Genomic DNA, 288,358 nt, shown 5'->3' with positions numbered 1-288,358 from the left:
ATTTTTTCTGGGCACTCTTTGGGCCCCTTGGTACCAATTGAGCATCGTTGCAACGCCACAGCCTACCTGAGTATTGTTGCTGACCATGTCCATCCCTTTATGACCACAATGTACCCAACATCTGATGGCTACTTTCAGCAGGATAATGCGCCATGTCATAAAGCTCGAATCATCTCAGATTGGTTTCTTGAACATGACAATGAGTTTACTGTACTCAAATGGCCTCCTCAGTCACCAGATCTCAATCCAATAGAGCATCTTTGGGATGTGGTGGAACGGGAGATTCGCATCAGGGATGTGCAGCCGACAAATCTGCGCCAACTGTGTGATGCCATCATGTCAATATGGTCCAAAATCTCTGAGGAATGCTTCCAGCACCTTGTTGAATCTCTGCCATGAAGAATTGAGGCAGTTCTGAAGGCAAAAGGGGGTCCAACCCCTTACTAGCATGGTGTACCTAATAAAGTGGCCAGTGAGTGTATGTATGTTGCATGCATGTGGTATATATGTAGTATGCATGTAGGACATATGTGGTATATATGTAGTTTGCATGTTGCATGCATGTGGTATATACAGTATGTAGTATGTATGTTGCATGCATGTTGCATGTAGTATATATGTATGTTGCATGCATGTAGTATATATGTAGTATGCATGTTGCATTCATGTAGTATATATGTTGTATGTATGTTGCATGCATGTAGTATATATGTTGTATGTATGTTGCATGCATGTAGTATATATGTAGTATGCATGTTGCATTCATGTAGTATATATGTTGTATGTATGTTGCATGCATGTAGTATATATGTTGTATGTATGTTGCATGCATGTAGTATATATGTAGTATGTATGTTGCATGTAGTATATATGTTGTATATGTGTATGTTGCATGCGTGTGGTATATATGTAGTATGCATGTAGTATATATGTGGTATATATGTAGTTTGCATGTTGCATGCATGTGGTATATATGTAGTATGTATGTTGCATGCATTTAGTATATATGTAGTATGCATGTTGCATGTAGTATATACTGGATGTATGATGCATGTAGTATTGTAGTATATATGCATGTTGCATGTAGTATATATGTAGTATGCATGTAGTATATATGTATGTTGCATGCATGTAGTATGTATGTAGCATGTATGTAGTATGTATGTATTATTTTTTTTTTATATATACATTCAACACATAGGCCGGATGATGGGACTACTACTGTCCCATCATTGGCTAATGTGTCAATCACCGTCATGGTAGTAGGCATCGCCCGATGGGACTTGTAGTCTCATCGGACGATGCCTGCACAGACCCCTGGACAGTCGGCACAGACCACCGGCAGGCCGGCACAGCCCCCCGGCAGGCCGGTACAGACCCCCGGCAGTCCGCTCAGACCCCCGGACAGTCGGTACAGACCACCGGCAGGCCGGCACAGCCCCCCGGCAGGCCGGTTCAGACCCCCGGACAGTCGGTACAGACCACCGGCAGGCCGGTACAGACCCCCAGGCAGTCGGCACAGACCCCCCGGAAGGCCCGAACTGACGGCGCATCATGATGCGCACAGACCGCGCATCATCATGACGTCATTTCGGCAGCCAATCAGAGCCACAGCAGTGGCTCTTTGCATTATGGGAACTTCCGATTCCGATATTGAAAAAATATCGGTACTCGGTATCGGAATTCCGATACAGTGAATATCGGCCGATACCTGATATTTGCAGTATCGGAATGCTCAACAGTATGTAGTATGTATGTTGCATGTAGTATGTATGGTGCATGTAGTATATATGTATGTTGCATGCATGTGGTATATACACTCACTGGCCACTTTATTAGGTACACCATGCTAGTAACGGGTTGGACCCCCTTTTGCCTTCAGAACTGCCTCAATTCTTCGTGGCAGAGATTCAACAAGGTGCTGGAAGCATTCCTCAGAGATTTTGGACCATATTGACATGATGGCATCACACAGTTGGCGCAGATTTGTCGGCTGCACATCCCTGATGCGAATCTCCCGTTCCACCACATCCCAAAGATGCTCTATTGGATTGAGATCTGGTGACTGAGGAGGCCATTTGAGTACAGTGAACTCATTGTCATGTTCAAGAAACCAATCTGAGATGATTCGAGCTTTATGACATGGCGCATTATCCTGCTGAAGGTAGCCATCAGATATTGGGTACATTGTGGTCATAAAGGGATGGACATGGTCAGCAACAATACTCAGGTAGGCTGTGGCGTTGCAACGATGCTCAATTGGTACCAAGGGGCCCAAAGAGTGCCAAGAAAAAATTCCCCACACCATGACACCACCACCACCAGCCTGAACCGTTGATACAAGGCTGGATGGATCCATGCTTTCATGTTGTTTACGCCAAATTCTGACCCTACCATCCGAATGTCGCAGCAGAAATCGAGACTCATCAGACCAGGCAACGTTTTTCCAATCTTCTACTGTCCAATTTCGATGAGCTTGTGCAAATTGTAGCCTCAGTTTCCTGTTCTTAGCTGAGAGGAGTGGTACCCAGTGTGGTCTTCTGCTGCTGTAGCCCATCTGCCTCAAAGTTCGACGCACTGTGCGTTCAGAGATGCTCTTCTGCCTACTTTGGTTGTAACGGGTGGCAATTTGAGTCACTGTTGCCTTTCTATCAGCTCGAACCAGTATGCCCATTCTCCTCTGACCTCTGGCATCAACAAGGCATTTCCGGCCACAGAACTGCCGCTCACTGGATTTTTTTTCTTTTTCGGACCATTCTCTGTAAACCCTAGAGATGGTTGTGCGTGAAAATCCCAGTAGATCAGCAGTTTCTGAAATACTCAGACCAGCCCTTCTGGCACCAACAATCATGCCACGTTCAAAGGCACTCAAATCACCTTTCTTCCCCATACTGATGCTCGGTTTGAACTGCAGGAGATTGTCTTGACCATGTCTACATGCCTAAATGCACTGAGTTGCCGCCATGTGATTGGCTGATTAGAAATTAAGTCTTAACACACAGTTGGACAGTTGTACCTAATAAAGTGGCCAGTGAGTGTATGTAGTATGCATGTTGCATGCATGTGGTATATATGTAGTATGCATGTAGTATATATGTGGTATATATTTAGTATGTATGTTGCATGCATGTAGTGTATATGTTGTATATATGTAGTATGCATGTTGCATGCATGTAGTATATATGTAGTATATATGTATGTTGCATGCATGTAGTATATATGTAGTATGCATGTGGTATATATGTAGTATGCATGTGGTATATATGTAGTATGTATTTATGTTGCATGCATGTGGTATATATGTAGATTGCATGTAGTATATATGTTGTATATGTGTAGTATGCATGTTGCATGTATGTAGTATATATGTATGTTGCATGCATGTAGTATATATGTGGTATATATGTAGTATGCATGTAGTATATATGTAGTATATATGTATGTTGCATGCATGTAGTATATACATGGTATATATGTAGTATGCATGTAGTATATATGTATGTTGCATGCATGTAGTATGTATGTTGCATGCATGTAGTATATATGTTGCATGCATGTAGTATATATGTTGCATGCATGTAGTATATATGTTGTATATATGTATGTTGCATGCGGTATATATGTAGTATGTATGTTGCATGTAGTATATATGTAGTATATATGTATGTTACATGCATGTCGTATATATGTAGTATGTATGTTGCATGTAGTATATATGTAGTATATATGTATGTTGCATGCATGTAGTATATATGTGGTATATATGTAGTATGCATGTTGCATGCATGTAGTATATATGTTGTATTTATGTATGTTGCATGCATGTGGTATATATGTAGTATGTATGTTGCATGCATGTAGTATGTATGTTGCATGTAGCATATATGTAGTATGTGTTACATGCATGTAGTATATATGTAGTATGTATGTTGCATGTACTATATATGTTGTATATATGCATGTTTCATGCATGTATATATGTTGCATGCATGTAGTATATATGTAGTATGCATGTTGCATGTAGTATATATATAGTATGCATGTTGCATGCATGTGGTATATATGTAGTATGTATGTTGCATGCATGTAGTATGTATGTAGCATGTATGTAGTATGTATGTTGCATGTATGTAGCATGTATGTATGTAGCATGTAGCGTGTATGTAGTATGTATTTTTTTTTGTACATTCAACACATTAGCCGGATGATGGGACTACTACTGTCCCATCATTGGCTAATGTGTCAATCACCGTCATGGTAGCAGGCATCGCCCGATGGGACTTGTAGTCCCATCGGACGATCCTGCACAGACCCCCGCAGCCTGCACAGACCCCCTGACAGTCGGTATAGACCACCGGCAGGCCGGCACAGCCCCCCGGCAGGCCGGTACAGACCCCCGCAGCCTGCACAGACCCCCGGACAGTCGGTACAGACCACCAGCAGGCCGGCACAGCCCCCCGGCAGGCCGGCACAGACCCCCGCTGCCTGCACAGACCCCCGGACAGTCGGTACAGACCACCGGCAGGCCGGCACAGCCCCCCGGACAGTCGGCACAGCCCCCCGGACGGCCGGCACAGCCCCCCGGCAGGCCGGCACAGACCCCCGGAAGGTCCGTACACCCCCCCGAGAGGCTGTACAAGGACAAAAAAGGGTTTTTCTTATTCCGATACAGGAAGTCCCATAGACTTGAATGGGACTTCCGGTATCGGAATCGGCGATGCCCGATACTTTTTTCGTATCGGGCCGATACCATCCGATCCGATATTTTAGGGTATCTGATGGTATCGCTCAACATTTGTGACGCCACCTGTGGTATTTGGCAATAGAGATGTAAGCCGACGCTGCAGATAGATCCTCTGGGACAGGTGGTGTGGTGCAGCAGTGATATTATAGCCCTCCACAGGCAGGGCTGTAGTCCCAGGGCAGTGTAGGTGGAGGACACCAGGACATGTAGTTCCAAAGCTTTACACACAGTCTGTTGTGCAAACAGGTGCCCGCTTCCGTGCCGTGTCCTCCGGGTCAGGGACTCAGCCAACTTCCAGGCCAGATGGAATACTCCCTTCCAACACTCCGCCAACATATGTGCCTTTCCTGAATGTCTCCTCTTATATCGCCTTTGAGTGAAGTACTCCTAGTACTGAGTTACACTGGAGTTCCTCCTGTCAGATGTTCCTATGAACTCTACTTGTACGGCAGACAGCTGTAGCCTGCTTCGGGGACTCCTTGTTATTAAGTCCCGGCTCACTAATATGTTGCTGTTGTGCCCCCAAGTCTTGTGTGGGAATAAAGTGGTCACTTCTATTCCTCCGGTGTCTGCTGCAGGACCATTAGTATCCGTACAACCTTGGGGACCGGACCCCGGCCTTGCGCTTAGAACTTGAAAAGGGTTCTCCTCTAACCCTGGTCCTTGTTCTCTTATTCTCCTCACGTTCCGTGCTAATCCTTCTTTCCAATGGAGAATCAAGCTTCCTTCCTGTGCCAGCAGACCCAGATCACTGTGGCCTGCTGCAGCACTTCCCTCTGCCATCCCTCTCCCGGGGATCTTCTCTGTCTCACACTCTGTCCTTCTACATCATCACTCACTCACTGAATGAAAGACTGACTGACTCAACTCTTCCCGCTCTTTTGGTGCGAACTAAACTCCACCCACCGCCCAGCACGTTTCTTTTTCCAAGCAGGGAGCCACCAAGGGGTGCTTTGCTACACTACTTTGTGGTGTGGCGTGCAGGTGTTGGAGTGTGGTCAGGTGTTTCCACCTTACCTGGATGGTGGGGCACCACAACTCAGGAGGAGGTGCAGTTCCTCTGTGATGACTGAACCTCAGGGGCGCCACATACCCCCCCGTTAAACAGCACGTCCGCGGGCTGCATGGAAACAAAGTTGACAATAGAGGAACATACAAATTTTTATATTGCATAGTGAACAGTTCTTATCTAATCTTCTCAATATGAGAGGCACTCATTCTTTAACATTACAAACAATTTAACTGTCTATCTATATTTAAAGTTATGCTACCTAATTTAAAGTGTTATAGAAGCAAATTCACTATCAGCTTGAGTAACACATTTTCTAGCAACAAATTTCTTTTCTGTTATCTTTCACATTTTCTACTCTCTTCTTTTCCTTTTGGCTTAGGAGTGACAACCGTTATTGCTAGATTCGTCATCTGCATATTTTTATTCAATTCTCACATCTTTATTCAAACATTGTAAAACATTCACTGTATTTCTGTCTCAATTAAACCCTATGAAATCTGTCATCAATACTTTCACTTCTTAGTTTCTTATTAAAAAATACTAAGCATTATCAATAAGTGCAAAGAGTAGACATTGGACCGGCCATCATGTCTGGAAATGTCCTTATAACGAGGTAGTCCTTGTTCCAAGGGCAGGTTCCTATGTAAAACCAAGAGAAAGCACCTAAAGAGGTGCAAACTATATACATTAACGGTTCTGGATCACTCAGCGTCCATGATCTCCACAGTTCAGGTACAAAGGCTGCCAATCAAACTGGGCAACAACTGGGAAGAAACAAAAACATGATAACCAAAAAGAAAAATAGAAAACAAGAAATACCCTCCATGGTAACAAAGTTAGCTATTAGGGCTAGTTATCCCCTCCTGGGGTTCTGGAAGCTGGTTCTCTTCTGGCATAGCGGCTGCCTGAGGTACAATAGGTGTTGTGAGATCAACGGCTGCCTGCGATGTCTCTGCTACCAATGATTCTGTAGGAGTGGCAGCTGGTACCGATGGATAAGACTCTTCATCCTCAGGGGGTACCGCTGTTCTGGTCCTTGGTCGAACATCCAGGGATGCCGTGGCCTGTTGGCGTTGGTAGGAGGCTACACGGGGGTTTTCGTAGCTGGGGCCAGGAGAACTCCTGACGCATTTCAGACTCTCCCAAGCCCTGAAGGTGTCGTATGGTGCGCGCCTGTTCCAACCGCACCCTCCTCAGCAGTGATCTCTTCCATCTCCCCATCTCCGTCAGCCTAGTGCCCCCGGATGACACGTCCAACACCCCCATTTCAAGCTCCAGCAGGCCAGCCTCCGACAATGAGAATTTGGGGGGTAGCCCGTTAGGAGGGCCAGCATCTATAATCAGTGCCTCCCGGTGGTGCAGTCTCGGCTCCGGTGCCGGTACGGTGCGGGTCCTGGTGGCAGCGGGGGTCGTGGTTGTTGTCCAGGTGGATACCGGAGGTGGTGTTAATGGAGAGATTGCAGGGGATGCTGCCGGTGGTGTTGCAGCGGTCGCCGGCTCTACAGGGTTTGTCTGGGAGAGATCCGATGCAGCGATGGTGGGTACCGGTAACTGGGGTACCGCGGGTGTAGGCTCCCCCAGGGTGCGCTGTCGATCCAAGGTCAATAAAGCTTCCTGCCTTAGCCATAAACGGTGCGTCAGCTGGGCAATCTCATTCTCCAGCTGCTGGCGGTTCATCCTGGAAGCCGGGTCGGAGCCTTCAGCCATGGCGCCGGGGAGATTCAACGCAACCTCCCCGCGCTCCGCAGGCCTCCTCCCTTCTCCTTCCAATATGGCGTTCTGGCGTTCTTCCCGTCTCGGCTCTTTTCCCGCCACTGGCTTCCGCTCCTCCTTCTGGGGGCGGCGTCTTCTTACAACTCCTCCATACCAAGTCAGTATACGAACCCCTCGGGGGGGTAGGCCATGTTGCTGTTGCATAGAAGTTCAGATTGGGGAGGCCCAGGACAGTTCGCTGCCTTTTCTTAGGACCACCCAGGTTGTCACGCCCTTCTTCACCGCAGCGGCGGCCATTTTTAACATTAATCTCACAGTCTATCAAATTAGGTCTTCTGCACATTTCCAAAAGTTTTAAGTCCAACAGATCTCAGGCACACAGAACCCGATGGCATCGGGTCTCGTCATCCTGTTCGTGACGCCAAAAATGGGTCGCCCTCACACCCAGGGCTGTGGGGTATTCGGTACCGGGCCCGATGAGCTTCAATGGCAGATGTCACGGCAGCTGGGACCCGGCCCGTGGCCCTGGGCGCCCATTGTAAAAGGGGTTGTTTCAGTGTGCTGATGGTAGTGAAAGTTTATAAGTGATTCGTGATGCCACCTGTGGTATTCGGCAATAGAGATGTAAGCCGACGCTGCAGACAGATCCTCTGGGACAGATGGTGTGGTGCAGCAGTGATGTTATAGCCCTCCACAGGCAGAGCTGTAGTCCCAGGGCAGTGTAGGTGAAGTGACACTTAGATGATGTGGTGTCAGGCGCGAGGGATGTAGCGGTGCTGGGCAGGTTGGCACAGGAATAAGTGGAGGACACCAGGGCATGTAGTTCCAAAGCTTTACTCACAGTCTGTTGTGCAAACAGGTGCCCGCTTCCGTGCCGTGTCCTCCGGGTCAGGGACTCAGTCAACTTCCAGGCCAGATGGAATACTCCCTTCCAACACTCCGCCAACATATGTGCCTTTCCTGAACGTCTCCTCTTATAGCACCTTTGAGTGAAGTACTCCTAGTACTGAGTTACACTGGAGTTCCTCCTGTCAGATGTTCCTATGAACTCTACTTGTACGGCAGACAGCTGTAGCCTGCTTCGGGGACTCCTTGCTATTAAGTCCCGGCTCACTAATATGTTGCTGTTGTGCCCCCAAGTCTTGTGTGGGAATAAAGTGGTCACTACTTCTATTCCTCCGGTGTCTGCTGCAGGACCATTAGTATCCGTACAACCTCGGGGACCGGACCCCGGCCTTGCGCTTAGAACTTGAAAAGGGTTCTCCTCTAACCCTGGTCCTTGTTCTCTTATTCTCCTCACGTTCCATGCTAATCCTTCTTTCCAATGCAGAATCAAGCTTCCTTCCTCTGTCTATTACCTGTGCCAGCAGTCCCAGATCACTGTGGCCTGCTGCAGCACTTCCCTCTGCCATCCCTCTCCCGGGGATCTTCTCTGTCTCACACTCTGTCATTCTACATCTTCACTCACTCACTGAATGAAAGACTGACTGACTGACTCAACTCTTCCCACTCTTTTGGTGCGAACTATACTCCACCTCCCAGCACGTTTCGTATTCCAAGCAGGGAGCCACCAAGGGGTGCTTTGCTATACTCCAAGCAGGGAGCCACCGAAGGTGCTTTGCTACACTACTTTGTGGTGTGGGGTGCAGGTGTTAGAGTGTGGTCAGGTGTTTCCACCTTACCTGGATGGTGGGGCACCACACCTCAGGAGGAGGTGCAGTACCTCTGTGGCGACTGAGCCTCAGGGGCACCACATATTCAGTAATAATCTATCATAATACAGTATATAAGAGGGAAGAAATGTTATAAACGGACTTATTACACAGGTGGCTCCTCTTGCAGGACAGCAATGGTATCAGTGAGCTCTTCCCCACCAGCTGATGTTAGTAATGGCAGATGGCATGGGCCGCCATACATTCTCCTGGCTTTCATTAAACCCAGACAGATACCAGATTGAGAAGTGTGATCCATCACTGCACAGAACATGTTTCCTCCAGAGTCCAATGGTGGCGGCTTTACACCACTCCATCTGACGCTCAGCATTGCACTTGGTGAAGTAAGGCTGCATGCAGCTGCTCAGCCATTAAGCTCCTGGTGGGGACGCAGTGATTGTGCTGATGTTAATACCAGAGGAGGTTTGGGCTTGGTGACTTTTCTGCACTCTGCTCAGGGCCGGCTCCAGGTTTTCTTGGACCCCGGGCGAAGGTGTCTCAATGGGCCCCATTAACATATACCACAATTCATGATGCACTAATATGGTATTGAAAAATAGGTATAGTACAATGCCAAAGATTTCAATTCTTACATTACAAGAGTGATATCTATTGTAAATTCTACAATAGCTCAGAAACTGGACAGTATAGTCCTCCATACAGTATTACAGGCACCACATAGTGCTCCATACAAAATAATGAGCCCCATATATTGTTTCATACAGTATAATGAGCCCATATATTGCTCCATACAGAATAATGGACACCATATAATGCTCCATACAGATTAATGAGTCCCATATATTGCTTCATACAGTATGAGCCCCATATATTGCTCTGTACAGAATAATGGAACCCATATAATGCTCCATACAGTATAAGGTGGGCCCCATATAATGCTCCATATATAATGAGTCCAATATAATGCTTCATACATAATGGGCCCCATATAATGCTCCACACAGAATGAGTCCTATATATTAATCCATACATAATGGTCTCCATATAATGCTCCATAAATAATGGGCCCCATATAATGTTCCATACAGTATATGATGGGCCCCATATAATGCTCCATACACTATGGGTCCCATATATTGATCCATACATAATGAGTCCCATATAATGCTCCATACATAATGAGCCCCATATAATGCTCCATATACAGGGTGGGTCATTTATATGGATACACCTAAATAAAATGGGAATGGTTGGTGATATCAACTTCCTGTTTGTGGCACATTAGTATATGGAAGGGGGGCATTTTGAAGATGGGTGGTGACCATGGCAGCCATTTTGAAGTTGCCCATTTTGGATCCAAATTTATTTTTTTCAATGGGAAGAGGGTCATGTGACACATCAAACTTATTGAGAATTTCACAAGAAAAGCAATGGTGTGCTTGGTTTTAACATAACTTTATTCTTTCATGAGTTATTTACAAGTTTATGACCACTTATCTTCACAGCATAGACAATTGCCTTCAGATAACCCCAAAGATAAAAGTCTAAGTGGGTCAGATCGGGAGACCTTGGTGGCCATTCAACTGGCCCATGACGATCAATCCACTTTCCAGGAAACTGTTCATGCAGGAATGCTTGGACCTGACACCCATAATTGATAGTATGGTGTGCTATATGGAGTACAAAAATAGTGGGGCCATTCTTCATGAATGGAAACCTCAATGCCACTGGATATCTGAAATTGCTACATGATGATGTGTTGCCCTCATTATGCACTGAAGATGGCACGTTCCCTGAGTTTTTACAGCAAGATAGTGCATCACCACATTATGGGTGTCAGGTCCGAGCATTCCTACAAGGAATCTGACCCCCTTAGACTATCATTTCTTCTGTGGTGTTGCTATCAGTATGTCAAGAGTGAGAGAAGAGGGTTGCATTGACAATCCAACACAATGGGCAGCACTTTGAACACATTTTATAAGTGGTCATAAACTTGTAAATAACTCATGAAAGAATAAAGTTATGTTACAACCAAGCACACCATTGTTTTTCTTGTGAAATTCTCAATAAGTTTGAGGTGTCACATGACCCTCTAGCCATTGGAAAAGATAAAGTTGGATCCAAAATGGCCGACTTCAAAATGGCTGCCATGGTCACCACCCATCTTGAAAAGTTCCCCCCTCCCATATACTAATGTGCCACAAACAGGAAGTTGATATCACCAACCATTCCCATTTTATTTAGGTGTATCCATATAAATGGCCCACCCAGTATAATGGAACCCATATAATGCTCCATACATAATGAGCCCAATATAATGCTCCATACATAATGGCCCCATATAATGCTCCATACAGTATATGATGGGACCCATATATAGCTCGATACATAAAGGGCCCCATATAATGCTCCATACAGTATATGATGGGCCTCATATAATGCTCCATACAGAATGGGTCCCATATAATGCTCAAGTATGTAATGGGCCCCATATGACGCTCCTCAGCATACCTGTCTTCCAGCTCTCTGCACTGTGACTGTTCAGGCAGAGCGTGATATAGTGATGTCTTTGTGCAATCTGACCTGAAACGTCACAGTCAGAAGATGCGGAAGACGCCGCAGCCATGGAGGAATGGGGAGAGGTAAATATTGCAAGTACAAAGGTCCATGAGCAAGTGAGGGGGCCCACTTGCGGGTGCTGACACCAGGCCCCCAAAGCGCGCCGATGCCCCCGACGGCGAGTGGGCCTCCTGCCTGCTCAGGGCCCCAGTACTTGCCTGGGTGCGCCGAGTGTTGACGTCGGCCCTGCCACTGATCCTCAGCACATGTCATGGCTGAGATACTGCAGTTCCTTCCACTTCTTAATAATATCACTCGCAGGTGATAGGGGAAGATTCAAGAGCAAAGAAATGTTATGAAAGAACTTGTTACACCAATAGTTCCAGGGCCGTGCTGGTACCAGCTCTGCACCTCCAGTCGTCACATGTTAGTAAGGCATGTGTAGTAGGGCACGGCACTCCTGTATGAAGGTGCACAAGTAGGGCCCAGTTCATAATCCAATATATGAAGAACTTGACACTCAAGTATAATGCGAGGAAATAATTTTAATTGCAATGTCTGTTTCTCTTTTCACTATTGTAGCCTCCTAGAAATTCACTGGGCTGCCACTGCCTTCCAATATACTTGGCATCTGATTCCTATATCTAACTTCCCCTATTTTTCTTGTACACATCACTTTTTTGATTTTATGTTTTAGAATTTCTAGTACACAGTTACAGTTTGTCTGAAGAAGGTCTATAACAGACCGAAACATCATATTTTACTGTGGATTGCAATTAAAATTATTTTCTCGCATTATACTTGAGTGCCAAGTTCGTCATAGTTTCAATGTTAGTAAAGACAGAGAGCATGGCGGGAGCGGATGTTATAGATCGTTGGCTAGGAATCGGATGTTATACACCTTAGGAAGTGGGGTTTAAGTATTACACACCGGGAGCGAGGAGCCTGATGTATACACCGGGGACAATGGGGCCGAATGTTATACATTGAGGGGCAAGGGGCCAAATATTATACACCAGGGGCGGGGGAGCCAGATGTTATACACAGAGGGCAAGGGGCCAGATAGTATACACCAGGGATGGGGTACCGGATGTTATACACCAATGGAGAGGGGACGGATGTTATACATCAGGGGCAGGGGACCAGATGTTATACACCAGGGGGAATGGGGCCATAAATTATACAATGGGGGTGAGGAGCTGGAGGTGAGGGGCCTGATGTTTTACTCCGGGGGCAAGGGACCGGATATGTTATAAATCGGCGACGAGGGGCCAGATGTTATACACCAGGGGTGAGGGACCAGATTTTATACACCAATGGAGAGGGGCCAGATGTTATACACCATGGACAAGGGGCCAGATGTTATACACCAATGGAGGGGGCCGGATGTTATACACCGGGACGGGGGACCAGATGTTATAACCAGGGGCAATGGGGCCGGATTATACACTGGTGGTGAGGGGCCTGATGTTATTTTCTGGGGGCAAGGGGACGGATGTTATACACTAGGGGCAAGGGGCTGGATGTTATACACTGGGAGTGAAAGGCCCGATGTTAAGCATCAGGGACAAGGGGCCAGATGTTATACAGATGTTATACACCAGGGGCGAGGGACCAGATGCTATACTTGGTGGGCAAGGAGCCAGATATTATGCACTTGGGGGGAGAGGCTGGATATTATACAAAGGGGCAAGGGACCAGATGTTATACGCCAGGGTCAATGAGGATGGATATTATACACTTGTGGCGAAAGGCTGGATGTTATACACCGAGGGCGAAGAGCCATATGTTTATACATCAAAGGAGAGGGGCCAGATGTTATACACCAGGCGCAATGGGGTTGGATATTATACACTGGGAGTGAGGCCGGATGTTATACCAGGGGTGAGGGACCAGATGTTATACATGGGGAGGAGTCAGATATTATACACTTGGGCGAGAAGCGGGATGTTATGCAAAGGGTGCAAGGGATCGGATGTTATACGCCAGGCGCAATGAGGCCAGATATTTTACACGGGGGGCAAATATCTCATAACACGGAAGGTGTTATGAGCTCATTTTCTGCTCCACCAGTTGAGAGTTCTCCTTCCATTCTCCCTCTGGTGGTGACAGGAGGTAGTGAGGTTGGTTTAAGTGGTAGTGATCTGCCACCTGATGAGGAGGAGAACGATTGGATCTCTGGAGTATCAGACTGGATATAAGACAGCCGACGCCCTATCCTGGTGCTGGTGATTCAGTCTGCTTCTCAGGTCTTGGACTTCAGCTCTCTTCCAGTCTTCTCAAGTTAAGTTTGTTTTTTGCTAATGTTCACACTTGTGCTTGATGGTCAATTCAGTTTCTTGTGTGGTCAGCTTGCCCCTGCTGGGGCTATGCTGAACCTCCACTCCTATTTATCTGTATTTGCCAATTTGCCTTTTTGTCCCTTACTAGATTGGCCTCTTTTTGCTCTGTTTCAGAATATTTTAGAGTGCTGATATAGTGGGAGAAGTCTAGTGACTTCAGGGTTAATTTTGCTATCAGACGTGTTGGACATTATTTTGGTAGGGTTTTTTGGCAGATTCCAGACAGTGGCTTTCCTTTCCTGTCCTTTCTAGTTAGTCGGGCCCCATCGTTTGCTCAGCCTATTTTCCTGCCTGTGTTTGTGTTTTCATCTTGCTTCACCGTCAATACATGTGTGGGGGCTGTCTCTTCCTTTGGGGTCTGCTCTGGGGCAGTTAGTTTTCCCTTTTCTTGCTTTAGGTTTATGTAGTCCTCCGGCGGTGATGAGGCGTCTAGGAACATCGTAGGAACGCTCCACTGCTACTGTTAGTTGTGTGGTTAAGATCAGGGATCTGCAATCTGCAGAGTTACCAACCTCTCTGGTTTTCTGGGACTTAGCTTTTTGTTGTTCCTCCTCGGTGACCCATTCATAACAGGAAGGATATTATATACTTGAGGGATAGATGTTATACACCGAGGGCGAGGAGCCACATGTTGTTCACTGAGGGCGTTGGGCAGTATGTTATACACCAATGGAGAGGGGCCAGATGTTATACACCAGGTGTAATGGGGCCAGATATTATACACTGGGGGTGAGGGGCCTGATGTTATACATTAGGTGCGAGGGGCCGGATATTATACACAGTAGGTGAGGGGTTGGATATTATACACCAAGGGTGAGGAACCAAATGTTATACACCAAGGGAGAAGAGCTGGATGTTATATACCAAGGGCGAGGGGCCAGATGTTATACACCGAGGGCGAGGGACCGGATGTTATGCAATGGGAGAAATTGGGCTGGATATTATACACTGAGAATGTTATACACCAAGAGAGCAGAGCTGGATGTTAGACACCGAGGGCAAGTGACTGGATGTTATACACTGAGAGCGAGGGGAAGATGTTATACATCAAGGGAGAGGGGCCAGATATTATATGTAAGGAGGTGACGAAGGTCATCATATGCTTCCTCCTCTTTGGACATTGTTCACATTTTATGCATGCGGTTCCAGAGCATTTATAAGTGTTAATATGTTTATGTACTGCAATGTGAATGTATTTGATATGTGTTGTGTGTAGGATTAGGGTTAGCATAGGACAATAGGGGGGCTAGATTAATGGGGCACTCTAGAGATAGGGAATAAGAGTGTTAGAGTAGATATAGTTAGCATAGGGGTTTTCCAGACTGGGAGGAGTTACAGAGTAGAGTAGTGTAGTGAAGAGTAATAGGGTATAGTGATAGGACTTCTTGGTTAGAGAGTAGAGCCCAGGCAGCCTTGCCCAGGGCAGGAAGATGAGCTGCAGCAGTAAACAGGGACAGTCTGACAGCCGTGGGGGTAAGGTTGCTTTGGCAAGAAGGGGCCCCAGGCTGAGTGTCGTGCAGGCGGTCACGAGATTAAATGGAACAATTCCAAATAGGATCCAGGGTCTATGACTGGGACTAAGTGAAGCTGAGACAGCAAGCCTTTTATCTTCTCCTTTTGAGACTGGATAAGGGGAATGGAAGGAAGCTGGTGGACCTAAGGGCATGGATGGGACAGGGATTGTCCAGGAAGAGCAGTGATTGCTGGAACAGGACCGGGATTGTCCAGGAACAGCAGTGATTGCCAAGACAGGACGGATTGTCCAGGAAGAGCAGTGATTGCCAATACAGGACAGGGATTGTCCAGGAAGAGCAGCGATTGCTGGAACAGGACAGGGATTGTCCAGGAAAAGAAGTCATTGCCAACACGGGAGATAGATTGTCCAGGAAGAGCAGTGATTGCTGGAACAGGACAGGGATTGTCCAGGAAGAGCAGTGATTGCTGGAACAGGGCAGGGATTGTCCAGGAACAGCAATGATTCCCAATACAGGACAGGGATTGTCCAGGAAAAGCAGTCATTGCCAAGACAGGACATAGATTGTCCAGGAAGAGCAGTGATTGCTGGAACAGGACAGGGATTGTCCAGGAAGAGCAGGGATTGCTAGGAAGGCAAGGAAATCCTATAAATGTCACTCTATGCACTGTGCCGCATCTGTACTGAAAACCCTACTGATAAGTAAAGTTAACCTGTTACGAATGGACACTGTCTCTGAGGTTGTTTGTGAGACCCATGGAGCTGAAGATGGAGTGACAGAACGAGAGGAGACTCCAGCAGTAAATGTTAGTTTTCCGTTGCGCATGCTGCATGTACAGCAGAAGGTACATTATGTTTCATCTGTGGGGCGCCAGGGTGTGGGAACACTACAGCTGATTTCCTCAACTACCACCCTGGCCGCCTTACAGAATTGGCGTAGTCGGTAGGATTGCGACACCTTGTATGCAGAGAGCAGAGGAGCCTTGAAAACGGGAAAGATGGCATCCGTTAGAGACTTAAAGATGGAGCTGAACACTGACATGAAGATGGCAGCCAGTGGCGCGAAAGGTGAGAGTGGTGGCGCCCATTGTGGGCATCCTAAGCAGAAAAGGGCACGAAGACCAGCTTGGCAGAAGCAGTGGCCTAAGCTGAGGCCACGTCCCCTACTGACTGGTGCCCACCCGAGATGGGCACGGCGAAAGAAGAAGCACCAAGCTGAATGTTATACACCGAGGGCACTGGGACTGATTGAAAAACGTTAATTCAATGATTAAGATGTGTATCCCAATACTTTTGTCCATAATAATAATAATATTTCTATAGCGCCGACATACAATATTCCACAGCACTTTACATTTTAGAGACAACTTGTACAGACAATAGACATTACGGCATAACATTAATACACACTGTAGATTAAAACAGATACCAAGAGGAATGAGGGCCCTGCTCGCAAGCTTACAATCTATGAGGAGAAAGGGAGACACGAAAGGTGGGTGGTAACAATTGCTTTTGTTGTTTGAACCAGCCATAGTGTAAGAATCAGGTGTTCATGTAATGCTGCATGAACCGGTTATCAGCCTAAGTATGTAACAATACAGACACAGAGGGCTACTAGATGCATAAAGCATGTGAGAATATGATGCGATGCGAGGAACCTGGTTATGGTAAAAGATTTTGAATGGGCAACATAGTTAGGTTAATGTGTTGAGATGGTATGCCAGTCTGAACAAATGCGTTTTTAGGGCACGCTTAAAACTGTGGGGATTGGGGAGTAATCGTATTAACCTGGATAGTGCATTCCAAAAAACTGGCGTAGCACGTGAAAAGTCTTGGAGACAGGAGTGGGAGGTTCTGATTATTAAGGATGTTAATCTCAGGTCATTGGCAGAAGGGAGGGCACGGGTAGAGTGGTAGATACAGCGTATAATATCCCACAGATAGTCCTGGATTCACTTCCTAACTGGCTAATAGTGGCTCTGATATATTGGAGGGGATATGTCCAGATGATTTTATATAAAAAGCGAAAAACAAAAGTTCCCTAATTTTCAACATTTTTCCCACCACCCTTGAACCAGATATTTTCTGTCAACTCTGGTCCCACTTTGTTTTAGTTGATGTAAAGTGACTGTGGATCAAGAGAAGTTGTACTATTACAAAGCGTAAAGGATAGGTCTGATGGAATGCGACTTGTCCCATCCTTGTTAAGGACATAAACTTCTCAAAGTCTTCTGACAAGGTCCATATAAAAAATGCATCATCTATACATACCTTTTTTGATCCTACAAGAGCTTGTAGGTACGTGTGCCGACTTGGGGGGTGGTCCACTTCTTGCCGCAAACAGATTCGAGACGGAGACAGAGTTGTGTCCAACAGGTTCTCTTTTATTGGCTGTCCTCACGACGACCGCAGCAACACACAGCAGTAGCTAGACACTCTCCGCACATAGGCCCGGGGTACCTTCGCTTCCTCCTTACTTCTGTATGACGGCCCTCGCGGCTCTTTCACTGCAGCTGCCCTAGGCCTACCACTACAGCGCTTCGCCTGCCCGAGTCCGTCCGTCTTGTGGTACCCCCAGGCTCTCTCCGTCTGCGACTTCTCTTGTCGGGTCCACCCCCCTGACCGTCTCAGCTGTCAGTCCCCTCCGGAGCTTCTTCACTGTCTTTCTTCTTCCTCAGATCTTCCCTTCTCCTGCGCTCCTCCCTCTGGACTGACTGACTCTAGAACTCTCTCCTCTTTCTTATATATTCCTCCCTGGGAATTCCCCTCCAGAGTTCCTATAACTCCGCTCCCCATGACTGTGCGGTTTCCTAGGCATAAGCTGATGTTCAGTCCTTTTCTCACAACTTTCTAATTGCCATCTTGTTGCCAAACTTCAGTATTACACCCATCTCCACTATCTCCAGCTGTCTCCCTTCTATAAATACAACAGTCCATCTAAAGCACACTATAACTTACTCTCCTTCTGCAGACAGGTCCGTTTGTCAGTCCACTTCCCCTACAAGCTCACAGAGTCATTGCCCAAACCATCATGTTGAAAAATTAACAAATTTTATTGAAAAGTAAATTACAAAAATGCAACACATGCAATAAAAGCTAAAAAGGCAAGGTACATAGACTGCTCATGTGTAACAAACAACCGTTGGTTAAATCACAGGGAGGGAGGGAGCAAGCGAAAAAGCTGAGTAAACTACATCACATATAGCCAAGAGATATAAATCTGCTCAAAAGTGCATAGTGCTTTGTAAGGTACAGTATTAGGGTGTGTGCAGACGCTGCGGAATCCGCTGCGGATTAATCCGCACGGATTTTGCAAAAAACGCAGATAAAACCGCAGGTCAAAAGACCTGCAGATTATCTGCGGTTTTGACTGCGGTTTGGTCCTGCGGATTCACCATCTCCACAATGGTGGAGATAGGAACCCGCTGCGGATTCCGCAGAAAGAATTGACATGTCAATTCTTTCTGTGGTTTCAAAACCGCAGGAAATCCGCGCGGATTTTTCTGAACCGTCTACACAGCGGTTTTTGTTTACCATTCATTTGAATGGTACTGTACACCGCAGCTAAAACTGCTGCGGGTCTGCAGCGGCTAAAACCGCTGCGGAACCGCAGCGTGTGCACATACCCTTAGAATATATCTGGAGAAACCCCTTGGTTAAAGAGGAAAGCCCCCGCAAAACGCGCGTCTGGGCTGCACAGGACACACGTTGGCAGGCAGCACTATGGGTAAGCTGAGCATTTTTAGTGACAACATTACCCTTGGTTTCTAAGATGCCTGAAATTGGCAATTAAGTCCATATATATATTTTTTTGCATCTTACCATACACCATCTTTAACCTAGGGTTTCTTTAAAACGGTTGTTTTTCCTTCACACGTGAGAAGTCTATGTAACTTGTCTTTTCAGCTGTTTCTGCATATGTTGCATTTTTTAATTTACTTTTCAATAAAATTGAAGTTTTATTCATGATGGTTTGGACAATGACTCCGTGAGCTCTTGTAGGATTAAAATTTGTTAGGAATGTCCATATATACTGATTCTGGTCCTTGAGGCAGGTATCTATATATAGTATGTATCAATGAATTTTTCCTTCATCTATACATACCTTGTCCAGGCAGGGATTAATGCCAGGGCTTTAGGATTGTCTTCTGTAAAGACCACTATTTCTCTAGTCACCTTCCACGACAGCCACCTTGGAGGTTGTCTCCCCGCCCTAATAGGAGACAGGAACACAAAGAGGTTAAATACCCCTCCCCTTCCTGCTACCTCCAGTGTTTTTCCTATCCCCTATCGGGGCATGAAGAGGTTACAAGGGGCTGCCGTGGCCAGCAAGTGGAGCCTCTATATACTTACAGCTGGGCAGCCGAGGTCGGGGGGTTCGACTCTCCTCCTCAGAGCGCTGCTCCTGTCTCCACCGCTGGTGTGACTCGGGACTTCCTCCGCCCCTCCCGCGCCCTCCGGGGTAAAGCGGGGCGGTATGGTGCTACCGGGGTCCTCCAGCAGCTCCCCGGCTTCCTCCTTCCTCCCACGCTGCGATTCAGAGGCCGTGCGGCGTCGGGGGGGCGGGCTCTCGACCGGAAGTGACGGTGGTGCGCACTTCCGGTTTGCGTCCCCCAGCGTTCCTGTGATGGGAAACGCGCTCCGGCACCCGGGGACCCGGAGGGAAACCCTCACAAAGGATCCTAGGGCAGCAAGGGTCGAACGATAGTTCCTCCCCAGGGACAGGAGGAAGGAGGAGCACCAAACAACCAGACGCTGCAACACCCACATAAGGGTGCCACTGCTCCAGGTAAGCGCAGTGTGTCTGTGGTGTGACTGCAGACATGGATGGTGAAAAGCCCTCAACTGCTGCATCTGCGGAGCCCAGCGTTCCCCCTCCTACAGTGAGTAGCAGGGCTGGTCCCTTATCTGTCAAAATCGGTGGCACAGGTCTGAGAAGCCTTCTCTCTCTTCTTGCAGGAGGACAAGGCCTCTGCCCCAAGAAACCCCCGCAAGTGTGGTATATGTGGTGCCAGGTTTCCTTCTGATTATAAAAAGAAGTTATGCCAACCCTGCGCACCGAGCAACCCTCCCTGTTTGACAGCATAAAGACTCTCATTAGGCAGGAGGTTTAGACCTCCCTGGCAGCCCAGACCCCAGTGATCCAGGGCCCTCCTCCAAAAAAGAGGAAAAGGGTGCCTACGGAAGCCGACTCAGATTCGGGGGAAGTCCGTTCCTCAGGGTCGGAGGATATTTGGGAGAATGAGGGCTCCACATCCACCTCCAAACATGACGCGAAAAATACTATTTCTCCTCTGAAGATATGGAGGAGTTAGTCTCCATGGTGAGAAATACCATGGGAGTGGAGGAGGAGGAGGTCAAGCTCTCAGTCCAAGATAAGATGTTTGGGGGGTTGAAACCAGAGGTAGAAAGGGTTTCCCTGTTCATGAAGTTATACAGGATCTGATAGCTCAGGAGTGGTTTCTACCCTGAGAAGGCACTCAGTGTGCCCTCTGAACTAAAAAAATCGCTTTCCCCTCGAAGGTGACAACTCTATGTGGGAGATGCCTAAGATAGATGTTCAAGTCTCTAAAGTTGCTAGGAAGACGTCCCTTCCCTTTGAGGATGCTTCCCAGTTGAAGGATCCTATGGATCACAAGATAGAAAGTCATCTTAAAAAATCTTGGGAAGCTTCTACGAACCTGCTCAAAGCAAATGTTGCGTCCACTTGCGTAGCCAGATCTCTGTTCTTCTGGCTGCGTACGTTGGAGGACCACCTCTCGGGGTATCCCAAGGGAGGAAATCTTAGATTCCCTTTCAATCCTCCAGAAAGCAACAGGTTATTTAGCCGATGCTTCAGGAGAAACGGTGCGGGTAGCAGCAAGGTCCCTAGTCCTTTCAAATTCGGCCAGAAGAGCCTTGTGGTTGAAGTCATGGGGAGGTAACATCACCTCTAAGACAAAACTCTGTGCCATCTCCTTCCAGGGGCGCCACGTGTTTGAGCCAGTCTTGGATGACATCCTTGAAAAAGCTTCCGACAGAAACAAATCACTGCTGGAGCAGAGAGCCACCAAAAGACGATTTTTTTCGTCCCTCAAGAGAGCAGACCTCTCAGAAGGTATTCAGAGGGAAAGCCAAGACAGGACGATAGAGCTACCCGAAAGGGGCTAATGGGAGAAACATCCTTGTGCCCCAGCAGCAACAGCCCCCGGATAAACAGTGACTCCCAGGTCGGGGGTCGTCTCACTCAGTTTCTCGCCCAATGGCAGGCCACGACCTCGAACCAGTAGGTCCTGCATACTATACAATTTGGGCTGAAACTGGAGTTCGAGCACCCCCCCCCCCACATGCTCTGAGAATCACCCCTGCACAGTCCCCAAGTCTCCAAATGGTCCTACTTCTTCAAATAGAAGATCTATTACGGGAAAGAGTAATCTCGTATGTACCTCCACAAGAGGTTGGAAGAGGACATTACTCCTGCCTGTTCCTGATAAAAAAGCCCTCAGGAAAGCACAGGCTTATCATAAAGCTGAAACCCCTGAATCGCTTCATCAAATACCGAAGGTTCAAGATGGAGTCAGTGAAATCGGCAATTCCTCTCATTGGACGGGGCTGGCAGATGGCTACGATAGACCTAAGGGACGCTTATTACCACATCCCAATTCATCTGGATCACCGTAAGTTCCTGAGGTTCGCGGTCTCCCACGACCATGGGATCAGCCATCTCCAGTTCAACGCGCTGCCATTTGGCGTATCCCCGGCACCAAGGGTATTCACGAAAATCATGAGGGAAGCAGTCATTTCTATTCGTCTTCAGGGGATATGCATTGTGCCATATCTAGACGATCTGCTGATCGTCGCTCCGTCGGTATCCAGGCTGAACCAGGACATATTGAAGGCCCTGCAGATACTCGAATTCCTAGGGTGGATACCGAATCTCCAGAAGTCGGCCCTCTCTCCCTCCCCAAGGAAAAAATTCCTGGGGATCCTCTTGGATTCAGAAAAGAGGTCGTCCTTTCTTCCCGAGGAACGTCAAGCAGACCTTCGTCAGAGAATAGACCGGTTCAGAGAGCAAAGGGCACCGACGCTGATGGACACCATGTCTATACAGGGTTCCCTGACATCGTGCATTCAGGCGGTATCCTGGGCACAAGCACACACGCGAGTCCTCAAGTCATACATCCTGAAAAACGCAAGGAAGTATCCAAACAACCTGTCAAAAAGGGTTCCACTTCCAGGACACGTAAAATCGGCCCTCCTGTGGTGGCTGAACTACGGAAACTTGAGACGAGGAATAAGCTGGGACCAGCTTCCTCTAAAAACACTGTGTACCAATGCTAGTCTGAGAGGTTGGGGAGCCGTGGTGGTGGAGTCGTACTTCCAGGGACAGTGGCCCTAGGACATAAGATCCAGATCCTCGAACCTAAGGGAATTGACGGCAGTGGAAGTATCACTGAAAGCCGCGTCTTCCCTTATCAAGAACCATCACGTTCGGATATACTCCGACAACGTAACCACGGTGGCATATCTCAAACACCAGGGGGCACGAAGTACGCCAGTCTAAAGAAGGTGGCAACAAGGATCTTCCTCTGGGCAGAGAAGCACCTGTTATCCATCTCCGCGGTACACCTGAAGGGGTCGGAAAACATCCAGGCGGACTTCCTAAGCAGGGAAGACGTCCATCCGGGGGAGTGGTGTCTGAACCAGGAGGTCTTCCAGGCTCTAGCCTCGAGATGGGGAGACCCAGAAGTCGACCTATTTGCAAGTGCGCAAAATGCAAAGACGACAACCTACTTCTCCCTCAGTCCCACAGGACGGATGCATTTGCTCATCCATGGGTCTTCAGACTGGCCTACGCCTTTCCCCCGATCCCTATGCTGGCAAGAACGTTACAGAAGATCAGAGCAGACAGGGTCACGACAATCCTGGTGGGGGGGCCCCTGATCCCGCCCATCCCAATATTGCCCAGGTCCTAGATTTCCTACAAAAAGGGTTAGATCTAGGACTTACTCCAAGCACACTAAGAGTACAAGTATCTGCCCTTAGCTCCTTTTTTGACCAAGACCTAGCCAAACACCGCTGGGTCAAGCGATTCATGACTGCTGCAGGTAGAATTCGCCCTTCGCTCCCTAGTCGGGTTACCCCCTGGGATCTTAATATAGTGCTCAATAGCCTAACACAGGCCCCGTTTGAGCCCCTGTCAGAAATTCCATTATGAATTCTCACACTCAAAACAGCCTTTCTTGTAGCAATCACCACGGCTAGAGGGGTGGGGGAGCTACAGGCCCTATCGGTACAAGAACCATACCTCCTGCTCAATTCGGACAGTATAGTACTGCGCCTAAACCCCTCCTTTATGCCCAAAGTGGTGTCAGACTTCCATAGAGGTCAGGATATCGTGTTGCCCTCATTTTGCCCAAATCCTTCTAACTCGAAGGAAGAAAAATTTCATACCTTGGATGTCCACAGAGTGGTTCTCCACTACCTCGAATCAACCAGGGACCAGAGAATCGATCAGAATCTGTTCCTTCAATATTCAGGACGGAATAAAGGGAAGAAAGCGGCAAAAACACAATAGCGGGTTGGATCAAACAGTCCATCTCCCTGGCATATTCCTCAAGAGATCTCTCTCCTCCCGAGTCGCTAAAAGCCCACTCTACTCGATCAGTCGCTACATCCTGGGCAACAAGGGGGAACGCGTCTTCAGAGCAGATATGCAGAGCTGCTACCTGGTCCTCTGTACAGACCTTTACCAGACGCTATAGGTTAAATTTCAATAGGGATCTAACATTCGGCAGACGCGTCCTGCAGGCCGTAGTTCCTCCCTAAGAAATTTGCGTTGGTATGACTCCAAGGTGGCTGTCGTGGAAGGTTACTAGAGAAAATAGAATTAGACTTACCGGTAATTCGGTTTCTAGGAACCTTCCACGACAGCACTAATTTCCCTCCCTATCTAATATATTACTGGACGATTCCTGCTCTACTGGCGCTAACTATTCATGCTAGTATGTCCAGAAAAAACACTGGAGGTAGCAGGAAGGGGAGGGGTATTTAACCTCTTTGTGTTCCTGTCCCCTATTAGGGCAGGGAGACAACCTCCAAGGTGGCTGTCATGGAAGGTTCCTAGAAACCGAATTACCGGTAAGTCTAATTCTATTATCTTCTTGCTGGCAAAATGCATCATTAAATCATGCTCTTAGAATATTTCATTGTTTCCACAAAAAATACCATCAAGATAGTTTGAGGAGCACACCTTAACAGAGGGGGCCTCTCTGAGCCTCTGTGTTGAAGGGAACCCCTTTAAATCCTGACTTATTCTTGGTTATAAATCCAGTGGGCGGTCCTAATCAATGACTGACCGCTCCCTATGTATGCATGCTCATATAGGCATGGGTGGCAGTCACTGGGCATCTGAGCCAAGAATAGACAGGAATGTATACAAGATATATAGAATCCAGTTCCACAAAATGATATATCTATCTTCTCATCTCCTCCTGCTTTATAACATGAACCCAGATTATTGGGGAGCATTTTCATGGTGACAGCTTCCCTTTATCACTAGGTCAGAGATATGCTCTACAGCAGACACATGGACATATCAAAACAGAAAATCACTCATTAAATTTTATGGAAGCGTCTTGTGCATATGCTATATGATCTTAATGCAGCGGCCAGGGTTATCCATCTGGCTAATCGGTACTCGGACGTGTCCGCTCTTCGCCAATCATTACACTGGCTGCCCATTCATTATAGGATCCAATTCAAAGTACATGTTCTCACCCACAAAGCTCTCCACAGTGCAGCACCCCCCTACATCTCCTCCCTCATTTCTGTCTATCGACCTAACCGACCGCTGCGCTCTGCAAACGACCTTCGACTAACCTCTGCACTAATCCGCACCTCCCACTCCCGACTCCAAGATTTCTCCCGTGCTGCGCCAATCCTCTGGAATGCTCTACCCCAAGAAATTAGGACTATCCACAATTTGCACAGCTTTAGGTGCTCCCTCAAAACGCATTTGTTCAGAGCGGCCTATCGCGTTCACTAATCAGTCATTTTATGTGTAAGTGTGCGTGTGTAGCCCATTCACTATCTCAATCTATCCCTCACTCCCTCAAGATGGCTGGACCATCAATGTAAATACATCACTCTAAATACACACCTGTACTTTGTATCTCCCCCACCTCATTGTAGATTGTAAGCTCTCACGAGCAGGGTCGTCTTATTTCGTCTTATTTTGCTTTAATTATTGTATTGTTAATGTTGTTACTTATGACTTGTGTTTTGAAACTGTTAAACTGTAAAGCGCTGTGGAATATGTTGGCGCTATATAAAGATTTATTATTTTTTTATTATTATCTGTGCAGGGGTCACTCTGCAGGGAGTGATAGGAGGTGAGCTGTGAGCATCACACATTTTGAATGGTGTGGCTAATTGATGTGTATATATAATAACTACTTTCTCACCCCATGTGTGGTGTTTTTTTAATATACCCTTCCTTATTCTTGGTTCCTCTACCAGAGGCCTGGGAGTTTGAGGGTTCTGCACAGGATCTTAGCTGTTCCCAGCATTGCGCTTTTCTGGACAGAGAATTCAAATGTTGCTCCTGGGATCTGTTGTAGCAATTCTTTCAACTTAGGGGTCACTGCTCCAAGTGCATCTATCACCATTGGAATCACTGTTGCCTTCACCTTCCATATCTTCTCCAGTTCTCCCTTGAGGCCCTGGTATTTCTTCAGCTTCTCATATTCCTTCTTTCTGATGTTGCTGTCACTTGGCACTGCCACATCTATTATCATTGCTGTCTTCTGATCCTTGTCTACTATCACAATGTCTGGTTGGTTAGCCAACACCTGCTTATCTGTCTGGATCTTGAAGTTCCACAGGATTTTAGCCCTTCCATTCTCCACCACTTTCTCTGGGGTCTCCCACCTGGACTTAGGGGGTCTTAGCCCATATGCTGTGCAGATGTTCCTGTATACAATTCCCCCTACTTGGTTGTGGCGTTCGGTATACGCTGTTCCTGCTTGCATTTTGCATCCTGACACTATGTGTTGGATGGTTTCTGAGGTTTCTTTGCATAGTCTGCACCTTGGGTCTTGTCTTGTGAGGTAGATTCCTGCTTCTATGGATCTAGTACTTAGTGCTTGCTCTTTTGCTCCTATGATTAGTGCCTCTGTGCTGTCTTGGTGTCCAGCTTATCTGTTGATGGTATATCCCATGCAGCGGCTTGTCCTACCGTGGCGCTTCATGTTCCTGTTCTTCCTTCCAGATCTGTTTTTGCTGCTGCCTTATGATCTCTCTCAACATCTCATCCTTTGATACCATTTTTCTTATATATTCATGGATAATCTTTGTTTCATCCGTGATGGTGACTAGGACACTTATCAGGTCTCGACCACCCTCCTTTTTTGTTGGTATACAAATATATATATATATATATATATATATATATATATATATATATATATATATATATATATCTAACCTACCTCTGGCATTGCTACAATATCTATCTATCTATCTATCTATCTATCTATCACCTATCTATTTTATATATATATATCTATTTTTAACAAGGCGGCATGGGGTGGTAGTAGTGGGCGAGTCTATTAATCAACAGTCAGTGAACACCCCGGCATCTTGCACATGGAGAGATGGGTACTCACTATGTCTGCTGGAGCTCTAGTTCCATGAAGCACCACAGAGTCACAGTTCTTTTCCAACAGTTGAACTTTACTAACAGCAAGGCATCCATCACATCAGCAGCACATTCCTGTACTTTCCCTTCCTTATGGGCAGACTACATTCTCTCTGTGCTTTCCTTTCCTCTGCCATCCAGGCAGTCCCTCTGGACAGATCGTGTCCCATCTATACCTTCAGCATCAAGTGTCAGCCCCTTGTCCTTCCTGGGGATGATCCTGCTGAGCTGGTGCCCGACTGCACTATTCTGCAGCCTCGGGTCCCTTACTGCCATCCGCAGCTTTATTCCCACAACCTGTAACTGTCTCCTGAACTGCAGGCACCCTGCCCTTGGGCAGTGTGCCCTGGAGTCTGCCAAAAATCAGGAAGTGCCTGTCCTATACCTCCCTACTCTGTTCTGCTCTGCTCTAACTCCTCCCCTCTAAATAACCCCTTGCTGCCTGTGCCTAAACTAACTCTATTATCTATCTCTAATGTGCCCTCCTCTATTCTAACCCTGCTATTACTCTATGCTAACTTCTATCCCTAATCCTAAACATATACACAGTACATGGCATATACAAGACATCACAGTACATAAACATTACACTACACATAAATAACAATGAGGTGCCGTAGGTAATCGTGTGAACAGTGTCAACAGGAGAGGAGGCACGTGAGGTTCCCTGCCACCTCCTTACACTCCTCCCTCCTAAAATATGGTCATCCCCGACCATGGCGGCACCTGTCAATGTAAAACTGTTAGAAAACATTTTTTTAAATATATTTACAATATAAGACAGTCTTTTTCTGATGACTTTTTTGGGTCAACCGTGACCTCGGCTTCACTCGGTTGGAGCCTTGGAACAGAGAGTTCAAGTTCCTTTAACATGGGTCCAACTGACCCCTGTCCCGTGACTCCTGGGACCCATATACACAAGGTGCTCAATAACAACAGTTCAGGCTCATGGGCCAGTCCTTTTCCTGCTCCGGGTATCCAAATGCAGGAAATCCAAGACAATAAACATACTGGCCCCGTGGCCAACTTAACGACAGTTCATATAGTCCTGACCTGGCTCGCTCCCCGGTTCCTCCTGCACAGATCTCTCCCCCTTCCTCCTTTAAGCAGATCACAGGCCTTTAAACACTGGTGGGCTGATTGTAACAGGGGACAGTCCAGGGTTAAAAGAAGGGTAAAGTTCAAGGTTAAAAACAGTTCAGTTCTTTTAAGCAGCCACACGCATAATCCATAGCAATCAACCCGTATAGGGTTCCAGCCCCATAATCCAGCAAGGGGTGCGCAACTAAAACTTGGAGGAGGGGGATAGAACACAAGCAAAAAGTTCCTTGCTCATTACCGTACTGGTCACCACTGACACCCAGTCCTGGTGTCACATAGGGCTCACTGCCCTTTCAGAGATGGGGAACAGTCACTTTTATTCCTCAGGTGCAACCGACACAACATTGAACAAGGCCGCATCAGTCTATGCACAGCGGCTGATGAGAATAATGGGCCGCATTCGGGCCATGCACCACAATATAGGTATGGGCCGAAGATCCTCTGGAGGAAGAGTCTCCGCTATTTCTCCTACTCCGTGCCAGGGTTTTTCGGGCCGTTTCCGGTTCTGGCTCGACTAGCCCCGCGATATCCTTGTCTTCGACGGCCTGCTTGTCCATCCGTCGAAAAGGGTGCCACTCCTCCCACTTGCTCATCCATCAGGCTTCGAAGTGCAGGGAGCTCGTCTCCGCCCTGGCCACAGAGCGCTTCCAGTCCTGGCGTCCGATGCTACCGCAGAAAGACATGCTTCGCCTCTGCATGTTGTCAGGCAATGGCGTCTCCTCACCCGACACACTGTCTCATCCTTCTGGGCTCCTCCTGTTCATGGTCGGAGTCACTCCTGACTGCTCCACCCATTTCCTCACGCTGTGCTGAAAAGGTTGAAGCTTCTTCTTCATCCGCACCCATTTCGCATTAATCACAGTGGGATGTAGCCTCCTTCCTTTTGGCACCAATTTCCTTCCACAAAAGGTGGCACCGCCTTCCATCTTCGCGCCACTGTCTTTGTCAGCATTCGGCGCCATCTTAAAGTCACTATCAGCCGCCATCTTTAATTCTTTCACGGCTGTCACCAGTCCACAAGTCTCAGGAATCTTCTCAACCAGTTCTGTAGCTGCAGGGCTTCTGGATTCAATGCTGACTACTCCAAATGTAACCAGATGGCACAGGGCGAGTCTATTAAGCAACACACTAGCATCTTGCATATGGAGAGATGGGTACTCACTGTGTCTGCTCCAATTCTAGTCCCATGAAGCACCACAGAGTCACAGATCTTTTCCAACAGTTGAACTTTACTAAACAGCAAGGCATCCATCACATCAGCAGCACAGTTCACACAGGGCAATGTTTCCTGTACTTTCCCTGCCTTATAGGCAGACTCTATTCTCTCTGCACTTTCTTTTCCTCTGCCATCCAGGCCCATCTGTACCTTCAGCATCACCAGCTCCCTGTCAGCTCCTTGTCCTTCCTGGGGATGATCCTGTTAAGCTGTGCCTGGATGCACTATTCTCCAGCCTGGGGTCCCTTACTGCCATCCGCAGCTTTATCCCCACGGCCTGTAACTGTCTCCTGAACTGCATGCACCCTGCCCCTGGACAAGCTGCTCCAGAGTCTGACACAAATCAGGAAGTGCCTGTCCTATACCTCCCTACTCTGTGCTGCTATGCTCTAACTCCTCTCCTCTAAATAACCCCTTGCTGCCTGTGCCTAAACTAAGACTATTATCTTTCCAATTCTCTATCTCTAATGTGCCCACCTCTTTTCTAACCCCGCTATTACTCTATGCTAACTTCTATCCTTAATCCTAAACATATACACAGTACATGACAGATACAAGACATCACAGTACATAAACATTACACTACACATTAATAACAATGAGGTGCCCCAGGTATTCGTGTGAACAGTGTCCAGGGGAGAGGAGGCACGTGAGGTTCCCCGCCACCTCCTTACATATTATCTATCTATCTATCTCTCTCTATTATCTATCCATCCCATATCTATCTATCTATTATTAATCGATCATCTATCTATCTATCTATCTATTATCTATCTATTTTTTGGAAAATTTTGCTAAATTGAATGTTTTTTAATGTTTTTCTGTGTTTTCACATGGGTTAGATTCATGCACATGTGCTGCTGTGTTCTTTTTTGTCTATGTAGTGCAGTTTTCGCAGCTTGCACGTGTTCATATTAGGAGGTGCTGATCAGTTTTTTTGTCTTAAGTAATACTGGATGCTGGCTGCCTCCAGTCTGATCTTGCACCCCTCCCATTGGCCTTGCAGGTGCCGCAATCAGCTCTACCAGCCCATAAATTGTAGGCTTAGCCCAGTAGTGACATGTTTGTCCAAAATTGTAGGCTGGTGGCCCGGAAGTGGCTTGTAGTGTAGAGCAGGGACCCATCAGAGGGAGGTCACCTTGCCGTGGTTGATGGACATGCATGAATTGGCCAATTTGTGGGCTAAGAACCTTCATTTTTTCATCTATTACTGTAAGTAAAAAAAATTTTGTAAAAATTTTGCTAAATTGAATGCTTTTAATGTTTTTCTTTATTTTCACATGGTCTAGATTCATGCACATGTGCTGCTGTGTTCTTTTTCGTCTATATAGTGCAGTTTTCGCAGCTTGCACGTGTTCACACTATTGTACCAATGTCACTTAGGCTAGAGTTAAATCCTACCTCAGCAGGCTTCGATTAGTGCACCTGGCTAGCTCTGCATATAAATGGCTAGGTGTTCATTTAAGTCAGACAGCTTGAGGAAGCTGACAGCAGACTGGATGTGTCTTGTGCTGAAGAGAGACAGGCCAGAATCCCTCTCTGAGAAGAGAGAGAGAATGTGTCTTGTGCTGAAGAGAGACAGGCCAGAATCCCTCTCTGAGAAGAGAGAGAAGACTTGTGGTCTCTGTGTGCAGAGACCACAAGTGTCACTGGTTGCTGTAGTATAGACAATAGCTGATTTGTGTGACCGGACTGGGACTAGCTCAGCCATGTCTGGGCATCCAGGGTCTGTTCTGTTTAATTAGCAACTTGACAAGACTAGGGATTTATGTTTATGAGTTTGTTTTGGTACTGTACAACCTGTGGAAGGCAATAAAAACTGCACGTTTGGACCAAAACTGCAATGTCTGTGTGCAGGCTACCTAAGGGCCAAATGCCTAATGCCAACCAGAGAGAATGAATCCCTACAATTGGTGGATGAAATGTGGGTCTGAAGTCCCACAGATAACAGGCGATTGAAGTGTAAAGACTTAATGTCTTGGGCAAAGGCAGCTACAGCATTGCAAACACAGTCTGAAAGCATGAAGGGGCTTATCAAGTAATTAGTCCAGGTGCAGCAACAGCAGCAGATACATCAGCAGCAGAGCCAACAGGAAACTAACAAACTCTTGATCCAGCAGTATTAAGGGCCTGTCACGCTAAGAGATATCGCTAGCAATATCGCTATAACTAGTGACGTTATAGCGATATTGCTAGCGATATCGCTGTGTGTGATACTTACCTACAACCCGCTCCCCCGCTGGTTATCGCTGATCGCGCGAGAACAGGCTGGACTGTTTCTCGTCGTCAGCTTCCTGAGGCGCTTCCTGCTGTGACTATGAGCGACGCGTTGACGCGGGCGGGAGGACGCAGGATCGCCTGGTGTGACAGGTAAGTAGCGACCCTCGTCCCCAGCGATGTCGCTAGTGAGATCTGCCTATGTGGCAGCTCACTAGCGACCACTTAGCGATGTACCAGCGATCCTGACAGCGTCATATCGCTGGTCGGGATCGCTGGTACATCGCTAAGTGTGACAGTACCCTTAAAGGGAGTCTGTCACCCCATTTTAGCCCTATCAGCTGCCGGCACTGCCATCTGTAATGCTGTAGATAAGCCCCTGATGTAACCTGAAAGATAAGAAAAACAAGTTAGATTATACTCACCCTGGCGTTCGGTCCGGTCCGATGGTTGTCGCCGTCCCGTCCAGCGCCTCCCATTTTCATATGATGATGTCCTCCTCCTTGCTTCTCCCTCGGCTCCTGCGCAGGCATACTTTACCTGCCCTGTTGAGGGCAGAGCAGAGTACTGTAGTACGCAGGCGCCGGACCTCTCTGACCTTTCCCGGTGCACTGCGCACTGCAGTACTTAAAAACAGCTAACAAAAAATTCATAAAAACTCATACCACAAGATATGGCCTTCCCAAAACCCTGTCTGATGACAAATGCACATATAGCAGGATGCAGCAGCAGGCCTCCACTAATAAAGGCAAGGAGCAGCACAGGTGCAGACTACTGATAAAAACATCCACCCCACACCTACCAGACCATGGAGGGGTTGGCTGCCTAGTAGAAAAAATGCACATAGATAAGGCTTGCATAGGACGCCTTATCTATGTGCATTTTTTCTACTAGGCAGCCAACCCCTCCATGGTCTGGTAGGTGTGGGGTGGATGTTTTTATCAATAGTCTGCACCTGTGCTGCTCCTTGCCTTTATTAGTGGAGGCCTGCTGCTGCATCCTGCTATATGTGCATTTGTCATCAGACAGGGTTTTGGGAAGGCCATATCTTGTGGTATGAGTTTCACTGCAGTACTTTACTCTGCCCTCAACAGGGCAGATAAAGTACGCCTGCGCAGGAGCAGAGGGAGAAGCAAAGAGGAAGACATCATCGTATGAAGATGAGAGGTGGCGGAGCGGACCGCGACACCCACCCCACCAGACCACGCCCCCCGGTGAGTATAATCTAACGTGTTTTTCTTATCTTTCAGGTTTCATCGGGGGGCTTATCTGCAGCCTTACAGCATCTCCCTCAAGATCCGGAACACAGTCCGAACATGTTCCACATGAGAATCCCAATCCTTGGAGAAGATCAAAATATCATCCAGATAGATAGTCAAAAACTTATCCACAAAGTCTCGGAAAATGTCGTTCATGAAGCACTGGAAGACAAAAGGGGCATTAGTGAGCCCAAAAGGCATCACCAGGTACTCAAAATGTCCCTCCGGAGTATTAAACGCCGTCTTCCATTCATCCCCATGCTTAATGCGGTTAAGATTATATGCCCCCCTGAGGTCAAGCTTGGTAAACCAGCAAGCACCTTTAACTCTGGAGAATAGATCCGAAATCAGGGGTAACGGATACTGATATTTAATAGTAATTTTGTTGAGGGCACGATAATCAATACAAGGCCTTAATGAACCATCCTTTTTGGCCACGAAAAAAAAACGGCACCTAAGGGTGAAGAGGATGGTCTAATATGACCCTTCTCCAATGCCTCCTTAATATAGGATCGCATAGCCTCGTGCTCGGGTACAGATAAATTGAAGAGCCGACCCTTGGGAAATTTACACCCCGGGCTCAGTTCAATTGCACAGTCATAACTCCTATGAGGAGGCAAAGACGCAGACTCATTCTCACTAAATACATCATAAAAGTCCGCCAAATAGTCAGGAACATCATGCGACTGAGGAGAGGTGGAAAAAACCGGAGCCTCACTAAGGGCACACCGACAACCCCAACTCGCCACAGACACAGATTTCCAATCCAAAACTGGATTTTGAATTTGCAACCAGGGAAACCCCAGAACAATGGTATCATGCAAATTATGCAACACCAAAAATCTGCAATTTTCTTGATGGTCTGGGGCGACCCGCATTACCACCTGGGTCTAAAACTGAGGTTTATTCTTCGCCAAAGGAGTAGCATCAATCCCCCTCAAAGGGATAGGCGTCCGCAGAGGTGTCATCGGAAATCCACAACGTTTAGCAAAATCCAAGTCCATTAGGTTCAGGGCTGCTCCCGAATCCACAAAAGCCTTGGCGGAAAATGTGGACAGGGAGCAGATCAGAGTAATTGCCAGAAGAAACTTAGGTTGAACACCACCCACAGAAAACGTGTGTGCAAAACGTTTCTCTCGTTTAGGACAGACAGAAATAATATGCGAGGCATCTCCACAAAAAAAAACACAGCTTATTACGCCTTCTGAACTCCTGACGTTGCTCCCTGGACAAAACTCTATCACATTTCACATTGCATAGGTTCAGACACTTGTTCAACAGGTGGCAACACCTCTCGTGCAGTCCTGCGTTCACGTAAACGCCGATCAACCTGAATGGCTAATGACATAGAATCGTCAAGACCAGAGGGAACAGGACATCCCACCATAGTATCTTTTACGGCTTCTGACAAACCCTTCCGAAAGAGAGCTGCCAAGGCATTATCACTCCAGGTAGTAAGGACCGCCCACTTTCGGAATTTTTGACAGTACAATTCTGCAGAATCTCGACCCTGGCTCAATGCCAACAGGGTCTTTTCAGCCTGATCAATAGCATTAGGTTCGTCATACAACATCCCCAAGGCTTGAAAAAATGCATTCACATTAGTCAGAATAGGATCATCTGGTTTCAAAGAAAACGCCCAATCCTGGGGATCGCCATGCAGCAAAGAGATGACAATTTTAACCTGCTGCACGGAGCTCCCTGACGAGTTAGGCTTCAAGGCAAAAAATAATTTACAATTATTTTTGAAATTCAAAAATTTAGACCGATCCCCAAAAAACACATCAGGAGTAGGGATCTTTGGTTCAGCAGCATTTGAATGAGCAAGGTAGGTGGAAATTCCCCGCACTTCCGCAGCGAGCTGCTCCACACGATCAGACAATTGCTTTATCTCCATTGAGAGAAAAAAAAATTCCCCCTACGGCCTCAGAGATATAGAGGGAAAAAATCTACACACTTTTTTTTTACAATTCTTTCCTGCTATTGAGTACCCTAGGATCTGCGGTATGGCGGGTGATTCTGTTATGAATGAGTCACCGTAGGAGGCAAAAACAGAAATACTAGCTAAGTCCAGAAAACCAGAGAAGTTGGCAGCTATCGGATTGCAGACCCCTGAACCTAACAACAACAACTAGCAGTAGCCGTGGGGGGTTCCTACGGTGCCCTAGACCCCTCGATCACAGCCGGAGAACTACATAGCCTAAAGACAGAAAGGGAAATTTAAACTGCCCCAGAGCAGACCCCAAAGCAATAGATAGCCCCCAACATATAATGACGGTGAAGCAAGATGAAAAAACACTCACACAGATAGAAAGATAGGCTGAGCAAATGATGGGGCCCAAGCTAACTAAATAGGACAGGACAGGAAAGCTGCTGTCTGCAATCCGTCAAAACCCTCTCAAAAACAAGAGGCAACAGACTGATAGGGAAAAAAGCCCTGAAGACGCTAGGCTTCAAAAAGACTATATCGGTACTCAGGTATTTTCTGAAGACAGAGCAAAAAGGAATTCAGCTCACCCAGCAGGGAAAGGCAGAAATCTAGAAAAACAAGGCAAAACAAAACTAAACCACAAATGCAAAAAGAAGAGCAGAAAACTTAGCTTTTGAGGAGCAGGAATCAGACTGGTCTCCAAGAATCCCTCAGAAAAATCACCCGCAAGGCAGAAGGGCGTCGGCTGCCTTATATCCAGTCAGCAATTCCAGTCACCCAGTCATCATCATTCTGCTCAGGTGCTTTGCAATCAGCCTCACTACCTTCCTTCACTAGAAGAGGGAGTTCATCAGACTTCAATGGTGAAGGGGAAAACGAACTCACAACAGGAGTGTCCTTAAAACTAATTTTGGCACTTCAAGCACAATGATACACACATGCCCCCGGAAGAAGCTAGAGGGCGAAACGCGCGTTGGGGCACGGGGATCTTTGCACAGGATCACAAACATCACCGTATCTTGGTTTAAGGTAACTACTGGATAGATCGCTTTTTTGACATTGATTTTTAGGGTGTTACGGATCTACTCAAGCACATGTCGCACTGGCGCTTAATGATAGCTGGGTTAGATTGTTTCTCCCTTATTATGCTGCTATAATGGCTAAATATGGTACCGGCATTATGTTTTATTCCAGAAGTTATGCAGGGCTTTTGAAATATATATTGCATTTCTTCATACATCATGGTGTGTGACTATATATTATATATACTTAAGCTTATGCCGCATTGGCGTTTAATGATGGTTGGGTCAGATTGTTTCTCCCTTATTATGTTGCTTAATGATTAGATATGGTATTGGTATTGTGTTTTATTCCAGAAGCTATGCAGGGTTTTTGAAATATTAATTGCATTTTTTCATACATTATGGTGTGTGTCTATACACTATATATTTTATATATATGCATTTGTTTTAGAAGGATTATTTTCCCTGGCTGATGGTCTGTGCAATTTTCCCCTTTGGGGTATGCTATGAGTAAATCATTATGTAGTCTGTAATTTTTATAAAAATAAGAATATTTTGATACCCAATAAAATTGTATTTTTTTACATGTTCAGTTGGTTCGCTTCTTTTGGGGTTAATTGGTGATTCTCTTTTACCCCAGTGTGTAGAATGGTACGGGAAGCCTTACAAAAGATGACTCTGGTCTAAGGGGTAAGGTTTCTCCTTGTGGAGAGTGACATACCAGCTCTGGCTTGTCAAGGTAAGGAGGCTTATTCGCCGTGCAATGCTCCTCTGGGAAATTTAATATGCAAATTGCCTCTTCAGAGATAAGGAGGACTTGTGACTTGTAGGATCGCTACTACCAATAGGTGGCGCTGTAGAGTAAAAGTCCTCTTTCTCTCTGAAGAGGCAATTTGCATAGAAGATGACTCTGAAAGACGACGTCAAGGCTTTCCTGACTGTATTTGAGAGTGTAGCAGACAGAGAAAAACTACATCCCGAGTAAGGGGAAAAGCTCCTAGCTCCATACCTTACAGGGAAATGCAGAAAGCGTACTATGATCTTACCCTGCAGGATGCCAAGGAGAACTGTGGCACCCCTGCGGTCTCAGTCATCACAGGGTGCTGCACTTCATCCAGAGGTGTGGTACTCTGCTCTCTGGTAAAGAAGGAGCACTGCCAGGACTCACACCAGCACCCAACATCTGGCCGGGGTGGGGGGCTTCGGGTGGGAGTTAAGTAGAGGGTGTGGGTGAAGAAAGTAGACAAGGGGCAGAACTTAAGGGACTCACAGTAGGTGGGAGGAGGTAATGCTGAGGAAAATTGTTCTGGAGTCAGTCAGTCAGTCACAGAGTGGTAGGAAGTGGTCTTGGAGACCAGAGGGACAGTCTGCTGAGGGGACTGAGAGCCAGGAGCTCATCCCCAGACTACAGAGAGAGAAGTGAGAAGGGCGGAAAAGAGAGAGAGACTCCAGAGGAGGAGAGGAAGAAGAGGTCTCAGGGGCACGGATAGTGAGAGATTCATCTGTGGGGCCGGTTTCCACCAGCGTGGTCGGTGGAGGGACCAGGTTGCAGTTAGGGGACTGGCCCCAATCTAGTGGAGAAACTAAGGACTCAGCTAGTTAACCGGAGGCTTCAGTATTTCAGGCGCTACCGCCACATCCATACGTAATCACCAAAAAGGCAGACACATAGGATCCAGGGGACTGACCCATGTCGCTCGACAAGATCCGAGTCTGCTGGCTCGGGACACTGTGTGTGAAGACGCAGGGCAGGAGAGGCGATAGCCAGTGTAGTGAGACGGTCAGGAAAGGAACATCTAAGGGAGCCCTGGCAATGTGCACCCCAAGCTACCTGAGCGCTGTCTGGACCACTGACCCTGAGGACACAGCACCCCCCGACTGGGGATTGTAACACCAGAACTGTGAGTAAAACCTGTGAAGACTGCACACTGCTGTGTCCTCCATTTATTGCTGCGTCACTTGCCCTGCACCACTACAACCACCATCATCTTCATCTATAACATTATACTGCCCTGGGACTTGGCTATACCTGTGGAGAGCTGTACCAACTCTGCTGCATCACCATCAGTCCCAGCGGTCTCTTTAAGCAGCGTCGGCTAACACCTTATTTGCCGAATACCAAAGGTGGTGTCACAAATTATCCCTTATAAACTACTATGTCCCTGCTGCCATGACACATCCCCTTAAGAACCGGCCCGGTACCGAGTAACCCCTTCGGCCCTGGTGGACGTTCCAGATCAACAAGCTGAAGGTAGAGATTATGGCACGTTTGGGCATAATTGTGTCAGTCCCAGCACATGTGCATCTTTGGCTCTACTAAAGGAACAAGCCTCCCAGCGGATCAACCTTTTATACCTGTTGCTAAAATAGCTGCAGCCCGAGACCTGCTTTCCAGCACAGATGGTGAAGAGAGTGATGGTGGTGGACCAATTAATCCACTCACTACCGATATCTGTGCAAAGCTGGGTAGCACACAGAAATCCCCAGAATGCAGATGATCTTGTGAGCCTTGTGGAAAGATACTTGGCCATGGAAAACTCCTTGAGCAATCAAGGGAGCTTGAGGTAACTTTTCTGGGAGACTCAAAAGAATAGGCCCAAGCCCACATCCGAAGGGTGCACAAAGACCCAGGAAGAGTCAGAGTCGGGTTCAAGGTGTACATCTCCTAACATCTGCTGAAGGTGTTGTGCCCCGGATCATATCTCAGTCATTTGTCACTTGACCTCGGAACCGATGGACTGCAGCATAGTCATGTGCTGCTCTTACTTTGACTACCATGCCTGCAGTGCCGTTCCTCATCCTGGGCGAGGGGGCTCAGGAATGCTAGGTGATTGTGAACGGTGTCCAAGTGACTGGACTTCTGGACTCAGGAAGTTTGGTGACCTTGGAAAAGGCCACACTTGCACATGTGCTAGTCCCTGGGAATGGGGTGGTTGTAAGGTTTAGATGCCAAGAACTATCCTATGGCCCAGGTGGACATATGCGCTGACTGAGGTTTCATGTCCCACCAAGTAGTAGTGGTCAATGATTTTTTGCATGCTATTGTAAGAGGTCGTGATTTTCCATTGTTCTAGGAATTATGGGCTACAGCTGTAGCACCCAGTAGTCTGATATGTCACCAGGAGTCGGGCTATGTTAACAAGGTCACATTATTGGCTAGAGAGGAGGATGAGGAAGCATTCCCTGAGGTCAAGTCCCATGACAGTTATGAGGCTGCCCAGATCAGGGACTTAACAGTAAAAGTATCACACAGAACCTGGGGAAAGGGAGCACTAACCAGTTCCCTAGAACTAGAGGCACCCTAATATATCCCTGTGCCCAGGATTACTCCTGGAGGTGGAGACTCCGGGTTCACATGCCTTGCTATGCTTCTACAGTTGTGGCCAAAAGTATTGACACCCCTGCACTTCTGTCAGATAATACTCAGTTTCTTCCTGAAAATGATTGCAAACACAAATTCTTTGGTATTATTATCTTCATTTAATTTGTCTAAATGAAAAAAACACAAAAGAGAATTAATCAAAAAGCAAAACATTGATCATTTCACACAAAACTCCAAAAATGGGCCAGACAAAAGTATTGGCACCCTCAGCCTAATACTTGGTTGCACAACCTTTAGCCAAAATAACCGCCACCAACCGCTTCCGGTAACCATCAATGAGTTTCTTACAATGCTCTGCTGGAATTTTAGACCATTCTTCTTTGGCAAACTGCTCCAGGTCCCTGATATTTGAAGGGTGCCTTCTCCAAACTGCCATTTTTAGATCTCTCCACAGGTGTTCTATGGGATTCAGGTCTGGACTCATTGTTGGCCACCTTAGAAGTCTCCAGTGCTTTCTCTCAAACCATTTTCTAGTGCTTTTTGAAGTGTGTTTTGGGTCATTGTCCTGCTGGAAGACCCATGACCTCTGAGGGAGACCCAGCTTTCTCACACTGGGCCCTACATTATGCTGCAAAATTTGTTGGTAGTCTTCTGACTTCATAATGCCATGAACACGGTCAAGCAGTCCAGTGCCAGAAGCAGCAAAGCAACCCCAAAACATCAGGGAACCTCCGCCATGTTTGACTGTAGGGACCGTGTTCTTTTCTTTGAATGCCTCTTTTTTTCTCCTGTAAACTCTATGTTGATGCCTTTGCCCAAAAAGCTCTACTTTTCTCTCATCTGACCAGAGAACATTCTTCCAAAACGTTTTAGGCTTTTTCAGGTAAGTTTTGGCAAACTCCAGCCTGGCTTTTTTATGTCTCGGGGTAAGAAGTGGGGTGTTCCTGGGTCTCCTACCATACAGTCCCTTTTCATTCAGACGCCGACGGATAGTACGGGTTGACACTGTTGTACCCTCGGACTGCAGGGCAGCTTGAACTTGTTTGGATGTTAGTCGAGGTTCTTTATCCAACATCCGCACAATCTTGCGTTGAAATCTCTTGTCAATTTTTCTTTTCCGTCCACATCTAGGGAGGTTAGCCACAGTGCCATGGGCTTTAAACTTCTTGATGACACTGTGCACGGTAGACACAGGAACATTCTGGTCTTTGGAGATGGACTTGTAGCCTTGAGATTGCTCATGCTTCCTCACAATTTGGTTTCTCAAGTCCTCAGACAGTTCTTTGGTCTTCTTTCTTTTCTCCATGCTCAATGTGGTACACACAAGGACACAGGACAGAGGTTGAGTCAACTTTAATCCATGTCAACTGGCTGCCAGTGTGATTTAGTTATTGCCAACACCTGTTAGGTGCCATAGGTAAGTTACAGGTGCTGTTAATTACACAAATTAGAGAAGCATCACATGATTTTTCGAACAGTGCCAATACTTTTGTCCACCCTCTTTTTTTTATGTTTGGTGTGGAATTATATCCAATTTGGCTTTAGGACAATTCTTTTTGTGTTTTTTCATTTAAGACAAATTAAATGAAGATAATAATACCAAAGAATTTGTGTTTGCAATCATTTTCAGGAAGAAACTGAGTATTATCTGACAGAATTTCAGGGGTGTCAATACTTTTGGCCACAACTGTATATAAACCCTTATCCATCCTCTCCCTGACCCTGTGAGGTGGGAAGCCAAAGTGTATAGAATAGCACTAAACAAGGGAAGACCTACAGGGATTAATGAAAATAACAGTCATTCAAAATACCCTCACCAAACAGCAGAGTGGAACACAGGAGACATTAAGGAAGAAGAAACCAAATAGCAGAAGATAAGGTTGAACACACAATCACAACTCCAAGCAACAATCTCATGAACAAATCTCCAAATGCCAAATCCAACCACGAACTTCACCTCCAATGCCTAACCAGGCAGTAATAACTAAAGGCCCCGTCTCACTAAGCGACTTACCAGCGATCCCGACACCGATATCAAGGTGTCAGGATCGCTAGTAAGTCGCTATGTGATCGCTGGTGAGCTGTCACACAGACAGCTTCACCAGCGATCAGCACAGCGATGCCGAGCGCCCGGCATCGCTGGCCATCCTGTAAAAAATAGAATCAAAATAAAAAATATAGTTATTCTCACCATCCGATATCCCGCGCAGTCTTCCGGCCTCTCTCCACGCTCCGGTCCCAGTGATCCTTTGCATGAATGACCGCGAGATGTCACGGTCTCGCGGGATAACAAAGTCTCGCGGTCATTCGTGCAAAGGATCACTGGGACCGGAGCGTGGAGAGAGGCGGGATGGCTGAACGGGACATCGGAAGGTGAGAATAACTATATATTTTTTTTTTTTTTATTATTTTTTACACCTGATCGCTGGTCTCCCGCTGTCACACACAGCGATGCGCGCTGGCCAGCGGGAGACCAGCGACCAAAGAAATGTCCAGAGATTTCTTGCAGCGATCAGCGATACCGGCAGGGGGGCCGCTCGCTGATCGCTGTCACACACAGCGATCTCGCTGGTGAGATCGCTGTTACGTCACAAAAGTTGTGACTCAGCAGCAATCTCGCTACCGAGATTGCTTAGTGAGACGGGGCCTTAACACTGGCAATTCCTAAGTATATATGGCAGAGGGAAATGGCCAATACCGAACAGATGACAATCCAAATAGAAAAGCTCTAGAAGTGTCAACTATACAGATTAACCCTTGTACTGCCAGCAAGGAAAAAACCTGCACTGTTTAATAAAATATGAAGTACTTCTAACCAGTGCAGGAGTACGTGAAACCAGGCACCACAATCATCTGGCCTATCCAGACACCATGATCATCTGTCCCATCTCTGTCCCACCAATTAGGAGTGGTCAAGGACTTGTTGCATGCTATTGTAATCGGAAGTGACTTTCCATTGTTCTGGAACTTATGGGCTAAAGCTGTAGCACCCAATAGTCTGGTTTGCCACAAGGAGTCGGCTATGGTATCAAGGTCCCATGATATAACCAATGAATTTCCTTTCACTGTATTTGCTAGAGAGGAGGATGAGGAAGCATCCCCTGAAGCCAAGTCCCATGACAACTAAGGGGCTGCCCAGCTCAGGGACTTTTCAGTAAGAGGTACTTTGGAATATGTGAGTTAAATGGTGTTCCCGAGGAGCCGGGAGACAATCATTGTTTTCTGCAATTGGCCAGGCCTAATGATCCATTATGTCGAGAGACCAAAGTGAAGGGACAGGTAAAAGTGCTCCTCCACAAGCTCCAAGAGGGAAAATCCAGGGGGTATAATTGTTTGGCTTGTGTGAGACAATTTAATCCTGGGGATTGGGTACATGTGTTAGTGCCCACATGGGAGAACAAGATCCTTACCCATTGGCAGAGACCCTATAAGTGGTGAAAAAGGTGGGAGAGGTCAACTATAAAGTACACCGACCAGGGAAAAGGAAGGACTTTCCCACTGTAAGGAGGCTGTCAGACACATAGTGGTTGGGAGATAAACTTGAAGTAATGCTTTAGTACATATAGGACTAAAAGGGGTTAATCCACCATGACAGATTTATTGTGAGCAGCTGCTGAGTTGGGAGAGACCGCTTCTCACCATATCTCCACACCTGGGTGTGGTTCACTTTGTGAATTGAGAGCGCTGTTTGTCTCACACAGGCCTGTGTGTATGGAGGTGTGCAGATCTCTTGGATTGAATACCTTTGCTAAAGGACTATGAAGCTGGACTTTAAGCCGAGTGGGCTAACCAGCACTATTGTATAGACTTTATGTTGTAGTTTGAACCAGACAAGGGCTGTATTTGCGCTTCCTGTGATGTGGATTATGAGGACTACAACAAATCAGCTGGACTTTAGATAGAAACTGTGCCTGTAATACTTCAAATCGCTCCCAAGTGAGTAGCATTGTTACACCATATATAATGGAAAACCGCTAAAACCCCAGAAGGATAGGAACCCACTAGAAACACCTTGCTTTTCGGCTCAATTAGAAACTAATGTTCTAGCTGTAAAAGTAGCAGGAAATTTGTCACCTTCCCAAAGACAACATGGCTGAAAATTAGTACCCAAAAATAGAGGCAGGTTCTTGGAGATACTAGGTCACTCTTGTGTCATCAAGCATGAGCCTCCGTTTCACATCAATTCCAAGCCCTGTAGAATCCCTGAGGCCCACCGGAAGGTAGTCTCAGAGAAGGCAATACAGAATTGACCATGCCACCTCACAAAGTCAGTTTTGGTAAAGTGGCCCCTGTAGTCAGTGAGTTGGCAGGTGGTGCCCAGCCCTCAGCTTTGGGCAGAGGAGAGGGGTATGTAGCAATGCCAGGTAGGATAGGGTTAAATCCTAGCTCTGCATGCTTTGATTAGTGCACCTGGCTAGCTCTGCATTTAAACAGGCTAGGTGTTCATCTAAATCAGTCAGCTTGAGGAAGCTGACCAGACTGGATGTGTCTTGGAGCCAAAGTGAGAGACAGGACAGAATCCCTCCCTGAGAAGAGTCTGCACAGGCTGTGTGCAGAGAACTGCAATTATCACTGGTTGCTATGGACAATAGCTGTATTGTGGGGCTTACTCAGCAGTGTATGACTAGCCAGGCTTTGTTTGGTTTAGTTAGCGCCAGGACAAGGTTAGAGGAGCATTGCACAGCGAATAAGCCTCCTTACCTTGACAAGCTAGAGCTGGTATGTCACTCTCCACAAGGAGAATCCTTACCCCTTAGACCAGAGCCTCTCACCTAGCCAAATCTGTTCTCATACTTTGCACTGATGAGGGCCAATAGCCCGAAACACCGTGTCTGCAAATTGAGATTCTGATTTGGCTTTTATACTAAGTCATATTACAAGACTCGTTAAAGGGTTGATTGTGACTTGTAGAATCGCTACTACCAACAGGTGGTGCTATAGAGTTCAAGTCCTCTTCCTCTCTGAAGAGGCAATTTGCATGGACAAGGTTAGGGATTTATGTTTCTGAGTGCGTTTTGGTACTGTAGAACCTGTGGAAAGCAATAAAAACTGCATGTGCTTGGACCAAAACTGCATTGCCTGTGTGAATGCTAGGCCGAATGCCTAATGCCTACCAGAGAGAATGAATCCATACAATTTACATACATATACTCCTCAACATTGAAATTGGAAATAGTAGCATGTAGAAGAGTCAATGATGGAAATCACAGGATGGATAAACTTGGTAATGATCTGCAAATGATAAAAAAATAGTAAGGCAAATTTATAAAACCGCTCAATCTATTCAATATGGAGTATGAGCGCCACGTGCAGAAATCCCCGCACTTACACCCACTGGCTGCTATCAGTGAGATTATTAATGATTGTCTGAGGAAGGTTCTCCAACACTGAATGTACTCGGGCAAATCATCAAGATGAACTGCTGGTAGCTCCCTTTGCAATTGCTGATCAATGATGTCCCAGATGAGATCAGTGGTGTCGGGTCAATGGTCACGTGGGCAACATCATGAAGAAGCATTCTCCAGTGAATGCCACATTGGTCCTAGTCCCGAGGTGGCATAATGTACAGTAGCTGGACATCTCTAGTAATCATTCCCGGTACACTAACAGCTCGGCGTTACATTGATTTGATCGTGGAACCAGTGGTGTGGCCATTTCTCCAAAGTGTCCCAGGAGCCCAGAATTCTCTGATAAGATATATTACAAACTTTGCTATATTCACTTGTACAATTGATTTATGCAAATTTTAGTGACCATTTTAGGACAAGATAAATGACGTTCTCCAACTTTCCAATATACTTCTTTTCATACTCCAACCACTTCCAAGTTGTGCTTGCCGGCAGGAAGTGAAAACACTCTTTGTTTACAAACAGACTTCATACTGCTACATAGTAGCAGTCTATACAAGAGAGTGCTTCTGATGTGTTTAGCTCACAGAGCATGGTGTCGCTCCATACAACAGTATCCACTTCTAAGCTGAATATTTGGTAAATATTGCAACTTTAGTTATTTCTTAGATGTCATCCCTCCTGCCTGGGCAGCAGCGCCACAGGGCACACAGTTTACAGGTTTGGCACTCTGTGCGGTTGTAATCCATATAGTCAAAGTTCCATAGGCAACAAAGCTGATGGATGAAATGAGACGATGTGGTCTTTTCGCGTATCCTGTGCCCATTTCTCTGGGCATATTTGCACCGATATTCCCTAGAAAACAGTTGCCATTCCTCATCGTTCCGCATGCAATATAGGTAAAAGACGTCTTGTTGAGTATTTTTCGGAATATTCGCACTTCTCCGCTTCGATGTATGTAGTTGGCATTCCTTTTTACAGACTGAAGCTGTCATTCCTTTTAGTATGTCCCCTCCCATCCCCTGTAGCCACCGTCTCTCACTCCTCCTTTCCACAGATGGCTGCTGCTGCTTCTGCTCTTCTCCTCCTCCTCCTCCTCTTCTGCTCTTCGTGTGTTTTCTTTTAATGCAAATTAAGACTCGGGAAAATCCAGAATCCCTGGAAAGATGGCGCAAAAAGGGTGCCCCCTGGGATATGGCTCCTGCCACAGCCTATGTTCCAGGTAAGAGCCTGGTGTTTTCTCTGCTGTCTGTTCCCCTCTCACCCTTGCATGTTGATGGCTTCTGTGTAGTATGTGCACTGTAGTGCTCTGCTGGGCTTATAAAGTGCAGTTATCCTAATAAGCGTCTATAATTAGCCCTGATCCTGTTGGGTGGCTTCCAGTCACTCTGCATAACAAAAGTGCCTCCCACATGATGGATGTGCCCTCCCTGGGTGCTGCACACCTGTTTGACGTGATATGTGGGTGTCTTCTTCTCTGTCATACTATGACTGGTTGCTTGCAGGCTGTCGCCCGCCACTGCCCATGAGAAGGCATGCAGGAAGGTTTGCCTGGGACTTGGGCTCTGGCTGCTTGGCAGGGTGCATTCCAGTCTAAGTACATTATAATGGCTCAGTACGGATACAGAAAACAAGGACATATAGCTATACGTGAGGCATATGTGATAGCTGTGCTACGTATAGAGCCTGTGACGGTATCATGGTGATTGTGCCAGTTATAGTGTCTCTGACGGTGGTATCAGGGTAGTGGTGCCAGTTATGGTGCTCCTCGTGGTGGTATCATGGTAGTGGTGCCAGTTATGGTGTATGTGAGGGTGGTCTCATGGTAGTGGTGCCAGTTTTGGTGCTCGTTATGGTGGTATTGTAAGGAGGTGGCGGGTACCCTCAATAGCCGTCTTCCTCCTGAATAACAAACGCCTGTGTAACGCACTGTATATGTTCTCTTCATGTTATACACTGTAATGTGAATGGATTTAGCTTAGGGATAGAGAGCTAAGGGTTAAATAGTTGGGAGGAGTTAAAAGGGGGACGGTGCAAAGCCTCTGGACTTAGGGAAAGGACTTCCTGCCTTCAGGTTGAGCCAGGGCAGGAGGACATGCACCATAGCAAGGACATAGGATTCCCTGGTTGGGGGGATAAAAACTGCCCTTGTTTGACCGGTAGTGTAGATGGACATTGGCTCTGCGGGATCTACCCCAGGAGAAATACAGGGTTCGGCACCAGGACAGGAGCTGGTGCCGTGCCGCCTACTGAATTTGCAGTTAATGTGCAGGAAACATTGCCTTATTTATACCATGTTCAGTAAAGTTTACTGTTGGAACAGAACTTTGGCTTGTGGTGTTTTCTGAGACCTCGTCCCCTGCAACTGAAGTGAACGTATGATGAAGGTAACTGACTGTACCGCAGGACTAGGACTTCACCTGTTTTGTCTGTGCAAAGTGCTGGGGTGCTCACTGACTGTGGCTTAGTAGACTCGCCCACGACTACCACCCTGTGCCACCTTGTTACCTGCAGAAGCCCTGCAGCTACAGGACTAGTGTAAAAGATTCCCAGGACTTGTGAACGGACGACTGAGCTGTGGTCCATATGGTGCCAAACACTGTCGAGAAGGAGACAGTCGGAGCGAAAATGGAGGGCGGTGCCACCTTTCGTGGGCGTCCTAGAAAGAAACTGGCAACAAAAGGTAGGAGGCCGTGGCCTGAGCATCCCACTGTGATTAATGCCCACCCAAATTGGGTGCGGGCGAAGAAGAGGCTTCAACCTTTCAAGCAGAGTGTGAATAAATGGGTGGAGCAGCCAGAGGTGACTACTCCCATGAACTAGAGTAGCCCAGAAGGACGAGACAGCGTGTTGGGAGAGGAGACGCCATTGCCTGACAACATGGGAAGGCGAATCATGTCCTTCTGCGGTGGCATCGGACGTCAGGACTGGAAGCGATCTGTAGCCCGGGCGGAGATGGACCTGCACTTCGAGACCTGGTGGATAAGCGAGTGGGAGGAGTGGCGCCCTTTGATGATTGGACAAGAAGGCTGTCGAGGACGAGGATATCTCGGGAATGGCCGAACCGGAAACGGCTCGAAAAACATTGGAGGCTGTTCTGGGAGGGGTCATCACGACCGTAGTTCCCGGCTCACGCAGTCGCATGAAAAGATCGTCACCGGGTGCAGTGGCGTTGAGTAGGGAACCCGAGTCCAACCAGACTGTCCCATCAACTGCTACCCCCTCATCTCCCGCAGCACCACCATCTTCGACAACTCCTGCTGCTTTTTCCGGCGCCTACCTGGAGGAGTCCAAAGAGCGTTCTCCCAAGGAGGACCAGTAGATCCAAAGAGTGATAGAGGAGAAAAAGCAGCGAGAACGCTGAAATGTGAGGGAGCTACAATGCCCCAGCAGGGAAGCCATGTCAGACCGGATCACCTACGGGTATATTAAGTACTTTCATCCTATCCGGGGATATAGCTTCATCTACGAGCCTGAGACCCGAGAGAAGGTCTATGTTAACGCCGGGTCTTTTCGCTGTCACGGCCCCTTACAGGAATGGGACCGGGTGTCATTTGTCAAGGAGCAGGGACCTTGGGGGCTATATGCGGTGGCCATCATGATGGTCTCCAGTACGAAGGAATGACCGGAGCATACAGCTCGAAGTGATATGCGGCTGGCTGCAATGGTCGCAGGTCTGGCAGCTAGCCAGGAAGAAGCGGTGCCTGGACAGAATGTGGCGACAGCAGTTGAACCACCAGCAAATTGTGAACCACCACATTCTGGTGCAGGGCCCAAATGCAGCCAATTACTCTCATTAGCGGCTGTGCATAGACTGATGCGGTCTTGTTTAATGTTGTGCTGGTTGCACCTGCTGGACAAAAGAGACTGTTCCGCATCTCTGAAAGGGCAGTGAGCCCTATATGGCACCAGGACTGGGTGTCAGTGGTGACCAGTATAGTCATGGTTGCAGAACGTTTTGTGCGTTTTTCCCCCTCCTCCAAGTTTTAGTTACACACGTTGCGCACCCCCTGCTGGATTACGGGGCTGAAACCTTACAAGTGTTAATCACTATGGACTATGTGTGCAACTGCTTTAAAGGGAATCTGTCAGCCCTTTTTCCGACTATGAGCTGCCGGCATCAAAATCAGGGGCTTATCTACAGCATTCTGTAATGCTTAGACATACTGACCCCTGCAGTAAAATAAACTACCTACGGATGAAGAAGTGTATATAATTAGAAAAAATATTTTTTTAAAAATCACTTTATTTCACCAATATTTAAAAAAACATGAATACATAAAAAATAGGATACCACAAACCATGCCCCCAGGAAGAAGCATCAGCGAAACGCACGTCAGGGTTGGGAGTGTCAGCGTGCCACTCGGCGTTATATGTACAAAGCAACACAAAGTACAGATAATGTGTGGGGCACGGAGCATTGGCGGTCTATTATGAATTTAAGTCCGTAACCACCAGTGTGATTATCTATGAGATCTGTTTGCATCATGTCACGTTAAGTAACATAGTCGATTCAGCTGTGTTTTCGCTCAATTGCATTATATTGCAGTGGCCGTGAATTGGTATCTGCAAGCATGAATATAAAAAGAGGATTCCATAATAATGAGTTGTTAAACGTATGCTACAGGGGTAACTAAGATACTGTAATTAGTGGCATGATTATATATACATTGATTATTTAAAAAGACTTTGACCAAACATTTGTATTGTATATTCCTGTATATATTTTTGAGTCGCTTTTAGCTGACCTCTTGTGTGTTCATGGTTTGAGGTATCCTATTTTTTATCTATTCATGTTTTTTAAATATTGGTGAAATAAAGTGATTTTTTAAAAAAATATTTTTTCTAACTATATACACTTCTTGATCCGTACGTAGTTTATTTTACTGCAGGGGTCAGTATGTCTATATATTATATGAAGTGTTGCCCATTCTGGTTCTAGGAATATGGGCTTGGGTAGTGTGCTAACCATTCTGCAATGCTGTAGATAAACCCCCGATGTAACCTGAAAGATAAGAAAAAAGAGTTAGATTATACTCACCCGGGGGTCCGGTCCGGTCCGATGAGTGTCGCCGTCCGGTCCGGCGCCTCCCATCTTCTAACAGGACGTCCTCTTCTTTGCTGCCTGTCGTGGTTCCGGCGCAAGCGCACTGCTCTGCTGGTCCTCTCCCGGCGCCTGCGCACTGCAGTATTCTGCTCTGCCCTCAACAGGGCAGAGCAGTGCGCTTACGCCAGAGCCACGACAGGCAGCAAAGAAGAGGACGTCACCGTTGGAAGATGGGAGGCGCAGGACCGCAACACCATCTTCTCTTTCAGGTTACATCAGGGGCTTAGCTACAGCATTACAGAATGCTGTAGCTAAGCCCCTGATGTCAGTGCTGGCAGCTCATAGTCGAAAAAAGGGGTGACAGATTCCCTTTAACAACTGAACTGTTTTTAACCTTGAAATTTACCTTTCTTTTAACCATGGACTGTGCCCTGATAAAAGCAGCCAACCAGTGTTTAAAGGCCTGTGATCTGCTCAAAGGAGGCAGGGGGAGAGATCTGTGCAGGAGGACCCGAGGAGCGAGCCGGGTCAGGACCATATGGACTGGACTATGGACCTGAACTGATACTATATGGTACCTCTGAATTGTTGTTACTGGTTACCTTATGTGGACGGCGCCTAGGAGTCACAGGACCGGAGTCAGTTGTACTGCAAAAGGAACTTGGACTTTTTGGTTTTGGGGCTCCAAAGGAGTGGGGCGAGGTCACAGTTGACCCACAAGAAATATTTAAAAAAAAAACTGCATTAACTTTCTTAATGTTGTATAAATGTTGACCACGGTCTTTAAAGTTACAGGCGCAATCATGGTTGGGGAAGACCATGTTTTAGGAGAGAGGAGTGTAAGGAGGTGGCGGGGACCCTCAAATGCATTCTCCCTACTAAATAATGAACACCGGTGTTGCGTGCAGCTGCCTGACGTTTTCTAATGTTCTTGCAATATGTAACGAGCTGTATGTTCTCTTAATGTTTCACACTGAAATGTCAATGCATTTGTACATGTTTAGCTTAGGGATAGAGAGCTATGGGTTAAATAGTTGGGAGGAGTTAAAAGGAGGACGGTGCAAAGCATCTGGACTTAGGGAAAGGGCTTCCTGCCTTCAGGGAGAGCCTGGGCAGGCTTGCCCAGGGCAGGATATGCACCATAGCAAGGACAGATGATTTAATGGTCGGGGGGATAAAAGCTGCCCTAGCTTGACGGGAAGTGTGGACAGACATTGGCTCTGCGGGATCGATCCCAGGAGAAATACAGGGTAAAGGACCAGGACAGGAGCTGGTGTCGTGCTGCCTACTGAAGTCGCAGGGAAAGCGCAGGAAACATTGCCTTATTTGTACTGTGTTCAGTAAAGTTTACCATTGGAACAGAAATTTGGCTTGTCGTGTTTACTGAGACCTCGTCTCCTGTAGCCGAAGTGAACATGTCCTGGAGGTAACTGACTGTCTTTTGATGTGCAAGGTGCCAGGGTGCTCACTGACTGTGGCTTAGTAGACTCGCCCACGACTACCACCCCATGCCACCTTGTTGCAGCATCATGGTACTGGTGCCAGTTATGGTGCTCGTCATGGTGGTATCATGGTAGTAGTGCCAGTTATGGTGCCTCTAAGGATGGTTAAATGGTAGTGGTGCCAGTTATGGTGCTCGTCATGGTGTTATCATGGTAGTGGTGCCAGTTATGGTCCTTGTCATGGTAGTGGTGCCAGTTATGGTGCCTCTAAGAATGGTAAAATGGTGCCAGTTATGGTGCTCATCATGGTGGTATCATGGTAGTGGAGTGAGTTATGCTGTCTGTGAGGATGGTATAATGGTAGTGGTGCCAGATATGTGCTGATCATGGTGGTATCATGCTAGTGGTGCCAGTTGTGGTGCTCGTCATGATGGTATCATTTTAGTTGTACCAGTTATGGCACCTGTGAGGGTGGTATCATGGTAGTGGTGTCAGTTATGACGCTTGTGAGTGTGGTATCATGGTAGTGGTGAGAGTTATGGTGCCTGTGAAGGTGGCATCATAGTTGTGGAGCCAGTTATGTTGTCTGTGAGGATGGTTTAATGGTATTGGTGCCAGTTATGTGCTGATCATGGTGTATCACGGTAGTGGTGCCAGTTATGACGCCTGTGAGGGTGTTATCATGGTAGTGGTGATGGTTATGGTGCCTCTGAGGGAAGTGTCATGGTAGGTGGCATCATAGTTGTGGAGCCAGATATGGTGTCTGTGAGGATGGTGTCATGGTAATGGTGCCAGTTATGGTACCACTGAGGATGGTATCATGGTAGTGATGCCAGTTATAGTACCTCTGAGGGAGGTATCATGGTAGTAGTGCCAGTTATGGTACCTCTGAGGGAGGTATGATGGTAGTAGTCCCAGTTATGGTACCTCTGAGGGAGGTATCATGGTAGTGGTGCCAGTTATGGTGCCTCTGAGGGAGGTATCATGGTAGTGGTGCCAATTATGGTACCACTGAGGATGGTATCATGGTAGTGTAGCCAATTATGGTGCCTCTCATGGAGGTATCATGGTAGTGATGCAAGTTATGGTGTCTGTGAGGATGGTATCATGGTAGTGGTGACAGTTATTGTGCCTCTGAGGGAGGTATCATGGTATTGGTGCCAGTTATGGTGTCTGTGAGGGTGGTGTAATGGTAGTGGTGCCAGTTATGGTGTCTGTGATTGTTCTATAATGGTGGTGGTGTCAGTTATGGTGTCTGTGAGGGTGGTATAATGGTAGTGGTGTCAGTTATGGTGCTCGTCTTGGTGTATCATGATAGTAGTGGTGACAGTTGTGGCGCCTGTGAGGGTGGTATCATGGTATTGGTGCCAATTATGGTGCCTCTGAGGGAGGTATCATGGTATTGGTGCCAGTTATGGTGTCTGTGAGGGTGGTATCATGGTAGTGGTGCCAGTTATGGTGCCTCTGAGGGAGATATCATGGTAGTGGTGCCAGTTATGGTGCTTGTGAGGGTGGTATAATGGTAGTGGTGTCAGTTATGGAGCCTGTGAGGGTGGTATCATGGTAGTAGTGCCAGTTATGGTGCTTGTGAGGGTGGTATAATGGTAGTGGTGTTAGTTATGGAGCCTGTGAGGGAGATATCATGGTAGTGGTGCCAGTTATGGTGCTTGTGAGGGTGGTATAATGGTAGTGGTGTCAGTTATGGAGCCTGTGAGGGTGGTATCATGGTAGTGGTGCCAGTTATGGTGCGTGTGAGGGAGGTATAATGGTAGTGGTGTCAGTTATGGTGCCTGTGTGGGAGGTATCATGGTAGTAGTGCCAGTTATGGTGCCTGTGAGGGTGGTATAATGGTAGTGGTGTCATTTATGGTGCTCGTCTTGGTGTATCATGATAGTGGTGACAGTTGTGGCGCCTGTGAGGGAGGTATCTTGGTAGTGGTGTCAGTTATGGCACCTGTGAGGGTGGTATCATGGTATTGGTGCCAATTATAGTGCCTCTGAGGGAGGTATCATGGTATTGGTGCCAGTTATGGTGTCTGTGAGGGTGGTGTAATGGTAGTGGTGCCAGTTATGGTGTCTGTGATTGTGCTATAATGGTGGTGGTGTCAGTTATGGTGTCTGTGAGGGTGGTATAATGGTAGTGGTGTCAGTTATGGTGCTCGTCTTGGTGTATCATGATAGTGGTGACAGTTGTGGCGCCTGTGAGGGTGGTATCATGGTATTGGTGCCAATTATGGTGCCTCTGAGGGAGGTATCATGGTATTGGTGCCAGTTATGGTGTCTGTGAGGGTGGTATCATGGTAGTGGTGCCAGTTATGGTGCCTCTGAGGGAGATATCATGGTAGTGGTGCCAGTTATGGTGCTTGTGAGGGTGGTATAATGGTAGTGGTGTCAGTTATGGAGCCTGTGAGGGTGGTATCATGGTAGTAGTGCCAGTTATGGTGCTTGTGAGGGTGGTATAATGGTAGTGGTGTTAGTTATGGAGCCTGTGAGGGAGATATCATGGTAGTGGTGCCAGTTATGGTGCTTGTGAGGGTGGTATAATGGTAGTGGTGTCAGTTATGGAGCCTGTGAGGGTGGGATCATGGTAGTGGTGCCAGTTATGGTGCGTGTGAGGGAGGTATAATGGTAGTGGTGTCAGTTATGGTGCCTGTGTGGGAGGTATCATGGTAGTAGTGCCAGTTATGATGCCTGTGAGGGTGGTATAATGGTAGTGGTGTCATTTATGGTGCTCGTCTTGGTGTATCATGATAGTGGTGACAGTTGTGGCGCCTGTGAGGGTGGTATCATGGTATTGGTGCCAGTTATGGTGTCTGTGAGGGTGGTATCATGGTAGTGGTGCCAGTTATTGTGCCTCTGAGGGAGATATCATGGTAGTGGTGCCAGTTATGGTGCTTGTGAGGGTGGTATAATGGTAGTGGTGTCAGTTATGGAGCCTGTGAGGGTGGTATCATGCTAGTGGTGACAGTTATGGTACGTGTGAGGGAGGTATAATGGTAGTGGTGTCAGTTATGGTGCCTGTGTGGGAGGTATCATGGCAGTAGTGCCAGTTATGGTGCCTGTGAGGGTGGTATAATGGTAGTGGTGTCAGTTATGGCACCTGTGAGGGTGGTATCATGGTAGTGGTGCCAGTTATGGTGCGTGTGAGGGTGGTATCATGGTAGTGGTGCCAGTTATGGTGCGTGTGAGGGTGGTATCATGGTAGTGGTGCCAGTTATGGTGTCTGTGAGGGTGGTATAATGGTAGTGATGTCAGTTATGGTGTCTGTGAGGGTGGTATAATGGTAGTGGTGTCAGTTATGGCGCCTGTGAGGGTGGTATCATGGTAGTGGTGCCAGTTGTGGTGTCTGTGAGGGTGGTATAATGGTAGTGATGTCAGTTATGGTGCCTCTGAGGGTGATATAATGGTAGTGGTGCCAGTTATGGTGCTTGTGAGGGTGGTATTATGGTAGTGGTGCCAGTTATGGTGCGTGTGAGGGAGGTATAATGGTAGTGGTGTCAGTTATGGTGCCTGTGTGGGAGGTATCATGGTAGTAGTGCCAGTTATGGTGCCTGTAAGGGTGGTATAATGGTAGTGGTGTCAGTTATGGTGCCTGTGAGGGTGGTATCATGCTAGTGGTGCCAGTTATGGTACGTGTGAGGGTGGTATCATGGTAGTGGTGCCAGTTATTGTGCCTCTGAGGGAGATATCATGGTAGTGGTGCCAGTTATGGTGCTTGTGAGGGTGGTATAATGGTAGTGGTGTCAGTTATGGAGCCTGTGAGGGTGGTATCATGCTAGTGGTGCCAGTTATGGTACGTGTGAGGGAGGTATAATGGTAGTGGTGTCAGTTATGGTGCCTGTGTGGGAGGTATCATGGCAGTAGTGCCAGTTATGGTGCCTGTGAGGGTGGTATAATGGTAGTGGTGTCAGTTATGGCACCTGTGAGGGTGGTATCATGGTAGTGGTGCCAGTTATGGTGTCTGTGAGGGTGGTATAATGGTAGTGATGTCAGTTATGGTGCCTCTGAGGGTGATATAATGGTAGTGGTGCCAGTTATGGTGCTTGTGAGGGTGGTATAATGGTAGTGGTGCCAGTTATGGTGCCTGTGAGGGTGGTATCATGGTAGTGGTGCCAGTTATGGTGTCTGTGAGGGTGGTATAATGGTAGTGATGTCAGTTATGGTGCCTCTGAGGGTGATATAATGGTAGTGGTGCCAGTTATGGTGCTTGTGAGGGTGGTATTATGGTAGTGGTGCCAGTTATGGTGCGTGTGAGGGAGGTATAATGGTAGTGGTGTCAGTTATGGTGCCTGTGTGGGAGGTATCATGGTAGTAGTGCCAGTTATGGTGCCTGTAAGGGTGGTATAATGGTAGTGGTGTCAGTTATGGCGCCTGTGAGGGTGATATCATGGTAGTGATGTCAGTTATGGTGCCTCTGAGGGTGATATAATGGTAGAGGTGCCAGTTATGGTGCTTGTGAGGGTGGTATAATGGTAGTGGTGCCAGTTATGGTGCCTGTGTGGGAGGTATAATGGTAGTGGTGTCAGTTATGGTGTCTGTGAGGGTGGTATAATGGTAGTGGTGTCCGTTATGGTGCCCGTGAGGGTGGTATAATGGTAGTGATGTCAGTTATGGTGCCTCTGAGGGTGATATAATGGTAGTGGTGTCAGTTATGGTGCCTCTGAGTCTGGTATAATGGTAGTGATGTCAGTTATGGTGCCTGTGAGGGTGATATAATGGTAGTGGTGTCAGTTATGGTGCCTCTGAGGGTGGCATAATGGTAGTGGTGTCAGTTATGGTGTCTGTGAGGGTGGTAAAATGGTAGTGGTGTCAGTTATGGTGTCTGTGAGGGTGGTATAATGGTAGTGATGTCAGTTATGGTGCCTCTGAGGGTGGTATAATGGTAGTGATGTCAGTTATGGTGCCTGTTTGGGAGGTATCATGGCAGTAGTGCCAGTTATGGTGCCTGTGAGGGTGGTATAATGGTAGTGGTGTCAGTTATGGCACCTGTGAGGGTGGTATCATGGTAGTGGTGCCAGTTATGGTGTCTGTGAGGGTGGTATAATGGTAGTGATGTCAGTTATGGTGCCTCTGAGGGTGATATAATGGCAGTGGTGCCAGTTATGGTGCTTGTGAGGGTGGTATAATGGTAGTGGTGCCAGTTATGGTGCCTGTGAGGGTGGTATCATGGTAGTGGTGCCAGTTATGGTGTCTGTGAGGGTGGTATAATGGTAGTGATGTCAGTTATGGTGTCTGTGAGGGTGGTATCATGGTAGTGGTGTCAGTTATGGCGCCTGTGAGGGTGGTATCATGGTAGTGGTGCCAGTTGTGGTGTCTGTGAGGGTGGTATAATGGTAGTGATGTCAGTTATGGTGCCTCTGAGGGTGATATAATGGTAGTGGTGCCAGTTATGGTGCTTGTGAGGGTGGTATTATGGTAGTGGTGCCAGTTATGGTGCGTGTGAGGGAGGTATAATGGTAGTGGTGTCAGTTATGGTGCCTGTGTGGGAGGTATCATGGTAGTAGTGCCAGTTATGGTGCCTGTAAGGGTGGTATAATGGTAGTGGTGTCAGTTATGGCGCCTGTGAGGGTGATATCATGGTAGTGGTGCCAGTTATGGTGTCTGTGAGGGTGGTATAATGGTAGTGATGTCAGTTATGGTGCCTCTGAGGGTGATATAATGGTAGAGGTGCCAGTTATGGTGCTTGTGAGGGTGGTATAATGGTAGTGGTGCCAGTTATGGTGCCTGTGTGGGAGGTATCATGGTAGAAGTGCCAGTTATGGTGTCTGTGAGGGTGGTATAATGGTAGTGGTGTCAGTTATGGTGTCTGTGAGGGTGGTATAATGGTAGTGGTGTTAGTTATGGTGCCTGTGAGGGTGGTATAATGGTAGTGGTGTCAGTTATGGTGCCTGTGTGGGAGGTATCATGGTAGTAGTGCCAGTTATGGTGCCTGTGAGGGTGGTATAATGGTAGTGGTGTCATTTATGGTGCTCGTCTTGGTGTATCATGATAGTGGTGACAGTTGTGGCGCCTGTGAGGGAGGTATCTTGGTAGTGGTGTCAGTTATGGCACCTGTGAGGGTGGTATCATGGTATTGGTGCCAGTTATGGTGTCTGTGAGGGTGGTATCATGGTAGTGGTGCCAGTTATTGTGCCTCTGAGGGAGATATCATGGTAGTGGTGCCAGTTATGGTGCTTGTGAGGGTGGTATAATGGTAGTGGTGTCAGTTATGGAGCCTGTGAGGGTGGTATCATGCTAGTGGTGCCAGTTATGGTACGTGTGAGGGAGGTATAATGGTAGTGGTGTCAGTTATGGTGCCTGTGTGGGAGGTATCATGGCAGTAGTGCCAGTTATGGTGCCTGTGAGGGTGGTATAATGGTAGTGGTGTCAGTTATGGCACCTGTGAGGGTGGTATCATGGTAGTGGTGCCAGTTATGGTGTCTGTGAGGGTGGTATAATGGTAGTGATGTCAGTTATGGTGCCTCTGAGGGTGATATAATGGTAGTGGTGCCAGTTATGGTGCTTGTGAGGGTGGTATAATGGTAGTGGTGCCAGTTATGGTGCCTGTGAGGGTGGTATCATGGTAGTGGTGCCAGTTATGGTGCGTGTGAGGGTGGTATAATGGTAGTGGTGCCAGTTATGGTGCTTGTGAGGGTGGTATAATGGTAGGGGTGCCAGTTATGGTGCGTGTGAGGGTGGTATCATGGTAGTGGTGCCAGTTATGGTGTCTGTGAGGGTGGTATAATGGTAGTGATGTCAGTAATGGCGCCTGTGAGGGTGGTATAATGGTAGTGGTGCCAGTTATGGTGTCTGTGAGGGTGGTATAATGGTAGTGATGTCAGTTATGGTGCCTCTGAGGGTGATATAATGGTAGTGGTGCCAGTTATGGTGCTTGTGAGGGTGGTATTATGGTAGTGGTGCCAGTTATGGTGCGTGTGAGGGAGGTATAATGGTAGTGGTGTCAGTTATGGTGCCTGTGTGGGAGGTATCATGGTAGTAGTGCCAGTTATGGTGCCTGTAAGGGTGGTATAATGGTAGTGGTGTCAGTTATGGCGCCTGTGAGGGTGGTATCATGCTAGTGGTGCCAGTTATGGTACGTGTGAGGGTGGTATCATGGTAGTGGTGCCAGTTATTGTGCCTCTGAGGGAGATATCATGGTAGTGGTGCCAGTTAAGGTGCTTGTGAGGGTGGTATAATGGTAGTGGTGTCAGTTATGGAGCCTGTGAGGGTGGTATCATGCTAGTGGTGCCAGTTATGGTACGTGTGAGGGAGGTATAATGGTAGTGGTGTCAGTTATGGTGCCTGTGTGGGAGGTATCATGGCAGTAGTGCCAGTTATGGTGCCTGTGAGGGTGGTATAATGGTAGTGGTGTCAGTTATGGCACCTGTGAGGGTGGTATCATGGTAGTGGTGCCAGTTATGGTGTCTGTGAGGGTGGTATAATGGTAGTGATGTCAGTTATGGTGCCTCTGAGGGTGATATAATGGTAGTGGTGCCAGTTATGGTGCTTGTGAGGGTGGTATAATGGTAGTGGTGCCAGTTATGGTGCCTGTGAGGGTGGTATCATGGTAGTGGTGCCAGTTATGGTGCTTGTGAGGGTGGTATAATGGTAGTGGTGTCAGTTATGGAGCCTGTGAGGGTGGTATCATGCTAGTGGTGCCAGTTATGGTACGTGTGAGGGAGGTATAATGGTAGTGGTGTCAGTTATGGTGCCTGTGTGGGAGGTATCATGGCAGTAGTGCCAGTTATGGTGCCTGTGAGGGTGGTATAATGGTAGTGGTGTCAGTTATGGCACCTGTGAGGGTGGTATCATGGTAGTGGTGCCAGTTATGGTGTCTGTGAGGGTGGTATAATGGTAGTGATGTCAGTTATGGTGCCTCTGAGGGTGATATAATGGTAGTGGTGCCAGTTATGGTGCTTGTGAGGGTGGTATAATGGTAGTGGTGCCAGTTATGGTGCCTGTGAGGGTGGTATCATGGTAGTGGTGCCAGTTATGGTGTCTGTGAGGGTGGTATAATGGTAGTGATGTCAGTTATGGTGTCTGTGAGGGTGGTATCATGGTAGTGGTGTCAGTTATGGCGCCTGTGAGGGTGGTATCATGGTAGTGGTGCCAGTTGTGGTGTCTGTGAGGGTGGTATAATGGTAGTGATGTCAGTTATGGTGCCTCTGAGGGTGATATAATGGTAGTGGTGCCAGTTATGGTGCTTGTGAGGGTGGTATTATGGTAGTGGTGCCAGTTATGGTGCGTGTGAGGGAGGTATAATGGTAGTTGTGTCAGTTATGGTGCCTGTGTGGGAGGTATCATGGTAGTAGTGCCAGTTATGGTGCCTGTAAGGGTGGTATAATGGTAGTGGTGTCAGTTATGGCGCCTGTGAGGGTGATATCATGGTAGTGGTGCCAGTTATGGTGTCTGTGAGGGTGGTATAATGGTAGTGATGTCAGTTATGGTGCCTCTGAGGGTGATATAATGGTAGAGGTGCCAGTTATGGTGCTTGTGAGGGTGGTATAATGGTAGTGGTGCCAGTTATGGTGCCTGTGTGGGAGGTATCATGGTAGAAGTGCCAGTTATGGTGTCTGTGAGGGTGGTATAATGGTAGTGGTGTCAGTTATGGTGTCTGTGAGGGTGGTATAATGGTAGTGGTGTCAGTTATGGTGCCTGTGAGGGTGGTATAATGGTAGTGATGTCAGTTATGGTGCCTCTGAGGGTGATATAATGGTAGTGGTGTCAGTTATGGTGCCTCTGAGGGTGGTATAATGGTAGTGATGTCAATTATGGTGCCTGTGAGGGTGATATAATGGTAGTGGTGTCAGTTATGGTGCCTCTGAGGGTGGTATAATGGTAGTGGTGTCAGTTATGGTGTCTGTGAGGGTGGTATAATGGTAGTGATGTCAGTTATGGTGCCTCTGAGGGTGGTATAATGGTAGTGATGTCAGTTATGGTGCCTGTGTGGGAGGTATCATGGCAGTAGTGCCAGTTATGGTGCCTGTGAGGGTGGTATAATGGTAGTGGTGTCAGTTATGGCACCTGTGAGGGTGGTATCATGGTAGTGGTGCCAGTTATGGTGTCTGTGAGGGTGGTATAATGGTAGTGGTGTCAGTTATGGTGTCTGTGAGGGTGGTAAAATGGTAGTGGTGTCAGTTATGGTGTCTGTGAGGGTGGTATAATGGTAGTGATGTCAGTTATGGTGCCTCTGAGGGTGGTATAATGGTAGTGATGTCAGATATGGTGCCTGTGTGGGAGGTATCATGGCAGTAGTGCCAGTTATGGTGCCTGTGAGGGTGGTATAATGGTAGTGGTGTCAGTTATGGCACCTGTGAGGGTGGTATCATGGTAGTGGTGCCAGTTATGGTGTCTGTGAGGGTGGTATAATGGTAGTGATGTCAGTTATGGTGCCTCTGAGGGTGATATAATGGTAGTGGTGCCAGTTATGGTGCTTGTGAGGGTGGTATAATGGTAGTGGTGCCATTTATGGTGCCTGTGAGGGTGGTATCATGGTAGTGGTGCCAGTTATGGTGTCTGTGAGGGTGGTATAATGGTAGTGATGTCAGTTATGGTGTCTGTGAGGGTGGTATCATGGTAGTGGTGTCAGTTATGGCGCCTGTGAGGGTGGTATCATGGTAGTGGTGCCAGTTGTGGTGTCTGTGAGGGTGGTATAATGGTAGTGATGTCAGTTATGGTGCCTCTGAGGGTGATATAATGGTAGTGGTGCCAGTTATGGTGCTTGTGAGGGTGGTATTATGGTAGTGGTGCCAGTTATGGTGCGTGTGAGGGAGGTATAATGGTAGTGGTGTCAGTTATGGTGCCTGTGTGGGAGGTATCATGGTAGTAGTGCCAGTTATGGTGCCTGTAAGGGTGGTATAATGGTAGTGGTGTCAGTTATGGCGCCTGTGAGGGTGATATCATGGTAGTGGTGCCAGTTATGGTGTCTGTGAGGGTGGTATAATGGTAGTGATGTCAGTTATGGTGCCTCTGAGGGTGATATAATGGTAGAGGTGCCAGTTATGGTGCAGGTGAGGGTGGTATAATGGTAGTGGTGCCAGTTATGGTGCCTGTGTGGGAGGTATCATGGTAGAAGTGCCAGTTATGGTGCCTGTGAGGGTGATATAATGGTAGTGGTGTCAGTTATGATGTCTGTGAGGGTGGTATAATGGTAGTGGTGTCAGTTATGGTGTCTGTGAGGGTGGTATAATGGTAGTGGTGCCAGTTATGGTGTCTGTGAGGGTGGTATAATGGTAGTGGTGCCAGTTATGGTGTCTGTGAGGGTGGTATAATGGTAGTGGTGCCAGTTATGGTGCCTCTGAGGGTGGTATAATGGTAGTGGTGCCAGTTATGGTGCCTCTGAGGGTGGTATAATGGTAGTGATGTCAGTTATGGTGCCTGTGAGGGTGGTATAATGGTAGTGGTGCCAGTTATGGTGCTTGTGAGGGTGGTATAATGGTAGTGGTGCCAGTTATGGTGCCTCTGAGGGTGGTATAATGGTAGTGGTGTCAGTTATGGTGTCTGTGAGGGTGGTATAATGGTAGTGGTGCCAGTTATGGTGCCTCTGAGGGTGGTATAATGGTAGTGATGTCAGTTATGGTGCCTGTGAGGGTGGTATAATGGTAGTGGTGCCAGTTATGGTGCTTGTGAGGGTGGTATAATGGTAGTGGTGCCAGTTATGGTGCCTCTGAGGGTGGTATAATGGTAGTGGTGTCAGTTATGGTGTCTGTGAGGGTGGTATAATGGTAGTGGTGCCAGTTATGGTGCCTCTGAGGGTGGTATAATGGTAGTGGTGCCAGTTATGGTGTCTGTGAGGGTGGTATAATGGTAGTGATGTCAGTTATGGTGCCTCTGAGGGTGATATAATGGTAGAGGTGCCAGTTATGGTGCTTGTGAGGGTGGTATAATGGTAGTGGTGCCAGTTATGGTGCCTGTATGGGAGGTATCATGGTAGAAGTGCCAGTTATGGTGTCTGTGAGGGTGGTATAATGGTAGTGGTGTCAGTTATGGTGTCTGTGAGGGTGGTATAATGGTAGTGATGTCAGTTATGGTGCCTCTGAGGGTGGTAAAATGGTAGTGGTGTCAGTTATGATGTCTGTGAGGGTGGTATAATGGTAGTGATGTCAGTTATGGTGCCTCTGAGGGTGGTAAAATGGTAGTGGTGTCAGTTATGGTGCCTGTGAGGGTGGTATAATGGTAGTGGTGCCAGTTATGGTGCCTGTGAGGGTGGTATAATGGTAGTGATGTCAGTTATGGTGCCTCTGAGGGTGATATAATGGTAGTGATGTCAGTTATGGTGCCTCTGAGGGTGGTAAAATGGTAGTGGTGTCAGTTATGATGTCTGTGAGGGTGGTATAATGGTAGTGGTGTTAGTTATGGTGTCTGTGAGGGTGGTATAATGGTAGTGGTGCCAGTTATGGTATCTGTGAGGGTGGTATAATGGTAGTGGTGCCAGTTATGGTGTCTGTGAGGGTGGTATAATGGTAGTGATGTCAGTTATGGTGCCTCTGAGGGTGGTAAAATGGTAGTGGTGTCAGTTATGGTGTCTGTGAGGGTGGTATAATGGTAGTGGTGCCAGTTATGGTGCCTCTGAGGGTGGTATAATGGTAGTGATGTCAGTTATGGTGCCTGTGAGGGTGATATAATGGTAGTGGTGTCAGTTATGGTGCCTCTGAGGGTGGTATAATGGTAGTGGTGCCAGTTATGGTGTCTCTGAGGGTGGTATAATGGTAGTGGTGCCAGTTATGGTGTCTCTGAGGGTGGTATAATGGTAGTGGTGTCAGTTATGGTGTCTGTGAGGGTGGTATAATGGTAGTGGTGCCAGTTATGGTGTCTGTGAGGGTGGTATAATGGTAGTGGTGCCAGTTATGGTGTCTGTGAGGGTGGTATAATGGTAGTGGTGCCAGTTATGGTGTCTGTGAGGGTGGTATAATGGTAGTGGTGCCAGTTATGGTGCCTCTGAGGGTGGTATAATGGTAGTGATGTCAGTTATGGTGCCTGTGAGGGTGGTATAATGGTAGTGGTGCCAGTTATGGTGCTTGTGAGGGTGGTATAATGGTAGTGGTGCCAGTTATGGTGCCTCTGAGGGTGGTATAATGGTAGTGGTGTCAGTTATGGTGTCTGTGAGGGTGGTATAATGGTAGTGGTGCCAGTTATGGTGCCTCTGAGGGTGGTATAATGGTAGTGATGTCAGTTATGGTGCCTGTGAGGGTGGTATAATGGTAGTGGTGCCAGTTATGGTGCTTGTGAGGGTGGTATAATGGTAGTGGTGCCAGTTATGGTGCCTCTGAGGGTGGTATAATGGTAGTGGTGTCAGTTATGGTGTCTGTGAGGGTGGTATAATGGTAGTGGTGCCAGTTATGGTGCCTCTGAGGGTGGTATAATGGTAGTGGTGCCAGTTATGGTGTCTGTGAGGGTGGTATAATGGTAGTGATGTCAGTTATGGTGCCTCTGAGGGTGATATAATGGTAGAGGTGCCAGTTATGGTGCTTGTGAGGGTGGTATAATGGTAGTGGTGCCAGTTATGGTGCCTGTATGGGAGGTATCATGGTAGAAGTGCCAGTTATGGTGTCTGTGAGGGTGGTATAATGGTAGTGGTGTCAGTTATGGTGTCTGTGAGGGTGGTATAATGGTAGTGATGTCAGTTATGGTGCCTCTGAGGGTGGTAAAATGGTAGTGGTGTCAGTTATGGTGTCTGTGAGGGTGGTATAATGGTAGTGGTGCCAGTTATGGTGCCTGTGAGGGTGGTATAATGGTAGTGATGTCAGTTATGGTGCCTCTGAGGGTGATATAATGGTAGTGATGTCAGTTATGGTGCCTCTGAGGGTGGTAAAATGGTAGTGGTGTCAGTTATGATGTCTGTGAGGGTGGTATAATGGTAGTGGTGTCAGTTATGGTGTCTGTGAGGGTGGTATAATGGTAGTGGTGCCAGTTATGGTATCTGTGAGGGTGGTATAATGGTAGTGGTGCCAGTTATGGTGTCTGTGAGGGTGGTATAATGGTAGTGATGTCAGTTATGGTGCCTCTGAGGGTGGTAAAATGGTAGTGATGTCAGTTATGGTGCCTGTGAGGGTGATATAATGGTAGTGGTGTCAGTTATGGTGCCTCTGAGGGTGGTATAATGGTAGTGGTGCCAGTTATGGTGTCTCTGAGGGTGGTATAATGGTAGTGGTGCCAGTTATGGTGTCTCTGAGGGTGGTATAATGGTAGTGGTGTCAGTTATGGTGTCTGTGAGGGTGGTATAATGGTAGTGGTGCCAGTTATGGTGTCTCTGAGGGTGGTATAATGGTAGTGGTGTCAGTTATGGTGTCTGTGAGGGTGGTATAATGGTAGTGGTGCCAGTTATGGTGTCTGTGAGGGTGGTATAATGGTAGTGGTGCCAGTTATGGTGTCTGTGAGGGTGGTATAATGGTAGTGGTGCCAGTTATGGTGTCTCTGAGGGTGGTAAAATGGTAGTGGTGTCAGTTATGGTGTCTGTGAGGGTGGTATAATGGTAGTGGTGCCAGTTATGGTGTCTCTGAGGGTGGTATAATGGTAGTGGTGCCAGTTATGGTGTCTGTGAGGGTGGTATAATGGTAGTGGTGCCAGTTATGGTGTCTGTGAGGGTGGTATAATGGTAGTGGTGCCAGTTATGGTGTCTCTGAGGGTGGTATAATGGTAGTGGTGCCAGTTATGGTGCCTGTATGGGAGGTATCATGGTAGAAGTGCCAGTTATGGTGTCTGTGAGGGTGGTATAATGGTAGTGGTGTCAGTTATGGTGTCTGTGAGGGTGGTATAATGGTAGTGATGTCAGTTATGGTGCCTCTGAGGGTGGTAAAATGGTAGTGGTGTCAGTTATGGTGTCTGTGAGGGTGGTATAATGGTAGTGGTGCCAGTTATGGTGCCTGTGAGGGTGGTATAATGATAGTGATGTCAGTTATGGTGCCTCTGAGGGTGATATAATGGTAGTGATGTCAGTTATGGTGCCTCTGAGGGTGGTAAAATGGTAGTGGTGTCAGTTATGATGTCTGTGAGGGTGGTATAATGGTAGTGGTGTCAGTTATGGTGTCTGTGAGGGTGGTATAATGGTAGTGGTGCCAGTTATGGTATCTGTGAGGGTGGTATAATGGTAGTGGTGCCAGTTATGGTGTCTGTGAGGGTGGTATAATGGTAGTGATGTCAGTTATGGTGCCTCTGAGGGTGGTAAAATGGTAGTGGTGTCAGTTATGGTGTCTGTGAGGGTGGTATAATGGTAGTGGTGCCAGTTATGGTGCCTCTGAGGGTGGTATAATGGTAGTGATGTCAGTTATGGTGCCTGTGAGGGTGATATAATGGTAGTGGTGTCAGTTATGGTGCCTCTGAGGGTGGTATAATGGTAGTGGTGCCAGTTATGGTGTCTCTGAGGGTGGTATAATGGTAGTGGTGCCAGTTATGGTGTCTCTGAGGGTGGTATAATGGTAGTGGTGTCAGTTATGGTGTCTGTGAGGGTGGTATAATGGTAGTGGTGCCAGTTATGGTGTCTCTGAGGGTGGTATAATGGTAGTGGTGCCAGTTATGGTGTCTGTGAGGGTGGTATAATGGTAGTGGTGCCAGTTATGGTGTCTGTGAGGGTGGTATAATGGTAGTGGTGCCAGTTATGGTGTCTCTGAGGGTGGTATAATGGTAGTGGTGCCAGTTATGGTGCCTGTATGGGAGGTATCATGGTAGAAGTGCCAGTTATGGTGTCTGTGAGGGTGGTATAATGGTAGTGATGTCAGTTATGGTGCCTCTGAGGGTGGTAAAATGGTAGTGGTGTCAGTTATGGTGTCTGTGAGGGTGGTATAATGGTAGTGGTGCCAGTTATGGTGCCTGTGAGGGTGGTATAATGGTAGTGATGTCAGTTATGGTGCCTCTGAGGGTGATATAATGGTAGTGATGTCAGTTATGGTGCCTCTGAGGGTGGTAAAATGGTAGTGGTGTCAGTTTTGATGTCTGTGAGGGTGGTATAATGGTAGTGGTGTCAGTTATGGTGTCTGTGAGGGTGGTATAATGGTAGTGGTGCCAGTTATGGTATCTGTGAGGGTGGTATAATGGTAGTGGTGCCAGTTATGGTGTCTGTGAGGGTGGTATAATGGTAGTGATGTCAGTTATGGTGCCTCTGAGGGTGGTAAAATGGTAGTGGTGTCAGTTATGGTGTCTGGGAGGGTGGTATAATGGTAGTGGTGCCAGTTATGGTGTCTCTGAGGGTGGTATAATGGTAGTGGTGTCAGTTATGGTGTCTGTGAGGGTGGTATAATGGTAGTGGTGCCAGTTATGGTGTCTGTGAGGGTGGTATAATGGTAGTGGTGCCAGTTATGGTGTCTGTGAGGGTGGTATAATGGTAGTGGTGCCAGTTATGGTGTCTCTGAGGGTGGTATAATGGTAGTGGTGCCAGTTATGGTGTCTGTGAGGGTGGTATAATGGTAGTGGTGCCAGTTATGGTGTCTCTGAGGGTGGTATAATGGTAGTGGTGTCAGTTATGGTGTCTGTGAGGGTGGTATAATGGTAGTGGTGTCAGTTATGGTGTCTGTGAGGGTGGTATAATGGTAGTGGTGTCAGTTATGGTGTCTGTGAGGGTGGTATAATGGTAGTGGTGCCAGTTATGGTGTCTGTGAGGGTGGTATAATGGTAGTGGTGCCAGTTATGGTGTCTGTGAGGGTGGTATAATGGTAGTGGTGCCAGTTATGGTGTCTGTGAGGGTGGTATAATGGTAGTGGTGCCAGTTATGGTGTCTCTGAGGGTGGTATAATGGTAGTGGTGCCAGTTATGGTGTCTCTGAGGGTGGTATAATGGTAGTGGTGCCAGTTATGGTGTCTCTGAGGGTGGTATAATGGTAGTGGTGTCAGTTATGGTGTCTGTGAGGGTGGTATAATGGTAGTGGTGTCAGTTATGGTGTCTGTGAGGGTGGTATAATGGTAGTGGTGCCAGTTATGGTGTCTGTGAGGGTGGTATAATGGTAGTGGTGCCAGTTATGGTGTCTGTGAGGGTGGTAAAATGGTAGTGGTGCCAGTTATGGTGTCTGTGAGGGTGGTATAATGGTAGTGGTGCCAGTTATGGTGTCTGTGAGGGTGGTATAATGGTAGTGGTGCCAGTTATGGTGTCTGTGAGGGTGGTATAATGGTAGTGGTGCCAGTTATGGTGTCTGTGAGGGTGGTATCAAGCTGTACGTACTGAAGGAACAGATGAAGTAGATGTCTGACTATGGGGCCTCTCCGGCCTGAGGTTACAGTAAGCTGTTCTGTATGACGTGCCCCTCAGTTCATGTTCTAGGCTCCATGAAATGGCCTCTTCTCAGATGCCCCCCTCACGTCCTCGTGCCACACACCTCTATTTGTCGTAGAGACGGCCCTTTGATAACCATTTATGAAAAGCGCGGCACGACTTGCGAGCTCCATTCATACATTTGCGGCCTTTAGCTGAGGTGATGTCACCTGTCATTAAGTTATGGCAGGCTCCGCGCTGCCGCTGTCCTCTCTACTTAGTCATCAAATTGTTCTTCGCTCCTTGATGTCTATCCTACCATTTGTCAGCGCTGCGCTGCGGTGAGAGACGAAGCATCCACATCCTAAGGACCTGACAAGCAGCGCCGTACAGCGCATGTGGACGTTTCTTAACCCCTTGTTGGCTGGGTGCCATTTTGCAAAACCTATTTTAGAATGATACCCTCATAGGGTTAAATGACAAATTCAGCTCTGCTACTCCTGTTGGTAGAAAAGCATTATTAGAATTCAGATTTTCCTGTGTTTTCTAAATGCAGGACTATATCTAGGGAATAGGCAGGGGTCAGCAACAGCCGGGGCTGTCAGGGCATGCTGGGAGTTGTAGTTTTACAGCAGCTGCAGTCACCTGTCAGGAGGAATTCCCTTTGCTGTAATGTCTGCTATACATAATAAGTGGGGGGCTGATAGAGTAATTACAGGAGAGACCACGGTGATGTGCAAGGTCCATACGACGCGCGCCAACAGCATGAGCTTTACCGCTGCAGTCAATTACTATTAAAGGTGTTAACTATTTCTGCACCTGATAGAAGAGCCCTGTTTCTATGTATTATGCACCCCATAATATCAAAGGGGCTCTCTGCACTCAAATGTAGCTCAGTGAACAAGGCACAAGACATGCTCTATCTTTCTTAAACGGGTTGTCCATTTTTGGAAACATTTTCTTTAATTAAATGCATGTATTTGGGTCTGAAATCATTTTTGCAATTGGGTTTTATTAAAAATGTTGCACCGTTTGGCTTTCACAGGCTCTTTACTTTTCTTCACATTCAACTTTGATGTGGTCTGTGGTTGTTAATGAACAGTGAGGAGCTCAGAAAAGGACCTATAAAAAGCGACAAATTCTTCCGTCAGAACAAGCTCACTGACGGATTCTCAGTTAACTCATTCTACTGCCAGTAAGAGACAGAAGTAATGAAGAAGAAAACAGTGCAACATATTTAATGAAATCCAATAGAACAACTGATTTTTAGCCTAACCTGCATTTAAGTAAAAATAGAAAACTGTCCTTAAGGGTTGTAGGGATTTTTTCTTAAATGCATGCATTTTGTGCTAAATATCATTTTTGCAAATGGGTTTTATTAAAAAATTTTCACTGTTTAGTTTTTTCAGGCTCTTTATTTTATAAGTCAGCAGACAGGATCACAGAAAAAGACAGATAAAAAGAACTACAAACTATCCCATCAGAACAAGCTCACTGATGGATTCTCCATTAACTCATTCTGCAGCCAGCAATAGACAGTTTAACACAGAAGCTAAAGAAGGAAAATATATTTAATGAAACTCCATAGCACAAACGATTTTTATCCACAAAAACATGCATTTAAGCAAAATTTAAAAAAAAAATGTCCTCCAAGGTGGACTATAATAATAATAATAAATTTTATTTCTATAGCGCCGACATATTCCGCAGCACTTTACATTTCAGAGGGGATTTGTACAGACAATAGACATTACAGCATAACAATAATCACAGATCAAAACAGATACCAAGAGGAATGAGGGCCCTGCTCGCAAGCTTACAGTCTATGAGGAAAGAGGGAGACACGAAAGGTGGGAGGTAACAGTTGCCCTGATTGTATGGAGCAGCCATAATGTTAAGTGTGTAACAGTACAGACACAGAGGGCTAATGGATGCATAAAGCATGTGGGAACATGATGCGGGAAATCTGGTTATGGTAAAACTTTTGGCTGTGCCACACAGGGATAGATTAGGTTAATGTGTTGAGGCGATAGGCCAGTCTGAATAAATGCGTTTTCAGGGCACGCTTAAAATTGTGGGGATTGGGGACTACTCGTATTGACCTGGGAAGTGCATTCCAAAGAATTGGCGCAGCACGTGTAAAGTCTTGAAGACGGGAGTGGGAGGTTCTGATTATTGAGGATGCTAACCTCAGGTCACTACCCTGTTTCTCTGCCATTGGGGGCTTTTTAGTACTTTAATGCATGTTATTGTGGCTAAAAATCATTTATGTAGTTGTGTTTTATTAACAATTTCGCACCGTTTGGCCTTTACAGTTTTTTTCTATTCCTGCACATTCAACTTTGATGTGGTCATAAATCAGCTGAGAGACAAAAGAGTTACAAACTCTCCTGTCGCGCCATCAGAACGAGCTCACTGATAGATTGTCAGTGAACTCATTCTGCGAACAGCAATAGACAGTGCAACGCAGAGGTTAAAAATGGAATAGAGGGCAAAAATTTGAATGAAGCCCAACTGCAAGAAAAAAAAATTAGCTCCTAAATAAATATACAGTGGGAAAAAAAATATTTAGTCAGCCACCAATTGTGCAAGTTCTCCCACTTAAGATGAGAGAGGCCTGTAAGTGACATCATAGGTAGACCACAACTATGAGAGTCAGAATGAGAAACCAAATCCAGAAAATCACCTTGTCTGATGTATTGTAATTGGGATAAGTGGCTGTCAGACAAGGGCGCCAAACTTTGATTTTTCTATGTTTTTTCCAGTTATACATCTGTCTGCACCTAAAATGTTAATATAATAAAAATGTTTAAAGTCACCCGGCCATTAGAGTTAACAGGTGTTAGATATGTGCTGTATGGAATTCAGATATTTACATGAAACCTGTAGAAAAGCATGGTCCTGCTGCCCTCATCCCCCACAAAAAGTTAAAATTACTTTTGATCCACATTATGGTTAATATTCTAGGAATTCTCATAATCTGTAGCTTGCTGTCTACTCTTTTTTGAATGGCAAGTTTTCAGTCCCCAGCATTCTTCCAGTACTATATGTGCTGGACCTTCCTTTCGCTTTTCGCTAAACTGAACATCATCTCTCTGTTCTGTCCTTCTGCAATATGACAGACAGGAGAGCAGGAGCAGAGACAAGGACATGCCGCTGATTCTGTAATCCGCCTCGGTCCCTCTGCTGCTGGAGACAGATTACTCTTGACAACAGGCAGAGGAGCACAAGTTATACAGGAGGGAGACACCAGTTTTAAATAGGTGATTTGTAGATTATTTAGCACATTATGTATGTTCACATGTGGCATTTTTTATGCCATTCTGCATCACTTTTTTGAAATTCTGCTCCACATTTATGAATTTCTGTGGGACTTTTATGAATTCTTCAGCACTTCCAGTTATGTATTCTTCACTTTATGCAAAAACCACAATGAAAATGCATGGAAAAAATACACGTACAAACATAAATGTAGACATTTTTTACTTTACACTATGTATAAACCTTACAAGCCTGGATGTGTTACTGGCTGATTTTTGGAGTTGCAGGACAGCAGGTCTGATAATTGCCAGACTTCACCATTGCCTTCCATTGATATGAAGTGTGGACTGAATGCTTTTTGATTGCAGTATGTTGGAAAGTGAGACCATTGGAGATCTATATGCTCTGGGGCTTAGTCTAGGGTGCATATTGTTCGGCTCCTATTTATGGTGATTGGCTTTTGCTGCCATACAGTAGGGTGCACACACATAGACAGTATGTAAAAATAAGGGGAATTTAGAACGGCGTCCATATGGGAGTTTTTATGAAGCCGGAGATCCTTGTGCAGGGTATTGTGCTTGTAATTAGCATTTTTCCAGTAAACGTTGCGGTGTTCACCTTCCTGTTCTGAACCAAAAACTTATTTGCCTGTCATCAGGAGCGCACCGTTCCCCTGGCTTCCTGCTTCCCAGAGGATGTGCGCTCCTGATGACAGGCAGTTTAGTGCAGCAGCATGGTGTGAAGGAGCAATCCAGCCAGCTCCAAAGCAGCACTCACAAGCTCTATAGCAAGATCTTGTCAGTGCTGCGCTCCTTGCCTAGAACGACCACCTCTGATTGACAGCAGAGGTGGCCAGAAATCTAGGGAATGAGCACTTAACTAGAAAATGAACAATCCCTCTGTTCTTGAGATCTAAGAGGATTTTTATTAACAAATTAATTGCAAACTTGTCGGTTTATACAAGCACTTTGCAATTTTACCCTTGATGCCTACATAAATGATCGCCTCTCCATAGTGCAGAGGATACTTCTACGATCAGGAATCCACAGATATAGGGGTTTCATCTTCTCCCCGGGCAGCAAGACCGCAGTCAAGAGCAGTGGGGTGGCACAGGTGGCTGATCCTTCCTTATTCTGCGTTCGGCTATCTTTGGCCGATTTTGGCACGTGCCACATCATTCACTCCATTACCAAGAAGCAGGGAGGAACAGTCCCCAGTTCATGTAATCAGTTGGGGTCCCATGAGTGGGCTTCATATCATACCTATCTAACAGAATACCCCTTTATGACACCTTACCAGGCTGGAACATTTGGAAATGGAGCCCGACGCAAAGTATCATTGTCATTGTGGTGTTAAAAAAAAGAAACATTTAGGTGGTAAAATGCATTTTCTTTTGTCTTTTTTTAATCCAATAACAATGGAATTGTTTAGTGCAATAGACGCTGGCGTGCATCTAGAAATAGTGCGCTCTGTGACTCACCGATCCGTGCCACCAGGCCACGTAGACCCCTGTGCAGCTGCTCCGCTACAGGCGAGGGCCCTGCTCACAACAACTGTTATGTATCTAGGTATTGTTCCATTAATGACTGTGTTTCAGGCTGTCAGAAGCGAGGAGTGTAGCAGATCATGCATCCAGTGATTACGGCACTGGGGAGTCACGGTGGGGCGGTATTCTCTCGCACAGAGCAACGTTAAGGACCCCTTTGATGTAATAATACACAAAGCAGTCTCCCCTCCCTTCCCTCCCAGACATGAGATCATTGAAAGTGTTAAATGTGCCGTTGTAACGGCTTGTTCTCAGCTCGGTGCGTACGCCGTTAGTATACCGTCTGGTTACATCGATCAGGTGCTCAGAAAAACGCCGCGGCATGTGATGGGCGACTTACTGGATCAATACATTCTTCATGTAACACATCCTCTTTCCACCTCTCAGATGAAAATCCGTGGGGCAAATGGCAGCATGCCTACATCTAAATAAAGGCAGATAGATCGGTAAAGATTGGCGGTTTGGCAAAACTTTACTGAAAATGTTAGAATAATGCCTATATAGCAATTCCTTAATTTGTATATTAGCTCCTACCTGGGGAAATCTAAGAATACACAGGATATCTGGGGAAGGGGGTGATGGTTGAGCCTCCATGTTCCATGCAATTTGACAAATGGCCTACTTGGAAAAGAGAAGACTTAAAGAGGATCTGTCATCAGGGCAAAAGTGGACAGTTTTTGTTCTTATTTTATTCCCGCTGCTCCCCTGAAAATTCCACTCTTTTTTTCTTTAAAATCAGCCATACGGTTCCACAGATATGGACCTTTTTATTTAGTGCTAAGGGGCGTGGCTTTTGGGATCCTCTGGGGCGTGTCTTTAGAGGCTGCTTTGCATTATTGACCTGTAAGCCATGCCTCCTTAAAAAAAAAACTAAAAATGCCCATATCTTTGGAACTGTATGGCAAATTTAAGAAAAATGAAAAAGAGAATACTCAGGAAAGTAGTGGGAATAAATGAGAGCAAAAGCTGAATACTTTAGACCTAGTAACAGGTCCTCATTAACAGCAGAGAATAGCTCCTCCCATGAGGATCAGAGTGTTTTTCCCACCACATCTTTTTCGTGATTCTTAAGCCGTTACAGTTCTTCTGTAAAGGAGGTCATTTCTGAATCTCTCTACTGTACAGTAAGGGGTTTGGGTCCCTTCTAACCACTGTTCACATGGGATGGCCTCTGTCGTTCGTGCATCCTGAATTGTATTAATTTTCCATCAAGCGGTACTAAAGACTTATGTCTCTACCCCAGAATACTGAGAATACTGGCCTGTTTTATGCCAAACTTTACGACTTTTTAATTTTTTATATCACTCATCACTTTTTTAAATTTGGCTTGGCTTAATGAGAGCCGTGTGGCTTCCCACAGGCCAACAGATTTACTATAATTGGTGCCAGAAAGTAAATTATGGAGCAAATCTACGACAGCCCCATGGCCTCTTAATAAATTTGTCACATTTTATGAATGTGATTTGATCTCTTCTTTGCAGGACCAGCAATATTCTTCCCTCGTAAAATTCAGGAGGCTGTCTCCGTAGGACGATGAGGGTCTATCTTATTTCCAATTCACTTGCATGGGAAAATGTTGGTTTGGAAGAATTAGTACAGTAAATTGATAACTAATAACATGTGGCCTGGGCCGCCATCAGGGCAGCACAGCTAGTACTGTAGAAGTGTTAAAGGGAATCTGTCAGCGGGTCTTTGCTATGTAATGTGAGAACAACATAATATATAGAATGATACCCTGACTCTAGTGCTGTATCACTTATTAGGCTGTGTGTTATTGTTTCAATACAATCAGTGTTTTATCAGCAGGAGATTATCACTGCAGGACAAGGTGTTTCGTGCTTTCTGGTTTAAGCACTTCCCCAATTAGTCAACATACATTATATGGATAAAGCTACCAATCAGTGATGTGGGCGTGGCTCTGCACAGCTCAGCATTTAGCTCTGCTAGATCTGCAGCAGAGACAACTGACACTATCACAACTGCTGCACTTAGTAAACGAATTTCACGTCACTGGAATCAGGGTCTCTGCCCCTACATCAGATCTTATGTGCAGGCAAATCAGGTTGATCTGTGTAACCCCACCACACACTGCCAATCAGTAGTGGGTGTGGGGGGGTTGTATATAGTTCAGCATTCTGAGCTATACTACATCTACAGCAGAGAAAACAAGAATTCTATGAAAACTTCAGCAAAGAATTACAGTACGTGATGCATCGCTGGAATCAGGGTCTCTGTCACTACATCATGCTGTTCTCATTTTGCATAGAAAAGTCTGCTGAAAGATTCCCTTTAAGTGTGGCTTATAAATATGCTGATACCACCTTACAAAAGTCGACAAGTATGGGTGAGACTGTCCTTAATGTTTCCATTAATTGAGAGGAGAGGAGTATTTAGATAGAAATTTACAGATGTTAGCAAGTTCATAAACCCAAAATGTTATCATTGAACTTACCAGAAGTGTATTTGATGTTTTCATCAGATTGAATTAATGAGTCTTCTGTCCCTGTAAAGACAACTACAACTATGATCTCCAACATCATCAGCTATCAGGGCATGCTGAGAGTTGTAGTTGGCTACAGTTGGCTATCCCAAGATTAGAGACCACTGATTTGAAAGTGTGTTATTCCCACAGGTTTCTGGAGTTTAGGAATGTTGGTCAGAAAATATTGATTATCTAGGGTCAACCTTTAAGGACCTGTCAAAATGACACCCAAGTGTAAAACAACCCTAAATACCAACAGAACATGGGGCTGACCACTGGAAAATCTTGTCTCTAGCTCGCCCCAAGTAGAACATTCCTGCTATATAACATATACTATGCTCTTATTAATGCCCACTCAAATACTGTGTCATCTGAGGTTATCACGGCCACTAACCACTCCCATATAAAATGTGGGCTTCCTGTCTTTGTCGGTACAGATTGCTCCACATAGGTGTCATTATTTAATAAAATAAGGAATTTCATTGTGTTTGATTGTGTTTAAAGAGAACATGACACTTGCTCAAAATTTAGTCAAAAACCTTGTAAAAATCCCTGAGCTCCGCTGATTCTGCCACTCTTTTCCGTTTTGTGCTGCGTCGCTCCATTGCAGAGATATTTACATTTGATTTTTCTGAAATGCAGTACGTGAAATCTCTACTTGTAGTGCAACTTCAGTGTCTTCTTTGGGGGTGTGTGCTTCTCCCTCTCAGATGCCGCCAATCACAGCTCAGCAGCTCACGAGACTGCCAACCTGCCAAGTCATCTGTTGAGCAGTGATTGGTAGCGTCTGGGAGGGAGGAGTCAAAGCACATACAGAATACTCTGAAGCTGCTCCCAGTTGTACTATAGAGATTTCACATATTGCTCTCCAGAAGAAACAAATGTGAATATCTCTGCAATGGAACAACATAGTGCAAAACAGAAAAAAATGGCAGAATCAGGGAAACACTGAGATTTTTAAAAGGTATTTAGCTTAATTTTTTTGAGCACGTGACAGGCCCACTTTAAGAAGAGATTTACTGTTTTTGGTATGTGTTCATTCAAATTACAGTGTTATTACCATCTGCTTTACATAGCACAAACCAGCTGGAAGCATTATTGTATATGGTTATCTGCTGGGAATACATCATATATACATTTGTCATGTGTTCAGATATGCTGAAGTGTCTGTTTATTTCAGTTTTCGGCTCCAATGTGCCTGGACATAGAAAGCACTGATAATGAGGAGGTGTTAGGGTATGTGCACACATAGTTTTTTGTCTCTGCGGATTTTGTAGAGAAAACCGCAGGAAATCCGCAGGACAAAGTGCTGCGGATTATCTGCGGTTTTTCTGCGGTTTTGCCCTGCGGTTTTACACCTCATAATGGATGAGGTGTAAAACTGCAGCGTTTCTGCACCAAACAATTGACATGCTGCGGATTGTAACCCGCAGCAAAACCGCGCGGAAAAAAACGCAGCCTGTGCACAGCTTTTTTTTATTTCCATAGGAAATAAAGGTACTGTACAACGCAGCAGAATCTGCAGCGTTTCTGCAGAGCCAAAAACGCTGCGGAAACGCAGCAGAAACCGCAAAGTGTGCACATACCCTTATAAACAGAGCGTGCATCTTATAAATGTGTAGACAGGGGCCGGTAGGTAGCAATTGATTCAGTAATAGCATTTTGAGTTTTTTTTAACTTTGGAGAAACTTCCTGAGTTGCGTCTTTGGTGCATTCTATAACGATAGGCAGTTTTTACGTCAGAACAAGTTGCCACTTTGTAAGAGTATAACATTTTTATGTACACGTAATGAGCGACCGTAAGGTTTTTCAGAGTATTTTTTATTTTCATTCGGAGATTTAATTTCAGTGGTGGCTTATAGCATTTCTCCATTGTTGGCAATCTCTATTCATATGGCTTACTAGACGTAAGGCTGTGTTCACACACAGCGTTTTTTTACTTTTTGTGCATATTGATGCGTTTTTTACCGCGAAAAAACGCTTTGCGGTAAAAAACGCAGCATGCTCATTAATTTCATGGATTTTTCAGCGTTTCTGGCTATTTCTATGCATTTTGAAAACGCGCGGGAAAAAAACGCATAAAAACCACGCATTTTTTGGGCAAAAAAACGTGCGGTTTCTGGGAAGGGAGTCAGGTTTTCCAGCAGAAATTTTCTGCTACATGTGCACTTAGCCTTATACTTTGTCATCAAAAATGGTCTATTAAAGGGGTATTTCAGTTTGGGAAAAAAAACACCTATCCCCTGGCTACAGTTGTTCCTGCGTTACTCAACTTCCCAGGATACATCTTGTTGATAGTGCTGCAACCAATCAGTGAGTTCAGTGTCTCTAAGACCAGCTTGTGCTGTGTACTCTACACTCTACACTGATTGGCTGCATCGCTATCGATGTCACATAAGTGCTGCAGACTGTCATAGAAAATATTAAGATCCCTGAAGCTGTTAGCGAGGGGGCATTCACTTTCCTCCTCTGTCTCTTTTGCGGTAGGGCAAGAGCTTGCAATCTAAGCTGCCCTGAAATAAAATTGCCCAGTTGACATAGAGGCTATGACATATAGTTGGGAAGTGACAAATCTAGTTAATATTCTTTTTGAAGCCAACACTACCTACAGAGTACAGGTAATTAGACAGGAAAGGCCTTTTCGGAGGGTGGGACACGTGTTTATGTTTACTCATAGATAGAGAAGTGGGAGAGTCTATTTTGTTCCCAGGAAATACATCCTGAGGAAAATGGAAACTTTTGTTACCTCCAAGGGAAATGTTATACATTTACACCAGACACAGAGGCACCGGTGAAAAGTTATGAATATTTGGATGTGTATCGATCTGATAGTGATGGAGCATACATTTTCAACTTCAGGAGTAATTTGGGAAGAATGTTCATATTTTCTCATAACTGTGACACCTTCCTACAAGCCCCAAATCAATAGTGGCTAGATAACTGACACCAGCCATGTCATGTTTACTATCCATGGAAAGGTAAAATCCAGATAACTTCTGCGATCATCAGGAATGAAGATATTGTTAATGTTGGGAATTTCATAAAATATTGAAGGGCTGTAGACATCCTACAACCCAGTCAACATCAGTCATAAAGGGGTGTGAGTACAACTCAGGTGCTGATAAAAGGTCAAGGCGAATTATGATCTGTGTTCATGTAGAGATATAGTGTATGCATGATTACCATCCTGGACGTTTTTTCAATCGAAGTGCTCTCTTTCGCTAAGCTGAATCATCTCTGTAATCAGCCTAGTAAATTCTTTGCTAATCCTGTTTATTTTATGTAATTGTATATGCTGTATTGTTTTGTTCCCTTTGTAAAATCTTTTGCATATTTTTAACCACTGCCTATTGTTCTGGATTAAACATAAAATGTAATAGTTTTGCTCCTTTTGCTCTGTAAACCATACCCCGAAGCCATACGCTACCAGAATCAGTTGTCCACTCAGTCTGTATATGAAAAACACTAGTGGTCACGGCGGCATTCGGGCTCATAGAGTGAGTCTCAAACGGGAGATCTGCACTTTCATGAGACTACCATTAAGAATGAATGAATGATTTAAAGGGGTTGCCTATTGAATAAAACATTTTTAAAAAATCCTCATATTGGTTAAAAAAATAAATAAAAGAAGCAATGCTCACCTCTGCGGTGCTTCACCGTTCCAGTTCTAATGCTGCCTGCTTCCACCGCCGATGCATAGTTCCTGCTGCAGTGATGATGTCACAGTCACACTGTGGTCTGAGTGATGATGGAGACCACCATAACCAATGATTAATTGCAGTGGTCACCAGGGAAGGCAGCCTGTGCCTCTATAGGGAAGTAAGCAGAGACTGGCGGAGCATCGGAGTGGCGGCACTAGAGCTGTAGGGGATTTATCAGGCTCTTTTGTTATCTTTTGCTATTTAGTACCATTGGACTACTGTTTGTCAGTTCCAGAAAAGACCTTTAAATTTGGGGCAAAATGCTTTTGCTGTGGGTGTAAAAAATCCATTGTTCCCCAATATTGTCCAAACTGCACTTGGCCATTTCTGACTTAGATATTAAATCTCAGCAAGGGTCACATGAAAATATTGTTTGCCCTTTTTATATGTGGTTTTGGTTAACGACAATGGTCCCTAGTTATCATACCATTCTTTTATCTTCCCCTGTAATTACCGTTTTAAACATTTTTGTATATTGTAAATGTAAAATCAAGCCGCATCATTATCATATCATTATATACCGTATCTATCCTTTCAATGTGGTAGCTACATTACAGTCCTAAGGGGGATTAGCCAATGTTATGTGCACAAGCACAAGGAAAGGTCAAAGAGCCTCGACACATGCGCACTGCCGGACTTTACACTGCCCTAGTCAGGACAGAGAAGTACGCCCGTGCAGGATCGCGATGCTAGGGACCTAGTGTGGATGATGCAGGGACGTGTCATCCACACAAAGCAAGAAGGAGGCGCCAGACCAAGAAGAGTGACAACCCTCAGACCGGACCACCCCGCAGGTGAGTAAAATAAAAGGTATTTTTTTTCTTTTACAGGTCGGGTTGGGGACAGATGTACAGCATTATAGACTGATTTATATCAGCCCTGAAAGGTAGTGGGGGTGTCTCATATCGGCCAAACCTGGTGACAGGTTCGCTTTAAGCAAGTTGAAGATGAAATGATCTCTAAGGCCTAAAGTTAAAGACAACACATTTCCTTTGTATTTTAGGCACAGAAAACAATATTTTCATCTTTAACATTTTATAAGTTACAAAAACAAAAATGGGCAGATGCAAAAGTTTGGGACACCCTGCATGGTTAGTACCTAGTTGCACCCCCTTTTGAAAGTATCACAGCTTGTAAACACTTTTTGTAGCCAGACAAGAGTCTTTCAATTCTTGTTTGAGGGATTTTCATCCATTCTTCCTTGGAGAATTCTTTCTGTAAATGTTTCCTGTGCCATTGGCTGCAACAAAACTGCCAAGCATGATCGATCCACCCTCATGCTTAATGGTTGGTGAGATGTTCTTTTCCTGAAATGTTATGCCCTTTTTCCTCCACAGATACCTTTGATCATTGTGGCCAAAAAATTCTATTTTAACTTCATCGGTCCACAGGACTTGTTTCTAAAATCCATCAAGTTATTTAGATGTTCTTTTGAATACTTCTGATGCTGGATTTTATGGTAAGGACACAGGAGAGGTTTACTTCTGATGACTCTTCCATAAAAGCCACATTTGTGCAGGTATCTCTGAACAGTAGAACAATGTACCACATCTCCAGAGTCAGCTAAATCCCTCTAATGGTCTTTTGCAGTCAAGCGGGGGTTCTGATTTGCCTCTCTCACAATCATACGAGCAGCTCTCACTGAAATTTTGCTTGGTCTTCCAGACCTTATCTTGACCTCCATTGTTACTGTTAACTGCCATTTCTTAATTACATTTCGAACTGAGGAAAGGGCAACTTGAAAAATGTGTTGTTATCTTCTTATAGCCTTCTCCTGGTTTGTGGGCCTCCACCATTTTCATTTTCAGCATGCTAGGCAGCTGCTTAGAAGAACCCATGGCTGCAGATTTTTGGCATAAGGTTAGAGGAGGCTGGGTTTTATAACGCTGGGAAATTTGCATCATCTGGCCTTTCCTAACGATGATAGTGAACAAGCAATAACCATAACAGGCTAATTAATGACTGATACCTTGGTCAAAGTTATCTGAGCACACACATCTCCAAGGGTGCTCCAACTTTTGCATAAACCCATTTTCCTATTTATAATTTTTAAAATGTAAAAGATGGTAAAAAAAAAAAATATATATATATATATATATATGTTTGCCTAAAATATAAAGGAAATGTGTAATCGTTAACTTTAGGCCTTTTAGAGATCATTTAACCTTCAACTTGCTTCACTGTGCACAATACCAGTATTTTTGACCAGGGTGCCCAAACTTTTACTGGTCACTGTTTATATATATTTTATGTAGCCTTCGGTCTGGCATTTGGGTGTTTGCTGCCCCTGCATTTCGCAGACAGCTGAGCGCTCCTATGACAGTCACACAAATGCGTTTTTAAGCTTCACTTCTTCAGAGATGGAGGAAATTGCAAATGATGGCCACTAACTGGTAATGGTGATTTATCCAGTGACTCAGTGGTAATTACGGCTGGCCGCAGTTCATTCCCTTCTGCTTTATAGTCTTGTACTAAATATACATGAACTCCCTGTCCACCTTTCGAGGAGTGAGGAGCGCACCTCCAGCCAAGGAGAAGCAGGGAGCATTCCCACGGCAGCGTTCACATTCACTCCTGCAGCCATTTCTTTGTTTCCTTTGTGGCTCGTCCTTGTACTGTGATTCCATCCGTAACTGCGGTTTTATAGGATGTGTCGTCATTTTCTTATTTAGGGTCTTAGAGCTTTTCCATAAAGCCTCCACAGATTGCAGCTACAAATGCAGCATCGCTTACTGCCAGACCGTTCCCAGAAGCCAATGCATCTAGAAATTGGTTTTGGTGCCTGCGTTTTCGGGGTTGTTTTATATTGATGGCTTTAGAGGGGACCTATCACGACGTGAAAAGTGGCTATTTTTTATCTTAATTTATTCCCGCTGTTCCCCTGAGTATATAGATTTTTTTTCTTTTTAAATCCCTATGGAACCCTATGGATCCAGAGATATGGGCTGTTTTACAGTTGTGCTCAAAAGTTTACATACCTCGGCAGAATTTTTGCTTTCTTGGCCTTTTTTCAGAGAATATGAATGATAACACCAAAACTCTTTCTTCACTCATGGTTAGTGGCTGGGTGAAGCCATCTATTGTCAAACTACTGTGTTTTCTCTATTTAAATCATAATGACAACCCAAAACATGCAAAAAACTCTGATCAAAAGTTCACATACCCTGGTGATTTTGGCCTGATAACAGGCACAGAAGTTGACACAAATGGGTTTGAATGGCTACTAAAGGTAACATCCTCACCTGTGACCTGTTTGCTTGTAATCTGTGTGTGTGCATAAAAGCTGAGTGAGTTTCTGGGATCCAGACAGACTCTTGCATCTTTCATCCAGCCACTGACTGTGAGTTAGGGCTCATACCCATTTGCGAGAAAAAAAACGGTCCGTTTTCTGGACAGAAAAAATGAACCAAAACTATGTGATTGTCATGCGATTTGTATGTGATTTTTAATCGCACCATCCGTTTTACATCAGTTTTTAATCCATTTTTCATCCATATGCAATGCGGTTTTTTTCTATGCAACTATTTTTCTACAGTCATTCACAGGACCATTTACAGTGTTCTATGACACAGAATAGTAATGTATCCGTTAAAACCGGATGGAAAACGGATTGTACGTTTTTCGTCCGTTTTTTTCTCGCACCTATTGACTTACATTGGCGAGTCTCATCCGAAAATCGCAGCATGTTTCGATTTTTTTTCTCAGTCCGATTCCAGCTGAGAAAAACTAATCGCAAATGAGATGTCACCTATTTAATAACATTGGTCCGAGTGCAATCTGATTTTTTATCAGATTGCATTCGTCCGATTTCATCGCCAGTGAGTATGAGCCCTTATGGAGAAAGTTCAAAGCAAAAATTCTGCTGGGGTATGTAAACTTTTGAGCACAACTGTATTTAATGCTAAGTTTTACAGCTTTAGAAAGGGGTGTGGCTCACAGGGTAATAATCCAGAACAATCTGTAGACCCGCCCTGAGGACCCCATGAACCACATTCCATATAAAGACCATAAAAATTAGTACTAAATAAAAATGCCCATATTTCTGGAAGCGTATGGTGAATTTTACAAATATATATTTTTTTAATTTTCTTCTTAGAAGAGCAAAATGCCACTAAAATACGTTTAATAATTGCATTCTTCTTTCCGCTACAAATATTTATATACTGCTCAAAGAAATAAAGGGAACCCAAACAGCCTGTTGCAAACGGAATAGTGTTCCCTTTATTTTTTTGAGCTATATATATATATATATATATATATATATATATATATATATATATATAGTATATACATTATTGGGGAAGGGGGGAAACTGCAGATTGGTCAAACGGCACCTTTTTCTAAATTGTGTTTTGATTATTTTTATTTTGCCTTGCACCGTACTGCCGATATTTGTTTCCCAAGACCCAACGCCTTTGATCACGTGAAAGCAGGGATGGGAGGAGGAAGCGACATTACCACTCTCTGAACTAAATGGAGCTCATTCATGCACAGCGATCCGGAAAGCAGAGACGGTAATAAACCATATCTGCCTTCACTATGGAGAGTCTATCTCTTCGATCCTGCAGCTAAACGAGATCTGTGCTGCTGCTGACCTATCAGTGATGTTCTAAAATGTCCTAGCCGACTCATACGGAATGTTTAACCACTTAGCGTCCATTGACGGAGACAATCCGTCATGACTGGGTGTAATTTCCCGCACCATGACGGACTGTGTCCGTCATGCAATTAAACTACCACTGCTTGTAATCATGCAGTGGTAGTTCAGTGCCGACATGTGATATCAGCACCTCCTGCCCGATTAGTGCAGGAGCTCAGTGCTGCCCCTGGCTGTTAACCCCCTAATTGTTGTGATCGAGCGCGATCACAGCATTCAGGGGGGGAGGCAGAGGGACGGGATCTCCCTCTGACTTCAAATTGGCGTCCCTGCAGCGTCATCGCAGGGCCCGATCATTGCCATGATGATCCGGGGTCGTCATGACAACCCCCGGGACATCAAGCTACAGAAAGCATCCGAGACCATGCTCACAGCATGGTGTCAGAAGGTTTCACCATAGGTATAATGCACTGGAATGCTGGAGCACTGCAATGTATTATACCATCAACCAAAGCAAAAAAAAAAGTGAAAGTCCCATAAACGGACTAGGTAAAAACGAAAACTTTTTAAAAAGAATATGTTAAAAAAAAATATTAAAAAGTAATAATTAAAAAATCCACTAATAAATACACATTTTTATGTAAAAAAAAATGAAATAAACAAAAAAAGGACACGTAAAAATACGATCTATAAAAGTGTCACACTAGTTAACCCCTTAAGTGAACACAGTAAAAAAACACAAAAAAGTAACAAATTATGCTTTATCATCATACCGCTTGGAAAAAGTGGAATAAAACGCGATCAAAAAGATGAATGTAAAAAAAAAAATAGTATCAATGAAAACGCCATCTTGTCCCACAAAAAAAACCCACCATATACTGTATCTCCATCAGAGGAAAAATAAAAATGTTATAGCTCTCAGAATAAAGCAATGCTAAAATAATTATTTTTTCTATAAAGGTTTTTATTGTGTAAAAATGCCAAAACATAAAAAAACAATATAAATGAGGTATCGCTGTAATCATACTTACCCGAAGAATGAAGCTGCCTTACCAATTTTGCCACATGTGGAACGGAGGAAAAAAAAAACAAATCATGAATTGCTGGTTTTTGTTCATTCTGCCTCCACAAAAATCGGAATAAAAGCCGCTCTAAAAATGTCATGTGCCCGAAAGTGATACCAATAAAAACGTCAGCTCGTCCCGCAAAAAAATAAGACCAACATGACTCTGTGGGTCAAAATATGGAAAAATTATAGCTCTCAAAATATGGCGATGCGAAAACTTCTTGCAAAAAACACGTATTTTAGGCTAAGTTCACACGTAGTGGAATTCCCGCGGAAGTTACCACGAGAATTCCGGAATTCCATTCCGCGGGGAAATCACATTTTAAATTCCCGCGATTTTCCCGCGGAAAAACTAGCATTTTGCAAGCGTAATTAGCTTGCAGAATTGCTAGCGTTCACCAAGCGATCTGTAGCATCGCTTGGAGAACTGATTGACAGGTTGGTCACACTCGTCAAACATAGTGTTTGACCTGTGTGACCAACTTTTTACTATTGAGGCCGCCTATGCAGCATCAGTAGTAAAAGATCTAATGTTAAAAAAAATAAAAATCGTGCTATATTCACCTTCCAACGTCCCGCGCAGCGTCCCCAGGCCTCCGCGATGCTCCGACAGGTCCCGTCCCATGTGGCTGTGCCCACCATGCAAAAAGTAAGCAGAACATTTGCGGATGGTACCTACGGTCCGGAGGAGAGGAGACTGTCCTCCGGGCTTTGGGTACCATATCCCTGTAAAAAATAGAATTAAAATAAAAAAATCGGGTTATATTCATCTTCCAACGTCCCACGCAGCATCCCCAGGCTTCAGCGATACACGCGACAGGTCCCGTTCCCAGTAATGCATTGCGGCAATGACCTTTGATGACGTCGTGGTCTCGCAAGACCGCTACAGCATCGCGAGACGTGACGTAAGCGGAAAGCATTTAAAGGGATATTCCTATTGATGCCATGGTTGTTATGGGAATACCTGTCTATATGCAGCAGTCACCAGTGGTCAGAAATAAGGAGATAGCGGATGGGGCTCTACTTTGTTATTTGCATCTTACATAAGTGTGAATGGAGTTATGGAAACAATGTAGCAGTGCCCACTCTGTTTCTGGGATCGGGACCACCCTTATCCCCCGTATCAGCCCTGAATGTTTGATGCTATTTTACTTACACTGACTTAGGCTTAGGCCAGGGTCACACTTGCAAGTGTGATGCATAAAACTTGCACAAGTCTCTCGCATCAATACCTGGCTCTCGGACCTGAGTGCTCAGCTTCATGTATTTCTATGCAGCCGCACACTCCGATCCCGAGTGCCGGGTATTGATGCGAGAGACTCGCGCAAGTTTTATGCATCACACTTACAAGTGTGACCCCGGCCTAAGCCTAAATATTCGGTCAGTTTTTACCTTCAGTTCTTTAGCAGTAAAAAAAAAATATGTAAACAGATTGTTACCCATAGCAATGTTAGAATACGGACAGCACAAGGACCACTCACTGATGGAATCCACCTTACTCGGACATTTTTCTGGGATATTTTTGCAGACATGTGGTCCATAATAAAACACGAACTTATGAACAGCGACGTAAAATATAATGGGCACGAGTTCTATGTGTGAAAAAAAGGATAGAACACGTATGTGAAAAACGAAGCTCTAAAGGATAATCTTTGTTTAAGGAGTACCCCTTTAAATGATCATGTAAACTTGTTAGAGGTCATCTGTCAGCATGTTTTTGTTATGTAATCTGACCATAATGTAGGAGCAGAGACCCTGATTCCCGCAATGTGTCACTTAGTTTACTGGGTGCAGCAGTTGTGATAGAATCAAAGTCGTCTCTGCTGCAGATCTAGCAGAGCTCTGAATGCTGAGCTGTGAATAATTCCACCCACACCACTGATTGGCAGCTGTTTGTGAACATTTTGTATTGACAGAAGGCTGCCAATCAGTGTTGGGGGCGTGCTTGGATCAGGAGGCATGAGTCACCTATTCCTGTAGTGATAATCTCCTACTGATAAAACACTGATTGTATTGACATAGAAACACAGACCAGTAAAGCAACCCTGAAATCAGGCCTACAAAATGCTGTTCTCAGATTACTTGATTAACAGTGAGAGCCAATGAGCTTCTGAAAACTGACTGCCATCCCATTGTTTGAATAGCCTGTTCATATAGCAGTAATGGGGGTGAGTGATGTTTGGCCCTTATGGCGATCTGTTCAATAATCCTAATGTGGTCAATATGTCTAGTTAGAACAGAGGTCATGTTATAATGAGACCCCCAGCGTATCGACAACCATCAGGGGCAGTCTCGGAGACACTGTCTCAGACACTTGTCTTTCTTATTCTTACCGGGTGTAAATTGGGATTCCTTTCTGTACGGCTACATGAAAATTCTTTAAGGTCAGGTTCCTATCATTTTTGGAAGGCATGTGACTTCTGAAACCAGTGGAAGGCCATAATATGGCATGTCATAATATGGCATGTTTAGGATCTAAACCAGGTTGTAAATTACTAAAAAAAAAAAGAGAGATGAGATAGGTGATTCCGTATGGCTCAAATTTCTTTCAATATTTATACAGGAATGATGTATATCTTTGTACTGTGTTAGCCAGTAGATAGAAGAATATTTAGAATTGAGAGTCCTCAGTAGTTGATACTAGTCTATGCCTGATGAAGAGACCTGAGTAGTCTCAAAAGCTTGCAATGTGTTACCATCTGTTCAGTTAGCCATTTAAAGGTATCAACCACTGAGGACTCTCAATTCTGAATATTTTTCAATTTTTAGGAATTAATTGAACCCGGGAAATTTGATCAATTTGCTATAGGATTTTTACAAATACCCTGCACCATTTTTCACATTGCGGAAGATTGGATCATCCAGAGAAGACTCACAAGACCTCTTGCATGTCTGTGTGGGCTTCTCCATAATAACCTGAAACTATCACATCATATGGTACAGTACAGCTAGCCAGGAGAGACTATCATAACCTTTATAAAAGCAGAAGCAGGGAATGCAGCAGCCATAGAGATAGGGAGAGCAGGGATTTTAACCTTTACTGGATGACCTTGTATCATGACCTCTGACCTGAGCAGGTGAAGCTCCTTTTGCAGTAAAGGGGGTTTTACACATAGCGATATCGCTAGCAATATCGCTAAAGCGTCACCGATTTTGTGACGCAGCAGTGATATTGCTAGCGATATCGCTATGTGTGATACTTACCTCCGACCGGCTCCCCCGCTGGCTATCGCTGATTGTGCGAAATCGTCCACGTCCATTTCTCGTCAGCTGCTTCCTGCTGGACTTCCTGTTGGCGCCAACGAGCGACGCGTGGATGCGGGCGGGAGGACGTCATCATCGCCGCGTCTGAAAGGTAAGTAACAACCACTGCTGCGTTGCTGCATCACTGAGATCTGCCTGTTTGGCAGCTCACTAGCGACCATTTAGCGATGCACCAGCGAACCTGACCGCGTCATATCGTGATCAGGATCGCTGGTGCATCCCTAAATGTAAAGGGGGCTTAAGAAAGAAAAATGAATTTGTCATAGATAGTGATTAATCTACTTTTGTTTTTTATCTTGTGGTATTCATTGACGTTTTTGGAGCCAAATTCTTCAAAATGGCGCATGGTTCATGATATGTTCGCAAAAGCAAAAATGCTTTTATTTTTGTCTTTTACCTTTTTACTGCACTTTTTTTTTAGAGCAAAAACTCTCATGTTCTGCTAAAAATTTTGCAGAAAATTTCCAAATGTACATAAAATCATTTCAAGGTGGAGGAGCGGGGTAAAATTTGTGTGAAAAAAACTTTGTGGCTTTTTAAAAAGTCACAATCGGCCACAAACATCTGGTAAACAAAAAACAAGACCACAATATCAAATATATAAAACATCAAGAGAATGAAAAAACAATAGACTTAGAAAAGACTCATTAAAAGAAGAAATTGGTACAAATCAAAAACACCAAAAACTAGGCAAAAAATGGGCAAATGCATTAATTAAAAGAGGCGAGAAAAGCACAAAAATCCATCTTGGAGAATTTGACACGAAAAATGTCAACGAATCAACGACTATCACAAGACAAAAAAAAAGAAGAGTGACTTTAAAAGAAATGATTGGGCCCATTGATTTTATGTAGTATCACAATTGACTTATTTGGAGACCAAGTTTAAAAATAAAAATGAATGTTTGTTAACCGGTTTTATTTCAGTTATTACTTTCCAATTTTAAAAAATAACATAAAAAATAAACAGAGTTTAACTGTTGGAACTTTCACATTTTTAAACCCACTTTAAAGGTTTTCAAGCATTTTTTGTTTAAATGTGTTCGATAAGAGGAGCAGAACAGGAGAACATTATGCCAGGAAGGGGCCCAGGATGGGGGACAGTATACCGGGATGGGGACCAGCGCTGGACTGGCCATCTTTCAATTCTGGCAAATGCCAGAAGGGCCTGTCTGGTCGTGGGCCGCTTCGTCTGCTATGTTGTTAGCAGAATCGGTGTTCTCAAGACACCCATACTGTTAAGAGTTGTGACAGAGCACAAAGTCGCTGACTCTGTCACTTACCCCAGCAGGCCACGGGTATCATTAGAAAAATTGGTCTTGTATTAAATCTTCCTTTCCTCCATCCAGGGTAATATTAGTAATATATCCACATCTGCAGCTTGTGGACGGGGACAACATGGGCCTGTTTGATTTCAAATGCCAGAGCTGAATTTCAGCCCCAGTCCGTACCTGATGGGGACATTATTACTGGAAGGGGCCCAGGATAGAGGACATTATTATAGGAAAGGGTGCAGGATGGAGGACATTATACCAGGAATGGGGATATTATTACTGACGGGGCCAAGGATGGAGGGCATTATACCAGAAAAAGCCACAGGATGGAGGGCATTATACCAGAAAGGGATCCAGGATGGGAGGCATTACACCAGGATGGGGGACATTATATCAGGAAGAGACCCAGGATGAAGGACATTATACCAGAATTGGAGACGTTATATCAGGAAGGGGCCCAGGATGGGTGACTTTGTTTTGGGAAGGGAGCCAGGATGCGGGGCATTATTAATGGAAGGGCGCAGACAAGGGATATTATTACTGGGAGGGGCCAGGATGGAGGACATTATTACAGAAAGGTGCCCAGGATTCGGGACATTAAATAAAGGACACAGGATGGAGGACATTGTTACATGATTGGTGTCACGGGGTGACTGACCAGTGTGACATGACCCAACGGTTGGTCGGTCCCCAAATGGCACAACAACACAAGGGAACACCAGGGAAACTATAACAATGGTGGGCCCTGTTGATAGGGAAGGGAGGAATGGACACCACCTGCACTCACCTGAGGATGTGCCCTGATCTCACTATCGTCCCTATATGGGTTCTTTCACCCATTGCCGAGCAGGATACCTAATCCCTCACTTGCACTGCTCTTATCCCTAAGTAGGGAACTGGCAGGTGAGCGCACTGGTCCCACCGCTGCACTAATACAACAAAAGGAATGGAAAGACAAGCACCAAAAGGGACAAAGTAACAAAAAATGCAACACTTAGCTTTCTTCTACAAAGCACCGTACAGCAGGAAAAAGACACCAGATCAACGAACTCAGCAAAGCACCATTGCACCCTGCGAGCTCCTTCCTCCAGCTTGGTCACTGTAGAATCCTCTAACACCGATAGTCAGCTGATGCATCAGGTGACCTCTTGAAGGATGGTGGGAGTGGTCACCACTCACATCAGCAGACCCAGCAGCAATGCAATTACACCAGCAGGCCAGCGGGGAAAAACCTGACATTAACCCCCAATGGCCTGAAAGGAAAAATGTTTTAGTCTGAGAAGCCAGATCTGCCACAGATTCAAAACTGGATCGTGACAATTGGGATATTAAGCCAGGAAGAGGCCAAGGATGGGGGACATTGTTATATCATGGTGCCCAGAATGGGGGCACTATTACAGGACGGGCCTAGGACGGTGGGCATTATTAGTCAAAGGGGCTATGATGGGGGGGCATTATTACAGGAAGAAGACAGAATCAGGGACATTATTACAAGAAGGATCCAGGACGGGGGATATTATTACATGGGGGACAAATGGGGAAATTATGTCATACAGTTTTTATCAGTTGCTGCGTGTCACACCCTTGTGCAGTCCTCTGTACCATGAGATTACTGTATCCTGTGCAGAAATAAAAGGGTTATGAAGGTATGTGATCCAGGATGCATGTAATCTTGTCACCCGCTGCAGGTCCCCATAGAATGAGGATGTTATTGAGGTCTGTACTTTGACCTGTCATATTCCTTGCCGCCTGGTAGGTTAGTTCAGTCTGGATTTACCAGGAAGTGGGAATAAAACGATCGGGGATACAAAACCTTGAGAGCAGCGTCTGCCATGATACACAATTAGGTGTGGGAATTAATCATGTCTTGGTTTCCATATTAATGCAGAACGTTAAATATCCCCCCACCACATGGCTGTGTGCAAGATTTTTGATCTTTACACATTTGATTGTGACTCGTGTCTAGCTTGCCATTCTCAATATATATATATATATATATATATATATATATAATTCTTAAAAGCTAAATGCATTTTTTTAACATGTTTAAGATAATTTAAAGATGATCTCTGAACGCAAAGTTATTATTAAATTAATACAAATAATTTCTAGTCATTTTTGGATTCCTATGAAAAAAAGCACAGAGATGGAAGGGTTAAGCTCACAGTACTGGTATTCTCATAAACGCTAGTATGTGATAAAGGCACAAGTAATATATATATAAAAATTCCTGACATCTTTTACTATGTGTACTAATCTCCTGCAAACATCACTGATCTCTATGGCAGTCATGCACACAGCAGTATCACAGTGCACGCTGATACAACCCCACTAGTGGGATTTCCACATCAACAACTATTAATCATGCTTCTCTTTATTCCTCATATAGAGTACGGGACAATAAAAATGATTTTTCTTTTTATTTCAGAAACTCATCCCCATTGAAAAAAAACAAACAAAGGCAACGTGATGTAAACAAAAAAAAGTGTTACTACTTCAAGAACAGCTGAATATTAGGCTGTGTGCACACGCTGCGGATTTTGCTGCGGTTCCGCAGCGGTTTTGGCCGCTGCGGACCCGCAGCAGTTTCTGCTGCGGTGTACAGTACAATGATTCCCTATGGGAATAAAAAACCGCAGTGCAGACGGTGCGGAATTTTCCGCGCGGATTATCTGCGGTTTTCAATCCGCAGAAAGAATTGACATGTCAATTCTTTCTGCGGATTCTCCTGCGGTTTGCCATCTCCTCCATTGAGGAGATGAAAAACCGCAGGGCAAAACCGCAGAGCAATCCGCAGGTAAAACCGCAGGTCTTTTGACCTGCGGTTTCACCTGCGGATTGTACAAAATCCGCGCGGATGAATCCGCACCTTTTCCGCAGCGTGTGCACACAGCCTTATAGTAGACAGTAAATTGCAAAAGTGCTTGTATTTACAAGCTCTATCCAACAATATCCATCTGTGAAGATGGGAGAATAACCCTTTAAGCACATTCATGTCTGTGGCAGTCCTGATTGCCATTGAAATACTATTGTGTTTTGTCAAAAAAAAATAAGACCTACCCCAAAAATAAGTCCATCCCCTGAAAATAAGCCCTAACCCATCTTTCCTAGCAAAAAATAATATAAGACCCTGTCTTATTTTTGGGGGAACACGCACGTTACATTTAATATATGGGAACAGTACCAGACCCAGAAGGGAGTAAGCGTGAGCATGTTGTGCGGGTTCCTGTGGATGAAGCTGCCTCCGCAGACAGGCGCGATGGTCGTCCTACTTGTCCGTGTAGGAATGTTGTCAGGAATGCGCCGTGTTTCAGTCTGAACGCTGCGTCTTCTACAGCAAACACCTTGTAATGGAGACGGGGTCGGACTTGTCTGATTTCTCTCACTGATTCATTCACTTACTCAAATACCAAACTACAACCCCCACCATCCACTGATCTGTCATATTGACACCAATGGAGTGAGCAGGACGTCGCGGCATTTCCTCCCAGTCTCTGAGATCCTGTAATATTTGGTAACTTTCCCACAGACGACTTTCATTTTGTGACGTACCGGCTCACATGTAGCAAGAGGTTTACTGCCGATTCCACTCTTTGCATCATGGTGAAAATTTCTCCAGTTTGTGAAAAATGGAAAGCACATGGATGGCGTCCGAGTACTGTCCGATTTTTCTCATGGACCCATAAACTTGCATTGGTGAGTTTGTTCCAACACTCGGATCAATATCCTACAAGCTTCCATGTTTAAGTGGGGACCACTCGGTGCTCCATAGAATATCATAGACACGAGCTCAAGCACAGCTAGCACTCAGAGCAGAGAAACTGATGTCTGAATGAGCATTAATGTTCAGTAGGTCTTCTGGCATGAAATCTGCAGAGTATCCGACCCATGTGAACATACCCTTAAAGGGAATCTGTCACCCTTTTTTTCGAATATGAGCTGCTGACACTGCCATCAGAGGCTTATCTACAGCATTCTGTAATGCTGTAGATAAGCCTCCGATGTAACCTGAAAGAGAAGAAAAAAGAGTTAGATTATAGTCACCCAGGGGTGGTCCGGGTCCGGAGGGAGTCACAATCCGGTCTCGCTCCTCCCATCTTCATACGATGACGTCCTCTTCATTCCTGCCCGTCGCAGCTCCGGTGCAGGCGCACTGCTCTGCCCTGTTGAGGGCAGAGCAGAATATTGCAATGCGCAGGCCCTGACCTCTCCCGGCGCCTGCGCACTGCAGGACTCTGCTTTGCTCTCAACAGGGCAGAGCAGTGCGCCTGCGCAGGAGCCACAACAGGAAGGAAAGAAGAGGATGGTATTGTATGAAGATGGGAGGAGTCGGACCCGACCACGACACCCATCGGACCGGACTGCCCCCCCCAGTGAGTATAATCTCTTTTTTCTTATCTTTCAGGTTACATCGGGGATTATCTACAGCATTACAGAATGCTGTAGATAAGCCCCTGATGGCGATGCCGGCAGCTCATATTCGAAAAAAGAGGTGACAGATTCCCTTTAAAATCTCATTGACAATGCTGGTAGATTACAGGGAACCTGTCAGCAGTTTTTTGTTATGTGATGTGAGAGCAACATAAAGTAGAGACAGAAACCCTGATTCCAAGGATGTGTCATTTATTAGGCTCTGCGCTGTAGTTTCAATATAATCAGTGTTTTATCAGCAGCCTGACTAGGTGTCATGTGTCCAGCTCATAGCAAGTGAGCATTTCTGCTACACACAGGCGGTCTGATCATCGCCTGTATGTAGCAGAGCTGATCAAAGTACTGCAGCTTCTAGCCTCCCATGGAGACTACTGAAGCATGCATAAAGTAAAAAAAAAGTTTATAAGCAAAATAAATTAAAGTTCCATTCACCCCCCTTTCACTCCATCTAATATATAAAGCTCAATGTGGGTGTGTATGTATGTATGTATGTGAGGGATTGGCATCTGCACCATCGCAGCTACAGCCACAAAATTTTGCACAGCCACACGTCTGGACCCCGAGAGCATCACAGACTATGTTGTGAGGTGAAATTTTAACCCCACGCGTTCCAATTCACCAGTTTTGCCTATTATTCTTATCATTTCTATGGTGTTATCGTCCTTCTGTAAAGCTGGAAATAACACTATTTATTACCGTGCCAACACAGACCACCCTCTGACACAGACTGCAGGGGGAGCCCAGTATCACACAGGATAGGATTAGATACACGGCTCAGCAGTCAGTATCACACAAGATAGGATTAGATACACAGCTCAGCAGTCAGTATCACACAGGAGAGGATTAGATACACGGCTCAGCAGTCAGTATCACACAGGATAGGATTAGATACACAGCTCAGCAGTCAGTATCACACAGGATAGGATTAGATACACAGCTCAACAGTCCGTATCACACAGGATAGGATTAGATACAAGGCTCAGCAGTCAGTATCACACAGGATAGGATTAGATACAAGGCTCAGCAGTCAGTATCACACAGGATAGGATTAGATACACGACTCAGCAGTCAGTATCACACAGGATAGGATTAGATACACAGCTCAGCAGTCAGTATCACACAGGAGAGGATTAGACACATGGCTCAGCAGTCAGTATCACACAGGATAGGATTAGACACAAGGCTCAGCAGACAGTATCACACAGGATAGGATTAGACACATGGCTCAGCAGACAGTATCACACAGGATAGGATTAGATACACAGCTCAGCAGTCAGTATCACACAGGAGAGGATTAGATACACGGCTCAGCAGGCAGTATCACACAGGAAAGGTTTAGATACACGGCTCAGCAGTCAGTATCACACAGGATAGGATTAGACACATGGCTCAGCAGTCAGTATCACACAGGATAGGATTAGATACACAGCTCAGCAGTCAGTATCACACAGGAGAGGATTAGATACACAGCTCAGCAGGGAGTATCACACAGGATAGGATTAGATACACAGTTCAGCACACAGTATCACACAAAATAGGATTAGATACACGGCTCAGCAGACAGTATCACACAGGATAGGATTAGATACACGGTTCAGCAGTCAGTATCACACAGGAGAGGATTAGATACACGGCTCAGCAGTCAGTATCACACAGGATAGGATTAGATACACAGCTCAACAGTCCGTATCACACAGGATAGGATTAGATACACGGCTCAGCAGTCAGTATCACACAGGATAGGATTAGATACACTGCTCAGCAGTCAGTATCACACAGGATAGGATTAGATACACTGTATCACACAAGATAGGATTAGATACACAGCAGTCAGTATCACACAGGATAGGATTAGATACACGGCTGAGCAGTCAGTAACGCACATGATAGGATTAGATACACTGCTCAGCAGTCAGTATCACACAGGATAGGATTAGATACACAGCTCAGCAGTCAGTATCACACAGGATAGGATTAGATACACTGCTCAGCAGTCAGTATCACACAGGATAGGATTAGATACACTGCTCAGCAGTCAGTAACACACAGGATAGGATTAGATACACGGCTGAGCAGTCAGTATAACACAGAATAGGATTAGATACACTGCTCAGCAGTCAGTATCACGCAGGATAGGATTAGATACACTGCTCAGCAGTCAGTATCACACAGGATACTGTAGGATTAGATACACAGCTCAGCAGTCAGTATCACACAGGATAGGATTAGATACACTGCTCAGCAGTCAGTAACACATGATAGGATTAGATACAGAGCTCAGCAGTCAGTATCACACAGGATAGGATTAGATACACTGCTCAGCAGTCAGTAACACACGATAGGATTAGATACAGAGCTCAGCAGAAAGTATCACACATGAGAGGATACTTGGGTAATCGTTTAGTTATTTTGTGTTGCAAATCTGTAGTGTTGAATATATGATGTGAAATGTTTTTATGTGCAATACAATCATTATAATTTGTTATAACTAACCACAGTTCGTTACTATGCCCAGGCAACGCCGGGCTCTTCAGCTAGTTCAAAATAAAACAATAAAAAAGTCAAACATACATATATTTGGTATTGCCGCGTTCAGAATCACCCAGCCTATCAATATAAATAAAGAATTAATCTTATTGCTAAACAGCGTATTGAGAAAAAAAGTCAAAACGCCAAAAGTATGTTTTTTTGGTCGCCTCCACATTGTAATAAAATACAATAACGGGCGATCAAAAGATCGTATCTGCACCAAAATGGTATCAATAAAACTGTCAGCTCAGCATGCAAAAGTAAGCTCTCACCCAGCCCCAGATCACAAAAAATGGAGACGGAATGTATCAGAAAATGGCGACATTTTTTCTTTTTTTTTTACCATAATTTGGATTTTTATTTCACCACTTAGATAAGAAAGAACCTAGATATGTTTGGTGTCTATGAACTGGTAATGACCTGGAGAATCATAATGGCAGGTCAGTTTTAGCATTTAGTGAACATGGTTAAAAAAAAAAAAGAAAACAATTGTGGGATTGCACTTTTGCAATTTCACCACACTTGGAATTTTTTTCCTTATTTCCAGCACACGACATGTTCAAACCAATGGCGTTGTTCAGTTGTTCAAACATACAATTCGTCCCGCAAAAAAGCCCTCACACGGCCAAATTCATGGAAAAATAAGCAGGGGAGCGAAAAAAGAAAACGCAAAAACTGAAATATCTCGGAACGTTAAAGGGTTAAAGGGACTGTCTGAAAACAAGTCACAGGTGATGTTGATGGATGGAGGTCTGGCTGATAAAAAACAAAGGGGAAGGTTTTTTTATCCTTGTAAAACAGTCGTCACTTCATTCACTAAACTGCATGAATGGAGCGACAGTGGAGTGTACGCACTGCTGCTCTAATGGGGCGAAAAGTTCCCTGTTCTGCCAATTGCTGCACTTTCCAGCGGTCGGACCCCCACTTATCACCTTTCTCATGGACAGTGGATAGCTTCTTTTCCCCGCAGAGCCCCTTTTGAGCAGAGTTATTTGCTGTATTTATTTATTTTTTATTATATTTCTAAGTTGCAAACTTTTAAAAAAAAAAAGTTCCAAAAAGTTATATGTGCAAGCGGGAGGCGCTAATCAGCAATGATACCCATGGCAGGAGACAGCAGATAAATCCAATCAAAAAGTAAAAGCGTCAGCCAAGGTTGGTAAATATGGGGCAATGTATCCGTCTGGGTGTATTGTGTTACTGCTCATGTGATCTTTCTTTTATGGCGTATTTTCCCCTACTGATTTTCATAGAGGATGAAGCATGAAGGCGACGCGCGCACGTGCGGCTGCAGCCATACACTTTCCAATGAAGTGCGTCTACAAATATTTCCTAGAGTTGAATAAACAGTCTGCAGCTTGGGGTTATTCCACCTGCAGTTAGCATGGAGGATTTCTGGAGCAATGGTGCAATTTCTTTCTAGTAAATATTTATCCTTCTGGCAAAATTCCCATTTGTTGCTTTTTTCTCTGTTACACATACACATGCAACCAATTAAAGGGATCCTCCCGACGGTTATATTTTTTTCTAAATACATGTAGTCACCAGAAAATAATTTCCAGGAGGAATAACAGAGGGACTGCACAACGCAGAGTATTTTATTGTGCATTTAATATGCATTTTACATGTATTTCTATTGTTTTGTGCAAGAAGAAAGGTTGCTGTACAAAAAAACCTGCGCAACATGGGTGCGGTTTAATTAATAAACACCTAACATTATTAATACATGACAGCACGCAGAGATCCTGAGAAATCGATACAAAAATACATTGAACCATTGTATGACCTTAGGTGCTGAAATTAGAATACCCCTTTAATTCAGTTTTATGCTTCAGTTACAATAAAAAGTATAAAAAAACAACTTGTAGTAAAACTTCACAGAATTTCCTTTGGAAAACGGTAGGAAATTTACATAAACTCAACTAGATTCGGTACTCCTCAGGATGTGTTAAAGGGAATCTGTCAGCAGGTTTTTGCTATGTAATCTGAGAGCTGCACAATGTAGGGACAGAGACCCTGATTCCAGCGATGTATCACTTACTGGGCTGCTTGGTGCAGTTTTCATACAATCCTTATTTTCTCTGCTGTAGATGTAGCAGAGCTCTGAATGCTGAGCTGTGTATAACCCCGCCCACACCACTGATTGGCCGCTTCCTGTGTATACTGTAAACAAGCTGCCAATCAGTGGTGGGGGCGGGGTTACACAGACTAGCCTGATTGCTGTACGTGACACCTAGTTCTGTAGTGATAATTTCCTGCTGATAAAACACTGATTGTATTGAAACGACAACACACCTTCTAATAAGTGACACATCACTGGAATCAGGGTCTCTGCCTTGCATTAAGCTGCTCTCAGAGCAAATAGTGAAAAACTGCCAATAGATTCCCTTTAACTCATATACTTTTATCAGCGAAGTACAGGCTGTTATAAAGTATAGTTCCCGGGCTGTTGTAATATGCCGTCTTCAGGACCTCAAGATCAGCGTCGGACTGGCCCACCGGAGAATCGGAGGATTCTCCGGTGGGCCCTGGCATCTGGTGGGCCCTGGCACCTGCTGGCATACAGGGCCAGCAGTTGCCTAGGGCCCCCGCTACTCCAGGGGCCCCCAGCCAGTGGTGTGTCGCTAATAGCGGCACACCACGCAGCTGCTAATGGGGGCCCTGTGCCAGCGGAGCAGCAGCCAGGAGCCCCTCTCCCCGCTGCTTAAAGAAAATGAATATTCACTGCTTCCCACGCCCACGTGGTCCCCGCCCCCCAGCCTGGGCAGCCGCTATGCAGCAGTAAGTGAGGGCCGGCGCCGCCCTCAATTGTAATGGGAGAGAGCGTCAGATGACGCTCTCTCCCATCAGTCCCCTCTGCTGACTCACAGCCGGTGGGCGATGACGTCACCCGCTGTGTGTCTGGCAGAGGGGGCAGCCCCTGACACTGAAGCCGGCTGCCGGAATCAGCGTGGGAGCGAGGAAGAGAGGTGAGTATTGTGTTTTGTTTTTTTTTATCTCTTTCTCTATCTGTCTGTCTATCTATCTCTATATATCTATCTACAGTATCTCTATATATCTATCTGTAGCTATATCTCTATCTCTAAATCTATCTAGCTATCTCTATTTTAGATATAGAGATACAGTGGGGAAAAAAAGTATTTAGTCAGTCAGCAATAGTGCAAGTTCCACCACTTAAAAAGATGAGAGGCGTCTGTAATTTACATCATAGGTAGACCTCAACTATGGGAGACAAACTGAGAAAAAAAAATCCAGAAAATCACATTGTCTGTTTTTTTTTTTTCATTTTATTTGCATATTATGGTGGAAAATAAGTATTTGGTCAGAAACAAAATTTCATCTCAATACTTTGTGATATATCCTTTGTTGGCAATGACAGAGGTCAAACGTTTTCTGTAAGTCTTCACAAGGTTGCGACACACTGTTGTTGGTATGTTGGCCCATTCCTCCATGCAGATCTCCTCTAGAGCAGTGATGTTTTTGGCTTTTCGCTTGGCAACACGGACTTTCAACTCCCTCCAAAGGTTTTCTATAGGGTTGAGATCTGGAGACTGGCTAGGTCACTCCAGGACCTTGAAATGCTTCTTACGAAGCCACTCCTTCGTTGCCCTGGCGGTGTGCTTTGGATCATTGTCATGTTGAAAGACCCAGCCACGTTTCATATTCAATGCCCTTGCTGATGGAAGGAGGTTTGCACTCAAAATCTCACGATACATGGCCCCATTCATTCTTTCATGTACCCGGATCAGTCGTCCTGGCCCCTTTGCAGAGAAACAGCCCCAAAGCATGATGTTTCCACCACCATACTTTACAGTAGGTATGGTGTTTGATGGATGCAACTCAGTATTCTTTTTCCTCCAAACACGACAAGTTGTGTTTCTACAAAACAGTTCCAGTTTGGTTTCATCAGACCATAGGACATTCTCCCAAAACTCCTCTGGATCATCCAAATGCTCTCTAGCAAACTTCAGACGGGCCCGGACATGTACAGGCTTAAGCAGTGGGACACGTCTGGCACTGCAGGATCTGAGTCCATGGTGGCGTAGTGTGTTACTTATGGTAGGCCTTGTTACATTGGTCCCAGCTCTCTGCAGTTCATTCACTAGGTCCCCCCGCGTGGTTCTGGGATTTTTGCTCACCGTTCTTGTGATCATTCTGACCCCACGGGGTGGGATTTTGCGTGGAGCACCAGATCGAGGGAGATTATCAGTGGTCTTGTATGTCTTCCATTTTCTAATTATTGCTCCCACAGTTGATTTCTTCACTCCAAGCTGGTTGGCTATTGCAGATTCAGTCTTCCCAGCCTGGTGCAGGGCTACAATTTTGTTTCTGGTGTCCTTTGACAGCGCTTTGGTCTTCACCATAGTGGAGTTTGGAGTCAGACTGTTTGAGGGTGTGCACAGGTGTCTTTTTATACTGATAACAAGTTTAAACAGGTGCCATTACTACAGGTAATGAGTGGAGGAAAGAGGAGACTCTTAAAGAAGAAGTTACAGGTCTGTGAGAGCCAGAAATCTTGATTGCTTGTTTCTGACCAAATACTTATTTTCCACCATAATATGCAAATAAAATGAAAAAAACAGACAATGTGATTTTCTGGATATTTTTTTCTCAGTTTGTCTCCCATAGTTGAGGTCTACCTATGATGTAAATTACAGACGCCTCTCATCTTTTTAAGTGGTGGAACTTGCACTATTGCTGACTGACTAAATACTTTTTTCCCCCACTGTAGATAGGTATAGAGAGAGATAGAGATTATCTATCTATCTATCTGTAGCTATCTACTATCTATATATCTATCCATCTATCCATAGATCGATTTATCCCATATCTATCTGTCTATCTCTATATCTATCTTTATCTATCTCTATTATCTATATATCTCTATATCTATCATCTATCTATCTATAGCTACCTATCTCTATATCTATCTATTTATCCATTATATATCTCTATATAAAAGCATTACACCATATGAGGGGGGGCAGCATTATACCCTATGAGGGGGGGCAGCATTATACCCTATGAGGGGGCAGCATTATACCCTATGAGGGGGGCAGCATTATACCCTATGAGGAGTCTGCATTATATTCTATGAGGGCTGCATTTTATTCTATGAGGGGGCTGCTTTCTATTCTATGAGGGCTGCATTTTATTCTATGAGGGGGCTACATTATATTCTATGAGGGGGCTGCTTTCTATTCTATGAGGGGGGCTGCACCAACCCCTGCTACATAATTAAGATGTGTACTACCTTATATTATACCCGGATATTAGCGCGTTTAACCACATAATTGGTGGTCTTGTATTTATTTCTATGCAGCTACATAGTGGGCCCCAATAATGATTTTCTCTGGTGGGCCCAAGGTGTTCCAGTCCGTCGCTGCTCAAGATTATCATTCAGAGCTCTAGAATCGGCTTGTTTTATGCTGACATGAGGTCAGAACCGGGCCATTATCCCCATTTTTCTGACCAATCACATTTTCCAGGTTTTTTTTTTTTTTTCATATATGTGGTTTAAAGACCTATATACGATTTTCTCATTCAGATATTCAAATTCTGTTTGCATCATTTTTCCATAATTTTTATTTCTGCACTCTTTGGCATCATTACCACCCCAGGTGATATATTCACACTATTGTTGTACCATCCTCACCATCCTCCTACCAACTTAAAGGGGTTCTCTACCTTTGGGAACCATTTTGTTTTTTACTTACAAGTATTTTGGGCCAAAACTAATTTTTGTTATTGACTTTTATTAAACATGTTGCTTTCTATATGCTTCATATCTCGGGCTACAAAGAGAGTTAACTGAGAATTTGTTAGTGAGCTCGTTCCGACATCTCACAGAAGAATTTCTAACTCCCTTATCTGTCTTTTTCTGAGCTCCACTCAGCTGATGGATGACCACATGAACGTTGATTGTGCAGGAAAACAAAGAAAATAGTGCAAAAGTTTTAATGAAACTCTAGTTGGAAAATTATGTTCAGCCCAAAATACATGGAGTTCCCTTTTTCTTTTTTCCTCTCCAGCTGTGATTTTATGCAGATTTTCAATTTTTGCCTATTATAGTGACACAATCCTTTTATGTAAGATCTATACACACGGGGACGCTTTTGGTGCTTTCAAACATCTCTTATTCTGGACAGATGGTTCCTGCACAGACAAGAGAGGGAACATCTTGGTGTTTTATGGCCCATAGACGCTGTGCATATACGATTAATAATGCATTAGCTCCCTTTCACGTTTGCCTGGATAAAGCCTCCGCTCCATCTTGAGTAGCATCAGGCTCGGACTGGCCCAAGGGAGAGCAGGAGAATCCTCCGGTAGGCCGCTCCTGTGAAGGTGTGCTAATGTGTAGTGCTATTACACTTAATTCACAATTTTTAGAAAAAGGTATGATCTAATCATTCATTAAACAAGCTAATATTACATAGAAGCATAAGTAATTTTGTGTTCTGGGGTCAGGTTAGTTTTGCATGTAGCTGGAAAGTAGGGCCCAAAAATCAATGTTACTGGGGGGGGTCTTGGTCAATCCAGTCTGACTCTGATGGAGTGTGAGCAATTAAGGAATGTATTGGGGGGTTAGGATAGTTGTTATATTTAGAGGGTTGGCCTTCATTTTTAGGATAGGTCACAAGGGCGGTGCCAATGATATTGCGGTATCACAGCAGACAGAAGGCACGGGTTGGTTGATTTGCCTGGCTCACATCCATGGTCTAGGTGTGGCTGATGCGCAGCGTTAATTACCAGTTAAATACAAGTTACCTGGGCGGATTGTTATTTTAAGATGTTGTGAAGGATGCCTCCTTGTGTAACGCTGACCGTAGACGTAAGACAAAGGTCGGCCAAACCTATGCTTTTCTGTAGGATCGGAGGGTTTTATAAATATCTTTTGTGTCTCCCGATACCAGATCATAAAGAACGTTGGCCTAAATTCTATAGTGGTTTCCAAGCCCCAGCTGTTCACCAGTTTTCAGCTGCACTGATACCTGAAAATACTCATTTGGAGTACAGATGATGGCAGTGATGGGTCAGCCCCTGTGTCTCGCTGTCTCTGGGTATACGCTGCTGCAGGAGATTGTTCTGACAAGCACAACACTCAGAAGAGGAGACCGGGGCTGACCCATCACTGCCATCATCTGTACTCTAAATCAGGACATTATGGTATCAGTGCAACTGAAGGCAGGAAAATAGACTGGGGAAAAGTGAATGAAGACCAACCCCCTAATAAAATGATTTGCAAAGTTATTTTGGAGAAAATAAAAAAAAATAAAGTTTAAATAAATGTAATGCAACTTTCCACTTTGTGTTTTAAGGGTAAGTTCACACTGGGCGTTTCTGCTTTTTTTTCTGCAACAAAACCTGATTTCTTGGCTGGAAAGAAGCTGCGGCAAAAACACAGGTTTAGGTGCGTTTTTTGGTGCGGATTTGGTGCGGTTTTGATTCATTTTTTGGTGCAGATTTGGTGCGGTTTTGATTCATTTTATTCTGTGTTTTTAGTGCGTTTTTTTGTGTCTCTTTCTTTGTCCATGCTAATGTCCATGACTTTTCTGCAGAAAAAACGCTACAAATAATGATACCTGCGTTTTTGCAGCGTTTTTTCAACACCCATTCAAGCCAATGGGTGAAAAACGCTGAAAGAAGTGACATGCTCTATGTCCAAGAAAAGCAAAGCATAAAATCCTGATGACACAAAAACCAATGTGTGTGGATGAGATTTCTGAAATATCATAGGCTTTGCTGGTACTGTAAAAAGCAGCTGAAAATTAGCATCAAAAAGCAGCAAAAACGCCCAGTGTGAACATACCCTAATACTTGATCTTCAGCTTTGTTTGCTATGAGTGATTAGAAACATTCAGTCACTGAAAACTATGTTAACAATGTCCTGCTGTTACAGCTATTAGTTACCATTTTTCAGATCTGACACCAGATTTCACAATACAAACTGTAAACATTGTTACATAGACCCCCTAAGGCTATGTGCACACACTGCGGATTCACCTGCGGGTTTTTCCATGTGGAACCGCAGCAGAATCCGCAGCGTGTGCACATAGCCTTAGGGTACCGTTACACTTAGTGATGCTCCAGCGATCCCGACAACGATACGCCCTGGTAGGGATCGCTGGTACGTCGCTACATGGTCGCTAGTAAGCTGCCAAACAGGCAGATCTCTTCAACTACGCAGCAGCGATCCCGACAGCGATACGCCCTGTTAGGGATCGCTGGTGCGTCGCTACATGGTCGCTAGTAAGCTGCCAAACAGGCAGATCTCTTCAACTACGCAGCAGCGATCCCGACAACGATACGCCCTGTTAGGGATCGCTGGTACGTTGCAACATGGTCGCTAGTAAGCTGCCAAACAGGCAGATCTCTTCAACTACGCAGCAGCGATCCCGACAACGATACGACCTGTTAGGGATCGCTGGTACGTCGCGACATGGTCGCTAGTAAGCTGCCAAACAGGCAGATCTCTTCAACTACGCAGCAGCGATCCCGACAACGATACGCCCTGTTAGGGATCGCTGGTACGTTGCGACATGGTCGCTAGTAAGCTGCCAAACAGGCAGATCTCTTCAACTACGCAGCAGCGATCCCGACAGCGATACGACCTGTTAGGGATCGCTGGTGCGTCGCTACATGGTCGCTAGTAAGCTGCCAAACAGGCAGATCTCTTCAACTACGCAGCAGCGATCCCGACAGCGATACGACCTGTTAGGGATCGCTGGTGCGTCGCTACATGGTCGCTAGTAAGTTGCCAAACAGGCAGATCTATTCAGCGACGCAGCAACAATCCAGCGATCTGTATAACGACCTCGGCGGTCGTTGGGACCTTGTCACACAGCAGCTTTTCTGACGACTCACGCCTGCGTCCATGAGTTCTGCGTCGCCAACGAGGTCGCTCGTCAGGGTCAAACACAGCGATGCATGCTGGCCAGCCGGACGCCAACGATGAAAAAATGGCCCAGGACATCCAAGCACGATCAGCGATATCCACATGTGTCACATGTAGCGAGATCGCTGGTGAGGTCACTGTTGCGTCACAAAATCTGTGAAATTTCAGCGGTCTCTTTATGTGAGACGGAGCCTAAGGCTGGAGTCACACTAACCTGCGTAAAATACGGTCAGTATTTTACATGCGTAATACGGATGACAGACCCCTAAACAGTGCTCCGTATGTCATCCGTAAGCAAGGTGTGGTCGCGTATTTTGCGCATGTCCACATCCGTATGCAATCCGTATGGCATCCGTATGGTGAGATTTTCTCGCAGGCTTGCAAAATGGACATATAATGGAGCCCTATGACAGTTTTAATAAAGAAATGAAATAATAGATATAGACACATAGAATGCATATATATATATATATATGTATTCTATGTGTGTATATCTATTCTTTCATTTCTTTATTAAAACAGTCAGTGTGAGTTTACTGTATCGTGCACTGAATTGCCGGCTTTGCTAAAAGACACCGGGTGCGTATTTCTCGCAAGTCACATGTGTGCTCCGTGTGTAATCCGTATTTTTTGCGCACCCATAGACTTGCATTGGCGTATTACGGGCGTAGTATGCTGACAATCGCAGCATGCTGCGAGTGGCACGGAGCGTAGGATACTGAGGAGAAATATACGCCTGGTGCGAGGGACCCCATAGAGAATCATTGGTCCGTGTCTAATGCGTGCTTTTTGCGCCTCTCACGCACCCGTATTCCTCGCCAGTGTGACTCCGGCCTTAAGGCTATGTTCACACGTAGCGGGTTTTTTTCAGTTTTTTTTATTGCAAATTTTTACCTGCATTTTACAGTAACAGGAAAGTCTATGAGATTTCAGAATCTCATGCACACAGCTGGGTTTTTATGTCCTCATTATTTTGTGCAAATCCTTGGGATTTGCAGAATGGAGCATGTCACTTCTTTTAGCGTTTTTTCAGTGTTTTTTCCAGCGTTTTTCACCCATTAAAAGCAATTGGTGGTGCAAAAAAAAATTGAGAAAATGCTGAACAAACGAACGTATTAGTTTTTTCTGCGTCTTTTGTGCTAAAACCAGATGATGTAGAATTGGTTTTTTTTCTGCAATAAGCTTTATCAGCATGCAGAGACAACTGTACCATGAAAAAAAACCGCTGGAAAAAACTGCAACATGTGAATAGAGCCTTACACCTGTTGAGGATGCTCCATATATGCAATATTCAATCTCTGCTCACATAGCTGGTATGACAGCTCCTCAGTGTCCCTCCTTCCTGCTGAGATCTCAGATCGCTCAGTACAAGCTGCAGCTGTCAGTCAGGTTGGGAGGGCAGAGTCTTTTTGGCCATTTGAACATGCAATTATATGCTGCATGTGTACCAACTTAAACCAAGCTCAATTTTTGTGTTTTTTCTTTGTATTTTTGCATTCTGTGCAAGCTAGGGTGTGGCCTCCCTCTCCTGAGCTGGAAATTGTATTTAAAGGCTTCCCCTGACTGGTGTCCTAGTGGTTGGGACCCGGTCCTTGTCTGCCCTTATTCACACAGACGTCAACTTTGACACATGATAAGGTTTTTAATATTAGACAGTGTAGGACCGCCCCAACTACAGAGTCACCTTGTCGATGGTGGGACGGCTTTTAAGCTAGGTTTGATCAAATACAGTATTACTAAGAACTCTGTATGATTTAAATGCACTTTTGCTTTTTACTTATTTAATTACAGCAGGGTTTTTTTCATTTTGTCTTTTGTAGGTTTTGTATGCTTTATGGCCATGTGAACATGCATTTATATGCTGCATGTGTACCAACTTAAACCAAGCTCAATTTTTGTGTTTTTTCTGAACCCACTTGGACTCATGAGCTGGACTCAAAAAAACTATTGCCAAATGGGTTTGGTCATGGTGATAGCCAATGGAACCCTACCTTTATGCCTCTTTTTGGGGAGCACATCATATAGTTTTCTGGCCCCGTCCAACTCTGCACTTCCGTACAGAGGGAGAAATAAGTATTGAACACTTCTCCAATTTTCGAAGTAAATCTATTGGTAAAGGTGACATTGACATGAAATACTCATCAGATATCTGTAACAACCCATCCAATCTAGACAGGCAAAGAAATCACACCAAAGATGTCCATAAATTATGTGTGATAATGAGAAATGACACAGAGAAAAATGTGTTGCACACACTTCCTGAAACGTATTTAATACTTCGTACAAAAGCCTTTGACGGTGATGAAACTTCCAGATGCCTGCTGTATGGAGAAACTAGTCGCAGACATTGCTCAGGTGTGATTTTGGCCCATTCTTCCACACAAACATGTCACATCCTGAAGGTCCTGTGGGCTCCTTCTATGAATTCTGAGCTTTAGTTCCTTTAATAAATTTTCTATTGGATTCAAGTCCAGTGATCAGCTCGGCCATTCTAGCAGCTTTATTATCTTTCACTAAAACCAGTTGAGAGTTTCCTTGGCTGTGTATTTGGAATCATTATCTTGCTGAAATATCCACCCTTGTTTCATCGTTATCATCCTGGTAGATGGCAGCAGATTTTTATCAAGAATGTCTCTGTACATTTGTTCATTCATCCTTTCTTCAAGCTTATGAAGTTTGCCAGTGCCGTATGCTGAAAAACAGCCCCACACCATGATGTTCCCACTGTCAGGCTTCACTGTTGGTGTGTTTTTGAGGTGATATGCAGTGTATTTTGGCATCCAAACATAGTATGTATTATGGCATTCAAAGAATTCAATTTTGGTCTCATTTGACCAGACTTTATTCTCCCAGTATTTCACAGCCTTGTCTAAGTGTTGTTGTGCAAACTGTAAATGACTTGAACATGCTTTTTGTTCAGCAATGGAGTCTTGCCTGGTAAGCGTGTATACAGGCCATGGAGGTTGTGAGGTGAGCTGCATACAGGCCATGGAGGTTGTGAGGTGAGCTGCATACAGGCCATGGAGATTGCGTGGTGAGCTTTATTCAGGTATTGGAGGTTGTGTGGGGAGCTCCATACAGGCCATGGAGGTTGCGTGCATTACTTAATGTTTTCTTTGATACATTTTTACCTGCTGATTCCAGGTCTTTCTGTAGCTCTCCACAAATATTCCTTGGCTCTTGGAGAACTCTTCCAACAATTCTTTTCACTCCTCTGCCTGAAATCTTGTGGAGAGCACCTGGCTGTGGCCGGTTTATGGTGAAATTATGTTATTTTTACTTCCAGATTATGGCCCCACCAGTTCTCAATGCTTCAGTAGTTTAGAAATTCTTCTCTAAGCAATACCAACAGTATGTTTTGCAACAATAAGGTTGTGAAGGTCTTGAGACAGCTCACTGGTTTTACTCATCATGATATGTTTCTGTGTGGCACCTTAGTAATGAGACACCTTTTTATAGGCTATCAGATGAACTAGCTGATATTATTTGTCACTAAGAGGAGGATTTCTTTCTAATTAGTGGTGGATTTCAGCTGTTGTCAGGACTTTCCATGGCTTTTTGCATCTCTCTTTCGTCATGTGTTCAATACTTTTTCCCTGTGTCATCTCTCATTATTACACATACTTTATGGACATTTCTGGTTTGATTACTTTGGCTGTGTGGATTGGATGGGTTGTTATTTAGAGAGAATTTCATGTCAATAGCACCTTTAGAAATATATTTATTAAGAAAATTTGTACAACACAGTCAATGGTGTGATTGCTCTCCCTCCAATGGCTGCAGATCCTTGGCGAAGCCCTGGAGTAGAACGCCTGGACTCTGAACGCACTGAGATGGATATAAAAATGATGGTCTTGGTGAGTACTGCTGGAGCGAATGGGACCAGAGATGAACAAGGACTCTTATTCAGGCTAGGCTAGGCTTTTGGGGCTGATCTGGCTTCTGAATGTGCCTGAAGTAGCGCTCACCAAGACCGAACTCTCTGTATATGGATAACTACAATACTTTTATTCCCTGCGACTAATAAGCAGCCTACTGTATTCGTTGCATCGTCACTGGCATTTACTGGAGCGTTCCTGATAAAGCACATTAGTCATTGCTGTGACACATTTAAGGAGGAGTATTTTCCGCAAAAGTAAAGTGTGCAAAAAAAATGCACTAGTAATGGTAAGAAGAACGGAGACAGTTTTTACAAGTGTCTACTATGTGTCATCAAGAAGAAGCGTGATGGATGATGGGAACCTGTTTCACAGTTGTAGTTGGGATACTTTGGCTATGTTCATACATAGCATTATTCTGTGCATGCATATGTGCATTTTTTTGTGTTTTTGCTTGCATTTTTTTCACCATTTATTAAAATACACTGCAAAAACGTTGAAATGATTGACATGCTGCATATTTAAAAAAACATCCAAAATAAAAAAAGTATGAATGAGATTTTTCGAAATCTCATTCACTTTGCTGACGCTGTTAAAAGCGTTTTTGCTGCAGACAAAAAAATGTGAACTTATCCTCAACTAGTTTTCATAGGACAATTTCTTATTGATCACTGGGGGTCCTCCGACGGTGGAACCCTCACCTATCATCAGGATGGGTATATGTTTATCCCTGACAGGGCACATTTGTCCCCATCAGAATAAAGCGACCACCGCTCAATTCATTCACTGTGGGACTATTGGAAAAATGACCGCATCAGCTAGACATTAGTCCATGTGGCATTCAGCTTCCCTGCAATGTGATCACTGAGAACCGACTGGCTGCTACGACAGACGGGGTCGGATGAACGCCTCCGTGTCTGTTATGTGGTTATTTCTGTGACGCCCAACCTGTTGCTGGGTGTGAAGATCTGGAATTGTGGGTTGTAATAATCACCTAGGCAGGTTAACAATTCACCAATTTTTGATTCCCTACATCCATGGTTTCACAACAAATCCGGGTAGATGGCCAAAATACATTAACCCCAGTGCACAAGATCCCCACCCCGTAGCCGGTAGTTCCACTGCCCCCGTAACAGGGGATACTCACTCTCTCCCAACTTTTGGTTGGCCGACAGATTTCCTATCTCCCACCAGTATAGCCTGTAGTCACAGTCCATGCTCCTCAAGATGGCAGATAACACAACCGTAGCACATGTATATCGCTTCAGCTGGCAACAACAGTCCTTAAGATATTTCCTCACATCCAGACGATAGATATCGCGACCTTAGAACGTGTATTAAGCTCCATCCAGCTGGCAACCGATCTCCAGTCTTCATAGAGGAGCCATCCATACATTGGCGCCAGAATCTCACCAACAGATCCTCACCCCATCACTGCACCAACTCACTCACTAAACAAGTTGCTTACTGTTCTCCCTTCCTGGGATAAGCCCCCCGAAAGGGCAAAGGTGTTCACACCCTCCCTCCCCCCAAAAGCTAACTTTGCATTGTTGAATGTATTTTCCTCAGGCTGAACCCATTACCTAGGACTGCATGTTAGTCGTCAAGTTTCCCCCACTACACAGGTGGAATCTCAAGCCATGTCCTCTGCGGTCTCCCATTTCACTGCAGTCGCCAAGATTCCTGCTCAGCAGAGGTGTCGGCCCCGGCGTCTTGCCCAGACTGATGCTAGGCGTCTGGTTGCTCCTTCTGGCTCTGCTATATCACCATGCTTGAGTCAACAGCAAGCAGACGCTCCTGAGACTAAGTCCTGTCTATTACTTACTGAGCATGCCTGTGGGATGACCTCTCATTGGAGGTCGGAGGTCACATGCGCAGGTCCCGTTCCTGCTCGAATTGGTCCACTGGGAAGGTCCCGGAAGGACGCCGCTATAAAAGAGTCACATGGCCGCTCGGTCATGCGCTAGTATAGACTCTTATGGTTAGTTGTGTGTGTGCTGATGGATGCATGAAACTGGTGACTGATGCTTTATAACTCCCCTCCCTTGGATACGCATGGTATAGAGCAATTAGAGCTAGAGTCAGCGCTTGCTAGTGGCATTGTCTTGAGCCACTGTGCTACCCAGTCTCAGCACCACACCTAGCGCCATACTGTGCCATACAGCACGAGGCACAATTGTACTGCGTTGACAGCAGCGTCCGTCAGTAGCGGCGCCGTGCGCAAAATAGTGCGCTTTCCTACCCTAAGCTTAGGGTGGTTAGTGGCGTCCACCTGGACTGCGCTGTATGCACATCAAGTGCTATATCTTTAGTGAGGTTACTCAGGCACCGCTGTTGCAGTGCCGAATGCTAGGGGGTCTAGAGGGACTCTAACCCCGTGCCATTGGGGTAGGCTCCTGTGACCAAACCCTAGCGTTCATCCTGCGGTATTGCGACCCTGTAAAGTAACAGGGTTCGCCTTCTTGTTCACCGGGTGAAGTCAACCTGTGTGTATTTGCTATACCACCAGTCAGTGTCCTCCATTACCAAGCAGCAGTTCTGCACGGTGGACCCCAGGCTGCGAACGCACCTCATTATCATCTTTATTATTTGGTGCATTTTGCCAGCCTAACACTGCATGTGAGACCCCGTGTGGTGACGTGTCCGCTGGGTCTACTATCCCCATACACACACAATGGGACAAGTGGCTGGGAGAACAATGGCTTGAGGCCACTGAGATAGTAACGAGAGTAATGGAATCATTGCTTTACCTGATTACCAATCTTGGATCTGGCCTCATCTAATATATAATTACCTTGAAATGTCTTCATTTCGTGTTCCGTCCAGATGTGTCCGGACCCCAGCATTCCAGGTGGCGGAAGTTCACCGACCACCATATTGGGACACCCAAGTGATGGGTGTCTCAATATGGAAACTGCTGGTGGTACCTGCCTCTTGTGCAGTACCACCAGCGGAACACTGTCGCACCACACACACACACATACTGTATACGCCATACGCAGCCTCTTGCATGGTACCACCAGTGGAACACTGTCGCGAACACGCCGCCGCCGGGACCAGCCGAATGATTCACTGACCTCCGCCATCTTAGTACAGGAGGAGTGCATGCGCAGTTTTAATGTGACTGCCACTATCTGTCTGCACAAAAATCGCGGCGGTCTGATTTACTGCGCCTGCGCGAATTCCGTGCAGGCGCAGTGAATCATTCGGCTGATCCCAGTGGCAGATGCGCGACGTGTCTACAGGCAGAGGAATGCCAGTCACATTAAAGGGATTTTCCCACGAGCGAAAGTTCATTTTAAAAATTGTCTGTGTCTGACCATGAACGGAGCATACCACATCTCCTGGGCAGGGGAGGAAGCAAAAGACAACACTGACATTACAGCAGGGGATCACAGAGGATTCATTTTGTGAGGTAAAATATTTCACTGACTGTTTTTAAACAATATTTTACCTCACAAAATTTACGCTCTGCGATCTCCTGCTGTAATGTCAGTGTTGTCTTTTGCTTCCTCCCCTGCACAGGAGCTGTGGTATGTTCTGCACACGGTCAGACACAGACAACTTTTAAAATTAAATTTCGTTCGTGGGAAAACCCCTTTAAAAAGCAAATATCATCGCCAACATCAAAAAAATACCAAGAATATACCATCAAAGAAAAGGACGGCTATCCAAGTTACTGCAGAAACATGACAAGGGGGATAGCACATGGGGTAGACAGGTCAAAGAAGAAAGCACAGAGTGACGAAGTCAGCACATGGGGAAAGAGAGAGGGGATAGGTGGGTGAGCACATGGGGGGGAGAGATTCTCAACACTGCAAACCCTGCCCCCATCGTGACATTACCGCCCGGCCTCCATCTAGTGTATACATAAGATCAAGCCTGCTCGTCTTCCTCTGCTTACTGTCACTGAATGGAAACATTGATTCCTGAGGCTGAACTGACGGGCAAGCAAATCTCTAATAAAACAACAATAACATGGACATAACTAATGCTCCGTGCTGCAAAAAGTCTGCATACCTTAGAGCAGTGGATTCTATGTCTGTTTGTCCAATAGTTTGTATAACAAAACCAGCTCCTCACACTTGTGTCAAAGAAGTCAGTGATTTTTCCTATATATAGCAATACTAGGGTAGTGTCCAGACCATCTCAGGTTCAAAACCCTTAAGGGAACTAAAAAATAAAGTAACCATTTTTTAAATTTTTCCCCAGTGAACAATAAAGAAATGTAAAAAAATAAAAATATAAATATTTGGTTTCAGCATGTCAAGAATAGTCCAATCAAAATATAAAATTAATTATCCTGATATGTAAAAACTGTAAAGAAAAAACAAAAATAGAAATACCAGACTTGCAGCTTTTGGGTCACCACTCCATAAAAAAACGCAATTATGAAGTGATCAAGAGGTGGTATTTACCCCAAAATAGTATCAAAAAGGACATCAGGTCACCACGCAAAAAAAAGAAAACCTCACAAAGCTCTATCTATCAAAAAAATAAAAATATTATGGGTTTTTGGAAAATAGTGATTCAAGCAAAATGGTTTCTTTTTTTTAAAAAAAAAACGAATTTCTTAATTGAAGGGGGAAAAATGATGAAAGCGCAAAATTGTAAAATTGTTCAATCCTTCAGGGGTTAATAAATCCAAGTAGTCTTTAAAAAATAAACTGGTTGATATGTATGAGATGCCTTTTTTTTTTTTATTTGCACAATTTAAATGGGCGAGTTTGACCCCAAAAACACAAGAGACTAGTGCATGCTGGGATTGTCCATGTGAAGAAGGGGAGCAGCGCATAAGTCTGTGCACTATCAGACAGGACACAGAATGCGCTCGTCTGCACGAGTTCTAAGTATTAGGGCCCTGCACTCCTGGACTAGACCAATAAAACTCCTAAATATAGGAAACTCGCCTAAAGAGCAGCGAACGATGCCAATAACAATGCGAACCATCAAGCCATGAAAAGCAAATTTGTGGAATCCAATATATGTGATTGTAATGGTGGAGGAATAATGACCCTGAGAAGACACTTTGAGAGTCAATGAGGTGTGCAGAGAAATGAACAGCAGGCCTGGTTAGCGCTCACAATGCTGTGGATTTCTAGGACTATCCCTGCTCCACTTGTGGAATCCTCTTCCTGTAATGGACACATGTGGATTGTGTGAATCCAGTTTGGTACAGTGTTAGTGTCATTGTGGGTTCTTTACAGTAAGAGCAGTAAAACTATAAAATGGTCTTATCCCCGAGGTTCTCTTATCCAGAGAATATTGGTTTCTCCGTGCTTTTGTGCTGACCACGTGAAAAACGGACATCCGAATGATCCCTTACTGTAACCATTAATTGGAATCTGTCAGCATTTTTTGCTATTTGATCTGAGAGCAGCATGATGTGTGAGCAGGTTGCGGGATGGTGACAGACAGGAGGCAGAGCAAGGGTTAACAGTTTTACTTAACAGGGGAATACTCCACGCAGGGAGGCAAACAGTTAAAGGGAGGACAAAAACAGTTCAGATGCAAAAAGATGTGAAGAGTCAATGAAAACTAGGGAAAAGAGTGACAGTTCGTGTTAGATCAACTTAGCCTGTCAGTCGTCTTTCAGGCCGTGGCAATTACGGAGCAGGCGATGACGCCAACCATGGCTGGCGTGAGGTTGTTCTGGTGGGGTCCTGTAGGCAACGATGGTCCATCTTCTGGCGGCAGCGGTTGGTGTCCAGTACCTTCCCCTGCCTCCAGTCCATATGCTGAATTGGCTGACAAGGGTGTGGGCCACAGCACTGTACGAGCCCAATGTGGCTTGGCAAATATACACTGGCAAAATTAGGGAGCAAGTGTCGGTCCCATACCCGGTCCCTCTTACGTGGCACGTGCGCTGTACTTACGGACACAAAGTGTATGGCATCTTGCTCTCTGGTAGTCACCAGACACACACTTCATGTCCCTCTCTCTCTGGTCCCCGCTGGCCTGCGCGATGCTGGTGCTCCCAGGACGGAGCACTCCTCTCTCTGAACTTCTGCAGCACGCCCGGCCTCTCTCTCTGCAGCGGTCCCTTTGCAGATGATGGGGGCTGCCACAGCACCGGTACTCGGTGGGGGGAAAATGGAGTGCGCCGCTCACCTCACTGTGCGCTGCCCCAGGTTGGCGCCAAAACTCCCTCTGCTGCTCGCGCTTTTGCTTTATACCCCCTTGGTCAGGAGGTTGGTCCGACTTACTATTACTTCCTCCAGGTAACAGGGGATCCAGCCTCGATAGTTCCGGCAAGCAAGTACCCGCAGTGTGGTCCTCCCCCTTACAGATGTAGGGTAGAGACCCTGATTCCAGGCATGTGTCACTTAGGCTAGTTTCACACTAGCGTTCGGCAGGGCTGCGGATGGCAGCCTACTTCCTTCTTTCTGCCTCCGTTAAGCCACGCCCACTGCAGCACCTTTTCCTTCAGCTCCGCCTACGTCTGCATGCATCCTGCGTACCCTATCTTTAACATTGGGTATGCAGGCCATGTGGATGTAAGCTGAAGCATCCGCATGCGTTGTTTTGACACGTCCAAAGCAACAAAATGCAACTTGTTGCGCTCGGCGCAGCATCAAAACAATGCATGCGGATGCGTCAGCATAAATCTGCATGGCCTGCGTACCCAATGTTAAAGATAGGTATGCAGGACGCATGCAGGCGTAGGCGTTGCTGAAGGCGGCAGTGGGCGGGTCTTAAGAGGAAGGAAGTAGGCTGCCATCCACAGCGCTACACAACGCTAGTGTGAAGCCAGCCTTGCTCAGCTGTGTTTTACTGATTCAATACAATCAGTGTTTCATCAGCAGATTATGACTACAGGACTAGGTGTCTTGTGCCTCCTAGTCCAGCCATGTCCCCACCATTGATTAGCAGCCTTCTGCTATTGTACAGCATACACAGAAAGCTGTCAATCAGTGGTGTGGGCAGGGTTATACACAGAAAGCTGCTAATCAGTGGTGTGGGCGGGGTTATACACAGAAAGCTGCTAATCAGTGGTGTGGGCGGGGTTATACACAGAAAGCTGCTAATCAGTGGTGTGGGCGGGATTATACACAGAAAGCTGCTAATCAGTGGTGTGGGCGGGGTTATATACTGAAAGCTGCCAATCAGTGGTGTGGGGGGAAGGTTTACATGGAAGCTGCCAATCAGTAATGTGGGGGGGAGGTTATACACAGGAAGATGCCAATCAATGGTGTGGGCAGGGATATACAGAGGAAGCTTACAATCAGTGGTGTGGGTGGAGTTATACACAGAAAGCTGCCAATCATTGGTGTGGGCGGGGTTATAAACAGAAAGCTGCCAATCAGTGGGGGTGAATATGTAGACAAATAAAGAGCCTGAAAAAGCTAAACGATTCAAAATTCTTAATAAAAACCCAATTGCAAAAATGAGTTTTACCCAAAAATACAGTTGTGCTCAAAAGTTTACATACCTTGGCAGAGTTTTTGCTTTCTTGGCCTTTTTTCAGAGAATATGAATGATAACAGCACAACTTTTTTTCCCACTCATGGTTAGTGGTTGGGTGAAGCCATTTATTGTCCAACTACTGTGTTTGTTGGACAATAAATGACAACCCAAAACATCTAAATGACCCTGATCAAAAGTTTACATACCCTGGTGATTTTGGCCTGACAACATGCACAGAAGTTGACACAAATGGGGTTGAATAGCTACTAAAGGTAACATACTCACCTGTGACCTGTTTGCTTGTAATCAGTGTGTGTGCATAAAAGCTGAGTTTCTGGTATCCGGACAGACTCTTGCATCTTTCATCCAGCCACTGACATTTCTGGATTGTGAGTCATGGGGAAAGCAAAAGAAATGTCAACGGATCTGCAGGAAAAGGTAGTTGAACTGTATAAAACAAGAAAGGAATACAAAAAGATATCCAAGGAATTGATAATGGCAGTCAGCAGCGTTCAAACTGTGATTAACAAATGGAAAATCAGGGGCTCTGTAAAAACAAAACCACGGTCAGGTAGACCATCAAAATTTGTGTCCACAACTGCTAGGAAAATTGTTCAGGATGCAAAGAAAACCCACAAATAACATATAAGCAAATATAACATACTAGATGGTGGCCCGATTCTAACGCATCGGGTATTCTAGAATATATATGCAGTTTATTTTTGATGATTTAATAATAATCATAGAATCATAGAATCGTAGAGTTGGAAGGGACCTTCTGGGCCATCTGGTCCAACCCCCTGCTCAAAACAGGTTTAGCTAAATCATCCCAGTCAAATGTCTGTCCAGCCTCTGTTTGAAGACTTCCATTGAAGGAGAACTCACCACTTCTCGTGGCAGCTTGTTCCATTCATTGATCACTCTGTCAAAAAGTTTTTTCTAATATCTAATCTGTGTCTCCTCCCATTCAGTTTCATCCCATTGCTTCTAGTCTTTCCTTGTGCAAATGAGAATAAAGTTGATCCTTCTACAATGTGACAGCCCTTGAGATATTTGTAGACAGCTATTAAGTCTCCTCTCAGTCTTCTCTTTTGCAAACTAAACATTCCCAAATCCTGCAACCTTTCCTCATAAGACAGGGTTTGCAGACCGGTCACCATTCTGGTTGCTCTTTTCTGAACTTGCTCCAGTTTGTTGATGTCTTTTTTAAAATGTGGTGCCCAAAACTGGACACAATATTCCAGATGAGGTCTGACCAAAGAGGAGTAGAGGGAAATAATGACTTCACGTGATCTAGACTGTATGCTTCTGTTAATACATCCTAGAATTGCATTTGCCTTTTTTGTTGCTGCATCACACTGTTGTCTCATATTGTCTGTGATCTATTAGTATACCCAAATCTTTTTCACATGTGCTGTTGCTTAGGCCTATTCCTCCCATTCTGTATTTGCTTTTTTCATTTTTATTGCCCAGATGTAGTACTTTGCATTTTTCCCTGTTTAAAAACCATTCTGTTAGTTGCTGCCCACTTCTCCAGTTTACTTATATCTTTTTGAATCCTCTCTCTCTTCTCTAGTATTAGCTATCCCTCCTAGCTTTGTGTCATCAGCAAATTTAATCAGTTTACCCTCAATTCCTTCATCTAAATCGTTGATAAAGATGTTGAACAATACAGGGCCCAGGACAGAGCCCTGTGGTACCCCACTTGAGACATTCTTCCAACTGGATGTGCAGCCATTTACGACCACTCTTTGGGTCCGATCACTAAGCCAGTTATGAATCCACCTAACAGTTGCCTTGTCCATTACATACTTAGTCATTTTTTCAATAAGGATTGTATGAGATACTTTGTCAAATGCTTTGCTGAAGTCAAGATATACTATATCTACAGCATTTCCTTGATCCACCCAATCAGTGATTCCGTCATAGAAGGAAATTAAGTTAGTCTGACATGACTTATTAGTTACAAACCCATGCTGACTCTGTTTAATCACTTCATTCTTATCCAGGTACTGACATACATGTTGTTTAATAATTTGTTCAAAGATCTTTCCTGGTATAGAAGTCAGACTCACCGGCCTATAGTTGCCTGGGTCCACCTTCTTCCCCTTTTTGAAGATAGGAACAACATTTGCTCTTCTCCAGTCTTCTGGGACTTCTCCTGTTCACCAAGAATTTTCAAAGATTATTGAGAGGGGTTCAAAAATTTCTTCTGCTATCTCCTTCAGTACTCTGGGGTGTAATTCATCTGGACCTGGAGACTTGAATTAATTTAGGTTAGCTAAGTGTTCCCTCACTATCTTTCTGTTTATAGATATCCTGGATTCTTCCTTAATAGGACAGTGAAGAACAGTTGATGTTACATTTCCTTTCTGAGAGAAAACAGATGCAAAATAGGAATTTAAAAGTTCGGCCTTCTCAACATCCTGTCTTACCATTTCATCATTTTCATCCTGTAAAAATCCTATAGCATCTTTGACTTTTCTTTTACTTTTGACATATCCCCAAAATCCTTTATTGTTGCTTTTGACATCTCTTGCAAGCCTCAATTCATTGTCAGCTTTAGATAATCTGATTTGTGCCCTGCAGGTTCTGCAGACAGCATTATATTCTTCTTTAGATATGCCTCCCTCTTTCCATTTTATAAACATTTTTTTTCTTCCTTTTTAAGGCATGTGCTTAAGTTCTGTGTTCATCCATCCTGGCTTCCTTAAATGCTTCCTATTCTTCCCTCTTTTCGGAATTGTTAACAATTGTGCTTTGAGAATTTCATTTTTCAAGGTTTCCCATCCTTCCTGGCCATTTTTGTCTTTAAGGATATCCAGCCATTGGATCCCTCCAATTCTCTTTCTGAATCCCTTAAAATCTGCCTTTCTGAAATCTAACCTTGACGTCTGAGTCTTCACAGGTCTTCCTCCTCTAGTTATCCAAAATTCTAAAATAGCATGGTCGCTACCTCCTAGGGTCCCAGACACTTTTACCTCCTCAACCATTTCCTCCCTGTTTATAAGGATTAGATCCAAGGTAGCAGTTACCCTTGTTTTCTCCCCTACCCTTTGGAAGATAAAGTTGTCAGCAAGAGAGGATAAGAATTTCCTTGACCTGTTAGTTTTGCCTGAGAGAGATTCCCAACAAATGTCTGGATAGTTGAAATCTCCCATGACAACTATGTCATATTTTATGGAGAACTTGGCCATTGGATGCATAAAGAGTTCATCCATATCTTCAGCTTGCACAGGCGGCCTGTAGTAAATGCCTACAATGGTGTCCTTTCCATTGTTCTGTCCTTGTATTCTTACCCAAACAGTTTCCACAGAACTCCCAGTCTCTGAAGCTTCAATCTCTGTGCAGATATACATGTTTCTAACATACAATGCGACACCTCCTCCTCGTTTATCAAGTCTGTTTCTTGCAAATAAGTTGTATCCTTCTAGTCTTGTATTCCAATCATGTGTATCGTCCCACCAAGTTTCAGTGATTCCAATGACATCATATTTCTTTTCCTGTGTTAGTAGTTCCAATTCTCCTTGTTTGTTGCCCATGCTTTGTACATTAGTATAGAAACTGTCATGGTCCAGTCCGGAGTTTATCTTCTGCTGTCTTCACTCCGGACTGGTCATGCGGGGGTTAATCTCCTCAGCCTCGTTCTGGAGCTAGCTGGGCTATTTCAATCCCTCACAGCCTGCTGACCAGTGTTAGTGATAGCTCAAGCTTGCAGTTTAGAGCCGCTGACCCTTGTACCCTGGTGATCCTCCTGCCTTGGACTGATATTCACGTGTATGACCCGGACTGATTTCTGACCCCGTCTCTTGGTATTCCTTTCTGCTGTTACGTTCCCTCTCTGGCATCTGACTCCCTGGCTTGTACCCCGACCACGTATTTCGTCTCACGTTTTGGACCCTGTGCTCATGTTTTGGCTTTCTGACTCTCGGCTTTGGTATTTTGACTATGTGTATTGCTGCTCCTTCTGGTACGTCGGCTACTGTTAGTTTCTGACTCGGTTCGTCTGACTATTCTCTCTCGTTACCTGTGGCACCTGTGCTGTTGCTCAGGGTTGCTGCTCTTAGTGTATAACCTCTCTTCCCTCACCAGCTCCCCCTGGTGGAGGTTTCACTACAGAAACATTTTAGTTTGTGATTGGTTTCTCTTTCTCCAATATTTTTATTAATTAGATTCTTTTCTCTTTGTTCTTCCTTTCCACTTCTAATAGCCGAGTTCTCAATAGCATTTGTCAGGTGTATGGCTTTTTCTGGTCTTTTGCTTCCCTTCCCATGTTGTTCTAGTTTAAAGCTCTCCTTACAAGTGTAGCAAGGCGACTTCCAAATACATGTTTTCCAGTCTTCGTAAGGTGCACCCCATCTCTAGCAAGTAGTCCATCGTAAAGGTAATTCACTCCGTGATCCATAAATCCAAATCGTTGCTGACGGCACCATCGACGTAGCCAGTTGTTCACCTGCAGAATCTTATTCCACCTCCTTGTTCCATGGCCATCCACTGGGAGGATGGAAGAGAAGACCACCTGCGCTCCCAGTTCTTTCACTTTCTTGCCTAAGTCTTCAAAGTCTCTGCAGATGGTTTCCAGGTCGTTTCTTGCGGTGTCATTTGTCCCCACATGTAGTAGCAGGAACGGGTAGTCGTCTGTAGGTCTGAAGAGTCCTGATATCCTGTCAGACACATTTTTAATTTTTGCACCTGGAAGACAGCACATTTCTCTTGAAGTTATATCCGGTCCGCAGATAGCGGCCTCCGTTCCTCTCAACAGGGAATCCCCCATGACCACCACTCTCCGTTCCTTCTTCACAACATTTTTCTTTCTCCATCCAGGAGGACTCTGAGGGCGTACAAGGTTGCTATTTGTGGGCAAAGTCTTACCCTGATGTATTTCTTCATCGTTTTCCTGCGTGAGAGCCTGGTACTGGTTCCTGAGAAGTATGGGTGCTGACTGCCTCCTGATCCTCCTGCTTCTCTGGGTCACGTCTCCATTCCTCTGTTTCTTCAGGTGCACATCGAATTTCTTCTCTTTCTGTAACATGAAGAGATAATGTCTGCTCTGTCTAAGAACTCTTCACCTTCCTTAATGATCTTCAACGTAGCTAACCTCTCTTCGAGATTTTGCAACTTTTCCTCCAACAGGGACACAAGCTTGCATTTGTGGCAACGGCCAAAACCCAGTGATCATTGAGCTCGCGGAGACTCTTCACTTATCCCAGAAGGCACTGGGAATATGCAAATGATCTCCTCAAGGCTCTTCCCCTGGATATATATATAGATAACAAATAAGCAGTCAATACAAAAGAAGATAGTATTCAGCTACAGATGGATCTGGATAAGTTGGAAACTTGGGCCGAAAGGTGGCAGATGCGGTTTAACATTGATAAATGTAAGGTTATACACATGGGAAGCAGGAATCAATATCACCATTACACACTGAATGGGAAACCACTGAGTAAATCTGACATGGAGAAGGACTTGGGGATCCTAGTTAATGATAAACTTACCTGGAGCAGCCAGTGTCAGGCAGCGGCTTCCAAGGCAAACAGGATCATGGGGTGCATTAAAAGAGGTCTGGATACACATGATGAGAGCATTATACTGCCTCTGTACAAATCTCTGGTTAGACCGCACATGGAGTACTGTGTAAAGTTTTGGGCCCCGATGCTCAGGAAGGATATAATGGAACTAGAGTGTGTACAAAGGAGGGCAACAAAGTTAATAAAGGGGATGGGGGAACTACAATACCCAGAGAGATTAGCAAAATTAGGATTATTTAGTCTAGAAAAAAGATGACTGAGGTGTGATCTAATAACCATGTATAAGTATATAAGGGGACAATACAAATATCTCTCCGAGAATATGTTTATGCCAAGGAATGTCACAAGGGGGCATTCTCTGCGTCTGGAGGAGGTTTTTCCACCAACATAGAAGAGGATTCTTTACTGTTAGGGCAGTGAGAATCTGGAATTCCTTGCCTGAGAAGGTGGTGATGGTGAAGTTGAGGGGTTCAAGAGAGGACTGGATGTCTTCCTGGAGCGTAACAATATTGTATCTTACAGCTAATAGGTTCTTCAGAGAGACGTAGATCTGTGGATTTATTCTGATGGAATATAATAATGTTCATCCTTCGTAGTCGAAGATGACCATGGCTTCAGGGTTAGAAGAGAATTAATAGTTATGGGTCCGGAGGTGGCTGATAAGGCCAATCCGGGCCCTGAAGGTTCGCCCACATACTTGACATAAGGCAGTAGATGTGGTCAGTACACCAGATTTTGCTTGTGCCTTGCGGACAGCACGCTTTCTTTTTGCTTCCAAGTTTTTCCTATCTTCAGCTGCACGTGCTCCTGAGGTGATCCTGCCCCGCCAACCTGGATGATCCAGGGCAAGCTCTTCCCATTCATTGATGTTGATTTCCAGATTTTTTAGAGACACCTTAAAGCAGTCTTTATAGCGCTTCTTCTGCCCCCCAACTGCTCGCTTTCCTTGCCAGTTCTCTGTACAGCAGTTGTTTTGGTAGTCGGGTGTCAGGCATTCTGACCACATGTCCAGCCCACCTGGCTTGGACTTTCAGCAGGAGAGTGTAAACTCAATTACTGTGCAAATGCCACAAAGTATCTCTCCTACAACATGCAAAACAACACAGAGACACGCCTCAAAACTTCTGGAACAAGGTAATTTGGAGTGATGAGACCAAAATATAACTTTTTGGCCACAACCATAAATGATACATTTGGAGAGAAGTCAACAAGGCCTATGATGAAAGGAACACCAATCCTACTGTAAAGCACGGAGGTGGATCGCTGATGTTTTGGGGATGTGTGAGCTACAAAGGCACAGGAAACTTGGTCAAAGATGAAGGAAAGATGAATGTAGCATGTTATCAGCAAATACTGCAGGCAAATTTGCAATCATGAGCCCGGAAGTTTCGCATGGGATGTATTTGGACGTTCCAACATGACAACAATCCAAAACACAAGGCCAAGTCGACCTGTCATTGGCTACAGCAGAACAAAGTGAAGGTTCTGGAGTGGCCATCTCAGCCTCCTGACCTCAATATCATTGTGCCACTCTGGGGAGATCTCAAGCGCACAGTTCATGCTAGACAGCCCAGGAATTTAGAGGAACTGGTGACTTTTTGCTAAGAAGTGTGAGCAGCTTTACCATCTGAGAAAATGAAGACCCTCATCCACATCTACTACAAAAGACTTCAAGCTGTCATTGATGTTAGAGGGGGCAATACATGGTATTAGGAATTGGGGTTTGTAAACATTTGATCAGGTTTAACAATAAATGGCTTCACCCAACCACTAACCATGAGTGGAGAAAAAGTTTTGGTGTTATCATTCATATTCTCTTAAAAAAGAAAGCAAAAATTCTGCCAGGGTATGTAAACTTTTGAGCACAACTGTACATGCATTTATGTAATTACAAAAATATCCCCAAAAGGTGGACAACCCACATGATAGCATTGGTTTGAAAAGACCCCCTGAGGCAAAAATATTTTCTTTTAATACTGTGCGTGAATAAAAGTTACGTTTCTGGAGAATTGGCGAGGTATTGGAGTGTCCGGTGTTAGTCTAATGTGTATGGCGTCCTCTATATGCCGTGTACCAGTAGCAACCCATAGTCTATTATAAAAGGCCACCAGCTTACAATACCACTGTACTGCAGGATGCTGAGATCCCCAGAATAAAGGAGGGCTGTTTGCCGAGTATTAGAAATGCACACGGATAAGCCTTTTAAATATGGATGGCTTTAGTCTGCAATGTTTTTGCGAATTTGATGTCTGTTTGCTGTGTTTTGCCTTAAATTTTATTACAGGGACTCTCAAGACCCTTGGCAAAGGTTGAGAACTTTTGTATTTCGGATAAAGTATTGACCGATGCATTTTTATACATCTTTTATTGCAAATTTTTTTTATCCTTTATGCTGGATGCACCAGGACCCTTTAGTGTTGGCTGGAGAAATTAGGATGCCTGTAGGGGGCGTACATAGACATCATGGTGAAACCCCCCCCAAAATAATGTAGTGACATCATCTCGCCTGCTGCGCTGAGACGTCAGCGCTCGGATGGAAAGGAGAATGATGGAGAAGGGAGCTGATGGCTTCCTTTTCCATCATTACTTTTCCAAGATGCAGATACAGTTGAAAGTGTGATGCTGGGGCAGGGCTGGTGCTTGCAAAATGTGGGCGCTGTTATCTAGGACACTTGCACAGGGCATTAATATATTCTAGAGGGTTGTATTACCATCTAGAGGGCACACGATTGGCGCAGTAATAGGGACATATATGGCAGCAGAGTCTCAGTGTTGGGGTATCAGTAGGATGAGGAGGTTTTGGAGACTGGGGATAGTTACCCATTTGTAATTAGTGTTACCTGTTTAGAGGCCCACTCAGACTTTTCATCCCCTGGTGAACCAAAACCCTATGCCTCTGACAGGCGCCGTATACAAGCCACATCTGTGTGCATTCAGGCAACTAGCCCCTCCATGAATCGCTCAAAGTGTCGACAATATTTTAGGTCACTATAAACAGGAATTATGATAAAAATATAACTAAAAAAGCAACATCTACTCAAGTTTAGGCAAAGAGTGCACACTTATTGAAGTGTTGATTAGTACACCAAAAAAACAATCCTGGAAAAGGATCTGCAGTAACACACCAGCGGAGAAATACGTATGTGATCGACACGTAGCTAAAATCTGCAGCACGAGGATGAGATTTTCACAACGGATTTTACCTCTGCCATGTATCGGATAAAATCTGAAGAGGTGTGAAGAAGAAATGTCCTTTGTGCACGCACGTACCCTGGACTTACCAGACACGCCAAGAGTCGGGGTTGTAGGGTTTCTAACGGCTGTGGTCGTGTGCATAGACTGAAGATTGATTGCATCTTGTTATGACTGGGATTGGAGACTGGATGGAATATTTTTATTGCTGTAGTAAATAACAGAAAATCTGCTCATGTGCTGGGACTGCAGAGCGCATTTTGGAGGCCATCTTCAGGACGCTTATTGGTGTAGGGTTTGTCCGTCAGACGTAGAGAACAGGCGTCCTACTTGTTATCGGAGAGGTCATAGTTTTAGGATACGTTGGCTTCTCATTACTCCATGTATGGTGCAGTGATGGGAAACAGGACAGTCCTTAGGCAAGCTCAGCCTTTGCTATAAAACTTGGCACAGTAGATCATACTGTATATTGGGCCATAACGGGCCAGGAAAGACTTGGAGGCAGCACACCTCAACTGGCTCCTCTCGAACAACCTTGACCAAGCTTTGTGGTCCACCACATTGTGCATTTTGCACATTCTTTACTCTTTGTCAGGTCAAGATAGTTCAGCGTTAACCAGGAAACATGGTGGGACATGGTGATTTATAGGATCTCCATGGCTTTTATGTAGGATATGGACTGAAGCTGGGTGCTTTGGGTGACAAAACTATGGACACTTTGCGTAGCCCAGTACGTGACTCTTTATTATATGGCAAAGTTGGCTGTCTCTTACTGTTGCTTGTTTTTTTTTATGACAATCTGTGAATGTCTCTTCAATCTTGCTGGTAATTAGCTGATCACCAGAGATCCTCAAATGCGTAAATCCTTGAAAGAGGGATCTGCTATGGCTTTGGGACATCTGTGTACTTTTTTTCTCAAACTCTCCTATCCAGTATATCCTAAATTGAGCAGTTGGGCTTATGTTTAGGTCTAACTGCTCGACGTTTCAAACTGGACCTCACTAAATAATACTTGAGATGCTTTGCGTTTACTGCAGACGTCATCATTTGCAGCTTGTTTGTGAGTCTTACTGCCTTCTGTAGGTGAACAATATAATCAATTTGGTTCAGGTAAGGTTGTATTGGTGCCATACATCTCGATCTTATAAGACTTCCTCCACCACGTGTGACAGATGGTGTGGAGGTCTTCAGATCAGGAGCCCTTCCTCTCCTTCTTGATTGATACTGTTCGCTTGTTACAGATAAGAATTTTTAGATTTATAGTCTAATCTGGTATTTCTGTTCTTAATTGTCACCAATAGTTGGATTCTTGAGATAATTCCTCTGGATTTACATTCTTGAAGGCTTCTCCTGATTGAGAACTTTGACCATGATTTAGCCACCTTCTTTAGAATGTGAGTGACTTGGTTTGAATTTATGAGGATGTTCTGTGATTCTTCACTTCAGTAGTGTCTCAGTCTCTTCTACTTTTTTGGTGTTACTTAGTTTTCCTTCTATTCAAAAATCAAATAAGCAGAAACAAAAAGTCATGAAAGGTGAATCAGCTAAGGGAAAATGGAAGAGGAGAAGGGGTATTTTACAGACTTAATGGGATAACAAATCCCACGGATGGCTGTACTGTGAATAATCGAGAGAAGGGAGGTTCATGAGTATGGAAGAGTGAGCATATAGTGAGCGTCCTAGGTAGATATACTGAAAGGGAGACATGGAAGCCGTAAGGGTGACACTGAGCATATGCAGAGACTGTTCCTTTGTAGCTATGTTGATGAGATCAAATTTGGAGGAGCATACATGGTCATGGCCACAAGAGAGAGGCCATAAGACATCTGAAAATGGAAAATTGTACATGTGCGATATAGAGTGGTCGGGAATGATGGGAAGACAGAAACAGGAGAGATTTTGGAATGGAAGAGGTGGGATATAATGAAGGACAAGGTTCACCTTAGTTCATGACCAGATGACGGACAGGACATAGGTAATCGGCACACATTAGGCTGTGGACCATACTTGGAAAACATCTTGTCTGGGGGTAAGAAGGAAAGGGAAGCAAAGTAATGATTCTTCTGACCATACTGGATATAAGAAAGGCAGAAGATGGAAATCCAAGATGGTGATACATACTTCGTAGACAATAAATGATCAGATAAAAGTATTGCAATAATGGAAACTGTTTACTGAAACCTCATTAAGCTTGCATGTAATATTAACTAACAAGGAAAACATGTGGATCACTGTCACAATCAGCTATGCAACATCTATGGGCTGCTCGACCATCAGTTATGTAACGTCTATGTCAGGAACACCGCACTGCACTTGCTCACTGAGCCAGAGCGCGTGTCCTGAGTACAAAGACTGTGCACAAAGATACCTGCGGAGCGGGCAGCAGTGGTGACAATGCATGCTCCAGGACCTGAATCATGTGACTGCTGGGGCGTGGCCTAAGCTCCACGGAGCTAGGAGCTGCAGAGAAACTCCTAGAAAGGTAACTACAAGACAATGTTACCAAGGGGCATAGACAGAGACAGAAACCAGATCAAGTCCAGGTCAAAGCACGAGATAGCAATACAGTACCAAAGGATTAGACAGAATGGATAGTCAGGACGTAGCAATAGATCAGAAAACCAGAACGGGCATTAGACGGTACAATAGGGGTAAACTGTAACGGAGTAACGATAGCCAAGCCAGGAGGTCAGAACCAGAAAAGACAATGGTACCAAAATGAGAGAAGGAGTACAGAGTGAAGGAACAAGCCGGGTCATACACGGGAAGCAAACAAACAACGCAGAGTACACGCACACCAGGGGTCAGACACACCAGAACAGAAGTATAACTGACAGAGAATGCTAGTTTGGAGTGAGAGTAAATACCCCTCCCAGATCCAAAGAAAGGCCGGCAAAAGTTAACCCTGTGAGAACAGGACATTAACCATGTCCTAACCATGACAGTCTATTTGCAGTTTGGCTGTCAGCTACACTACCATTCAAAAGTTTAGGGTCACTTAGAAATTTCCTTATTTTTTAACCCCTTCATGACCCAGCCTATTTTGACCTTAATGACCTGGCCATTTTTTGCAATTCTGACCAGTGTCCCTTTATGAGGTAATAACTCAGGAATGCTTCAACGGATCCTAGCGATTCTGAGATTGTTTTTTTGTGACATATTGGGCTTCATGTTAGTGGTAAATTTAGATCGATAATTTTTGCGTTTATTTGTGAAAAAATCAGAAATTTGGTGAAAATTTTGAAAATTTCGCAATTTTCAAATTTTGAATTTTTATTCTGTTAAACTAGAGAGTTATGTGACACAAAATAGTTACTAAATAACATTTCCCACATGTCTACTTTACATCAGCACAATTTTGGAAGCAAAATATTTTTTTGTTAGGAAGTTATAAGGGTTAAAAGTTGACCAGTGATTTCTCATTTTTACAGCAAAATTTACAAAACCATTTTTTTTAGGGACCACCTCACATTTGAAGTCACTTTGAGGGGTCTATATGGCAGAAAATACCCAAAAGTGACACCATTCTAAAAACTGCACCCCTCAAGCTACTCAAAACTACATTCAAGAAGATTATTAACCCTTTAGGTGTTTCACAGGAACTAAAGCAACATGGAAGGAAAAAAGGGACATTTTAATTTTTCCAACAAAAATTTTCTTTCAGCATCAATTTTTTCATTTTCACATGGGCAACAGGATAAAATGGATCCTAAAATTTGTTGGGCAATTTCTCCTGAGTACACCGATACCTCATATGTGGTCATAAACCACTGTTTGGGTGCACGGCAGGGCCCGGAAGGGAAGGAGCGCCATTTGACTTTTTGAATGGAAAATTAGCTCCAATCGTTATCGGACACCATGTCGCGTTTGGAGAGACCCTGTGTGCCTAAACATTGGAGCTCCCCCACAATTGACACCATTTTGGAAACTAGACCCCTTAAGGAACTTATCTAGATGTGTAGTGAGCACTTTGAACCCCCAAGTGCTTCACAAAAGTTTATAACATAGAGCAGTGAAAATAAAAAATCATTTTTTTTTCCTCAAAAATGATTTTTTAGCACGCTATTTTTTATTTTCACAAGGGTAACAGGAGAAATTGGACCAAAAAAGTTGTTGTCCAGATTGTCCTGAGTATGCTGGTACCCCATATGTGGGGGGGGGGCACTGTTTGGGTGCACGGCAGGGCGCAGAAGGGAATGAGCGCCATTTGACTTTTTGAAATGAAAATTAGCTCCAATCGTTAGCGGACACCATGTCGTGTTTGGAGAGCCCCTGTGTGCCTAAACTTTGGAGCTCCCCCACAAATGACCCCATTTTGGAAACTAGACCCCCTAAGGAACTTATCTAGATGCATAGTGAGCACTTTGAACCCCCAGGTGATTCACAGAAGTTTATAATGCAGAGCAGTGAAAATAAAAAATCATTTTTTTCCCTCAAAAAAAATGAATTTTAGCACGCAATTTTTTTTTTCACAAGGGTAACAGGAGAAATTGGACCCCAAAAGTTGTTGTCCAGTTTGTCCTGAGTACGCTGATACCCCATATGTGGGGGATGACCACTGTATGGGCACACGTCAGGGCTCGGAAGGGAAGTAGTGACGTTTTGGTATGCAGACTTTGATGGAATGGTCTGCGGGCATCATGTTACATTTGCAGAGCCCCTGATGTACCTAAACTGTGGAAACCCCCCACAAGTGACCCCATTTTGGAAACTAGACCCCCCAAGGAACTTATCTAGATGTGTGGTGAGCACCTTGAACCCCGAAGTGCTTCACCTAAGATTGTAACGCAGAGCCATGAAAATAAAAAATCTTTTTTTTTCCTCAAAAAATGAATTTTTAGCTTGCAATTTTTTATTTTCACAAGGGTAACAGGAGAAATTGGACCCCAAAAGTTGTTGTCCAGTTTGTCCTGAGTACGCTGATACCCCATATGTGGGGAGGGACCATTGTTTGGGCACACGTCGGGGCTCGGAAGGGAAGTAGTGACGTTTTGAAATACCGACTTGATCGAATGGTCTGCGGGCATCATGTTACGTTTGCAGAGCCTCTGATGTGCCTAAACAGTGGAAACCCCCCACAAGTGACCCCATTTTGGAAACTAGACCCCCCAAGGAACTTATCTAGATGGGGGTTCAAGGTGCTCACCACACAAGTGCTTCACAGAAGTTTATAACGCAGAACCGTGAAAATAAAAATCTTTTTTTTCCTCAAAAAATGATTTTTTAGCCCGCAATTTTTTATTTTCACAAGGGTAACAGGAGAAATTGGACCCCAAAAGCTGTTGTCCAGTTTGTCCTGAGTACGCTGGTACCCCATATGTGGGGGGGAACCATTGTTTGGGCACACGTCAAGGCTCGGAATGGAAGTAGTGACGTTTTGAAATGCAGACTTTGATGGAATAGTCTGCGGTCGTCATTACGTTTGCAGAGCCCCTGATGTGCCTAAACAGTGGAAACCCCCCACAAGTGACCCCATTTTGGAAACTAGACCTTCCAAGGAACGTATGTAAGATGTGTTGTGAGCACTTTGAACCCCCAAGTGCTTCACAGAAGTTTATAATGCAGAGATGTGAAAATGAAAAAATCATTTTTTTCCACAAAAATAATTTTTTAGCCCGCAATTTTTTATTTTCCCAAGGGTAACACGAGAAATTAGTCCCCAAAAGTTGTTGTGCAATTATTCCTGAGTACGCTGATACCTCATTTGTTGGGGTAAACCACTGTTTGGGCACACATCAGGGCTTGGAAGGGAGGGAGCACCGTTTGACTTTTTGAACGCAAAATTGGCTGGAATCAATGGTTGCACCATGTCGCGTTTGGCGACCCCCTGATATGCCTAAACAGTGGAAACCCCTCAATTCTAACTCCAACCCTAACCCCAACACACCCCTAACCACAGCCCTAACCCTAACACATCCCTAACCACAAGCCTAACCCTAATTCCAACCCTAACCCTCTTTCCAACCCTAACCCTCTTTCCAACCCTAACCCTCTTTCCAATCCTAACCCTAACCCTCTTTCCAACCCTAACCCTCTTTCCAACCTTAACCCTAACCCTCTTTCCAACCCTAACCCTGACCCTCTTTCCAACCCTAACCCTAACCCTCTTTTCAACCCTAACCCTAACCCTCTTTTCAACCCTAACCCTCTTTTCAACCCTAACCCTAACCCTAATGGAAAAATAAAAATAAAAATATTTTCTTTATTTTATTAGTTGTGCCTACCTATGGGGGTGATAATCGGGGGGTTTATTTACTTCTTCTTTCATTTTGATCACTGTGAGAGTGATCAAAATGAAAGAATGGAATCTGCAGCCGGCAGATTCGGGCGGGCACACTGCGCATGCGCCCGCCATTTTCTAAGATGGCGGCGCCCATGAACCGGACCCGCCGGACACCGGGAGCGACAGGGGGACTTAGAAGGTGCCGGGGGGAGGTGAGAGGGGGTGAGGGGGTTATCGGATTCTGGCGGGGAGCAGAGGGAATGGGAGGGGGGCAGATGATGACAGCGGCGGCAGATCGCCGCTGTCATTCAGTTGCGGGGGGGCGATCGCCGGTGGGGGGGTGGAATCGGTGTCTCCAGCCATGTCCGATGCTACAGCAGCATCGGCCATGGCTGTATTGTAATATTTCATCATTTTTCATTGATGAAATATTACTATCGCTCTGATTGGCTGTTTCACTTTTAACAGCCAATCAGAGCGATCGTAGCCACGTGGGGGCGAAGCCACGCCCCCTGTGGTGAAGAACAAAGCCCCTTGTATCTGCGGGTCGGGTGACCTTTCAGTGACCTAGGTCACCCGACCCGCAGGGGGGCTTTAAAGTCATGACGCCACATAGGCGTCATGGGTCGTTCTGGCACGACTTTTCATGATGCCTACGTGGCGTCAAAGGTCGTGAAGGGGTTAAAGAAAAGCACATTTTTTTTCCAATGAAGCTAACATTACATGATTCAGAAATACACTATATACATTGCTAATGTGGCAAATGACTATTCTAGCTGCAAATGTTTGGTTTGTAGATGCAATATCTTCATTGGTGTATAGAGGCCCATTTCCAACAACCATCACTCCAGTGTTCTTATAGTACTTTGTGTTTGCTGTGTAAGAAGGCTAATGGATTGTTAGAATACCCTTGCAAACCCTTGTGCAAGTATGTTAGCACAGCTGAAAACAGTTTGGCTGATTAGGGAAGCTATAAACCTGACCTTCCTTTGAGCTAGTTGAGAATCTGGAGCACTACATTTGTTGGTTCCATTAAACTCTCAAAATGGCCAGAAAAAAAGAACTTTCATGTGAAACTCAACAGTCTATTCTTGTTCTTAGAAATAAAGGCTATTCCATGCGAGAAGTTGCCAAGAAACTGAGGATTTCCTACAACGGTGTGTACTATTCCCTTCAGAGGAGAGCACAAACAGGCTCTAACCAGAGTAGAAAGAGAAGTTTGAGAATTCGACGCCTCACAGGTCCTCATCTGGCAGCTTCATTAAATAGTACACGCAAAACGCCAGTGTCAGCGTTTACAGTGAAGAGGCGACTCCGGGATGCTGGCCTTCAGGGCAGAGTGGCAAAGAAAAAGCCATATCTGAGACTGGCTAATAAAAGGAAAAGATTAATATGGGCAAAAGAACACAGACATTGGACAGAGGAAGATTTGAAAAAAGAGTTACGGACAGACGAATCCAAGTTTGAGGTGTTTGTATCACACAGAAGATCATTTGTGAGACGCAGAAGAACTGAAAAGATGCTGGAAGAGTGCCTGACGCCGTCTGTCAAGCATGGTGGAGGTAATGTGATGTGGTCTGGGGTTGCTTTGGTGCTGGTAAAGTGGGAGATTTGTACAAAGTGAAAGGGATTTTGAATAAGGAAGGCTATCACTCCATTTTGCAATGCCTTGCCATACCCTGTGGACAGCGCTTGATTGGAGCAAATTTCATCCAGCAACAGGACAATGACCCAAAGCACACCTCCAAATTATGCAAGAACTCTTTAGGGAAGAAGCAGGCAGATGGTATTCTATCTGTAATGGAGTGGCCAGTGCAGTCACCAGATCGCAACCCTATTGAGCTGTTGTGGGAGTAGCTTGACCTTATGGTACGCAAAAAGTGCCCATCAAGCCAAAACAACTTGTGGGAGGGGCTTCTGGAAGCATGGGGTGAAATTTCTCCAGATTACCTCAGCAAATTAACTGCTAGAATGCCAAAGTTCTGCAATGCTGTAATTGCGGCAAAGGGAGTATTCTTTGACGAAAGCAAAGTTTGAAGGAGAAAATTATTATTTAAATTCATTTGGCAACGCATTTGATTAATAAAAGTATGAGTTTTCATGGAAAACGCAAACTTGTCTAGATGACAACAAACTTTTGAACGGTAGTGTATGTAATGTCTATGTGCAGCTCGGCCGTCAGGTATGCAACGTCTATGGGCAGCTTGGCCGTCAGCTGTGTAACGTCTATGGGCAGCTCGGACATCAGGCATGTAACGTCTATGGGCAGCTCAGCCATCAGCTATGTAATATCTATGTGCATCTTGGCCGTCAGGCATGTAATGTCTATGGGCAGCTTGGCTGTCCGCTATGTAACGTCTATGGGCAGCTCGGCCATCAGCTATGTAATATCTATGGGCAGCTTGGCCGTCAGCTAGGTAACGTCTATGGGCAGCTCGGCTGTCAGCTATGTAATGTCTATGGGCAGCTTGGACGTTAGCTATGTAACATTTATGGGCAGCTCGGCCTTCAGCTATGTAGCGTCTATTGGCAGCTCGGCTGTCAGCTAAGTAACGCTTATGGGCAGCTTGGCCATCACGTAGGTAAAGTCTATGGGCAGCTCGTTCGCCAGCCATGTTATGTCTATGGGCAGCTCGGCCGTCAGCTGTATAACGTCTAAAGGCAGCTCGGATGTCAGCTATTTAAGTCTATGGGCAACTCAACCATCACTTTAGGTAACGTCTATGGGCAGCTCGATTGTCAGCTATGTAACCTCTATGGACCGCTCGGCCTTGAGCTATGTAACGTCTATGGGCAGCTCGGCCGTCAGCTATGTAATATATATGGGCAGCTCGGTCGTCAGCTATGTAACCTCTATGGGCAGCTCGGCCGTCAGCTATGTAACGTCTATGGGCAGCTCGGCCATCAGCTATGTGTCGTCTATGGGCAGCTCGGCCGTCTGGTAATATCTATAGGCAGCTTGGCTGTCAGCTATGTAACATCTTTGGGCAGCTCGGCAGTCAGCTATGTAACGTCTATGGGCAGTTCGGCCGACAGCTATGTAATGTCTATGGGCAGCTCTGCCATCAGCTATGTGATGTCTATGGGCAGCTCGGATGTTAGCTATGTAACATTTATGGGCAGCTCGGCCTTCAGCAATGTAATGTCTATGGACGGCTTGGTCGTCAGCTATGTAACCTCTATGGACAGCTCGGCCGTCAGCAATGTAATGACTATGGGCATCTCGGCCGTCAGCTATGTAACATCTATGGGCAGCTCGGCCAACAGCCATGTAACGTCTATGGGCAGCTCGGCCGTCAGCTATGTAAAGTCTATGGGCAGCTCTGCCGTCAGCTATGTAATGTCGATGGGCAGCTCGGATGTCAGCTATTTAAATCTATTGGCAGCTCGGCCGTCAGCTAATGTAACGTCTGTGAGCAGCTCGGCCGTCAGCTATGTAATGTCTATGGGCAGCTCGGCTGTCAGCTATGTAACATCTATGGGCATCTCGGCTGTCAGCTATGCAACGTCTATGGACAGCTTGGCCATCAGCTATGTAATATCTATGAGCAGCTCGGCCGTCAGCTATGTAACCTCTATAGACAGCTCAGACGTCAGCAATGTAACGTCTATGGGCAGCTCGGCTGTCAGCTATGTAATGTCTATGGGCAGCTTGGCTGTCAGCTATATAACATCTATGGGCAGCTCAGCCATCAGCTATGTAATTTCTATGGGCAGCTCGGACATCTGGTATGTAACATTTATGGGCAGCTCGGCCTTCAGCTATGTAACGTCTATGGGCAGCTCGGCCGTCACGTAGGTAACGTCTATGCAGCTCGGTCGTCAGCCATGTTATGTCTATTGGCAGCTTGGCCGTCAGCTATGTAAAGTCTATAGGCAGTTCGGATGTCAGCTATTTAAGTCTATGGGCAGCTCGGCCGTCAGATATGTAATGACTATGGAAAGCTCGGTCGTCACCTATGTGACGACTATGTGAAGCTCGGGCGTCAGCTATGTAACGTCTATGGGCAGCTCGGCCGTCAGCTATGTAATGTCTATGGGCAGCTCGGCTGTCAGCTATGTAATATCTATGAGCAGCTCGGCCGTCAGCTATGTAACCTCTATAGACAGCTCAGACGTCAGCAATGTAACGTCTATGGGCAGCTCGGCTGTCAGCTATGTAATGTCTATGGGCAGCTTGGCTGTCAGCTATATAACATCTATGGGCAGCTCAGCCATCAGCTATGTAATTTCTATGGGCAGCTCGGACATCTGGTATGTAACATTTATGGGCAGCTCGGCCTTCAGCTATGTAACGTCTATGGGCAGCTCGGCCGTCACGTAGGTAACGTCTATGCAGCTCGGTCGTCAGCCATGTTATGTCTATTGGCAGCTTGGCCGTCAGCTATGTAAAGTCTATAGGCAGTTCGGATGTCAGCTATTTAAGTCTATGGGCAGCTCGGCCGTCAGATATGTAACGACTATGGAAAGCTCGGTCGTCACCTATGTGACGACTATGTGAAGCTCGGGCGTCAGCTATGTAACGTCTATGGGCAGCTCGGCCGTCAGCTATGTAATGTCTATGGGCAGCTAGGCTGTCAGCTATGTAATGTCTATGGGCAGCTTGGCCGTTAGCTATGTGATATTGAGGCCCTCCTCAAAATATTCTACAATTCTGATTAGAGATCTCAGGAGCCATTCCTGGGAAACAGATGACCTATTCTGGACTTCAAGTGTTTCTTGCCTTTTAATATCAGTCAGATGGAGCCTACTGCCTATTATCTGGATGATAACACTCAGAACAGAAAGTGTTTACTAAAATATCTTGAATTAACATTTTTTAAGTGGGTGGAGCTATATCATTGACAGTGTGGGACCGCCATGGGGACTCAGATCGCCCCAAGTTATACAAATCTATACATGAAGAAACTTGTGTCCTTGTACAGTATGGGCAGACAATGTTGTCTTTTCCATAAACAAAGTTTGACGTATGGAAAAGTTTTAATACTATAGGTTAGGACCGTCCTGAATAAGATCACCTTGACTTGGTGGAATGGCTTTTAAGTTTATCAAAATTATGTTAAAGTACTTCCTGTTATTTTTATGCACTATTGTTTTTTTACTTACAGCAGGGTATTTGTTCATTTTGCATTTTCCCGGTTTAGTGACCAGTGTGAACATGTGCCTACACACTGCATACATACCAACTTATATTCCAGTTAATTTCTTTAGGTTTTTGTTATGGAGTTATCATAGTTGCAAAATGACACGTGTCCATTACAAGGTAAACCGTAGATGGGACATGATAAAGTAATGGGTATCTGTATCACCCCAAGGTGTGCTCCGCCCTGAAACAGCTAATCTTCCTTCCTGACCCAATTGTTGATCCTCTGGAGCGAACATTCGGAAAATAACTTAACACATTTACTTAAAATTACGTTATTTTCCTCTAAATTTGCATTTAAGCCTTTTTTGAAAAACCATTGACGATATATTGATGATTGTCTTCTAGCTTGAATTAAGTGAATAAAAACCGCTCAAAATTAGTAGTTATCTACTAATCTCCCTTTGTGATCAGCGCGGTCCAGCCATGGGACCCCACAATTCTGTGACCACTTTGTAATCAGTGGAGTCCGGCCATGGGACCCCACAATTCTGTGACCACTTTGTAATCAGTGGAGTCCGGCCATGGGACCCCACAATTCTGTGACCACTTTGTAATCAGTGGAGTCCGGCCAATGCCATGGGACCCCACAATTCTGTGACCACTTTGTAATCAGTGGAGTCCGGCCATGGGACCCCACAATTCTGTGACCACTTTGTAATCAGTGGAGTCCGGCCATGGGACCCCACAATTCTGTGACCACTTTGTAATCAGTGGAGTCCGGCCATGGGACCCCACAATTCTGTGACCACTTTGTAATCAGTGGAGTCCGGCCATGGGACCCCACAATTCTGTGACGACTTTGTAATCAGTGGAGTCCGGCCATGGGACCCCACAATTCTGTGACCACTTTGTAATCAGTGGAGTCCGGCCATGGGACCCCACAATTCTGTGACCACTTTGTAATCAGTGGAGTCCGGCCATGGGACCCCACAATTCTGTGACGACTTTGTAATCAGTGGAGTCCGGCCATGGGACCCCACAATTCTGTGACCACTTTGTAATCAGTGGAGTCCGGCCATGGGACCCCACAATTCTGTGACCACTTTGTAATCAGTGGAGTCCGGCCATGGGACCCCACAATTCTGTGACGACTTTGTAATCAGTGGAGTCCGGCCATGGGACCCCACAATTCTGTGACCACTTTGTAATCAGTGGAGTCCGGCCATGGGGGGCCACAGTCCTGTGACATTTTTGTGATCAGTGGGGTACGGCCATGGAGACCACACAGTCCTGTGACCACTTTGCGATCAGTGGGGTACGGCCATGGAGACCACACAGTCCTGTGACTGGGACCCTGGGGACAGAATGCAGGCTCCAGCCATTCTCTAGGTCTAGGAGACATTCGGCTAGCGTCGGCCCCCCCGTGAGCCCCAGTTATCCTGTGGCTACAGGTGTAAACAGCCGCCTTATGACGACTTTTGGAGCCTATTACTATTTGCCCGCTTTTTATCACACAGGTGACAACTGCGCAGTCACCGCTCGTCCCTGACGTCACCGTAGGCGATGCCCGAGAGCCGCCTCACGGCTCAGCGCGGCACCATTGCTGTACATCAACGGGTCAGCGTCCTATGTCGCACTGGTCAGCGGGTATCAGTGTGAACTCCCCATCTCTTGGGCGTGTGAGGCAGAGCCCCAGCCCTGCCTGTGATTGGTGCGTTATCGCTACCAACTCCCCTCCTCATTGGTCCATTTACAATCATCAATATGTCATTGGGTCTGGGGAACGTTTCTCATCTCTCATTGGTCAGTCGCATCAGTCCCGTTCTCCTCTTATTGGCGGGCAGGTTGAGACGAGCGCTCGCCCTTCATTGGTCAGAGCATCACGGGGCTCAACCATTGGCCGCAGGGGGCGTAGCAGGAAGAGACAGATACAGTCAGTGTAAGCTGCGGCGTAGCGGATCCCGGAGGTTTGGAGCCCTCCCTCTGCTGTCACCCGGAGCCCCTCCCACCATCGGCTCAGCTCGTCACCGCGGACACCCGCCCCCTCCGGAGCAGCGCCGTGTGGAGTCCCGGGTGACAGGTAAGCGTGTGACAGTGACGTGGGCGGGAATGAGGTGACAACACGAGGGACACGGGGACGGCGGGTGGATGGTGGTGACAGCGGCAGGTGTCACCCCGGGGGCGATGCTGGGGATGTACGGCCGTGTGTGATGTGCGGACCTGCGTCATGTACCTGACATCTGCTCAACTTCAGCCCTGCGATTACATGATGGGGGCTGTAGTCGTACGGGGATGGTGGGAGTGCGGGATGAGGTAGTCAGGGGCAGCTTCATATACTGGGGGCGTAGTACCCCATAATCCGGCATCTGATGGGCTGTATACAGGGGGCAGTACCCCCATAATCCGGCATCTGATGGGTGGTATACAGGGGGCAGTACCCCATAATCCGACATCTGATGGGTGGTATACAGGGGGCAGTACCCCATAATCCGACATCTGATGGGTGGTATACAGGGGGCAGTACCCCATAATCCGACATCTGATGGGCTGTATACAGGGGGCAGTACCCCCATAATCCGGCATCTGATGGGCTGTATACAGGGGGCAGTACCCCCATAATCCGGCATCTGATGGGTGGTATACAGGGGGCAGTACCCCATAATCCGACATCTGATGGGTGGTATACAGGGGGCAGTACCCCATAATCCGGCATCTGATGGGCTGTATACAGGGGGCAGTACCCCCATAATCCGGCATCTGATGGGTGGTATACAGGGGGCAGTACCCCATAATCCGACATCTGATGGGTGGTATACAGGGGGCAGTACCCCATAATCCGACATCTGATGGGTGGTATACAGGGGGCAGTACCCCATAATCCGACATCTGATGGGCTGTATACAGGGGGCAGTACCCCCATAATCCGGCATCTGATGGGTGGTATACAGGGGGCAGTACCCCATAATCCGACATCTGATGGGTGGTATACAGGGGGCATTACCCCCATAATCCGACATCTGATGGGTGGTATACAGGGGGCATTACCCCCATAATCCGACATCTGATGGGCTGTATACAGGGGGCAGTACCCCATAATCCGACATCTGATGGGTGGTATACAGGGGGCAGTACCCCATAATCCGACATCTGATGGGTGGTATACAGGGGGCAGTACCCCATAATCCGACATCTGATGGGTGGTATACAGGGGGCAGTACCCCATAATCCGACATCTGATGGGCTGTATACAGGGGGCAGTACCCCCATAATCCGGCATCTGATGGGTGGTATACAGGGGGCAGTACCCCATAATCCGACATCTGATGGGTGGTATACAGGGGGCAGTACCCCATAATCCGACATCTGATGGGTGGTATACAGGGGGCAGTACCCCCATAATCCGACATCTGATGGGTGGTATACAGGGGGCAGTACCCCCATAATCCGGCATCTGATGGGCTGTATACAGGGGGCAGTACCCCATAATCCGACATCTGATGGGCTGTATACAGGGGGCAGTACCCCCATAATCCGGCATCTGATGGGTGGTATACAGGGGGCAGTACCCCCATAATCCGACATCTGATGGGTGGTATACAGTGGGCATTACCCCATAATCCGGCATCTGATGGGTGGTATACAGTGGGCATTACCCCCATAATCCGGCATCTGATGGGTGGTATACAGTGGGCATTACCCCCATAATCCGGCATCTGATGGGTGGTATACAGTGGGCATTACCCCCATAATCCGGCATCTGATGGGTGGTATACAGTGGGCAATACCCCCATAATCCGGCATCTGATGGACTGTATACACTGGGCAGTACCCAATAATCTGGCATCTGATGGACTGTATACATAGGACGGTGCTGCCATATTCCCACATCTGATTGACTGACTGTATACATAGCCCATAGTACCCCATAATCTGACATCTGATGAGTGGTATACACTGGGCAGTGCCCCAATAAACTGCCATCTGATGGACTCTATACAGGGGGCAGTACCCCTATAATCTGGCATCTGATGGGCTGTATACAGGGGGCATTACCCCATAATCCGCTATCTGATGGGTGGTATACACTGGGCAGTGCCCCCATAATCTGCCATCTGATGGCTATATACAGGGGCAGTACCCCCATAATCTGGCATCTGATGGACTGTTACAGGGGGCAGTAGCCATATAATCTGGCATCTGATGGATGTTATACATAGAGCATATTGCTGATCCTCTCCTTAGAGGAATTGTCTATTTTCTGACCACCTTCCCCCTTACTCCTTATTAGGATTCAGTTTGGCTTTTTCTGCTGGAGCCCAGCCTCTGTATTAAGATGAATAATCGCTGGGTCGGTAGACTAGTCAGAGTAGCTCCTAATCGGCGATGTATTCTGTAGTGACGGTGGAGATCAGGGGGGGGCTTCCTATTATCCTGACCAGAGCACCCACTCTATGCCCCCAGGAGCTGATCACTCGGTTCCCACTCTCTGGTGCTTCTCCTTGGGGAGGCTCAGGGACAGGTGGCAGCGGTTATTTGCATACTGATTGTGCTACTTCCCATCCTGCAGGAAGTTCCTCTAATTCTAGGGATGTGCTGTAGTACCAGTCTCTCCGGGGTTACATGGCTCCTGTCACCACGCGCAATGCTTGTACAACTCCTACTGGCATGACATTCCTCAGCAGAAAGCTTATGAGATATAAATTGGGGGGCTACATGTGACTCTTCTCTCGCCCCCCCTTACCATTAACTCCCCTGAGCCTAGTTGCCAGATCCCCATTTCCTGGATGAGAAAAATTGAAAAGTAATCCTGGGGGATATGGGTATCCATGGCACAGTCATATACTGCTTGGGGCATCAATAGAATTAAAGGGAAATCCTATTATGTCATTGTCCTCTTCCCCGGCCTCTTGGTCCTCGTATATACTGATGAGTTGCTACGTCGTCCTTACATGTGAGCGGATGTTCTTGTCATTGTGTCTATTTTATTATTATTTTCAGTTATTTTATTTTTATTTACTATATATATATATATATATATATATATATATATATATATATATATATATATATATTTTGTATTACTATTTCTAATTATATATTTTTTAGTACTATTTTTATATTTTTTTTCATAATGTTTGCTATTAATATATTTGTATTGCTATTTTTATGTAATAATTTGTAGTTTTTTTTGTCATAAAATTGTTATATTTTTCCTTTTTTGTCCTTCTAGTATGTTATTAATATTATGTTGTTATGATTATGCTACTGTAGTTAGTGTTTTTATCATTTCCACGTCTCCAAACCCTGCGGTCATTAATGTCCCATTGCTCAGTCGCTACGTACCATACATGTAGATATTCCAGCTGATCAGATTGTGTGCATCCTTCACATGTGCATGGGGCTGAGGATCTCCTATGCTTTGCCTTGTCCTATAAGTAAGCGGTCCACTAATGTGGTAGAGGGGCCACTGAGCTCCTTGTACTGCAGGGTTGGGGTGTGCCTGGTCTGTATCTATGTATTTACTTTATAAGCTTCTATGGCAATATTTAAAGGGGTTGTCAGCTGATGTCCTGCTATAAAGCAGCTGCATGTCTATGTTGTTCCCTGTGCCACCTTATGGCCAGAGCTGTGTGTGAAGGGGGCTGGCTGATTTGTTTGAGTAGCAAAGTCAGCCCCCTTCTCGGTAGGGAAAGAGGTGCATCCCCCGTTCTAAGACGAACATGTCTTAGGCTGTGTGCACACACTGCGGATTAGGTGCGGATTTTGTAAAACCCGCAGGTGAAACCACAGGTCAAAATACCTGCGGATTGCTCTGCGGTTTTTAATCTCCTCAATAATGGAGGAGATGGCAAACCGCAGGGGAATCCGCAGAAATAATTGACATGTCAATTCTTTCTGCGGATTGAAAACCGCAGATAATCCGCACGGAAAATTCCGCACCGTCTGCACTGCGGTTTTTGATTCCCATAGAAAATCATTGTACTGTACACCGCAGCATAAACTGCTGCGGGTCCGCAGCGGCCAAAACCGCAAAATCCGCAGCGTGTGCACACAGCCTTAGACACGAGAGCGCCCTGCTTTACCTGCCACATAGCGACTTTGTGATGAAGACCCGGTACAGGGTTGGAGTGTAAAATGTGTCGCTCCCTTTCCTGCAACTTTATTTCCAAATCCATGTCTGCTTATTGCCTGCACGTGCAAATAAAAATGTTTGCATCATTGAATTAAGAGTGTGTTCCAAAATTCCTATCTACAACCAATGTATAGAAAGTAGGGCTCTGGCCAGCCCCCTCCATATACTGGTAATATGCCAAGACTGGAAACTCAGACCCAAGCCAGAAGGTGGATCTGCTGGGACCAGTGGGTCCAGATTTGATTGTGGCCATATAGACTTTTTCATGTCATCTGAGCTGCTTTGATTCTTCCTGGCTGGGACTTGTTGTCCGCTCGTGTTACCGAATAAGCACAATTAAATCCATATATATATAATCGGCTTAGAAAATGGTTTCTGGAGAGAAAGACCTGAACATAGCATCTTATCTGGCTGTGGATGTCATGCTCCATAGAAATCCAAGATCTCCGTCTCTGTAGCCTCCCGGGCATGCTGGGAGTTGTAGTGTTATTCTGACATCTGGAAAGCCGAGGGTCGGAGACCACTGTGTAACTGTTTTGTGACATCATTGCCATGTGATGGGTCAGCAGGTGCTGCTGACATAACTCACACAGTTGGGGTACATTCACTTGGGGGCATAAATGCCGACGGTGCAGGAATCTGAGGGCGGCACTTGAATTTGCTGCTGGGCGTGCAGCCGATCCGCCCAAGGATCAGCCCCAATGTCACGTCAGACATCTATAGCAATATTCTTATTTCCACGTTACTTGCCAAAATCTCCCAGAATGGGTGGTGCAAAACTGCATCCACAAGCGTGGGGCCATGTGCGATAATGAGGCTGTCACTGGGCCCCTCAGTGATCGCTACGATCACACCATAACGGATCGCCGATGCATTGGACGCAGAACTAGACTTATAAGGCTATTTATTTCTTTTACTCATTTACTTATGTGTGTGCCTGAGATTTCTGAAATCTTATACACCTTGCTGGTACTGTAAAACGCAGCTTAAAATTTGCATAAAAAACTCAGCAAAAAAAACCGCAACGTGTAAACATAGCATACATTACTGTGTGCACAAAACATACCGCCGGCAATTACTACACAACCGGATAAACTGGCGACGATGTTGGCTGGAATTTCAATAAATGGTTACAGTAATATTATTTGTAATTATATTAAATTTAATATTTGTAATATTAAATACTACAGTATGAAATGTTTATAATTTGTATTCTATTAAATGAGAAATTAGAATATTTATATTACATTTATTAAAAAATATTTTTTATATTACCTTGAATGCATAATAGTTATGATTGATCAATTATATTTATTTTATTTCAGTTACATTATTATATATATTTATATTTTTATATATTAAATGTTATAAAAAAAATTGAATTCTATTTGCATTACGTGTTCAACTATTGCACTTATATTATATTTATAAAATGGATATTTAGTTTTTGTATAAAATGTTAGATTATTCAATTATATTACAGTAAATATTTCATTATTAATTTGTAATATAGAATTCTATATTAAAAAAATTGAATTATTTTATTTATATTAAATATTGATATTACATGTTAATAAAAAAAAAATATATATATTAAATTAGATTTTTTTTGTGATTAGATATTATGACATTATTAAATGTAACCGGCTCCAATTCTATAGATGCACATATAGGAAAGTTCCCGTAGTCTGCCATTGCCAGAAGCCAATGAGTGCTGGGTTATTGAGTATGGAAAGTTTGTTTCTAAAAAGGATTGAGGAAAAACGCTACAGAATAAACGGATGTCTCAAAACTATTAGATTGTCAGAATTCCCAGATTACTGGATGCCAGATTATTGGAAGTTCACTGACTTTTTCTATAAAGGCTCCATTTTTAGTGCCATTTTCTGCAGTTTGCGGCCACAGATATATATATATGCATTTTCTTTTTTTCGGTCTTTAGCTTTTCCGCTGGGTTTATATGGGGTGTCCGTGTTTTTGTAGGAAATTGGCGATTCTTTTGACCTCTGAAGCTGAGCTGGATAGAGGGGAGAGGAGCTGCGACGTAATGTGCGCAGTGTTGTTTTCTGCTCCCATGATTCGCACGTTAGTGCAGAACATTAGTGGTGTTAGTAAAGCTGCCATAATGTAAAAGCTGATAAGATCCAGTGACACGGTGCAAACAAGAGAGGCTTCCACTTCTGCTTATTTGTCTCCGAGGTGCTTGTAACACGAGTCTGTCGCCTCATTTATTAGCATTACTTCGGTGCGCCAGTATGCTGGAGCATGCCAGATGATGGGGATATGCACAGCTGAGACAGACTGAAAATATGTGTGTAGCAAACAGGCAGACCTTCAGCCCTGGCAGGAGCAATGCATACTGAGAAATGAGGAAGAGGAGGTTCCAACTCCTATAGTGCTGGCAGGAAAAAAAAGACCTACAGTTCTTCAATTCTGGCATGAGCAGTGATTATGGGAAACGAGGAAAAGGATGTTCCAACTCCTATAGTGCTGGCACAAAAAAAAGTTGCTGAGTATAAGGATAGGGACATGGATGGATATATGTGTTGAAATATGCCACACTAAGAAGAATGTTGTGGAATTTTGGAAATCACAGTATCCATAGGCAGAACTCTAGTTCTGGCATGAGCAATGTATACTGGAAAATGGAAGCTTCAACTCCTATAGTCCTGGCAATAAAAAAAAGAGTTGCAGTGAATAAGGATTGGGGAAGTGCAATGCATAATAGGAAATGAGGAAAATAAAGTTCCAACTCCTAGAGTGCTGGCAAAAATGAAGAAAAAAAATATATAATATAATTTTTACTTTCTCCATCTAATACATTTAGGAATTGTTTCAATCCTTATACTCTGCAACTTTTTTTTTTTTTCTTCTGCCAGCACTGTAGGAGTTGGAACTTTCTTTTCCTCATTTCTCAGTATGCTTTGCTCCTGCCAAAATTAAAGGTCTGCCTACGGATCCTTTGATTTCCATAATTCCACAACTTTCTTTTTAGTGTGGCAATTTCAATATGTAAATGTATATATCCATCTATCCAATGCGTTTAGGAATTGTCCCAATCCTTATACTCTGCAACAACTTTTTTTTTTTTTTTTCTGCCAGCACTATAGGAGTTGGAACTTCCTTTTCCTAATTTCCCATTATGCATCGCTCATGCCAGAATTGAACAACTGTAGGCCTTCATGTATTGAAATTGCCACACTAAGAAGAACGTTGTGGAAGCATGGAAATCACCGGATCCGTAGGCAGGTTACTAATATGCAAATTCCTTCAGAATTGGGTATAAGCGCCACATAAATCCCAACCTAGTACCAGACAATGGCAGGGCATGTCCTAGCTATAATGCCTGGCTGGGCCAACCCCAACTAGCCGATTCTTCTAGAAATAGAAATGTGCCCCCCCGATTCCTTAATATTCTAGATTGTTTTCTATGCATTCCTACGACGATTCTCATCCCTGGGCGAATACAAAAGTCTTTGTTCGCTCCTAGAGTAATGGAACGACCTCTCCCAAGATGTAATACTAAATTATCAAAGTTCCTCAGAAGAGAAGATGAAAGGAGAGGGAGTAGCACTTATTTTACTGCACTCTATACCGGGCACTACCCTTCTTGTTGTGTACCCCAGCTCTCTGCAGACTGACACATTGCATCGGCCACCTTTCATGGCACCTCTGACCGTGGCAATGAGAAATCTTCATCGTCTATGTTATCGTCGGTATCTCCTTGTATTATCTGCTGCTATACTGTGTAGTTACTGATGTCGTATATTCTAGAAAGTCTGACAATCTTTTTCCAGCGATATATTGTATAATAAATCTATCGGGAGATTGCTCTGATAACTATCACAAATCACTGCCATATAGTTGTACGACCAAACCTCTATAGTGCGTGTACAGTCATAATGGAGAAGCATGTGGCTGGGTCTAGGAGCTACTGATACATTATAGCAGAGGTGCCGTGGAAAGAATGTATCCCGGAGGGAAAGGAAGTTCCAACATCTATAGTGCTAGTAGAATGCCGATGGGGAGGGGGAGAGTAGATGGCAAGCTACAAAACAGGAGAATTGGGACAGTTCCTAGACTTAACAGATTGATTTACTTGCCAAAAAAGGAACCATAGTAGGAACATTTCGCAGAGGAAATGAATACAAGTGAGTTCCAACTCCTATAGTGCTAGTAGAAGGCCATTGGGAAAAACAGTGGATGGCAAGTTGCAGTGCCTGAAAATTGGGACAGTTCCTTAACATATTAGACTCAGGGCTGCCACTAGGAATTTTGGGGCCCCACACTGGCATAATTTTTAGGGACCCCTTCAGACTCCGCCAAGGCTCCACCACTCGAACTGTCCACAGTCCCACCACCCTCTCTTGGAAAAACTCCATTTCTGCACGACATCCTCACTATTCATACTAACAGTTCCCATCACCAGATCACACATATAGCCAGTATGTTTTGTTTTGGCCAAAACATTTTTTAAGCCGCCGCCACCACAACAAGGTCTCTTTGGCCGTGCCCTTCTCTACTCAATCATGTTAAACTTTTGTTAAAATATCCAATACAATTTAGGTATATTTCTATTTATTTTTCGATATTTAAAATGACCAATAATACCACATACAAGGAAAAAATGCCACCACATAGTGACCTATAATATCACATACAAGGAGCAAATACCACCACACCATGGCCGGACCATATAAAGTGTGTCCGTAAAGTCATGGTGCACTTTGGACCAGTCACAGGAAAGTATACATGTATCTCACATGTAAAGCGCCATGGAATAAATGGCGCTATAATAATTAATAATAATAATACCACGATTCCCGGATCTGTCGCCCTTAGACTTTTACTTTTGGGGTTATGTGAAGCAACATGTGTACATTGAAGGTATCAGCGACATTAATCACTTAAAACAGAGAATCACAGACGTTATTCACTCTGTAACACCAGACGTCCTTACCTGTGTGTGGCAAGAACTTCACTATCATTTGGATGTGTGTAGGGTAACAAATGGAGCCCACATCGAGCTGCACTGAATAGGTATGAAACTCGGAGAGTTTTTCTTTAATTTGGAGCAGATTTCACATTTCTATCTTTTTTTGTTGCTTTCCAGTGACTGGTCAAAAGTGCACCATGACTGTACGGACACACTGTATTACCACCACATAGTGACCGAATACTACAATACTGATCATTAATAAAAAAACGCAATACTAATAGCATAAGTGCCATTATACACAGGAGATCTGTACTTAGTATGCAGTGTCATGAACAGGTAAGGCTGGTTTCACATTAGCGCTTTTTAAGCGCACGCACGGCCGGGGGTAGCTCCACCCCCGAGCCGGCTCTCTGCCCGGCGTGCCCGCCCCTTGCTTGTAGCGCCGCCTCCTAGCGCACAGCGGCGCCTGCGATCGGCGCACCCTATCTTTAGCATAGGGTACGCAGATCGTGCGCAGGCCGTGCGCTAGTTGCGCTTTGACCTGCGCTGCGCACTTTTGACGGTGCGCCGTGCGCGCCAAAATCAAACTTTTCGGATTTTGGCGCGCACGGCGCACCGTCAAAAGTGCGCAGCGCAGGTCAAAGCGCAACTAGCGCACGGCCTGCAAGGGGCGGGCACGCCGGGCAGAGAGCCGGCTCGGGGGCGTAGCTACCCCCAGCCGTGCGTGCGCTTAAAAAGCGCTAATGTGAAACCAGCCTAATACAGTGATTACCAGTGACATTATACACAGGGACTCTGTATATAGTGTATAGTGTACAGGTAATACAGGGATCAGTGACATTTTACACAGGAGCTCTGTTTATAGTGTCAGTGTAAAGGTAATACAGGGATCACCTGTGACATTGTACACAGGACCTCTGTATAAAGTATATAGTAGGTAGAACGCTGATTCACCAGTGAAGTTTCTAGGTGAAGTCCTTCATCTTCACTTTTCATCTTCATCCAGCACAGACCGCCATCACTTCTTCTAGCTAGGGCTCGTCTCTGGAGGAAATAACAGTTATCTAGATCACTGCTTGCAGAGCACATTACTTAATTTTTTCCCAACTTCTACACTACACCAGATGAAGAAAAAAAGGTGACATACAGCTGATCTCCCGATCCTGCACCATCTGATCTCCCGATCCTGCCCCATCTGTCTCCATCCTGCATAACGATCCTGCACCATGTGTCTACATCCTGCCCCATGTCACATGGTGCAGGATCATGAGGCAGGAAGGAGACAGATGGGGCAGGATGAAGACACAAATATATATTATTTCAATATAAGGTATGTATATATATAAAAAAAATCTTTCTCCTTACGTGGCCGTGGTCCACCCAGGCATTTCAAGAGCGGACTCACTGGTGAATGACAATGACGTCATGTGCCGGCAACTTGCGCGCTGATGTCAGCTGCCAGCCTTCTATTGGCTGGCGGCTTTTAACTATCGCCATGCGGGCCCGCGTGGCAATAGAGTTTAACTGAACCTGCGTCTCGATGCGTGCCCCCTCTTCTCATTGGGTCCCATACGCCAGTCAGGACAGTAATGCCCTGATTAGACAGACTAACAAATGTGCCCATAAAATATCCATGGAGGGAATGTTTCCATGAGTAAAGGGAAGTTCCAACTCTCATAATGCAAGCAGAATGCTCATGTGGGAAAAAAACAGAACAGTGGCTGGCAATTTACTGAACTTGACCATTAGTTCCTGGACATTAGGCTGATGTATGTGCCAACAAAAGGTGCCATGGGAGTAACATTTCACAACTCCTATAGTGCTAGCAGAATGCCAATGAGGGAAAAAAAAAACGTGAATGGCAAGTTATGGAGCATGAACATTATGACTGTTCCTGAATATATTAGACGGCTTATGTGTCGGGAAAAAGGCCATGGAAGGAACATTTCCCCGAGGAAGTAAGGAAAAAGGAAGTTCCAACTCCTATAGTGCTAGTAGAATGCCAATGGGTGGGGGACAGCAGAGGAGGATTTAGAGAGTAAGATCATTGGGTCAGTTCCCAGACATAGTAGACATTATATGGCCCCCCAAAAAGATACCATGGAAGAAAAGAAATGTGTCCCTAGGATTGTAATTGTAAGTTCACGTGTTACATACAGGTGCATCTCACAAAATTAGAATATCATCAAAAAGTTAATTATTTCAGAAACTTTAGAGCAGTTCATGCTTCCCTCTGCTGACAAGCTTTTTGGAGATGGAAATTCCATTCTCCAGCAGGACTGGGCACCTGTCCACACTGCCAAAAGTACCAATACCTGGTTTACAAACAACAGCATCACTGTGCTTGATTGGCAGCAAACTCATCTGACCTTAACCGCATAGAATGTCTATGGGGTATTGTCAAGAGGAAGATGAGAGACACCAGACCAAACAATGCAGACGAGCTGAAGGCTGCTATAAAAGCAACCTGGGCTTCCATAACACCTCAGCAGTGCCACAGGCTGATCGCCTCCATGCCACGCCGCATTGATGCAGTAATTGATGCAAAAGGAGCCCTGACCAAGTATAGAGTGCATTTACTGAACATACATTTCAGTAGGCCAACATTTCAGATTTTAAAATAATTTTTTTTTCAAGCTGGTGTTATAAAGTATTCTAATTTACTGAGATAATAACTTTTGGGTTTTCATTGGCTGTAAGCCATAATCATCAACATTAACAGAAATAAACACGTGAAATAGATCACTCTGTAATGACTCTATATAATATGAGTTTCACTTTTTGTATTGAAGAACTAAAATAAATTAACTTTTTGATGATATTTTAATTTTGTGAGATGCACCTGTATGGTATGTGCGGCACCGCATTAGGATGGTATAATTTCACATGATCTGCTCTTCATATATATGGTAATTTAATATAGACGTATTAGATACAGTTAGGTCCCGAAATATTTGGACCGTGACAGAATAGCTGTGATTTCAGCTCTTAAGGCCGCTATTATTTAAAACTAGATGGAGGCCCGATGCTATCGCATCAGGAGGGCGGTAATGTCACGATGGGGGCAGTCTTTGCAGCGTTGAGAATCCCCCCCCATGTGCTCACCCACCTATCCCCTCTCTCTTTCCCCATGTGCTGACTTCTCCCGTCTGTGCTCTCTTCTTTGACCTGTCTACCCCATGTGCTATCCCCCTTGTTTACTGTCTCTTTCCTTCCTGTGCTGTGTTCTCCCCACATGTGCTGTCCCGTTCGAGCTGTCTCCCGCCTGTGCTCTGTCTCTCTTACCCCTGTGTCTGACCTTGTACAGAACATACCACAACTTCTGGGCAGGGGAGGAAGCAAAAGACAATACTGACATTACAGCAGGAGATTCATTTTGTGAGGTAAAATATTGTTTAAAAACAGTAAGTGAAATATTTTACCTCACAAAATGAATCCTCTGTGGTCCCCTGCTGTAATGTCAGTATTGTCTTTTGCTTCCTCCCCTGCCCAGGAGATGTGGCATGCTTCATACACGGTCAGACACAGACAATTTTTAAAATGAACTTTCGTTCGTGGGAAAATCCCTTTAATGTGACCGTTCCTCTGCCTGTAGACACGTCGTGCATCTGCTGCCGGGATCAGCCGAATGATTCACTGCGCCTGCGCGGAATTTGCGCAGGCGCGCTGTGACGGGATTCCTTTGTTAGTACTGCTTAAGAGGCTGCGTGTGTGTGTGTGGTGCGACGGTGTTCTGCTGGTGGTACCAGCAGCAGTTTCCATCACTTGGGTGTCCCAATATGGCGGTCGGTGACCTTCCTCCGCTTGGAATTCTGGGATACAGTGACATCTGGACAGAACAGGAAATAAAAACATTACAAGGCAATTATATAAATAGACTAGATTATGGCCCGATGCTATCGCATCGGGAGGATGCGATAGCATCACACCTCTTGCCATGTTAACCCTCAACACACACTCCTCAACACACACTCCTCTCACCTTTCACCATCTCCACTCACTCTTTCACTCCACATACGACCCCTTCTCTCACTCCGTCTCTCATACTCACGCTGTCATCGCCGCTGCTCCACGATCCCCGACATCATCTTCCGCCGGCGCCATCCTGGATCCAGATGTTGTCCACGCCGGCGACATGTTCTTGCGGCGACGCCATCTTGAGTATCGTGAAATCCCGCGATAGTCAAGATGGCGTCGCCGGAAGAACATGTCGCCGGCGTGGACGACGTCGGGATCCAAAATGGCGTCGACGAAATCTCGCGAGTTTTCGCCGACGCCATTTTGGATCCCGACGTCGTCCTCGCCGGCGACATGTTCTTGCGGCGACGCCATCTTGACTATCGCTGGATTTCGCCGATCCAAAATGGCGTTGCCGCAAGAACATGTCGCCGGCGTGGAGGACGTCTGGATCCAGGATGGCGCCGGCGGAAGATGATGTCGGGGATCGTGGATCAGCGGCGATGACGGAGTGAGAGAAAGGGTCGTATGTGGAGTGAAAGAGTGAGTGGACGTGAGTGGAGATGGTGAAAGGTGAGTGGAGTGTGTGTGTTGAGGGTTAACATGGAAAGAGGTGTGTGGTGACGTCACTGGTTACAACTGGACGGAAGTTGTTACAACCGGAAGTTGCTTAGGGCATTTATTATTATAGATGAAACAACTGAGATGCAATTAAAGTGGAGACTTTCAGGTGTATCTAAGGGTTGAACAAAAATATCCTGGGAAATATTTAGGAATTGCTATGTTGCTGTACTATAATACTACTGTACTATAATACTACTGTACTATACTATAATACTACTGTACTATACTATAATACTACTAGATAGACATGTACCAAAAAAAGATGGTTACAAGGCAAAATTTTGATCTCAAAAATACAATTTTTATTAGAAAAATTCATTTAAAACCATAGTGCCAAAAAGTAGGGAAAGTGGGGAGGACAAAACACTCTCACTATCTAAAATCACTCATAGATGTGCATAAGTGGCAGAAAGTACCATAAATCCTGGAGGTGTTATATATGTATAACAGCCTGAGCAGCATAGTTGATGTATCCAATAAGAGCAGCACCTGCCGCCAAAAAAATGCTCTTATCTACCCAAAATGGGATAAACGCTCTGTCAGTATGTTAATACTTAAATCTATGCATGCAGAGAGCAACACCTCCTCACAATAATGCTAACCTGTGTACCCATACAATGCTGCCTAAACAGGATCCATATCCAAATACATAAGGTACAATTACATCTAGGGTGTCCACAGTGATGTACCGCTGCCACCTGGGGCTGCACGTCCGCCCCGACGCGCGTTTCGGTCTCCTTCTTCAAGGGGCCAGTGATTTTAGATAGTGAGTGTTTTGTCCTCCCCACTTTCCCTATTTTTTTGGCACTATGGTTTTAAATGAATTTTTCTAATAAAAATTGTATTTTTGAGATCAAAATTTTGCCTTGTAATCATCATTTTTTTTTTTTGGTACATGTCTATGTAGTAATTGATGATAGGTGTTAGTAATCCATATATGCACATGATTGCAATATTGATTAGATGAGATCATGTGTGTTGGTCTGATTTGTTGGTCTATAATACTACTATAGTATAATACTACTGTAGTATAAAACTATAATACTACTGTATTATAATACTGTAATATTGTGAGCTGGATCATTTCATAGACCTTCATTTAAGGGGAGGATTCTGCAAGCAAAATATCTATTATCTCCTGATCTGTAGATTCCATGTGTGAGAAAGGTAAAGCAGAGTGGAAAAGATGGGGATGTTTGTAATTTTATCTGTATATGGCAGTAACACACAGATAAATGCACAGCAATACATACATACATACACACACAGATACGTGTACAGTAACACACACAAAGAGGTGTACAGCAATACACACACAGATTAGTGCACAGTAATACACACAGATTGGTGTACAGCAAAGCTGGAGTCACACATAGCGACTTACCAGCGATCCTGACACCGATATCAATGTGTCAGGATCGCTGGTAAGTCGCTATGTGATCGCTGGTGAGCTGTCACACAGACAGCTTCACCAGTGATCAGCCCAGCGATGCCGGGTGCCCGGCATCGCTGTGTTCGTTAGCGCTGATGCCATATTCATGTCAAAAATAGAATTAAAATAAAAAATATAGTTATTCTCACCTTCCGGCGTCCCGCGCAGCCATCCCGCCTCTCTCCACGCTCCGGTCCCAGTGATCCTTTGCGAAAATTACCGCGATGACGTCCGTTCTCGTGGGATCGCGAAGTCTCGCGGTCATTCTTGCAAAGGATTACTGGGACCGGAGCGTGGAGAGAGGCGGGAAGACTGCGCGGGACGCCAGAAGGTGAGAATAACAATATTTTTTTATTTTTTTTTTTTTATTATTTTACAGCTGATCGCTGGTCTCCCGCCTGTCACACGCAGTGATGCGTGCTGGCCAGCGGGAGATCAGCGACGAACAAAATGTCCAGAGGTTTCTTGCAGCGATACCGGCAGGGGGGCCTCTCGCTGATCGCTGTCACACAGTGAAGTCGCTGGTGAGATCGCTGTTGTGTCACAAAAGTTGTGACTCAGCGGCGATCTCGCTAGCGAGATTGCTGTGTGTGATGGGGCCCTAATACAGATATAAGTGTACAGTCACATAATTACAATATACACTTGTCTGACATTGGCCACTCCAGATATCTTTATTACGGTCCTGTAATCAGGATACAATATTACAAAACAGGGATCTGATTACGGTATTTACCTCACTGTTAAATCCAGTATGAAGAAGTAATCCCCCCTTCCCACCCCCCACAGTGATCAGTATCTGCACCTCCTGATAATTGCGGCCTGACACTCCCTATAATTTGCTGGCTGTCACATGGCGGTGACTGGTGTAATCACCATAGTAGTCATTGAGTTAGGTGAAACAGAAAGTGGCATGATCAGCCATCAGCATCTGTTTTACTTTCGTTTCACTGTGTCAGAAGTTGATCCTTGGCCCATAGTGGATCATGGACAGAAGCGAGGGCTGGCGGCTCAGATGTCACATTATCACTTGTGGTCAGGTTATTCCTGCTGGAACTATCCGAGCATCTCTCCTCCATCATATAACCCCCTACTGCAGAGAAGCACAGTCTGTCTAGTGACTTAATCTCTGGGCAATAGGGTGGATGGGCGACAAGAGCAGAGAGCACCTCTGCAGCCTTGTAGCACTGTGGTCCTGAGTCACATCCCACCAAGGACAACATCTGTAAGGAGTTTGTATGTTCTCCCCGTGTTTGTGTGGGTTTCCTCTGAGCACTCCGTTTCCTCCCACATTCCAAAGACATACTGATAGGGAATGAAGATTGCGAGCCCCATCGGGGACAGAGATGATAATGTGTGCAAAGCACTGTGGAATATGATAGCGCTATTTAAGCAAAGCATAAATAAATAGCAAAAATAAAATCTGACTCCATCATTAGCAGCAAATGCTGTGCCTTGCCTCTTGTGTCCATGTATCGTGCCTTATGTGCCCATGCCTCTTGTGTTCATGTGCCCATATGCTCTGCCTTGTGTGTCCCTGCCTCGTGTTCCATGTCTTCTTGCCTCATGTGCTCTGCCTCATGCCCCTGCCTCTTGTGCCAATGTATTCCTGGCTCTTTTGCCCTTGCCTCATGTGCCCATGTGTCTGCTTCATGTGCCCGTGTGTCCCTGCTCCATGTGCCTGTGTGTCATTGCTTCATGTGCCCGTGTGTCATTGCCTCTTGTTCCCCTGCCTTTTGTCTCCTGCATGATGCGATATACCAGTACTGTATCTACAATTTGGCGGCGCAGTAATTAGTCACGGTTAGTATTCAGTATTACTTAAAATACTATGCTATACTGTAGCACATGCACGTTCTGTAGCGATGTACAGAGATTGTCACTGCTTACTGTACACCAGTGCCTAATGAGACAATGCAGAAATAATATATATATTATATACTCTACCATTCAAAAGTTTTGGGTCACCCAGACAATTTTGTGTTTTCCATGAAACCTCATACTTTTATTAATCAAATGAGTTGCCAAATGAATTTAAAATCTAGTCCAGACATTGACAAGGTTGGAAAAAAATGATTTTTATTTGAAATAATAATTTTCTCCTTCAAACTTGGCTTTCGTCAAAGAATGCTCCCTTTGCAGCAATTACAGCATTGCAGACCTTTGGCATTCTAGCAGTTAATTTGCTGAGGTAATCTGGAGAAATTTCACTCCATGCTTCCAGAAGCCCGTCCCAAAAGTTGGTTTGGCTTGATGGGCACTTTTTGCGTACCATACGGTCAAGCTGCTCCAACAACAGCTCAATGGGGTTGAGATCTGGTGACTGCGCTGGCCACTCCATTACAGATAGAATACCAGCTGCTTGCTTCTTCCCTAAATAGTTCTTGCATAATTTGGAGGTGTGCTTTGGGTCATTGTCCTGTTGTAGGATGAAATTGGCTCCAATCAAGCGCTGTCCACGGGTATGGCATGGCGTTGCAAAGTGGAGTGATAGCCTTCCTTATTCAAAATCCCTTTTACTGCAAATCTCCCACTTTACCAGCACCAAAGCAACCCCAGACCACATCACATTACCTCCACCATGCTTGACAGACGGCATCAGGCACTCTTCCAGCACCTTTTCAGTTGTTCTGCGTCTCACAAATGTTCTTCTGTGTGATACAAACACCTCAAACTTGGATTCGTCTGTCCATAACACTTTTTACCAATCTTCCTCTGTCCAATATCTGTGTTCTTTTGCCCATATTAATCTTTTCCTTTTATTAGCCAGTCTCAGATATGGCTTTTTCTTTGCCACTCTGCCCTGAAGGCCAGCATCCCGGAGTCTCTTCTTCTCTGTAGACGTTGACACTGGCGTTTTGCATGTACTATTTAATGAAGCTGTCAGTTGAGGACCTGTGAGGCATCAATTTCTCAAACTACAGACTCTAATGTACTTGTCTTGTTGCTCAGTTGTGCAGTGGGGCCTCCCACTTCTCTTTCTACTTTGGTTAGAGCCTGTTTGTGCTCTCCTCTGAAGGGAGTAGTACACACCGTTGTAGGAAATCTTCAGTTTATTGGCAATTTTTTGCATGGAATAGCCTACATTTCTAAGAACAAGAATAGACTGTCGAGTTTCACATGAAAGTTCTTTTTTTCTGTCCGTTTTGGGAGTTTAATGGAACCAACAAATGTAATGCTCCATATTCTCAACTAGCTCAAAGGAAGGTCAGGTTTATAGCTTCTCTAATCAGCCAAACTGTTTTCAGCTGTTCTAACATACTTAAACAAGGGTTTTCAGGGGTAGTCTAACCATCCATTAGCCTTCTTACACAGTTAGCAAACACAAAGTACCATAAGAACACTGGAGTGATGGTTGTTGGAAATGGGCCTCTATACACCTATGAAGATATTGCATTACAAACCAGACGTTTGCAGCTAGAATAGTCATTTACCACATTAACAATGTATTGAGTGTATTTCTGAATCATTTAATGTTAGGCTACTTTCACACATCCGTTTTTTTAAATCCGGCATGATGCGGCGAAATTTGTGTAAACCGGATCCGGAATTGGATCCGGTTTTTTCACATAGAATGTAATGATCGCCGCATCATGCCGGATGGACATGCGGCGCCTCCGGGTTTTGCCGGATACAGCAAACATGCGCCGTCCGGCGTCTGCAAAAAACGTTGGCTGCAACGTTTTTTTGCAGCGCCGGACCGGCTTTTTCAACTGCGCATGCCCGGGCACTATGAGTTTTAACCCCACAAGTGCCCGGCGCGCATCTCTCTCTCTCTCTCCCCCTCCCCTTCTCTCTCTCTCTCTCTCTCTCTCTCTCTCTCTCTCTCTCTCTCTCTCTCTCTCTCTCTCTCTCTCTCTCTCTCTCTCTCTCTCTCTCTCTCTCTCCATACGCTCCATACCTTTCTTTGGCTGGCTCTCTCGTCCCCCGCTGTCTCTCTGGCTGCTCTCTCGTCCCCCGCTGTCTCTGTCTGCTCTCTCGTCCCCCGCTGTCTCTCTGGCTGCTCTCTCGCCTCCCGATCTCTCTCCGGCTGGCTCTCTCGACCCCCGGTGCTGCGGCTCCTTTAAATGTCCTCCAAGCCGCATCAGGGGCCGCATGTACATCCGGTGTCACCGCTGCAGGCCGGATCCGGCGGCCCGGCTATTCGCCGCAGGCCGCCGGACCCCTGACACCGGATGTCTGAAAGAGGCCTTAGCTTCATTGGAAAAAAGTGTGCTTTTTCTTTCAAAAATAAGGAAATTTCTAAGTGACCCTAAACTTTTGAACCGTAGTGTATATCACAAAAAAAGAACGAAAAAATATGAATCGAATAACTACATTTACTGATGTAAAAAAATAAAATAAACAATGTGCACATTTGGTATCGCTGCTTCTGAAAGCACCCGACCTATAAAATTGTCACACTAGTTAACCCCTTCAGTGAACACCGTATGCTTTATCATACCACCGAACAAAAAGTGCAATAAAACGCAATAAAAAAGACAAATGTAAATCAAAATGGTATCACTGATAACGTTATCTCGTCCTCAAAAAAAAAAAAAAAAAAAAACAAGCCGCCATTCGGCTCAGTCAATGCAAAAATAAAAAAGTTATAGCGCTTAGAATAATGCGATGCAATTTTCTATAAAATGGTTTTGTGTAAAAGCGCCAAATGTAAAAAAAAACTTTATATACATGTGGGTATCACTGTAATCGTCCTGACCCGAAAAATAAAACTGGCTTATCAATTTTCAATTTTACCACAGAGTGAACGATGTTTGTTCATTCTGCCTCCCAAAAATCGGAATAGAAAGCGATTTAAAAAAAAAAAAAAAAAAGTTACTGGAAATGATACCTGTAAAAACGTTGACTCGTCACGACAAAAAACAAAACGTCGCATGACTGTTTGCAAAAATGTGGAAAAATTATAGCTCTGAAAATATGGCTACGCAAAAACTTTGGAGAGGTAAAAATATCCAGCATCTGAATCTTCCATAAAATAGAAACCTTTATTTAACGAGATTAAACTCCAGGTAATAAAAGTCGTTTCGGATTGAAATCCCTAATATCCTTATATATTGTTGAATAAAGGTTTCTATTTTACGGAAGATTCGGATGCTAGATATTTTTGTTTCTCTTCTTGTGGCGCTGCAGGTATCCATGCACCAGACTTCTAGAGTGGGTGAGCTGACTCTTTTCTCTACTTATATGCAAAAACTTTGTTTTGCAAAAAAAAAGCGTCTCTTAGTGTGTGACAGCAGCCAAGCATAAAAAAACTGATAAATCTGGCATCGCTGTAAGTGCACCGACCCAGAGAATAAAGTTGGCTACTCACTAAGCACGAGTAACAGTGTAAAAAATTAATAAAACCATTTCTTTACCTGCTGTTAATTTGTTCATTCTGCCTCCCAAAGATCTTAGGCTCAGCTCAGAACCTGTGATCCTGCGGTGTCCGTCTTTTTAAGCGCGCATAAAAGCGTGGTCCGCCCCAGTTTTGTGCTCTTCTGAAGAGAGGCCAGACTAAGTCCAAAGTAACTCTGCTGCCTCACTATAGTAAATAGATCCCTCGGGGTTTCATCTGAATCGCTTCACTGAGATTTAGATGGAAACCCCCAAGTAAATGCTCAGCGTAGAGCACCGGATAAATGTGATCCTAAATGTTATGTAAAATGTAACAAAAGCTTCAACTTAATCCGCAAAAAAAAGCAAGTCCCCACTCAGGTCCGTCATCTGTTAACGGAAATATAGGGGACTTCCACATTACTGGTAGTACAATGCTCTGGAAAAGCGAATTGGCACCTCACCTCCCTAAAATAAATTTGGCAAATTCTGCGCTCCCAAATCCAAATGCCCCACCACTCACCCTTCTGAGCCGCAATGTGTCTAAATCACATTTAGCATCCACATGTTTAGCATTTCTGTAGCGATAAGATCCGGTTTTAATTTACGGATGCGTGTCTCCAGAAGCATGCGCTGGGCATAACATACTGGTCACTACAACTTACCGGTCACTACAATGGCAGGTTGCAATTTTCACTCAGCAACATCCATTGCTTCTTGTTTCTGGGAAAACACCCATGGAGTCAAAATCATCATTACATCTGTAGATAAATTCCCAGAGGTGTGTAATATCCAAAATGGGGTCACTTGAGTGGGGATTTTGCTACTCTGGCACTTAAGGGCTCTGTATATGGAGCCCACAAACTATTCTGCTATAAATTGTTCCCCAAGAGTCAAATACTGCCCCGTGCCACCCGAGTGGCTAAGTACTGTACAGCTCCATAATGGAATATTGCCATGGTCAGCAGAAATTTTATGACAAATTTTGGTGCCATTTTTACCCATTTCCCGGTGTGACCATGTAAAATATGGGGCTAAAGCAAAATTTTGGTGGTAAAAATGTAATTATTCTTTCTTTATCGTCCAATGGTGTAAGGTACTGTGACACACCCATGTTGTCATTGTGATCAATGCATCTTTAGATGAATTGAGAGGTGTAGTTTGTATAATGGGGTCACTTATGGGGGTTCTGTTCTGGCACCTCCTAGGCTTTCCCAGTGTGACATGGCATCCACAATCCAGTGCAGCAAAATCCTTTCCTACTGAGCTTTGTACTGTTCCTCTAAACTAGTTTTTGACAACATATTGGCTCACTCAGGAGAAATTAACAGGAGAAATTGCAGCTTTTAACAGTACAAGCTATAGGATTCGGAGTGGAATCCTGAAACCACATGTTCCAGGAATTACATGACTTGGTATGTAAAAAAAAAAAAAAAAAAAAAACAGCTGAAAATGATCTAAGTTTCATAAATGAGTTTATCTACAAAAAAAAATTGTTGTCCGTAGCAACCAATCGGAACTGAGCTTTCATTTTCTAAATATCTGGTAAAATGAAAGCTGCTCTCTGATTGGTTGCTGTGGGCAGAGTTTTCATGCCCCATGTGGCGCTCATAGTTACATAATGTCTCGCTGATCAGAAACATGTATGTCCAACGTTTAGTTTTGGTTTCGCTTTCTGTCATAAACTAATGAAAATTATCAAAATATTGCCCTAATTTTATTTTATTAAATTTTTGGTGTTTTTTTTGCCTGTTTATCACTTGCGCTGTAAACATTAAAAAAGCACCACTTTTTACACTAAAACGTTGCAAAGAAAAGTTATATGCAGAATATTTTAAAATTCACATTTATTGAAAAAAATGTTAATAAAGGAAAATAGGTGTAAAAATTTAAGACTTCTGTATGAACTCAAAACACACATCTTTTGTGTCTCGTATACGATAACTTTTTTTTTTTTTTTTTTTTTTTTTTTTTACTTTAGAGAAACCGTCCTCCTCCTCTACCCCTTTAACATTTTTATCCCCTTACTATAATTCAATATGGACAGCATGGTGGCTCAGTGGATAGCACTGCAGCCTTCGAATCCCACCAAGGACAACATCTGCAAGGAGTTTGTATGTTCTCCCCGTGTTTGTGTGGGTTTCCTCTGGGTTCTCCGGTTTCTTCCTAAGCTCCAAAAACATACTGATAGGGAAAGTAGATTGTGCGCTCCATCGGGGACAGTGATGGTAATGTGTGCAAAACTGTAAAGCGCTACGGAATATGTTAGCGCTATATAAAAATAAAGATTATTATTGCAATCATATTATATAGCACTGTGCACTTACAATTGCTCATTTTTCCTATCTACCCAGTTACTCTCTTTGCTCTATGTAGAAACAGGAAGTCTCTTGTCCCTGCATTTGTAATTCCTCTCTTCACCTTCTGACCCTGCTGCTCCCTCCTCCCGGCTGTAGACTTTTGCAGTGACTCATAAGATGTTCTCCAAATTTTGGGGTGGAAAATAGGAAAACATTTTTTTTCAAATAAAATGGGGGTGCGTTTTATAATCCGTTTTAGCGTTAGCTTACCTGGGGTCTCAGGAGGCAGGGGAGCTTCTTCAGTAGGCCTGCAGCGGCTGGAGTGGGGAGATGCTGCGGTGCCTGCGCGCTCATTAGATGGCGGCCTCAGGAGTAGGCGATGCTGCGGTGCCTGGGCGCTCATTAGATGGCGGCCTCAGAAGTGGGCGATGCTGCGGTGCCTGGGGGCTCATCACATGGCAGCCTCAGATGTGGGGAGATGCTGTGGTGCCTCCACGCTCATTAGATGGCGGCCTCAGGAGTAGGCGATGCTGCGGTGCCTGGGCGCTCATTAGATGGTGGCCTCGGAAGTGGGCGATGCTGCGGTGCCTGGGGGATAATCACATGGCAGCCTCAGAAAGTGGGAGATGCTGTGGTGCCTGGGCGCTCATTAGATGGCGGTCTCAGGAGTGGGCGATGCTGCGGTGCCTGGGCGCTCATTAGATGGCGGCCTCAGGAGTGGGGCGATGCTGTGGTGCCTGGGCGCTTTAGATGGCGGCAGGAGTGCGGCAATGCTGTGGTGCCTGGGCGCTCATTAGTTGGCAGGAGTGGGGCGATGCTGCGGTGCCTGGGCGTTCATTAGATGGCAGGAGTGGGGCGATGCTGTGGTGTCTGGGCACTCATTGGATGGCGGCCTCAGGAATGGGGCGATGCTGTTGTGCCTGGGCGCTCATTAGATGGTGACAGGAGTTCGGTGATGCTCTGTAGTACCTGGGTGCCAATTAGATGGCGGCCTCAGGAGTAGGGCGATGCTGCGGTGCCTGGGCGCTCATTAGATGCTGGCCTCAGGAGTGGGTGATGCTGTTTTGCCTGGGCGCTCATTAGATGGCGGCAGGAGTGGCGCGATGCTCTGTAGTGCCTGGGCGCTCATTAGATGGCGGCCTCAGGAGTGGGGCGATGCTGTAGTGCCTGGGCGCTCATAGATGGCAGGAGTGGGGCGATGCTGTGGTGCCTGGGCACTCATTAGATGGTGACAGGAGTAGGGCGATGCTGTGATGCCTAGTAGTTCATTAGATGGTGGCAGGAGTGGGGTGATGCTGTGGTGCCTGGGCGCTCATTAGATGGTGACTGAAGTAGGGCGATGCTGTGATGCCTAGTTGTTCATTAGATGGCCGCAGGAGTGGGGTGATGCTGTGGTGCCTGGGTGCTCATTAGATGGCGGCCTCAGGAGTGGGGCGATGCTGTGGTGCCTGGGCGCTCATTAGATGGCGGCAGGAGTGGGGTGATGCTGTGGTGCCTGGGCGCTCATTAGATGGCGGACTCAGGAGTGGGGCGATGCTGTGGTGCCTGGGCGCTCATTAGATGGTGGCAGGAGTGGGGTGATGCTGTGGTGCCTGGGCGCTCATTAGATGGCGGCAGGAGTGGGGAGATGCTGTGGTGCCTGGGCGCTCATTAGATGGCGGCCTCAGGAGTGGAGAGATGCTGTGTTGCCTGGGTGCTCATTAGATGGTGACAGGAGTGGGGCGATGCTCTGTAGTACCTGGGTGCTCATTAGATGGCGGCCTCAGGAGTGGGGCGATGCTGTGGTGCTTGGGCGCTCATTAGATGGTGGCCTCAGGAATGGAGCGATGCTGTGGTGCCTGGGCGCTCATTAGATAGTGACAGGAGTGGGGCGATGCTGGGTAGTACCTGGGTGCTCACTAGATGGCAGCCTCAGGAGTGGGGCGATGCTGTAGTACCTGTGTGCTCGTTAGATGGTGGCCTCAGGAATGGAGCGATGCTGTGGTGCCTGGGTGCTCATTAGATAATGACAGGAGTGGGGCGATGCTGTGGTGCCTGGGCGCTCATTAGATGGTGGCCTTAGGAATGGAGCGATGCTGTGGTGCTCATTAGATGGCGGCCTCAGGAGTGGGGTGATGATGCAGTGCCTGGGCGCTCATAGATGGCGGCAGGAGTGGGGAGATGCTGTGGTGCCTGGGCGCTCATTAGATGGTGGCCTCAGGAATGGAGCGATGCTGTGGTGCCTGGGTGCTCATTAGATGGTGACAGGAGTGGGGCGATGCTCTGTAGTACCTGGGTGCTCATTAGATGGCAGCCTCAGGAGTGGGGCGATGCTGTGGTGCCTGGGCGCTCATTAGATGGTGGCCTCAGGAATGGAGCGATGTTGTGGTGCCTGGGCGCTCATTAGTTGGTGACAGGAGTGGGGCGATGCTGTGGTGCCTGGGCGCTCATTAGTTGGTGACAGGAGTGGGGCGATGCTGTGGTGCGTGGGCGCTCATTAGATGGTGGCCTCAGGAATGGAGCGATGCTGTGGTGCCTGGGTGCTCATTAGATGGTGACAGGAGTGGGGCGATGCTCTGTAGTACCTGGGTGCTCATTAGATGGCAGCCTCAGGAGTGGGGCGATGCTGTGGTGCCTGGGCGCTCATTAGATGGTGGCCTCAGGAATGGAGCGATGTTGTGGTGCCTGGGCGCTCATTAGTTGGTGACAGGAGTGGGGCGATGCTGTGGTGCCTGGGCGCTCATTAGATGGTGGCCTCAGGAATGGAGCGATGCTGTGGTGCCTGGGTGCTCATTAGATGGTGACAGGAGTGGGGCGATGCTCTGTAGTACCTGGGTGCTTGTTAGATCGCGGCCTCAGGAGTGGGGCAATGCTGTAGTACCTGGGTGCTGATTAGATGGTGGCCTCAGGAATGGAGCGATGCTGTGGTGCCTGGGTGCTCATTGGAAGGTGACAGGAGTGGGGCGATGCTCTGTACTACCTGGGTGCTCATTAGATGGCAGCCTCAGGAGTGGGGCAATGCTGTAGTACCTGGGTGCTGATTAGATGGTGGCCTCAGGAATGGAGCGATGCTGTGGTGCCTGGGCGCTCATTAGATGGTGACAGGAGTGGGGCGATGCTGTGGTGCCTGGGCGCTCATTAGTTGGTGATAGGAGTGGGGCGATGCTGTGGTGCCTGGGCGCTCATTAGATGGTGGCCTCAGGAATGGAGCGATGCTGTGGTGCCTGGGCGCTCATTAGATGGTGATAGGAGTGGGGCGATGCTGTGGTGCCTGGGCGCTCATTAGTTGGTGATAGGAGTGGGGCGATGCTGTGGTGCCTGGGCGCTCATTAGATGGTGACAGTAGTGGGGCGATGCTGTGGTGCCTGGGCGCTCATTAGATGGCAGCCTCAGGAGTGGGGCGATGCCTGGAGTTTGTCCCTGCGCCTTGGTGATGAAACCTATTTTTCTACTTTTTATTGTTGGATAGAGCTTGTACAAACGAGCACTTTTGCAATTTGTGTATTAAAATGTACAGCCGTTCTTGACGTTTTCACTTTTGTTCACAGCTTGTTGCCCAGGAGACCGACCATTTCTGCTGTCTAGCTTGTAAGCGCTGCACTGAGGCTTTCTGGAATTAGGAAGTGACAGCGACCTCACACAATGAATGGAAAATAGCTTGTAAGCACTGCACATTTTCTGCTGTTCCGCAGCAGTGGTCGGTCTCCAAGGCAACGATCTGACCTGCTCCATGGGCTTCTTTTATGTTTATGTGCTTTTCTTGGTCTACATCTGTGTCTTTTTTGCGTGTGTTCTCACGTCCTGTTGTTTCCATGGACTGTGGGCATGTGACTGATCTGGAAAGCACAGTCCTTTATTAGCGCAGTCTGCCTGTTGTGTACTTTATTCTACGCTGTGTGTGCTGCAGATTTGCTATTACAAGGTTTTTGTCTTTCTCCCTTTGTTCACGCCCTGTCAACCACAGCAATATTAAGGGCGTCCATTGCTGTCCTTTGATAATTCTTGTTAGGGTATACTTTGGGATATGCCATAAAGGACAGGCAAAAAAAATGCATTACTAGTCTCAAGTAAGACGGGAGTGGAAAAAATGTCTGCGTGCTCCTGCAATACCACACACAACCTGTCAACAGGCTTGGCGCTGTTTTTGGAAGAAGGCAGCAATGTTTTTTTTTCTAACCATGCACAACCCCCTTTAAATAAAAGTAAGATCATAAACTTCAGAGTATTTACTTCCCCATTACCAAACTATTGTATAGTCGTTTTAAAGGGGTTGTCCACTGCTGGATTTGCTGCATCTGTCATGTAACCTTGTTTATGCCACAAAACCAGTGAAGGGGGGACACCGGACGGTGCCGATCTGACAGGTAAGTATATGTTTTTTTGTTTTACGCAGCACTCTGGGGTCAGTCCTAAGAAGTTGTCTGTTAGTGGATAACCCCTTTAAATATGTTAATTTAAATGAAAGGGGTTTTCCAGGAATTTGATAGTGATAACCTCTCTTACGGATAGGTCATCAATAATCAGTACACCCCAATGATCAGGTAATTGAATATGCAATCTGAAGTGACACCTCCATATAGAATGTCGTTGCCTTGAATGGTTCTTGTAGTACCACTAATGGCCACTAACCAATGTACGGAGCTGTTCTTATTTAGTGCTAATAAGCATTGAAAGTAGAAGGCCCACGTCTCTGGAACCATATGGCAGAATAAAAAACGAACAGAACACTCAGGTGGGCAACAGGAATAAAAGATGGGCAAAAACTGGCCATGTTTGACATGGTAACATCTTTAAGATGATCACTGCAATGCATGTTCCCTGACTTCATCAAGAAGAGAAAACTAAGTCCAAGCTTTGTTGACCTGGTATCTGGCAGATATTTTAGATGTCCCCCCAACGTAGTGCGCGGCCTCTGTAGAAAGCCTCTTCAGCCTGGCAATCATTTAGAAATTAAGCTGGTGTCTGCTCTTTTTCCAGGGAAGATAAGGCAGTGAACTGGGGAATGTGGAGAGAAGTGTCAAGCAATTACTGGGGTATCTGCTAGCGTCAAGCAATCACTGGGGTATCTGCTCCTCTGTCTCCGGGAATGTTCTCTACATGATGGTATCACCATGTCTGTCTATCATTGATTTCTTCTCCCATAAACTATCGGATAGCAATCTAAGCTACATCCGTCTTAAAGTGGAAGTATTGCTTATTCTCGTCTATTATCCCAGAGCACTGTACATTATACCTAAGTGGGCCATTTTGGGCCGTTTTTTAGCCTGCATCACCTGCTACTGGGAGATCGGAGAAGTTTTGTACCATTTTGAGTCTATAAGGTCTTCTTCACACGGTCATATTTTCCGGTCTGTGTTACACCTGCAATCCCTGACCCTATGCAGGTTTCCTGACACAAACTGAATCTGTTAGATTAGCTCAGTCACTATATAATTGTGTGAAGGAGCCTGTCAATGGTTTTTCCCGTCTTCATAGATGGGTATTGCTGGATAGTGCTGGTAAATACAATCACTTTTGCAATTTACTATTTATTAAAATTTTCAGCCGTTCTTGAGATATTCACACATTTCTTACAGCTTGTTGCCTAGGCGACCGACCACTGTTGCTGTCTATGATGTAAGCACTGTCTGGGATTAGGAGATGCACGTTCCAGCGATCCCGCTCAGCGTCAAAACAGTGCTTACAAATTGAATAGGAAAGATTTTGTAAGCACTGCACATGTTCTGCTATCCAGCATGGGTGGTCGGTCTCCAAGGCAACGAGCTGTAAACAAAAGTGTTAATATCTCAAAAACGGTTGGAAATTTTAAAAAGCAGTAAATTGCAAAATTGTTTGTAGTTACAAGCTCTATCCAACTATATCCATATGTGAAGAGGAAAATAACTCCTTTAAGATACGCATACATCCCAGGGCTTTGTGGATTGACAGATTTCTTTCCTGACATGCATGCTCTTGGCCAAGCGTTAACCCATTTTTTTTCTGTGGGGAGAAGGGCGGCTTCTGTCCCAGAGGAACAAAAGGATGGGTTGTTCAGATTCAGAGTGGTTAGCTTGTATCTCCCTCAATCTATCTGAGGGGAGTCTGGAGACCCCTGTGCACATTACATGGATAGCCGGTCCCATCGCAATGTGTTTGGAGACCTTGATGGTAATAGTCGTCTGACTATTCCAATGGTCCGCAATCTGAGACAAATTGCTGTCTTAGTCCAGGATTGCTTGATAACCTGGCATAAACTATGGGTTGGCGCTTTTACATTGCAGGTGTATAAATATGTCTCTCTGCCATATGTCGATGGCAAAAGCAGTTGCTAGCCAGAAAAACCAGAACTGACGACTTATACATCAAGCTGTGGCTATGCAAGGGTTATTCTTTTTCCATTTTCATCACGTATGTCATAGCATAGTCATTCAGTGAAAGCGGTCAGAGGAAATGCAAAATGAAAGCATGGTCTGAGCTGGCTGTAACCGCGTGGTCACAACGATGGCACCATCCTGTCACCGGAGTGCTGTGTGTGATCAGTGTATAGAGAGCAGAGCAGGAGGTAAATGCGATGAATAAGGGACGCTACGTCTACATCTGCTACTACCTGTACCCTGGGAAATGGCCAGTTACAGGGGTGTACTGGAGCAGCAGGCTCCTCGGTCAGCTGCCGTGTGCCACCATCAGCGGTGCTGGTAAATTAGATGAGGGTAATAGGTCTATTGTTAGGGTTTCTCTGTGGCACATGGATTATACACTTGTAACTTTACAGCATGTACATTATATATACTCTCTGCAGCACACATGTACACAGCACTGCTACATGCACAGTAAATGCACACTCAGCTCTGCTATAGTCACACATTTATATATGAACACAATCCACTTTAATACATTAATACACACCTCTGCTACATACACACAGTTTGGCTACATGCACACACACATACACAGCTGTGCTCTATATACACACTCACATATACAGTGGCGAAAATAAGTTTTTGATACACTGCCGATCTTGCAAGTTTTCCCACCTACAAAGAATTGTGAGGATCTGTAACTGTTATCATAGTTACACTTACACTGTGAGAGACAGAATCGAAACATAAAAACCAGAAAATCACATTGTGTGATTTTTTTTTTTTTTTTTTTTTTATTTTTTTTTTACATAAATTACATTTTATTGCAAAATCGGCAGTGTATCAAATACTTATTTTCCCCAATGTACGCTCGCTCAGCTTTTCTATATACACACAACTTTGCTACATGTGCACACATAAACACGGCTATACTCCACACACAACTCTCATATATATACACACCGCTATGCTCCACACTTAGCTTTACTACATGCATACAGCCCTGCTACATGTACACACATACAGCTATGCACCACACACAGCTCACCCACATACATACAGCTTTGCTACATGCGCGAGCTCGCACACACTGACAGCTATTCTCCACTCACAGCTGTGCTGTGTATATGACTCAGCTTTATTACATACACACAGCTCTGCTACATGTGCGTCACGCACACACAGCTCTCCTACATACATAAACACACATATATAGCTCTTCTACATACACACCCACATATATAGCTATGTTCCACACACAGCTTTCCTACATATACACAGATCTGCTACATGCGCGCGCGCGCGCGCACACACAGACAGCTGTGCGCCACTTTCAGCTCTGCTATGTATATGACTCAGCTTTATTACATACACACAGCTCTGCTACATGTGCGCACACACAGACAGCTGTGCTCCACTTTCAGCTCTGCTATGTATATGACTCAGCTTTATTACATACACACAGCTCTGCTACATGTGCACACACACAGACAGCTGTGCTCCACTTTCAGCTCTGCTATGTATATGACTCAGCTTTATTACATACACACAGCTCTGCTACATGTGCACACACAGACAGCTGTGCTCCACTTTCAGCTCTGCTATGTATATGACTCAGCTTTATTACATACCCACAGCTCTGCTACATGTGCACACACACAGACAGCTGTGCTCCACTTTCAGCTCTGCTATGTATATGACTCAGCTTTATTACATACACACAGCTCTGCTACATGTGCACACACAGACAGCTGTGCTCCACTTTCAGCTCTGCTATGTATATGACTAAGCTTTATTACATACACACAGCTCTGCTACATGTGCACACACAGACAGCTGTGCTCCACTTTCAGCTCTGCTATGTATATGACTCAGCTTTATTACATACACACAGCTCTGCTACATGTGCACACACACAGACAGCTGTGCTCCACTTTCAGCTCTGCTATGTATATGACTCAGCTTTATTACATACACACAGCTCTGCTACATGTGCACACACAGACAGCTGTGCTCCACTTTCAGCTCTGCTATGTATATGACTCAGCTTTATTACATACACACAGCTCTGCTACATGTGCACACACACAGACAGCTGTGCTCCACTTTCAGCTCTGCTATGTATATGACTCAGCTTTATTACATACACACAGCTCTGCTACATGTGCACACACAGACAGCTGTGCTCCACTTTCAGCTCTGCTATGTATATGACTAAGCTTTATTACATACACACAGCTCTGCTACATGTGCACACACACAGACAGCTGTGCTCCACTTTCAGCTCTGCTATGTATATGACTCAGCTTTATTACATACACACAGCTCTGCTACATGCACACTCAGCTCTTCAATATCAACATATGCACACCGTGTACACACTATCACACATTGTAGGTATAGCCAGGCATGTGACTGATCACATGACCTGAATGGTCCTTTATCTAGCTAGGACCTGCGGCACCTGTGCAGCTTTAAAAATGTGCAGGTCCTAATGGCTTTCTCTCCAGCCCTGTGATGGTCAGAATGATCAGTGTGTGGCAGGAGGAGAGAGAGAGATTCTCTCAGTGATTGGGAAGGATATGGTGTTCTTAATTTACATCATTTTTTGTGGCACAATGAATTTTTTGGACAGTCTTTGGCCGCGCCCCTCCTGCAAAGATACATCCACTTTTTTATTTTTTATTTTTTATTATTATAAAAGTAGGTATAAAAACGCAAACTATAAGTTGCGCAAACATTTTGCAGTAGTTCAAATGCCTTTATGGCAGATTTCTGGTCCCAAGTGCCACGATGATCTCTACAGACATAACATGATCCCGTGACTGAGTGTTTTATTGTACATCTGACAGAGAAGAGGACGAAGGTAACAAAGAATCAGCACAAAATAAAGTGTTGGCAATTACTGAACATTAAATCTAAATTTAGCTGATGCTCCTTTACCGTACAGCATAGTGCGGAGTCACTGATCATATGGGCTCGGAGATCACAGAGGTATAAGCTGGGCTGCCGTTAGAAGCCCTAATAATTATAGGTTCCCTATGGCTACAGTAGGATAATAGGTCATGGAACGTGTCTAGCTGGGTCTAGGCACGGAGATGGAGGCAGATCAGTCCTCTCATTAGTCCTCCTGCTACAATGACATGTCGACCTCAGGACGGACTCTCTGAACATGTTTGCACTGAAACAAACCATGTCAGAAGACGACGTTTGTATACTGGAACTACTAGTGATCACCGGAGAAGGAAATCGATTTAAATCGCATGATCATCACCCAGGATGATATGAATGTAAAAGTCAGGGCAGGAAGAGTGGGCTCCCCCAAGGATAATATGAATGTAAAAGCCAAAGTAAAAGTCAGGGCAGGAAGAGTGGGCTCCCCCAGGATAATATGAATGTAAAAGCCAAACTAAAAGTCAGGGCAGGAAGAGTGGGCTCACCCAGGATAATATGAATGTAAAAGCCAAACTAAAAGTCAGGGCAGGAAGAGTGGGCTCACCCAGGATAATATGAATGTAAAAGCCAAACTAAAAGTCAGGGCAGGAAGAGTGGGCTCACCCAGGATAATATGAATGTAAAAGCCAAAGTAAAAGTCAGGGCAGGAAGAGTGGACTCACCCAGGATAATAGGAATGTAAAAGCCAAACTAAAAGTCAAGGCAGGAAGAGTGGACTCACCCAGGATAATATGAATGTAAAAGCCAAAGTAAAAGTCAGGGCAGGAAGAGTGGGCTCACCCAGGATAATATGAATGTAAAAGCCAAGGCAGGAAGAGTGGACTCACCCAGGATAATATGAATGTAAAAGCCAAACTAAAAGTTAGGGCAGGAAGAGTCCCAGGATAATATGAATTTAAAAGCCAAAGTAAAAGTCAGGGCAGGAAGAGTGGACTCACCCTGGATAATAGGAATGTAAAAGCCAAAGTAAAAGTCAGGGCAGGAAGAGTGGTCTTCATCTATGATCACTGATGACTTATAAGTGGAATATAAAATGCAGGGAAAAAATGGGTTTATTCATCATTTCTGGAGAGATGATCACCACCCACAAGTACATATGTCCAAACGTTCACTGCCCAGTATAAAAATGCCTAAGGAGAAAACCCTTATTATTGATGCCATCTTTTATGTGGGCCAAAAAAGCCTCCAATTATGTAAATAGTTTCATGCGATTAATAAGACTAAACCCTTCCAATATTTGCAGCAGATAACATTTACAAGCTCTATCCAATAATACCCATGTATGAGGAGGGGAATAGCCCTCTATAGCTTCTTTGAGAGAAGGATGGGGGTATACCCAATGCCAGGTAGCGGCTGAAAAAAGTCTGAGGCATGAAGCAAGGGGAAAAAGCCTAAACAATTTAGATATTACCCTCAGTATATCACTTGTATGGCCTCATCTTTAATCCATGGCTGGAGTGGGGTACGTGCAGCTCACGTATAGGAGGTACTTATCGCTCATACGATTGGGACAATTGGGTTTGGAGTAAAGACGAAGTAAATAAAGAAGAGACGTTATCATATAGGGCATATTTCATAATCGTTATAGGAAGAAGGTCCTTTCTGTAAGGCGGTAGCAGGACCCAAGGAAACCCTGGTCTTCACCCCTTAACCACTATACAGTGGTCTAAACTTGCGCTGGGGCCCCTGAGTTGAGTCCATGGAGTGACTGCTGGCTAATGGAGCAGGCTAGCAAAGCATAGTTAGAAAGCAGAGTCAGTACCAGGACGTCAGGATCAGGAACAAAGTTGTCAGGTAGGCGAATAACCAAAACACAAGTCGATGTGAGAAGCAGGTATCAAAAATGGCTAAGCAGGGGTAAAATATGGGAGTGAACCAGGGTAAGATGAACTTATAACTGGCACCTGAAGGTAGGGAGCAAGGGGCTAATAAGTGTGAAGCCCTGCCCTAGGATCACAGGAGGAAGGTAGTGAGAAAACCATCATTCAGATTTTAATCCCAAAGCTCCCAACCCAGACAACACCATAGAATATTAATCAGAACTGCGGTCTTGTTACCCTGTGTCTTACGCAACACGGGTGCAGCGCCGCCTGGCTACAGAAGCAGAGGAGGAGACTACAGATATGGACCCTCTCCTACACGCATTAGGGGCTCTGATGCAGATCTAAACAAAAAGACAGAAAACGGTTGTAACGCAGGGGGCTTCTTATTTGGCCAAGAGGGAATACCTGACTGTTCACACAAAGCATGGAAATTCCCTGTGACCTGAAGCAAAACCAAATGCCACACCCAATCTGTGGACTACTAATGCTTTAATTAAGTTGGTAGAAGTAATGTGGCCGGGCTGCAGTTCTTTTGATAGTTCGATGCTTTATTTTGTCTTTATGGAGTTGTTGACTTTTTGGGACTTTTTTTTTACTCCGTTGAGGTTAATAAAATATTTTTACAATTGTCTTTAATTAAAAATGTGCCTTCTATATCTTCAACGATGAGGCACTTCCTATTTCTGGCTGGAGAATGAGTTAACTGAGAATCTGTCAGTGAGCCCAGTATGTCAGTCTGATAGTAAGTTTATAACTCTTGTTTCCTGAGCTCCTCTCAGCTTATGACCCCAGAACAAACCAAAGTTAAATGTGCTTGGAACTAAAAAGCCTGTAATGGCTAAACCAGGGGTGGGGAATCTTTTTTCTGCCAAGGGCCGTTTGGATATTTATACCATCCTTCGGGGGCCGTTCAAACTCCGCCCACAAAGTACATCCTGACTCTGGCCCTGGTGTCAGGACGTAATCTTTCATTGCATGCCCTTCAGTGTTCAGTAGTGAACACTGCATGTGTGTGCTAACAGAGCAAGAAGAAATTAAGAAATTAATGAGCTGGTGGTAATCAAAATACAGCTCCCTGCCAAAGCACTGCGGTCACGGAGAATCTGCCCGGGGGCCGGATTAAAGGTCATCGAGGGCCGTAAATGGCCCGGGGGCCTGAGGTTCCCCACCCCTGGGCTAAACCATGCAAAGTTTTTAATGGAATCTAATCGTAAAAAATACAATTTTTAGTTCCAAATATATGCACTTAAAGGAAATCTGTCACTAGGCTTTTGCTATGTAATCTGAGAGGAGCATAATGTAGGGACAGAGACTCTGATTCCAGGAAGTCACTTATTGGGCTGTTTGATGTCATTTTGATGCAATCCTGGATTTCTCTGCTGCTGATCTAGCAGAGCTGAGAATGCTGAGCTGTGTATAACCCTTCCCACACCACTGATTACTGTCACTGAATGCGGCCAATCAGTGGTTGGACTAGGAGGCACCAGACACCTAGTCCTGTAGTGATAATCTCCTGATTTTATTTAAAGAAAAACACAGCCCAGTAAGTGACACATCACTGGAATCAGGGTCTCAGCTCCTACACCATGCTGCTCTCTGATCACATAGCAATAACTTGCCGACAGATTCCCTTTAATAAAAACAAAAAATTGTCCCCAATGCCAGCGAGCTGCCGGCAGAACGATGTATGTAGTGGGGGGGCTTAAGTATTGATCGGATGGTTATGAAGATGTCTCATTCATGTGTGTGAGAGAATGACATAATGGGCCACACAAGAATGCACACAGTGGCAGGACCACCACTTTTTCTTCTCAAACTGGGGACAGATGTTAGGATCTGCCTGCAGCCTGGCTCCTGCAGAAAGCCCGTGGTTTCACTGATTAGTCACAGCAGCTTTCCAGGGAAGTCACAGAGGAAGGGGAGGGGAGAGGGCTGGGGAATCATCCGTCATTGCAGCCCCATTCAGCACCAGAGCCGTTCGCCATCGCAAACCTTAACATCACCACTCGTTCAGTGTCTTCATATAAAGGAAAATGTGGCTTTGTTTATGTTTTGATACCTCGATTTTGTGCGACTCCCCTCTACATATACAGTAAGGGTATGTGCACACACTACAGATTCTGCTTCGGTTCCGCAGTGGATTTGGCCCTGCGGATCCGCAGCAGTTTCTGCTGTGGTGTACAGTACCATTATTCCCTATGGGAAATGGAAACCACAGTGCAGATGCTGCGGAATTTTCCGCGCTGACTTTCTGCGGTTTCTAAACCGCAGAAAGAATTGACATGTCAATTTTTTCTGTGGATTCCGCAGCGGTTTACCATCTCCTCCATTGTAGAGGTGATAAACCGCAGGATAATCTGCAGATAACCCACAAGTCTTTTGACCTGCGGTTTTATCTGCGGATTTTGAAAATCTGCGCGGATCAATCCGCAGCAGATTCCGCAGAGTGTGCGCACACCCTTAGGGAGTATCACATTCTAGAAGTGTCCATGCACTATGCTTAGTGAGCACTCAGTCAGCAGCCGGCCTCTCTCTCCTCAGCTATGCCGAGTGTTCGTGCATTTTTCATGGGGGGAAGGGACTAAAGGCCCCATACACATTAGACTAAAGTCGGCTGAATCCAGCAATATCGATGAGCTCAGCCAAAAAGTCTAGTGTTTGTGTATATGTGATCCTCTGACTCCCCCCAACAGATGATGTCAGGAAATATTCAGATCCATCATATCCGATTTTGCTGCAGATATTATCGTTCTCTGTAAGATAAGCCTCTGCCAGGGGAGCCTGGCAGCAGCTCCCGTAGAGAACACGAGCACTTAGCTGAGTGAGTGCTCATATGTATATAGCAGCTGGGATAGACAGCTGTCCAACTAGTAATCGGATGACCCAACGGATGACAAGTATGTATTGTGTGTAGGGCCAAGAAGTCACTGCAAGACGCCTCCACTCACTGCAAGACCTCTCTGTCAGTGGCTTGTATCCCTGGAGAACAAAAGGATCTGGTGTTTGAATTCAGACTTCCCGGCATTTTCTTCGTGACATCATTTGTCATGGAGAGTCAGGAAGCCCCCATAAACATAAGGCAGTTGACTGGACCTGACAAAATTGGTGAGTTCATCTGACTTTAATGTATTTGGGGGCTTTTACAAACCACCTGTAAAGACAGAAGTGTAAAGCCTCCCGTACACTTTAGATAGTTGACAGCCAAACGATGGCTCGGCTGATCATTCCACCAGCAGCTATTTCTCCCGACTTTACCATACCAAGCGCTCTTGTGTTCTCTACGAGAGAGCCGCTGCCAGACTCCTTTTGCGGCTCATTATCACTCTAAGAACAAAAGGATCAGCTGTCCAAAATCAGCCATCTTGCATTCTAATCTACCCCAACATTATCTCTTGGGGGAAGAGTCGGGGGCACCCATACACCATACAAACACATCAATATATACAGTTTTGGCCAACATTAGTCTAATGCTTTTTGGGTCCTTAAACAAAGTCTCCATGCACAGGGTGGCCGCTCTTCCTCTGGTCGTTGAGTTACACCACATTATGAATGAATGCTTTGAAGTAATGGGGAACTCTAAAGTTGGTCCGTTCGAGGAACAAAAATACATATCTGGCAAGTGACCACACTACTTCTCAGTGGTAATGTGGAGGTCCAGCATTCTTGCTGATGTTTAGTATCAGGGCAAGTAGCACAAATTTATATGAATGACCTCCAATATTTCGAAAATGGTGAAGATAGGGGGTTGAACTTTGCGCCATATCATAAACTTCCTAATACTGTTGAATTATTTTAGTCCGGCTAATGTCTAAGACCTAATAGATGCCAGATTATTAGATATTTTGGATTCTTTGGAAAACAGTAACAGATATTTTTGGTTGATGAGGTTTAACCTCTGAGACCCCCACCAGTTCTAAGCATGAAAGGGCCTTGACAGTAATTTTCTGGTTCACAGTTTTTTCCTATAGAGTCTTTATGGGAAAGAGTTGTGAGCCTGCTCTGTGAACTGTGCAGAGGTCACTGCGCAGGGAGGAAGACGAGATGAGCTGGGTCCTTCACCGATAGTCCGTGGTATGATCCGCTGTTAGTCTTTAGTTCCCTTTCTTTATAATCCTGCCGGTGATTATACAGAGATGACTGATGGGAAGCGTTCTCTGCATTTCTTTGTCTCGGTCTATTAATTATTTCTCATGTAGTGCATGTTACGAATGCTTACTGGAGTTTTGATGCTTTAGAACATTTTTCAGTGTTCATTTTTCTTTAATTGTCTCATATTTAGAAAAAATGTTTATGTTCATCTTATATTGTTGCCTTTCTTGTATTCTGCATAGACGCGTACTTACCATTTTTCTTATCACCGCAGGTACTCAAAATGAGGGCCTTGATTGAAGAGGATCGTCATCTTCTCTGCTGAACAAGGAACCATAACTGTGTTTCTGTTGACCAAAGTGTCATGCGGGAGACTCTATGATGGATACCACCCAAACGAGCTACACAGGACAGATTTTTTTCAAGAACTTATCTTGTCATGGACGACCTCAAAAGAGAGGGACAGTAAACCAAGACTTAAAAAAATCATACCAATTGCGTGGACACCTCTCACCAAATATGAATGAGAAGACATGTACTGTTGTTCTCACTCGGCTGGAAGATGTAACGGGGTCCCGCATTATTGAAAGTCAGGGCAGGAAATCCTCGAATATCTCTTGTTGGGTAGATGAATTTGGAACTCTAAAAGTTCACACTGGGCTTCCCTCAAAACCTAGAAGAATGGGTTCAAAAGGACAACTTTTCCCAGGGGCATCTACTGGAGACAGTTCAATAAAGGAGTTGCGAGAACCTCGAAAGAGAAGATTAGCTTCTCTCAACGCCGAGGCCGTGAATAATTTACTTTTTGAGAGGGATGATGGTTGTTCTTCCAGGAAACTTAATAAAGATTTAAGCAAAGTTGTCGAAAACCGCAAATCAATTGTGGACTGGACTTCTTTAAAAAAGCTGGATGACCACCCGGCCAGCAAAAAAAGCAAGCAGAGATGCATAGCCCAACATAAATCAACTTCAGACGACGTGTTTGACGACCGCATCAAGAGAGAAGCTAGCGAAGTGTCTTATCCTCCTGCACCAAAGAGGTTGGCGAGTTTAAACGCCGTGGCATTCCTGAAGCTCAACAATGAGAAAGGTCATGCACTGAGACAAAGGAGCAAGTTGAATGGCGACAGTGGACGTTCTTCTGTCAATACTTGCTCGAAATCCAAACTGAAGATAACAAAATCTCACAAAAAGAACTGCATAAAACCTAAAAAAGACTACCTTCATCAGAAAACAGAGGACTACCGTGGTTGGCGTGGAGGATCGGACGATGGATTTTTACAACCGGAACGTCAAGAGTTGACAAAATGTTTGGGTAAAGTGGAGGGTGTTCACATGGAACAGTCTTCCAAAAAACACAATGGCTCTGGACCTTTGTACCACAGGCTGCCTTTAATGGGAGGGCAGGCTTCTATGAAGCCAGAGTATGGACGACCGGGTGAAAAGTCTCCCACTCCCAAGCAAGACTTCCAGCAGCCTTCATTTCCAGTACAACAGCTTCATCATTTGCCAGTCCCTGGAAGCCACACGGATTGCATCTGTGACTGTGACTCCTCAAACCAAGCTTCTGTAGATGGAAGCTACATTTCTTATGGCCAAAGTGGATTACAACGTAATGGATACTCGCATTACTCCTTGTATCCAAAGGACGAAGCGTTTTCACAGCCAGAGCACTGTGAAGAACTCTTGGCGTCGCAGAGCTCCTTACATCCTAGTGCAATGTGTGAGCATCTTCCTTGGTGCAGTTCTCGCTACGCCTACGGAGAAGACAGCGGCACAAATACAGATAGTCTTTGTGGACTGATAAGGCTGCCACTTGGCAGGGTTAGCAGCACTCACATGGGACCTAGTACCTATCCATATAAAAAGCCTTTAACAACAGGTACGTTCATGTAGTCTAAAAACTAAAGGTGAAAATGTTATTTATATTGCATTAGTTGAGAAGCGGAAATCTTCACCGCCCTGTTCACGGGAATGTGTGTTAGTTTCTCTCAAAGCGGGTAGTGAGGAGCCCACCCTGAACAAGGACAAAGCTATACTTCACGTTTAGTAAGGGCCTATAAGGTCGGACTGTGCTAATCATAAAGTAATATCATATCTTACAAAATATCGCCTTAATTAATTTATGTAATTTAGAAAACTTATTCAATTATATAGATTATTTTTTGTTGAACAAGTATATTTCCAGCATGGACTCAGTGCCTGTGTGTTACTGTTTTGTGTTTTCCTCCTCGTAATGTAATATCATATTTTGGTGATACTCGTTCACGAGATGCCCCTTAAGTATAGTGCGGAGTCAGATAGCCAAGTCCCTAATCTGTCAGTTATTGTTTTCGCTCTTGTCCCGGTAGTTACGTTTCAACATTTGCTCCATGTTCCCATTTCGCGCTCTCCTCCCTTGTATAAGACTTTCCCATTGAATATAAAGGTGCGTTCCCACAAAGGTTGGAACTGAAAGTTTTTAGAGGTCTTTTCTCTACAACTAAGAGAATGGAATATGCTGATAATGAGAACTTGTTGCTTAGGAAAAGCCCTTTCATCGGGAATTCCCAAGGACTGGCCACCTTCTCTACAGTGCAGTTATCCAAGAAGCGATCTTTAGAGCTGCCATTTTTGGAGCAGATGGCAGTCAGTCAGCAATGGCATGTTATATTTGCAGAAATAACACATACCCCCTAGGTCACAAGTCTACGCAGTGTACTAGCCTGGGAACTAGAGTCCATTGTCGGCAGACTTCTACAAATTCCAGTGATCAGGCCATGGAAGGAGCCATCTTGTGTCTATTCGTCCAAGACCTGGCCATTTTTAGTTATTTTTTTTATTCATGAGGTTCAAGAGCTGCTGTTTCTCGTTCGGATGCTCATGTCATTTTTGCCCTTTTTTTTGTTTTGTGACACTTGGCTCCCTATATGTCACTGTCATATTCTCTCTTTTGGAGGGCTGATATTGATGAAAATATAAAGGAAATAAATGTCTATTTTTCCACACTTATTTATTATGATGACTAAAACACCATAAATTTAAAAAAGTACTCCCCATTCTGTAACGAATTTACATACAGGACACGCTTTTTTTTCTTTTCTTTTTTTTTTTACGGGGCGCAACTAGTTACAGCAATTTCGATTGACATTGGCATTTTTTATTTTATTTTCACCTGTTATGTTTTTATTTATTTTTTCATTTATTTTACATATGGATATACAAGACCTTTGGGGGGCATTTAAATATTGAAATATTTTTATTTTCTTCTTATTTCCCTTGTATCTGGGGCTGATATATTATCCCCAGTTACAGGGGAAATGCAGCCTCCTGATGGCATAGTAGAGTTGTTTGTCACCCATGACCCAGCAGCCCCTGCTCCCTCACTATACAGAAATCACATGACTGCTGTGTATGGAGGAAGAAGCATGGTCAACGCCTCCTATTACTGCATACACATCATTTTAGTGCTGTGTAGATATCAGTGGAGAAAGCACAGATGGTTATAAACCATCTTTGCCTTCTCTATGGGGCTTCGGCTCTTGCAGCTGCTTGATCCCTTGTAGCTTTGATACTATACAATGGTGTTTTAGAGCATCACTGTAGAGTGGGACCCGGACCTCCTGGATGCTTAAAGTCTGTGGGCAGCATGGAAGTGGTTAACCCCTTAATGACCCCAGCTTTTTTCGTTTTTCGCTCCCCTTCTTCCCAGAGTCTTAACTTTTTTATTTTTCCATCAATATGGCCATGTGAGGGCTTATTTTTTGTGGGTTGTACTTTTGAACGACACAATTGGTTTTACCATGTCGTGTACTCAAAAACGGGAAAAAAATTCAAAGTGCGGTGAAATTGCAAAAAAAAGTGCAATCCCACACGTTTTTGTTTTTTTTGGCATTTTTGCTAGGTTCACGAAATGCTAAAACTGACCTGCCATTATGATTCTCCAGGTCATTACGAGTTCATAGACACCAAACTTGTCTAGGTTCTCTTTTATCTAAGTGGTGAAAAAAAATTCCAAAGTTTGCTAAAAAAAAAAAAAAAAAAATTGCTCAATTTTCCGATACCCGTAGCGTCTCCAGTTTTTGTGATCTCGGGTCGGGTGAGGGCTTATTTTTTGTGTGCCGAGTTGATGTTTTTAATGATACCATTTTGGTGCAGATGCGTTCTTTTGATCGCCCGTTATTGCATTTTATGTCGCTGCGACTGAAAAAACGTATTTCTGGCGTTTTTACTTTTTTTCTCGCTACGCCGTTAGCGATCAGGTTAAACTTGTTTTTTCATTGATCGCGCGATTTTGAACGTGTCGATACCAAATATGTGTGTTATTTCTTTTTTTTTACTATTGTTTCATTTTGAATAGGGCGAAAGTGGGTGATTTGAAATATATATATATATATATATATATATATATATATATATATATATATATATATACATACACACACACACAGTGGGGCAAAAAAGTATTTAGTCAGTCAGCAATAGTGCAAGTTCCACCACTTAAAAAGATGAGAGGCGTCTGTAATTTACATCATAGGTAGACCTCAACTATGGGAGACAAACTGAGAAAAAAAAATCCAGAAAATCACATTGTCTGTTTTTTTTCCATTTTATTTGCATATTATGGTGGAAAATAAGTATTTGGTCAGAAACAAGCAATCAAGATTTCTGGCTCTCACAGACCTGTAACTTCTTCTTTAAGAGTCTCCTCTTTCCTCCACTCATTACCTGTAGTAATGGCACCTGTTTAAACTTGTTATCAGTATAAAAAGACACCTGTGCACACCCTCAAACAGTCTGACTCCAAACTCCACTATGGTGAAGACCAAAGAGCTGTCAAAGGACACCAGAAACAAAATTGTAGCCCTGCACCAGGCTGGGAAGACTGAATCTGCAATAGCCAACCAGCTTGGAGTGAAGAAATCAACTGTGGGAGCAATAATTAGAAAATGGAAGACATACAAGACCACTGATAATCTCCCTCGATCTGGTGCTCCACGCAAAATCCCACCCCGTGGGGTCAGAATGATCACAAGAACGGTGAGCAAAAATCCCAGAACCACGCGGGGGGACCTAGTGAATGAACTGCAGAGAGCTGGGACCAATGTAACAAGGCCTACCATAAGTAACACACTACGCCACCATGGACTCAGATCCTGCAGTGCCAGACGTGTCCCACTGCTTAAGCCTGTACATGTCTGGGCCCGTCTGAAGTTTGCTAGAGAGCATTTGGATGATCCAGAGGAGTTTTGGGAGAATGTCCTATGGTCTGATGAAACCAAACTGGAACTGTTTGGTAGAAACACAACTTGTCGTGTTTGGAGGAAAAAGAATACTGAGTTGCATCCATCAAACACCATACCTACTATAAAGCATGGTGGTGGAAACATCATGCTTTGGGGCTGTTTCTCTGCAAAGGGGCCAGGACGATTGATCCGGGTACATGAAAGAATGAATGGGGCCATGTATCGTGAGATTTTGAGTGCAAACCTCCTTCCATCAGCAAGGGCATTGAATATGAAACGTGGCTGGGTCTTTCAACATGACAATGATCCAAAGCACACTGCCAGGGCAACGAAGGAGTGGCTTCGTAAGAAGCATTTCAAGGTCCTGGAGTGGCCTAGCCAGTCTCCAGATCTCAACCCTATAGAAAACCTTTGGAGGGAGTTGAAAGTCCATGTTGCCAAGCGAAAAGCCAAAAACATCACTGCTCTAGAGGAGAGCTGCATGGAGGAATGGGCCAACATACCAACAACAGTGTGTGGCAACCTTGTGAAGACTTACAGAAAACGTTTGACCTCTGTCATTGCCAACAAAGGATATATCACAAAGTATTGAGATGAAATTTTGTTTCTGACCAAATACTTATTTTCCACCATAATATGCAAATAAAATGAAAAAAAAAACAGACAATGTGATTTTCTGGATTTTTTTTTTCTCAGTTTGTCTCCCATAGTTGAGGTCTACCTATGATGTAAATTACAGACGCCTCTCATCTTTTTAAGTGGTGGAACTTGCACTATTGCTGACTGACTAAATACTTTTTTGCCCCACTGTGTGTGTGTGTGTGTGTGTGTGTGTGTGTATATATATATATATATATATATATATATATATATATATATATATATATATATATATATATATATATATTTTATAATATAATATAATTTTTTTTTTTTTTTTCTTTCATATTTTTAAACTTTTTTTTTAATTTTGGCATGCTTCAATAGCCTCTTTGGGAGACTAGAAGCTGCTACAACTCGATTGCCTCTGCTACATACAGGCGATGATTAGATTGCCTATATGTAGCAGAATTACAGCACTGCTATGAGCGCTGACCACAGGGTGGCACTCATAGCAATCTGGCATCAACAACCATAGAGGAGACCTCTGGTTGTTATGCCAACACATCGATGACCCCTGTTCACGTGATGGGTGTCAGCGGTGCGCGTATTTCCAGCCCGGCGGCCGGAAGCACTTGTTAAATGCCGCTGTCAGCGTTTGACAGCGGCATTTAACTAGTTAATAGGCGCAGGTGGATCGCGATTTCACCTGTGCCTATTGCGGGCACATGTCGGCTGTTCAAAACAGCTGACATGTCCCGGCTTTGATGCGGGCTCAGCGCCGGAGCCCTCATCAAAGCGGGGGATCTGACCTCAGACGTACTATTCCGTCTGAGGTCAGAAAGGGGTTAAAGAAGTTGTGAAAATCATAAATGAGTTTCCGTTCTTGCACATAAGGTAGCTAAAGGATCAGTAAACCTAGAAATGAAGCTTGAAATTTAACAAGAGGCGGAGTTTAGTTAGTTACTTTGCAGCAGTTTTGTGATCCAGCAGTCAGTCATGTAGAAATCCTCCTTAAAACAAAAGTGTATGCCCTTCAAATCAGTTCCACCTTCAGTGGGTAACTGGCTAAAACTCCAGCCCCCTATGCACAGGGACAGGATTAGTGATGTTTTGTCCTAGTGCAGACAGTGAAGAGGGGGAGGCTCCTGCTGCAGCCTGTTGTCTTTCAGGAAGAGGCGGAACGTGGCTGTTCTCCGGGGACATACATCACTTTTTTCTGTTTTGCAGCTTTAATTGTAAGATAGGACAACATAAGATTAAAAAGGAGAAAAATGAGGGATAATTTTTTGGCAAATTGTATATTTTTGGACTTACAATACTATTATTTATTTTTTTTTTTTCTTCCTAACCTCTTTCTTTGCCAGATCACTGTGAGAACTGTGCTGTAATCACAGCCACACCGTTCCCTCTAGCCCATATGGTCTATGTCAGGAGCGCACTGATATGTTGGTGACACTGTCATGTGGCTGTCATTGTTTTTAGGGACACTACCATAAAGCATTAAAGACAATAGACCCCTCTGCTTCCCTGGACCACTAGGCGATATTTTTTTATTTTGTCAAAACCCGTGATGTGTCTTCTAGTCCACAAAAAATACAGTATTTAGTTGTTTTTTTGTTTTTTTTTGTGTTTTTTATGTTTGGTGTTTCTTTAACAGGGGAATTCCAAATAAATAAATTGAAGATGGGAACATTAAGTGAGATCATAAAAATGGGTCATGAGCGGTCATGGGTAACGCCAGATGATAGCGGGTATGTCACCACATAGGAAGTGTAGGAGTCAACCTGCAACTAAAATACTAAAAGTAGTATGGAGAGTGAGTGGATGTGATGGCCAGAGAATGTGACCCCTGAAAAGATGGAGGAGGAGGGTCTGGAGGGCCAACTTTAGAAAAGTGACTAAACTGCAGCAGATACATTTTTCAGAGTGCAGCAGTTGCTACAGAGAATTTAATTGAATAAATAGGTCATGGAGGTTAGAAAATTGGCACTATCTATCAGGTTTTGGTCCATGCCAGTTCTGAATTCATTTACATGGTTATTGTCACTGACAGACCCTTTTGTTACAATGACACAGCAAAAGAGATTAATGTATTGATGCTGATGCCAGGAGTACGTCCGTGGGCAATATATAAACACCCAAAATTGTAGTACAAAAATGCACAGGTCACCCAGATCAAAAGTGGGCAGTATTTACTCTTAATTATTCCCGTAGCTCCTCTGAGCATGGCGTTTCTTGATGGTTATTTTTTTTTTTTTTCAAATCCCCCATACAGTTCTTGAGACATGGGCCTTTTTATTTTGTGCTGATTCTTAGTCTTTTTCAATGGGGGTGGCTCAAAGGTTAATTATGTGCAGCAACTTTAAGACACGCCCCAGAGGATCTGTAAGCCATGCCCCTCTTTGTAAAGACCATATAAACCTCTGGAACAGTTTGGTGGAGTTTTAGAAAACAAAAAATGGAATTCTCATGGGAAATAAAATGAGGGCAAAAGCTGCTTACATTTGACCCACTGTCAAGTCTTCTTTAAAAAAGCCCTCATCCTCCTATGAAAGTTTTAAGCTGTTAATATATTGCAGTCATAATATTATATTGCACGGTGTACTTACTATTGCTCATTTTGCATTTCTACCCAGTTATTTATTTGCTTTTCCATTAGGTCTATGACATCATGTGATTTATAACTAATTTTCTGAATCCTTCTAAGCTCTATGTAGAAACAGGAGGTCAATTTTCTCTGCATGACTCATGAGTCACTGCAAAAGTCCCTGCTAGGGGGGGAGCAGCTTAGTCAGGAGGTGAAGAGGGGAATGATAAATGCAGGGACAAGAGACTTCCTGTTTCTACGCTGAGAAAAGAGAAGAATTATCTGGGTACAAAGGTAAAGTGAGTAATTGTAAGTACATAGTGCTATTTAATATAGTGACTGCAATATATTAAGAGGATAAAACTTTCATGGGAGAAGGAGGAGGAGGGCTTCTTTAATAGGAAATCTGGAAGGATCGTGGGATTGGGGTGGTCTTCTGGAAAGGCTTCACTGTATATTTGTACATGTACTGCAGGTACAATTGCTTTGGCTAGTATATATGAAAGTAAAATATGTACTATATATTAAATTACAATTATACTATATTACGTGAGTGACAAATTGCAAATAATTTCAGTAATGGCGTTTGCCATGGCAACCAGAGTTACAACCATTCGGGATAGCAATCAGATAGATAGAGAGAGATATATATATATACGGTCGTGGCCAAAATTATTGACACCCCTGCAATTCTGTCAGATAATACTCCTTTTCTTCCTGAAGATGATTGCAAACACAAATTCTTTAGTATTATTATCTTCATTTAATTTGTCTTAAATGAAAAAACACAAAAGAGAATGAAGCAAAAAGCAAAACATTGATCATTTCACACAAAACTCCAAAAATGGGCCAGATAAAAGTATTGGCACCCTCAGCCTAATACTTGGTTGCACAACCTTTAGCCAAAATAACTGCGACCAACCGCTTCCAGTAGCCAGCAATGAGTTTCTTACAATGCTCTGCTGGAATTTTAGACCATTCTTCTTTGGCAAACTGCTCCAGGTCCCTGATATTTGAAGGGTGCCTTCTCCAAACTGCCATTTTTAGAGCTCTCCACAGGTGTTCTATGGGATTCAGGTCTGGACTCATTGCTGGCCACCTTAGAAGTCTCCAGTGCTTTCTCTCAAACCATTTTCTAGTGCTTTCTGAAGTGTGTTTTGGGTCATTGTCCTGCTGGAAGACCCATGACCTCTGAGGGAGACCCAGCTTTCTCACACTGGGCCCTACATTATGCTGCAAAATTTGTTAGTAGTCTTCAGACTTCATAATGCCATGCACACGGTCAAGCAGTCCAGTGCCAGAGGCAGCAAAGCAACCCCAAAACATCAGGGAACCTCCGCCATGTTTGACTGTAGGGACCGTGTTTTTTTCTCTGAATGCCTCTTTTTTTTTCTCCTGTAAACTCTGTGTTGATGCCTTTGCCCAAAAAGCTCTACTTTTGTCTCATCTGACCAGAGAACATTCTTCCAAAACGTTTTAGGCTTTTTCAGGTAAGTTTTGGCAAACTCCAGCCTGGCTTTTTTATGTCTCTGGGTAAGAAGTGGGGTCTTCCTGGGTCTCCTACCATACAGTCCCTTTTCATTCAGATGCCGACGGATAGTACGGGTTGACACTGTTGTACCCTCGGACTGCAGGGCAGCTTGAACTTGTTTGGATGTTAGTCGAGGTTCTTTATCCAACATCCGCACAATCTTGCGTTGAAATCTCTTGTCAATTTTTCTTTTCCGTCCACATCTAGGGAGGATAGCCACAGTGCCATGGGCTTTAAACTTCTTGATGACACTGCGCACGGTAGACACAGGAACATTCAGGTCTTTGGAGATGGACTTGTAGCCTTGAGATTGCTCATGCTTCCTCACAATTTGGTTTCTCAAGTCCTCAGACAGTTCTTTGGTCTTCTTTCTTTTCTCCATGCTCAATGTGGTACACACAAGGACACAGGACAGAGGTTGAGTCAACTTTAATCCATGTCAACTGGCTGCAAGTGTGATTTAGTTATTGCCAACACCTGTTAGGTGCCACAGGTAAGTTACAGGTGCTGTTAATTACACAAACTAGAGAAGCATCACATGATTTTTCGAACAGTGCCAATACTTTTGTCCACCCTCTTTGTTATGTTTGGTGTGGAATTATATCCAATTTGGCTTTAAGACAATTCTTTTTGTGTTTTTTCATTTAAGACAAATTAATTGAAGATAATAATACCAAAGAATTTGTGTTTGCAATCATTTTCAGGAAGAAACTGAGTATTATCTGACAGAATTGCAGGGGTGTCAATGCTTTTGGCCACAACTGTGTGTGTGTGTGTGTATATATATATATATATATATAATATATGAGTTAAAAGTTTGAATATTCCCATAGATGGCCCCTTTCAGGATGCAGCAGGTCCTGCTCCTGGTCACCATGGCATCCAGCTGCTTTTTGCCTGGGTATTCTGGCCTGTGGAATCTTGATAAACGAAGACGCCTTGAGTCTGCCATACCGGGAGCTGCTTGTACAAAGGGCTCTCCATTACTGCTCATAGATGGGGGTGCTGAGCAGGGAACCACCCCATTATGATGTCCATATGCCTTAATTAATATCAGTTAATTATTTTAGAATGAGGATAAGGGGAAATACCAACAAGTTACATTTTCAAACTGTTTCGAACTGTTATTATTTTTTTTTTTTTAATTTTTCAGATATTTTGCCTGTTGTCTACAGGGCACTAAAATTATAGTAATAGTGATTAGTTTATTTTACAAGTGGATGTAAAGAACACACTGAACTTCTAGTAGTCTGGACAATTTTCACACTTCTAACATGTTCAGATAAAGCCTAAATTATGGAGAAAAAAAGTGTGTGTACGTATGGTGTGTGTGCGTATACAGCTCTGGCAAAAATTAAGAGACCACTGCACAGTTTTATAAAAATCAGCTTCTCTACATGTCTGACAGCCATTCCATTCCTGTGTCAGTTGAATATATACAGTACAGACCAAAAGTTTGGACACACCTCATTCAGAGTTTTCTTTCTTTTCATGACTATGAAAATTGTAGATTCATTCTGAAGGCATCAAAACTATGAATTAACACATGTGGAATTATATAATTAACAAAAAAGTGTGAAACAACTGAAAATATGTCTTATATTCTAGGTTCTTCAAAGTAGCCACCTTTTGCTTTGATTACTGCTTTGCACATTCTTGGCATTCTCTTGACGAGCTTCAAGAGGTAGTCACTGGAAATGGTCTTCCAACAGTCTTGAAGGAGTTCCCAGAGATGCTTAGCACTTGTTGGCCCTTTTACCTTCACTCTGCGGTCCAGCTCACCCCAAACCATCTTGATTGGGTTCAGGTCTGGTGACTGTGGAGGCCAGGTCATCTGGTGTAGCACCCCATCACTCTCCTTCTTGGTCCTTACACAGCCTGGAGGTGTGTTTGGGGTCATTGTCCTGTTGAAAAATAAATGATGGTCCAACTAAACACAAACCGGATGGAATAGCATGCTGCTGCAAGATGCTGTGGTAGCCATGCTGGTTCAGTATGCCTTCAATTTTGAATTAATCCCCAACAGTGTCACCAGCAAAGCACCCCCACACCATCACACCTCCTCCTCCATGCTTCACGGTGGGAACCAGGCATGTAGAGTCCATCCGGTCACCTTTTCTGCGTCGCACAAAGACACCGTGGTTGGAACCAAAGATCTCAAATTTGGACTCATCAGACCAAAGCACAGATTTCCACTGGTCTAATGTCCATTCCTTGTGTTCTTTAGCCCAAACAAGTCTCTTCTGCTTGTTGCCTGTCCTTAGCAGTGGTTTCCTAGCAGCTATTTTACCATGAAGGCCTGCTGCACAAAGTCTCCTCTTAACAGTTGTTGTAGAGATGTGTCTGCTGCTAGAACTCTGTGTGGCATTGACCTGGTCTCTATTCTGAGCTGCTGTTAACCTGCGATTTCTGAGGCTGGTGACTCGGATGAACTTATCCTCCGCAGCAGAGGTGACTCTTGGTCTTCCTTTCCTGGGGCAGTCCTCATGTGAACCAGTTTCTTTGTAGCGCTTGATGGTTTTTGCCACTGCACTTGGGGACACTTTCAAAGTTTTCCCAATTTTTCGGACTGACTAACCTTCATTTCTTAAAGTAATGATGGCCACTCATTTTTCTTTACTCAGCTGCTTTTTTCTTGCCATAATACAAATTCTAACAGTCTATTCAGTAGGATTATCAGCTGTGTATCCACCAGACTTCTGCACAACACAACTGATGGTCCCAACCCCATTTATAAGGCAAGAAATCCCACTTATTAAACCTGACAGGGCACACCTGTGAAGTGAAAACCATTTCCGGTGACTACCTCTTGAAGCTCATCAAGAGAATGCCAAGAGTGTGCAAAGCAGTAATCAAAGCAAAAGGTGGCTACTTTGAAGAACCTAGAATATAAGACATATTTTCAGTTGTTTCACACTTTTTTTGTTAATTATTTAATTCCACATGTGTTAATTCATAGTCTTGATGCCTTCAGAGTGAATCTACAATTTTCATTGTCATGAGAATAAAGAAAACTCTTGGTGTGTCCAAACTTGTGGTCTGTACTGTGTGTGTGTGTGTGTATGTATGTATGTGTGTGTGTGTGTGTGTGTGTGTGTGTATATATATATATATATATATATATATATATCACACACACACACACACACACACACACACACTGGGGCAAAAAAGTATTTAGTCAGTCAGCAATAGTGCAAGTTCCACCACTTAAAAAGATGAGAGGCGTCTGTAATTTACATCATAGGTAGACCTCAACTATGGGAGACAAACTGAGAAAAAAAAATCCAGAAAATCACATTGTCTGTTTTTTTTTCATTTTATTTGCATATTATGGTGGAAAATAAGTATTTGGTCAGAAACAAAATTTCATCTCAATACTTTGTGATATATCCTTTGTTGGCAATGACAGAGGTCAAACGTTTTCTGTAAGTCTTCACAAGGTTGCCACACACTGTTGTTGGTATGTTGGCCCATTCCTCCATGCAGATCTCCTCTAGAGCAGTGATGTTTTTGGCTTTTCGCTTAGCAACATGGACTTTCAACTCCCTCCAAAGGTTTTCTATAGGGTTGAGATCTGGAGACTGGCTAGGCCACTCCAGGACCTTGAAATGCTTCTTACGAAGCCACTCCTTCATTGCCCTGGCGGTGTGCTTTGGATCATTGTCATGTTGAAAGACCCAGCCACGTTTCATATTCAATGCCCTTGCTGATGGAAGGAGGTTTGCACTCAAAATCTCACGATACATGGCCCCATTCATTCTTTCATGTACCCGGATCAGTCGTCCTGGCCCCTTTGCAGAGAAACAGCCCCAAAGCATGATGTTTCCACCACCATGCTTTATAGTAGGTATGGTGTTTGATGGGTGCAACTCAGTATTCTTTTTCCTCCAAACACGACAAGTTGTGTTTCTACCAAACAGTTCCAGTTTGGTTTCATCAGACCATAGGACATTCTCCCAAAACTCCTCTGGATCATCCAAATGCTCTCTAGCAAACTTCAGACGGGCCCGGACATGTACAGGCTTAAGCAGTGGGACACGTCTGGCACTGCAGGATCTGAGTCCATGGTGGCGTAGTGTGTTACTTATGGTAGGCCTTGTTACATTGGTCCCAGCTCTCTGCAGTTCATTCACTAGGTCCCCCCGCGTGGTTCTGGGATTTTTGCTCACCGTTCTTGTGATCATTCTGACCCCACGGGGTGGGATTTTGCGTGGAGCACCAGATCGAGGGAGATTATCAGTGGTCTTGTATGTCTTCCATTTTCTAATTATTGCTCCCACAGTTGATTTCTTCACTCCAAGCTGGTTGGCTATTGCAGATTCAGTCTTCCCAGCCTGGTGCAGGGCTACAATTTTGTTTCTGGTGTCCTTTGACAGCTCTTTGGTCTTCACCATAGTGGAGTTTGGAGTCAGACTGTTTGAGGGTGTGCACAGGTGTCTTTTTATACTGATAACAAGTTTAAACAGGTGCCATTACTACAGGTAATGAGTGGAGGAAAGAGGAGACTCTTAAAGAAGAAGTTACAGGTCTGTGAGAGCCAGAAATCTTGATTGCTTGTTTCTGACCAAATACTTATTTTCCACCATAATATGCAAATAAAATGAAAAAAAAACAGACAATGTGATTTTCTGGATTTTTTTTTTTCTCAGTTTGTCTCCAATAGTTGAGGTCTACCTATGATGTAAATTACAGACGCCTCTCATCTTTTTAAGTGGTGGAACTTGCACTATTGCTGACTGACTAAATACTTTTTTGCCCCACTGTATATATATATTTATTTATATTTTTTTTTTCTTAATTTTGTAATTTTATTTTTTAATAAATTACAAAATTTTCAGTTCTCCCACTGGCTTTTTCACACACTATCTTTGCTTCAGGAAACGACGCATCTGCAATTAACAGATGTTTAAATGAGGTTTTACAGAGATTTTTTTTTATTTAAAGGGAATCTGTCAGAAGGATTTTACTATGTATTCTGAAGGCAGCATGATGTAGGGGCAGGGACCCAGACTACAATGATGTGTCACTTACTAGGCTGTGATTTGCAGTTTCAATAAAATGTGTTTTATCAGCAGGAGATTATCACTAAGGACTAGGTGTCTCGTGCCTCCTGGTCCAACCACTTCCCCACCACTGATTAGGCAGTACGTCTGCAGCCAAGAAAACTGTGATTGTATCACAACTGCTGCACCCAGTAAATGAAGTAATACATTACAGGAATCAGGGTCTCTGCCCCTACCTCTTGGTACTTCTCAGATGAGGTAGCTAAAACTAGGGGACAAATTTCCTTTAAGAAAACAATTGAAGCCACTCTTCCAAATAATACATCTTCAATCCTGCTGATAACCTGATTTCCCTTTAAAGGCCCCAATTTTTTTTTTATAGAAGTAGGGTCTGAACTTCTGAGAGGTGAGATCCCAGAATGCAGAGATCCGTAGTCCCTCTCAAGTTGAAAGCGTGCAGTATTGTGTACTAAGATAGTGCTGCCACCTCGTGTAATGATCCGCCACCGATCGGCAATCGCACTAATCTTACCGCTCGGTAACCAGTTAGTGAAGTATGTGTCAGTCTCGCTCTTTGACCATGAGAGGGGCCCCGGATAGTGCCTAGATCCCACAGCCCAGAAGTCTAGACCCAACTTTTGATAGACGACCTGCCAGTTTCAGAAGGGCCCGCTGAGCATGTATGAGAGAGGTGTTCACAGATGATGTGAGTGAAGGCTCGGACCGTTGACATTTCAGGGGACACGAGCCGCTACCATAGGAGAATGGGCAGCCGCTTTCTCCTCTCTCCCTGTTGAAAACACATGTGAGGTCTCCGAATTAATAAAGTGATTGCGTTGTCACGTAAGAGGGGGCTGGTTTTAGTGGAGCTAATATAAGCTGATCATTTCCATATATAATATAAGGAGATTCTGGGAGTTTAACAAAATGTGAGATGTAGTAAAATAATACAAAAATGGCTCTTAAATCCCCGAACACCCCATCAGTCTGTTTACCTTTTTTGACTTACCTGCCATACACGCCTGTGACCGCTGCAGCCAATCACAAGAACACCAAAGCCGGCGATTGGCTACAACTGTCATGTGGATGTAGGTGATATCATTGCTGCTGGATAAGTAAACGGGGGGCAGCAGAAAACCCCTTTAATGCTGGGACCATCTGCATTCGGGGTTGTTCCAAAAGGCCCGATTGGGAATCTGGTCTGCACTGTCCATTAACCCTTTAATGGCTTTTCTTTTTGGAATTGCTTTAATATTTCCCCTTTGTCCCAGTATTTATTCAGAGCAGACCTCTTTATTTATAAGATATACTTATTTATCTTTTATTTTTCTTCCTTCTCAGATGGATACAAATCCCTCGACCAGCTGAGTTTAAAAATCCCCACAGCAGGTCACCCCGTGTCTCCTGCTCACCCACTCTCAGGATGCCCAGTCCCAAGTGTCCCACCCGCTGCCGAGCCTGTCCCCTACCTACAGACACCCAACTCAGAACCTCAGACAATGGCTATGCTGAAAACCGCACGTGAATGCCCGCAGGGCTCCAAACCCCCGAGTGGCTCCAAATCAGGAGTCCGGAACACATCGGGGTGCGTCCACACAGCAGACAGCAAGACGAGCAAGGGCCACAGTCATCCCAAGCAACAGAGAATAAGCAGGAGGAGAGCTACAAATGGCTGGATGCCTCTGGGGATGGCGTGCGAAAAGGCAGTTTACGTTGTGGTATGTACCCGACCTCCGTCTTACCCATCCTTCCACGCCAGATACGACCTGCCCAAATATGCGAGTTTCATAAAAATATTTCATGAATCCCCTTAGGATCTGCTGATTGTTGATGAACCCCTCTAACGCTTTTGTCCAAAGTGAAGAACCCCTTTCAGGTCCTTTTAATATTCTGTCATTTTAGATCTCAAACTCTGCATGAGATCAAACCTCATTTACAGCAGGCAGCCATATTTTCGTCCCCTACATAACGGTACATCGTATTTCCTGTCCTTATGTATGGATCAAGCTCAGGCGCTGAGCCTGTACCCTGCAGTCAGGATATACCTGTCTCAGAGCCAGGATCTGCTTCGATCACTGCAATTTGGCCATTTTTCACTCAAGTGGGTATTTAAATTATTCTGATGGATTTTCATGGCAGGTGGGGGCCTGTTGATTTTGAATCTTCAAGTCCATAAAAGCTGCAAATGCCGTTAAGACGCACATCATTAAGAAATTAATAAGTCCCGTTTTTTTAGACCAGAAAGTCGAAATAGTGCACAGGGTGGATTTAGTCCTAAAACTTGGAATAAATGAGATTTTTGAAATGCTTTCCTTTTTCCCCCCTAGAATGAACCTGAGCCTGCTCTCCGAAGAAGCTACCAAGCAGTGGAGAGGAATGGAGAAATCATCCGAGTCCGAGATACTGTCTTACTTAAATCTGGTCCCAGGAAAAAATCCATGCCGTATGTGGCCAAAATATCTGCTCTCTGGGAAGAGCCCAAAACGGGTACCAAACACATTTTTTTTCTTCTTCCCTTAAAGCAGGTCTTTGCTATGTAATCTGAGAACACAATGTAGGGACAGAGACCCTGATTCCAGCGATGTGTCACTTGCTAGGTTGAGCTTCACTGTTTCAATAAAACCAATGTTTTATCAGCAGGAGATTATTACTACAGAACTAGATGTCTCGTGCCTCCTGGTCAGTTGCAACATGTAATCCTGCTGCCACCACTGATTGGCAGCTTTCTGTCAATATACTAGGTACACAGAAAGCTGCCAATCAGTGTGGTCGGGGTTATACAGGGCTCAGCATTCACAGCTCTGCTACATCTACAGCAGAGAAAACAGTGATTGTGTCACAACTTCTGTACTCAGTAAACTAAGTGACACATCAGTGGAATCAGGGGCTCAGCCCCTACATTAGGCTACTGTCAGATTATATAATAAACACCTGCTGATAGATTTCCTGCTTGTTTTTCTTATAGGACACATGAAAATACGAAACTTTGTAAAATATCAGCTTCTTCACCTTCCTGGACTGATCTTTCACTTTGTAAACTCTTTATTCATTAAGACAGATTTCACCATTGCTGAAATAGATGACAGTTGGTGCTCATAAAGTTCTATGGAGGGGAGGAACTTGAGGTCGACACAGACATTCTGCTGCAAGTTGCATAGAACTTTATGAGCACCAACTGTCATCTTCTTGAATACAGTGTGAATAACATGTACGGTTGATTTATGAAATGAAAAAGATGGTCACTCTTTAACATCCATATTAGATATTTTGTCTGGCTGTAGCTGTAGATCATGAATTTAAGATGTTGATGCAGTGTGATGACTATGTCCCATTTGTTTTGCTAGGTGAGCTGATGATGAGTCTCTTCTGGTACTACCGGCCAGAGCACACTCAGGGAGGACGAAATCCCAGTATGCACCAGGTCAGAGGCCATCCTTCTGTATGGAAATAATGTAAATGTTGCACCTCTTTAAAAAGGACCTGTCAAAATTGTCTATTTTTTAATCTTATTTTATGCCCGCTGCTCTTCTGTGTATTCCAATCTTTTCTTTTCTAAAACTTCTACCTTTCGATTCCAGAGATATGGACCTTTTTATTTAATGGAAATTTTTATGGGCTTTAATAAAGAGGCTTGGCTTGTAAAGTAATTATGCAGAGTAACCTAAAGACACGCCCCCTCGGAATCTTGTGAGCAACGTCCCCTTAAAAAGACTATAAAAATTAGCACTCCTATCTCTGTAACTATATGGTGGGTTTAAAAACAAAAAGTGACGCATTCGGGTACAAAAGAATAAAATATGGGCAAAAACTGGCCACTTTTGACCTGTTGAGAGGTTCTCCTTAACCCCTTCACAACCACCGATACGCCTTTTAATGGCGGCAGTTAAGGGTACTTATTCCTCAGCACTGCTTTTTAACGGCGCTGAGAAATAATGTTATAGTGCACCCCATATTCGAAAATTCGATGGGGTCTCTGCTACTGTGTGTAGCTGAGACCCTGGATAACACGATTCAGAGAACATAAAAACCCATCTCAGTGTTGCGATCACCGTTATTCACGGAATAATGACGGCCAAGAAAAAAAAGTCAGATTTCCCATTTAATTTCTAGCACATCAGAGGAGAGAGAAATGGGGGGGCCCCCCGTACCTCCTACATCCCCTGGCTTGGCCCCGAGCCATCGGCGTCTTCCTGGAAGAAAATGGCGGGCTCATGTGAAGTGCGCCCGCCGAGATCTGGCGGCCGGCACCCGACAACAATAGGAAATTTCTCCTATTGGTTCATTTTGAACTTCTTGAATGTGGTTTTGCGCACCTTGAGGGGTGTCACTTTTGGGTATTTTCTGCAACATTGACCCCCCCCCAAAACTGTGGTCCCTATAAAAATGGTTTTGTAAATTTTGTTGGAAACATGAGAACTTTTAACCCTTATAACGTCCTAACAAAAAAAAAAATGTTTCCAAAATTGTGCTGATGTAAAGTAGATATGTGGGAAATGTTATTTATTAACTATTTTGTGCGATATGACTTTCTGATTTAAGGGCATAAAAATTTCCCAAATTTTTGCCAAATTTCTGTTTTTTTCATAAAAGCAAGGTATATAAAAGAAATGTTACCACTAACATGAAGTACAATATGTCCCGAAAATACATTCTCAGAATCAGTGGAACCCGTTGAAGCATTCCAGAGCTTTAATTTCATAAAGTGACAGTGGTCAGAATTGTAAAAATTGGCCTAGTCATTAAGTACCAAATTGGCTCTGTCACTAAGGGCTCAGAAAAATAAAGGGAACACTAAGATGCCACATCGTAGATATCACTGAATGAAATATCGCAGCTGCAAATCTTTATTCATTACATAGTGGCATGCGTTGAGAACAAGAAAACATAAAAATGATCAATGTAAATCAAAATGAATATCCCATGGAGGTCTGGATTTGGAAGGATACTCAAAATCAAAGTGGAAAATCAAATTACAGGCTGATCCAACCTCAGTGGAAATGCCTCAAGACAAGGAAATTATGCTCAGTGGTGTGTGTGGCCTCCACATGCCTGTATGACCTCCCTGCGACACCTGGGCATGCTCCTGATGAGGCGGCAGATGTCATGAGAGATTGCCTACCAGACCTGGACCATCCGCCAACTCCTGGACAGTCTGTGGTGCAACATGACGTTGGTGGATGGAGCGAGACATGATGTCTCAGATGTATTCAATCGGATTCAGGTCTGGGGAACTGGCGGGCCAGTCCATAGCTTCAATACCTTCATCTTGTAGAAAAGGCTGAAACACTCCAGCCACATGAGGTATGACATAGTCCTGCATTAGGAGGAACCCAGGGCCAACCGCACCGGCATATGGTCTCACAAGGGGTCTGAGGATCTCATCTCGGTACATAATGGCAGTCAGGCTACCACTGGTGAGCACATGGAGGACTGTGCAGTCCTCCAAAGAAATGCCACCCCACACTATTACTGACCCACTGCCAAACTGGTCATGCTGAAGGATGTTGCAGGCAGCAGATCGCTCTCCATGGCGTCTCCAGACTCTGTCACGTCTGTCACATGTGCTCAGTGTGAACCTGCTTTCATCTGTGAAGAGCACAGGGCGCCATTGGCGACTTTGCCAATCCTGGTGTTCTTTGGCAAATGCCCAGCGTCCTGCACGGTGTTGGGCTGTGAGCACAACCCGCATCTGTGAATGTCGGGCCCTCAGACCATCCTCATGGAGTCGGTTTCTAACTGTGCGCACACATATGCACATTTGTGGCCTGCTGGAGATCATTTTGCAGGGCTCTGGCAGTGCTCCTCCTGTTCCTCCTTGCACAAAAGCTGAGCTAGCTGTCCTGCTGCTGGGTTGTTGCCCTCCTATGGCACCCTCCACATCTCCTGGTGTACTGGACTGTCTCCTGGTAGTGTTTCCAGCCTCTGGAAACTACGCTGAGAGACACAGCAAACCTTCTTGCCAAAGCTCGCATTGATGTGCCATCCTGGATGAGCTGCACTACGTGAGCCACTTGTGTGGGTTGTAGAGTCCGTCTCATGCTACCACGAGTGTGAAAGCACAACCATCATTCAAAAGTGACCAAAACATCAGCCAGAAAGCATTGGTACTGAGATGTGTTCTCCACCTGCAGAACCGCTCCTTTATTGAGGGTGTCTTGGTAATTGCCAATAATTTCCATCTGTTGTCTATTCCATTTGTACAACAGCATGTGAAATTGATTGTCAATCACTGTTGCTTCCTAAGTGGACAGTTTAATTTCACAGAAGTTTGATTTACTAGGAGTTATACTCTGTTGTTTAAGTGTTCCCTTTATTTTTTTGAGCAGTGTATTTTATTTTATTTTTTTTTTTTATTGCGTTCTATAAAAATGTCAGAATCTGTAATAAAATAAGCCGATCACAGAGTGTCTTGCTCATACCGTCAGCTGCAAATTTATGGGGAAAGTAAGCAGCAAGCACTCGGCTCTCCTGCAGTGCCCCTGCAGGGGAAATGAAGTACTGCACAATTCTTTATCCAACCAGTGGGCTGTTTATGTAATGGACGGTAGTACTGGGTCCTCCAAAACCAGAGACTCTATTTTATTTCCTCTCTCCAGCATTGCTAACATTTGATTATCTTTCTCTGGCTCTACTCATCCTTCCCAGGTCCAGTGCTAAGCCTCCGCTGCTGCTCTTGGTATCTGTTGCTGTCAGCAGCGCTGACATCATGTTGACAGCACTGCCGCAAATCACTGAGTTTAGCGGCTCTGCCCCAGATGACAGCAAGAGCTGCTCAGAACCACTGAGCCTTCCCCTGGTCCGCTCACTGTGCGTAGGTAAAACTGGTCCAGAGAAGGAAGCTTTGTGGTCTGTAGTTAAAAATGAGGGAGGTTTCTTAGAGAGAAGGAGGTTTCTATCCTATGAGTTCTTTGTATATGCCACAATGAAATGATCTTTTTGACTCTTTGCAGAATGAGATATTTGCATCCCGTCATCAAGATGAGAACAGTATTGCATGCATCGAGGAAAAGTGCTATGTCCTGACATTTGCAGAGTACTGCAGGTAGGTGGCAGTCTTGCACCGTGTATTTCTTTTTGCATGATCTCTGCGCCTGAATCACCTGTGTATTATATATCTACGGTAAGCCAAACTGTAGAACCAGAAAGGGATTTTATCTTATTAATATGATAATTATGAAATTTTAATATAACGTGAACGGTATTTATGTAAAATGCACTGACATGTATGTATATATGTGCATATGCAGCGGGGAAAATAAGTATTTGATACACTGCCAATTTTGCAAGATTTCCCACCTACAAAGAAAGGAGAGGTCTGTAATTTTTATTGTAGGTACACTTCACCTGTGAGAGAGAGAACCTAAAAATAAAAACCAGAAAATCACATTGTCTGATAGTTATATAATTAATTTGTATTTTATTGCATATAATAAGTATTTAATCACGTACCAATCAGCAAGAATTCTGGCTTTCACAAACCTTCTTTAAGAAGCCCTCCTACTCTGCACTCATTACCTGTATTAATTGCACCTGTTTGAACTCGTTACCTGTATAAATGACACCTGTCCACACACACCAACCTCTCCACCCTAGCCAAGACCAAAGAGCTCTCTAAGGACACCAGGGACAAAATTGTAGACCTGCTCAAGGCTGGGATGAGCTACAGGACAATAGGTAAACAGCTTGGTGAGAAGGCAACATCTGTTGGCACAATTATTAGAAAATGGAAGAAACACAAGATGACTGTCAATCTTCCTCGGTCTGGGGCTCCATGCAAGATCTCGCCTCATGGAGTAAGGATGATTCTGAGAAAGGTCAGGAATCAGCCCAGAACTACATGGGAGGACCTGTTCAACGACCTAAAAGAGCTGGGTCCACAGTCTCTAACATTACCGTTAGTAACACACTACGCCGTTTTGGAGTAAAATCCTGTAGCTCACACACAGTCCTCCTGCTCACACCAGCACAAGTCCAGACTGGTTTGAAATTCGTCAATGACCATCTGGATGATCCAGAGGAGGCATGGGAGAAGGTCATGTGGTCAGATGAAACCAAAATAGAACTTTTTGCTATCAACTCCACTCATCGTGTTTTTAGGAAGGAGTACAACCCCAAGAACACCATCCCAACCGTGAAGCATGATGGGGGAAACATACATTGGGGGTGCTTTTCTGTGAAGGGGACAGGACAATTGCACTGTATTGAAGAGAGGATGGATGATGTATCGTCAGATTTTAGCCAACAACCTCCTTCCCTCAGTGAGAGCATTGAAGATGTGTCGTGGCTGGGTCTTCCAGCATGACAATGACCCGAAATCCACAGCCAGGGCAACTAAGGAGTGGCTCTGTAAGAAGCATTTCATGGTCATGAAGTGGCCTAGCCAGTCTCCAGATCCGAGCCCAATAGAAAATCTTTGGAGGGAGCTGAAACTCAATGTTGCCCAATGACAGCCCCGAAACGTGAAAGATCTGGAGATCTGTATGGAGGAGTGGGTCAAAACCCCTGCTTCAGTGCAAACTTGGTCAAGAATTACAGGAAATGTCTGACCTCTGTAATTTGCAAACAAAGGTTTCTGGACTAAATATTAAGTTCTGTTTTTCTATTGTATGAAATACTTTTTTGATGCAATACAGTGCAAATTAATTATGTAAAAATCATACAATCTGATTTTCTGGTTTTTATTTTTAGTTTCTGCCTCTCACAGGTGAAGTGTACCTACAATAAAAATTACAGACCTCTCCATTCATTGTAGATGGAAAAACTTGCAAAATCGTCAGTGTATCAAATACTTATATTCCCCACTGTATGTATAATAGAAGAGCTGAGTGTATATGTAGCAGATCTGTTTGTGTATACATACAGCAGAACTATGTAGCAGGGTTGTTTGCTTTATGTGCACACACACAGAGTTGAGTATATATAGCAGAAGTGTGTGTATGTAGCAAATCTGAGTGTGTATGTAGCAGAGTTTTGTGTTAGTATGTAGCAGAGCTGACTGTGTGGATGTAGTTGAGCTGTGTGTGTACGGTACACCCAGCAATGTTGTGTATATAATGTGCATGTTGCAAAGCTCTGTATACTTCACACTCTGCAGAGAAACCCTAACAATACATCTACTGTCTATTATCTACATATTCTACCCCAGTGTATTACAACTAGTGATATTGACCCCTCCACGTTACACTGCCAAGGAAGTTTTAATCAGTAGGAAATATAGTTTTTGTATTTTCTGCTGTCTAAACCTGGGGTGCGTTTTCTAGTTATATCTATCATATATCATTATACTATATTCTGTGTTGCCTTATGTGATTTATTTTTTGCAGATTTTGTGCCTTGGTGAAGCGTCGGAAGGAGGGCTGTCCAAACAGGAAAGCCTTGATTGTCCCTCCCTCAGAAGAATATTGCACCCCCATACATCGCAGGGCTCCAGACAGCACCGACCCAGAACTAGTATTCTTATGCCGACACGTGTACGATTTCAGACACGGCCGCATCCTGAAGAACCCGCAGTAGTACAAGCTTCTGAAAGGACACCTCAACCTAAAAAGTCGGTGTCCGAGTTCAAGGCCCTTGGCAGCCTAAGACTGCTTCAGACATCTTCCCAGCCGCATCCCCGAGAAGAGAGGAGAGCCGGGACCTTCTTGTAGTAGCCCCTTCGGCTCTGGATTCAGGAACAGACACTGGTTACAGTACTCTGCAGTTGAAAGCACAGCACTTCGTTAGAGATGAGCAGTAAATAAAAAGAAAAAAAGAAAAAAAAAATAGAAAATGAGAAAAAATATAACATATAAATATATATATAAATATAATAAAGTGTATATATATATATATTATATATATATATTGGGGAAGCATAAGCCAGTACATCAGGTCCAGAACCATGGTTGTAAGGTTGTGTAGGGATGTGTCAGTGCATGATTGGACCTCATTTGGTCCAAATGCCTTAATATGTCACACAGGTCCCTTTCATACCCACACGGTAATACTTCTGGATGTTCAGGCAGGTTTTTATTTTTCCCCGTTTTTTTATTTTTATTTTGTAAGAACATGCCTTGTTCTGTTTAATTAACTTATTGTGTAGCCCAGATCGCCCGTCATTTCAGGTTGTCAGACGATATTACACACATTTTGCTCTTCTCATCAATTGTATCAAGTATATTTCCCCTTGTGAATTGATTTAAAGCATTGGCTATGAGAGAGAGACAAAGCAAATCCAGACATAGTTGTTTCTTGCAGACAAGCCTAACTCCTCACTGTATCAATGTAGTAAGCAGTTGTCTTGCATCCCCAAGGGAACTTAAAGAGCATCTGTCAGAAGGTAATGGATGAGTCCATGTTGGCTTACATTACAATCAGGATCAGCTGATCATCCCATAGAATGATTGGAGTTATTTAAAGAGGACGTGTCACAAGTGTACAGTTTTTGCTCTTATTTTTTTTCCTGCTGCTCCCCTAAGCGTTATGGTTTTTGTATGGTTCCAGAGATACGGCCTTTTTTTTTATTTAGTATTGTTACTTTTTTTTTTGTCTTTACCTAGGGGGCTGGTTCACAGACTCCTCTGGGGCGTGTCTGCTCTGGCATTATTACCCTATGAGTAATGCCTCCCTTAGTAGAGATCATAAAATTTATCTGCATAAATTTTGGGGGAAAAAAAGCCTGGATTTTTTTTTTGCTTTTTATTTACTGACGAATAGATGTTACTTCCTTTAACCCCTTCATGACCAGAGGTATTGTCGGTTTTGTGTTTTCCTTTTTTGCTCCCCCTCTTCCCAGAGCCATAACACTTTTTTATTTTTCCATCAATTTGTGTGAAGGCTTATTTTTTGCAGGACAAGTTGTACTTTTGAATGACACCATTGGTTTCACCATGTCGTGTACTGGAAAATGAGAAAAAAATTCCAAGTGCGGTGAAATTACAAAAAAAGTGCAATCCCACAGTTTTTGTTTTGGTATTTTGCTAGGTTCTCTAAATGCTAAAACTGACCTGCCATTATGATTCTCCAGGTCATTGCAAGTTCCTAGACACCAAACATGTCTAGGTTCTTTTTTTTTATGTAAGTGGTGACAAAAAAAATTCCAACTTTTATTAAAAAAAAAAAATTGTGCCATTTTCCGATTTCCGTAGCATCTCCATTTTTCATGATCTCGGGTTGGGTGTGGGCTTATTTTTTGCGTGCCGAGCTGGTGTTTTTAATTATACCATTTTCATTTACATTCTTTTGATCGCCCATTATTGCATTTTAATGCAATGTCGCTGTGACCAAAAAAAAATGTAATTCTGTCTTTTTGACTTTTTTTCTTGCTACGCCGTTTAGCGATCAGGTTAATCCTTTTTTTTATAGATCGGGCAATTCTGAATGCAGCGATACCAAATATGCTTGTTTTTATTGTTTTATTATGAATGGGGCGAAAGGGGGGGTGAAATTAACTTTTATATTTTTTTATGTTCTTAAAAACTTTTTTTTTTTTTTTTTTTTTTTTACTTTTGGCATGCTTCAATAGTCTCCACAGGAGACTAGAAGCTGCCATAACCCGATCAGCTCTATTACATACAGGCGATAATCAGTTCACCTGTATGTAGCTGAATTACGCACTTGCTATGAGCGCCGCCCACTGGCGGAGGAGGAGACCTCTGGTTGTCATGCCAACCCATTGGTGACCCACGATCACATGACGGGGGTCACTAATCAGCGGATTTCCGGCATGATTTCCAGAAGCGCATGTTAAATGCCGCTGTCATCTTTTGACAGCGGCATTTAACGGGTTAACAGCCAAGGGTGGATCACGATTCCACCCGCGGTTTTTCTGGGCACATGTCAGCTTTTCAAAACATCTGACATGCCGAGAAAGATGTTGACTCACTGCCGGAGCCCATATCAAAGAGAGGGTGTCCGATATTGGTCTACTATTACGCCCGATGTCGGAAAGGGGTTCACTTGGTGTCTTTTGAAAGAAGAGTCAAGGGGCACCCCCTGCCTGGCTCAGTGACAGGTCCATCACCATTTATGTAGGTAATCTTGTGAAGACATCTCCGCTATATGTCAGCATGTCATATTGGGGACATATGGATGTAAAAAAAGGAGGACCAAACCAGAAACTACCTTCCAAGAAACTCTTCTTCCCATAATACAAGATATTTTCATTGCATCATTCCAAAAACCTGATTTAGTGACAGATGCTCTTTAAATATGTTTGGCTTTTTCCCCAGATAATTAAAATTCACAATTTTAAGGTTGCATTTTATAAAAGTTTACTTAGCGGACCTGTGACAAGAAAAGTGGTCCGTTTTTGCTCTTTCTTTCTTCTCGCAGTTTCCCAGAGTTTTTTTTTTTCTTTTCAATCTGGCATACAGTTCCAGAGATGTGGGTTTTTAATACAGTGCTAATTTTTATGGTTGGAGGGCGTGGCTCATGCAGAGGAGCCTAAGACACACCCCCAAGGAATCCTTTGAGCCACGCCCCCTTTGAAAAGACTTTATAAACTAGCACTAAATACAAAGGTCTATATCTCTGAAACCAAATGGCGGATTTAATAAAAGGAAAAAAACACAATAGTCAGGGGAGCAGCGAAAATAAAAAAAAACAATCATTTTTGACTTGGTGACGGGTCTGCTTTAAATGTCCCTGCCAAAAAAAAAATCTTAAGTCCCATTTTCTGAAACTGCTACCCCATCGCTTAATATATTTGCCATTTGCCTTATGTGTATACAATCTAGATACACTTTTCGTTATCAGAAGTCCAGATATTGAATTTTGCTAGTGAAAAAAAATAACACTTTAACAAAACAACAAAAAAAAAACATTTAAAAATTTTTACAAAATAATCACAAAAAAAACACCAAAGGACATTTGTACCAGAAAACATTAAATGGAATCTGAATAACTGGTAGATGATCTCTGTAGATTGCACTAATCCATTGACTAAATGATCATAGATTTGATTCTGTAATCACTAAATTAAATTATAATTCCGCATTTTCAGTTTTATTGCTCAAATTAGCAACATGAAAACCCAAGATCTGAAAAAAAAGCAAGGTTGGAGTGGGATTGGATATTATATTAATGAAACCAAAGACATGTTCTTCCGTTATAGAGATTTACAACTGACTAGACGCTTGGGATAAATCTTTAGGATCTAGAGACTTTATTTTTATTATTACTTTTATTTTTTCCCAATGTCTGTCCCAATTGGTTACATATAATACTATGAGTATTTGTAAAGAAACACACATAAGGTTCCACTTCTAAGATCACCGCCAATTTCCAGAACTGGGGCTTGGCGAGGAGTAGTTGATTGGAGTGGCTGGCAGCGCATGCGTCCTGCAGTTCTATTTAAAGTTTATGGCACCTACAAAAATCGGCGTATCTTCAGGGGTATAGACCTAGAATCGGGCCTGTGCCTTCAATTGGCTCCATTCACCTCTTCCTGGCCATGGTCTTCTGAACTCAGAATAACCTGGGAAGGCACGAGTCTGCTTGTTCTGGTGATTGTAGGGAGGGAACTAGCAGTAGGATACAAATCTGTTCTGGTGATCAGTGGGGGTCTGAATGGTGGGACAAAGATCTCATGGTCTGGTGATCAGTGGAGGCCTGAATGGTGGGAAGTAGATCTCATGGTCTGGTGATCAGTGGAGGTCTGAATGGTGGGACAGAGATCTCCTGTTCTGGTGATCAGTCGGGGTCCAAGTCGTGGGACAAAGATCTGGTCTGGTGTTCAATGGGGTCTGAGTGGTGGAACAGATCTGTTCTGGTGATCAGTAGGGGTCTTAATGGTGGGACAGAGATTTCCTGTTCTGGTGATTAGAGGGGGTCCAAGCGGTGGGACACAGTTTTCCTGTTCTGGTAATGAGTTAGGGTAACAATGGCATTTGGACAAAAGTCTCCTGTTCTAGTTATTAATGGGGATCCCAGTGTTGGGATAACAGTATTCTGGTCTGGCCATTATTGGGGTCCCAAGTGGTGGGACACAGTTTTCCTGTTCTGGTAATCGGTGAGGATAACAGACATAATTGAGACAAAATTCTCCTGTTCTAGTGATCAGTGGGGTCCTAACGGTAAGATCCACATCAATCATTTATTTCCTGAACCAGTGGCCAAGTGATGATTTAGGTAGACCTATACGCCCCTTCACTTTTGCCTACTTCTAACTAATGAAGCCCATTGTGTCCAAAGGTAAATTCATCACCAAACTCAGCTGCTTCTTGTTCCTCCCTAAGGATCAGTGGGCTCAATATTTTGGGGGTCATGGAGAAGGAGATGCTTTCATCCACTGAGCCACCAATTAGACCTTGATTAAGGTATTAAGTCTGAGAGATTCACTAAATTATATAAACTAAACCATATAAACTCAGATGGGGAACAGCAAGAGTAGGAAAAACATTGTTTTACCCCATCGTGTAAGATGAAAACCAAATTATTTTTTTCATGATTATGATCCGAGCAGGAGATGCTTCTGGAATCTTACAGGTCTCGTGAAATTTACTTTCCATTAGACACGAATAATGTACACTTTTTTTTATGTATCCAACAAAAAATCATCAGTGGATGTGTTGAGTCCATCCGGCAGCAGTAAGGACGCCATCACAATTATTTTTTTGTTAGATGTACATGGAACATTTGAGCTGATGCAATAACGTCACCAGATAAGAGGCTTTGTTGGGTCCAAAACTGTCTTGGATCCTCTTTGTATCAGAATCTTCCTTTAATGACCTTCTGATGAACAGAAATGACATAACAGTACAATTAAGTGGTGGCACCTCTGCACAATTCGGTACGTGGTCCTGAAATATGGCCGCCTTTAGAAGTGATCGTATTAGTTTCTTCTGGCAACAGATTCCTTTTAGTTGAACCATCAACATGAGAGATTCATGTTCCCTTTTCTACCGGCCAACAGGGTTCCTTACTGTTGCTTGTGGCACTGAAAATCAGCCCAAAAGGACTGCCTTAAGATATATGATATTTTGATGAATGCAATTCTGTGACCTCGGAGGAAGTGACAGCAGTTGAGGTGTCCCATGTGGTAGGCCCGCAAGGTCTGTCCTGAGAAAACCCCTTTAGGCTATGTGCACACGCTGCGGATTCACCAGCGGATTTTTCCGTGCGGATCCGCAGGTAAAACTGCAGGTAAATTGACCTGCGGATTGGCCAGCGGTTTTCTCCTGCGGTTTGACACCTGGATAATGGAATAGGTATCAAACCGCTGCGGAATCCGCAGAAAGAATTGACATGTCAATTCTTCCTCCTGATTTAAAACCGCAGCTTTTCCGCAGCATGTGCACTGCGGATTGTAAATCCCATAGACTTACATGGTACTGTACAATGTCTGCGGAACTGCTACAGATCCACAGAGGCCAAATCTACAGCGGATCCGCAGCAGAATCCGCTGCATGTGCACATACCCTTAAGCTATGTGCACACGCTGCGGATTGGTCTGCGGGTTTTTTATCTGCGGAAACGCAAGTAAAATGACCTGCGGTTTATCACCCCTACAATGGAGGAGAAAGTAAACCGCAGCAGAATCCGCAGAATAGAAGTGACATGTCATTTCTTTATGCAGATTCAAAACCGCAGCTTTTCCGCAGTTAAAAATTCGCAGCATGTGCACAGCGGAATGTAAATCTCATAGATTTACATTGTACTGTACACTGTCTGCAGATCCGCAGCGGATCCGCAGCAAAAGCCGCAGTGTGTGCACATAGCCTTAAAAGTATTTTCTGAATTTGGAAAGTTTGCAGTTTCTTTAATAAAACAAACAAACAGATGCTTACTCTCCCTTCCCTAGGTCCAGCGCTGAGCCTCCGCTGCTGCTCCCTTTGTCTGTTATTGTTTGCAGCACTGACTATACATCGACAACGCTGCAGCCGATCAGGGCACTCAGCGGCTTGTGCCGTCAATGCGGAGCTCGATTATTGTCGGCGCTGCAGACAATACCAGGAGCAGCGGACGGAGATTCAGCTGGACCAGGGGAGGGTGAGTAAATCAGTTTGTTTGCTTTTGAAACAAAACAGGAGGGACAGTGCTTTTCAAAACCACTTTAATGTACTGCAGTAAAATCTAGCATTTGTGTAAGAACAGTACTAGTCTCATCTCAAGTACTTTATCCTGGTTTCTTCCAAAAATTTGATATGTATTTATGTTGTATGTATGGTACCAAGAGAATGTCGCATCCCCAATATGAACCATGGGGAAGGTATATGTGAACCTGACTTGCCACATTGAAATAGTATTTTTCAGAAATACCTATGATAAAAGTGAAATGTACCAGAGTTTGATGCAAAGCTTTAAGTGATGTAATGTTACCTGTTTATATTCTGTTACAATGACTAGTTTGGAAAACTTAGCAACTATGAGATTTGCGAGATTTATCAATTGATTCCTTCGGTTTTTTTTCTTCTCTGGATAGTTTCAATGTATAGCACTTAGTTTGACTTCTTAATTATAAATTCTTGCTCCACCCCATTAAAAAAAAGATTTGCAATAGTTTATTTTTGCAAGCCATGCATGTTGTACACCTCTCATTATTTTAGGAGACGTTCGTTCCCCAAAGTTGTATAATGAAGACATAAAGGATGACCTGTGTGTGTCTGGAAAGAGTTAGTTTCTCATTTCAGCAGCTACATATGATAAACCAACCTCTACACGGTAAAGCTTATAGTTGCTGAAGGTGCTTTCTCAAGTCTGAGCATCCTATTAATCACATATTTGGAAAGAAGCCTACTGTGTAGCCCTTTACGATATATGCTGGTCGATACCTTTATGAATCTAAAGTGATGCTCCAGCAGCGAGAAATTGCACTTTGAAGTTCAGTCTGAAAATGCATTGGGTTGTGAGGATGTACTTACAGCTCCTTTTAGCTTTTTTTGTTTTGTATTCCCAAAATAGCGACAGCCTAACCAAATCATTACTATGGCTGTGTAGCCCTTAAAATATAAACCAGTCAATAACTTTATAAATGAGAAATTGCACTTTGAAATTCAGTGTGAAAATGCACTGCGTTGTGAGGATGCAATTACAGCTCCTTAGCCTCGTCTGTATTCCTGAAATTATTGCACTCTCCCCTGGCTGGGTGACAGGTCAATGGCCAGTGTACCATAGCAAACGACCTGTCAATAAGCCAGGGGGAGGGTGTGCTAGTTCAGGAATACGGCTGAGGAGCTGTAAGTGCATCGTCACACCCCAATGCACTCCCAGACTGAAATTCAGAACGCGATTTCTCGCTAGTGGAGCATCACTTTGGAATCATAAGGTATTGACGGGCTTATTTTTTCAAGGGCTACACAGTCATATTGTTTGGGGCAGGAGTGGGTAAAAGTTTCTGACAAGTTCCCTTTAAAAGAGTTTTCCCATCTTAAGTGATTGCATATCGCTAGGAACTGCAGTCACGTAAGTATCACTTAGTTTCTAGCCTCTCAAACCCTCCATGATCCTGAGAATGAAGTGCCGTTTTAGTGCTACGTCCTCTTTCCTTTGCACGCGTGCTCCCAGCCTGGCCTATTCACATGAATTGATTTGCGCCGCAGAGGGTTTTTGGGAACATGCCTATACAGGGAACACGGAGCAGGGTTTTCCCTTCCTTCTCAGCTTTGTCAAGATTTCTGGGCTTGAACACCCAGAGATCATTCTGTGATTGCTCCCAAGAAGACCTATGTTTCTTTATAGATGGAAAATAAATCCATGGTTTTGTGGGCTCTTGTTTTCCCCTTCGCCTATGAAGAAACACAGTCTATGGGAGGAGTAACACATGACTACACACAGGCGTTGTCTGTTGCTATGGAGACACATCGGTCTGTGTACGAGCAGCATACACAAAAAGATACACTTGATGAAGACCTGCAAAATTACTTATTTTGTTCGTCACCAGAATAGATCCTTCATTGTTCTTACTCGTCATGGGTCACATAGATGGAGTAGTGAGAGTGCGCCATACTCTGTACGAGACTGCAGCACCTTTACAGTTGTGGTCAACATTATTGGCATCCCTGAATATTTAGTACGCCATGTAAAAGATCTTATGAAATAAAATATTTTGTGAAACTGCATCCCGGCTTCCATAGTTCCAAATATTACCAAGTAGACTGTTATTATTGGAACAGTCAAGAACCTTCCGAGATGTGGTGGAAAGAGGAAAAGTGATGATCGAACCCTTCGAAAGTTGGCTTGAAATGTGGCAAAAAGCTGCGTACAATGAAGAACTTCATACTGGAGACATCGAGATGAATGGTTTCAACCCACACAAAACACCGAAAAACGATTTTATGGCTAAAGCCGGAGAAGACCCCATTGCTTAAAGGAAGTCCTAAGAAAGAGCTTCAAGGCCTTGGGGAACATCACATAGACAACCGCAATACTGATGGAAAAATGCTCTACAGAGAAATTAACCCAAACTAAGGTTCTTTAGGGAATGCATTATGTTGATGGATGAAATGTACAAAGAAAAGTACATGATGGATCCATTATGTCATGGGGCTGCATCTGGGACAAAAAACCTTAAATGTTTTACGAGAAGTGTAGACATCGGAGCATTTTAGAGCATAATATGCTCTCAAATTAGAGGGAATCTGTTGGTAGGATCAGCCCTCCTAAGCCATCTATCTGGGTATGTAGGTCATAAGAAGCTGAATAAAATGATACCTTGATATCTATGATCAGATGATTTATTCCAGAGAAATCCACATTTTTCTTATATGTAAATGAGCTATTAAGATCTATGTTCGGGGCATAGATCTCCCCAAGACTCCGCCTCCAAAGCTTCTTATAAATGAAAGGGGGAGTTAATATCTCAAAAGCAGCTGCAAGTTTTAATAAGCAGTAAATTATAAAATTGCTTGTATTTGCAAGTCCTGTCTGACGATATCAGCCTATGATGATGGGAGTGTGTGTGTGTATGTATGTATGTGTGTGTATATATATATATACAAAAAATAGAAGAGAACAGCACTCACCGGGTAGTGTAGTCAAGGCTTTATTATAAAAGCATATCAGTGAAGAACGTAACCTGTGGAAGCGCCTTTGCAGTGCGAAACAATCATCGTTGCTATCTCCTTTTTGCACCCGTTCTCCCGCTGATATGCTTTTATAATAAAGCCTTGACTACACTACCCGGTGAGTGCTGTTCTTTTCTATTATTTTTTGCTATGTGGATTAGCTTATTTTCCATGAATGTGCACCTAAGGGTAAAACAGTTGCATTGCCGCTGCGTCTCTTTTATACACGTATGATGGTTCGGATGTGTGGACTATTGTGATGGTGCTCGCCTTCTACGTCTGGACTTTGTATGTGTGTGTGTGTATATATATATATATATATATATATATATATATATATATATATATATATATATATATATATATATATATATATCTATCACCTGATCCTCTGCTCGGTACTATAAATTTAGTAGCATTCTAAGGGGTGCACGCGTGTGGGGTCAAGCACGCGTTCTGCAGCAAAGTATAACTGCAGCTAAGAAACAAGCTGCAGTTATTTCAACGGCAGGAGTTGGAACTCCACACTATGTATCTGTCTCTTTTGGGTATGTCTGCCGAGTAAGCACTTCTTATTACTTGGACCTAGCTCTTCTATTATCCCATCTTACTCCTTCACCATGTTTACATATGCCCTCACAGTGTTTGCTAAATTAATCCTCACTCTCCTTCGCTGTCCGCAAACCACAGCACCCTCTAACCAAATAATAATCTCCCCTTTCCTCCCCACCTGACCTCCTCTGCTGACCTGCTCCTCAACCTCCTAATAAAACATAAACCGGCCCCACTTCCACCTGCTCTCCCTCTCTGCTTCTCACTGCTGGCGACATATCTCCCAATCCTGGACCCCCACAGCTAATACCTCCCATTAATTCCCCCTCCTACCACTCCCTATTTAATATGAACTACTGCAATCTCTCCAATGAAAAACCCATGCCCTTGATGCCCACCCTCCTGCTCTCTCTCTGGCACACTCTGGAATGCCTGCTCCATCTGCAATAAGCTTCATGTGATTCATGAACTTTTTCTCTCTCGCAATCTTGCCTTCCTCTGCCTCACAGAAAGCTGGCTGACACCCTCTGACACCACCTCCCCTGCTGTGCTGTGTTGCGGCGGCCTCCACTTCACCCACACTCCTCGCCCTAGCAACAGACATGGTGGAGGAGTGAGTCTTCTCCTTTCCACTAACTGCACCTTCCACCCAATCCCACCTCTCCCCTCCCTTATCCTCCCCTCTATTGAAGTCCACTCTGTCTGCATCTACTCTCCCTCCAAGTGGCCGTCATATAGTGACCTCCAGGCCTGGCCACTGCCTTTATTAACCAATTCTCTACCTGGCTTCTTCACTTTCTTTCCACTGACCTTCCCACTATCATCATGAGTGACTTCAACATCCCCACTGATACCCTTCAGTCAACAGCCTCCAAACTTCTGTCCCTTACTTCATCTTTTAGACTTGCTCATTGGTCCTCAGTCACCCACACAGACGGACATACATTAGACCTGATGTTCACCTGTCTCTGCTCTATCTAACTTCACAACCTCCCCTCTTGCTCTATCTGACCACCATCTCACTTTCTCATCCTTGTCCTCACCTGTAACCCATGTCCAGCAACATGCGCACCCCCGCAGAAACCTCGCACACCTACAGGCTCTCTGACTCTATCACTGGCATCCATATCCTCCATGACACAGACAGTGCCGCTGCTTTCTACAATGCCACTCTCGCATCAGCTATTGACTTGGTTGCCCCTCTTGTTATTGAGTGCGACATATCAATAAACAACCCAGGCACAATAACATCACTAAAAAGCTCTGGCAAGTGTCCAGGGTTGCAGAGCGACATTGGAAGAAAACAAATTTGCAAGATGATTTCACTGCATTCATAAAAGCAACACTCTCCTCTTAAATAATAATCTTTATTTTTATATAGCGCTAACATATTCCGTAGCGCTTTACAGTTTGCACACATTATCATCACTGTCCCTGATGGGGCTCACAATCTACATTTCCTATCAGTATGTCTTTAGAATGTGGGAGGAAACCAGAGAACCCGGAGGAAACCCACGCAAACACGGGGAGAACATACAAACTCCTTGCAGATGTTGTCCTCGGTGGGATTCGACTCCAGCGTTGCAAGGCTGCAGTGCTATCCACTGAGCCACCGTGCTACCTCTTCTAAACAAGCCTACGTCACAACCCTTGTATCTTCCCTATCCTACAAGGCAAGTCTTTATTGTTCAACCACCACAATCCCTTTTGTATACCAGACCAATGCCCCCCCTCCATAACCTCCCTCTTCAACATCACTGAGGCGGAGCTTAATTTTCTTCTCTCCAAATCACACCTCACCATTTGTGCACTTGACCCCATCCCACCTCCTCCCCAACCTCACCACCACACTTATCCCATCCCTAACCCACCTCTTCAACCTATCACTAACTGCTGGTATCTTCCCTTCTGTTTTCAAACATGCCACAATCATGCCTATCCTTAAAAAGCCAACCCTCGACCCAACCACTGTGTCCAGCTATCGCACAATATCGCTACTCCTATTCGCTTCTAAACTCCTGGAGCAGCACGTCCACGCTGAACTTTCCTCCCACCTCTCATCTAACTTGCTCTTTGACAATCTACATTCTGGTTTCCATCCCCATCATTCCACTGAGACAGCCCTCACCAAAATTACTAACGACCTACTTACAGCCAAAGCTAACGGACAATACTCTATACTTCTCCTTCTAGACCTGTCCTCTGCTTTCGACACAGTTAACCACTGCCTCCTACTACAGATCCTCTCCTCCTTTTGGCATCAAAGACCTCGCCCTATCCTGGATCTCCTCATACCTTTTCACTTTCCACTACCTCCTCATCCCACCCTCTCTCTGTTGGAGTCCCCCAAGTCTCTGTTCTAGGACCCCTACTCTTCTCAATCTATACACTTGGCCTAAGACAACTCATAAAGTCCCATGGATTCCAGTACCACCTGTATGCTGATGACACTCAGATCTACCTCTCTGGCCCAGACGTCACCTCTCTGCTGTCCAGAATCCCGGAGTGTCTATTAGCCATATCCTCCTTCTCCTCTTACTTCCTCAAACTCAATGTGGACAAATCTGAACTTCATCATCTTTCCTCCATCTTGCAGATCTTCCTTACCTGATCTATCACAATTAATGACATCACGCTTTCCCCCGTACCGGAAGTTCACTGCCTCAGAGTAACCCTTGACTCTGCCCTTTCCTTCAAACCGCATATCCAAGCTCTTTCTACCTCCAGCTCAAAAATATTTCCAGAATCCGTCCTTTCCTCAACCCTCAAGCTACTAAAATGCTTGTGCATGCCCTCATCATCTCCCGCCTCGACTACTGCAACATCCTTTTCTGTGGCCTCCCTGCTAACAGTCTTGCACCTCTCCAGTCCATCCTTAACTCTGCTGACTGACTAATTCATCTCTCTCCTCGCTACTCCGCCGCTTCTCCCCTCTGCAAATCTCTTCACTGGCTCCCATTCCCTCAGCGCATCCGGTTCAAATTACTAATACTGACCTGCAAAGCCATCTATAACCTGTCTCCTCCATATATCTCTGAATTGATCACCCGATACCTTCTCTCACATAATCTCCGATCCTCACAAGACCTCCTTCTCTCCTCAACACTTAATCGCTCCTCACCTGATCGCAAGACGTCTCCCGAATAGCCCCCATCCTCTGGAATTCTTTGCCCCAACATGTCCGACTATCAACCACATTCGGATCCTCCAGACGGAACCTGAAAACCCATCTTCTCAAGAAAGCTTATATCCTGCAAAGACCCCGCGTGGCCTCCTTACCAATACTGGAGCTTCTGAAACCCACCAACCTACTGTCTCCTTTCCCACCATCCTGTAGAATGTAAGCCCGAAAGGGCAGGGTCCTCTCTCCTCTCTGTATCAGTCTGTCATTGTTAGTTTGTTTACTGTAAGTGATATCTGAAATTTGTAGCTGACCTCTTCTCATGTACAGCTCCATGGATCAACCGTGCTATATAAATAAGTAATAATTAAACCTTGTAAAATAACTGTAGATTAGAGTGGAGCAAATTGATTTGCAGGAGCCTGGTCCAAAGGCCACGTCAGTAGATTATATTAACTCATTATTGTCACAAATTAATCTCAATCTTTTTTCATTTTCTGCGATTAAGTGGAATAGAAATGTGAATTAACCTTCAAACCAGCTCTTGTGTCACATTATCTGTACATTGAGAAGTCCCATCATGACTTCAGAGCCGTTTGTGGAATTCTCCTAACATTCATTATTGTATAGATAAAGGGAAATAAATATTACAAATTAAAAGAAAAAAAATCTGGACAGTCCTTAAAGGAGTTGTCACTACTTTGATATTGACGACCTATCATTAAGAGAAGTCTCTCTATCTCTTCTCGCTTTCTCTGAAAGTTTGGGTTCGTGCATCTCTAGTTGTCACTGCTGGAAAACCCCTAAAAGGGAATCTGTCAGAAAGATTTGGCTATTTAATCTGAGAGCAGCATAATGTAGGGACAGAGACCCTGATTCCAAGCATGTGTGACTTATTAGGATGTGTGCTGTAGTTTGAATACAATCAGTTTTTTATCAGCAGGAGATTATCACTACAGGACTAGGTGTCTTGTGCCAGACAGTCCAGCTAATCTGTGTAACCTCGCCCCCTACCACTGATTAGCACCTTGCTGACAATGTACATAGGAAGCTGCCAATCAGAGGTGTGGGCGGGGTTATACACAGCTCAGCATTCTGAGCACTGCTGCATCTACAGCAGAGAAAACAGGAATTGTATCAAAACTGCACCAAGCAGCCCCGTAAGTGACACATCACTGGAATCAGGGTCTTTGCCCCTACATTATGTTGCTCTCCGATTACATAACAAAACCTGCTGACAGATTCCCTTTAAGGCTGTGGTAACATCAATAAAAAAAAATATCAGACCAAATAGTTCTGTTTTGTCCTGTCAAAGGAGTCGGTGTGGTCCTTCATGCACTTTTGGCAGCAGGTCCCATATGGACTTAATTTTTGTTGATCAGCTCCTATAATAAAGCATAACAGAAATGAAAAAAAGAACCACAGGTGTGAACAGAGCTTAAGCTATAATGAGAGAACCAGAATATAGCAATGAGTGCTCAGTTCCCCTGCAGCGCCTCTGCAGGAGAAATGAAGCATTATTTAGTTTTTATTAAAATGGGCTAAAATCTATTGTGTACTGAAGGAGAGAAACTCTTTGTGACCACTCGGTTCAACTCCTCATTTAGCTTATTCACAGGTTTTGTGTATTAGGCCGGGGTCACACTAACCGACGCAAAATACGGTCCGTAGTTTACATGCATAATATAGATGAATGTCCCCTAAATAGTGCTCCGTATGTCATCCGTAATCAAGGTGCGGTCGCGTATTTTGCGCATGTCAGCATCCGTATGTAATCCGTATGGCATCCGTATTGAATCCGTATTGCGAGATTTTCTTGCAGGCTTGCAAAGTGGACATTTAACGGTTTTGAGGCCTGCAAACAATTTAAATAATTAGCCTGCACCCTATTTATACACTCAGAAACAGGTGGCTGCCACCATTCTGTCCATTTGTGACCTTGCCTTCACTAGGTGTGCTGGTGTGTTGTATGTGCAACATGGCAGACAGTCTGACTTTCAACACAACTGAGCAGGTTCTCATCAACTGGCTTTTGTCACGGCGCTTTGGGCAACCATACCCAGTGATAGTGGATCCCCGGAGGAGGAGACGCATGTGGGTCCATCCACTTTTAAGGCAACGACTCACAAGAGGTCATTTTCACCGCCTCTATTCTTCTCTGCGGGAGCATCCTGCAAAATTCTACCAATACTGTCGCATGAGCCTTGTAACATTTGATCGACTCTTGGAGACAGTGTGCCCTGGGATAACCTTTCAGGACACAAGGATGCGCAAAGCTATATCTGCAGAGGAGCGACTTCTACTCACAATACGGTATGTACTACACAACCACATTCTCTATGTTCATAATGTGTTGCCCAAAGTATGTATTTATTGCTTCTTGGAGTAACTTTTATGCCCTCATCTTAGTCCACATATCTGTCAACTTACAGACCAGAATGTTATGTGTAATATGTACTGAATATCACTAACTCCTTGTGCAAACAAAGAAGAGTGTGTTATTTGCTCTGAAATCCTACCAAGTTTGGTATGTATGGACCTGTTTGTTTTGTAAATATGTGCATTCGACAATCATCCTTTTCTGTTGTTCTTCAGCTTCCTGTCCACTGGCCTGTCTCATGCCGCCCTCCACCATGAGTTTCTGATTGGAAGATCTACCATTTCTGGCATAGTCAGGTCAACATGTAGTGAAATCTGGACAAGACTACATCAAGTGGTCATGCCCGAGCCCAGGATGGAAGACTGGTTGAGGATATCAAGGGACTTTGAGGAGGAATGCCAGTTTCCTAATTGTATTGGGGCCCTTGATGGCAAACATATCCGGGTGCGTAAACCGCCGAACTCTGGCTCCCAATTCTTCAATTATAAAAAATACTTTTCTGTTGTATTGTTGGCTCTGGTCGACCCTCAATATAAGTTTATAATTGTTGACATTGGGGCCTATGGAAGGACGGGAGACTCTAGAGTCTTCAATACTTCCATAATGGGTCGGCGGCTACGCACGAACCAGTTGGATCTACCACCACCACGCCAGCTTCCAGGCTCCCCCGAACAATCAGTCCCTTATGTCCTTGTGGCAGATGAGGCCTTTCAGTTATCACGTAATGTCATGAGGCCATATCCCCGGCGCAACCTTGACCACCGGCGCAGAATTTTTAACTTGCGCCTATCACATGCTCGGCGACTGGTGGAGTGTTCCTTTGGCATTCTTTGTGCCAAATGGCGGGTACTTCAGTCTGCCATTCAGCTGAGTGAACAAAATGTTAATAAAGTAGTGAAAGCCTGTGTGGTTCTTCACAACTTCACCAGGATACATGATTGTTCTTCCTCTGCTGGTGTTGTGCGTAGGCCGGACAATGTGCGTAGGGTGAGACCACCTATCTACCCTCAACGCAGACCGCTCTCTGGGCTCAAAGTGCGTGATATTTTCGCTAATTACTTTCTGGCACCTGAGGGGGAAACTTCTTGGCAAGAGCATGCTATCTCTATGTTGTAAATTTTTTTTTGATGTGTGTCCAAAAATATATATTTCTACCCCTTCTGAATCTATGACTGTTTCATTGCATTGGTAAGCGTATGTTGATACGGTTTTTGAGAATTGAGACAGAGACGTAAAGTGTAGTAGACAAATTTTTACTTTTGCCTTTTTTTAGGGTTTTTTTTCTTAAAGGCAAACATATTCTTGACCTATGTAAAACTTGGGCAATGGGCCAAATTGGCCATTTTGCAGATTTGAACATTGTTGCAAAATAAACTTTAAAAACATATCCAACAAAATATATAATGCAATAACAACATTGCAACATTAGACAATTGGATTCCAAAGTCAAAAAGAGGAGGTCTCCATCATCAAAATGATATAAAAAATATAATACAAACAATTATTATGAATGTTTTCAAATCCTATTAATAAGCCACCATGACAGGCAAGGCTACCTTACGCGTTTCTGAGACATATTACATGTCTGCAAAAAAGACAATACTTCAGCGCACTATACAGGGAAACTCAAAGGGTCACATTACAATACTCACTTGATAATACATAGAGAGAGCGTGATGTTCTTGAGGCTGTTTGCCTTGATTTGGAAAGAAAGTTAGCTGCCCACAAATTTACGAATTTCATATGGACAGCACGGCTTTTCTATGTATTATCAAGTGAGTAGTCTATTTTGATCCTTTGACTTTACCAGTATAGCGCGTTGAAATATTGTATTTCTTACAGACATGCAATATGTCTCAGAAACGCATAAGGTAGCCTTGCCTGTCATGGTGGTTTATTAATATGCTTTGAAAACCCACATAATATATGTTGGTTTTATAGTTTTTATATAATTTTGATGATGTAGAGCACCTCTTTTTTACTTAGGATTGTGATTTTTAGCACCAGTTGTAACACACTGGACATCTCCTGCCATCAGTCCGCTTATGGACACTGATGTACAGTATGCATCAACAATTTGCATGTTTATAGCTACTTATAAATTGTGGAATGTTGGGGAAGGAGAAGGCGGAAGAGCAGCCTGTGGTTGCTGCTATTTTGAGCAACATCGCCCTGTGTGGGGGCATACTGTTGCCCATGATGTTGGTACTGACCTTCCTCCTGTGATTGTTGGGGGTAGTGGCCAGAGTAATACTGCTGAGGGACTTCTTGTTGGGGCGGGTAGGCCCGTGTCTCATACCCACCAATATAGCCATGTTGTCCCCAACCAGGTTGGTGCCAGCCTCCAACACTGGGTGGGAAAAAGTGGCCATATTGGTGGGGTTGGCTAGAGTCAGATATATTTGTTGCTGCTGTAGGGAAGGTTGGGTAGGGGGAGGAAGGGGGTGAGGTGTAGGGCCACGTATTAGAGGATGTTCAGACCCTGCTTGAGCAAGCATCTGTGTGGGTGGTCTCATGCGCATAAGATTTCTGGGGGAAAGCTGCCACCTCTCCAGATATTAAAAAAGCTCATATGGGGTATTGGGGGGTGTGCTTGCATCAAGCAGGATCTGAAAACATCCTCGAATACGGAGCCTCACCTCACGGGAAAGGGCACGTAGATAAAGGGCAAGGCTACGTGAGTAGGCCGCCTCCCCATCATCTGCATTGACTCTAGATAGGTAATTTAGGACCCCAGTGTCCACATTGGTCCTGGTATCTTGAACAGCCATCTGGCGCCTTCTTCGTCCTCGCCGGGATGTTACAGCAGCCTGTGGGGAGCCCTGGATCTGGGCAGTTGGGCTGCTGCTCATGTTGCCCTGCTCCTCCAGTATGGGTGATGGCCCAGCAGCAGACGGTCCTGGTGGTGGTGTTTGTTGGGCAGGCAATGGGTTCTCTTGTGATGACTCTTCACCCATGCTTCTTGTTGGGGGAGAAGATGGGCCAGCCACCTCATCCCCTACAGGATCAATTATGGGCTCTGTCTCTGAGCCTGTTCCTCGATCCGTAAGGTTGGATTGAGTTCTGTTATGAAATAGAACAGAGCCAAAAATACATCAATATTTTTGGCCCTGTAAAGTATGGGTGCAATGTGGTGTGAGGTATCTACTTACGGTCTCAGATCCAGAATTGGGGCGAGGAAGGAGAGGCGGTCATAATATACGTATTTTCTTTTTACATAGCCCGCATCCCCACTCCTGGACCGCTGCTGACGTTCCCTCCGGTACTGATCTCGGATGCTGCGCCAGCGTTTCATCACATCTTCCACTGCAATGTGACAGGAAATATTATCAATTTCACATATTTGATCGGTCACATTTGCTACCAGTAGTCTAGGCATGTGGCCTTCTGGGGTGTGCTTTCTACCCAGGGTGGCATATATAATTGGGGCATCCAGGCCAGATACACAGGGTCACAAGAGTTCATGTATCAAGTAACTACACTTAATAACTTGGTTGGCTAAGAGGAAGAGGAGCTTGTGGCCTGGGCAAAATTATGGCAGTGTGAAACTATGTGTCACATCAAAATCTAACCGCCTCCTGAGGAAAAAGTAGAAACACAGGAAGGGGAGGGGGGCAGAATCTGTATGCATTTTTGGTTGTGAGGTAATTTTAATCAGTTTTTGGCCTTGTACTTACTCCGTTTCTGCTGCTCCTCACGTGGCAGATCACCAAAGTCTTGGAACATCTGGCGACATATGCGCCTCCATGACGCCTCCTTTCTTGCCCAGTTTGCATAATTGGCATCCCGTTGGTCCCAGAGTTCTGGCCGCTCCTGTACCAGTACAATGAGCATCTCCACATTTAGGAAATATGACGCCATGACGCTGCTGTACTCCGTGGAGGCTGACTTCCTGGATGTCTGGAGCGCTATTTGTGGTGATTTGCATGTCTAGGCTTCCTGATGATGGATTGGCCCATTTCCTGTCACCAGCCAAAAGACCTGCATATTGCTCGCAGGTCACATGTATGTTCCGTGTGTCATCCGTATTTTTTGCGCACCCATAGACTTGCATTGGCGTATTACGGGCGTAGTACGCTGACAATTGCAGCATGCTGCGATTGGCACGGACCGTAGAATACGCCCGAGAAATATACGGCTGTTGGGAGCAAACCCATAGAGAATCATTGATCCGTGTGTAATGCGTGCTTTTAACGCCTCTCACTCATCCGTATTCCTCGCCAGTGTGACCCCGGCCTTACACCCTTTTCCTATTCTTCAAGCTCCTTGTCTCTGGACTCCTTGGAACGTCTTTTTTTTTTTTTTTTTTTTTTTTTTACTTTCCCACCTTGTTTACCTGTTTCCCCTAAATAATGAGACTGAACATGCAGTATGTAGATGAAGTGGTGGAAATAAGAAATATGTGTTTGCTCTATTTTAGTTGATGATTTTGTAAAACGCACTTTTTCTTTTCTTTTCTTTTTTGTCTCCCAGATCTGTATTTTTTAATGTTTATAGATGGAATAGCGAACATTCCCGAAATCTTCAGTGACAAAACGTTATCTCAGTAGTCATTCTAGAAAATAAATGACAATGAATTTCAGCAATTCCGAAATAGTTTGTTTGTGTTCACTTACTGTAGAAATCCAATTTCGTTTTTCAAGTCTCTGGAGGACTGCAAATCAGGGGAAAAAAATAATTTTACAATATGCAGAAAATTGCAAAGTGCGCCATCCAATAATAACCATCCGTTTTTTTATATGGAGCACTTCTGTATTTAAAGGGAATCTGTCAGCAGGTTTTTGCTATGTAATCTGAGAGTAGCTGGATGTAGGGACAGAGATCCTAATTCTATCTGGGCTGCTTAATGTCACTTTGATACAATCCCCCTTATTTTGCTGCAGATCTAGCAGAGTTTGAAATCCAGAGCCCGATATAACTCTGACTGGCTTCTTTCTGTGTATAACACCACTGACTGGCAGACTCCTATGTATACTGTTCACTGGCATTGGATCATTGGACCAGGAGACATGAGATTGGTAGTCCTGTAGCGACAATCTCCTGCTGATAAAAACTCTGTTTGAATTGAAACAACATACTGCCTATTAAGTGACATGCCTGGAATCGGACTCTCTACCCCTACATCAATCTGCTGACAGATTTCATTTAAGAAGGGTTGCATAGCTCTTTTAAGTTAAATAGTACCCTGTTTACTTATAGGTGCCACCAGCGGGAGTTCACTGCATACTAAGGCTATGTGCACACGTAGTTTTTGGTCCTGCGTTTTTTTTTCCGCGCAGATTTAGAAAAATCCGCAGGTAAATTCTCAGATCAAAAGACCTGCGGTTTACCTGCGGATTAGCCTGCGGTTTCATATCTCTACAATGGATTAGGTGTGAAACCGCTGCGGATTCCGCACAAAGAATTGACATGCTGCAGATTTGAACCCGCAGCAAATCCGTGCAGAAAAATCCGCAGCATGTGCACAGCGTTTTTCAGTTTACCATTGAAAACAATGGTACTGTACAATGCACCTAAACCTGCTGCGGACCCGCAGAGCCTGAAATGCTGCAGATCCGCAGCAGAATCCGCAAAGTGTGCACATGGCCTTAGCACCACCTAAGCATTGGTGTAGGAAAAACATTGCCACAGTGGGGTAAATAAGTATTTGACACACTGCCAATTTAGCACGTTTTCCCACCTACAAAGAAAGGAGAGGTCTGTAATTATTATTGTAGGTACACTTCACCTGTGAGAGGCAGAATCTAAAAATAAAAAAAAAACAGAAAATCATATTGTATGATTTTCATATAATTAATTTGCATTTTATTGCATGAAATAAGCATTTGATACAATAGAAAAGCAGAACTTAATATTTGGTGCAGAAACCTTTGGTTGCAATTACAGAGGTCAGATATTTCTTGTAGTTCTTGACCAAGTTTGCACACACTGCAGCAGTGATTTTTGCCCCTCCTCCATACAGATCTTCTCCAGATCTTTCAGGTTTCAGGGCTGTCACTGGGCAACATTGAGTTTCAGCTCCCTCCAAAGATTTTCTATTGTGTTCAGGTCTGGAGTCTGGCTAGGCCACTCCATGACCATGGTTGTATGGAGCCACTCCTTGGTTGCCCTGTGTGTTTGGGGTCATTGTCATGCTGGAAGACCCAGCCACGACCCATCTTTAATGCCCTGAGTGAAGGAGGATGTTGCCCAAAATCTCACGATACATGACCCCATCCATCCTCCCTTCAATATGGTGCAGTTGTCCTGTCCTCTTTACAGAAAAGCACCCCCAATATGTGGTTTCCCCCCACCATGCTTCACAGTTGGGACTGTGTTTTTAAGGTTCTACTCATCCTTCTTCCTCCAAACACAGCGGGTGTTCTATTTTGGTCTCATCTGACCTCATGACCTTCTACTATACCTCCTCTGGATCATCCAGATGGTCACTGGCAAACTTCAAACTGGCCTGGTCATGTGCTGGCGTGAGCAGGGGAGACCTTTTGTGCCCTGTAGCATTGTAATCCATGATGGCATAGTGTGTTACTTAAGGTAAAGTTTGAGCCTGTGGTCCAAGCTCCCTTCAGGTCATTGACCAGGTCCTCTGGTGTAGTTCTGGGCTGACTCCTGACCTTTATTAGAGTCATCTTTACTCCATGAGGCGAGCTCTTGCATGGAGCCACAGACCAAGGAAGACTGAGGCTATGTGCAGAATATTCCTGAGCAGAAACGCACACCCTCTTCCCGGGAAAATATGCATTTTTGCAATACAATTGAATGTATGTGGAAACGAGTGCGTTTTTCTGCAAAATGAATGAACATGCTGTTTTTTTCCGCTTAGCGCTTCCGCAGCGGAAAAAAACGCACCATTAGCACAACATGTGCGGATTCCATTATGATTACATTGGATGCTTTTCTTAAGCGTTTCCGCAGCAGAAACGTTTGTCTAAAAGCACTGCAGAAACGCTTAAAAAACGCAACATGGGCACACCGCCTGACAGTCATCTTGTGTTTCTTCCATTTTCTAATAATTGTGCCAACAGTTGTTGCCTTCTCACAAAGCTGATTTCATGCAATAAAATGCAAATTAATTATGTAAAATTCATACAATGTGATTTTACGGGTTTTTTTTTACGATTCTGTCTCTCACACTTGCAGTGTACCTACGATAATAATTACAGACCTCTCCATTCTTTGTAGGTGGGAAAACTTGCAAAATCGTCAGTATTAAACACTTATTTTGATATATTTTTTTATTAACCCCTTCCTGACATCTGACGTACTATGCCTTCCATGGGACCCGGGACCCTATGCCCATGGACGGGATAGTAAGTCATAGCTAGAGTTGACCGAAATGGGTGGAAAAATTTCAAAAGTCGCCGACTTTTGGCAAAGTCGGGTTTCATGAAACGAAACCCGACCCTAGGATGAGGTCGGCCACGAGGTTGGCGACTTAAGAGCCAAAGTCGCGTTTCAAAAGTTTGTTTTGTGCTCTTTTTCAGCCAATCAGGATCCACGGACACTGTGGGCAACGTGATGACATAGGCAGGGGTCACCACCATCTTTCAGAAGGGCATGCAAGTGATTGGCTTGCTTTGGTGGGCGTCACAGGGGGTATAAAAGGGCGTGCACGCCGACCGCCATGTTACTCATGCTGATCTCAGAATAGGGAGAGCTGCTGCTGATGATGATTTTGTAGGGAGAGCGTTAGGCAGGGAAGAAGACACCAAAAACTGCTTCTGCTGCTAGCGATTTTGCCTGTACAACACACCAGTCACTGTGTGTGCAGTGCAAGTGGAGGCTATATTTTGCTGGATCAGCGGTGTTGGTTGTTAGGCTGGCTTCTAAGGCTTCCTGACGGCTGCATTGCTGTTTACCCACTGCTCTGCAAACTGCTTTTTTAAAAGCAATCCCAATTTTTTTTTTTTGTCCTGGTGAGGTACTGAGCGTGCATTTTTTCACACCCTATAGCGGTGCACACTCCTCACACAGTACCGTGTAACGGCTGTTATCACAGCCACAGTGAAGCTATCTGTGTGTCACTCTGTAAGGATAAGTCGAGGACATGTTCTGTTCTTACAGACCTGCACCTTCTAGTTTTGTCTAGCTTTCAAACAGTTAAATATATTTGCTGTTTGATCACATTCAAAACTATAGAGAGACAGTGTGTGTCAGTCCTTAAAGTTAAAAAACACGGAGCTTGACAATTTTACGTACACCGGACAGTCGTGTACGTGCACGCTCCTCTCTCAGTACCGTGTAACGGCTGTTATCACGGCCACAGTGAAGCTGTGTGTCGCTCAGTAAGGATAAGTCGAGGACATGTTCCGTTCTTACAGACCTACACTCTAGGGAGATTCCTATTCTGCCCAATTCTATATACACCTTGTAGTTTGTCATACACCAGCCAATTTCTGCCTGTGACATAGCGCTGTTATATTCAGTGGGCCTCACACAATCCAAAAGTGTCCAGTGTCCACAAGCGTGTGCTGAAATTCAAAATCTCTGTTATCCTCTAGTCACATTTTTCACACCAGCGACATCAAGCCTGTGACATAGCGCTGTGATATTCAGTGGGCCTCACACAATCCAAAAGTGTCCAGTGTCCACAAGTGTGTGCAGAAATTCAAAATCTCCTTTATCCTCTAGTGACATTTTTCACACCTGCGACATCGAGCCTGTGACATAGCGCTGTGATATTCAGTGGGCCTCACACAATCCAAAAGTGTCCAGTGTCCACAAGTGTGTGCAGAAATTCAAAATCTCCGTTATCCTCTAGTGACATTTTTCACACCTGCGACATCGAGCCTGTGACATAGCGCTGTGATATTCAGTGGGCCTCACACAATCCAAAAGTGTCCAGTGTCCACAAGTGTGTGCAGAAATTCAAAATCTCCGTTATCCTCTAGTGACATTTTTCACACCTGCGACATCGAGCCTGTGACATAGCGCTGTGATATTCAGTGGGCCTCACACAATCCAAAAGTGTCCAGTGTCCACAAGTGTGTGCAGAAATTCAAAATCTCCTTTATCCTCTAGTGACATTTTTCACACCTGCGACATCGAGCCTGTGACATAGCGCTGATATTCAGTGGGCCTCACACAATCTAAAAGTGTCCAGTGTCCACAAGTGTGTGCAGAAATTCAAAATCTCCGTTATCCTCTAGTGACATTTTTCACACCTGTGACATCGAGCCTGTGACATAGCGCTGTGATATTCAGTGGGCCTCACACAATCCAAAAGTGTCCAGTGTCCACAAGTGTGTGCAGAAATTCAAAATCTCCGTTATCCTCTAGTGACATTTTCACACCTGCGACATCGAGCCTGTGACATAGCGCTGTGATATTCAGTGGGCCTCACACAATCCAAAAGTGTCCACAAGTGTGTGCAGAAATTCAAAATCTCCGTTATCCTCTAGTGACATTTTTCACACCTGTGACATCGAGCCTGTGACATAGCGCTGTGATATTCAGTGGGCCTCACACAATCCAAAAGTGTCCAGTGTCCACAAGTGTGTGCAGAAATTCAAAATCTCTGTTATCCTCTAGTGACATTTTTCACACCTGCGACATCGAGCCTGCTACATAGCGCTGTGATATTCAGTGGGCCTCACACAATCCAAAAGTGTCCAGTGTCCACAAGTGTGTACAGAAATTCAAAATCACTGTTATCCTCTAGTGACATTTTTCACACCTGCGACATCGAGCCTGTGACATAGCGCTGTGATATTCAGTGGGCCTCACACAATCCAAAAGTGTCCAGTGTCCACAAGTGTGTGCAGAAATTCAAAATATCCATTATCCTCTAGTGACATTTTTCACACCTGCGACATCGAGCCTGTGACATAGCGCTGTGATATTCAGTGGGCCTCACACAATCCAAAAGTGTCCAGTGTCCACAAGCGTGTGCTGAAATTCAAAATCTCTGTTATCCTCTAGTCACATTTTTCACACCAGCGACATCAAGCCTGTGACATAGCGCTGTGATATTCAGTGGGCCTCACACAATCCAAAAGTGTCCAGTGTCCACAAGTGTGTGCAGAAATTCAAAATCTCCTTTATCCTCTAGTGACATTTTTCACACCTGCGACATCGAGCCTGTGACATAGCGCTGTGATATTCAGTGGGCCTCACACAATCCAAAAGTGTCCAGTGTCCACAAGTGTGTGCAGAAATTCAAAATCTCCGTTATCCTCTAGTGACATTTTTCACACCTGCGACATCGAGCCTGTGACATAGCGCTGTGATATTCAGTGGGCCTCACACAATCCAAAAGTGTCCAGTGTCCACAAGTGTGTGCAGAAATTCAAAATCTCCGTTATCCTCTAGTGACATTTTTCACACCTGCGACATCGAGCCTGTGACATAGCGCTGTGATATTCAGTGGGCCTCACACAATCCAAAAGTGTCCAGTGTCCACAAGTGTGTGCAGAAATTCAAAATCTCCTTTATCCTCTAGTGACATTTTTCACACCTGCGACATCGAGCCTGTGACATAGCGCTGATATTCAGTGGGCCTCACACAATCTAAAAGTGTCCAGTGTCCACAAGTGTGTGCAGAAATTCAAAATCTCCGTTATCCTCTAGTGACATTTTTCACACCTGTGACATCGAGCCTGTGACATAGCGCTGTGATATTCAGTGGGCCTCACACAATCCAAAAGTGTCCAGTGTCCACAAGTGTGTGCAGAAATTCAAAATCTCCGTTATCCTCTAGTGACATTTTCACACCTGCGACATCGAGCCTGTGACATAGCGCTGTGATATTCAGTGGGCCTCACACAATCCAAAAGTGTCCACAAGTGTGTGCAGAAATTCAAAATCTCCGTTATCCTCTAGTGACATTTTTCACACCTGTGACATCGAGCCTGTGACATAGCGCTGTGATATTCAGTGGGCCTCACACAATCCAAAAGTGTCCAGTGTCCACAAGTGTGTGCAGAAATTCAAAATCTCTGTTATCCTCTAGTGACATTTTTCACACCTGCGACATCGAGCCTGCTACATAGCGCTGTGATATTCAGTGGGCCTCACACAATCCAAAAGTGTCCAGTGTCCACAAGTGTGTACAGAAATTCAAAATCACTGTTATCCTCTAGTGACATTTTTCACACCTGCGACATCGAGCCTGTGACATAGCGCTGTGATATTCAGTGGGCCTCACACAATCCAAAAGTGTCCAGTGTCCACAAGTGTGTGCAGAAATTCAAAATATCCATTATCCTCTAGTGACATTTTTCACACCTGCGACATCGAGCCTGTGACATAGCGCTGTGATATTCAGTGGGCCTCACACAATCCAAAAGTGTCCAGTGTCCACAAGTGTCTGCAGAAATTCAAAATCTCCGTTATCCTCTAGTGACATTTTTCACACCTGCGACATCGAGCCTGTGACATAGCGCTGTGATATTCAGTGGGCCTCACACAATCCAAAAGTGTCCAGTGTCCACAAGTGTGTGCAGAAAGTCAAAATCTCCGTTATCCTCTAGTGACATTTTTCACACCTGCGACATCGAGCCTGTGACATAGCGCTGTGATATTCAGTGGGCCTCACACAATCCAAAAGTGTCCAGTGTCCACAAGTGTGTGCAGAAATTCAAAATCTCCGTTATCCTCTAGTGACATTTTTCACACCTGCGACATCGAGCCTGTGACATAGCGCTGTGATATTCAGTGGGCCTCACACAATCCAAAAGTGTCCAGTGTCCACAAGTGTGTGCAGAAATTCAAAATCTCCGTTATCCTCTAGTGACATTTTTCACACCTGCGACATCGAGCCTGTGACATAGCGCTGTGATATTCAGTGGGCCTCACACAATCCAAAAGTGTCCAGTGTCCACAAGTGTGTGCAGAAATTCAAAATCTCCGTTATCCTCTAGTGACATTTTTCACACCTGCGACATCGAGCCTGTGACATAGCGCTGTGATATTCAGTGGGCCTCACACAATCCAAAAGTGTCCAGTGTCCACAAGTGTGTGCAGAAATTCAAAATATCCATTATCCTCTAGTGACATTTTTCACACCTGCGACATCGAGCCTGTGACATAGCGCTGTGATATTCAGTGGGCCTCACACAATCCAAAAGTGTCCAGTGTCCACAAGTGTGTGCAGAAATTCAAAATATCCATTATCCTCTAGTGACATTTTTCACACCTGCGACATCGAGCCTGTGACATAGCGCTGTGATATTCAGTGGGCCTCACACAATCCAAAAGTGTCCAGTGTCCACAAGTGTGTGCAGAAATTCAAAATATCCATTATCCTCTAGTGACATTTTTCACACCTGCGACATCGAGCCTGTGACATAGCGCTGTGATATTCAGTGGGCCTCACACAATCCAAAAGTGTCCAGTGTCCACAAGTGTGTGCAGAAAGTCAAAATCTCCGTTATCCTCTAGTGACATTTTTCACACCTGCAACATCGAGCCTGTGACATAGCGCTGTGATATTCAGTGGGCCTCACACAATCCAAAAGTGTCCAGTGTCCACAAGTGTGTACAGAAATTCAAAATCACTGTTATCCTCTAGTGACATTTTTCACACCTGCGACATCGAGCCTGTGACATAGCGCTGTGATATTCAGTGGGCCTCACACAATCCAAAAGTGTCCAGTGTCCACAAGTGTGTGCAGAAATTCAAAATATCCATTATCCTCTAGTGACATTTTTCACACCTGCGACATCGAGCCTGTGACATAGCGCTGTGATATTCAGTGGGCCTCACACAATCCAAAAGTGTCCAGTGTCCACAAGTGTCTGCAGAAATTCAAAATCTCCGTTATCCTCTAGTGACATTTTTCACACCTGCGACATCGAGCCTGTGACATAGCGCTGTGATATTCAGTGGGCCTCACACAATCCAAAAGTGTCCAGTGTCCACAAGTGTGTGCAGAAAGTCAAAATCTCCGTTATCCTCTAGTGACATTTTTCACACCTGCGACATCGAGCCTGTGACATAGCGCTGTGATATTCAGTGGGCCTCACACAATCCAAAAGTGTCCAGTGTCCACAAGTGTGTGCAGAAATTCAAAATCTCCGTTATCCTCTAGTGACATTTTTCACACCTGCGACATCGAGCCTGTGACATAGCGCTGTGATATTCAGTGGGCCTCACACAATCCAAAAGTGTCCAGTGTCCACAAGTGTGTGCAGAAATTCAAAATCTCCGTTATCCTCTAGTGACATTTTTCACACCTGCGACATCGAGCCTGTGACATAGCGCTGTGATATTCAGTGGGCCTCACACAATCCAAAAGTGTCCAGTGTCCACAAGTGTGTGCAGAAATTCAAAATCTCCGTTATCCTCTAGTGACATTTTTCACACCTGCGACATCGAGCCTGTGACATAGCGCTGTGATATTCAGTGGGCCTCACACAATCCAAAAGTGTCCAGTGTCCACAAGTGTGTGCAGAAATTCAAAATATCCATTATCCTCTAGTGACATTTTTCACACCTGCGACATCGAGCCTGTGACATAGCGCTGTGATATTCAGTGGGCCTCACACAATCCAAAAGTGTCCAGTGTCCACAAGTGTGTGCAGAAAGTCAAAATCTCCGTTATCCTCTAGTGACATTTTTCACACCTGCAACATCGAGCCTGTGACATAGCGCTGTGATATTCAGTGGGCCTCACACAATCCAAAAGTGTCCAGTGTCCACAAGTGTGTGCAGAAATTCAAAATCTCCGTTATCCTCTAGTGACATTTTTCACACCTGCGACATCGAGCCTGTTACATAGCGCTGTGATATTCAGTGGGCCTCACACAATCCAAAAGTGTCCAGTGTCCACAAGTGTGTGCAGAAATTCAAAATCTCCGTTATCCTCTAGTGACATTTTTCACACCTGCGACATCGAGCCTGTGACATAGCGCTGTGATATTCAGTGGGCCTCACACAATCCAAAAGTGTCCAGTGTCCACAAGTGTGTGCAGAAATTCAAAATCTCCGTTATCCTCTAGTGACATTTTTCACACCTGCGACATCGAGCCTGTGACATAGCGCTGTCATATTCAGTGGGCCTCACACAATCCAAAAGTGTCCAGTGTCCACAAGTGTGTGCAGAAATTCAAAATCTCCCCTGTCCTATAGACACCTTGTACCTTGTTTTACATTACTATATAGTTTGTTGGATTTTGTCTACATTTCTACCAAAAATGAGGAAGGCTGGTGGAAGAGGCCGTGGAATTGGGCGGGGGTTGGCAGCTGGTAATAATGGTGTTGGTGGTGGATCTGATGGTAGTGGCAAAAGCAAAATAGGACCGAATGCAGGAGGTGTTGAGCCTGCGTCATCGTCTGGCTCCACAAGGCCTCGAAGGCTTAGTTTTCTAGGAGTTGGCAAACCGCTTTTAAAGCCAGAGCTTCAGGAAAAAGTTTTGCCTTACATTGCTGACTCAGCCTCCAGCTCTATCGCCTCCTCTTCTGAAGTTGTAAAAAATAAAAGCACTGAGTCGTCATTGGAGGCTCATGTTCATGAACCACACCTTTCCTTGTGTCCTTCACCCCAACCAAGATTGAAGGATGACGCAGGCCATACTACTGATTACTCCATGGAGCTGTTTTCACATACCATGCCTGGATTATCAAGTGAAATGGTGAATTACCCAGGCCAAGATGAATCTGACATGGAGTGCACTGATGCACAGCCGCTGATAGATGATTCTGCTGGTACATTCACTCAGAGCACTACATTGTCCTCACAGTGTACAGAGCCAGATTCTGACCCTGATGAGACTCAGGTGCCCCTTCCTGCACACTATACCACCATACACGGTGACACAGAGGAAGGTGCACATGACATTGAAGAGGAGGTGATGGATGACCCAGTTGTTGACCCAGATTGGCATCCATTGGGGGAAAAGGGTGCTGCTTCCAATAGCTCAGATGAGGAGGAGGAGCATCCACAGCAGACATCGACATCGCAACAGCTGTTATCTGGCAGGCCCGGAGCACTCCAAAGACAGGATCCAAAAATCAAAAGAGTTGCTGGACAGCTTGTCCAGAGGGTCAAAATATCACAGCGTGCTAGGCCGCAAAATGTCTGCCAAAGTGGGAAGAGTGCAGTGTGGCACTTTTTTTAACAAAATCCTCATGATCAGGCCAAGGTTATCTGTAAGAAGTGCGCAAAGACCTTTAGCCGAGGGAAAAATCTGAAAAATTTGAATACCAGTTGCATGCTTAGACATTTAACCATCATGCTCTTGCAAGCGTGGACACAACACCAAACCTCAAGTACCACATGTGCAACTGATCACAAAGAAGGTAGTCAGCAACGCTACATTGTTTCCCCCACTGTAAGCCCACCGGTTAGCACAGCAGCAAATGTTGAGGTGTCGTTGCAAGGCCACAGCAGTCATGGAATCCCACTGTTATATCAACGAAAGACTGAATCTAGGCCATCAGAAAGAACACCAACTCCATCACCATCATCAACCCTCTCTCAGTCCGCCCTGTCCACCGCTACGTCCACCATATGCAGCTCTCAAGTCCAGCTCACCCTCCCAGACACTATGAGTAGGTCAAGAAAGTACTCAGTCTCTCATTCACGTACACTGGGTTTGAACGCTCACATTGCCAAACTAATCTCGTTAGAGATGATGCCCTATCGGTTGGTGGAAAGCGCAGCTTTCCGCGAACTCATGGCCTATGCAGTACCACGCTATGACCTACCCAGTCGCCACTTCTCTCGCAAAGCCATCCCAGCCCTCCACCATCATGTGAAAGACCGCATTGTCCATGCATTCAAGCAGTCAGTGAGTGGAAAGGTGCACCTCACAACTGATGCATGGTCCAGTCGGCATGGCCAGGGCCGTTACGTGTCCATCACTGCGCACTGGGTTAATGTGGTGGATGCAGGGTCCACAGGGGACAGCGGTGGTGGGACAGTGCTGCCTAGCCCACGGTATAGGAAACAGTTGGCTGTAGGCATTCGACCCTCCTCCTCCTCCTCCAGAAGCGAAAGCTCGTCCACAGAGCGCAGTCGTACGAGCACTCCATCTGCAGCTGCCACTGTTGCACACGAGGTGTCCCCCTATCGAGCAGCTAGTGGAAAGCGTCAGCAGGCTGTGTTGCAGATGATGTGTTTGGGCGACAGACACACCGCCGAGGTGCTGGCCGAGTACTTTCAGCGACAAACTGAGTCATGGCTGGGCAGTGTACATCTTGAGGCAGGCAAGGTAGTTAGTGATAACAGCCGTAATTTTGTGGCAGCCATAGCCCTTTCAAAACTCAGCCACATACCTTGCTTGGCTCACACCTTGAACCTGGTGGTGCAGTGCTTCCTCAATAATTATCCGGAGTTAACAGACCTGCTCCAGAAGGGGCGAAGACTGTGCGCGCTCATCCGCCGGTCGCCTGTACACTCCATTCGTATGCAGAAGCTGCAGCGATTGCTCCACCTTCCCAACCACCGCCTCATTATCGACATTGCAACAAGGTGGAACTCCACCCTGCACATGGTGGAGCAGCTGTGCGAGCAGAGGCAGGCCATAATGCATTTGTGGGAGGATACATGGGCAGGCACTTTGAGAGCAGACATGGAGTTGACAGGTGTGCAGTGGTCGAAGCTGAAAGACCTCTGTAAAGTCCTTCAGTGTTTTGAGGAATGCACACGGCTGGTAAGCGCAGACGACGCCATCCTAAGCATGAGCATCCCACTTATGCGTCTGCTCATGCAAACTTTGACGCACCTTAAGGAGCAGGTGTCTGCAGCCAATGTTGACGAGGAGGAAGAGGTGGAGGGAATCCTTGATGACATTCAGCCATTGTCTGCTCAGGGACCTCTCCTGGACAAGGTGGAGGAAGAAGAGGAGGAGGAGGATGATGATGGTGATGATTACTTAGGGGAGGAGGCTGCATCTCGTGGGGCAAGTGAAAATGTTGGCGTGGCAAGGTCTGGTACAGGGTTTGTGTGTGACTGGAGGGATGTGGATTTGCCAGAAAGTGCTCCTCCACCCAGCACTCGCAGTGCATCATTGACACCTGGAACATTGGCCCACATGGCAGATTATGCCTTGCAGATCCTAAAAAGGGACCCACGCATTGCCAAAATGATGAACGATGATGACTACTGGTTGGCTAGCATCCTGGATCCACGCTATAAAGGCAAATTACAAAACATCATGCCACAGGAGAACCTTGACCTAATATTGGCTACTAAACAAGCAACTCTGGTTAACCGGTTGGTTGAGGCATTCCCAGCACACAGCAGCTGTGATGGTTCTCACACGAGCTGTACGGGCCGGGGGCAGCTTGGCAGAGGTGTTCGTTGTGCACACAGCAGAAGTGGCGTTGGAGACCGGGGTTTCATGACAATGTTGTGGACTGATTTTTCACGGACCGCTCACACAACTGGTAATACTGCATCGATGGAAAGTGACAGGAGACAGCAGTTGTCAACTATGGTTAACAACTACTTTTCCTCCCATATCGATGTTCTCCCGCACAGGTCATTCCCCTTTGACTATTGGGCCGCTAAACTGGACACCTGGCCTGAATTGGCACAATATGCCTTACAGGAGCTCGCTTGCCCAGCTGCAAGTGTGCTATCGGAAAGAGTCTTCAGTGCAGCTGGATCAATCCTGACAGAAAAAAGGACCCGTCTGTCAACCCAAAATGTGGATGATCTAACCTTCATTAAAATGAACCATGCATGGGTTTCCAAGGATTTTGTCCCACCTTCCCTTGATGACACATAGGTTGCCAGAAAAATGGCTTGCTTTGGTCCTCCTCCTATTCTGCGAACTTGACCTATTTCGCCTTTTGCAGCAGCTGAATGACCCACATCTACATATGCCACTTTGTAAACCTCCCTAAGTGGGCGCCCCCCCCATGGCCGGGGTCACCACCTAGCACACAAAACCGTGCGAGTGCCGTTGCCCTGGACAGGTGGGTAGGCCGACTCTTGGGCGCGGGCACTGGAATAGGGTCCCTCATAGTGCAATCAAGTGTCTCTGACAGTGGTGGTGCACACCCGCCGTCAGACACACCGCCGTACTATGAGGTGCCCAGTGCCAGTACCGACGCCCACGAGTGTGCCCCCCTTGCTTGGGCAGGGCCCCAGCATTTGCAATGTTTACCTCTCCCTGCTCCTCCGCTGTGTAGTCTGGGCTGTCAAATCCTTCACTGGGACTGCCACTACAAATTGATTGAATTGAAAGATGAAGGTTAAGATGTAGCTATGCCCTGTCCTGCTGGCCGGGCTCTAGCTCCAGATGATCAGTGGCTTCCATTTCTTATGAACGTCGACTCACAATTACATGCAGTGGTGTTTTATCATCAGCTTTCACAGCTTTCCTACTCACAAACGTGTGACATTCTGGTGCACATTTCAAAATGTTCCCTCTCATGCCAATCAAATAGAATCGCCTATGGCCTGTGGCTTCTGTCTTTTGCACTCCAAAGTTACGTGACAGATCATGATAGCCTGTGAGCACCATATTTACATCGCTCCCTGTGATAAAAATTGGATTGAGATGAGTAACAGTGATGGAATCAACGGAAGTGCGATACAGCTAGACTTTATTCACAAAAAAATGTTTTCACTGTCTCAACACACAAATTAATTGAGGGTCAGCATCGCCTATGAGAATTGTGACGGAAGTTTTTCCCGTGAATAATAATTCCTAGATTTCTGCAATCAATAGCCTTTATGTCACTAATTGTATGCATCTCATTTCCTATTGCAGAGAGGCTGGACTGTATTACTGAGACAGAAATATATATGAAGATTTAAAAATAACACCAAAAGTATATAGTTGTGTACGCCTCAAATGCATTTCCTTTTTTCCACTTTTTAGATTGCTGTGTAATCCATACTGAGAACACAGAGATTTTACATGTTTAAGCTATGCTATATATACCTGCTATCCAGTGATAAAGTACCCTTTCTCAACTTTGTACAATGTGGTCAAATCCATACTGGGCCTGAGAACATCTGAGTCTGCCTCCTTATCTAAAGACATATATTTTTAATGTGTAAACTAGGCTACATATATACGTGTTATCCGGTGAAACTGTACCCTTTATCAACTTTCTACAATGTTGTTGAATCCATACTGGGCCTGAGAACGGCTGCCGCGCTGCTAAGCAAGCTACAGCACCTGTGGTTTGGATACGTAATTTTTTCAGGAATGACGGTTAGGCCTAACTCCGGAATTGCGGCTGACCTGAACTTACTGGGAAATCATCGTTCGCGGGGAATAATCTGAATCCCAGATCCCCATCACTATCGGAGTTCAGCATGTTATCTGCACCTGTAAGCGACAAAAGCTGGTCCTTTCAGTGTAGCGTGCATGCAGCCCCGGACATGTACTGGAATGCTAGACCTGTTATTGCTCGATCTCACGTGCCACAGCCTCGCGTATCCCTCTAGTAAGCTTGACGCGTACCGCGGGGCCACCGTGCCAGAGTCTCGGTCGTTAACGGAATAAAGCTGAGAAATCGCTAGCACAACTACAAACGGACATACCACACCACACACAGAATCGACAAAGCTTGCAATCTGTCCATCTTTTCTGTAGCTTGTATGGTAGTGGTTTCCCGGGTGCAGTCCAATTAAGCCACAGGCTCCACTCCTGGTGGTGCCCTTTTGGACATTCCTTTAAGGTTCAGCTTTGCAATCATACTGCCCCCGGAAACCAAAAACTTTGCCTTCAGGGACGCTGTTTGGAGGTTTGTGGGAATAACGCCGCCCGATCAGCAGTCGGCATATGGGTCGCCCTCCCAGGGCTGTGGGGTACTCGGTACCGGGCCGGTGTCAGTGGGATGTGTCACAGCAGCGGTGACCCGGACGGTGGCCCTGGGCGCCCATGTAAATGGCGTAGTATAATGGTAAAGAGTTTATATAGATAGTTTGACGCCACCTGTGGTGTTCGGCAACATAGATGTTAGGCCAACGCTGCATGCAGATTCTCTGGGACTGATGGTGTTGTGCAGCAAAGATGGTGAAGCTCCCCACAGGTGGAGCTGGAATCCCAGGGAAGTGGAGATGTAGTGATGGGGGAAAGACACAGGCGGTGTAGGTGCTGGTACCCAGATGTAGTGATGCTGGAATAACTGTAGGACACCAGAGCGTGCAGTTCCAAAGCTTTACTCACAGTCTGCAGGTTACACAGATGCCTGCCTCCGTGCTGTGTCCTCCGGGTCAGGACCTCTGCCAACCTCCGGGACCAGAATGGAAAGCTCCCTTCCAACACTCCGCCAACATGTACCTTCCTGAACGTCTCCTTTCTAGCGCTTGTGGGGGCAGGACCGTGGTTCACTGAAATGCCTTCTGTCTAACAGATGTTCCTCAGACTTTACTTGTATGGCAGACAGCTGTAGCCTTTTCCTTCTGCCTCGCACACGTCGATGCTGGGGCCTCCGAGCCTTAGTAGGGTACAGAGCATTTATAGCTGCTACTTCCCCCGGTTTCTGCTGCAGGAACGTCAGTGTCCCTACAAACTCGGAGACCGGAATCCGGACCATGCGCTCCAGCTAGGAGTGAGCCTTAACTCTGCTCATCCTCCAGCTCCCCTTCTCACGTCCACACACTTCCCCTTCCCTGCACAGAGTGCCCTAACTTACCTCCTCCCGACCACAGAGAGCAGCTCCTCAGCAGTCAGGTTCAGAGGTCTTCCTGCTGGTCTGGAGTGGGAAATGTGTTGTGTGTTGGTTTCACTGCTAGAGAGATCCTTCGTTGCTCCCAAGCTTGACAACACACTCCCTAGGAGGAAGGCAATGCCACAGTGGTGACCGTACTCTTGGGGACGCCACAAGTGCACTGAGGCCCAGCCACTGCTGGATGATGCTGCTGGTACATTGACCCAGACCACTACATTCCCCTCGCACTCTACATAGCCATAATCTGACCCAGAGGAAACTCAGGTTCCCCTTCCCGCATACTATACCACCTTACACGGTGACAAAGAGGAAGGTGCAGATGAAAGTGCAGGTTCCTTGAGCAGGTGGGGGGGCATACTCATGGGCGATGGCACTGGCACAGGGCACCGCATAGTACGCAAAAGTGTCTCTGCCGGTGGGAGGGCCTAAACAGCCAAGTGCAGTGAGATGGAAGATGGGGACGACAAGGAGTTCAGAGTAGTGCAGGGATTCCCTAGCAAGGAGACTTATGTAATTGTTTTCAATGTTGGGACAGCAATTTTTGGGGAGCACTATACTCTGGTGAATGATATATGGGGCCCATCATACACTGGAGCATTCCAAAGGTGGACATCAGACACTGGAGCAGCATTTACAGGGCCCATTATACACTAGAGCAGTAGAAATGGGGCCCATTATATATGGAGCATTATTTGGGTCCATAAGACAGTGGAGCTTCATCCATTGGGACCAACATATACTGTAGCATTATGTGGAGCTCATCATATACGGTTTGAAACATTATATGGGCCTCATTACTCTGTATAGCGCACTAAGCGCTGGCCATAATACTGTATGGAGTTATATACTGTCCGTTTTTGGAGGTATTGGAGAATTTAAAATGGATATCAGTCATGAGATGTAAGAAGTATTTTTCATTGTACTATACAGTACTGCTATTTCTCTGCCGTATCGGAGCATCATAAGTTGTGGTATCATATGTGTTAAAGGGGCGTTCTTTGGCCCTGGGCCCACGAAAACCTGGAGCCAGCCCTCCCCCCCCACAACTGTAGCCAAATAACCCCCATTTTTCAGTGCGAAACTGGTATTATGAAGTTTATTAAGGTTGACAAGCTTCAGTAACAAGAATTTATGCTTTTGGCATTCAAATGGGCACTGTTGGTGTGTTTCCTGTCCTCCTCTCACTGCCGACTTTAATTCTCCATTGACTTACAATGGGTTTCGTGTTTCGGGACGACCCCGACTTTTCCCTATAGTGGGCCGATTTTGCTCGACCCGACTTTTGGAAAAGTCGGATTTCATGAAATGAAACTCGACCCTAAAAAACCAAAAGTCGCTCAACACTAGTCATAGCGATCAGCTGACACCTGGCATTATGTGTCAGGGGAGGCCACGGACCGACCCCCGCACATTAACCCCTGGCACACTGCGATCAAACACGATCGCAGTGTACCCGGGGTTTAGGGAAGCATCGGCAGGGAGGGGGCTCCCTCCGTGCTTCCCTGAGCCCCCCACAGCAGCGCAATGTGCAGCGCTGCTGTGGGGGCCTCCTTCCCTGCAGGTCCCCGGATCCAAAATGGCGGCGGGGACCTTCTGGGGCCTGCAAGGAGCTGGCTTCCTCACTGCCTGCAGAGCGCAGGAATGAGGAAGCCTTCAGCAGTGCCTATGTCAGATCGCTGATCTGTCACAGCGATCTGTGATGTGTCAGATCAGCGATCTCACACATGACAGTGATGTCCCCCCTGGGACAGTGTAATAAAGTAAAAAAAATAAATAATTAAAAAATTCATTTTTTGGAAATAAAAAAGCCAAAAACAATAAAAGTACACATATTTGGTATCACCGCGTCCGTAACGACCCGCCTATAAAACTGTCCCATTAGTTAACCCCTTTAGCGAACCCCTTGAAAAATAAAAATAAAAAACAAATTAAAAAATGAGTTATCATCATACCGCCAAACAATAATTGCAATAACGCGCGATCAAAAAGAGAGATATGAATAAACATGGTACCGCTGAAAACATCATCTTGTCCCGCAAATAACGAGCCACCATACAGCGCCATCAGCGAAAAAATATAAAAGTAATAGCTCGCAGAATAAAGCGATGCAAAAATAATTATTTTTTTATATAAAATTGTTTTCATTGCATAAAAGCGCCAAAGCATAAAAAAGACAAATGAGTTATCGCTGTAATCATACTGACCCGAAGAATAAAACCGCCTTATCAATTTTACCACACGCGGAACGGTGTAAACGCACCCCCCCAAAAGAAATTCTTGAAATGCTGGTTTTTGTTCATTCTGCGTCCCAAAAATCGGAATAAAAAGCGATGAAAAAATGTCACGTGCCCGAAAATGGTTCCAATAAAAACGTCAACTCGTCCCGCAGAAAATAAGACCTCACATGACTCGGTGGGTCAAAATATAAAAAAATTATAGCTCTCAATATGTGGTGATGCAAAAACTATTTTTACAATAAAAAGCGTCTTTTAGCGTGTGACAGCTGCCAAACATAAAAACCTGCTATAAATAGTAAATCAAACCCCCCGTTATCACCCCCATAGTTAGGGAAAAATAATAAAATTAAAAAAATTTATTTATTTCCATTTTAGGGATAGGGTTAGGGCTGAGATTAGGGTTAGGAGTGTGTTGGGGCTAGTGTTGGAGTTATAATTGGGGGGTTTCCACTGTTTGGGCACATCAGGTGCTCTCCAAACGCAACATGGCGTCTGATCTCAATTCCAGCCAATTCTGCGTTGAAAAAGTCAAATGGTGCTCCTTCCCTTCCAAGCTCTGTCAAGTGCCCAAACAGTGTTTTACCCCCACATATGGTGTATCAGCCTACTCAGGACAAATTGCAAAACAACTTTTGGGGTCCAATTTCTCCTGTTACCCTTAGGAATATAAAAAATTGGGGGCAAAAATATCATTTTTGTGAAAAAAAAAATGATTTATTTTCACACCCGGGCATTATAAACTTCTGTGAAGCACTTGGGGGTTCAAAGTGCGCACCACACATCTAAATAAGTTCCGTGGGGAGTCTAGTTTCCAAAATGGGGTCACTTGTGGGGAGTTTCAACAGTTTAGGCACATCAGAGGCTCTCCAAACGCGACATGACACCCGCAGACCATTCCATCAAAGTCTGCATTGCAAAACGTCACTACTTCCCTTCCGAGCCCCGACGTGTCCCCATACAGTAGTTTTCTCCCACATATGGGATATCAGCGTACTCAGGACAAATTGGACAACAACTTTTGGGGTCCAATTTCTCCTGTTACCCTTGGGAAAATAAAAAAATTGGGGACTAAAAGATCATGTTTGTGGAAAAAATATGATTTTTTAATTTTCACGCCCGGGCGTTTTAAACGTCTGTGGAGCACTGGGGGGTTCAAAGTGCTCACCACACATCTAGATAAGTTCCTGAGGGGGTCTAGTTTCCAAAATTGGGTCACTTGTGGGGGGTTTCCACTGTTTAGGCACATTAGGGGCTTTCCAAACGCGGCATGGCGTCCAATCCCAATTCCAGCCAAAAAATGGCGCTGCTTCCCTTCCGAGCTCTTCCATGCGCCCAAAGTCATTTACACCCATATATGGGGTATCAGCGTACTCAGGACAAATTGCACAATAACTTTTAGGGTCCTGTTACCCTTGGGAAAATAAAAATTGGGGCTGGAAAGATCATTTTTCTGGAAAAAATATGATTTTTTAATTGTACGGCTGTTCGTTATAAACTTCTGTGTAGCCCTTGTGGGTTCAAAGTTCTCACCACATATCTAGATAAGTTCCTTGGGGGGTTTAGTTTCCAAAATGGGGTCACTTGTGGGGGGTTTCCACTGTTTAGGCACATCAGGGGCTCTCCAAACGTGTCATGGCATCCAATCTGAATTCCAGCCAATTTTGCATTGAAAAAGTCAAATGGCGCTCCTTCCCTTCTGAGCTCTGCCATGCGCCGAAACAGTGGTTCCCCCCACATATCAGGTATCAGCGTGCTCAGGACAAATTGCACAATTAGTTTTGCAGTCCAATTTCTCCTGTTACCCTTGGTAAAATAAAAAAAAATTGGACCTGAAGAAATTTTTTTGTGAAAAAAAGTTAAATGTTCAATTTTTTTTTTAAACATTCAAAAATTCCTGTGAAGCACCTGAAGGGTTGATAAACTTCTTGAATGTGGTTTTGAGCACCTTGAGGAGTGCAGTTTTTAGAATGGTGTCACATTTGGGTATTTTCTATCATATAGACCCCTCAGAGTGACTTCAAATGTGATGTGGTCCGTAAAAATAAAATGGTGTTGCAAAAATGAGAAATCGCTGGTCAACTTTTAACCCTTATAATTTCCTAACAAAAAAAAATTTTTGGTTGTACTGATGTAATGTAAGCATAATTAGCATATCAAAAACCAGACTCATCATAAACTGCCCCAGGTGTTCACACACCTAATAAGTGCATTTAACCACTCCACTGAAGGATCAGGAAAAACAAGAGAACAACAGGAGTTTTTGAGATAAAAACATGAACAATCTTTAATGTTGTATACAAAGATAAAAGGACATTACAAAAATAGATAATGCATAGAAATTGACACCAAAAAGACCGGAATATAAACCGCCAGGCTGTAAAGTAAGGCAAAAATAGCCTCCCCTAAATAGGTCAAACAGCCATATAGCCCTGCTCCAGGGGATAAAACTACCTGTGAGTAGCGAAACGCGCGTCGGGGAGTCCCGGGTAGACGCCGCTGTGCTGTTTATGTGAGTATTTACTCTTCCTCCTTTCCTCCTTTATGAAGGGCTTGTTACTTGTCCCTCGGTGATTATGGATAAATAATATAGAGCAGGGCTATTTGGCTGTTTGACCTTCAGTATATTGCTATGGGGCGCTCTATTGGTAATGAATGAGGCTTTACATCCCTTGTTTGAATGGGAGGTGTACTATTTAGGGGAGGATTGATTAGTAGGGCAGCAGAGTTAAGGCCGGGCTGGGGGGTGCAAGAGTGTTAGTGTCATGATCCAGGACGGGGTTTTGTTTTTATCCTGTCCTGGTCAGACAAGAGTTAATCTAATCTGCCTCTCTCTGGGGTTAGGGAGGCTATCCGACTGAGGTACGCTGTCAGTGATAGTTCTGGTCCCTCGGCTTGAGCAACTGACCTGTTACTCTGGGTATTGTTGTGCCTCTGTATGCGTGATTCCTGTTGTGTGTATGACCCGGCTTGTTCCCTGACCTGCGTTTCCGTCCTCCGTTTTGGTACCATTTAGCTTCTCCCGGTTTTCTGACCCCTTGGCTCGTCCCTGACCACTCCTCCATTTCTCCCCCTGGTTACTGCATTCCCGTCTGGTTTTAACCTGTTGGCTAGTTTTGACTACGTGCGCGTCTCACCCCTTGCATCTCCACTTTCTGGTTCGGACCCCATTCCTCTGCCTCGTCTCTGCCCCCCAGGTGCCGTGCTGCCGGCGGAGTACGATCCGTCCAGTGCACAGCCAAAGAGGACAATGTTTCAGTAGTTGAGTCGAGAGATGATTAGGGCATGCACAAGCATTTTGGTAGAGTGAGGGTTGAGGAAAGAACGGATTCTGGAAATATTTTTGAGCTGGAGGCGACAGGAGGTGGCGAGAACTTGGATGTGCTGTTTGAAGGACAGGGCAGAGTCAAGGGTTACTCTGAGGCAGTGGATTTCCGGGACACAGGAAAGTGTGATTTTATTTATTGTGATAGATCAGGTAGGGAAGATATGTGAGATGGAGGAAAGATAATTAGTTCAGATTTGTCCACACTAAGCTTGAGGAAGCGAGAGGAGAAGAATGAGGATATAGCTGATAGACACTCTGGGATTCTGGACAGCAGAGAGGTGACATCTGGGCCAGAGAGGTAGATATGAGTGTCATCAGCATATAGATGGTACTGCAAGCCATAAGACTTTATGAGTTGTCTCAGGCAAAGTGTAAAGATTGAGAAGGGGTCCTAGGACAGAGCCTTGAGGGACACCAACAGAGAGAGGGTGAGATGAGGAGGTAGTGTGGGAGTAGGAAACGCTAAATGTGTGGTTAGTAAGGTATAAGGAGATTAGAGTTGAGCGATACCGTCCGATACTTCAAAGTATCGTATCGGATGGTATCGGCCGATCTTTAAAAAAAGTATCGGTATCGCCGATTCCGATACCGGAAGTCCCATTCAAGTCTATGGGACTTCCGGTATCGGAATAAGAAAAACCCTTTCCTGCCCTTGTACAGCCTCTCTGGGGTCTGTACGGGCCTTTCGGGGGGCTGTGCCGGCCTGCCAGGGGGTCTGTGCAGGCTCCGGTGGTCTGTGCCGGCCTGCCGGTGGTCTGTGCAGGCTCCGGGGGGGCTGTGCCGGCCTGCCGGGGGGCTGTGCAGGCTCCGGGGGGGCTGTGCCGGCCTGCCGGGGGGCTGTGCCGGCCTGCCGGGGGTCTGTGCCGGCCTGCCGGTGGTCTGTGCAGGCTCCGGGGGTCTGTGCAGGCATCGTCCGATGGGACTACAAGTCCCATCGGGCGATGCCTGCTACCATGACAGTGATTGACACATTAGCCAATGATGGGACAGTAGTAGTCCCATCATCCGGCTAATGTGTTAAATGTAAAAAAAAATAAAAAAAATTACATGCTACATACATACAACATGCATACTACATACATGCTACATTCATACTACATACATGCTACATTCATACTACATAAATACTACATGCAACATACATACTACATATATACTACATGCATGCTACATACATACTGCATGCTACATACATACCACATATATACTACATACATACTACATGCATGCTACATGCATGCTACATACATAACACATATATACTACATGCATGCTACATACATACTACATGCTACATACTACATATATACTACATGCTACATACTACATATATACTACATGCATGCTACATACATACTACATGCTACATACTACATACATACTACATGCTACATACTACATATATACTACATGCATGCTACATACATACTACATGCTACATACATACTACATATATACTACATGCATGCTACATACATACTACATGCTACATACATACTACATATATACTACATACATACTACATACATACAACATGCATGCTACATGCATGCTACATACATACCACATACATAACACATATATACTACATGCATGCTACATACATACTACATGCTACATACTACATATATACTACATGCATGCTACATACATACTACATGCTACATACATACATACTACATGCTACATACATACCATATACATACTACATGCATGCTACATACATACTACATGCATGCTACATACATACTACATGCTACATACATACTACATATATACTACATGCATGCTACATACATACTACATGCTACATACATACTACATATATACTACATGCATGCTACATACTACATGCTACATACATACTACATGCATGCTACATACATACTACATGCATGCTACATACATACTACATGCTACATACATACCACATACATACTACATATATACTACATGCATGCTACATACATACTGCATGCTACATGCATGCTACATACATACTACATACATACTACATGCTACATACATACCACATATATACTACATACATACAATACATTCATACAATACATACATAGACATACAGTACATATAACATAGAGTAACATACTTACCAATACTTGTCACATTGTTCCCCGAAGCCATTGTCTTTTCCGGAATAAATATTAACATAACAAACCACAAAAATACTCACCCACGATCCGAAGCAGTCCACGAGTGTGTCCCACGACGATCTTGGGTAGAGAACTGCAGAATCAGCTGTTGCTGCCGTTCTCTACGGGCTGCAGGAATCCAATGACGGAAGGTAGGTATCCTTCCGCACTGTATTCCTCCGCCACTTAAAAAAAAAAAAAGTCCCTAGTCTCACTTTATGCCATTGCTGTGTGGGAATTTCCCACGCAGCAATGGCATAAAGTGAGACTAGGGACTTTTTTTTTTTTAAGTGGCGGAGGAATACAGTGCGGAAGGATACCTACCTTCCGTCATTGGATTCCTGCAGCCCGTAGAGAACGGCAGCATCATCTGATGCTGCCGTTCTCTACCCAAGATCGTCGTGGGACACACTCGTGGACTGCTTCGGATCGTGGGTGAGTATTTTTGTGGTTTGTTATGTTAATATTTATTCCGGAAAAGACAATGGCTTCGGGGAACAATGTGACAAGTATTGGTAAGTATGTTACTCTATGTTATATGTACTGTATGTCTATGTATGTATTGTATGAATGTATTGTATGTATGTAGTATATATGTGGTATGTATGTAGCATGTAGTATGTATGTAGTATGTATGTAGCATGCATGTAGCATGTAGTATGTATGTAGCATGCATGTAGTATATATGTAGTATGTATGTAGCATGCATGTAGTATATATGTAGTATGTATGTAGTATGTATGTGGTATGTATGTAGCATGTAGTATGTATGTAGCATGCATGCAGTATATATGTAGTATGTATGTAGCATGTAGTATGTATGTAGTATGTATGTGGTATGTATGTGGCATGTAGTATGTATGTAGCATGCATGTAGTATGTATGTAGCATGCATGTAGTATGTATGTAGTATGTATGTAGTATGTAGCATGTATGTAGTATGTATGTGGTATGTATGTAGCATGTAGTATGTATGTAGCATGCATGTAGTATATATGTAGTATGTAGTATGTATGTAGTATGTATGTGGTATGTATGTATGTAGCATGTAGTATGTATGTAGCATGCATGTAGCATGCATGTAGTATGTATGTAGCATGCATGTAGCATGCATGTAGTATGTATGTAGTATGTATGTAGTATGTATGTAGCATGTAGCATGTATGTAGCATGTATGTAGTATGTATGTAGCATATATGTAGTATGTATGTAGTATATATGTAGTATGTATGTAGCATGTAGTATGTATGTAGCATGCATGTAGTATGTATGTAGCATGTAGTATGTATGTAGCATGCATGTAGTATGTATGTAGCATGTATGTAGTATGTATGTAGTATATATGTAGTATGTATGTAGCATGTAGTATGTATGTAGCATGCATGTAGTATGTATGTAGTATTTTTTTTTTTTTTTTTTTAACATTTAACACATTAGCCGGATGATGGGACTACTACTGTCCCATCATTGGCTAATGTGTCAATCACTGTCATGGTAGCAGGCATCGCCCGATGGGACTTATAGTCCCATCGGACGATGCTTGCACAGACCCCCGGACATCAGCACAGCCCCCCGGCAGGCCGGCACAGCCCCCCGGCAGGCCGGTACAGACCCCCACAGGGTGCACAGACCACCGGCAGGCCGGCACAGCCCCCCGGCAGGCCGGTACAGACCCCCACAGGGTGCACAGACCACCGGCAGGCCGGCACAGCCCCCCGGCAGGCCGGTACAGACCCCCACAGGGTGCACAGACCACCGGCAGGCCGGCACAGCCCCCCGGCAGGCCGGTACAGACCCCGGGCAGTCCACACAGCCCCCCGGCAGGCCGGCACAGCCCCCCGGCAGGCCGGCAGAGACCCCCGGAAGGCCCGAAATGACGGCGCATCATGATGCGCACACACCGCGCATCATGATGACGTCAGTCTGTCAATCAACTTTGAACTTCCGATTCCGATGCCGAATTCCGATATTGAAAAAATATCGGAAGTCGGTATCGGAATTCCGATACAGCAAGTATCGGCCGATACCCGATACTTGCGGTATCGGAATGCTCAACACTAAAGGAGATCCAAGAAAGGGCAAGGTCTTTGATACCAAAGGAAGAGAAGATCTGTAGTAGGAGGCAGAGGTCAACTGTTTCGAAGGCAGAGGACAGGTCTAGAAGGAGTATAGAGAATTATCTGTTAGCATTGGCTGTAAGTCATTAGTAAGTTTGGTCATGGCAGCGTCAATGGAATGGTGGGGACGGAAGCCAGATCGTAGGTTGTCGAAGAGCGAGTTAGATGCAAAGTGAGAGGAAAGTTCAGCGTGGACGTGCTGCTCAAGGAGTTTGGAAGCAAAGATATGGGCCAATAGCTAGACATAGCGCTTGGGTCAAGGGATGGCTTTTTGAGGATAAGTGTGTTTGTGGCATGTTTGAAAGCAGAGGGGAAGGTACCAGAAGTTAGTGATAGGCTGAAGGGATGGCTTAGGGATGGATAAGTGTGGTGGTGAGGCTGGGGAGGAGGTGGAATAGGATGGGGGTCAAGTGTACAAGTGGTGAGGTGTGATTTGGAGAGATGAGCAAGCTTTCCTTCAGTGATTTTTGAAGAGGGAAGGGCATTGATCTGGTATACAAAGGGGTTGAGGTGGTCGGTCAACAAAGACTTGTCTTGTTTGGTCCATCTTATTTTTGAAGTGTGTGGCAAAGTCCTCCGCAGGGATTAGGTAAGTCGGAGGGGGCAGTTAAAAGTGTTGAACAACTGTTTGGGGTTGTGGGATAAGGAAGATACAAAGGATGTAAAGTATGCGTGTTTAGCAGATGTGAGAGCTGATTTGAATGCGAGTGTTGCTTGGTTGAATGAGGTGACGTTGTCTTGCGAATGCGTTTTCTTCCAACACCACTTTGCAATTCTGAATACTTGACGAAGCTTTTTAGAGAGGTTATTGTGCCAGGGTTGTCTATTGATTTGTCACACTGCTATGCATGACAGGGGCGACCGAGTTGATGGCTGATGCAAGAGTGGCACTGTAGAAACTAGTGGCAGTGTCTGTGTCATGAAGATCTGGAGGTCAGCGGTAGAATAGAGTCAGAGAGCGTGTGGGTGTCTAGGTGTGCATGGTTTCTGCGGGGGGTGCACAAGTTGGTGGACATGGGTGACAGGTGAGGACAGTGATGAGAATGTGAGTAGATGGTGGTCTGATAGAGGGAGAGAAGAGGTTGTGAAGTCAGATAGAGAGCAGAGATGGGTGGGTGGCTGAAGACCACTGAGTAAGTCTAACAGATGAAGTGAGCGACAGGAGTTTGGAGGCTGCCAACTGGTGGGTGTCAATGGGGATGTTGAAGTGACCCATGATGATGGTGGGAGTGTCAACAGAGAGAAAGTGAAGCCAGATGGAGAACTGGTCAATAAAGGCAGTGGTCGGGCCTGGAGGTTGGTGTATGACAGCCACTTGGAGGTTGGAGGAAGAGTAGATGCGGACAGAGTGGACTTCAAAAGAGAGGATAAGAGGAGGCGGGATTGAGTTAAAGGTACAGTTAGTAGAAAGGAGAAGACCCATTCCTCCACCATGTCTGTTGCCGGGGCAAGGAGTTTGGATAAAGTGGAGGCCACTGTAACATAGCGCAGCATGGGAGGCCGTGTCAGAGGGTGTCAGCCATGTTTTGGTGAGGCCCTGGATGGAAAAATTACGAGAGGTAAAGAGGTTGTGAATCACATGGCGTTTTTTGCAGACGGAGCTGCATTCCAGAGTGATCCAGAGAGCGGGAGCAAGGGGGTGGGCGTTAAGGGCATGGATTTGAAGTGGGAAAGATTTCAGGTGTTTACATTGGGTTGGGAGCAATAGGAGGGGGTAGTAATGGGAGGTATGAGCTGTGGGGGTCCAGGATTGGGAAATATGTCACCAGCAGTGAGAACCAGAGAGAGGGAGAGCAGGTGGGAGGAGAGTGGCCGGCTTGCTTTATTAGGAGAGATCTGAGGTTGAGGAGCAGGTCAGCAGAGGTCATGTGGGGAGGAAAGAGTGAAGGGAAGATGATTATTTGGTTAGAGGGTGCTGGGGTATGTGGATAGCGAAGGAGAGAGAGGAGTAATGGAGCCAAATCTGTTAGAGCGTATATCAGCATGATGAGAGTAAGTGTGCTGGAAGAGAAAGAAATTAAGTACATTTAATAACAGTGGTTAGTCGTACCTTCGGTTCACTTCTGGGATACTTAAAGAGCCATACTTATGGAGCCAGACCACCCACCGGATCTCCAGTGGATTTCTCTTGTTACTTAAAATATATTGCATTTTCTTGCTGGTGATGTGACAGTACAATTAAAAGAAATGAAATACACATACAGTGTGTGTGCGGGAGGATTCATAAGTCTGGAGTCATACAGAGTGGCTGCAGACTTTTCATTTATGCAATCAAGTCTTGCACTGTTTGGCTTTTACAGGCTCTTATTTCTCTGCGCAGTCACATTGGTGGTAAATGCTCCACGTTAGTAAGCATGTATCATGTGATCAGCAGAAGGGCTGTTGAGTCGGAGTCCATATCAAATAGACAGACTCCAACTCCTTAAATACAGTATATAATACATTGGGTGCAGGATGTGATGTACTTTTTTTTCATAGTAATTTGGGAAAGTTATGAAATGTCCAATAAATGTCAGTTCTGTTCCTGATCTAAGGATCTGGGCTTTTAGCTGAGATGAGTCTGTGCTGCACTTTATGTACATGCTCAGTACTAACCAATGCTGTGGAGTCGGGAGTCAGGGAAGTTGAGGAGTCGGATTTGGAGGTTTGGCTTACCGACTCCACAGCTCTGATTAGCAGCATATCTGCAACTTATTCCGGCGATGTGCTGCCGAGAACAATGATTTATGTTCTGCCATAAACAATCCAATCACCCGATGAATGAGCATTTTGCTTGTTCACTGGATGATTGCCAACATGTTTATATATATATGAACTCTTGTCTGTGCAGGAGGTATTTAAATATATATACATACACACTATTGTTCAAAAGTTTAGGGTCACTTAGAAATTTCCTTATTTTTGAAAGAAAAGCAGTTTTTTCTAATGAAGCTAACATTACATGATTCAGAAATACACTCTATACATTGTTAATGTGGTAAAGGACTATTCTAGCTGCAAACATCTGGTTTGTAATGCAATATCTTCATAGGTGTATAGAGGCCCATTTCCAACAACCATCACGCCAGTGTTCTTATTGTACTTTGTGTTTGCTGTGTAAGGCCGGTTTCACATTAGCGCATTTTCAGCGCGCGCACGGCCGGGGGTAGCTCCGCCCCCGAGCCGGCTCTCTGCCCGGCGTGCCCGCCCCTTCCTTGTAGCGCCGCCTCCTAGCGGACAGCGGCGCCTGCGATCGGCGCACCCTATCTTTAGCATAGGGTGCGCCGATCGTGCGCAGGCCGTACGCTAGTTGCGCTTTGACCTGCGCTGCGCACTTTTGACGGTGCGCCGTGCGCGCCAAAATCGAACTTTTCGGATTTTGGCGCGCACGGCGCACCGTCATAAGTGCGCAGCGCAGGTCAAAGCGCAACTAGCGCACGACCTGCGCACGATCGGTGCACCCTATGCTAAAGATAGGGTGCGCCGATCGCAGGCGCCGCCGTCCGCTAGGAGGCGGCGCTACAGGCAAGGGGCGGGCACGCCGGGCAGAGAGCCGGATCGGGGGCGGAGCTACCCCCGGCCGTGCGTGCGCATAAAATGCGCTAATGTGAAACCGGCCTAAGAAGGCTAATGGATGGTTAGAATACCCTTGAAAACCCTTGTGCAAGTATATTAGCACAGCTGAAAACAGTTTGGCTGATTAGAGAAACTATAAACCTGACCTTCCTTCGAGCTATTTGAGAATCTGGAGCATTTCATTTGTTGGTTCCATTAAACTCTCAATATGGCCAGTAAAAAAAGAACTTTCATGTGAAGCTTAAGTCTATTCTTGTTCTTAGAAATGAAGGCTTTTCCATGGGAGAAATTGCCAAGAAACTGTAGATTTCCTGCAACGGTGTGTACTACTTCCTTCAGCACAAACAGGCTCTAACCAGAGTAGAAAGAGAAGTTGGAGGCCCCGTTGCATAACTGAGCAACAAGACAAGTACATTAGAGTCTGTAGTTGGAGAAATCGACGCCTCACAGGTCCTCAACTGGCAGCTTCATTAAATAGTACACGCAAAACACCAGTGTCAACGTCTACAGTGAAGAGGCGACACCGGGATGCTGGCCTTCAGGGTAGAATGGCAAAGAAAAAGCCACATCTGAGACTGGCTAATAACAGGAAAAGATTAATATGGGCAAAAGAACACAGACATTGGACAGAGGAAGATGGGAAAAAAAAAGTGTTATGGACAGACGAATCCAAGTTTGAGGTGTTTGAATCACACAGAAGAACATTTGTGAGACGCAGAACTGAAAAGATGCTGGAAGAGTGCCTGACACCATCTGTCAAGCATGGTGGAGGTAATGTGATGGCCTGTGTTGCTTTGGTGCTGGTAAAGTGGGAGATTTGAAAAGGTAAAAGGGATTTTGAATAAGGCTTTCACTCCATTTTGCAACGCCATGCCATACCCTGTGGACAGCGATTGATTGGAGCCAATTTCATCCTACAACAGGACAATGACCCAAAGCACACCTCCAAATTATGCAAGAACTATTTAGGGAAGAAGCAGGCAGCTGGTGTTCTATCTGTAATGGAGTGGCCAGTGTAGGCACCAGATCTCAACCCCATTTAGCTGTTGTGGGAGCAGCTTGACCGTATGGTACGCAGAAAGTGCCATGAAGCCAAACCAACTTGTGGGAGGGGCTTCTGGAAGCATGGGGTGAAATTTCTCCAGATTACCTCAGCAAATTAACTGCTAGAATGCCAAAGGTCTGCAATGCTGTAATTGCGGCAAAGGGAGCATTCTCTGACGAAAGCAAAGTTTGAAGGAGAAAATTATTATTTCAAATAAATATCTTTTTTTAGAACCTTGTCAATATCTGGACTAGTTTTTAAATTCATTTGGCAACTCATTTGATTAATAAAAGTATGAGTTTTCATGGAAAACACAAAACTGGGTGACCCCAAACTTTTGAACGGTAGGGTACATATACACACACAGACATATATAGCACACACTCATACACACACACACTGCCACTGTGTGTCTATACCCAGCCTTCTACATATACTAATAACATATAGTCAAGTTAGAATACACATGTACATAGCACACACATGTACAAGCACACACACACTGGACACACTTACATACACAAATGTGCCCTGGATGAAATTTCACCTCCTATACATAGAACATCATGAAACAGAAGGCGACAACCCTGGCACACCCTGCAAACACGTTTCCTGCAGCGTTGTTCCAGGTGCGCCGAACGCCCTACAATCTGTCTTGAATGCTGCAGCCAGGATCATATTCTTCGCCAATCGTTACACCGATGCCTCTACCTTGTGCCAGTCCTTACACTGGCTACCCATCCACTCCAGAATCCAATACAAACTTATTACCCTCACCCACAAAGCACTCCACAGCTCAGCACCACCATACATCTCCTCCCTCGTCTCAGTATACCACCCTACCCATGCCCTCCATTCTGCTGATGACCTGAGGTTAGCATCCTCAATAATCAGAACTTCCCACTCCCGTCTCCAAGACTATACACCAATTCTTTGGAATACATTTCCCAGGTCGATACGACTAGTCCCCAATCCCTTCAATTTTAAGTGTGCCCTGAAAACGCATTTATTCAGACTGGCCTACCGCCTCAACACATTAAAATAACTATCCCTGCGTGGCACAGTCAAAAGTTTTACCATAACCAGGTTTCCTGCATCATGTTCCCACATGCTTTATGCATCCATTAGCCCTCTGTGTCTGTACTGTTACACACTTAACATTATGGCTGATTCAAACAATCAGGGCAACTGTTACCACCCATCTTCCATGTCTCCCTTTTTTCCCTCATAGACTGTAAGCTTGCGAGCAGGGCCCTCACTCCTCTTGGTATCTGTTATGATCTATGTGATTATTGTTATGCTGTAATGTCTATTGTCTGTACAAGTCCCCTCTGAAATGTAAAGTGCTGCGGAATATGTCGGCGCTATAGAAATAAAATTATTATTATTATTTATTATATGGCACACTTGCTGCACAACAAATGCTCATTTGATACGTGATTCATATAAACACATAGGTCACAGACAGCACACACTACACATACCATACACGTCAGATACATACAGCGTTGGACTGGCCCACCGGAGAACCGGTGGATTCTCCGGTGGGCCCTGGCATCTGGTGGGCCCTGGCACCTGCTGGCATACAGGGCCAGCAGTTGCCTAGGGCCCCCGCTGCTCCAGGGGCCCCCAGCCAGTGGTGTGTCGCACACCATGCAGCTGCTATGGGGGCCCCTGGGGTGTCAGGAGGCAGGAGCCCCTGTCCCGGCTGCTAAAGAGAAATGAATATTCACTGCGAAGCAGTGAATATCATTTCAGGACTCCACCCCCAGAGGCCCCGCCCCCAGCCCAGTAAGCCGCTCTGCATCAGGGCCGGCGCCGCCCTCAGTCCTCTCTGCTCCTGGCTCACAGCCAGTGCGCGATGACGTCACTACATCGCGCACCCGCTGTGTGTCTGGCAGAGGGGGCAGCTCCTGAGACTGAAGCCGCGATCAGCGTGGGAGCGAGGAGGAGAGGTGAGTATTGTGTTTTTTTTTTTTTTTTATATCTCTCTTGCTCTCTCTATCTGTCTCTCTCTCTCTATTTATCTATCTATCTATCTCTCTCTCTATCTCTCTTATATCTATCTATCTTTCTATCTCTATCTATTATCTATATCTATCTATATCTATCTCTATCTCTATCGCTCTATCTTTATATCTATCTTTCTATCTCTACATCTATCTCTATATCTATCTATCTCTATATCTTTCTATATATATCTCTATATCTATCTATTATGTCTATCTATCTCTATATCTATCTATCTTACTCTATCTATCTCTATATCTATTATCTCTATATTTATTATCTATCTATCTTTATCTATATATATATCTCTATCTAATATCTATATCTATCTATCTCTATACCTATCTATTTATCTATCCGTTATCTATCTCTATATCTTTTCTCTGTATCTATCTATCTCTATATCTATATCTCTCGCTATCTATCGCTCTATCTCTATATCTATCTCTATATCTATCTATATATCTATCTCTATCTATCTCTATATCTATATCTATTTCTCTCTATATCTATCTCTCTCTCTCTATAGCTATCTATCTATATATCTCTATCTATCTCTATATCTATCTCTCTGTATATCTATCTATCGCTCTATCTCTATATCTATCTTTCTATCTCTATATCTATATATCTATCTATCTTTCTCTATCTATTTATCTCTATATCTTTTCTCTGTATCTCTCTCTCTCTATATCTATATCTATCTATCTCTATATATATCTATTATCTCTATATCTATTTCTCTCTATATCTATCTATTTATCTCTATCTCTATATCTATCTCTCTGTATATCTATCTATCTATCTTTCTATCTCTATATCTATCTCTATATCTATCTATCTATCTATTTATCTCTATCTATTATCTATCTCTATCTATCTATCTATCGCTCTATCTCTATATCTATCTTTCTATCTCTACATCTATCTCTATATCTATCTATCTCTATATCTTTCTATATATATCTCTATATCTATCTATTATGTCTATCTATCTCTATATCTATCTATCTTACTCTATCTATCTCTATATCTATTATCTCTATATTTATTATCTATCTATCTTTATCTATATATATATATATCTCTATCTAATATCTATATCTATCTATCTCTATACCTATCTATTTATCTATCCGTTATCTATCTCTATATCTTTTCTCTGTATCTATCTATCTCTATATCTATATCTCTCGCTATCTATCGCTCTATCTCTATATCTATCTATATATCTATCTCTATCTATCTCTATATCTATATCTATTTCTCTCTATATCTATCTATCTCTCTCTATAGCTATCTATCTATATATCTCTATCTAACTCTATATCTATCTCTCTGTATATCTATCTATCTATCGCTCTATCTCTATATCTATCTTTCTATCTCTATATCTATATATCTATCTATCTTTCTCTATCTATTTATCTCTATATCTTTTCTCTGTATCTATCTCTCTCTATATCTATATCTATCTATCTCTATATATATCTATTATCTCTATATCTATTTCTCTCTATATCTATCTATTTATCTCTATCTCTATATCTATCTCTCTGTATATCTATCTTTCTATCTCTATATCTATCTCTATATCTATCTATCTATTTATCTCTATCTTTTATCTATCTCTATCTATCTATCTATCTATCGCTCTATCTCTATATCTATCTTTCTATCTCTACATCTATCTCTATATCTATCTTTCTATCCATCTCTATATCTATCTATATCTATATCTATCTATTATGTCTATCTAGCTATCTCTATTATCTAAATCTACCTATCTCTATATCTTTCTATCTTACTCTATCTCTATATCTATCTGTTATCTCTATATTTATTATCTATCTTTATCTATCTATCTCTATCTATTATCTATATCTATCTCTCTATCTATTTATCGATCTCTGTATCTATCTCTCTCTATATCTATCTCTCTATCTACCGCTCTCTCTATCTCTATCTATCTTTATATCTATATCTATCTATCTCTATATCTATCTATTATCTCTATATCTATCTACCTATCTATCTCTATATCTATCTACCTATCTATCTCTATATCTATCTCTATATCTATATCTGTTTCTCTCTATATCTATCTCTATCTCTCTCTATAGCTATCTATATATTATCTCTATATCTATCTATCTATCTCTATATCTATCTATCTCTATATCTATCTATCTATCTCTATATCTATCTATCTATCTATCTATCTCTATATCTATCTGTTATCTCTATATCCACCATATCTATCTCTATATCTATCTATCTCTATATCTATCTTTCTAACACTATATCTCTATATCTCATTATCTATCTATCTCTATCTCTATCTCTCTTTATCTATCTATTGATCTATCCATCTATTGATCTATCCATCTATCTCTATATCTATCTCTATATCTATCTATTATATCTATCTATTATCTCTATTATCTATATCTATCTATCAATCTATCTCTATCTATCTCTATATCTCTCTCTATATCTATCTATCTTTCTAACGCTATATCTATCTATCTCTATACATATCTCTATATCTAGCTATTATCTCTATCTCTATATCTATCTTTCTATATCTATCTGTCTCTATATCTATCTCTATATCTATCTATCTCTATATCTATTATCTCTATATCTATCTCTATATATATCTCTATATCTATTTTTATTTATAGCCATCTATCTATATATATATTTATCTCTATATCTATCTATATATGTCTATATTATTATTATTATTATTATTATTATTATTATTATATTATTATATCTGTATATCTCTATTATCTATCTCTATCTATTATCTATCTCTATTATCTATCTCTATCTATATATCTATCTCTATATCTTTCTATCTATAGCTATCTATCTCTATATCTATCTATCTATCCATTATCTATTTTCTATCTCTATATCTATCTACCTATCTATATTTATTTCTATATCTATCTTTATATCTATCTCTATCTATCTCTATGAATCTTTCTATCTATATCTATCCATTATCTACTTTCTATCCATTATCTACTATCTATCTCTATATCTATCTATTTCTACATCTATCTTTCTATCTATATCTATCTAACTCTATATCTATATAGCATTATACCCTATGAGGGGGGCAGCATTATACCCTATGAGGGGGCAGCATTATACCCTATGAGGAGGCAGCATTATACCCTATGAGGAGGCAGCATTATACCCTATGAGGAGGGCAGCATTATTCCCTATGACGGGGTGCATTATTATACCCTATGAGGGGGGCAGTATTATACCTTATGAGGGGGGCAGTATTATACCCTATGAGGGGGGCAGTATTATACCCTATGAGGGGGGCAGTATTATACCCTATGAGGGGGGCAGTATTATACCCTATGAGGGGGTGCATTATACCCTATGAGGGGGTGCATTATTCCCTATGAGGGGGGCAGTATTATACCCTATGAGGGGGGCAGTATTATACCCTATGAGGGGGGCAGTATTATACCCTATGAGGGGGTGCATTATACCCTATGAGGGGGTGCATTATACCCTATGAGGTGGGCAGTATTATATTCTATGAGATGGCTGCATTATATTCTATGAGGGGTCTACATTATATTCTATGAGGGGGCTGCTTTATATTCTATGAGGGGGCTACCCCAACTCCTGCTACATAACTAAGACCTGTACTGCCTTACATTATACCCGGATATTAGCGTGTTTTACCGCACAATTGGTGGTCTGGTATTTAACTCTATGCAGCTACATAGTGGGCCCCAAGAATGATTTTCTCTGGTGGGCCCAAGGTGTTCCAGTCCGACACTGGATACATACATACAATGGGTACGGAAAGTATTCAGACCCCTTTAAACTTTTCACTCTTTGTTTCATTGCAGCCATTTGGTAAATTCAAAAAGTAAATTTTTTCTCAATAATGTACACTCCGCACCACATCTTGACTGAAAAAACAGAAACGTAGACATTTTGCAAATTTATTAAGAAAGAAAAACTGAAATATCACATGGTCATAAGTATTCAGGCCCTTTGCTCAGACACTCATATTTAAGTCACATGCTGTCCATTTCCTTGTGATCCTCCTTGAGATGATTCTACTCCTTCATTGGAGTCCAGCTGTGTTTAATTAAACTGATAGGATTTGATTTGTAAAGTCACACACCTGTCTATATAAGACCTCACAGTGCATCTCAGACCAAATGAGAATCATGAGGTCAAAGGAACTGGCCAAGGAGCTCAGAGACAGAATTGTGGCAAGGCACACATCTGGCCAAGGTTACATAAGAATTTCTGCATTACTCAAGGTACCTAAGAGCGCAGTGGCCTCCATAATCCTTAAATGGAAGAAGTTTGGGACCACCAGAAGTTTTCCTACACCTGGCCATCCGGCCAAACTGAACAATCGTGGGAGAAGAGCCTTGGTGAAAGAGGTAAAGCTCCACAGATGCAGTAGGGAGATGAGAGAAAGTTCCACAAAGTCAACTATCACTGCAGCCCTCCAACAGTTGGGCCTTTATGGCAAAGTGGCCCAACAAAAGCCTCTCCTCAGTGCCAGACATATGAAAGTCCGCATAGAGTTTGCTAAAAAAAAAAAAACACATGAGGGACTACCAGACTATGAGAAATAAGATTCTCTGGTCTGGTGAGACAGATAAAACTTTTTGGTGATAATGCTAAGCGGTATGTGTGGAGAAAACCAGGCACTGCTCAGCACCTGCCCAATACAATCCCAACAGTGAAACATGGTGGTGGCAGCATCATGCTATGGGGGTGTTTTTCAGCTGCAGGGACAGGACGATTGGTTGCAATTGAAGGAAACATGAATGCGGCCAAGTACAGAGATATACTGGTTGAAAACCTCTTCCAGAGTGCTCTAGACCTCAGACTTGGCTGAAGGTTCACCTTCCAACAAAACAATGACCCTAAGCACACAGCTAAAATAACAAAGGAGTGGCTTCAGAACACCTCTGTGACCATTCTTGACTGGCCCAGCCAGAGCCCTGCCCTAAACCCAATTGAGCATCTCTGGAGAGACCTGAAAATGGCTGTCCACCAACGTTCACCTTACAACCTGACAGAACTGGAGAGGATCTGCAAGGAAGAATGGCAGAGGATCCCCAAAACCCAGGGTGAAAAACTTGTTGCATCATTCCCAAGAAGACTCATAGCTGTACTAGCTCAAAAGGTGCTACTACTCAATAATGACTAAAGGGTCTGAATACTTATGACCATGTGATATTTCAGTTTTTCTAATAAATTTGCAAAAGTTTCTACATTTCTGTTTTTTCAGTCAAAATGGGGTGCAGAATGTACATTAATGAGAAAAAAAATGAACTTTTTTGAATTTACCAAATGGCTGCAATGAAACAAAGTGAATAATATAAAGGGGTCTCAATACTTTCCGTACACACTGTTTATACACAGACTCGACTCCCCAGGACACTGTTCACACACACAGTAACTCCTCAGGAATGACTGCACTGTGTTTTGTGCCCTTTCTCTCATGTCGCTGATTGCAGGCAGCTATTACATGGCTCCTCCCGTTATCACACTATAGCAGCCCCACGTTCAGTTCACACTGCTGCTATTCCACTCCCGTTATTTGTTGTCAGCAGTCTCTCTCCCGCTGTTTCCTCCTTGGGGCCATTTCCCCCCTTCTCTCCCGCCTGGAGGTGACTGGTATGTGAGTGGACTTGGAGCTTTCCTTCCTGTCCCGCCGCCATGACGCGTGTCAGCACCACTCGTGTACACGCAGCACGTGACGGTGACGCGTTTCCCGGAGATGAGCGCTGTGCCGGGATGGAGGCTGGGTTGAGCCTAGACTGTACGGGCTCCTTCCAGGTCCTAACTGCAGCCCATACAGTCTAGCCGGCTCACTACTGAAGATGCTTGACTGTATGGGCTCCTTCCAGGTATATATTCTTGAAGATAGCAGACATTATGGGCTGCTGCCTGGCCCTAACTGCAGCCCATACATGACACTAGAATGTATGTGCTCCTTCAAGGTATAAATTATTAAAGCCAGCCGAATATATGGGCTCCTTCCAGGTCCTAACTGCAGCCCATACAGTCTAGCCGGCTCACTACTGAAGATGCTAGACTGTACGGGCTCCTGTCAGGTACATATTATTGTAGATACAGACTGTACGGGCTCCTGTCAGGTATATATTATTGTAGATACAGACTGTACGGGCTCCTGTCAGGTATATATTATTGTAGATATAGACTGTACGGGCTCCTGTCAGGTATATATTATTGTAGATATAGACTGTACGGGCTCCTGTCAGGTACATATTATTGTAGATACAGACTGTACGGGCTCCTGTCAGGTATATATTATTGTAGATACAGACTGTACGGGCTCCTGTCAGGTATATATTATTGTAGATATAGACTGTACGGGCTCCTGTCAGGTATATATTATTGTAGATATAGACTGTACGGGCTCCTGTCAGGTATATATTATTGTAGATACAGACTGTATGGGCTCCTGTCAGGTATATATTATTGTAGATACAGACTGTACGGGCTCCTGTCAGGTATATATTATTGTAGATATAGACTGTACGGGCTCCTGTCAGGTATATATTATTGGAGATACAGACTGTACGGTCTCCTGTCAGGTATATATTATAGTAGATATAGACTGTACGGGCTCCTGTCAGGTATATATTATAGTAGATATAGACTGTACGGGCTCCTGTCAGGTATATATTATTGCAGATATAGACTGTACGGGCTCCTGTCAGGTATATATTATAGTAGATATAGACTGTATGGGCTTTTGTCAGGTATATATTAGTGTATATATAGGCTGTACGGGCTCCTGTCAGGTATATATTATTGTAGATACAGACTGTACGGGCTCCTGTCAGGTATATATTATTGTAGATATAGACTGTATGGGCTCCTGTCAGGTATATATTATTGTAGATATGGACTGTATGGGCTCCTGTCAGGTATATATTATTGTAGATATAGACTGTATGGCTCCTGTCAGGTATATATTATTGTAGATATAGACTGTACGGGCTCCTGTCAGGTATATATTATTGTAGATACAGACTGTACGGGCTCCTGCCAGGTATATATTATTGTAGATATAGACTGTACGGGCTCCTGTCAGGTGTATATTATTGTAGATATAGACTGTATGGCTCCTGTCAGGTGTATATTATTGTAGATATAGACTGTATGGCTCCTGTCAGGTATATATTATTGTAGATATAGACTGTATGGCTCCTGTCAGGTATATATTATTATAGATACAGACTGTACGGGCTCCTGTCACGTATATATTATTGTAGATATAGACTGTACGGGCTCCTGTCAGGTATATATTATTGTAGATATAGACTGTACGGGCTCCTGTCAGGTGTATATTATTGTAGATATAGACTGTATGGCTCCTGTCAGGTGTATATTATTGTAGATATAGACTGTATGGCTCCTGTCAGGTATATATTATTGTAGATATAGACTGTATGGCTCCTGTCAGGTATATATTATTGTAGATATAGACTGTATGGCTCCTGTCACGTATATATTATTGTAGATACAGACTGTATGGGCTCCTGTCACGTATATATTATTGTAGATATAGACTGTACGGGCTCCTGTCAGGTATATATTATTGTAGATACAGACTGTACGGGATCCTGTCAGGTATATATTATTGTAGATATAGACTGTGCGGGCTCCTGTCAGGTATATATTATTGGAGATACAGACTGTACGGGCTCCTGTCAGGTACATATTATTGTAGATACAGACTGTACGGGCTCCTGTCAGGTATATATTATTGTAGATATAGACTGTGCGGGCTCCTGTCAGGTATATATTATTGGAGATATAGACTGTACGGGCTCCTGTCAGGTACATATTATTGTAGATACAGACTGTACGGGCTCCTGTCAGGTATATATTATTGTAGATATAGAATGCTGCTTCTGTCACCAACCGAGAAAGGCCTCCAAGACAACCTGAAAATCTTAGAGAAATTCAGCTCCACCTGGGCTCTACCGGTCAACCTAAAGAAAACCAACATCATGGTGTTCCAGAAGAGAAAGAGAAAATCAGACCAGCACCCTTCATTTATCCTCAACAACTGCGCCCTTACAGGAACGGACAAATATACCTATCTGGGCCTAGAGATTCACCGATCAGGGAGCTTCAAACAAGCCATAGAGACCCTGAAAGACAAGGCATGCAAAACCTTCTATGCCATCCGAAGGAAACTCTACCATCTAAAGCCACCAGTGAGGGTCTGGTTAAAAATCTTCGATTCTATCATCGCCCCAATCCTCCTGTATGGCAGCGAAGTCTGGGGTCCTCACACCTACCCAGACTGGTCAAGGTGGGATTCAAGCCCAACAGGAATATTCCACCTGGAATTCTGCAAGCACCTTCTCCAAGTCCATCGGAGCACCTCCAACAGTGCTTGCCGGGCCGAGCTGGGCAGATTCCCTCTACACCTAACGGTTCTAAAGAGGGCACTGTCATTCCGGGCTCACCTACGTAGGAGCAATCCAAGCTCCCATCACCATAAAGCCCTGACACATGTAGGGGAAACAGAAAAACCAGGACCCTCGGAACAGCTCACCCAAACCCAACCTGACCAGAAAACCAATCACAACAACCTGACAAAAGCCGGAATCAGGAAGATAGTAGACGAAGGCCAGGAGAGGTACGTAAGTGACTGGAAGAACGACATCATCAGCTCACAGAAACTGACCATGTACCAGAGTCTACAGAGAGACTACAGACTGGCTCCATACCTGGAGAAACTCCAGGACCCCAAAGACCGCAAGATCCTGAGCCGGTATAGACTCAGTGCCCACAGTCTGGCCATCGAATCCGGCGGACACAGGCAGAGCTACAAGCCCAGGGAGGAAAGACTGTGCCAACACTGTGACCAGGAGGCCCTGGAGGATGAGACCCACTTCCTGCTACACTGCTCCAAGTACTCAGCAGTGAGGGACACTCACTTCAGGAGACTCTCACATCTCTTCCCGGATTTCACCACCATGAAGGAGGAAGAGAAAACATACATCCTGCTGGGGGAAGAAGAGAGAGCAGTGGAGATAGCAGCGCAATATGTGAACGAATGCCATAGACTGCGAGAAAGAGAACTCTGATATGCCATGGACTTCTATGGCACCCACCCTGGATATGCCCCAATCCCCCATCCACCTTCCCTATGCCATGGACTTCTATAGCCTCATCCTGGATCTGCCCCCATGCCGCCATCCACCTTCCCTATGCCATGGACTTCTATAGCCCCAACCTGGATCTGCCCCATCCACCTTTCCTACAGCCCCTTCCCAACATCCCTACAGTCCCTATCCCTATTCCCTTCTGTACACCTGCTTTGGCAAAACTAATGTGTATTTAGTCCTGCCAATAAAGCTTCTTTGAATCTTGACTGTACGGGCTCCTGTCAGGTATATATTATAGTAGATATAGACTGTACGGGCTCCTGTCAGGTATATATTATTGCAGATATAGACTGTACGGGCTCCTGTCAGGTATATATTATAGTAGATATAGACTGTATGGGCTTTTGTCAGGTATATATTATTGTATATATAGGCTGTACGGGCTCCTGTCAGGTATATATTATTGTAGATACAGACTGTACGGGCTCCTGTCAGGTATATATTATTGTAGATATAGACTGTATGGGCTCCTGTCAGGCATATATTATTGTAGATATAGACTGTACGGGCTCCTGTCAGGTATATATTATTGTAGATATGGACTGTATGGGCTCCTGTCAGGTATATATTATTGTAGATATAGACTGTATGGCTCCTGTCAGGTATATATTATTGTAGATATAGACTGTATGGGCTCCTGTCAGGTATATATTATTGTAGATACAGACTGTACGGGCTCCTGCCAGGTATATATTATTGTAGATATAGACTGTACGGGCTCCTGTCAGGTATATATTATTGTAGATATAGACTGTACGGGCTCCTGTCAGGTATATATTATTGTAGATGCAGACTGTACGGGCTCCTGCCAGGTATATATTATTGTAGATATAGACTGTATGGCTCCTGTAAGGGATATATTATTGTACTAGATTATGGCCCGATGCTATCGCATCGGGAGGATGCGATAGCATCACACCTCTTGCCATGTTAACCCTCAACACACACACACTCCTCTCACCTTTCACCATCTCCACTCACTCTTTCACTCCACATACGACCCCTTTTCTCACTCCGTCTCTCATACTCACGCCGTCATCGCCGCTGCTCCACGATCCCCGACATCTTCCGCCGGCGCCATCCTGGATCCAGACGTTATCCACGCCGGCGACATGTTCTTGCGGCGACGCCATCTTGAGTATCGTGAAATCCCGCGATAGTCAAGATGGCATCGCCGGAAGAACATGTCGCCGGCGTGGACGACGTCGGGATCCAAAATGGCGTCGGCGAAATCTCGCGAGTTTTTGCCGACGCCATTTTGGATCCCGACGTCGTCCTCGCCGGCGACATGTTCTTGCGGCGACGCCATCTTGAGTATCGCGGGATTTCGCCAATCCAAAATAGCGTCGCCGCAGGAACATGTTGCCGGCGTGGATGCCGTCGGGATCCAAAATGGCGTCGGCGAAATCTCGCGAGATTTCGCCGACGCCATTTTGGATCCCGACGGCATCCACGCCGGCGACATGTTCTTGCGGCGACGCCATCTTGACTATCGCGGGATTTCGCTGATCCAAAATGGCGTCGCCGCAAGAACATGTCGCCGGCGTGGAGGACGTCTGGATCCAGGATGGCGCTGGCGGAAGAAGATGTCGGGGATCGTGGATCAGCGGCGATGACGGCGTGAGTATGGGAGACGGAGTGAGAGAAGGGGTCGTATGTGGAGTGAAAGAGTGAGTGGACGTGAGTGGAGATAGTGAAAGATGTGTTGAGGGTTAACATGGAAAGAGGTGTGCGGTGACGGCACCGGTTACAACTGGACGGAAGTTGTTACAACCGGAAGCTGCTTAGGGCATTTATTATTATAGATATATAGACTGCCAAACCACCGCACCACTGACCACATCTATACCCTGCACAGCCTCATTCAGAGCCACGTTCACAATACAAAGAACGGGAAGATATACGCCTGTTTGGTGGACTTTAAAAAGGCCTTTGATTCGGTGTGGCACCCAGGCTTATTCCTGAATCTGCTGGAGAGCGAAATAGGAGGAAAGACCTACGATGTTATCAAAAGCTCCTACACTGAGTGAGAACCTCTGCAGTGTGAGTGTGAGCTGCAGAAGAACGGCCTATTTCCAGCAGAGCCGTGGAGTCAGACAAGGCTGCAGCCTAAGCCCAACGCTCTACAACATTTACATCAACAAGCTGGCTACCGCTCTGGAATCTTCCACAGCACCAGGTCTCAGGCCGGTTTCACATTCGCGCTTTTGAGCGCAGCGACGGCCTGCGCACGGCCGCTGCTAAGCCCCGCCCCCTGCCCCGCCTCCACCGGTATCTCCGCCTCCGGGCGCATGACGTTGCATGCGTCGTGCGTCCCCTATCTTCATCACAGAGGGCGCAGGCCGTGCGCAGTCTGCGCACAGTCTGCGTTTGGCGGCGCATGCGTCCTTTTGACGGTGCGCCGAGCACAACCAAAATGCAACAGGTTGCGTTTGGCGCTGCTCGGCGCACCGTCAAAAGGACGCATGCGCCGCCAAACGCAGACTGTGCGCAGACTGCGCACGGCCTGCGCCCTCTGTGATGAAGATAGGGGACGCACGACGCATGCAACGTCATGCGCCCGGAGGCGGAGATACCGGTGGAGGCGGAGCAGGGGGCGGGGCTTAGCGGCGGCCGTGCACAGGCCGTCGCTGCGCTCAAAAGCGCGAATGTGAAACCGGCCTCACCCTCCACGATGCGCAGGTGAAATTCCTGCTGTATGCAGATGACCTGCTGCTTCTGTCACCAACCGAGAAAGGCCTCCAAGAAAACCTGAAAATCTTAGAGAAATTCAGCTCCACCTGGGCACTACCGGTCAACCTAAAGAAAACCAACATCATGGTGTTCCAGAAGAGAAAGAGAAAATCAGACCAGCACCCTTCATTTGTCCTCAACAACTGCGCCCTTACAGGAACAGACAAATATACCTACCTGGGCCTAGAGATTCACCGGTCAGGGAGCTTCAAACAAGCCATAGAGACCCTGAAAGACAAGGCCTGCAAAACCTTCTATGCCATCTGAAGGAAACTCTACCATTTGAAACCACCAGTGAGGGTCTGGTTAAAAATCTTCGACTCTATCATCGCCCCAATCCTCCTGTACGGCAGCGAAGTTTGGGGTCCTCACACCTACCCAGACTGGTCAAGGTGGGATTCCAGCCCAACAGAAATATTCCACCTGGAATTCTGCAAGCACCTTCTCCAAGTCCATCGGAGCACCTCCAACAGTGCTTGCCGGGCCGAGCTGGGCAGATTCCCTCTACACCTAACGGTTCTAAAGAGGGCACTGTCATTCCGGGCTCACCTACGTAGGAGCAATCCAAGCTCCCATCACCATAAAGCCCGGACACATGTAGGTGAAACAGAAAAACCAGGACCCTTGGAACAGCTCACCCAAACCCAACCTGACAAAAGCCAGAATCAGGAAGATGGTAGACGAAGGCCAGGAGAGGTACGTAAGCGACTTTAAGAACGAAATCATCAGCTCACAGAAACTGACCATGTACCGGAGTCTACAGAGAGACTACAGACTGGCCCCATACCTGGAGTAACTCCCAGACCCCAGAGACCGCAAGATCCTGAGCCGATATAGACTCAGTGCCCACAGTCTGGCCATTGAATCCGGCCGACACAGGCAGAGCTACAAGCCCAGGGAGGAAAGACTGCCAACACTGTGACCAGGAGGCCCTGGAGGATGAGACCCACTTCCTGCTACACTGCTCCAAATACTCAGCAGTGAGGGACACTCACTTCAGGAGACTCTCACATCTCTTCCCGGATTTCATCACCATGAAGGAGGAAGAGAAAACATATCCTGCTGGGGAAGAAGAGAGAGCAGTGGAGATATCAGAGCAATACGTGAGCGAATGTCATAGACTGCGAGAATGAGAACTATGATATGCCATGGACTTCTATGGCCCCCACCCTGGATCTGCCCCATCCAGTAAAATGGCAGCTGCACAGGTGCATAAATACCAAATGAAACAGCCAGCCTACAATCAGGGATTGGCCGTGTGGTACACCAGTGCAGACAAAATAATCCGCATGTGGCAGTGTTCACACAGGGAATGCAGGGCTTCTGGCTCACAACCTCTTAGTAACACCATATAGGGGGGCTGCCCAGTGCCAACTAGAATGCATCCCGTGTGAACAGAGGCCACAAGTTTGCAGAACCATTTGGGCCCAACTGCACCCTGGAAAAAATATAAAAAGTGCACAAAAAACATCAATATATGTAAGGTATTGGTTGATATTAAGGCCTTAATACGGAAGCTGACAAACTGCGTCAAAGTTCCTTACCCTTGTCAGTCCGTACTCTAACATGAAAACCTCAAAAAGAGGAAAAAAAATCCTCCCAAAAATTCAGTTACAAACCAGACAGGCCTTACATATATTGATATGTTTATTGTGCACTTTTTATATTTTTTCCAGGGTGCAGTTGGGCCCAAATGGTTCTGCTAACTGTGGCCTCTGTTCACACGGGATGCATTCTAGTTGGCACTGGGCAGCCCCCCTATATGGTGTTACTAAGAGGCTGTGAACTAGAAGCCCTGCATTCCCTGTGTGAACACTGCCATATGCGGATTACCGTATTTCTTCTGCACTAGTGTACCACACGGCCAATCCCTGATTGTAGGCTGGCTGCTTCATTTGGTAATTATGCGCCTGTGCAGTTGCCATTTTACTTGGGTCCGCTGCACTCTGGTGAGTGCAGATGTATTTGGGCCTGTCTGGTTTGTAACAGAATTTCTCTAAGATTTTCAGGTTGTCTTGGAGGCCTTTCTCGGTTGGTGATAGAATCAGCAGGTCATCTGCATACAGCAGGAATTTCACCTGCGCGTCGTGGAGGGTGAGACCTGTATTTAGTCCTGCCAATAAAGCTTGTTTGAATTTGACTGTACGGGCTCCTGTCAGGTATATATTATTGTAGATATAGACTGTATGGCTCCTGTCAGGTATAAATTATTGTAGATATAGACTGTATGGGCTCCTGTCAGGTTTATATTATTGTAGATATAGACTGTATGGCTCCTGTCAGGTATAAATTATTGTAGATATAGACTGTATGGGCTCCTGTCAGGTATATATTATTGTAGATATAGACTGTACGGGCTTCTGTCAGATATATATTATTGTAGATAAAGACTGTATGGCTCCTGTCAGGTATATATTATTGTAGATATAGACTGTATGGCTCCTGTCAGGTATAAATTATTGTAGATATAGTCTGTATGGGCTCCTGTCAGGTATATATTATTGTAGATATAGACTGTACGGGCTTCTGTCAGATACAGTGGGGCAAAAAAGTATTTAGTCAGTCAGCAATAGTGCAAGTTCCACCACTTAAAAAGATGAGAGGCGTCTGTAATTTACATCATAGGTAGACCTCAACTATGGGAGACAAACTGAGAAAAAAAAATCCAGAAAATCACATTGTCTGTTTTTTTTTCCATTTTATTTGCATATTATGGTGGAAAATAAGTATTTGGTCAGAAACAAGCAATGAAGATTTCTGGCTCTCACAGACCTGTAACTTCTTCTTTAAGAGTCTCCTCTTTCCTCCACTCATTACCTGTAGTAATGGCACCTGTTTAAACTTGTTATCAGTATAAAAAGACACCTATGCACACCCTCAAACAGTCTAACTCCAAACTCCACTATGGTGAAGACCAAAGAGCTGTCAAAGGACACCAGAAACAAAATTGTAGCCCTGCACCAGGCTGGGAAGACTGAATCTGCAATAGCCAACCAGCTTGGAGTGAAGAAATCAACTGTGGGAGCAATAATTAGAAAATGGAAGACATACAAGACCACTGATAATCTCCCTCGACCTGGTGCTCCACGCAAAATCCCACCCCGTGGGGTCAGAATGATCACAAGAACGGTGAGCAAAAATCCCAGAACCACGCGGGGGGACCTAGTGAATGAACTGCAGAGAGCTGGGACCAATGTTCAAGGCCTACCATAAGTAACACACTACGCCACCATGGACTCAGATCCTGCAGTGCCAGACGTGTCCCACTGCTTAAGCCTGTACATGTCCGGGCCCGTCTGAAGTTTGCTAGAGAGCATTTGGATGATCCAGAGGAGTTTTGGGAGAATGTCCTATGGTCTGATGAAACCAAACTGGAACTGTTTGGTAGAAACACAACTTGTCGTGTTTGGAGGAAAAAGAATACTGAGTTGCATCCATCAAACACCATACCTACTGTAAAGCATGGTGGTGGAAACATCATGCTTTGGGGCTGTTTCTCTGCAAAGGGGCCAGGACGACTGATCCGGGTACATGAAAGAATGAATGGGGCCATGTATCGTGAGATTTTGAGTGCAATTTTCCTTCCATCAGCAAGGGCATTGATGATGAAACGTGGCTGGGTCTTTCAACATGACAATGATCCAAAGCACACTGCCAGGGCAACTAAGGAGTGGCTTCGTAAGAAGCATTTCAAGGTCCTGGAGTGGCCTAGCCAGTCTCCAGATCTCAACCCTATAGAAAACCTTTGGAGGGAGTTGAAAGTCCGTGTTGCCAAGCGAAAAGCCAAAAACATCACTGCTCTAGAGGAGATCTGCATGGAGGAATGGGCCAACATACCAACAACAGTGTGTGGCAACCTTGTGAAGACTTACAGAAAACGTTTGACCTTTGTCATTGCCAACAAAGGATATATCACAAAGTATTGAGATGAAATTTTGTTTCTGACCAAATACTTATTTTCCACCATAATATGCAAATAAAATGAAAAAAAAACAGACAATGTGATTTTCTGGATTTTTTTTTCTCAGTTTGTCTCCCATAGTTGAGGTCTACCTATGATGTAAATTACAGACGCCTCTCATCTTTTTAAGTGGTGGAACTTGCACTATTGCTGACTGACTAAATACTTTTTTGCCCCACTGTATATATTATTGTAGATATAGACTGTATGGCTCCTGTCAGGTATATATTATTGTAGATATAGACTGTATGGCTCCTGTCAGGTATATATTATTGTAGATATAGACTGTATGGGCTCCTGTCAGGTATTTATTATTGTAGATACAGACTGTATGGGCTCCTGTCAGGTATATATTATTGTAGATATAGACTGTATGGGCTCCTGTCAGGTATATATTATTGTAGATACAGACTGTATGGGCTCCTGTCAGGTATATATTATTGTAGATATAGACTGCATGGGCTCCTGTCAGGTATATATTATTGTAGATATAGACTGTATGGCTCCTGTCAGGTATATATTATTGTAGATATAGACTGTATGGGCTCCTGTCAGGTATATATTATTGTAGATACAGACTGTATGGGCTCCTGTCAGATATATATTATTGTAGATATAGACTGTATGGGCTCCTGTCAGGTACATATTATTGTAGATATAGACTGTATGGCTCCTGTCAGGTATATATTATCGTAGATACAGACTGTATGGGCTCCTGTCAGGTATATATTATTGTAGATACAGACTGTACGGGCTCCTGTCAGGTATATATTATTGTAGATATAGACTGTATGGGCTCCTGTCAGATACATATTATTGTAGATATAGACTGTATGGGCTCCTGTCAGGTACATATTATTGTAGATATAGACTGTATGGGCTCCTGTCAGGTATATATTATTGTAGATATAGACTGTATGGGTTCCTGTCAGGTATATATTATTGTAGATATAGACTGCACAGGCTCCTGTCAGGTATATATTATTGTAGATATAGACTGTATGGCTCCTGTCAGGTATATATTATTGTAGATATAGACTGTACGGGCTCCTGTCAGGTATATATTATTGTAGATACAGACTGTACAGGCTCCTGTCAGGTATATATTATTGTAGATACATACTGTATGGCTCCTGTCAGGTATATATTATCGTAGATACAGACTGTATGGGCTCCTGTCAGGTATATATTATTGTAGATATAGACTGTATGGCTCCTGTCAGGTATATATTATTGTAGATATAGACTGTATGGCTCCTGTCAGGTATATATTATTGTAGATATAGACTGTATGGCTCCTGTCAGGTATATATTATTGTAGATATAGACTGTACGGACCCCTGTCAGGTATATATTATTGTAGATATAGACTGTATGGGCTCCTGTCAGGTATATATTATATTAGATATAGACTGTATGGGCTCCTGTCAGGTATATATTATTGTAGATATAGACTGTACGGACCCCTGCCAGGTATATATTATTGTAGATATAGACTGTATGGGCTCCTGTCAGGTATATATTATTGTAGATATAGACTGTATGGCTCCTGTCAGGTATATATTATTGTAGATACAGGCTGTATGGGCTCCTGTCAGGTATATATTATTGTAGATATATACTGTATGGCTCCTGTCAGGTATATATTATTGTAGATATAGACTGTACGGGCTCCTGTCAGGTATATATTATTGTAGAAATAGACTGTATGGCTCCTGTCAGGTATATATTATTGTAGATATAGATTGTATGGCTCCTGTCAGGTATATATTATTGTAGATACAGACTATATGGCTCCTGTCAGGTATATATTATTGTAGATACAGACTGTACAGGCTCCTGTCAGGTATATATTATTGTAGATTCAGACTGTATGGGCCGCTGTCAGGTATATATTACTTTAGATATAGACTGTACGGGCTCCTGTCAGGTATATATTATTGTAGACATAGGCTGTACAGGCTCCTGTCAGGTATATATTATTGTAGATATAGACTGTACGGGCTCCTGTCAGGTATATATTCTTGTAGATACAGGCTGTACGGCCTCCTGTCAGGTATATATTATTGTAGATACAGACTGTACGGGCTCCTGTCTGGTATATATTATTGTAGATATAGACTGTACGGGCTCCTGTCAGGTATATATTATTATAGACTGTACGGGCTCCTGTCAGGTATATATTACTGTATGGGCTCCTGTCAGGTATATATTATTGTAGATACAGACTGTATGGGCTTCTGTCAGGTATGTATTATTGCAGAAATAAACTCTACTGGCTCATGTCAGGTATATATTATTGTAGATACAGACTGTATGGGCTTCTGTCAGGTATATATTATTGTAGGTATAGACTCTATGGCTCCTGTCAGGTATATATTCAGGTATATATTATTGCAGATACAGACTGTACGGGCTCCTGTCAGGTATATATTATTGTAGATATTGACTGTATGGGCTCCTGTCAGGTATATATTATTGTAAATATTGACTGTATGGGCTCCTGTCAGGTATATATTATTGCAGATACAGACTGTACGGGCTCCTGTCAGGTATATATTATTGTAGATATAGACTGTACGGGCTCCTGTCAGGTATATATTATTATAGACTGTACGGGCTCCTGTCAGGTATATATTACTGTATGGGCTCCTGTCAGGTATATATTATTGTAGATACAGACTGTATGGGCTTCTGTCAGGTATGTATTATTGCAGAAATAAACTCTACTGGCTCATGTCAGGTATATATTATTGTAGATACAGACTGTATGGGCTTCTGTCAGGTATATATTATTGTAGGTATAGACTCTATGGCTCCTGTCAGGTATATATTCAGGTATATATTATTGCAGATACAGACTGTACGGGCTCCTGTCAGGTATATATTATTGTAGATATTGACTGTATGGGCTCCTGTCAGGTATATATTATTGTAAATATTGACTGTATGGGCTCCTGTCAGGTATATATTATTGCAGATACAGACTGTACGGGCTCCTGTCAGGTATATATTATTGTAGATATAGACTGTACGGGCTCCTGTCAGGTATATATTATTGTAGATGCAGACTGTATGGGCTTCTTTCAGGTATATATTATTGTAGATATTGACTGTATGGGCTCCTGTCAGGTATATATTATTGCAGATACAGACTGTACGGGCTCCTGTCAGGTATATATTATTGCAGATATAGACTTTACGGGCTGTCAGGTATATATTATTGCAGATACAGACTGTACGGGCTCCTGTCAGGTATATATTACTGTAGATATAGGCTGTACGGGCTCCTGTCAGGTATATATTATTGTAGACTGTACGGGCTCCTGTCAGGTATATATTATTGTAGATATAGACTGTACGGGCTCCTGTCAGGTATATATTACTGTAGATATAGACTGTATGGGCTCCTCTCAGGTATATATTATTGTAGATACAGACTGTACGGGCTCCTGTCAGGTATATATTACTATAGGTATAGACTGTATGGGCTCCTGTCAGGTATATATTATTGCAGATACAGACTGTACGGGCTCCTGTCAGGTATATATTATTGCAGATACAGACTGTACGGGCTCCTGTCAGGTTTATATTATTGCAGATACAGACTGTACGGACTCCTGTCAGGTATATACTATTGCAGATACAGACTGTACGGGCTCCTGTCAGGTATATATTATTGCAGATACAGACTGTACGGGCTCCTGTCAGGTATATATTGCAGATATAGACTGTACGGGCTCCTGTCAGGTATATATTACTGTAGATATAGGCTGTACGGGCTCCTGTCAGGTATATATTGTAGACTGTACGGGCTCCTGTCAGGTATATATTATTGTAGACATAGGCTGTACAGGCTCCTGTCAGGTATATATTATTGTATAGACTGTACGGGCTCCTGTCAGGTATATATTATTGTAGATACAAGCTGTACAGGCTCCTGTAAGGTATATATTATTGTAGACATATGCTGTACAGGCTCCTGTCAGGTATATATTATTGTAGATATAGACTGTATGGGCTCCTGTCAGGTATATATTCTTGTAGATACAGGCTGTACGGGCTCCTGTCAGGTATATATTATTCTAGATACAGACTGTACGGGCTCCTGTCTGGTATATATTATTGTAGATATAGACTGTACGGGCTCCTGTCAGGTATATATTAGACTGTACGGGCTCCTGTCAGGTATATATTACTGTATGGGCTCCTGTCAGGTATATACAGTGGGGCAAAAAAGTATTTAGTCAGTCAGCAATAGTGCAAGTTCCACCACTTAAAAAGATGAGAGGCGTCTGTAATTTACATCATAGGTAGACCTCAACTATGGAAGACAAACTGAGAAAAAAAAAATCCAGAAAATCACATTGTCTGTTTTTTTTTCATTTTATTTGCATATTATGGTGGAAAATAAGTATTTGGTCAGAAACAAGCAATCAAGACTTCTGGCTCTCACAGACCTGTAACTTCTTCTTTAAGAGTCTCCTCTTTCCTCCACTCATTACCTGTAGTAATGGCACCTGTTTAAACGTGTTATCAGTATAAAAAGACACCTGTGCACACCCTCAAACAGTCTGACTCCAAACTCCACTATGGTGAAGACCAAAGAGCTGTCAAAGGACACCAGAAACAAAATTGTAGCCCTGCACCAGGCTGGGAAGACTGAATCTGCAATAGCCAACCAGCTTGGAGTGAAGAAATCAACTGTGGGAGCAATAATTAGAAAATGGAAGACATACAAGACCACTGATAATCTCCCTCGATCTGGTGCTCCACGCAAAATCCCACCCCGTGGGGTCAGAATGATCACAAGAACGGTGAGCAAAAATCCCAGAACCACGCTGGGGGACCTAGTGAATGAACTGCAGAGAGCTGGGACCAATGTTCAAGGCCTACCATAAGTAACACACTACGCCACCATGGACTCAGATCCTGCAGTGCCAGACGTGTCCCACTGCTTAAGCCTGTACATGTCCGGGCCCGTCTGAAGTTTGCTAGAGAGCATTTGGATGATCCAGAGGAGTTTTGGGAGAATGTCCTATGGTCTGATGAAACCAAACTGGAACTGTTTGGTAGAAACACAACTTGTCGTGTTTGGAGGAAAAAGAATACTGAGTTGCATCCATCAAACACCATACCTACTGTAAAGCATGGTGGTGGAAACATCATGCTTTGGGGCTGTTTCTCTGCAAAGGGGCCAGGACGACTGATCCGGGTACATGAAAGAATGAATGGGGCCATGTATCGTGAGATTTTGAGTGCAAACCTCCTTCCATCAGCAAGGGCATTGATGATGAAACGTGGCTGGGTCTTTCAACATGACAATGATCCAAAGCACACCGCCAGGGCAACGAAGGAGTGGCTTCATAAGAAGCATTTCAAGGTCCGGGAGTGGCCTAGCCAGTCTCCAGATCTCAACCCTATAGAAAACCTTTGGAGGGAGTTGAAAGTCCGTGTTGCCAAGCGAAAAGCCAAAAACATCACTGCTCTAGAGGAGATCTGCATGGAGGAATGGGCCAACATACCAACAACAGTGTGTGGCAACCTTGTGAAGACTTACAGAAAACGTTTGACCTCTGTCATTGCCAACAAAGGATATATCACAAAGTATTGAGATGAAATTTTGTTTCTGAACAAATACTTATTTTCCACCATAATATGCAAATAAAATGAAAAAAAAACAGACAATGTGATTTTCCGGATTTTTTTTTCTCAGTTTGTCTCCCATAGTTGAGGTCTACCTATGATGTAAATTACAGACGCCTCTCATCTTTTTAAGTGGTGGAACTTGCACTATTGCTGACTGACTAAATACTTTTTTGCCCCACTGTATTATTGTAGATACAGGCTGTATGGGCTCCTGTCAGGTATGTATTATTGCAGAAATCAACTCTACTGGCTCATGTCAGGTATATATTATTGTAGATACAGACTGTATGGGCTTCTGTCAGGTATATATTATTGTAGGTATAGACTCTATGGCTCCTGTCAGGTATATATTCAGGTATATATTATTGCAGATACAGACTGTACGGGCTCCTGTCAGGTATATATTATTGTAGATATTGACTGTATGGGCTCCTGTCAGGTATATATTATTGTAGATATTGACTGTATGGGCTCCTGTCAGGTATATATTATTGCAGATACAGACTGTACGGGCTCCTGTCAGGTATATATTATTGTAGATATTGACTGTATGGGCTCCTGTCAGGTATATATTATTGCAGATACAGACTGTACGGGCTCCTGTCAGGTATATATTGTAGATATAGACTGTACGGGCTCCTGTCAGGTATATATTATTGCAGATACAGACTGTACGGGCTCCTGTCAGGTATATATTATTGTAGATGCAGACTGTATGGGCTCCTGTCAGGTATATATTATTGTAGATATTGACTGTATGGGCTCCTGTCAGGTATATATTATTGCAGATACAGACTGTACGGGCTCCTGTCAGGTATATATTATTGTAGATATAGACTGTACGGGCTGTCAGGTATATATTATTGCAGATACAGACTGTACGGGCTCCTGTCAGGTATATATTATTGCAGATACAGACTGTACGGGCTCCTGTCAGGTATATATTACTGTAGATATAGGCTGTACGGGCTCCTGTCAGGTATATATTATTGTAGACTGTACGGGCTCCTGTCAGGTATATATTATTGTAGATATAGACTGTACGGGCTCCTGTCAGGTATATATTATTGTAGATACAGGCTGTACGGGCTCCTGTCAGGTATATATTACTATTGATATAGACTGTATGGGCTCCTGTCAGGTATATATTATTGCAGATACAGACTGTACGGGCTCCTGTCAGGTATATATTATTGCAGATACAGACTGTACGGGCTCCTGTCAGGTATATATTATTGCAGATACAGACTGTATGGGCTCCTGTCAGGTGTATATTATTGCAGATACAGACTGTACGGGCTCCTGTCAGGTTTATATTATTGCATATACAGACTGTACGGACTCCTGTCAGGTATATATTACTGTAGATATAGGCTGTACGGACTCCTGTCAGGTATATATTACTGTAGATATAGGCTGTACGGGCTCCTGTCAGGTATATATTATTGTAGACTGTATTCAAAACATTAAAATCATGAAAAATAACACCCACAGGTAACAGCTCTATCAGTGACCTACTGCCCACACTGAAAAAATATTGCAACATTTGTTAATAGTGAGCTGTACTGCAGGTTGTGAGTTCAGAAGCAGAGGATATAAGTACAGAGATACATTGCTATGTACAATGTATCTCTATGTTCCTATATTGTACAGTTGAAGAAAATATATTTTTTATGTAAAATAAACTTTAAAAAATGCCAATTTCAATAACCTTTTCATCCCCCCAGTATTTTTTTTTTTAACTTTAATGACCAGACCACTCCTGAGAAATTTCACCACTGTACCATGTTTTCTCCATTTGTGGATAATGGGTCTGACTGTGGTTTTATAACCTTTTCCAGACTGATAGATCTGAATTACTTTCCATCTCATTTGTTCATGAATTTCTTCGGATCGCAGCATGATGTCTACCATTTGAGGATCTTTTTGTCTACTTCACTTTGTCAGGCAGATCCTATTTAAGTGATTTTTTGATTGAGGATAAGTGTGGCAGTAATCAGGCCTGAGTAGGGCTACGGAAACAACTTTGCTTTTCAAAGATGTGACAAACCATAGTTAAAAAAAAAAGTAGGGCCCTGTAATTTCTTCCCAATTAATAAAGACCTTCATTTACAAATTGAATTTTGTGTTTACTTGTGCTATCTTTGTCAAATATTTTAATTTGTTTGTGACTCTGAAACATTTAAGTATGACAAACATGCAAGAGAGTAAAAAATCAGGAGGGGTGGGCAAAAGGTATTTCACATCACTGTACACTACCGGGCTACACAGATTTTTATATGAAGTATGTACCCACCACATCTCCTGTATATACAGTAATGACCCCCTACAAGTAGTGACTTAACCCCTTCCCGAACAGCGACAGCGTATGCATCATGAAAGTCGGTGCCAATCCGACCAATGACGCATATGCTGTGTCACGGATTCAAAGCCCCCCTGTGGGTCAGGTGACCGGGGTCAATGAAAGGTCACCCGACCCGCAGATACAGGGGGCTTTGTACTTCACCACAGGGGGGTTGCGTCGCCCCCATGTGGCTACAATTGCTCTGATTGGCTGTTTCACTTTTAACAGCCAATCAGAGCGATAGTAATATTTCATCAATGAAATTTGATGAAATATTACAAACCAGCCATGGCCGATGCTGCAGTAGTATCAGACATGGCTGGAGACACCGATCTGACCCCCCCACACACGGTTAATGTGGGCGATCTACCCCCCGCCGCTGAATGACAGCGGCGATCGGCTACCGCTGTCATCATCTGCTCCCCTCACCTTCCCTCCGCTCCCCTCGCCTTCCATTCACCTCCCCTCCCACCCCCCGTACCTTTCCGAGAGCCGCCGTCGCTCCTGGTGTCCCGCGGTCCCGGGCTCCGCCATCTTGGAAAATGGCGGACGCATGCGTAGTGCGCCCGCCGGAATCTGCGGCTGCAGATTTCATTTATTCATTTTGATCACTGTGATAAACTTTTCACAGTGATCAAAGTAAAATAAAAAATAAACCCCTCCTTGGAATTAGGGGTGTGTTGGGATTAGGGTTGGGATTAGGGTTAGGCGTGTGTTGGGTTAGGATTAGGGATAGGGATGTGCTGGGATTAGGGTTGTGGTTAGGGGTGTATTGGGGTTAGGGTCAGATAGAATTGAGGGGTTTCCACTGTTTAGGCACATCAGAGGGTCTCCAAACGCGACATGGTGTCACCATTGATTCCAGCCAATTTTGCGTTCAAAAAGTCAAATGGTGCTCCCTCCCTTCCAAGCCCCTACATGTGCCCAAACAGTGGTTTACCCCAACATATGGGGTATCAGCGTACTCAGGAAAAATTGCACAACTTTGGGGGTTTAATTTCTCCTGTTACCTTTGGGAAAATAAAAAATAGCGTGCTAAAAAATCATTTTTGAGGAAAAAAAATGATTTTTTATTTTCACTGCTCTGTTATAAACTTTTTTGAAGCACTTGGGGGTTCAAAGTGCTCACTACACATCTAGATAAGTTTCTTAAGGGGTCTAGTTTCCAAAATGGTGTTGTGGTGGGTTTTCCCTATTTAGGCACACAGGGGCTCTACAAACGTGACATGGCGTCCGATAACGATCGGAGCTAATTTTCCATTCAAAAAGTCAAATGGCGCTCCTTCCCTTCCGGACCCTGCCATCCACCGAAACAGTGGTTTATGACCACATATGAGGTATCTGTGTACTCTGGAGAAATTGCCCAACAAATTTTAGGATCCATTTTATCCTGTTGCCCATATGAAAATGAAATAACTGAGGCTAAAAGAAAATGTGAAAAAAAGTACTTTTTTTTACGGATCAATTTGTGAAGCACCTGGGGGTTCATTGTGGTCACTATGCATCTAGATAAGTTCCATGGGGGGCGGGGTCTAGTTTCCAAAATGGGGTCACTTGTGGGGGAGCTCCAATGTTTAGGCACACAGGGGCTCTCCAAACGCGACATGGCAACCGCTAAATATTACAGCATATTTTCCATTCATAAAGTCAAATGGCGCTCCTTCCCTTCTGAGCCCTGCTGTGCACCCAAACAGTGGTTTATGACCACATATGAGGTATCTGTGTACTCTGGAGAAATTGCCGAAAAAATTTTAGGATCCAATTTTATCCTGTTACCCATATGAAAATGAAAAAAATTGATGCTAAAAGGAAATTTTTGTTGGAAAAATTAAAATGTCCATTTTTCCTTCCACGTTGCTTTAGTTCCTGTGAAGCACCAGAAGGGTTAATCTTCCTGAATGTAGTTTTGAGTAGCTTGAGGGTTGCAGTTTTTAGAATGGTGTCACTTTTTGGTATTTTCTGCCATATAGACCCCTCAAAGTTACCTCAAATGTGAGGTGGCCCCTAAAAAAAATAATAATTTTTTTTGTAAATGTTGTTGTAAAAAATGAGATCACTGGTCAACTTTTAACCCTTATATAACTTCCTAAAAAAAAAAATTTTGTTTCCAAAATTATGCTGATGTAAAGTAGACATGTGGGAAACGTTATTTAGTAACTATTTTGTGTCACATAACTCTCTGGTTTAACAGAAATTCAAAGTTTGAAAATTGCAAAATTTCTGATTTTTTTCACAAATAAACGCAAAAATTATCGACCTAAATTTACCACTAACAAAGCCCAATATGTCTCAAAAAAAATCTCAATCGCTAGGATCTGTTGAAGCATTCCTGAGTTATTATCTCATAAAGGGACACTGGTCACAATTGCAAAACATGGCCTGGTCATTAAGGTCAAAATAGGCTGTCATGAAGGGGTTAAAATACAATGACCAACTTTCTACTCTGCTTTCTGTGCCACTTTGAGGCATGGCAGGCACAACGTAGGAATATTCTCACGTGTGGCCTGAGGCACAGCCTCGAAACGTCCTCACGTGTGGCCTGAGGCACAGCCTCGAAACGTCCTCACGTGTGGCCTGAGGCACAGCCTCGAAACGTCCTCACGTGTGGCCTGAGGCACAGCCTCGAAACGTCCTCACGTGTGGCCTGAGGCACAGCCTCGAAACGTCCTCACGTGTGGCCTGACGCACAGCCTCGAAACGTCCTCACGTGTGGCCTGAGGCAAATGTGAATAACATCTTATACTCACTTACGGGGCGGTCTGGTATTATGTTTGTCACTGTTCTTCTTCCAGTACAGTCCTCCTTCCCGTGGATAATGCATCCTACATCATCCACACAACCTCCCCCATGACGCTTCTGTGCAGGAACACGTCTCTGCCCTGCCAATCACAAAGCAAAGTATTGCAAAGCACAGATAGAAGTGAGTCTGCACCGAAGCGCGATGGAAGACACTGTGTGGATGGACTTAGGACGTGTCGTCGACTCAAAGAAAGAAGGACAGTGATAGAAGAGGAGGAGGCACCAGATTAAGACTAGTGAAGCCCATTGGATGGGACTGACCCGCAGGCAATTCTAATAAAAAAAAAAAGTTATGCATTCTAGAATGTTGTGTATATATAAGGGCATTCAGATAGTGGTCATGCTTCATAAAAAGCTGTATATAGAGGGTATACAGGTAGAGGTCGTACTATATATACAGCATCCTAGAATGCTGTATATGGCGACATACAGGTAGTGGTAGTACTTTATACGGGGGAGCCATAAACAATGATTGAATACCCTGTAGTAAATAAACAGCAATAATGCATGAAAATATAAGGTACTTGGTTAACACTCTTGATTTAAAAAAAATGCAAAAGCCATAAGCCATCTACCACTTCACAGTGACCCTAATTGGGACAGTGATAACTAATATTAAAAACCTAAATAAATTGATGTGGTTTCCCATTCCTGTGTGTCCACTATTTGGGCCTAATCCTTATCCACAAGCTAGTCACAGGACAAAGCGGTAAGGTTTTTAATATTAGAGTTAGGACTGTCCCAATTACGTCACCGTGAAGTGGTGGGATGGCTTTGGCGTTTTTTTTTTTTTTTTTAATAAAGAACATGTCCCCTATATTATTTTCAGGCACCATGCCATTTACTGCAGGGTATTCCATCACGTTTGTGTTTTTTTTTCTGTTCAGTGGCCAGTGTGAACGTGCGCTTATACGCTCCATACACACCAGTTTATCGTTTTTTATGGGGAATCCTGGTGACAGGTTCCCTTTTGGCAGGCTTACATCTATGCAGCTTGTACAAGTGAACTTCACTGTCTCAAAAGTGGTTTACCTGTCTAACCCTGTTATTACAGTACCCTACATGTGTTACACAGATGCATCATAGGCTTGTCCATGCATGAAATAAAAAGCTAAATTACAACATGAAGACTTAAATCTGAGCAATGTTTTATTTACATTCAGAACCAGCTTAAGAGGAACAAATTAAGATTTCCCACAGAAATTTCAGACTTTTACTTACAGAAATATTGGCTAAATAACATTCTTACATATATAGAAACCTTTCTAGTTTTATAAAAGTGCATTTTTTTGCATTGAAAACTTTTGCTTGTTTCATGTAATGCATTTCTTATGTATTGTACAACTGTAATATGCTGTTGGTGCATGCGGGCAGGACTGATGGGTCTGTGGCTCGGCCCCCCGGGGTCTGCTTCCGGTGTCTAGGACCAGATATCATAATACCAGCCTTGAATAGTGAAGGAAACGGCAGTCAAACCTGAGAGGCATCCAAGGTGGGAACGCCCCGTCATGCCAAAGGGAATTTGCTACATTCAGGCGTAGTAGACCAGCACTGATGGGTTTGTGGTTGCCAGGAGGGGGTTGGGCCTGAAGGAAGGTTTCTTTTCCTGGCGGGTAGGAGAGTTGTCCTGTTGGTTGCTTTTTTGGACTGAACATTTCCGAAACAACCACAATTGGACTGTGCACCTCTTGGGAAGCAGTTTAGTCTTCTGTTGCAGAAGAAAAGTACTCTTAGGCTAAGTGCACACGTTGCAGAAAATTTCTGCTCAAAAACCTGAATCCCTTCCCAGAAACCGCACCTATTTTTCTGCAGCGTTTTTTCCGCAGCGGTTTCTAAACGCATAGAAGAAGCCAAAACCGCGGAAAAACCCGCAAAATTAATGTGCATGCTGCGTTTTTTACCGCGATGCGGTTTTTTCGCGGTAAAAAACGTATCAATGTGCACAAAAAGTGCAAAATGCATAGAAATGACTGTGCAGCTTATTTTTAGCGGTTTTATAGTGAAAACCGCGGTAAGCACCGCTAAAAAAAACGCTGTGTGTGAACACAGCCTTAACCTGATAGGTAGAGGGCAGGATGTACTAGAAAGTTGGCGTGCATGATTGTTCAGGGCGCTGGTGGTGTGGCCCGGCCATCAGAGGCTAGACGAGATCCTGTTTTTTTTTGTTTTTTTTTAAAGAGTAGGGTCGCAGGAGCCTCAGTCAAACGTGGAGGCCGCATGAATAGGAAGGGTTCCCCAGGAGATGTCCATATTGCTCAGGGGAAAACTAGGACATACAGTTGTGGCCAAAAGTATTGACACCTCTGCAATTCTGTCAGATAATACCCAGTTTCTTCCTGAAAATGATTGCAAACACAAATTCTTTGGTATTATTATCTTCATTTAATTTGTCTTAAATGAAAAAACACAAAAAGAATTGTCCTAAAGCCAAATTTGATATAATTCTACACCAAACATAAAAAAGAGGGTGGACAAAAGTATTGGCACTGTTCGAAAAATCATGTGATGCTTCTCTAATTTGTGTAATTAACAGCACCTGTAACTTACCTGTGGCACCTAACAGGTGTTGGCAATAACTAAATCACACTTGCAGCCAGTTGACATGGATTAAAGTTGACGCAACCTCTGTCCTGTGTTCTTGTGTGTACCACATTGAGCATGGAGAAAAGAAAGAAGACCAAAGAACTGTCTGAGGACTTGAGAAACCAAATTGTGAGGAAGCATGAACAATCTCAAGGCTACAAGTCCATCTCCAAAGACCTGAATTTTCCTGTATCTACTGTGCGCAGTGTCATCAAGAAGTTTAAAGCCCATGGCACTGTGGCTAACCTCCCTAGATGTGGACGGAAAAGAAAAATTGACAAGAGATTTCAACGCAAGATTGTGCGGATGTTGGATAAAGAACCTCGACTAACATGCAAACAAGTTCAAGCTGCCCTGCAGTCCGAGGGTACAACAGCGTCAACCCGTAATATCCGTCGGCGTCTGAATGAAAAGGGACTGTATGGTAGGAGACCCAGGAAAACCCCACTTCTTACCCCGAGACAAAAAAAAGCCAGGCTGGAGTTTGCCAAAACTTACCTGAAAAAGACCAAAACGTTTTGGAAGAATGTTCTCTGGTCAGATGAGAGAAAAGTAGAGCTTTTTGGGCAAAAGCATCAACATAGAGTTTACAGGAGAAAAAAAGAGGCATTCAAAGAAAAGAACACGGTCCCTACAGTCAAACATGGCAGCGGTTCCCTGATGTTTTGGGGTTACTTTGCTGCCTCTGGCACTGGACTGCTTGACCATGTGCATGGCATTATGAAGTCTGAAGACTACCAACAAATTTTGCAGCATAATGTAGGGCCCAGTGTGAGAAAGCTGGGTCTCCCTCAGAGGTCATGGGTCTTCCAGCAGGACAATGACCCAAAACACACTTCAAAAAGCACTAGAAAATGGTTTGAGAGAAAGCACTGGAGACTTCTAAGGTGGCCAGCAATGAGTCCAGACCTGAATCCCATAGAACACCTGTGGAGAGATCTAAAAATGGCAGTTTGGAGAAGGCACCCTTCAAATATCAGGGACCTGGAGCAGTTTGCCAAAGAAGAATGGTCTAAAATTCCAGCAGAGCATTGTAAGAAACTCATTGATGGTTACCGGAAGCGGTTGGTCGCAGTTATTTTGGCTAAAGGTTGTGCAACCAAGTATTAGGGTGAGGGTGCCAATACTTTTGTCTGGCCCATTTTTGGAGTTTTGTGTGAAATGATCAATGTTTGGCTTTTTGCTTCTTTCTCTTTTGTGTTTTTTCATTTAAGACAAATTAAATGAAGATAATACTACCAAAGAATGTGTTTGCAATCATTTTCAGGAAGAAACTGAGTATTATCTGGCAGAATTGCAGGGGTGTCAATACTTTTGGCCACAACTGTATTTGTCTTGTCCCTTCATTTTTTTTTAATGGAGCCCCCTCACTGCCTGGTAGGATATACCTCTCCTGAAGATTTCAAATCCTAGCCTTTACACAGACTTTCGGGTGACTGGCAGGTAACTGATTTGTCTTCCCTCCCTACTCTATCTGGCTATGGGGGGGGCGAGAGGGTAAGGGGATTAGTGGCAAGGACTGTCCGCTGGAAAACCGCAAACACTCTTGATGTGTTAGGGCCCTGCCTCGTAGACCACAGATATGGTAGTGACAATGATAGTGATAACTCCACTCTGTCACCCTTAAAAGCCATATCTGAAAGAAAAAGGGAAATCATTAATAAAAAAATCAAGACCTAAGGCAGAAACCAGCCAGGGTTGTCCGGACCCATGTCTGCCTCCTACTAACACCAAGCTAAAACGGATTAGCTTCATGCCCGTTGGTGTACCTGTGGCGCCCCTGAGGGTTCAGTCGCCACAGAGGTACTGCACCCCCTCCTGAGGTGTGGTACCCCACCATCCAGGTAAGGTGGAGACTCCTAACCACACTCCAACACCTGCACCCCACACCACAAAGTAGTGTAGCAAAGCACCCATTGGTAGCTCCCTGCTTGGAACATGAAACGTGCTGGGAGGCAGGTGGAGCTTAGTTTACACTAAAGAGCGGGAAGAGTGAGGATTTAGTCAGTCAGGCTGACAGAAGGTCAGAGAGTGAGCTGAGAGATCCCCAGGAGTGGGATGGAAGGAAGTGCTGCAGCAGGTCACAGTAACCTGGGTCTGCTGGCACAGGAAAGAAAGCCTGATTGTCCATGAAAGGGTTAGAGGAGAACCCCTTCCAAGTTCTAAGCGCAAGGCCGGGGTCCGGTCCCCGATGTTGTATGGATACTAATGGTCCTGCAGCAGACACCGGAGGAATAGGAAGCTGTAAATGCTCGATTCCCACACAAGACTTGGGGGCACAACAGCACAAAGATAGTGAGCCGGGACTTGGTAGTCAGGAGTCCCCGAAGCAGGCTACAGCTGTCTGCCGTACAAGTAAGGTTCATAAGAACATCTGACAGGAGGAACTCCAATGTAACTCAGTACTGAGAGGACTTCACATAGGCGCTATAAGAGATGTTCAAAAAGGCACATGTTGGCGGAGTGTTGGAACGGAGTACTTCATCTTGCCTGGAGGTTGACTGAGCCCCTGACCTGGAGGACACGGCATGGATGCGGGCACTACAGACAGTGAGTAGAGCTTTGGAACTACATGCGCTGGTGTCCTCCACTTATTCCTGCGCCAACACTCGGCACTGCTACATCACTGTGTCTGACACTGCATCATCTGCGTCTTGCCCACTATCTCTACATCTACTCTGCCCTGGGAATACAGCCCTGCCTGTGGAGGGTTATAACATCTTGGCTGCACCACACCATCAGTCCTAGAGGATCTGCTTGCAGCGTCGGCTCAACACCTCCCTTCCTGACATCAGACGTACTATCCCGTCCATGGGACTCGGGCCCCTATGCCCATGGACGGGATAGTACGTTTAGCACGATCAGCGGTGCCCACTTGGTGAGCGCCACTGATCGCGGCCGGGTGTCAGCTGATTATCACAGCTGACACCCGGCACTATGTCAGGGACGGTCACGGACCGCCCCCGACACGTTAACCCCTTGCACACCGCGATCAAACACGATCGTGGTGTACCGGGGTTAAAGGGAAGCATCAGCAGGGAGGGGGCTCCCTCCGTGCTTCCCTGAGCTCCCCATGGCAGCGCAATGTGCAGCGCTGCTGCAGGGTCTCTATCCCTGCAGGCCCCCGAATCCAGATTGCTGATCTGTCACAGTGATCTGTGATGTGACAGATCAGCGATCTGTCACAGGACAGTGATGTCCCACCTGGGACAATGTAATAAAGTTAAGAAAAAAAAAAAAGTTAAAATAAAAAAAAAAAAAAAAAATATTCCCCAATAAATTCATTTTTTTGGAAATAAAAAAAAATAAAAATAATAATAAGTACACATTTGGTATCGCCGCGTCCGTAACGACCTGCCCTATAAAACTGTCCCATTACTTAACCCCTTTAGCGAACCTCTTAAAAAATAAAAAACGAAGCAAAAAATAATGATTTATTACACTGGGGAACGCAATTTTTTAGGAGTTAGGTCAGACAACTGTTCTTAATTTTTGGATGCTGAATCCAGAAATGATCTCAGTTTTTCTCTATCACGTCAAGTTTTTGAACTATAGGATTTTTGTCTTCTCAAAAATATGTAAACTACTGTACCTAAAAAGTTTGTTTTTTTTTAAATAGTACAAATATGAACAAAAAATGAAATATATAAGAAATAGGCATGACAAATGTTTTTTTAACACTATCATGTTTTTTTTACAAAGGATATATATATATATATGTATGCAAGTATTTAAGGTAAAAATGTACATTTATAGCTTTTTCTGGAGTGTTAAACTTGAGGACAATCACGTTTGATGCTCCAGCAATAGTCAGCCATCATATGTACATCCCATCTACCCTGGTAACGGTCTTCCATAACCTTCAAATCTTGGTGAAATCGTTCACCTTGCTCATCGCTAACAGCACCAAGATTTTCCGGAAAGTTGGCAAGATGGCAATGCAGAAAATGTAGTTTAATACTCATGTTGCAACCAAGCGCTTTGTAGCTCTCCAATAGTTTCTGAACAATTTCTTTGTAATTACTTGCACGTGTATTTCCAAGAAAGTTCTTGACGACGTCTTTGAATGATAACCAAGCATTCTTCTCAAGATCTGACATAGTCCCGGTGAAATGTTCATCTTTGATGAGCTGTCGAATTTGTGTACCATCAAACACACCAGCCTTGATTTTTTCAATGGACAGTCCAGGAAGTGCCAACATGATGTACTTATAACAGTCGCCGTCAGTTGGCAATGCTTTTACAAATTGCTTCATGAGACCTAGTTCTATGTGCAGAGGTGGGAATAGTATATTCTTCCTGTCAACAAGTGGCTGATGTAGAATGTTAGGATCTCCAGGTTTAAGACCAGATCTTGGAGGCCAATTCGACTCAACCCAATGCTTTTCTCGAGCTCTGCTATCCCACATACAGAGAAAGCAGGGATACTTTGTGTACCCACGTTGCTGACCAAGAAGCAAACCATTTTAAGGTCAACACAGATGATCCAATTGTGTGTGTCATATTTCAATAACTCAATAACTCTCTTTACATCTCCATGTTGTTCACGAAGAGAGACAGAATGCCCAATAGGGACTGCACCAAATAAATTGCCATTGTGTAGAAGGACACACTTAAGATTCCGCTTTGAGCTATCAATAAACAGTCGCCATTCATTTGGATTGTACATTGAAAGCCCTAATTCTTGTAGTAAACCAGGAATATTATGGCAAAACACAAAACCGCTGTCACACCGAAAGTACTGCAAAAATGTACTTTCTCTAGTACGAAAGTATGATACCTTCGCTCCTTGTTCAAGTAACTGTTTCTCATTCAGCCTTGATGCTAGTAATTCTGAAGCTTTTTTTGATAAGCCCAATTCACGTGCTAAATCATTTAACTCGTGCTGATCAAATCCCTTACGAACTGAATCCTTATGACTTTCAAATTCTGCATCATTGCTGTCACTGTGTTCGTCAACATCACTCAGAACTTCTAGAGATGGTAGCTGTTCGAAAACTGGCACTGGAATTTCAGCTGAATGAGGCATTGGTCTGATAGCTGACGGTAGATTTGGATATTCTATTTTACTTTTATTTTTCCTGTTAAATCCTGATGTTTTCACTAAACAGAAGTAACAGTCTGTGGAATGACTTTTTTGCTCTCTCCACACCATGGGGATACCAAATGCCAACTTTTCACGTGTTCCTTTGGTCCACATCCGTAAACTCTCGACACACTGCTTGCACACTATGTGAGGGGCCCATGGCTTATCTTGATCACAGAGTTTTACTTTAAAATATGCAAAATATGCTTGTTTGACAAATGCACTGATGTTTGCCCTTTGAACTGGAATAGTGAAAACACCACAAATATAGCAGAAGGAGTCAGGGTTGTTTAGGCATTTACGACGAGAGGAAGAAGGAGCAGACATGATCTGAAACAAAGGAAATATGCACATAAGTAAATAAAACACAGATGGAAAGTTACAAGCTTTGAAAACTAACAAAGAAAAAAAATCATAAAAGATATATAAATTACAACTAAGCGCCCAATGTAAAGAGAAAAGCTATCACAAATCCTATTTATTCCTACTATGATACATTTTTTGTGTAAAGATATTGATAATTATGACGTATTGGGAGCTGTACACACCTCTCACCACACTGCCTCAGTTGTGACTACTCTTACAAGTTGCCACGTAGCTCTATATGAGTCGAATTGTACTCCGAAAACAAGTCTTATTACAGAAATCAGTGCAATTGTGCTTCTATGGCAGGTAAGTTGAGGAAAAACTTGACGTGATAGAAAAAAACTGACATTTTTGGAATCAGCATGCCAATTTTAGTATAAATCAGCTCAAAAACCTAACTCAACAGAAATTTTTTTTCAAATTGTTCCCCAGTGTTATCATACTGCCGAACAAAAAGTGCAATAACGCGCGATCAAAAAGACGCATATAAATATCCATGGTACCGCTGAAAACGCCATCTTGTCCCGCAAAAAACGAGCCGCCACACAGCATCATCAGAGAAAAAATTAAAAAGTTACAGCTCGCAGAATAAAGAGATGCAAAAATAATTTTTTATATAAAATTGTTTTTATTGCATAAAAGCGCTAAAACATAAAAAAACGATATGAGGCATCGCTGTAACCGTACTGACCCGAAGAATAAAACCGCTTTATCAATTTTACCGCACGCGGAACGGTGTAAATGCACCCCCCAAAAGAAATTCATGAAACGCTGGTTTTTGTTCATTCTGCGTCCCAAAAATCGGAATAAAAAGCGATCAAAAAATGTCATGTGCCTGAACATGATACCAATAAAAACGTCAACTCGTCCCGCAAAAAATAAGACCTCACATAACTCGGTGGGTCAAAATACGAAAAAATTATAGCTCTCAATATGTGGTGATGCAAAAACTATTTTTACAATAAAAAGCGTCTTTTAGCGTGTGACCCCCCGTTATCACCCCCTTAGTTAGGGAAAAATAATAAAATTAAAAGAAAATATTCATTTCCATTTTCCCATTAGGGTTAGGGTTGAGCTAGGGTTACGGGTGTGTTGG

The 288,358-nt window shown here is 44.5% G+C and overlaps 1 protein-coding gene across 3 annotated transcripts; it reads left to right on the top strand.

Moving 5' to 3' along the window:
- Positions 1-45,679: 45,679 nt before the first annotated feature.
- On the top strand, positions 45,680-206,955 carry BAHD1 (bromo adjacent homology domain containing 1). 3 transcript variants are annotated; one of them, XM_073566719.1, is made up of 7 exons: positions 45,680-45,834; positions 175,781-177,388; positions 191,800-192,176; positions 192,786-192,945; positions 193,803-193,879; positions 197,409-197,500; positions 199,782-206,955. In XM_073566719.1, exons 2-7 carry the CDS (start codon positions 175,885-175,887, stop codon positions 199,969-199,971), a joined length of 2,400 nt encoding a protein of 799 aa, XP_073422820.1. In that variant the 5' UTR covers positions 45,680-45,834; positions 175,781-175,884; the 3' UTR covers positions 199,972-206,955. The 3 variants fall into 3 exon arrangements, with proteins under 3 accessions (XP_073422820.1, XP_073422821.1, XP_073422819.1); XM_073566720.1 differs by lacking the exon at positions 45,680-45,834 and adding an exon at positions 96,227-96,560; XM_073566718.1 differs by lacking the exon at positions 45,680-45,834 and adding an exon at positions 137,493-137,698.
- The last annotated feature ends 81,403 nt before the right edge of the window (positions 206,956-288,358 follow it).

The sequence above is a fragment of the Dendrobates tinctorius genome, unplaced genomic scaffold (assembly GCF_039654945.1).
Source record: "Dendrobates tinctorius isolate UK_male_01 unplaced genomic scaffold, ASM3965494v1 ptg000019l, whole genome shotgun sequence".
Taxonomy (NCBI): domain Eukaryota; kingdom Metazoa; phylum Chordata; class Amphibia; order Anura; family Dendrobatidae; genus Dendrobates; species Dendrobates tinctorius.
The sequence above is the reverse complement of the archived record's forward strand: the minus strand, read 5'-3'. Positions and strand labels throughout refer to the sequence as shown.

What these genes read in the sequence shown, in the direction of transcription:
- BAHD1 (XM_073566719.1), top strand. Translation starts at nt 175,885, where the DNA reads ATGATGGATACCACCCAAACGAGCTACACAGGACAGATTTTTTTCAAG. An exon ending in CTGGGAAGAGCCCAAAACGG is followed by an intron (nt 192,946 to 193,802) that starts GTACCAAACACA and finishes TTGTTTTGCTAG; the next exon opens with GTGAGCTGATGATGAGTCTC. An exon ending in GAAATCCCAGTATGCACCAG is followed by an intron (nt 193,880 to 197,408) that starts GTCAGAGGCCAT and finishes GACTCTTTGCAG; the next exon opens with AATGAGATATTTGCATCCCG.